Source organism: Hemitrygon akajei, chromosome 3 (assembly GCF_048418815.1).
Source record: "Hemitrygon akajei chromosome 3, sHemAka1.3, whole genome shotgun sequence".
NCBI classification, from domain to species: Eukaryota; Metazoa; Chordata; class Chondrichthyes; order Myliobatiformes; family Dasyatidae; genus Hemitrygon; species Hemitrygon akajei.
The window spans coordinates 45,737,725-46,026,082 of NC_133126.1; the positions used below are offsets into that span (position 1 = coordinate 45,737,725).

Here is a 288,358-nt window from a genome sequence, read left to right on the forward strand (position 1 = left end):
ATCCATTGTAGAATCTGCACAATTTTTATTACATTCATTTCAATAGAATGAGAATTGGATGGGTTCCACAGAGAATAGGTGGAGCACTAAGCCAGAACACTAGTCATGTTGGAGCGAAAAAGTTACCACCTTTACGTTATATACAAATTGTATTTACTAAGAAATAGAATTAAATGAAATCCTACAGGTTATGATTAGTTTATAACAATTCACTTCACTCACAAAACCTAAAGAGCAGTTACAAGACTAAAAGCACTGATGGTTAATACTGGTCAACCCTTCATAACCCACAGAATTCTTAAGTATCCTCTAGCCAATCTGTAGTACACCGAGAGGAAAAACATACGAGTGGTAAATTTCTATCTTCTTTTAAAAATATGAACTGTGAGAAAGAACATTTAAAATCCGTATCTTTAAAATAGTCAAAAGTGCAATGATTAAAGTATTAAAAGAGTCAAGCAGATCCTAGATTCTAAGCACCTGCAGTTTTGTTGCTTTTCATTCAGAAACTCTAAACTAGAATTGACCACAGCGTATCTAAATTCCTTACAATTCAAGGAATTGTAAGTTAGATATGGCCCTTGTGGCTAAAGGGATCGGGGGTATGGAGAGAAAGCAGGTACAGGGTTCTGAGTTGGATGATCAGCCATGATCATACTGAATGGTGGTGCAGGCTCGAAGGGCCGAATGGCCTACTCCTGCACCTATTTTCTATGTTTCTATATGCCAACAAGTCACACGTTTACATTGAGTTTACTTCCTTCTCCAAGGATTGGCACCTTGGCGTGGTGGAGAGGCTTGCGAGTTCCTGATAACCCTGAGGAATATGCTGCCTGGAGTTCAGCAATCTGGTGCTTAGCTTCTGCTAGGGTCACCCATGGTGGTAAGGTCAAGGGGGAGGTTTCAGACAAACAGCAACCAAACCGAGACCTCAGTAGTGGAGCTGGCAGAAGACGATGACACATCACAATGGCAGTGAAGGCGGAGGAAGGCTGCAGCAATGGAAGGTCCCCAATCATCCTGCATTCCATGCCACTGGACCCCGACTCCAATCTGTCAAGGACTGTGTGGTGGCTGCCCGTGCATCAGCCTCCCCCACATTAAGTAAAGTTACGCACAGGCATTCTCCATTAAGTGAATCCACCAAAAACCCCTCGACTCAAGCGACTGCACTACATTAAGTTTGCGCAAATCTTAATCAAATATGATTGCAAGGAAACATTTGTGTAATTTTTGCTTTATTTTAAATAAATAGGGTACAAAATCTGATTTACAAAGGCATGTTTAGTCTTGTTTTCACACAGTACACAGAGTCATAGGAGTCCTTAAAAGGGAACAATAATAGATCATTGAATTGTCAGAGAGAGATTGACATTAGGTTTGCTCTGTCCCATTAGTTTCGTTGATACCCATCCCAGTATATCAGGTTTTTCCACATACTTCATGTTGGTAGCTGTTGTATTATTGTAAATGTTATACCATTGTATGGTTGCGATGGAACTATGCTGTTAGACGGAAGTATACGTTTCAGACAAAATTGAATCACGTCACTTTAATAAAGTGCACATAAGAGATTCTGCAGATGCTGAAAATCAAGAGCGACACACACATACACACAAAATTCCTGAGGAATTCAGCAAATCAGTGAGCATTTATGGAGAGGAATAAACAGTTTGGGGCTGACAACCTCCATCAGGAGTTGCTCGTGCATTTTGTGTGTGTGTGTTACTCACTGGTCTGCTATGGCCTATATATTGAATATACATGGCACCATTCAGTCAGCAGATGTGGTGAAGCTGGATGGGTAAGCAGACTGTTGAGCTGTAGATCAGAGTCTGGATATGTAATCACCAACCGCTAGCCTGGAAAACAAGTCGTAACCTGTTGGCACTAGATAAGTGAAGTGAAAGAAATAAAAATCCAGAGCTTGAGAGACACAAATGCTGATTTTGAAATAAAAGAACTAGCAATGGTGATCGTATTGTAAAATCAGCAACAATACTCGTACAGTTTCAGGGAACAAGTATCGTCACTGTAACAAAGGTCGTTGCCAGGCTGGGTTAAGCCAGGGCTGTTAAGGCCAAGTTCTGTATTTTTAACCCATGGACTACAAAGAGACCCATAAACTGGGCGGACCCAAGTGCAGAGGAAACCAGAGACGAGGATGGAGTTGAACAAAGAATCTTTCCTTGTGGATTGGTTTGTAGTGAACACAGGCTAGGCCTAAAAAACCATTACACACAACATATGTAAATTCAATCTGAGCAAAGGCAAACAAAACAGAGGGAATTCAACAGAGAAACAAAATAAGGCACAGGTGAAAACTGAAACAAACAGGTGAAAATAATCATCTAATAATCAGGGCTGGAGGATGCTGGCACCCCCTGGTGATCAGAATGAAGCATGACAGGACCCCACCACAACATACAGCCAGTACCTGACGTTCCAGGGTGATTCAGATGGTGACAGTGGAAGTCCCTGATCAGGGCCGGATTCGGAATGTCGTGGGAGGGAACCCACAATCTTTTCTCTGGGCCATAACCCTCCAAATCCAAGTACTTGAGCCAACTATGAACCAGACAGGAGTCTAGAAGCTGATGGACAGTGCACGCTGGATGACCGTCGATGATGCACGAGGCTAGGCGTAGTCTGAGGACTGCACAGAAGGGCTTTTAGATGGCAGGCATAGAAAGTGGGGAGTGGCATCTGGAGGCAGAAAGTGATTGGGTTGAATTTTGGATAAGGTAGCGTGGCGCCAGTTTCTGACACTGAACATACAGAGGAAGGTGAAGAGCCAGACCCTTTAATCAGGACAGAATGAAGGCCCCAGCCACCTTCAATGGTTGTCGAGCCACTGTTGCTGCCAAGAGGCCTTCAGCAGGGCTGCATGAACTTTCTTCCACTTTCGCCGGCAACAACAGACCAGCTGTTCAGCAGATGGGAGTCCCACTTCAGACTCGTGCTCAGGAAACAGAAGGAGCGGATAACAAGCTGACACTCAAAAGGAGTCATATTTACCTGTAGAAGTGTGGTGCAGAGGGTACGTTCAAACTCTGGCCAGAGCAGATGATCACTCCAAGTGGATGGGTTATCTGACACAAGACAACTCAGGGTCTTGTCCAGGTGCTGGTTGGTCCTCTCCATCTGTCTATTGGACTGGGGGTGAAATCCCAATGAAAGGCTGACTATAGCTCCAATGAGCTGACAAAAAGGCCTTCCAGAACTGGGAGGTAAACAGAGACCAGTAAACTGAGGGCCTCAGTCAGAAACAACGTCCTGGGGAAAGCCGTGCACTCCAAACACATTATAGCACAAGTTTGGCTGCCTCTTGAGCTGAAGCAAGCTTGGATAGGGGCTCATACTTGGAGAACGAGTCCACCACCACTAATATCATGGTGTTAACTTGTAATGTTGACAGACCAGTACTGAAGTCTGTGGAGATATGGGATCAAAGACGGGAAGTAATGGGCAGGGGGTGTAGCAGCCCCTGTGGACATTATCTGAGTTTCTTGTTCTAGGTGCAGCTGTGACAGGCTGCCACGTATGATTTAACATTCCCATCTATACCCGGCCACCAAAACCTCCTCTTGATGAACTCTGCCCCTGGATGTTCTGCAATAAGTGATGTGAGCCCTCACTGTAACACATCTGAACAGACAGAGCCTGAGGTAAAACGGTGACCCTAAGAGCTGTTCCAGACTCTGCCTCCTGCTATTGTACTCTCCTGACGATGCTCTCAACCTGCCATCAGACCAGTGCCACCAGCCTGGACCTTGGGAGGATGGGTTCTGGGACAGCAACCAGCTCTGGTTGTTCAGATTGCCTGCAGACGGAGTCCAGCTTCGGATTCTTCAAACCTGGATAGTAGCTGATGATAAAATCAAAAAATTTAAAAAAAGAGAGAGACTACCGAGCCTGGCATGAATTTAACCACTTTGCCTCTTGAATGTAAGCCAGGTTCTTGTGGTCGGGCTAGACTGCAAATGGATGTTCGGCCCCCTCCAGCCAATACCTCCATTCCTCTGGGGTTAATTTGGCCGCCAACAACTCTCTATTTCCTATGTAATAATTCCTTGCCACAAGACAGGGTCATTGGGAGAAGAAAGCAAAGGGATGGAGTTCCTGGTCAGACAGTAGTCATTTCATCCACTTCAATACTGAATGGTATCTCTAGGTCAGGGTGAACAAGGATGGGAACCGTTGTGAAGTGATGTTTCACTTTTGGAAAGCTACCTTGGCTTCTGAAGCATAGTGGAATGGGCTGGAGGTTCCCTTAGTCAGAGCAGTAAAGGGTTGCTGCAAAGGAGCTGAAGACGCAGATGAACCTCTGGTAAAAATGAGCAAACCCTAGAAACCACTGGAGCTGCTTGATCATTGCTGGTTGCGGAAAATCCCTGATAGCCTGGGGTCTTGCTAGGGTCCGTCTGTAGATTCCCCTCAGAGACAGTAAACTAGAGGAAGGAGACTCTGGAGACGTTCTCCAGTTTAATGAATAGATCAGCAGTAAACATTGAAGGACCCGTCAAAGAAGTTGCACATGTTCGTGGTGGGTCTTGGAGAAGATGAGTATGTCATCCAGGTACACAAAGACTAAATGATTTATCATCTTTGATAAGGACCTGGAAGCCTGCTGGGGCACTGACTAAACCAAATGGCATCATGGTGAGTGGGGGTTTTAAAAGCGATCTTCCATTCATTACCCTCCTGAAAGTGGGTGAGGTTGTATGTGTTTAGTAAAGATGGTTGACCCTTGCAGCAACCCGAACGTCATGGTCATTAGTGGCAAGAGATATCGGTTCTTAACCGTGATCTTATTGGGGGCTCAATAATCTTCACATGGTTGAAGTCCGCCATCCCCTTTGTGCTGTGAAGAAGCCTGCTGCAGCAGGGGCTGGGGAAGGGCAGATGAAACCAGTTGGAAGAGCATCACAGATGTACTCCTTCATGGCCACTGTCGCAGGAAAAACAGGGAGTAGAGCCTTCCTCGTTCTGGACAGATTTCAGGCAGCAACTCAATTGCTCGATGAGGTGGGAGGGCTGTGGTCCTTTCCTTTCTGCAAACCTCTAGCATATTGCATACTAAGGAGGAATTGAAGATAACTCAGGAGCAGTGGGTAGGCAGACAGCCCGCAGTGAAAAGACCATCTGTGGAGTATACTGGTGGACCAGTCAATTTGTGGGTTTTGGAGGCTGTGATAACAAGGTGTGTCCCAAGATCACCGGGAACTGTGGAGAATGAACTAGGTGAAACTGGATGGACTTGGTATGCTGTTCTATATGTAGACAGATACTTCTGGGGCCCAAAGATCTTCCGTCCAGAGGTATGAACATGACTGATTGTTTGAGACGGGCTGGGGGGAGCTCAGATGTCTTATTAGCCTGAACGTTATGAAATTGCCTGCTGCGCCAGAATCCACAAAGGTTCCGAGAGCACATTGGTGTTTGTTCCAGGAGATGCAGGTGGACTGCATGACTCCAGATGCAGCAGACCTGGGAGCCATCACAGACCTCCCTTCCCCGGACAGGTCAGGACAGGCAGAACAGAAATGGCCCAGCTCACCACGGTAGAGGCAGCACGTTCCCTTCATTTGCCAGTCCCGCCCAGCTGGAGAGAGTTGGGTTCTGCCCAGCAGCATCAACTCTGCTGGGGGAAGTTGAGGGGAGTTACGGGCTGTGCGAGGCCATGATGAGTTTGGAGGTGCTCGATGACTGGCAGCCCTGGAGGACTCACTGCAGCGCTCTCTTCTCCTGTCCTGGAGATGATCAGCAACCTGGATGGAGGGTATGATGAGGGTCTTAAGATGCTCAACTGTATTTCTGGCTGTCAATGCATCTTGAATTTCACCTGATAACCCACAGTGGAACATTGCTTTTGGGGCTTCAGTATTCCAACCTCTCTCTACCACCAGAGCACGGAACTCAATTGCTTAGTCAGCTATGCTATGGGTATCCTGATGAAATTTGGAGTAGTTGGTTGGCTGCCTCTGGGTGGTCAAGCACCCTCTTCATCTCCCTGGTGAAGAGGTACAAGTCTGCACAGCTTAGAGGGCTCTTCTCCCAGGGTGCCATATCACAGAGGAGAGCTTTTCCAGAGTGGAGGACGATGATATAGGCTACTGTGCAGAGGTGAGATGGAAACTTGGTGAGTTGCAGCTCAAAATCCAGAGAGGAGAACTGAGTTAGAAATTCTCTCCATGTCGCTTGGTTGCCATCAGATTGTTTAGGTGCCAACAGGTTGGGAGACTTGGGAGCAGGGATGGCAGCAAGAACTTGCTGGCTCAGCTGGATAATTTCAGTGAGCATCTGCAGGGAGTTCAAAACCATGATTTCCTGGCTGGCCAGCACAGACCAGACGGAGATGCTCGTACTCTGCTGGGTACACGTGTTGGCTCAGTCTTGCTGGAACGAAGGTGGTTGCCAGGCTGGGCTGAAACTGGGCAGCTAAGGCAAAGTGCCCGATCTTCAACCTGTGGACTACCAGGACAGATGTAGACCAGGTAGATTCAATCGCAGAGGAGATCAGAGACAAGGATGGAGTTGACAAAGAATCTTTACTTGAGGATTAGTTCATAGTGAACACAGGCTAGGCCTCAAGAACCACTTCACACAGTGTAGGTAAACTCGAGACTGAGCAAAGGCAGACAAAGCAGAGGGATTTAAATAGAGAAACTAAACAAGGCACAGGTTCACTGATAACCAACACAAGACAAGTGAAAATAATCAGCTAATAATCAGGGAGGAGCATTGGAGACTGGATGTCTCCGGCACCCCCTACTGATTAGACCAAAGGATGACTGTCACCTTGTTGGGGTGGAGAGGCTCGTGAGTTCCTGGCATCCCGAGATCGGTGCCTTCTTGAATTTAGCCATTTGGAGCTTGGTAGGGTCACTCAAGTGGGAGGTTCCAGGCAGATAACAATCCAACCAAGATCTCAAAAGTGGAGCCGGTGGAAGATGATGACACATCACAGCAGCAGTGAAGGTGGAAGAAGGTTGCAGCAGTAAAGGGTCCACATTTGTCTCACATGCCATGCCATTGGACCCTGACCTTGATCTGTGAAGGACTGTGTGGTGGCTGCTGTGTATCAGCATGCCCACGTGAAACAAAGCCATGCACAGATGTTCTCCATTAAGGGATTCCACGCTAACATTGCGGGAATCCCTTAGGGGAATATCACATGTGATTTGAGCGACCACAATACAACTATTACTGTTTCAGTCCACAACGGACAGGGAGGCTGATGATATTTCTGTGTTAGTCAAAAAAATTAACATTTAATTTGTCACAACACACATAAAACGCTGGTGGAACACAGCAGGCCAGGCAGCATCTATAAGGAGAAGCACTGTCGACGTTTTGGGCCGAGACCCTTTGTCAGGACTGAAACTGGGCAATTAAATTGACAATTTAAATTGTCAATAGGCTTCAGAAAAACATGATTGATAAAAGGAAAATCTGAATGATGGTTTCACTCTGCAATACAAATCAGGATAAGGAAGTGGGAGATCTTGGTGTGAACACACTGTACCTAGCAAAAGCGACATTGGAAAACCTGACTAAAAGTCGGAGAGAGAGAGAGAGGGAGGCTTAGAGTTACAAATGAATTGTCAATAAATGATTCAGGGTAGATGGCTTGAAAGGATAAAACAAACATACAGAAAGAAGACACCTTTAGTCAAACAACAGAGCGATCTCATATGAAGACTATGTTCTGCTGGCTGGATCCAGAATCATCCTACCAAATGTCAATCATTATTAACTATAATAATGTCTTATAATCTTTTCTATGGCTCTTGATCAAAGGCCTTCTGAAAGTCCAGACAAACCACAAGAGCTGCTTCACCCTGATCTATTTTCTAGTCACCACCACAAAAATGTCTGACAGGTTGTCAAGCATTTCATTTATTCATGCTGTCCCTGCTCAATCCTAGTATTATTTTCCAATTGCTCACCACTTAATAACAGTTACCAACATTTTCCTGATGATTAGTGTTGGGTAAACTCATCTATAATTCCTTTTATACCCTTTCCCACGTTCCAACCAGTGGGAACTGATCTAGATTCTATGGAATTTTAGAAGATGACAATCAGTGTATTCACTGTCTGGTGTCACATTCTTCAAAGTTCTGGGATGCAGGTGATTAAACCCTAGGACTTCATTGATCTACATTCCCATTAATTTCAGCAATTGCTGGGTTATGGAGAGAACAAGGAGTAAATCTGTAAGTCTGAACTAGGAAAACCCGGTAAAGCTATTGATAAGCTAGTACCCAAAGGTAGTTCATCATTGAGATCAAGATATTTCAACAAGTGGGAGGAAACCAAATCCACTCCAGCCTCTGTGAGGACTAATGGAGCAGGATACATTAACAGCAACACCACCAGCAATAGACAACACCTCATTGAAGCAATGCCCCAATTCATTGCAGGAAGGAATGTCTACAGTCAAGTCAACACAACTGAGAGGTAATATTATCCCACCTAAGCAATATTAAAATAAAGATAAAGATAAAGATGAGCCCTATTTGTATCATGTACAGTGAGATACATCATTAATGTCAACAACCAACACAGTCCGAGGATGTGCTGGTGCTGGGCACAGTCCACAAATGCCACCCATGCTTCCAGCACTAACATAGCATGCCCACAATTTACTAACCATAATCCGTACATCTTTTTGGAATGTGGGATGAAACTGGAGCACCAAGAAGTGTTAGGAGAAGAATATAACTTAAGATAACTTTAAGCAGATCACCAAGCCAAGATATAAATATACATTTTTATAAAAGAATCGATGTTACATTATTTTATTTGTAATATTATTGGAAGATTGTTTGAGGAACTAAATTGTCAAGTGTAAATATATCATTTCACAAGCATTGCATCACATCAGTCACTAGTATTCCGTGTACTGAATACGTATTTTATCACTCAGCAAACACATACTCCGTTTTGTATTTAATATTCCAATAGTGTTTGAGTAATCTTGCAGATATTGTTTGATTAAGTATTCTTGTTTGTTTAAATAGTTCATTATGGGTTATATGTAAAAATAAGTGAATTGCATACGTTATCATACTACCACGTGATATGTGGCGCCTCACTTAAAGTAAAGACAAACTTACACCCACACTTTCGGTCTCCTGTGTTTTCCTTGAATTCGTTTAATATTTTGAAGTTACAAAACATAATATGCTCCAGATCAGGCTGGGTGAATAAACGCATCACCAAGCCTGGAAAACTAATTAACAAGCAGTGATCTGGAAGACAAGAAGGCATAACTATGACTTTGAAATAGAACATAAACATGGGATTTGAGAACTCTCATGGCTACCTCTTTCAGTTCATCAACATTTTGTTGGCCCTTTAGGGCCTACTTTCCTGGTCTTATTCGTAGTGGCATATTCATGGTTCAACATTGTGGCATCAACTTCAATACTGCATTGCATTCCAATACCAATTCTACATGTCTTGTGTACTTTGTGTGGGCACAAGCACATCATTCAAATTCTCATTATACTCTATGTGCGCCACAGTGTTCAAACTACAAGAAACAACACAATTCAAAATGAATTTCAGTCTCTCAGGACATTAAAGCCCTGTGCTATGTAAATAATCTTTTTTGCCTGATAATTATTGCTAACTGATCCATTCTCTTGCAGAACAAAAAACTCAATTATTTATTGGATTTGAGTCATTTATAAGACAGTAAATGTTGGCAGAGGTGTCAATTGTTAAGGTAACAAAGACCTTTTCATTTCTTATTCAATTAAATAATCTCAAAGTGAATGTCCAAATTTAATTAAAGAAATAGAAAGATATCTGTTGCAGAAACTGAAATTATTCATTGTCCCTAATTTCTTGATAATTGTCAAATAGGCATATTCTGTATGTAAAGAATGTTTTGCAGAAGGTATCACAAATGTTATCTTTTGAAAATTCATTTGCCAAGCTTTTGCAGTGTCTTAGCCATCTGGGGACAAGCTCCAGAATTCTCTCACTAATCTGCGTCTGTTTCTTCCTTAAAGAAATTCCCCCAAATTTACCTCATTGATTAAGCTATTGGTCAATTGTATTTATTGGAGATGATCAGATTATCCTGGCCTGTGATTTGAGGCCTCTTCCTGGACTAGGCCTATGGCAGAATTATTTCTGTTGTGTTTGAACCCTCGTCCCAATATACTGCTGGCATCACTGCTACAGTCTGAACCCCTACTGTTAGTAATCTCAGAGAATCTCTCACCATTTCATTTTGAAACAGCTGGAAACACTTAAAAAATTAAAATTATTTCTATTTATTTAAAAAAGCATTAAATTGATGTTAATTAATCAAAACATAAATATACATTAAAAGAATGTAATATTAAAAAATAGTTAATCATCCTTTAAGTTTAGATCCTTCAACTCATTCAAATCAATGGAGCTTTTCCAGATTCACCAGGCTTGCTGCTGAGGGGCCAGATGTGAATTGTATCCAGTTCCTTGTCTAAGTAGCATTCAGCATGTGGCAGCCTCAATTGTGAGCCTAGGTGGTCAGCATGAGGTCTGATGCATCTGCATCTGATCTTCAGTGTGCTCCAGTCTCTGCACTCTTGTGCGTGGATGGGAAAGCTTTAATAATGTCCCATCCAAATGCAGGTTGCTTGCCAATGGGTCTGCTGGCAATGCAACTGTTTCATACTTCACATAACTTGGTAAAAATGCTCATGTGATATCTTGGGTGACTTCTCAGTTGTTACTTAATTGCGAATTGCTTTTCTAGGACTGGGTATGCTGAAAAATCATGAACGTGGACTACAGACAAATAGTCCCTATTGTTACTTCTATGCCTAATGCATTAAATTTTGCCTCACAGCACTAAGGCTCTATATGGAAGAAGAGACAATCCATCCACACCCTTATCCATTTTCAGCCTCAGTGATTTTACCAAACATTCTGGGCAATTTCTTAGAAATTAACAAAGGTTGAACATTTATAAAAGTCTTGTTGTAGGAACCTGTGAAAACTAGCTCTATGGGTTTTGTTTTAGATATACCCACTGTCCTTTCATTCTTATTGGTGAAATTTCAGGACCATAAAACTATGAAGGAGAAAATCCAGAAGAATTATTTCTACAGCAATCTAGAGCTTGTAAAGAGAGACCATTTTAAATTAGAATTTGGTGCATATGATCCAATTTATAAAAGTCTTACTTCAGATTTGGCATATTTTCTATTCACTAAATTAAGAGGTAACAGGTAGATTTTTAACAGGCTAAATAATTCCACTCAAATGCTTGCAACACCTGTATTCAGCTTGTGGATTCTATCCAATGCCCAATCTGTTCATAAGGCATTTTGCTCTTCCAATGCACACAGGGATACTTATTTCTCCAAAGTTCAACCTGACAACACTTTGCCTCTAAGACCTAAATTGTTAATCAGTGGTGCTGACACTATCTCTGCCCACTATTAATTATGGCACCCTCTTCCTTTTCAAAAGCATCTCTTCACCTTTTCCTCTTTCCCACTGTTTCTTCTGTCCATCTCCTTCACCTTCCCGTCCAACCTCGCTGCCTTCTATTTTCTCCCTCAATTTTCACTGAGGGAGCTGAAACAGTTTTCAAAAGTAGTAACATTTTTAAATTCTGTAGACCAACAGTTGTAGTTAATGTCAGCATTGTCAGCAGAAAGAATATTGGTTCATATGTGCAGAACAAATATGTTTTACTAACGAGTGCATTGTGAGATGATCATCTTTACTTTAGGGAACCACTGATTCAAACATTGTCTTCATCCCCATGTAATGAAATGAGTTCTCACTGTTGTTATGTCGCCATCTGGTGCCTAGATTAGTTTCTACAAATGGTTACATGGAAGTCTAGTAAGCTGTATTCTAGTTTGAGAGTTTTAGATAATGCCATAAAGTTCAAAAACAAAGCTTGAAGCAAGCTCGTAAATAATATCTGAAGTCTTAAGATTGTTTTATAATCATAAAGTCTCTGACTGGTATCGTCCATTTTGAATCAGAAGCCTATTTACTTCTACTGTCTGGAAAATGTCAGAGCCTCAGGGCCATTAAATCTGGGATGATTAGAAAAGGCACTCACTGTAGTCTCCCTCCTTTACAATACTTCAATAACTTTATCATTTTAAAATCACATTATGTCCATAAAAGTCTATTTTGAAATAATTGTTTCACTTTATAAACATTAATCTTACTGACTGCATAAACACATCACTCAATGTGAACTTTTCCAAAAGAAAAAAAAAATGCTTCTCATGGAGACAGTGTTCCATGACAATGCAGAGCATCTGTTTGGTAGATCACATTCATATGTTGAAAAATTAATTACATGCCTCTGATTCAACTCTTCAATTGGTGCTCTCAATTCTGAATATAAAAATGTTTGTTTAAAAAATGTCTCTGATCCTTTAATTATAATTCTTCAATGAATATTGAGAGAGGTATATTTTCATCAATTTCCTTTCATGCCATCAGATTTCATTTTGTTAATGGTGTTACCATACTGATTGTTCCTGAACAGCAAATAATAGATTTATATACCATAGTTTTTATCATCACTGATGATATTTCCCAAAATTTTAAAAGGATTACATTTTTGCCTGTATATGAGATAAGGTAATAGTGGAATAAATGCAGATTTCTAATACATTAGAAAAATCATTTTCTGCCTGATATGCTATGTATGCTAAACTGCATATACTGAACGGCTGCTTTGCCTGAATGAGCAAATACTTTAAAATGAAGTCACTTCTACATCTTTGAGACCTGTCCTGGAGCAACCAATCTGATAAACTTGCTGACTAGGCAAGTGCACTTCCACGACTTTGTGAGCCGAGAACCTGCCAGTGATATGACAGTAATAAAAAACAGAAGATGCAAAAAATGCTCAGCAGTCAGATGGCATGCACTGGGCGATAAACAGACGAGGTCAGTCAATGACCTCTCATTGGCAAGCTGACAGTACAACTAAACCTTCCTCAGAGAAAAGGCTGACTAAATTTCCTATGCTATCAGCGTTGCTGTTGGGCAACACAACCATTGTACCACTGTCTGTCCTCAAGCCTCTGGCCATGACTGAACGTCTTAAACTTCTACATAGAAATACAGAACAGTGCAGCATGGGAATAGTCACTTCATCTCACCATGTCCGTGCCGATCATGTTACCAGATTAAACTAATTCCATCTGCCTGCACGTGGACTGAATCCCTCCATTCCGTGCCTCCTCATTGCCTCTCTAAATGTCTTTCCAATATTGCTACAGCATCTACTTCTACCGTCTCCTCTGGCAGTGTGTTCTAGATACCTGTTAATTCCATGTAAAAAAACTCTCCCCTGAAGCCTATGAAAGTGGAGGAGGGTGACGGGAGAAACAAGGGGAATTTCTCCTTTAGGGAGAAGGAATGAGGTGGCTAACATAAGGTGAAGCTACTTTGACTGAGAGGCTCCACTAAAATGAGAGATATACTGAGAAGTTTACCTTGATAGGAAAATCCCTTGATTTTCTGTTTATGTACCATTTGATTTTTCTTTATTACTCTCAAGAGACAACCAATGTTCATATGCATTCCCATTTAGCAGACGTAATATTCTTTAGCGTACAGAAATAATTCACTCTGGTGTGGCAGCTGCTGCATTGTAGCACACTGTGAATCCTGATAGGTCGCTAATGTCATCCATTTCATGTCATCGGGCTCACATAAAGCTCTGATTGTTGCTAGACAGTGAGGGATGACTTTCCGTGAAGAATTATTGCCACCCTGCAGTGGTGTACAGGATTGTGAAACGACTTGACTGATGCCGGTGTGACTGAGTATGACCGCCAACTCAAAGTTGGTTCCTAGCTTCTCCTCTACCTGGTCTGCTCTAGCAATACTCACAATGGCAGTTTCGGAGGGAGCAGCTGCAATGAGATGCTGACGATTATCAGGACGATGAAATTAAACAAATGCTCAATGTTACCCATTCCCATGGAGTCACCTTAATGCCTGTGTGATCGAAAGAGACGGGAATAGCTGTGAGACTGATTGTCAAAAGTTAGCAGCTGTACAGAAATGCATGACAGACACTACAGTCATCACATATCATTCTGAACAGAGGGGAAATGTACTTCATCTACTGCTGAGACTTCATCGGCTCTTTCCTATTGTTTACCTTGAAATGATCAATTGATGCAATGACTTTAAATGAAGTTCATTTCAAGTTTTGTGAGGGATTTCTCATCACTGAAAGACAGTGGTCCTCAGTGAATAGAAGTGTTAGTGTCTTGATATTTCAGTTACTGATCAGAGAATTGTGATGTGTATTACTCTCGGCTATGCTGGATGCAATTTTGAGTAGCCAGCTCAAATCATGCAACCTCTCGATCACTATGTACATCAGCAAGGTGAAGAAGTTTACATGAAATTATATTCTTCGTCGAGGTCAAATTTCTTTATGCGAGGTGCCATTCGGCAGAAAGTAGAGAGTGGCTGCAGCCAATTGTGCAGATAACAAATGAGGGACATTCATTTATTTGTTGTCAGGGTACCTGTGTTGACAAAGCAGACAGGCAGTACTTTGCTTCATCTGGACTTTGCCAATTGGTACTTTGGCTTTTGTAGGTTCCTTAGGGAGAAAAAATGAGGCAGTTAGGATAAGATGAAGCTCCTTTGATTGAGAGGCACTACTAAAATGGGAGAGGTGAGTATAGCACTGCTCCTGTTCCTGTTGCTGTTTAGGCTCTTTCTCGTGGTTTTCAAGTTCCAATTTTCTTTCCTGCTCTTCCTTCAGCACTTGCGCAACAGGAACAAATTCTGACTAAGTCTCTGCACTTTTATGATATGTTCTGCAGAGGAATCCAGACAAATGCCAACAATGCGAGTTCATCATAAAGAGCTCTGTGATATTTTCCTCTCCTTCCTTGGTATTTTGTTCAGAGTTCAAAGTAATTTAATATCAAAGTATACATATAATCAGTGGCTATTTCATTAGGTACCTCCTGTACCTAAAAAAAATGGCTACTGAATGTATGATCATGGTCTCCAGCTGCTGTGGCCCATCCATTTCAAGTTTCACCATATTTTGCATTCAGTGATGTTCTTTTGCACATCACTATTATAACATCTGGTTATTTGAGTCGCTGTCACCTTCCTGTTAGCCTAAACCAGACTCTCCCACTAACAAGGTGTTTTCCCCCACAGAACTGCCAAGAACATGAGTTGCAGAGTCTTTGAGTGTGAGTCCATAGCTTGTGGAATAACTTCAGAGTTGAGGAGAGTGCAGTTATTCATGCTAGTTCAGGAGCCTATTGGCAATAATTCAAATTTGAAATTTATTATCAAAGTACATAAACGTCACCATATGCATACCACTTTGAGATTCATTTTCTTGTGGGCATCCACAAAAACTACAAAGAAACACAATAGAGTCAATAAAAAATCAACACATAGCAAAGGCAGACAAGCAGTCAACGGAAGACAACAAACTGTGCAAATACAAAAATATAAATTAATAATAATAATGAAACTTCTAAGGATATACTTACATCAATGAAAACAGAATTCAGCACTCCATGCAAGCATATACAATTCTGATAAGAAGTACACACCACTAAACTTAAAAGAGAACTCAACTCAGAAAAATGAAGACATTATCACTATTGAAGAAAACATTAACCAGTGGAAGAGTATGACCCTCCTCGGAAGACATCCCTACGATCTGAGCAGACTCGATGTCAACAAGGAAGTGTTGAGTGCCTGGCTCAGAGCTGGGGATCTGTTCCCAGAAACAGAAGGTTTCTTGTAGCAATACAGGGTCAAGTGGCTAACGCAAAAAATGATCAAAACTACATAATAAAAGGTCAACAAATTCAAGATGATAAATATAGAAAATGCTGAGAAAACCCAGAAACAATCCAACACATTACAGATTCGGACACCTCCCTCCCCTTTCTCAATATCTAGAGACTGATATCTTTTACAAACCCACTGATCTCACAGCTACCTGGACAAACCTCTTCCCAGCCTGTCTCCTGTAAAAATGTCATCCCCTTCTCTCAGTTCCTCAGTCTTTGCCACATCTGCTCTCAGGATGAGGCTGTTCATTCTAGCATGAATGAGATGCACTCCTTCTTCAAAGAAAGGGACTTTCCTTCCTCCATCATCAACGCTGCCCTCACCCGCATCTCTTCCATTTCACACACGTCTGCCCTCACCCCATCCCCTCGCCACCCCACTAACCTTCGGGTCCAGCACCTAATTCTCCATAACTACTGCCATCTCCAAGGGGATCCCACTACCAAATCCCCCCATGCTCCATCCACCAGAAAAAGTGGGATCTCCCGGTGGCCACCCGCTTCAATTTCCAGCATATACAGATTTTCTCTTGTTTGTACAGGTTCCTGTAGCAGTTTAATGCAATCTGATTACAATCAAGTGGCAAACGTCATTCAGCAAAGTCTTGCTTTTAAATACAAACTCATAAAAGAAATCATATGATACTATAAATACAAGCTGGTGCAGTTTTAGAGTTAGAATATCACAAATTATATTATGACCGATCAGTTATTACAAGTAGGACAATCCATCATAATCATATGGATATAATACAGGATAAACGAAGAAGAAGAACTTATTTAATAGATATAGCCATTCCAAACACACACAACCTACAGAAATCAAAAAGTGAAAAACGCCAGAAATATGTTGAATTAAAAGAGGAATTTGAAAGCCTTTGGAACATGAACAGAGTATATATTGTCCTGATAGTAATATCTACAACTGATATCATTCCAGAGGCACTACACAAAAGCATTAAACAATTACAGCTACACAGCAATATCCATGTAAATCTTCAGGAAGCCACAATATTAGACATCACAAGAATAGTCAATTATTGTTATTATTATTATTGTTATTGTTATTATTGTCATTGTTGTTGTTATTATTATTATTATTATTATTATTATGAATTGTTAATACTCCCAACACTATTACATTACTACAATATTTAGGAAAACTTGAAATATTGGAAGAACTACACACAATAACATACTGTGCAGCATTACAGCAGTGCAGTGCAATGGCTCCAAAATGGAGGCATTCATTAATGGAAATCCAAAACTGAGTAATGAAATGAGAACACCAAAATGGCAGAAGAGATTAAGAATCACATATGAAACCTTAACAGCAGAAATAGCCCAACTAATGGAGTATAAAATCTATACAAGATACGATCAACCTAACAAAAAGACTGTCAAATTTATAGATACACTAAAACAAAAGCTTGGTGCATACAAAGCCAGACTGAATAGATATATACAATAGGCTAGACAAGCAAAAGATAATTATCAGCTGAAAAAAATTAAAAAGGTTTATATAGGACATTGAAACTAAATTTGACACATCAAAATGTCTCCAACCTTAGCAGAGAATTACCAACAAACACAGAGATAATGAATTTTGCTCTAATATGTGGTCAAACAGGGCAACACACAATTAAGAAGCAAGATGGATTAGGGAGAAGAAAGAATGCACTCACGAGATTGAAGAAGTGCAAGTACCTGAAGTTACAATGGATATGCTGAAAATAGTTATTAAAAAACCCCCACTGGAAAGTACTGGCAGTGATAATACTCATAAATATTGGTATAAAAATTACTTCCCATCATCCATACCTATTAATACATATCAACAATTTTCTTTAAAAGTCCTGAAAATGTGCCAAATTTTTGACAGAAGGTAACATATATCTTTTACTAAATGTGAAATCATAAATGACGCTTCAAAATATTGTTTTATTGCTTGCTTACAAACTATATATATAAAATTGTCACATCATGCATCTTGCAACTAGTCATCACTCAATTAGATAAGCACAATGTACTTATGGAAGAGTAGAAAGATGCTGTACGGGTATGAAAAGATGTAAAGTACAAATGTAATTCTAAATCAAGCCCAGTGGAACAGCAGAAATCGTTCATGCTACCAAATAATGTTTGATTCTATACCACACTCGTGGTTAATAGAAGCTCTTAATATATATAAACTAAACACAATAAGTGTGAAATTCCTTCAACATCTGATGAAGTACTGGTGTTCTATAGTCACCCTATCTATAAACAACCAAAAAGAACAACCACCGTTATCAAAATAAACCAAGGCATTTTCCAAGTCGATACTCTAAGCCTGCTATGGTTTTGCCTAGCTTTAAACCTGTTCTCTAATTTACAGCATGGGACAAATTTAGGATATTAAATCAGAAACAACTAAATGAACTATACCTTGACACACCTTTTATACATGGACAATTTGAAATTATACACTCCGTCATCAGTAAAGCTAAAGCAATTAATTCAAATACTAGAGCTATTTTCTAAAGATATAAACATGAACTGTGGACTTGGTAAGTGCAGAACATTAAACATAAGGAAAGGTGAAATGGAGCCTATAGAATTCAAAACAGAGCAGCAGAATGCAGTGCAACCAATGGATGAGATGAAATACATAACTATCTGAGATATCAACAAGCAAATAAAATAGATCATAGTGTGATAAAAGGAAAACTTCCAACATAATTTACTTCAAGGCTTAAGAAAATCTGCCAGGTAGAGCTTAATAGTAAAAATATAACAATAGGCAATAAATATTTTCACTATACTGTACACATATTAACATATTTTTTGGCATAATATCTTTGTAAGAAACTGATCTGGGAAATTTACAAAGGAAAATAAGAACTGAAATGATAAAGTTTACAAAACACTATGGACACTCGAACACACTTAGATTAGCACTACCTAGGACAGAAGGAGGAAGAGGAATAACAGACGTAAAAGAATTTGCACAACAGTCAGATAAAACTTCTGGGATATAATTTCAGCAATGAAAACTGGATTCAGCATTCGATGCAGGCATATGAAATTCTGATAAGAAGTACACACCACTAAACTGAAATGAAAGCCCAACCCAGAAAAATGAAGGAATTATCACCATGGAAAAAAGAAGTAACCAAAGTGACCCTACATGGAAGACATCCTCACGATCACAGCAGACTAGATGTCAACAAGAAAGTATTGACGCCTGGCTCAGAGTTAGAGATCTCTGTATACTTTGTCCCAATAATAATACTGCAATAATCCCAAAGTCACTAAACTGTAGCATTAAACTATTAGGCCTACCAGCAATATTTATGTAAGTCTCCAGAAAGCCACAATACTAAACACCACTAGAATAGTTCAAAACTTCCTAGCAATTGATAAATGAGTGTGCTTGGCCATGCCTGTACCTCAGGTTTTACCAGCTTGAGCTGAGAAAAAAATAGTAGTACTACTACTACTACTACTACTAATAATAATAATAATAATGATATATAAAAATGCAGTAAATATTGAGAAATGAGTTGTAGAGACCTTAAAAATGAGTTCATAGGCTATGGAATCAGTTCAGTATTGGGAACTGATGGTTCAGGGGCAATAACTGTTCATGAACCTGGTGGTATGGGACTTGAGGCTCCTGTACCTCCTTCTTGGTGGCAGCAGTGAGATGAGAACATGGCCTAGATGGTGGGGATCTTTGATAATGGATGCTGCTTTCCTGTAATAGCGCTCCTTGTGAATGTGCTCAATGGTGGGGTTGGTTTAACCTGTGATGGACTGGGCTATATCCACTATTTTTGTGGGCTTTTCTGTTCAAGGGATTTGGTGCTCCCATACTAGGCTGTGATAAGGCAGTGTCCATTATTAAGGACCCCGAACACCCAGGGCATGCCCTTTTCTCATTGTTACCATCAGGTAGGAGGTACAGAAGCCTGAAGGCACACACTCAGTGATTCAGGAACAGCTTCTTCCCCTCTGCCATTTAATTCCTAAATGGACATTGAACCCTTGGACACTACCTCACTTTTTTAATATATATTATTTGTTTTTGGACTATTTTAATCTATTACATATATTGTATAATTACATATATACAACAATATATATATATTGCAATTGATTTACTTATTTATTTATTTTTACCATTTTTCTTTTATATGATGAATTGCTGCTGCTAAGTTAACAAATTTCATGACTCATGCGGATGATAATAAACCTGATTCTGATTCTGACTCTGATACAACCAGCCAGGGTATTCTTCACAATGCATCTACAGATGTTTATCGAAATTTTTGATGGCATTTTGAATCTGTACAAATGCCTAAGAAATTAGAGGTGCTGCCATGCCTTCTTTGTGATGGCACTCATGAACTCTTCCTGAACCTGGTGGTTTGGGACCTACAGCTTCTGCATCTTCTCATTGGAAGCAATAAGAAAAGGGCCTGGGCTGGATAGTATGGGTCCTTGATGATGATGGATGCTCTGTGGCTCTTGTTGTATCTGTTCTCAGCTGATGTAGTTGGAGGCTGACCTTGTCAAGGAAGCAGAGTGTAGACTTTTGACTCTGTGATGCATCCAGCAGTCACTGAACTTCTCTAGCAGCACAGATCTCTTCAGAATATAGGAGGCATGTGTGCTGCCTCAAAACTTGTTGTTCACCAAGAATAATTTTTCTGATGATTCACAATCATCTGTGATTTGAGGCTGTTCATACAATGATCAAGGTTATTATGGTGAGCTCTGTGGGCACGCACGTGTAGTCAGCAGTTGCTGATACTCGCAGCAAGTCAATAATTCAGGCAAATTCCAGTGATTGAAAATTGCTTTCTTCTCATCATAACGATAATAGTTATTTATTCCATTGTCTTTGGCAGATATCTGTTGCAGTTACCTGGACTGATTGTAGGCAGTTCAGGAATGAGTGCAAGGCCAAATATCTTTCCACAAAGTATCACTGATCAATTTGTTAATGTATTTAGGAAAACGCCAGCTTATGAATACATTGTTTATTGGAGAGGTTCAGATATTATGTGGTGTTTCTGAACCCTGTGTGGAATAGGTCGATGGATATGTCATTGCCTTCTGCCTTGAGTCTTTGATTCATTTGAAGTGGTTAGCCACATCCATACCAGTAAGTCCCATAATGACCATCCATTGAATGAGTATCATAGCATCTAAACATTGGAGAAAACATCACTTAGTTTTAGCACCTCTCTGGACTTTAGGTAGTGTTTGAGCAGTATTTAAGTTCTAAGTAATCCTAAAAGTACCCCTAGTGTAGCAGAGTATATATTTAAACAACACAAAAGGGAACTTAGCATTGTATGTTGATAGTTGAAATAAAACTCTACAGCAGCACTTGAATGGAGCTGTGAACAGGCATTATACAAATTCTGATCTCATTACTTGCAAACCGAATGCTGGGAAAACATCAAGCACACTAATATAGATTGTTGTGGGAAGTGCCTTCAATGATTTTTCAAATGTCACAATTTAACACGGGAATGATTTCTAACTGAAATTACTTCAGGTAAAAAATTAAATTAGATTGGATAGAACTGTTTTTATTTACCTAAGTAGGTCACCAGATTTCTAGGGCTAGGCTTCTTTTCGTTGCCTTATCTACTCTTTGTTTCCATCTTTTAAAAAGCATATTATTCCAACAACAATTGAATACTCTGTTTGCTCACCTGATGCTCCAGACAATTTGTTAGTGGAGTAAAAATTACCCTAATGTTTATCATCACTAAAAAAACTAACATCCCTGAATATCTGAAACTAATTGACTGAATGAATAGAACAACTAAAGCACTACAATTCACATTTTTCTACTCCCTTTAACTTCAAAAGTACATTTTAGATGGTTTTAGAAAACACAAAGTCAATTTCTTATTTTTCTTCACTCTTAATACTATTTAACTTTTTAAATCGATTCTCTGTAATATATCTGCCTGCTTAATTGCTGCGTCATATATCCAGAGATTATATTTTGGTTTCCCTTTGATCTGTGTCACTAAAGCTCAAAGATTTATATGATTTCTGACTGACTGATTATTTCCCATTCCACGGATAGATTTAATGATAAACATGGCTGAACAATGTGAAGATCATGTCACTGAATGCAAAGAACTAGATTTTTAGTAATTTTAGGGAACATGAATTGAAATTCCACAATAGCAAATTAAGCTTTTCAATTCAGCTTTAAAGTGTGGAAACTGCTCTGGAGTAAGTAAAGATGTATGAAACTCTTAGATTCCATTGAAAAACTAAATGATTCTTTTTTAGGGAAATAAATTCATGTATATGGCACTGTATCACTATTTACTAACTTTAATGGGCATTATTCCAAAGAGCAGAACTCTTGTCACCTTCCCAGTGCACAGCCAGACCAGTGATGCCTGCATTCAGAAAATGAAAAATTGCAATGTGTAGTTTTATATGTATTTGGTTAGCTAGACACAGTTAAGCCAAGCAATGTACAAATGGTCTAGTGGCAGAGTACAGTTTACATTGCTGATCCCTATAAACACAAACCATGTGTTTCTATGGAAAAAATAAGTGACACTTTTCAATAAGTTTGGCTGAGTCTAACATGCTGAGTATTTCCATCATTTTCTATTTCTACCTTGGATTTCCAGTATCTGCAGATTTTTTATTTGCTTTTTAGCATTATATTTCTCCACAACTCGAAAGTGCAAATTCCCAATTGAAGAATCTTGTAAGATCACATGGTTCTTGAATCCAGCTCATCTGGTAGCATCCTGGCCTAAAGTGTAACACTTTCCTGCCATTTCCTTTCCTGACTGTAAATTACTTTGTTGCGTATTCTGGTCTGTCTCCTCAGCCAAGTAATTAGAATGGTAAGCACTCTTGCTAAAAGCCTCACAGATATCCTAAAACAGGTTAAAGATCAAACCTATTCTATCCAGACTGTGCTGCTTTTTCAATTATATATTGAGAGTAATTATCCTTCTTTGCAGTCCCTTCTTTCTGAATGTGTCCAGACATTGTGCCTAATCGCTTTACCTCAAAATGCTCCACAACTGCCTTTATATTTTGTGCTATTCACTAATGTCAGTTTGTAGTAGACACTTCTGTCTGGGTTATTTCAAAATTGAATCAAACTACATCATTGCTCTCGCAAACAAATAATCTACCTTATGGGTGACATGAATGCATTAGAATTACAAATGTTCACAATGCATGTTAATAATACAGAAATAATTAATGATCAATAGGCAAGTATAAGGATCCTCATGATGATTATTGGTTTGGTTCAGGTATTCATATCATTAACCTGATTTGCTTAGTTTTATGTGATCTGTTTTTATGGTCACATTTTCTTGGGCCGTTTTTGCTTTTTTTTTATGAGTTGTTCTACTTTTTCACCATCCTTCTGCCTTTTCTGGGGCTTTACTGTGCACTAATTTTAACGTCACATCTGCCAACTCATATCTTACCTTTTCATCTCTTAACTTGGACATTCTCTCTTTTCCCTTCCCAGTTCCTTGTTCTTTCTCCTATTTCACAATTCTGTACTGGCCTTCCTGTTATCTTACCACAGTACTTCAAGACCATTCTATTAACGGCCCTTCAGTATTCTTTTTTATTTTAATTTTATCCAGTCTATGACAATGTTCTAATGGAATCTGACAGTATGTCTGTAGACATGATAAGAATGAATTGGAATAACCTAAACTACAAGTTGAAGATATATCAAAATATAATAAGGAAAGATGTCTCTATAAAATGGTTTCAGCTCCTTATATAAGCAAACCACAAGTGGAATCAGCATTGAAGAAGTAGCGTGAAAGGTAATGCACATTTATCACAGAGATATCCCTTTATTGGAACAGCATTCATTTAAATGATCGTAAACGCAATATTTAAACGCTGTAATTGATTGTTTATAATCGCTTGGATACGGTCGAAGCATCCCAGGTTACGAAGGTCGTATAATTGCTTTAACATTTAATGCTTCAATACTCTATTGAGCACTGGGGGAGGGGATGAGGGAGGGAGTTCGGCGCTGGCCATGGTGCTGAATCCAACAGCGCCCAGCAGAGTCGTCAAGCTGTCGCCAGTCCATCTATATTAAGTATCCGCGTTCCAACAATAATATGGCTCAGTTTAATGAATACACATTTTGATTATTTTTCAAACTTTTTATTAGGCCTCGAAAGCTTTAGGGATATTCAAATACACAAAATATCTCTGAGCTCAAGGGACCTGCCAAGTAAACAGGGGCCTACCACATCAAAAGAGAGCGGAGCTAACAAAATACACTGTAATTTAGAAATGGTCTGGGCTCAGGCGGATAATGAGATTAGGAAAACAGTAACGTGCTTCATTCCTGTCATTCCAAAAGGAAAGACAGTTTCTACGTTTATCAAAAAGCACATGACAACGCCACCAGCAAATTTGATCTTTCATTGTGGCACCAGGTTCTTCCAATTTGCCATTTAAACCTCAAAATAATTTCTCTTTCCTTTTTTGCAGCCTCATAAACTCCAGTTATACTAGACATCTGGAACAGCAACATCTTTCAGATGGTTGAATTGCGACGAAATTAAAAGTGTTCCCTGTGTTACGGATAACAGCACAAAATCAATTTGGTCAGAGATCGTTTAACTTTTATCAAAGCTCAAGCTCACATGAGAGAAACAAAACAACGCGCGATGCCCTTCCCTTTTAAAACAAGTGATGAAAGTTAGGGTATATGCTTTAATGATTTATCAGCACTCCGCACAAATGAAGCATTGCAGTCAACCAAACTAGCACGTCAGCTGTGGATGGGAGGAACCCGATTAAGATGACAGGAAATTAAATGGAAGATCGCGGATTACAAACTGTTCCTCGTCGTTCCCTTTATGACTTGCGAACAGAAAATGGAAATTTAATACTCACTGCAAGTACTGACATACCAACTGGACGCAAACAACTGAAAGTACCGCGTGTAACTGTTGTTCATTGGAAAATGTCAGTTTTCGGAGTTGTGACCTCAGCCAATTGTGTACTTTATGTCTAATGAATTTTGGAAGTGAAATATTTGGGAATGCATGACCTGTGGCTACCTTATCCCGGTTCTGTGTGATCAAACTCAAGTACTTTATCCTGAAGAACTACATACAGCTAGACCAGATTTATTTTGAGGAACTTTCAGGCCTTCAGGGGTTCTGAATAGCTGATCAAACGCATTCAAATACGCTTTTAATATGTTCACATTTCCTGTTGCTAGGCCTACTTAAATACTGTAAATAATTCATCATATTAAACAATCCATTTTGATTGTACCAAACGCAGAGAGGTGTTCTTGTAACCCTGATGCGGTGTATGTACGTTTGGGCGGCATACTTTTGTTGCACAAAGAAATGTTTTGCTTGACAAAATGTCTACATTTTTATCTCGCTTTAATAAGATGCGTGCCCTGGGCTATTTCCTTCCAACCTAGAGGACAGCAGATGCGGAAAGTCTTTAGGGAGCAGATCTTTGGAATTTCATCAGCATTCATCGGTGACCTAGGCTTTTCAACCACGATGATAGACACGATAAATCATCTTTACAAAGAATTCTAATTATCGTTTATGTGGCCTGTGTGCTTCTTGAAAAGTGGATTTCTAACACGTCTCTCACACTTCTGTCTAGGAACGTTGGGAGCGATTTTCACACACGGATTGTTGCATATTCACCTGTCATTAAAGCCAAATGAATGTGTAGCCTAAATGTTGAATGTATACCATTAGGTTACTCAGTGACCAGCTAAATCTGATTCATCTTCACCGAAAGTGTGATAGGATTACAAACAAGCATTATAGCAATTAATACAATAATGCTTCCATGATTAGTGCATTACATTGAATTTCATGGATTCTTGGGCTCTGTCACATAGATTTCCCCAGAGTCCTCTAGACTGCAATCTATTATGGGTTTTTTTTAGCAAATTAAATGTAAAATTGCGCTGCAGCTAAGGAATACACTAACCTTCCAATGCACTGTACGATAATGGCGCTCGTTTAGAAGTGGGTTAACTTAGTGTACAGGAAGGTAGCGGTTTTCTTTAAATCTTTAAACCAATGCTACGACACCATTTATAAACTGCACAAACGTTTAATTAAATATTTAACGTATGTACCGTAAGTGCTTCACGCCTTATGCCAGAGTGTTTCCTGTTTTCATTGAGCGCCCCCTCTCCGCCCTCAAGAAACAGCAGTCAATTATTGCAAGATTTACACTGGCTATCATTATAATTTTTTTTGAACACTGAAAGCCGAGTGGACAGTAGAACAACTGAAAAGGGAGGGGGGGCAGGTTTTATTCAACCATTTCTGCTAAATTGGTACCATCTGCCGTGTTCGGACAGAACTGCTAAGTGAGCTCAAAGCTAGAAAGTTCTCTACCGAGTTGAAAGAGATTGCGTAAGTATTCTACCTTAATGGAGGTGACGTTTTGCAACCGTCCACTTAGAACCCTGTTCACCTCTGACCTAATGAAGATATTTCTCGTGTGAAGTGAAAGCAGTAGGAAGTAGCGGAACGAATGGGTGTGTTTTTACGTAAAATGCTTGATTTTACATTAAATCGATAGATAATTCAACTTAAAGGGAGCACTTCGTCCGTCTTGCTTCTCACAAGCGCTTTACCATGGTTCCAGTGTGAGACAAGACAAGGCTTACAATGCATAACATCAACTCACTTTATGAATTTTTTGTTCAATTTGAAACAAACGCTGTGAACTCCAATCCAATGATAAGTTACTTAAATGACTGCTATATAAACAACCAGCAAACTAAAATAACATATTTCACCGACAGCATGCAAATACACCCAGTGGCAAAAAAAGAGACATTCTTTAAACCACTGACACAAATTTCTTTATTATAAAGGTAATGACTGTCTGGTTATCTGTGGACTAGTGCTCTGTGTCCGGGTGATAAGATTTTTATTAACAGACTGATGTTAATGTCTGAGGATCGCTTTCAAAACATATAAATAATGGACTTTATCTACTCTAATAGGCTTTGTGCACAATCGATTCGTTGATGTTTTACTTTACTTGGAACAACAAACGCAGAGAGTGTTAATAACTTTGCGATTGCTCTCCTGTTATCATTTTGCCCAGCTTTCGCCGACAAGACGTGCAGCATTGCGCTATCCCCTATTATTTTTTTTCTCTAAAGAAAGTACGCTGCAGATATTCCGTAGTGATAAATAACTGACAGGCCATGGAGCTGCAACAGTGTTAGATTATTTTATAACTAAACTCCAACCTCACATTTATAAAAGAAGCGGTTCAGTAAATTACTGCAATTCAGTGCAATCAAATGGACTAGCCTCTTCCCCCTATCATTCCGATTGGAAATGTTAACCATTGATAGAATGCAAATTATGTTTACACTAGTCAGAACATTATTGATTCATCCAAAACCCCAAGAAACATATGCCTTTTTTCGCAGCATAGGGGGTCGAATCTTTAGGGGTTGGAATTGCAAGTGTCGATGTAAGCATCATAAGAATATGCCATATTCTTTCCCGAGATATAGAGCTAAATCGATTTCATTCTGTCAGTAGTCTATGTCACCTAGCTGCCCACAGTGGGATTGGCTTCTCTGGAGTCACCGGGAGTCCATCTCCAGCAGTACATTTCCAGGCTGTCAGCCAACAATTAGCACACTTTAAAGGGATGCGGCTTTTCCTCATTCACATCACTGAATGATGTGATGTGAGGAGAGCTTACCGCCGTCCACACACAAAAAAGAGATAACTTCACTGTGTTCATGCCCGACTTCTCTCCATCCACAGCGGAACCTTCAGTTCTGCACAGCGCACGGGCAGAGATCCAAGGAGTTGTTCCCCGCGTTTGGAACGCATCTTCTACCCGGCGGGAAGAAGAAACCGAGGGCATTCTGAAGATTTGCTAATGGATATTGATGATTTTGCACTCAGAGGGAAAAGTGGATGCAAGAAGATTCGCTTCTGGATTAGGCTGCCCTGGCGGGACATTAGTAAGGAGAGTGGTAGAGAGACCGGATTTTATCTGATTGAGGATTAGCGGGATTTTGTGCCGCATGCTCGGGTATGGAACAGGCTGTGGCAGCCAGCATGTCACGGCGGAGTGAATGAGGCTGTACCGGGGTGAGGCTCGGGGACCAAGCTCGAAGATCGCAGAACACCATGTCTTCCCAACCGACGCCAGGGTCCCCTCCCAGAAAAAGCACAAACTTACTGGAAATCGGCACCTTTTGCCTGGACTCTGACATTATTTTTGGATTCACCAGTCACCTTTTAAGGAGGAAACACAAGGTGAGTGTTCTCCAATGTTATGTTGAGACTATTTTTTTAAAAAAACGGCAGGCTTCGGTTATCTTCATTTAATAAAACTCCATCATTATTAAAATTGTTTAAGTGTGTGCTCTGAAATTATTTATGCCTCTCTGTGGGCTCGATGATGTTACAATATCGGAAATATTGATAATACGAACCCCTCATCTTTAACCGATGCCATCTGAACACCTCAGTTTCCAGATTACAATTCAGTCAGCTTTGCGCCAAAAGGAATGCCCCCAGGGACAGTTCATATTTGTTTGAAAATCTTTGCTCTGTTGCTTCACGGAGTTTGATTTGAACTTCTCGGCAATTAAGATGGCCCGAGTAGACGCGGCAGCGGAGGGTTGTGTTCGCTGTGTACATGTTCATCAGGTAAGTAGCCGCGACTTCAGGTTGCATAGAAACCGGGCTGGGGCTTTGGGAATAAAACAATTGAAATTCCAGATCTGTATTAATTTCATAATGGTCCATTGTTTTCGCCATAACAGTATCACAAGGAACCATGTGAAGAAAACAGACACTGTGTGGGAACATCAGGCTTATGGATTTTAACAGTATAACAACCAAAAAGTAGCGTGTAATGTAGAGGGGGTGTGCGCGGGGACGCGCCCGGAGCGGGGCCGAGATCACTGGGTGGAGCGATTTTGTGCACGCGCAGCTCCATCACTAAGGCGCGTAACAAGCCGGTGTGCTGTCGCACGGGGTACAGATGGGTGCGCGCAGAGATTAGCGGCGTCGATTGAAAGCGCGTTCACATAGTGCTGTAAGGGTTGATGCACGTGTACTGCCGGTGCCGGCGGCGCGCAGGGAGAGGAAAGGAGGCGGGAGAGAGGGAGGGTAGGCGGCAGGTTTGACCCGGGCACGGACATCAGTGGACATTTAATGGGGGAACCCGGGCACTCAAAGTATTTCTCCCTCGTCCCATCTCACACCCCAGGGCCACTATCTGAGAGTCTGGCAATGCGGGGGCGCGCTCATTGGCAGTGAACAGTACTAACCTGGAGCTGAGCACGCATCCGCTAATGAGCGCGTTTTCCATGGCATTCAGGACCGGAGCAGCCCCGGGGAGGCGTACAGCCCGGAGATCGCCGGCAGCGGCAGCCCGGGGCAGCAAGGGAGCGCCTGTATGGTCACTTACTGCGCACGGCGGTGTGGTGCTTCAGCCTTATACCGTTTTGGTTTAACATTGTAAGACCAACTCTGCAGTGTTAATTCGCTACTGTGAGCGCAGAAGCAATCCCAGAGAGGGAACGAATGTGGATTTGCACTGACATGTGAAATCTGGATTTGTGACCGAGTCAGAAGTATATTTATAAATCTGTTGGGTGTTTTGTTACCCTTACGCTTTAAGCCAAAGTTTCCCATTAAAGTTAAGATTACGAGAAAAGTTTTTGTATTGTCTGCTTGCATGGGAATATTCTCTTGTAGCTTTAGCCCAAGCACAGAGCTACGTTTGTTTTTCTACTCGCCGGTCTGTGAATTCATTGTAATTTAACAGACGGTCAATGGGGGAATGGTTTCCGTTACACACACAATAATGCTGCGAGACACACGATGCGGCTAAAATGGTACGTTTTAGAAAGACGTGCAACTTGAAATGAATTCTGCACCTATTTTAAGCAGGCGTCTCATAGTTATACCATTTTCGTACTGGACACCTGTCCATTCTTTGTCGCTGAGTCCAGTCCCGATGTTAGACTCAACCGTACACACAAGGCATTCTCATACACATATCGCTATACATTGACAATTTCCAATCTTCCAATCTGTTCATTGCAGTCCTTTAAGTGAGACGTAGAAATTCCACAACTTTTATGTCCCATCAGCGTGTTAAGTCACAATTTAGATACAGCAAAGTATGGCCCATTTCGGCCGGGTGTTGGAGTAGACAGAAAGGGTAGGTTTTTACACTGACATTGAAATATTTAATGGTATCTGGCATTTGCACGTGTTCATTGGGAATCATCTTTATGGTCTTATACTTTACATCGTTTAGTGAAAGATTCTAGATAAACGTTTCATAACCAAAATTCTGATGTTGAAGACGGTCCTTTGCGTTTCTGTCTGGTTTTAAATGAATACTTTCCCCAAATGTTGTAAAATGCTCATGGGCATGTAACCTCAAACAAGTGCAGTACAATTTTGTCAAATCACTCTGTCCTGTAAAACGTTTTCTTAAATTCCAGTTATAGTGTACTGAGTGCCCAATCGTTTCATGCCGACCAAATTCTGACCCAGTTTTTTCCTTCTCTCTCTACGAATACCATGCCCATTTCCCACAAAACACGTTGGATCTCTGAGAATTGCCCTGTGCGGATCAGAACTACGGCCAACAGGTGGCGCTGTAACTACAGGAACGACCCCTCTCAGCGCCGCTCGTTCCAGGGACAAATAATGAACAATTCTCCAGCCCAGATTAACACAAAAAAAATACAAAATGACAGGTCGAGCCTCAGAAGTTTAAATTGGCTTTCAGTTTAAAATATATTTTAATTGTGGACAATTTAATATTGTTTTGCATTCTGAAAGACTCTTGATTGAGTGGATGAGATCCCATAACACATACAACAAGCATCACTTAGTGAAAAAGTGTTGGGTTACCACAAAAAGAATCACACGCACGCACTCACAGGCATACAACTCGGTGCTATCAAGGTCAAAATGAAGTAAAGCGGCAAATCGAACCCAGGTAGAATTTAATTCTAAAGTCATTCACAGCTCTGTAGATTGTTCATGTGTATAGTTAAATTCACCAAAGAGCCACCGCGGGCACTCTCAGAGTATGCCTGTCTTATTGTGGAAGGTCCCGCTTTGAATAGCAATTTCAGCAGTAAGTGTCAGAGTGGAACAAAACCAGGGTTTGTTGACGCCTTCGCAGGTTCTGAAATGACTTTCTCCAGTGATGTTCGCACTTTGTTCGAGGACTTGGGACGTACGGGCAATTCACGGCTGTTTTATCACTGGAAACAACTACGTGTGAATTCGCCAAGCTTGTCCGTTTGAAAGTTAATACTGTCAGTTGAAAGTTATTGCGGGTTTGAGCTATTTGTCGGTCACGGGAACTCCTTAGCCGATCAGTGGTTTCCATCTGCGTGTGCTCCACCCACTCCGAGGCACGCTGTCGCTTCCCCGGACCCACACAAACTTGAAACTCAAACTTACTCTTGTCCCCTTTAGGATATGGATGATGGACGGACAGGGAGGCCCAGAATGATCAAATGCCGGGTTAAGCTTTTCAGGGGCAATTGAAAAGTCAGGGTAGTTTAGAAACAATTACCCTCCTGATAATGAGAAACTGACTGCATTCAGTGGCAATTGTGCTGTTGATATGAATTCACACTTTCCAGTGGAGAGACGGGACCTGTCACCGTTGTAGTTTCTATCTCTCTGGCCGCTGAACTAAACGAAAGTGACTTGATTCAGAATGCCAGGGAGCAAATCTCACTCACTGGAGCCGGAGTTTCGCAGACTGCCAGTAAGTATTTAAGACTGTGGCCGAGAGTTCCTATACTTGGTTGTGTAAGGTTGCGAAAACGTTTCAGGTAGGTCTGACTTGCATCGGGTCTAAATTTGTTGTGTTGCAAGCGACACAATGGAAGGAGGACATTTAAGTCGCGAGACACAGAATAAGAAAACACGATGTGCTTTCCGATGCCCCCTAACCTGCAAGACCCCTTACTTTGATGGCCAACCATTAGAAACACTTTTGTCAGAGTGTATTTAAACTCAGCAATAGGGTCGTTGTTATGAACCAAACTTAACTTACAGACATAGGCTGCCAATGTTGAATGAATGGCTCCGGTCTATTGGCGAAACTCTGAGAGCGGAGGTTAACATGTCAAACTGTTAGCCCATTCGGTCGATCTTCAGTTTGTCGTGCACTCCATTGCACAGGTTAAATGGGGTCCAGCGCATCTTACAATGCTTTTCCCTCTGTCCTCTCTGCCCGGTTCATAGGTGCTCGATGGAAGCCCAAGCAAGGGGACGGCGGTGCCCCCGGAGTCCGGCCTCAAGAAGAGGTTGCAGGCGGTGGAGGAGGATCACTGTGGCAGCCGACCCGCTCCGGAGGGAGCAGGGGCCGTCTCCGGGACAGAGTCATGTCCCTTCGAGAAGGAGGAAAAGGGAGCGTGGTGTAAGAACTGCCAAGCCAAGCTGGCAGAGCTCAGAAGACAAGCAATGAAGCTCGTCATCCCCGGGTCCACCAAGGTATGAGTTAATAACTACGTAAATAAAAGCAGCCCGCTGGCACTGCTGCCAACCTGCCCAGAACCCCTATCCTTGGCTGTCTCCAACTCTTGGCACCTGGCTGTAGCTACAGGATTTGATTTGTTTTACACTGAGATCTCTAGGCGTGCCTCGCCACGCTCATATTTCTTCTCTGCTCTGATCGGGAGTTGACGCGTCAGTAGTCGCTCAGTATGTGAATCTGACGAGCGGACAGAGCCAGAGAGCGGTCGCTGTGTGGGCGGTGGGACCGAGCCACCGACTGACGTGAGCTGCACTCCCAGTCCCCTACCAGAGGCCACGGAACTGTCTGACAGCCTCCCCTCGGGGTGAGAAGCAGATATGCATCCCTCAGCAAACAAAAACAAAACGGCCTCTTACTGTAGGGTCTCATCTAAGCATCACGAACTCCCCAGGGGGAGAGTCGGGTGACCGTGGCTCGTTAGATACACGTTAGTGGTGTGGACGGGGTGTGGGGATTTTACCCTGACAGGACTCCGCCGCGGCGGCACACTGTGAGAGGCAGTCAGGCAATTGCATACTCTTTTGGATTGAAAAGAGGACAATTTCCTGCAATCGATTTTCACTAATTGCGTTGATCTTTCAGTTGGTTGGCGCATGTGACTGAAAATCCGAGGATTTAAGACAGGGCGAAAAATGTTTCATTTAGTAGCACAAGCTCATTTTTCCAGCAATTTCAAACATGTGTTCAAACATTTCTTACGTTGAGGAATGAAAGAACCCTCACCGTACACTCCCACCCACATACACCATGTGTATTCTCTAATAGGAAACGAAGTTTCACCCAAGGTTACCCACACAAAAACGACCTTTATTAGAGGTTCAAACTATTAAAATGCCATATTTCAAGGTTTTGATCTGATCTACCCTGAAGGTCTGGTACCAATCTTAAATTTCATTTGTTTTGGCTAAATGTTCTGTCTACACTTCTGCCATCAACTGTCACAGCAAGTTACTTTATTCCATTGTGCAGAATTAGACACCGCTGACTCCTCTACCTGTGCACAATGAGCAAATTCTTCTGAATTATAATCGGGGCATTATCTGTTCATGTCACTGAAGGACGACATTAGTCATGGGAAAGAGTTTATTCTGGGAGGCAGGTGTTCAGATGAGGAGACCCTTCTCTCAAGACCACCTTGTGTGGTCCTTCTTGTTTGGTGGTGGAGTGAAGCAGGGTTGAATGATGCATTTGACCTTTTATTTCCAAGAAAAAAAAAGATCACAGCACTGTTTTCATCTTCATATTGATATTGAGTCTGAAGTAAAGTCTACTGTGGTTGGATATTTTAACCAAACTATTTATAAAGGCAAACAGATGTCCTGTGTTGTTTTATGTCTTCAAAATGTGATTGGTTTCTGAAATAAATGGGTAAAATATATTTTTGTTGACTCCTCAGCAATATTGTGTTTTGAAAGTTAAAGAGAAACTCAGCCTAGTTAGACGTATGCTCCTTTGAACCAACTGGCTCATTTTCTGAAGTCATACATCTGATTCTGCCCTTTTCTTCAGTTTAGTAACCCACAAATGAACTCTTTATTGTTAAAGTTCAAACCTATACAGGCAAATTCAACCTCTCCTTCAAGCCCAGTACCCCTAATATCATAAACTTCAATAATGTAGCTACTCCCCTCCCCCAACAAATTAAAAGTTGAATGAATACACTTTGTTTGCCTAAATAATCATAGGATCTTTCAACAATGGCTTTGAAATCATCTTATACTTGGATTGGAGAATTCTCTTGTTTTGTTGGGCGGGTATGTGTTTTGAAGAAATTGTGCATTGGGCTGTATGACAAGTATGAAAAGGCACTATTATCCATTTTTATTTACTATGACAAGGTTTTCCATTCATTTTCCATCATAAAACAGAATATGACAAGACATATTGCAGTAGGCAACAAAATATAGTCATTCATTTAAGGATATAAGCATGAAGTATTTTTGAAATTAGACCTGTCTATAAATATTAAGTGGGTAATGCTTACATCATCCAGTGAAAAATAAGGATTTTTCATTTTCTTACTTTTTGATATTGTAAAATAGCACAATTTTCACTTGTCCTTTTTCAGTAGACTACTTATAAAATAGTGATTAGATACAAAGGTTTGTTCCATGTAGTAGTTGATGACAAAAACAGATAGGATGCTGGATTATTAGGATGATTACGCAAGGAAACAGTTTACACCCAAAAGTTCAACTTCCAGATCTCCATAGAACAGGAAGTTGGTAGTATTTTTCCTGTGTATTACATATTTTTATCCACTGATTTATTGCCTTGCACAGAGAGCTCTAGTAAAATCAGCACATGGCAACATCTGTAATGATTTATTGACATTGTCCTTTCAATAAACAAGTTGTTTTCTATTGAACTGATGCAGTTGGTATGATTTTGAAGGGTTGTAATTGAGATGCAAAGGCTTGCATTGGTCTGATAAATCTCTGGCAATGATAGTGAAAATCATTTTCATACATTATAACTGCAAGGAGTTCTGATATTTTTGACTCTAGAAAGTGTTACCTGATGAAAAGAAGTCAAGGATTTGAATGTGAATTAGTGGCTGGTCAAAACTGCTTGAAAATAGTAAAAACTATTATTATGTGCAATACAGAACTTAAACATAGCTGTGATTATAGATCATTTATTATACTTTTAGGTTTCATTAAAATAATTAAAACAATAATTTATTTATTCTCTATTTTATAGGCTATATTGGCTCTGCCATGACTTAGAAATTGATAAGTGATAAATTGATACAGCAAACATCTTACAACACCACAAACCAAGTTATATAATTAAAGTGCATAAATTCAAAATCAGTTACTCACAGCAATGTGGACACCAAATTTGACGAACAGGAAGATTAGCTAATGGCCTCCACTCTGACTGGCTATAAAACTTAGACCATCTGCATCTTTGAACTTCTTGTTGTTTCTATCAGATAGGTGGGATGACTAGGTCATAGGTTTGTTTTTAATCACTCTCAGTATTTCTCTTCAGTCTACAAAGATCAGCTCTAATTTGGGATCATACGTAATTTGCATGGATTTTCTCCTTTCCTGAGTTGGAACAATTATGGAGACCTGGAGTATAGAAAGATGCCCTTTGGCCCATTTCATTTATGCTGATTGTAAGGTGCCATTTGGAGTGAGGCCTGTTTGCCTGCCTTTGTCCCATGTATTTCTAAATGTTTCCTTTCCGGGAACCTGTCCATTGTTTTTAAACATTATAAATATACCTCCCTCTGCCAGCTCCTCTGGCAGCTTATTTTATATATCCATCACTCACTTCTTTCCCCTCTCATCAAAAACTTGTGCTCTCTAGTTCTAGACTTCCTTACTGTGGGAAAAAGATTGTGACTACCTAACTTATCTAAGCTCATCATAATTTTATAGACCACAATAAGTTCACCCTTCAACCTTCTTTGCTCCAGAGAAAGCAGTTCCCGGACTATCCAGTGTCTCCTTATGACTCAAGTCCTCCAGTCCTGGCAACATTATTGTGAATCTTTTTTGTATCCTTTTTTGTGACCAGAAATGCACTGAATATTCCAGGTGTGGTCTCATTAACTCTCTGAGTAGATGTAACAAGATGTCCGAACTCTGACACTCAATGCTGTGATTGAGGAATGCAAAACATCTTCACCGCTTTATCTACCCAATTTGCCACTTTCAGAGGTTTTGTAATCATACCCTCGGGTCTTTCTTTTCTACTTCAGTTAGAAGGGGCATGTTGGACTGTATGGCTTCAATATATAAATATATATGCTTCTGGAATTCTGTAACTTATGCCATTCATAAAATGTGGAAATGTCACTGGTATCACTGAATGAAGAGCATGGATCCTCATTGCTGGGCAAGCAACAAGGTTTAGGGAGAGAATGGAAGAAATTCTTAGCAAAAAATATAAAGCTTTTTAAAATAGAGGAATTTTCCTGTTGACTGTCCTTGGCACATTTTTGCCATCCTATCCTTCCTAATGTAAGAGAGCTACCAGCAAAACTATCACGAGGGAAATGAGGAGAGTTTAATGGCACTGTTTGGGAAATCCGTTCAGCCAACAGCTACTCTGAGCAGAGTGATAAAACAAAGAGCCGTGCCATGCCCAGTGGAATGGAGGCCTACGTCACTCTGCTTCGATGTTGACTCCGTGCTGCACATTCACATTGGACTTCTGGGTTACTTTAAGTAATCTTAGACGTACAGACATTTATGGAGCTAAAGGAGACTATTTGTGATTTTGATGAAAATGATGTCAATTGTAATCCTCTCCTTGGTTCATGGATATAGCTGCATTGAACATGCTGATGGGAAAGATGTAATTGCAGATATGTCACTGAATACTGGGCTAGCTCACGTTCAATCTGGTCTGTTCCTCGTGTTCATCACACACCCTAGTCCCACAACCACTCTTTTGACAACCATGGTGCTCTCTGTGGCTGATCCTGAAGTTTTACCTCAGGCCAACATGATGCTCTTTTAAAAGATTACTGTCACCAAAGACGGCAATAGTAGGCAGTCGATCACAGAGGATTATGGGTTTGCACTCTGGTGGACTGTGCCCTCTCCAGGGTGCAAGCCTGGGTGGGAAGATTTGAAGAACCTGGTGTTGGCCGTGCAGCGGGTTCCCCCTCTCCACATCACTGATGTAGTCCAAGGGAAGGGCAAACGCCCATACAGCTTGGCACCAGTGTCTTCAGTGGTGGAGGCAGATACACTAGTGAAATTTAAGAGACTACTAGACAGATATATGGAGGAATTTAAGGTGGGGGGGGGGTTATATGGGAGGCAGGGTTTAAGGGTTGGCATGACATTGTGGGCTAAAGGGCCTGTACTGTGCTGTATTGTTCTATGTTCCATGTCTTCGCAGAGGTTTGCCAGAGTGAAGTTGTAAATAGCATCAAACTGCCTTAGTGACTCCAGCTCCGGATTTCTTCCTCGGGGTTTACTCCCGAAGCCTATCCCATGGGTGGGTATGGCCACAAATCAGCAGAGGTTTAAATTCAGAGTTTTCCTTCTCCAAGGTGGGTTGCTGTCCAAGGCTGATGAGTCCCACCTGCCCAAACATCAAAGAATGTTGTAGCTATAGTTAAAGATTTATCATATTTCAAATGCATCTAAATAATAAAAAAGTGAAAAAACCCTACTTGAGAACACACTTTAAATGACAGAAATTACTTGAAACATTCAGTAACGCAAAGAGAAGAAAACAAACTAGTTATGTAAATACATTACATTTGGCATCAGTAGCTGGCATATCATTGAGGAGCTAAATGCAAAATGTCCTTTGACCTGCACCACAGTGCTTAAGCCCTGGTTCCTGGGTGGAGCTGGTCAGATGCACTGGTATCAAGTGCAGGGGTCAGGAGCAAGCTGGCCTGGTGCAGCCCAATGGTTGTCCACTCTGGATGAGGGAATAACAGTGAAGGAGCTATTTTTTTTCTGGGAAATGGCATCCTCCATTTCCTTTTGATTTAATAATATTTACTTCAGTTGCTGCTTGTGGGGTGGGTAAAGCCTGAAAGGTTCAGCCCCTTTGTTGGCGACGATGCTGGAGAGGATGGGTGGGGATTGGATTCTAAAGAGGCATCAATCCTGAGAGGAGCAGAAGGACTGATGTGTTTCCCCGCTGGAATTGTCTGGCTGTACAGCTCCTGCCTGCTGACTATCAGCTTCACTTAGTTTCTAATTGCAAATAGTAAAAATATGACCAAATCTACACCCTTCTTGCTCTTCAGTATTAAGCACAAAGAGTTACATTTGAGGTCATCTCTGGGAGATTTGTGTGTATTATGCCCTTGTTATGGAGCATTTTGTTGTACCTCATATTTGTAGAACACTTCAACCAACAGGTAAATAATGGCAAAAATTAACAATCTATTTAACAGCACTCATAGACATGGTTTACAATAATTTCCTAATTCCTTTACAACAGTTTAGGGAATGCTTGAGGCCTTTTACTTCAAATTTCATGCTGGTGTTCTGCATTTATAAGCTCCAGCAACCTACAACCTTTTGTCTTGTTCTTGGAACCCTGGTGACCTTTCCTAAAGTTGTTTTTGAATTCAAGTATAAGGTTTCGAAACCCTGACCTGAAGCTAAACAGGTGGAAGGGAATTTTTCTGGGTGAAGATGGCCACATGAGAGTGAACTAACTAAGCCATTGCAACTAACACAGTTGAAACAATGAAATGTGAGCTCAAACAGTGAAGCAGAAGCAAGCCAAAATTGTACCTTTTCCTAATATTATTTACCCAACAAACATGGTTACACAAAGAAGTATGCATCTGAGGCTTAAGCATATTTGCTCATCTGTGCCGATTATAACCATGTAAAGTGATTGTGCGGATTTGTACACTGTTCAAAACATTGTTGAAAATAATGCTTCTTTTATGAGCGAGAACCTTATTTAGGATTCTTTCAAAAAGGGGGATCTTTAAATAAGTCGAATTAACAGTTGTAGTTAAAATTACTGAAGCATCTTCTGTTGATAGCAATCTTTTCTATTGTTAATTGATTTCTTCACTCTATTAGACTTAGGAAGTCCTCCAGCAGTTTCTCAATGAAGCAATCCACAATCAGTGTTCAAATTAAAGTATTTTTCAGCAAAATTAGTGGAAACCTTTTTTAAGATTATGTTATGATTAAAAAATTGCACGGAGTCACTAAACAGCATTAACAGTAAAAGGCTCTGTTTACCAGACAGATTTATGCAAGTCTTGTTTACAGTTTTATTTTCACCCTTCACTTTTAATAGTAGTTTTCATTTCAACATGCTCTAGTCTTCTCCAGTGTTAATACTTGTTCTACCACATGGCCTGCGGAAAAGAGGTGTGCTTTGGCAAGGAATAATTGGTCCCCCTTATCTTATGGTGACTTTTGTTTTACTGCCGTGTTACCACAATTGATATGGTAACCAGGGCACCAGCCAGGACGGCTGAAGTGTTAGTTTCTTATCTGCGTTCAGTTAGGTAACCACATCTGGAGCTAGCCATTGTTCCAGATGTAAGGTGGGGGGAGAAAAAGAAAAGCAATTCACCAAGGATTATTACGTAACCCATGGGTACATTGGCGGTGGTAAATAAGACTAGAGCAGTCCATATGTGGCAGAAATGGAGCCCCGTTCCCTTTACGTTGCTGATCATCTGAACTCAATAGTCTCTGTCCCTGCTTTCTCCCCATATCTCACCCTCTTTAGCCTTTAGAACTATAGTGACTTAAATATTTCCTCAATATGTATAGATTTGTCGTAACTATTTTCAGTGGTAAAGAATTTCACAGGTTCAATACTCCATAGGTGGAGAAATTATTCCTTTTCTCAATCCTAAATGGCTCCTCCATACCCTTATATCCTAATTCTGGACTTCCCTATTATTCAAAACATCCTTCCTGCATCTAATCTCCTGCTTTTTGCAGGCAAGACATCCCCTAGGCAATTTTCCACATCCTCGGGGAGTTATTTTTTGTGTTGTCTCTGTACTGGAACACTTGGCTTCAGGCATGACAGGGTCTACAGCACATCTTCGAGCCTGTACTGTAGCCTGGATATCATCACGTCTCATTGCCTTTGCTGTGTGCAGTGCTCTTAGCCGTTGTTTTAATATCACATGGTGTGAATCAAATTGGTCAAAGATTGCCTTTAGAATCACAGTCAGAAGCAGGTTTATTATCACTGGCATATGTTGTGAAACCTGTTGCATTGTGGCAGCAGGGCAGTGCAAAACATAAAATTTAATATAAGTTACGAAAAATAAATAAATACCATAGTTTAAAAAGTGAATAATGGGCAGTGTTTATGGATTCAGAGAGCATTCATAAATCTGATGGCAGAAGGGAAGAAACTTCTCCTGACTTGTTGAGTATTGATCTTCAGGCTCTGAAGCTCCTCCCTAACAATAGCTGTGCAAAGAGCCCATGTCCCAGATAGTGGGGCCTTTAAAGGTGGATGCTGCCTTCTTGAGGCAGCACCCGTTGAAGATGTCTTCAGTAGCTCGGAGAGATGTGTTCATGTTGGAACTGGATGAGTACACAGCTCCCTGCAGCTTCTCCAGATGAGGCTGTGTGTGATGCAACCATGAGACACATTTGCCATTCTACATCCGAAGAAATGTGCAAGGCTGTTTGGTGATGTACCAACCCCTCCTCAAACTGCTAATGAAGTATGGCCGGAGGCGTGCTTTCTTCATGATCTCATCAATGCTTAAGGCCCAGGACAGATCCTCTGAGATGTTGATGCCCAGAAACTTGAAGCTGCTCACACTTTACACCATTGACCCCTCCACCCCCCCCCCCCCCCCCACTCACTGAGGACTGGTGCATATTCCCTCGATGTCCCCTTCCAGAAGTCACAATCTATCTTGTGACTTACTGACGTTGAGTGCAAAGCCACGGTAGTGTAGTGGTTAGCATGACGTTGTTAAAGCTTGTGGTGCCAGAGTTCAGAGTTCATTTCTGGCATCCTCTGTAAGGAGTTTATACAGCCACCCATGAACAAGTGGGCCTCCTCCAGGTGCTCCGCTTTCCTTCCGCATTCTAAGGGCGTACCGCTTAGTTGGTTATTTGGTCATTGTAAATTGTCCTGTGTTTAGGCAAGGGTTAAATAGGTGGGCTGCTGGGTGATGTGGCTCACTGAGCCAGAAGGGCCTGTTCTGTGACGTATTTCTAAATGAGATAAAGTTGTTGTGACACCACTCAACTAGACTATCTGTCTGACTCCTGTATGCCTCCTTGTCACCATCTTTGATTCTGCCAACAATGGTGGTGCCATCGGCGAATTTATAGATGACTTTTGAGCTGTGCCCAGCCACACAATCGTGTGCACACAGTGAATAGAGTATTGTCACCAAGAAGGAGATACTATTACCAATCTGCATTGACTGTGGTCTGAGGATCCAGTTGAACTTTGAAGCTCGTTGTTTAGTACTGAGGAGATAATGGTGTTGAACACTGAGCTCTAATTGATAACCAGCAGTCTGACAAATGTTTTGCTGTTGCCAGGTGCTCCAAAGCCTTGTTGAGAACCAGTGAGACTACGCCTGCTGTGGAGCTGTTGTGGCATAGGAAAATAGCAGTGTCCGCAGTTCCTTGTTCAGGCAGGAGTTAATTCTAGCCATGGTTAGATGTTTCTGGAATTAATTCCAGTAGATAGAGCTTCTGCAATCATCAGGATCTTGGGAGGAAGACTTAGCCATCCACTTGACACTTCTGGCTGAATAGTGACAAATGGGCTCAGTGGAAAATGTAATATTTCTCACTACATTAAAGGAAGCTGCTTGTTTTTGCCAGTTCTCAGGGTGAATACCATCACACTGCGTGTGCATTTCCCAGCAAACTATTCACTCTCACATCTCCACCTTTGGTCTTTGGGATGTGGGAGGTAATTAATGGCAGCACCCATAAGAAACTCACAGTCATAAGGAGAATATGCACGTTCCAGACAGACAGTTGGAAGGAATTATGATTACTCAGACTCAAGTATGTGGTTCATGTTCAATCAGCAGTAGAATTCTGCTGCCACTGACCTTTAGTTTCTAGGTGTTTGTAAAGTGCTTCCTAATGACAAAACCAGCTAATTGGTCACTGCCCAAATTCTACAAAGAAAAATATCAACGTGGGAAGTGAGACAGACATTTGACCCTACACATGGTGATCTTTGCAAACTGCGCAAGGAAATTATTCCTTAGTCTGGAATGCATCACAGGAACTAAACTGACTTATGCATTTTGAGTGATAGTTGGTTCAGGAAATGAGCTTTTGCCAAAAGAGAAGGGTTATATGGTTTCTTATTATCTAGTGACATGGATTAATTCTTGTGGCTGCCTGCTTGTGAAGCAGTGATCCAAAGTTATGCTGAAGTTTAATGCCCTTAATAGTGGTTGAGTTATCAGTCACAATATAATGCATCTGCCAATTATCTCCAAAACCAATGCCAACTGACAACCTTCCTTTTGTAAAATACTGGCTGATATTACGTAATACCCGCTGACTATCCAGAGGAAAGCATTCATTGTATGTGAGGAAGGCCGTTATACAAAATTAAAATGCTGTTGGACAGAATTTAGAGAAAGATGTGCAAAAATTTTAAATAACAAAACTGCATTGTTGCATCAGTGGAGAGGAGTGTAAGTGGAGAAAACAGGAGCAAAATTGGAGGAGGGAAAGTTTCTTCAGTGTGGTTGGGATCAGGAGTCCTCACTAACTGCATGAATAATGGACTTCTGAGACTGCAATGAGTCACATATGTAGGGGCAAAAACAAGACTCTGAAATTTTCCACCACTTCCAAGGATAGTAATAATTTTTAAAAGCTTTGTGTAATTTAAAATAACCACAGATTAAAAAGTCAGAACATTGGGAAGGATAACTTAGCAGAAATATTAGATGGACATCTTATAAAATCTCTCACATGTAATCTTATGGTTTCTAAATGTAATCCAAGCTGTTTCATTCTTTTACTGTCTTGAATTTATGTCCTACCTAGAGAGAATATGACAATCAAGTCAAGTCACTTTTTATTGTAATTTCGACCACAACTGTTAGTACAGTACACAGTAAAAACGAGACGTTTTTCAGGACCATGGTGCTACATGAAACAGTACAAAAACTATACTGGACTACATGAAAAACAACATAGAAAAAAACACTACACTAGACTACAGACCTACCCAGGACTGCATAAAGTGCACAAAACAGTGCAGGCATTACAGTAAATAATAAACAAGACAATAGGCACAGTAGAGGGCAGTAAGTTGGTGTCAGTCCAGGCTCTGGGTATTGAGGAGTCTGCTGGCTTGGGGGAAGAAACTGTTACATAGTCTGGTCGTCCCCCCTTTTCCCAGATGGCAGGGGGAAGAAGAGTTTGTATGAGGGGTGCATGGGGTCCTTCATAATGCTGTTGCCTTGCGGATGCAGCGTGTAGTGTAAATGTCTGTAATGGCGGGAAGAGAGAACCCGATGATCTTCTCAGCTGATCTCACTATCCGCTGCAGGGTCTTGCGATCCGAGATGGTGCAATTTCCGAACCAGGCAGTGATGCAGCTGCTCAGGATGCTCTCAATACAGCCCCTGTAGAATGTGATGAGGTTGGGGGGGGGGGGGGGTGGGAGATGGATTTTCCTCAACCTTTGCAGAAAGGGCTTTCTTTGCAATGGAGCTGGTGTTGAGGGACCAGGCGAGATTCTCCGCCAGGTGAACGCCAAGAAATTTGGTGCTCTTAACGATCTCTACCGAGGAGCCATCGATGTTCAGCGGGGAGTGGTTGCTCTGTGCCCTCCTGAAGTCAACAACCATCTCTTTTGTTTTGTTCACATTAAGAGACAGGTTGTTGGCTCTGCACCAGTCCGTTAGCCGCTGCATCTCCTCTCTGTAAGCTGACTCATCATTCTTGCTGATGAGACCCACCACGGTCGTGTCATTGGCGAACTTGATGATATGGTTCGAGCTGTGTGTTGCAGCACAGTCGTGGGTCAGCAGAGTGAACAGCAGTGGACTGAGCACACAGCCCTGGGGGGCCCCCGTGCTCAGTGTGATGGTGTTGGAGATGCTGTCTCCAATCCGGACTGACTGAGGTCTCCCAGTCTGGAAGTCTAGTATCCAGTTGCAGAGGGAGGCGTTCAGGCCCAGTAGGCTCAGCTTACTTAATATGTGATGATGCCTTTCACTGGTAATGCACTGAATAGTTCATACTGCTGTCTAATTCATGAGGCTTGATGGTTAAGAACAGACTTGTATGCGAAAAATGGGAAATACGGTTCATCAGAAGGATCTTTCAGTTGCAATTAAGATGATAATAAATTGAATGTCTCCAATGACTCCTTGACAATAAGACTTAAACTAAGATAACTACATTTCAAGAGCAAGGGCAAATTAATTGTAATTGATGTTGTTGAATTGTTTCCAGCTAATTTCTCTTACTGGACATCACTGGAACTGCAATAGAATTTATATTTTATTATTAAGTAGATTGAAGTATGGACATTATGGATGATATTTGGCTTTTAGTGTTAAATTATACACCAGACATTAAGATGAGTGAACAGAAACTCAAGAGCTCAGAATAAATAAGAAACTTCATTATATACAGTGCATAACCACCTGGTAATAGGTTGCCTTAAATTGTAAAGGTGCCTTTTTGCAGGTAGTTCCTAAAACTATAATTTTATTATTGTGATCTACAGTCTCATAAGAGCCCACAAATTAATTGAAAAATCTTTCTGAATACTTAATTGGATATATGACTATATGGAAATGTATCTGATTAGCTTTAATACTCATGTAGTGTAACGTGATTGAGAGAAATGTACATAATTCACAACGACCGACATTGAGTAGAGGTTTCACTGTAAGCGGCTGGTCTGATGTGATGACGTTATTACACGAAGGTTTTTAGCACGCTTTTGTATTTCTGTTTTGCAGATCAACAAAATGTGTTATGGGTTTCATTAAACATGAAATGCCTGACATAATTTTATTTGCAAAACGTACATTGATGACCCTTTTTGGCCCTTTTGAGTTTCTGCGCATGCTGCTTGGGCTGAAAAATGCAGCTCAGACTTTCTAATGGCTGATGGACTCTATATTAATAGTCTTAGATTTTCTTTTTGTTTACCTGAATGACATACTTCTCACCAGTGTGTCCAAATCTGAACACGTATCTCATCTCTGTACACTTTTCGAGCATTTAAGCCAACATGGGTTGATTATTAACCCTGCTAAATGCCAGTTTGGGTTGTCAACCACTGACTTTCTGGGCCATCACATCTTCGCAGAAGAGTTTTTAGATATGGTAAATTTCTATCACTGTTGTATTCCGTGAGCTGCTGAACTAGTACTCCCCCTGTGTCGTATGCTTAAAGACAATACCCCTCATCAAGTGCTTGACTGATCAGCGGACATGACCAGGGCATTAGATACCAAACAAGCTCTTTCTAATGCAACACCAGTGGCGCACCCACTCCCAACACACCCATAGCCATTTTTACTGACATCTCATACTATGCTGTGGGTGGTGTGCACAAATGGTTGGGGGGGGGGGGTGTGGCAGCCGCTTACCTTCTTCAGCCAGCAGCTCTGTCACCCCGAAAGGAAGTACAGCACGTTTTACAGAGAGCTTCTCGGTCTCTATCTGGCTGTACGCCATTTTTGTTTTCTACTAGAAGGTTGCCATTTCAATGTCATTAACATCTCCTTAGGCCCCATACGATGGCTCATTTAGTGTTTTGGAATGGGGAGAAAAGACTTTTATCATAGATAAGAGGGGGAAGCCTGAACAGATTTTGGTAGATCACCTTAAACCAATATTTGGAGTATTCTGCTTCCATGTCCCTACTGTCATGACGTGACCATGAGAGTGTCAAATCACCCCTGGATGAGCCACCTGCAGAGGCACCTGCTGTTCCTCCACCCATGGAACACAGGACCCAAGCTGGGTGGGTCATCCAAGTTCCAGACTGGTAGCAAACATTGCCACTTTTAATGAATTCTGGGGAGGGGGCTGTGTAGGGTAACATAATTGGGGAAAATGTACATAATTCACAACCATTGACATTGAGTTTCACTTTAAGAGGCTGGTCTGACTTGATGACGTTATTACATAAAGATTTTTAGCATGCTTTTGTGTTTTGGTTTTGGAGTTCAATAAAATATGTTTCATTAAACATAAAATGCCTTATGTCATTTTATTTGTGAAAACCTACACTCACACTAAATCTTCTTATACTTATTAATTACTTTTCTCAAACATATGTGAGTCAGAAATTGATATTTTTTGTAGTTTGCTATGATCCTATTTGGGAAGGTACTTACTAAGAAATTCAACCCTGTTCAATGGTTCGAAACATCATATGTATTGGTGTTAGCACATTGCACTCTTCTTTAGAAATTCATTGTATTGATGTTCTTGCCAGGGTTGGAGAGTCTGATTACATTGAATAAGAAACATATTAGTTTTTTAGGCCTGAGTATTTAGGCAGAGCTCTTTAGATACTTATCTCTTCAAGGCAAGAGTTTTTGCCTCCCTGAGTTTCCCCTCATGTGGAAAATGAGGCTGTCCATTGTTAAAGCCGGAAGTATAATAAAAGGCATGTAGGGCTCAGTCAAATAATTATTCATTCTGTTTTAAAGTTTGCAAATTTGACTAGGAAGTTAAATGTTCAATTACCAGGTGAGAGCAAAGCTCTGGGCTGTCATTCCATTGGAGTGCTGCATTGGCTGCTTTTATGTCAAACCACGTACCCAACTTCCTCAGATGGACGTAAAAGAGGAGAAGAAGGCTGATCTCCTATACTGCGCCCAAAATTTATTCCTTCAATGCATTTCACTAAAATACATTTTTCTCGTGATTTTCATATTGCTACTTGTGGAATCTTGCTGTGTAAAAAATTACTGAAGTCTTGTCCATTTTACAATGATTCATAAACCAATAAGTAGTTCAATTGAGAGATATGAATTATGAAAACTATGATATTATGCCAGTCTTCTTCTTTATTACAATTAATTGAACATTTTACCTCTTGTGAATGAGTAGTTACTTGTGCTTGCCCCTTTGTTTGCCTCCATGAACACAAACCATGGACATGGTTTGGCTTAGGTTGTGCTTAGTTTGGAGAGTTTTGTGTTATCCTACTCAGTCAAACTTATATCTTTGATCTTATATATCTAAAGTGCCTTTCCTGTTTCTTTTAATACTAAAGAACTTTGTTCCTCTTGAAAAATAAATTAATCTGAGATTGCAAGGAAGGAAGGAAGGAGTCAGAGATCAGAGGCTGAAGTGAACAGGGAATGCTGGATGGGCCTTGAGGGTCAAGGACACTATGTAGGCAGGAAAATTCAACTGGGAGCTTGGGTGTGACTTGATCTGCATCGTAATGTCTTGGTATCTGGAGTTCTGCTTGTTCTAAACCAGGGCTGCAAGTAGTTCTGTACTCGGTAGATGAGTGGGAGATTAATTGAAAGTGCTTGCAGGGTCCATCAGTTTGCCAACTGGCAAGTTTCTGTTGCTCCTGTCCTTTAAACTGGCATTTATACACATTTTATTCCCTACCTTTACTTTAACTTTATTTCCATATAATTCTTTATGTTTTATAATTGCTGAATGTTGTTTTTTTCTTCGAGTCCTGCCAACAGACCACAGCAGATGGAATAAGAAACACATTAGCTTATTGGGCCTGAGTATTGGCGAATAAAGTTCCTGATAAAGCAGCAGGTTCTGTGCTCAGCCAAAACATTTGAAACAAAGTCAAAAGAAATCAGTTAGCTTGATTTGCATTCTGCAGTGTCTGGAACCTGCAAAACAGGCGATGCAGGAATGGTCGTTCCTCTCTTCTCATTCATACGATATCAGTGCTTTTGTTAGGCCTCTGTTTAATCTCTATCTCTTAACACCCCTTTGAGCAGGTGGTTTTGAGTTACATACAGACCAGACCAGGGAAGTGCACGCAGCAGGTTTTCTTTACGAAAGGACAATGGTGAACCAGATGACATTTTACATCGCAAACTACATGATACTCACTTTTTAGTTCCAAATTGTATTTAGTTTTGCACAAGTGGAGTGAAACTCTGACAAGGAAGAAGGAAGGAAAGGAGAAATGACACATTTATGAGGAGAGCAGTAAAGACTAGAATAGAGACAGAATGGGCAAAATACTCTAGTTAAAGGCTTAACAGAGGAAGAGTAGAGATAATTTTTAATTAATGTATTCTTTCATGATCCTACATGATTAGTTTGTTGTACTAAGTGATTGGCATAAACAAATATTAGGATCTGGTTGATATCCATTTAAGTGACCTAACAGCAAATTCACATAGTTTAATGTCATACTGTCATTAGAGATAGCTACTCCTGCTTCCAGAGAGAGGTTTGCACATGTTGTTACAATAGGGACAGACAAAATGTAAGGGAATCATGCAGCATCAGGAAACAAATGCAGAACAATCCCGTGGGATCTCTGCATTTGCTTTGAACACGCAAAACCATACATGCTACTCATTATAATTACCATTTTGGCTTAGTGGTAGCACTTTCAGCTCTGTATGAGAAGAAGTTAATTCTACATAATTTATCCTAATATTGAGGGAGTGTGCCATTGTCAGAGGTTCAGAATGTTGAAAAGCTGAAATCTCTGCTACATTTTCAAATGAATGGGATAGACAACAGAGCACACAGCCCTCAGCTGACATGGACAGCAACACATTTGTGCCCCAGTAATAGACTGGCAAGGCAATTGGCTGGGGCTAGAGAATAGATGCTGACCTTACCTGTGACTCCTGTGTCCCGATAATGAATATAGAGGAAGCGCCAATCCTCGATTCCCCATTCTACAGTCCGCCAGCACATGAGATCAATGCATTTCTTTTATATAAGAGTTCAAGTCACATGGGGTTAGTGCAGCAAAGTGGTGCTGAGGTTAAAAAAAATCTGCCAAGCTCTGAGAGAACGATGGAGTAGACTTTAGGGGTCAAACTACCTATTCTTACTTCTATTTTTTGTGATTTGATCTTGTGCTTGTTGTAGCCTTTGCTTGTGAAATCATGTTGTGCATCAAGGTAGCTGGTGTGTTTGTTCCTCTGACTCCTAGGGCTGGGGCACAAAAATGGATTTGGAATGTTCCGAGCACAAGTGTAAACAGAACTCTTTCTTTTGTTTCAGTCCACTGTCCCCCCTCCTCTCTTAAAGTTCTGTATTTCTTCTTCTCTTGAAGTAATTGTTCAAATTCCTTTTGGATGTTTTTATTGAATTTGCTTTTGCCAGTCTTCAATGCATTTCATCAATGACGGACAGACATATTGAGATCTGTGGGCAGAGTTAACTATCCTTTAAATCACTGATTTTCTCCATTGCTGGTTAAAATATCCATTAATGATCTGATTGTGAATGCAGGCAGCATGATTGTGATGGTTTGGAAGGCAGTCTTAGGCTATTGGTAAAATGGGCCGAACAATGTCAGACTTTAATCCTTGTACAGTATGTGTGATGTGGGTGCATTTCTGGAGGGGTACTAAGAGAATGACACATACAATGAATGGTAGGGACCTCAGGAGTACTGAGAAACAGGGATCTTGATGTTGAAGTCCAACATCCCTGAAACTAGCAAAATAGGTGGATAAAATAGTTAGAAAATCATACATTTCATTACCCAGCATGGAACATACAAGCAGGGAAATTCATGGTATAGTTTCATCAAACATTGGCTAGGTAACAGCTTGGTTATTGTGGGCCTTTATTACGCAGGAGAGCATGCACAAAGCAATCACCAGAGTGTTGCCTGGGATGGAGCGTTTCAATTATGAGCAGAGATTGGAAAGCAGGGGTTGTTCACTTGGTGTGGGGAAGGTTGAGGAGAATGAGATGAGATTAGCTTTATTTGTCACGCGTACATTGAGGCATGCAGTGAAATGTATCCAGGTACAGGTGGTTATCCACTGTGTCCGATGATGACAGGAAACCTGTGTGGGAGGGCTTTTAAAGCGGAAAAGCCATTGCACTGGGGCAGTTCCACTCTCGCGACTTCAGAAGTCCTGGTCCAGTGGTGGAACAAGTGTCACAAACTGGGGTTTTGCTTGGTTGCAGTGGTTGACCATGGTGTCTTCTGTGCCTTGTCATGCCCTTCGCTCTCCACGGCTTTGCAGTACCTCCTTCCTAGCCATTGGGTCTCACTGTAGATCTCATCCGCCCAGTCTGCCGGAGCTGACTTCACATGCTTGGACAGGCGTGTCCCCAACTCACTGGGGTATGAGGCCACTGGCTACCTTCACTGGTTTAGCTCGCCTGCCGAAATGGTGTACTGGGGTGTGGCCACCGTCATTTGCAAACAGCTACCTGGAGCCAGAAGTGAGAGCTGAGTGTCCAGTAGGGACCAAAGGTGAGTGGCTATGACAAGCTGTTTCACCAGAGGTGCTATCCCTCTCTGGACCCCCCATATACCCTACAGGTATGTAGAGGTATACTAAATTGGGAGCGTCTTGGGTAATGTAAATAATGTGAACTGTCTTCTACCTCCCCCCTCCCCAAACAGAGGTGTATAAAACCGAAAAGCATATGTTAAAGATAAAGAGTAAGAAGGTTTGAAGGAATCTGAGGAAGAATTTCTCCCTCAGAATGTGGATGAATTTTGGAATACATGTCTTTGGAGGTGGTAGCGACCAGAAACTCTCATTTAAAAAAAAAATATAGGTTTATACTTGATTGGTTGAGGCATGGAATGCTAGGGCTCAAGTTCTTTCAAATGGGATTAATATGGATGGTTATTTAGTGGTCAGTATAGATACATTGGCCCAAAGAGTCCATATCTGTGCGGTCTCAATGACTTCACCCCTCTCTATCCTGGTATTTTCAATTCCTGCATCTTTTCTGGACTGCCTTTGTCATGATATTCACGAGGCTCCACTTGCTCATATCTACAGTGGATATCTTATTTAGAATATTCTTTTCATAATTGCTCTATTTTTGTTGGTATAAACTGACCTAAGGTCAACTTGGCATAAAGTGGAATGTACTGATTCTACGCAGGGGCGCATGGTGGGAGGAGAGAATGGTGGTGGTGCTTGGAGAATCTTCAGCATTCACCTAACCTGTGGGTGGATGCCAAGATCTGAAAATCAGAGGCAAACAGATAAATGTTCAGCGGAGAGAAGCTGTCACAAAGCCCAAAGCAAGATATTATAAGTACTTTACTAAAAGCATCGAAAAAATAGAAAACAGAATTGTCGCTTAAAAATGATGGTAAACTGGAATTGGTGGCATTGTTAAATTTGTAAGGAGATGCTACCTCCGGCTAATTATCTTTGCTTCTTGCACTACTTAGCACATCAAGTCCAACTGTCACCTCTCCATTGCCAAAATTCCAGCTGAGCAACTAACAAAATACTGACAACTGATCGTCTTTCTCGTCTGTATGTTCAGTGCACAGCATTTGGTGTTCTTGTGCACAAAATCGTTTGGGAGGCTGAAATTTTATAAAGATTTACAATCACTGTAAGGTATAATGTGGCGTTAATGGAAGATGAGGATGAAAGTTCAGTAGGTTCCCTCATTTCATTGTGCTTAAAACATCTTCCTTTCACATAATTAATTCAGATTGTATATGTACAGGTAAATACATAACATTAAATGCTTCAGTGGTAATAATTATACAAATGGGCATGCAAGCTTTTGTTTTAAATGTTACAAAGGCACTTGTGGGGATTGACAAAGCTTTCCTTTGGATATGTTAGAGGAAATGGAAGCTGCATTGATAATGAGTGATATTTCTGCACACTGCTGCATAAATGTAATACTTTGCATAACTAAGTTCTGAAAAAATGATTGTTGGGTGATTCACCAGTTCAGCACAATTCTGACCACAAGATTTATTTGTAACCTCAGAGAACATAGAACACAGAGCATTACAGCAAAATACAGGTCCTTCGGCCCACAATGTTGTGCTGACATTTTAACCTAGTCAAGATCAATCTAACTGTTTCCTCCTACATAGGCCTTCATTTAAGTTAACAAATTTCACATCGACACATGCCAGTAAACCTGATTCAGATTCTAAAATTTCTGTCATCTGTGAGCCTATCTTACATGCCACTAATGTGTCAGCCTCTACCACCATCTCTGGCAACGTGTTCAACCACCCACTACTCTCTGTGTGAAGAACATAACCCCCCAATCACCATAAAAGTGTGTCTCCCTTGTATCAGCCATTTAAGCTCTGGATCTCCACTCGATCTATGTCTCTTAATTATCCTGTACTTGTCTATCATGTCACCTGTTATCCTCCTTTGTTGCAAAGAGAAAAGCTCTAGTTCACTCAGCCTATCCTCATAAGATATGCCCTCTAATCCAGGCAGTGTCCTGGTAAATCTCCTCCGCAACCTCTTTGAAACCTTCACATCCCTCCCATAATGAGGCAACATGAACGGAACACAATATTCCCAGACAACACACAGAAAATGCTGGAGGAACTCTGCAGGTCAGGCGGCATCCATGGACATGAGTATACGGTTGATCTTTTGGGCCAAGGCCCTTCTTCAGGACTGGAAAGGAAGGGGGAGGGGGAAAGATGCCAGAATAAAAAAGAAGGGGGACGAGGAAGGAGAATGGCTGGAAGGTGACAGGCAAAGCCAGGTGGGTGGGAAAGGTAATGGGCTGGAGAGGAAGGAATCTGATAGAAGAGGAGAGCGGACCATAGGAGAAAGGGAAGGAGGAGGGACTCAAGGGGAGGTGATATTCAGGTGAGAAAAGGTAAGAGGGCAGGGGGAGGGAATTTTCTTTTACTGGTTGGAGGCTATGCAGACAGAATATATATGGTTCTTCTCCTCCACCCTGAGGGTGGCCTCACCATGGCACAAGAGGAGCCCACGGACCCACATGTTGGAATGGGAATGAAAATGAAAATGTCTGATCACGCAGGAATAATTTTACACACTTTGGAGGATCGGGTGACTTTGAACCTATGCTTCCCATATTCCTCACACCTTGTCTGTGGATGTTACAGTCTAATTGATAAACACTGGTTGCCATGACTAAACCATCAACTGTATCCACAGAGGAGCAGAATGGTAAAAGGCAAACTGATGGACCTTGTTTTTGTTTATTTAGCAATTCTAGATATAATAATAGCTTTGTATATTATTGTTTGGTGGTATACTGCAGCACTGACCACATGCGTGCAGCAAGTTAGGACCCGTACAGGGTTTTAAATCATGTAAATAATATTGGAATGAAGACTTGCCATTATGCCCACTGGCCTTTTCAGATTCAGGTTCATACCTTAGACTAACAGTAAAAAAAGAGGCAGCAATTATGTGTAAAGAGCCAACTTAATACAAACAGATTGCGCAGAGATTGTCAGATTATAAATGGTTGTTAAATTGTTGTGTCAGTCTGCAGATAAATTTGTATTTACAGTAAATATCTACATTAGATCATGTTACTACTTTGAAAGGTAATCTTTGAAAGTTCAAAGAACAAAATAATATCATGGAAATTGTAAGCAAGAATTTTGAACAATGTTTTCCCTTGAGAAGATTATAAAGTCTTTGAAACAAAAAAGCTGAAGATGCGGTCCTCTAGAGCAAAAACCAAACTACTGGAGGAACTCAGTGGGTTGAGTAGCATCTGTGGAGGGAAAGGAATTGCTGTTTTGGGTTGAGAATGGGGAAGGAAGGTAGTCACTATAAATAGGAGAGGGGGATGGTAGAGCCAGAAGCTGGTAGGCGATAGATGGACTGAGGAAGGGTGAGGAATGAGGATGGAGTTGTGGGGGAGGAGAGGGTGAAGGTGGAGACACACACTGGAGTGTGATGAGTGGGGACACAAAGGATACAGGTGCTGAAATCTGATGTAGGAAGGTGATAATGGGAACCTTTCAATAGAGGTTAGTTCTGGGGGGGGGGGTGGTTCTGTCCTGTTTTCCAATGCTTGCCATGTCCTGCAGAAGATGGATGGATGTTTCCTGTACGTACAGTAATTCCATCGCAGTTGGACACTGTTGCAAGAGGTGCAGCTGACAGCATGGTCCCAGAAATGTCACCAGTACCACTACCTGCAATTTCCCTTTAATTTTAATATCAATTGCAATGACAAGCCTTTATCTTCCCAAACATCGCGCTCCCTGCAAACATTGAATGGCCTTCCAATGCACTGCAAGCTCCTGCGGTTCCAACAAGTTTTTTTTGAATGGGTTTGGTAAGCAGGACGAGTAGTCAAAAGACAGAAAGCAGGTCTCCTGGCTAATATATTATTTATAAATATATCAAAATCATGTAATGTTTTTTTAAATTTCCAACTTTACATGGTAGTTCAGATGAAGGGTCACCATCCTGAAATGTCAGCGCTCTCTCTGTACACGTTGCCTGATCTGCTGAGCGACGCTGTAGCATCTTATGTTTTCGTTTCAGATTTGCAGCACCTACAGTATTTTATTTTTGAGCATTCGATTGTTTCCTGCAGAATTGATACTGTTTGAATCTGCCCCTCTTTCACATTGCCAGCTGAGTTCAGCAGAGCCACTGAGCCTGACTAATGCTGGTGTGAAATCCTGGCCCTCCTCAGAAGTGTCTCAGATTGCAGTCCACTGTACCTTGTCAACAGCATGTAAGCCACAGCAAGAAGCAGCCAAGGAGTCTGACCAGGGCAGAGTAAGGGTTGGGTGTCTAATGTCTAGGCATTGGGTAATATTTGTCGATGTAAAATACTGTCAGGTAGAATAGTTGTATTAGTTTGTTTTATTAGAGTACAGGTTTCCCCCGCTATTTGAAGGTAGAGCGTTCCTATGAAATGGTTCGTAAGCTGGAATGTTGTAAAGTGAAGAAGCAATTACCATTTATTTATATGGGAAAAATCTGTGAGCATTCACAGACCCCAAAAAATAACCTACCAAATCATGCCAAATAACACACAAAACCTAAAATAATAGTAACATATAGTAAAATCAGGAATGATATGGTAAATACGCAGCCTATATAAAGTAGGAATACTTTTCTGCAATCGTCGCAGCACTGTCCACCGTAGCGAAAATCTCACGCAAGCGCTCCCGGCAGAAACACTCTCTCCGCTAACCTTTAAGCTATGAAGCTGCAAAATCATACCAAATAACACATAAAAATACACAGCCTATTTAAAGTAGAAATAACGTATGTCCAGTGTAGTATCACTTACTGGAATTGGGAGGACAGTGAGCACACTGATGATGGTGTGATAGGCTGAGTCGGAGGTTGGGGTGGTGGGACACTGGGGTGTCATCTCATCGTCGTCTGTTTCCATCAGGGCAGGCAGGTCATCTACATCTGCCTGCCTCGATGTTGAAGGTTCATCATCTGCTGTGGCTGATGTGGAAGGCTAGAAAAACGACAGTATGCTTGACTGCTTAGCCTCGTGCATTTTTCTATCATACAGTTATTTGTAAGCACTCAAACCATCCTGCAAGTATGCCCGAAACCTACGTACCCTTTCAAAATTAAAGTCGTACTTTTCTGCAATCATTGCAGCATTGTCAATTGCAGCAAAGATCTCATGCAGTTGCTTCCCGTTCAGTTCCTGGACGACTTCACTTTCGGTCCATTTGCTACTGCGTTCGGTTTCGATTGTTATCCTTTCATCAGCTCTTCACCTGTCAGTTCTTGGTCATGGGATGCCAAAACCTCTTCAACATCATCTTCGTCAACTTCCACAAGCCAAATGCATTTTGTCCTTACTTCGTTCACCACGATCAAAACGCTTAATTATGTCTAGTTTTACACTAAGTATAACACCCTTACGAGCTCTTTTAGGCTTTTCCGATACCTTAGAACTTATCTTGCTAACGGATGCCCAAAATAAATCGACGTAAAGCACAGATGCTCACAGGCACGTGTTTAAGCAATGGCGGCTAGAATGCAGTTCCGGGGGAGGAGCTTGGCTGCTCGGTGTGCGCTGCCTTTTGTCACTTTCATAACAGTGAAAAGACCTGTTAGCAAAAACAGGTAACTAATGTAGGTCTTTTGTAACAGCGAGGTGTCGTAAAACGAACATTCGACAAACGGGGGACACCTGCATATTCAAACATGCACTTTAGGTGCCACATACCGTGCCTATGAAATGTCTTCGTCCTGCTTCCCCCCCCCCCCACCCAGAAGTTTTCATGTTTTATTGTTTTACAACAATGATTCACAGTGGAATTAATTTGGCTTTTTGACACTGATGAACAGAAAAAGACTCTTTTGTGTCAAAGTGAAAACAGGTCTCTACAAAAATTAATTACAAATATAAAACACAAAATAATTGATTGCATAAGTATTCCCCCCTTTAATATTACACACCAAATCATCATTGGTGCAGCCAATTGGTTTTAGAAATCACATAATTAGTTAAATGGAGATCACCTGTGTGCAGTCAAGGTTTTTCAATTGATTGTAGTAAATCAATTGAATCACCTGTATCTGGAAGGTCCAACTGCTGGTGAGACTAGAACTACACCATGAAGACAACAGAATACTCCAAGCAACTTCGTGCAAAGGTTTTTGAAAAGCACAAGCCAGGAAATGGATGGAAGAAAAACTCCAAGTCACTGACTATCCATTGGAGTACAGTTAAGTCAATCTTTAAGAAATGGAAAGAATGTGGTACAGCTGTAAATCTGCCTAGAGCAGAGTGTCCTCAAAAACTGAGTGAACGTGCAAGAAAAGGACTAGGAAGGGAGGCCACCTAGAGACCTATGACAGCTCTGGAGGAGTTACAGGTTTCAGTGGCTGAGATGGGAGAGACTGCACATACAACAACTGTTGTCCGGGTGCTTCACCAGTCGCAGCTTTATGGGAGAGTGACAAAGAGAAAGCCACTGTTGAAAAAAACTCATAAAACCTTGGCTAGAGTTTGTCAGAAGCCTCTGAAGTCAGCTGGAAGAAGGTTTATGGTCTGATGAAACCAAAATAGAGTTTTCTGGCCATCAGACCAAGCACTATGTTTGGCATAAGCCAAGCACCACACATCACCAAAAACACACCATCCCTACCGTGAAGCCCGGTAGTGGTGGCTGCGTCATGGTTTTGGGATGTTTCACTGCAGCAGGCTCTGGAAGGCTTGTGAATGTAGAGGGTAAAATACAGGGAAGTCCAGGAGGAAAACCGGATGCAGTCTGCATGAGAACTGCAACTTGGGAGAAGATTTGTTTTCCAGCAAGACAATGACCCCAAGCATAAAGGCAAAACTACACAGGTCCAGCTTAAAAACAACAGTAAATGTCCTGGAGTGGCCAAGTCAAGAGTCCAGATTCCAATCCAACTGAAAATTTGTGGCTGGGCTTGAAAAGGGCTGTTCACTCATGATCCCCATGCAATCTGACAGAGCTTGAGCAGTTTTGTGAAGAAGGATGGGGGAAGAACTGCAGTGTCCAGATTTTGCACTATGTGGTCTAACAGGCTTTGAAGTCTTTTCAGAGTAGAGGAACCAAAGATGGAGTACAGCACTTCAACTGTGGTCTATACAATATTTGTTTCAATTGTTCCTCAGGCAGCAATTTCCACTGAATCCATTGTATCTCTTCCCCTTCTAGCCAGCACTGCCATTCACTGTGATCATGGCTGATCATACACAATCAGTATCCCGTTTCTGCCCTCTCCCCATATCCCTTGACCCCGCTATCTATAAGAGCTCTATCTAACTCTCTCTTGAATGCATCCAGAGACTTGGCCTCCACTGCCTTCTGGGGCAGAGCATTCCACAAATTCACACAGACTTTGGACTGTGCAAGGAAACTGGAAGACCCAGGGAAAAGTCATGGGGTGGCCGTACAGTGACTCATTACAAAACGGTGCTGGAATTTAGCTATTAAACGCCCTGAGCTGTAATAGTGTCGTGCTAACTTCTATTGTATTGATTTTTTCCCCATAAATGCCTGCAAGAAAATGAATCTGGAGATGGTATATGGTAACATATACGTACATTTTTAATAAATTTACTTTGAGCTTTGAAACGAAAAGAAGGATATCCTGCTCCCCATGACCTTCTGTCAGACTGGTGGAAAATGCTGGAATACTGTGGTTTAGATCAGTGAATAAGTCTCTGGCAGCAGAGATTACTCATATTGTGTTCTGGACATCATCAAAGTGAAGTAATCTGAAACAGATTTATACACTGTCTGACAGGAAGTAAAGAAGCATAAAGAGAAAACACTGCAGCATGTGTTAATCACAGCAGGCCTTTTTATAAATCTGAAGCTTGAATCCAGTTCAGCTTAGTCCAATGCCAGTTTTCATCTACGTGATTCATTTGGAATTGTAGCATGAAGGCAAAATGCTGCTGCATCTGATATGTAATCAAATAATACATTTAATCATCTTCTTTGTGTTGTGGTTATGTCGCCAGTGACAATGACAATCATCACATGTGATAAGACGATCTTCCTATCACACCACCACCTGCGTTACAGGAAGATCTCAGTACTTGAAGACGGTTATTAGAAAGACAGAGATCAACAATAAATATAACAATACAATCATCTTTTGACAAATTGGAGTAAATTAGCAACCTGTTGCCCTTGACAGAAATCCAGAATTTCTGTTGTTTTCAGTGGAATTTAAAATCTGCTGCTCTGTAGTGGGTGGATAAGGTCTCTTGAAGAAGTGTGTAACTTTACATTCTGTACCGAAGCAGCCCAGTTACTGGCTAGACATAATGAACATAATTAAGACAGTCGGCAAGAAATGAAAACTTCACCGGTTGTGAGTACATTCTCTTTTAAACAAGATGTTATCATTACTATGGATCAAGCTCAATTTAAACACTCCGCCATAATCTTTGGTTGAAATGATCCTGAAATTGCCTGGATATGAGAGGAAAAGAGGCTATGATGTTTATTGTTCTGAACGAGCACATTTAGGAAGCTTTTCTTTTGAAATAGGCTGGCTGATTTGATTTGAAGGATTTCTGATTATAAAATCTAGTGGGTGTTTGTACTGTGCCAGAATTCGTTAAAAATGCTGCTGCCCATCAGCTACGGTACATTTCAGGCCAGAAGGAAATGTCAGAAAATGATATGTGAACAAATGTAAGGTGCAAAATTAGAAATTGATTTTATTATAGATTTAATAATTGGGTATCACTTCACTTACTAGCAGGTTTGACTCCGCACATTGTAAAGTACTGTAGTTGTGATCCTTTTTGAGAACATTTCCTTCATCACTTTCTCATTAAATAAACACCTCAGAGTTTGTGATGGCTGGTAGATTCAAGTATATGCCCCATAACAATCACACATGGAGGCTAAAAATATACTGTCCCGTCTCTCAGAGGAAACATACAGGAAAGGCTAGGTTTTAATTCAGAATCCAGATGCTATTGATCCCAAAATTGTGCTGGCAGTTCATTGACTGCTGCTGATTATATGTTAATGGCTGAAGAATCAAAAAGGAGATGTTGTGCATGTGAGAGAGAATAAATGCAAGGACATGAAGAAATAAGAAGTCAGGAATGGGACTGATGTTCAATCACAAACAAGAGAAAATTTGCAGATACTAGAAATCCAAAGCAACACACACAAAATGCTGGAGGAACTCAGCAGGCCAGGTAGGATCTATGGAAAAGAGTGCAGTTGAAGTTTCGGGCCGAGGCCCTTCAGCAAGACCTTCGTGGGACTAATGTCACTGCTCTGCTGCCAGCCAGTATAAACCAGGTGGGCCAAATGGCCCCCTTCTGTGTTATAATTAGTTAGTAAGTTCTTTCCAGCACAGATTTTGGAATAAAAGTAAGTTGGTTTCAGAGCCTCTGCTTGCCTGGTTTCATAGGAAGGGCAGGATCTGGATGGGTGTCCATAGATTTGGACTTTCTAAGACCTGGAGCCTCTGGCATGCCCATTGATCCAGTAGGATTTCTGTTTGTCATACGGTTAGGACTGGGATGGAGTGTGGTTCTGGTTTTGGAAAGATAAAAAACCAAAAGAGCAGCAGGAGGGCAACGGTGGAAAATTCACTTTCTGTTGGGGAGAGATTGGAGAGGATTCCCCAGATACCCCCTGACCTGACCTGACCTGACCATCCAAGTGCGGGCTTCCTCCGTGCGCACCAGTTTCCTCCTGTATTCCGAAGAGGCACGGTTAAGGTCAGAGAGTTGTGGGCATGTGATGTTGGCGATACTTAAGGGCTGCCTCAAACACAATCCTTAGACCGTGTTGGTCGTTGACACGAAGCGCTGTATTTCACTGTATGTTTCAGTCTTTTGATGATTGATAGATCTCATAATCTTATAAGTAGTCTTCAGTAGGAGGCTCCGTAGTCACACAAGTACCTGCTGGGAGGAAACAAATGTGGTGAATTCTTTTTGATCCTGTATTAACTGTAAAGGCTATCGGGCGCATAATGCCAGCAGAAGTAGCAAGGTACTTCACAAACACTAGAAAATCTGCAGATGCTGGAAATCCAAAGCAGCACACGCAGAATGCTGGAGCAACTCAGCAGGTCAGGCAGCATCTATGGAAAAGAGTAAACAGTCAACGTTTCAGGCCGAGACCCTTCTTCATGCTCTTCTATAGATGCTGCCTGACCTGCTGAGTTCCTCCAGCGTCTTGTGTGTGTTACCAAGGTAAGCAGCTAAAATTATACAGTGTTATTTTCAGTCAGACTCAGTCTTTTCAAAATAAATATACAAGGACAGGAAATCAACTGAGAAAAAAAATAGCCTTGTATTTGCATTGTGACATTTGTAAGCTCAGGATGTCCCAGTAGAGCTAAGGAAGCAACTTTGGAGTGTGGTCACTGTAGAAAGTGGAAAGGGGGCTAATGTAACTGTGCCGTGTTTTTGCTGAATGTAGCGATCTTCAGTGTCCTCTTTAAGAGGTTGTTAAGAGGTTGCTTCATTACAGGAACAGATGGTGCTGGGTACATTAGGCTGTGCCTCCGCTACCTTTCTACAGGTGTGGGTCGCCTCCACCCATGGCTCGTGTGACCCTGCCAATGAGGATTCAGTCTTGGGCCACCTGTCCTTTCACTTTAAAATGCCACCTGCTCTGCGGCATCCAAAGCTATCTGACTTTCACTAAAAAAATAATTTTCATCTCCCTCAGATCCACGTTCTAGTGATAAGCATGATAAAAACAGGGTGAGTGCTTCTTTGCTGTAGCAGTTGAGCACTCTGTGCATGTATTCAGAATACCTCATGAATTTTGGGAAGAAAAGAGTTGACAGAGAGATAAATTATAAAGATTGAACAGCTGAATGAGCTGTTTTACACAACTTGGGAACAGAGCTCACAATTTATTCTATTGCATGACAGGCCTCATACCACAGTCCAGTTCTAACCATCAATTCTTTGTACTGTTGCATAAAGCAGTCTAGCCTGACACTTTATCAGTATATTAGCTTTGGTTTCCTATATCCTGGAAGAGAGAATACAGAGATAAGCTAGATAGTATAGTATATTAGACATGTGCCTTTGCTGTAATGTAAGCTGACAATGCTCCATGGTCACATACTTCTTATGACTGATAAGCTGAGGTTTATTTCATTTTTCAAGCTGTAACCACAATAGAGAACAGAAATATGGTCTGTTTTTTAGCTATACAAACCTTAGATATTGTTACTTAACCTTCCAATAGTTTTGCAACTGCCAGCCAGTCGTTCAGTTAAAGCAGCTTGTAAGTGAGCTTGCAGAGTTGAAAAATGCATGATGTGATTGCTAATCTATGTAGAGTTTGTGATAGCTCGAATGGCAATAAGAAGCCTGTAATGGCTGCCTTTGCTCCTGGGCAGGAATTCACAAATTCACCAGGTTTCCTGACCCCGGCTCCTATCTACTGATTCTGCTGGATAGTGAGAATTGAGCTAGTGGTGTGCACCTGCCAGCCGTTGTTTCCAACACTTGTGACCTCGGCTTTCATAAAAATAATGCCAACTTGGCTACCAAGTACAGCCTGATATTCTCCCAGTTAAAAATCAACGCATTTTCAAAGAGAGACTGAGAAAGCCAATAATGCCAAGGTTTTCTTACAAAACGTGAAAATTTCATACAAAGTGCAGTATTATTTGGGGGGGGGGGGAGTTCTACTGCTTATACCATAGCTTCAAGTTGATGAACTAATACTTCTTAACATGACTGAGCAATAATTACAATGGTGATCTTTTGGTGAGCTGGATTGTTTTGAAGACAATGTTAATGATCAATGATTAACCTTTGAATGTTTAGAACATGGGACACTACAGCACAGTAAAGGCCCCTCGGCCCATATTTTGATTAAATTAATTTGATATTGTGTTGCGTTTTAACTGTTAACATCATGAAAGTGCATCATAAAGGCATTTGAAGTAAAATTTAAAGCTTCAGTTTCATATTACTATCATATTTGGAGCTGCTATATTTTTTCCTATTATGAGTGCATTGAAATACAATTAACAGCAGTATTTTTCAATATGGTTTCTTTCAACACTTCACAATATCATGCCATCTGTTTATCCAGATGTAAAAATATCAATGCATTATGAGTAAGGAGTCAAATATATTGAAATCAATCACGTTTATTCACAACTGATACTTAGGAAGGACATCAAAAAGAAAATGATCAGCCAAACAGTGTGGATTGTCTGTGTGCCAAAATATTTGCTCTCTTTCAAAAGCCTGGCAGATAGAATTTAGCTTCTCTTTTCTCCTGTATTCTGGAAACTGTCATCTTTTTGTGTTGCAGTGCAGGTCTATGAGAAGCAGCCCACCTCGAAACACGAATCTCGTCAAAATCACCACTCGATAAAAATAAATGGCATCTCATCCTGACATTAACCACAAGAATGGGGGGTCTGATGTGCTTATCAGACTGAAGTAGGAGGTCTGGTCATTACCAGTGTAAAGGCAATATTATCTGCTCGCAGGATTAGATAACCAGGAACGAGGGAGGTATGTGTGAGTGATGAACCACACAAAGGAACTGTCTGATCAGCTGTCAAATTCATCTGCATTTGTAACTGGAGCTTTCTATAATGAATTGTTGCAATGTATTGATTAGAGCTTGTCACTGAGAAGGGCTTACAGTACTTTGTAGTAAAGTCTTGCATGTGTCTAAGTAAACGGTTCAGCTGTAACTAAGATTATTTGAAACAAATATTGGATGTGGAAAATCAATAGAAGATTTGATGCTCTACTGTAGCTTTGCTTATCTTCAGAATTTTGTACTCGTGTAGAGGGAGAGCTGTATCTTTTCTTTGGGGGGGGAGGAAATGGGAAATCTGAAAACAGGCAGAATTACTTAAGGTTTGTTTCTGGAAAAAGAATTGGCATTTTGTCGAAAGAGGGAATCTGTCCATTCAAAAATGATAAGCTTGTGGAATTTGTAACATTTGGCCAAAAGAAGACGCTAAAACAATAATGGATTTCACATTGTCCCAGATGTAATAGCTGAATCAATGCAGCAGTAGATCATAGGTTCATGACAGACAGTCCCACACATGCTCACTTATGTACATTCATATGCATACCACATACACACAAAATGTGTATATGTTATATATGAACATAAATTGGCTCATGTACTTCCTGATGCATGGGTCCCCACTTCATTATGGAGCTGGGCACATGTCAGTGAGCTGATAGGGGGCTTGGAACCAGGCTAATTATGCCAGGTTGAAATTCCCAGAAAACGTATTGGACCTCGATACAGATAAAGACACCATTAGTACCACTAAGAATGAAGCTCGGTGGTTTTAATTTCATTTTGATTTTGCTGCCTTCCACAGCTACAATGTAACACAAAATTGTGTTCTTTGCAGAATATTAAGTACATACTTTAATGCCGCCTTTATTTCTGAAGAGCCTTCGTGTAGCCAGGATTTTGTAGTGGAGTTACACAGCTCCAGAAGGTGTGGGTGATAATTTGGTGAGGGGCAAATTCACCAACTCTCCAAGCTCCAACCCTCTCACCTCTACCTTATTCCTGAGATGGGAAAAACCAATTAAATATGTAATTTCCTGCCTTTTGGTGTTACCCCTGCAGATATTTGGTGTTAAAATTCAAAGGACTATTTTACCTACATAATTGACTATGGGTTATGCTGACAGGCTGGGAAATATTAAAACCATCTTCAATATGCTGGTGTTAGTGCAGACGAAGAGACAGATTAGCTATGGAAATGATGGCCACTTTATACTGATCTGTTCCAGCATTAAACATACCACAAAATTTATTTTACCAAAACTGTATTTTTGTATGCTAGATATTAGGTTGAAGTGAAGAGTGATGTGTATCCAGTTCCAAGCTCTTCCTATTTGACCTCCTTATCCATTATGCTTATTTAATACTGATAGTAGCTTCTGAAGCATTTTTCTACTTTTCAATGCTGTTATTGCACATATTTTAAAACATGAAAAAAATTGCAGATACTGGAAATCTGAAACAACATTTTCTGTTTTCATTACATATTCTAAATACATGAACTAAGGACAGAAAATGCTGGAAACTGAATAGTTCAAGCAGTTTCTATGGGAAGAGAAACAGTTTTAATGTTTCCACCTGAAGATTCTTTTTCCACAGTTGCTGCCCGTCCTGCTGTGCATTTCCAGCATTTTTAGTTTAATTTTCAGATTTTTAACATCTGCATTTTAAAAAAATAGTTGAATTGACTTTATTTCTTACATCCTTCACATACATGAGGAGTAAAAATCTTTACATTACATCTCTGACTAAATGTGCAATCATAGCAATTTATAATAAAAATAGAACAGTCAATGCAACAGAAATACTCAAATCAGCATGAGTTAATCAGTCTGGTGGCCTGGTGGAAGAAGCTGTCCCGGATCCTGTTGGTCCTGGCTTTTATGCTGTGGTACCGTTTCCCAGATGGTAGCAGCTGGAATAGATTGTGGTTGGGGTGACTTGGGTCCCCTATAATCCTTTGGGCCCTTTTTTCACACCTGTCTTTGTAAATGTCCTAAATCATGGGAAGTTCACATCTACAAATGTGCTGGGCTGTCTGCATCACTCTCTGCAGAATATTGTGATTAAGGGAAGTACAGTTCCCATACCATACCATAATATTCTACATGTAAGAGCTGTTGTATTTTTGGGTTTTCACTCTGAAAGATATATTTCTGAGTTTCAGCATATCTGACTAATCCTATTACTGAGCCTATATTCCCTTCATATGCCCAGTACAGATAATTTTCAGCTGGCTTTGAGATCATATGCCTTCATGTGACTATCCATGGAAAGAACAAGCAGCCCAAGAAGCTATAGTTCAAGGGGTTGGGACAGTAACTTCTCCATGTTTGTGGTTAACCTTGACCTTCATTTGATCCTAGGGTGGTTTTAATCTTCCAAGTTGGGTTTTCACTGCTGTGGAACTATCATGGGACTATCACCACTTGATATTCCTCTTTTAGGAAAAGAACATTGGTTGAGTGTAAACTGGCCCTGTCAAATATACAATTCTATTCTTTATACCTCAAACTTTGTATTGAAGTGCTAAATCTCATTTTAAGACTAAAATAGTAAAATTAATGCTAATGGGGGAGGTGAAAGCTGAATTTCAATGTCATAAACCTGATCACAATATTGAACTTTTCAATTACAAGGATGAGAACGATGATTTCTTCACCATGAACTCAAGAACTCTGTCACTATTCCTTGTTTGCACTATTTATTTCTTTTTATTGTAACTTATGTTGATTTTTTAAATATTTTGAATTGCACTGCTTCCACAAAACAACAACTTTCTCTACATGTGTCACTGATAATAAACCTGATTCTGATTAAGAACATGTAGAATGTTTGGAACTTTAGATGTCCAGATTTAGGTCCACCTCTCATCTCATTGTTTAGAATTGCTATTGTACTGAAAATCACACAGCTGCTTCAGTCAGGGTCAACACTTGCATTGAAAATAAACTGTATAGTTTAAAAGAATTCTGCTGCTCACTGAAGTTCTAGATCACCACAGAGTATCAGCTTGTCCATATTTGGCAGTTTCCTGAAAACTACAACACATCTGGTGTCAGGATGAGGATTTTCATTCAAGAATGAAGGAGATGTCCTCCAAACAAAGAGGCTTCCCTTCCTCCACCATCAACACTGCCCTCAACCTCCATCTCTTCCATTTAGCGCATGTCTGCCCTCACCCCATCCTCCTGCCACCCCACTAGCTTCTGCGTCCAGCACATAATTCTTCATAACTTCCACCATCTTCAATGGGATCCCACCACCAAACTCATCTTTCCCTCCCCCACCCCCAACTTTCTGCTTTCCATAGGGATCGCTCCCCATGCGAATCCTTTGTCCATTCGTCCCTCCCCACTGATCTCCCTCCTGCTACTTATCCTTGCAAGCGGAACAAGTGCTACACTTGCCCCTACATCTCCTTCCTCACTAATATTCAGGGCCCCAAGCAGTCCTGCCACGTGAGGTGACACTTCACCTGTGAGTCTGTTGGGATCATCTACTGTATCCGGTGCTCCCAGTGTGGCCTCCTGTGAGATCCAACATAGATTGGGAGACCGCTTTGCCCAGCACCTACGCTCTGTCTGCCAGAAAAAGTGGGATCTGTCAGTGGCCACTGATTTTAGTACCAATTCCCATTCCCATTCCGGCACTCCGGTCCATGGCCTCCTCAACTGTCACAACGTGACCACACTCAGGTTGGAGGAACAACACCTTATATTCTGTCTGGGTATCCTCCAACCTGATGGCATGAGCATAGATTTCTTGAACTTCCTGTAATGCCCCCTCACCCCCTTTCACCATTCCCCATTCCCTTTTTTCTCCCTCACCTCATCTGCCCATCATCTCCTGCTGGCGTTCCTCTCCCTTTTCTTTCTTCCATGGCTTTCTCTCCTCTCCCAGCAGATTTTCCCTTCTCCAGCCCTGTATCTCTTTCACCAATCAACTTCCCAGCTCTTTACTTTACTCCTGCCCGCTCCTGCTTTCATCTATTGCCTTGTTTTTCTTCCTCCCCCTCCCCCTTCTAACTCTACTCCTCAGTGGTTTTTTTCTCCAGCCCTGATGAGCGGTTTCAGCCCGAAACATTGACTTTACTCTTTTCCATAGATGCTGCCTGGCCTACTGAGTTCCTTCAGCACTTTGTATGTGTTGTAAGGAATCTTATAGGTGTGGCTCTGGGAACACAAGGATAAAATGCAACTTAATTCTTAAACAGGAAGCGGCATTTAATGCAGACTGCACAATAACAAGTGGAGTACTGTCGGGAACAACCCTTGCTGAAGGCTATGATAAACAGTAAACTGCTCTCAAACAATTAAGGAGAACACTTATAAACTAATTGCTTGTTTTATGTATATTTTAATTAATATGCCATTTTTGTAAAGGATACAATTAAACTGCTCAATTTTGCTTTTTTAGAAAATGTATCACTGGACTCTTGAAGAGCTCTATAATTAAAAACTGGGTATATTTATGGCGGAGTGATGATAACCTAATGGGACATCTGTATTTCTTCAGGATGTGGTGTTGTAGTTCCCACTCAGTGCTATAAAATCATTGCTTATACTGTGGCTTGCTAATCACTGCAGTCAAAACAATGGGAAAATAAATTTGCACACATTACGTCTGAGTAGCTTTCCACATGCGGAGGTACGTTTTGAATTTTACTCTTGTGGGCAGTGTTAGGGTAAGTAATGACATTGTGGCTGTAATCTATTACTCAAGTGTCAGAAATGCTCATGTTTTATTATCTATCCATGAGCATAGTACCCCAGTAAAGACTGTTCCTTTAGTTTCAGTAAAGTAAATTCACATATACAGCCAATGAATGGGAAAGTGTTCTCACTGAAAAAAGCTGTTACAATATTTTTATTTTGACCTCAAACAATTTTTAATAAAAAACACTTCAATTGTAATATCATCTTTGATTCTCCCTTCGATGCTCTTGTCCCAAAATATGTTTAGTGTGATTGGATGGACACCACAGTAATTGTCAATAAATCGAGTCCAAGAGCTGTCAGGTTAATGCATCTTGTGCACAACCTGATGAGCCAAGTCATCAGATTTGGGTGCACATATTGAGCACCTATAGGATATTGTGCTACTTTGTCAGATTGTTCTTTGTCCCAGAATCTTCCTGGTTTCTGTTTTCACCCTATAATTTACTTCCTTTGTTTCCATTTTAGAACTCAAACTGTTTCACAAGTTTCTGTGATCATCCCCAGGCATATTTTACTGTGAAATGCCCTGGGACTTCAGTTAATGACAGTAGTAAAAGACTGAAGACATGAGTGAATAGTAGGAATAAATCAGGTGCACTTCTATGAGGACGTTGGGAGGGATTTCATGGAGGCCAGAAGCCCAAGAGTCATGGAATTGGAGAATCTACCACAAAGAATGGGAATAAATGGTTGATGGTGGACAGGGGTGCCCATTAGAATGAAGCAATTTGCAGAAACTGTGAATCAAAATGATTAAATCCAGAGATTTTGACAACAGCTTATGTTGCCATAAGATCAAAACTACAAGACATGGGAGCAGAATTAGGCCATTTAGCCCATCATTTGCTCTGCCATTCTATCATGCCTAATTCATTATCCCCTTCAACCTCATTCTCCTGCCTTTCCCCGTAACGTTTGATGCCCTGACTAATCAAAAACATACCAACCTCCACTTTAGATAAAGCCAATGACTTGGCCTCCATACCTGTCCGTGGCAATGAATTCCACAGTTCCAACACCCTCTGGCTAGAGAAATTCCTCCTCCTCTCTGAAAGAATGCCCTTCTATTCTGAGACTGTGCCCTCTGGTCCTAGACTCCCCCTACCTGCCTTCCACTATGCATCTCTGGTTTTATTGCACTGAAGTTCACATATCATTTGTTCTGTTGCCCAACCCATGTGATTGATCTCTGCGGTTGAAATACCAGTGATCCTGCTTCATTCTGTCTATACCCCCGTGGACAGGAATTTACATTTTATTGCCTCTTTGCTTTTTCTGCAGAGTTCTTCACCTAAAGCTTTGTGCACAGCAGGTTTTTTAACCATTTCACACTGTCAGTATTTGTCTAACTGAACAGGAATCCTTCTGCAAGAGGGTGTCTTTATTTCTATGTACTCGTATCACGACATTGCAAGATGTTAAAATTGCCAGAGGAAATACCGTTCATACAGATTTATATGAGTGACACAAAGTTTCGAGTACCAAAAAAATTTATTGTTGCAAGGTTTCATCTTTGGCTCTTCTGGTGGTGAAGAACAGGTTCTGATTCTGACCCACACTGCACTTACTAATTCTGGGTGAACTGTGATTGATGGCACTACTCCAGGCTTCAAATTTTCAAGTAAAATCATCCAGGGTTCTGCTTGCTTATCTCGAAGCACCTTCAAGAAACACTACTGCCAGAAAGTAGCGTCCATCATCAAAGGCCCCCACCATCCATCTTTGCCATTGGGAAGGAGGTAGAGGGGTCTTAAGTCCCATTCCACCTGGTTCACCTTCACTTTTCACCCATCGGGCTCCTGAACCAGTGTGTGGATAACTTTACTTACTTCAACTCGGAACCCTTCACTCAACCCTGGAACATCTGGATAGTAAAGGTGAATAAATCAGAATGCTCTTTATTGACTGCAGCTCACCATTCAATAAGATCATCCTCTCAGAACTAATCTATAAGCTCCAAGACCTTGGCCTCAATATATCCTTGAGATCTTTGATACCCTTACTTGTAGACCCATGTCAGTTTGGATAGCTAACATCATCTCCCCCGCGATCTCCATCAACACAGGTACACTACGTGTGGCGCATGGCCAAGTGGTTAAGGCCTTGGACTAGCGATCTGAAGGTCGTGAGTTCGAGCCCCAGCCCTGAGCAAGACACTTAACCACACGCTGCTCCAGTCCATCCAGCTGGTACCGGCAAAATGCTGGGGGTTAACCTCGCAATAAGCTAGTGTCCTATCCGGGGGGGTGGGGGGGGGGTTCGTATTTTCAGTCGCTTCATGCCACAGAAGCCGGCATAAGCACTGGCCTGATGTGCCTATAAGGCTTGGGACAGACTTTAACTTTAACAGGTACACTACAAGGCTGTGGGCTTGGTCCCCTGCTCTACTCGCTTTACACTGGCTAAGCACAGCACCAATGCTACATTCAAGTTTGCTGATGGAGCCACCATCACAGGCTGAATCAAAGGTGGAAACGAACCAGTATATAGGAAGGAGATTGAAAATCTGTCTGAGTGGTGTCATAAAATCAACCTCTCACTCAGTGTCAAGAAGACCAAGGAGGTGATTATTGACCAGGAGAAGGAAACCAGAGGGTCAAGAGCCAGTCCTCGTCGGAGGATCAGAGGTGGAGAGGGTCAGCAACTTTAAGTTGCTCAGGGTTGTTATTTCAGAGTACCTGTCCAGGATCCAGTAAGTATGTGCAATTATGAAGAAAACCTGGTAACACCTCTACTTCCTTTAGGAGTTTGTAAAAATTCAGCGTGACATCTAAACCCAGACAAATTTCTATAGGTACGCATTGGAGAGTAGATTGACTGGTTGCATTTCGTCCTGGTATGGGAACATCAATGCCTTTTAATGAAAAATCCTACAAAAAGCTGTGTATATGGCCAAGTTCATCACAGGTAAAACCCTCCCTACCACCGAATACCAATTCAGTCTTCCATTGATTCTGTTGTGGTTAATATTCAATGGATTTATTGAGTCTGCACAAAAAATGAATCTCATGGTTGTATATGATGACATATGCACTTTGATAATAAATTTACTTAAAACGTTGGGAAGTATGGGTGTACATACTGTATATATAGCGAAGGCACCCAAGACTTTTGCACAGTAATATATATGTCAATGTGGAGTGGGGAGCGAGTTTGTAAATCTGGAGGGAGCAAAGGATGTTGGAAGTGGCAAGTGTGGAGCTCGGCAGGAGGGGTGTGGGACAGGTGGCAGAGAAGGAGTGACATGGGTGGGGGATGGTGGGGTGGAGCAGGTAGAGACACCCAGCTCTGAGACACCTGGCAAGGTCACTTGATTCCAAGCAACTGGTTTTGTTGATCATTCCAGAATATCTCCCTAATGCTTTCTGCTCCCTTCCACTTTACTTAACCTTCATTCCCCTCTTCCTGCCCCCTTCCTGCTCTCAGTCCGTGATAGAGGCCCATATCAGAATCAGGTTTATCATCACTCACATGTCATGTAAGTTGTTTTATCTTGCAGTAGTACAGTGCAATACATAAAATTACTAAGCTTACTACAGTAATCTTGGGCACCCTAGCTATGTATATATGTGCCCAAGACTTTTGCACAGTACAGTATATGGACATCAAATGAGCACCTGATCAGCAGTGACAACAGGTAGTCTGGTAGCTTTCACAATCGAGCTTCCCATGTCTGGAACTCCCCCCTAGCTGAGATGCTAGTTAGCTGCTGGCAAATGAAAATGAATTATGAGTAGAAATAGACCACATGGCCCCTCAATCTTGTTCCATAATTTATTAAGTCTCCCTTCAACTCCCAGTAACCTTTCATCCCTTTCCTTACCAACTATTTATCTACCACTGTCTTATATTTATACTGTTTTCACCAGCCTTTGTGAAAAAGATTTTCAAAAGCTCATTACCCTGAGGGAGAATAAAAAAACCTAATTTTGTCCTCAAATGTGTGACCCCTTATTTTTAGCTATGGCCCACTGGTTCTAGGCTCTCAGACAGAATGAATCATCCTTTCTGCATCCATCCTGTTAAGACCCATCAGGATCTTATGGATTCCAGGATCAAGTCCCCTTTCACTCTTTCCAGATAAGAAATGGCTCGGGACTTGTAAGAGAAGAGGTGGGGTGGTACATTTTGAGTGAAATAAACAGTTTAATTCTTTAAGAAATCAACTTTCTCACAGCATTTCATGCAAAATTGTGGGTCACATTGAAGTCTTCTAAGCCTCTGGGTATAAATCTGTGTTAATGTTGAGCATCAATAAATTAGCATGAGGGTTTAAAATTTACACTGTTGGTTCTTTGTTCTCACTGAACAGGAATCATTTTGCAAGAGAGTGTCTTTATTTCAGTGACACATGATGGTTAGTGGACTGTCAGCCCATTGTACACTTCAGCTGATACCCGTGTCTATCGCATTCAACCTTTGCTCTCCTCGCTCATTCCCGGACACCAGTGATTACTGGTATTACAACTTTCAGACAAATCTTCTTCTTAAATAACCCACAAATTTGTCAATATTAAACTTCTTTATTTTGTCCTTACAAATTCAATACTATGGTGTGCGTGAGTAATTTGAGATAACGCACCACAGATCTCTGCTGATATTTACCAAGATTACTAAAATTAACTTAAGTACTATGAGTTGCTGAAGTGCTTAGTAATATTAACTTTGGTGCCATACTTCCCTTCCATGTTAGAAAACACAAGAAAGGAACATACATCAAAGAACTGTTTTAGAAAGTATCCTCATACTATTCTTGTATATTTTGTACAAAGTATTTACATTTGTGGTGTCCTATGCATTTATGAATGCGATGCTAACTGTGGCCTTGGGAATGCCTCCAGCTTCACCAAACTCTCTTCTTATGATACAGTCTCATGCAAAATCACAAAATTGAGAATTCCTGGGACTCTTTCCAAATTGTGTGGTAATGCTACCGTCCTCCATATTTGCAATGGAAGTAGCACATAATGAACTCCATGCTCAAAGAACTCGCGTCATTTGTGTGTTCAGCATCTTTGCAGCTTAATATGTTTAGGCATTCTCTCCTGCCATAGGACAATAAACATTTTGCATTCCTTTGTTATTTTTGCCATGTTACTGTGAACTACACAGAAAACGTTGTGATTTGACCACGTTACTAGAAATGGAGATTGTTGGTATGAATTGTACAAATAAGCTTTATTAACTTATGATTGATTGCTGAATACTGCAATATCAGAAAATGGTTGTATGGTGCATTACTGCTATTGAAGTGCAACACAATTTAATAATGTCTTAGGGAGCATAGTCATAACTGTTATAACACTATAAACATCGTTGCTGGACTTGAAGGCAGTTATAGCTTCCAGACTACTGATAATGTGAATCCCTCCCTTCAGTCTTTTCCACTGAATGTTTAATGTCCATCACTATTTTGGCAGCAAGATTCATCAAATCAATCCAGCCTTTCTGTACTCCTTCCAAATTGGCTAAAATTAGCCCTTATGTTTTGGCCATATGTTTTCTGTATGTCTGTTCCTGAGATGCGGAATTAGTCTTTAGGCATTTTTTCATAGTGGGTCTTAAATCAAGCTTTGTGTTCTGGTTGTGGGGTGATAAGATCTAATCATCCCAGAATTTCCCCTCCCACCCTCCTCTCCTGCTGCATAGGTGGCTTTCATTTCCTGAGTGTGATTTGTTTTTTTAGAGTTTTCATTTTAGACTTTGCATCAGTAACAGGAAATGAGCATGGAGCCTTTGAAAGGCAGGATGAAAAAGTGCCTTTCCAAAATTGGTTTACAAGTGCAGTGCATGTGCGCTGTCATTATCAGTTCAAGGGAAAATCACCTCACCATTATGTTCCTCCAAACAGTTGCATAACTTTTTTTTCCTGTAATGTTCAATAAACATAGGGAACACCTCAATAATAAATTTCAGATTTATCTTTGCCTTTCAAGAAACATTATTTTTACTAAAGACCAAATAAACTTCTGTTCCCTTGACCCCATCTTCCCAAGGTAGAAATTTTGCCCAGCTTTGTACAACTTAAATACTGTACCAAGAAACTGTAAACCATTTGTATAACATTTATTGTGGCTAAAGCAAAAAAAAAAGTAACTTGACATTTGTTGTCAAGTTTTGAGAGCCTTTCTTGTTACCAGGGTTGACTGTTTCCTTCCAGTAACAAATGAGATTTAATCCAAGATCCTCTAACTACTTCACAGCAAACCTAATCATTTTGTGCAAAATGGTGTAGAGAGGAGGTCAGACTGCCAAGTTTGTCTAAGAATCTACCCCCATGATATCATTTCCTATTTGATATTCAAGGGTGTGGAGTAGACATTTTATTGACTCGGACTTAAAGATATTGCACTATTGTTATGAGCTACAATGTACTCCCCCCCCCCCCCCCCCAATTAAAACCTTTTTTTTTGAAAAAACAGAGGTGTCAGATTCCTTACGCAGCTTAAATTCACCGTCTGAATTTTGACTATTCCCATTTAAGAACACTGTCCTGGGAAACTAAGTGTTAGAGGAAATTCTGTTTCCACTGAGGTCTGGAATTGCAGGGTGCAATTGTTTCAAGTTAGTAGTTTGTTTGAAAAGGAAAGAACTTCCTATGGCTCATGATAGGTTTTCCTAAGTTTGGCAGAGTTCACTGTGAACTATGCAGCAGACAATTTTCTTTCCTGATCCTATTTTGCAAATCAGGAAAACTGCGAGGTCATAACTGAACCCACCCAGACTTGTTTCTGAGAAGGACGTAACGCCCTTTGGTAAAAACACTGATGGACACTAAGCAAGAGCAAAGTAAACTGTGATACACACAGTTATATAAATAGGGAGACTTCTGAAAAAGGAGAGGGAGAACAAGGTGGGAAGAAAATGTTAAGGTGGAGAAGATAGTAGCAAAAGACAGAAGGCCAGTATTGATTGTAGGTTAATGTGAAGTATAACATAGGAAGAGATGCAATGGTAGATGAAACAATGTCGCAGAGGGAACAGATGAAGATGAGGTTTTTAAAAGTTAATGAATTACTGAGGACATGATTGATTGTTGTGTAGGATGGGAATGGTCTTTAACTTTCTGGATAACTTGGAGCTAGGTAGACCAGAAGGTGTTTGTTGAGGAAAATATTGGAGAAATCAAGCCTACAGATGCTTTTGGTGTGGATAAAACTTTATAATGGAGAGTTTGAGAGGATTGATGAGAAGAGTTCTGAAGATGAAGATAGAATCTCAAGGATAGGTTGAGTCTTTTGGGTAGCGCTCTGTTTCTTTCAGGATAATGCCTCTGGGCCTGAGGAGTGGCAGCACATTTGGTAGGCATCTTGTCTAAGATAATGTTCTTGGTTTCCAGTGTCACATTGCTGTCAGTGACATTATCACTGAGAGGTAAGTCTGGTGACTGTAATGTGTCTGTCTTGTTCGATGCAGTTGACTCAGGTGTGTTCTTTGGTTGAGCATCCGGTAATCTGGTCCATGTGACGGCTCCATGTCTGATTTCCAACATCCACTATGTACATCAATGGCCCAGTTCTTGTAGCCATCCTACTGGCTGTCCTCTTGTCCTCTCAGTAATCATGTGCTAGGACTTCTTGTCCAATCTCAAAGCTCCTTGCTGCTTCACTTGGCAACTGGCAGAGCTGTTTATTCCGCACTTCCCTCCGGAGGTCTGGTCTCAGGAGGTCTATGCGAGATCTCAGATTCCTGCTCATGAACAGCATTGCAGGAGTTTGATTTGGCATCACATGGGCAGAGTTCTGGTACACAAAAAGGAAGTTGTCCACCTTGTGCTGTCGAGAAATGTCCTTCTTGTCCATAGTCTTAATGGACTTCTTGAATATTTGGATCAACCTTTCAGTTAACCCATTCATTGCTGGATGGTGAGGAGTTGTCTCAAAATGTCTGATGCCATTTTTCTTCATGAGCTGTCGGATTTCTTCCGACGTGTATTGTGGCCCGTTGTCACACACAATTTGTTCTGGTAAGCTGTTTCTGGTGAAGATAGTCCTCAGAGTGGAGACAGTCTTTGCTGAGGTGGTTGATTTCATTTGTATAACCTGTGGCTATTTCAAATGAGCAATCACAGCAATCAGAAACATAGAGTCCATGAATGGCCCAGCGAAGTCAATATGTACTCTTTGCCTTGGTGATGACAGCAACTTCCATGGGTGTAACGGTGCCTCTGGGGGTGCATTTTGAACTTTTTAGCATTTCAAACAGCTTTTGGCCAAGCCTTCAATCTGTTTATCGATTCCCAACCACCACACGTAGCTCTGGGTGAAACTCTTCATCTTGACTGTATCCGGGTGTCCTTCGTACAGATTTTCTAACACACTGGTGCACAGTTTAGAGGGAACCACAACACAAGCAGTTAAGGTGTTGGACTCATGATCTGAAGGTCGTGAGTTCGAGCCCCAGCCGAGGCAGCATGTTGCGTCCTTGAGCAAGGCACTTAACCACACATTGCTCCAGTCCACCCAGCTGAAAATGCTGGGGGTTAACCTTGTGATAGACTGGTGTCCTACCTGGGGGGGAGGGGGAAGTCTCATACTCTCATTGAAACCAGCCTGATGAGCTTATAAGGCTCAGGACAGACTTTAACTTACAGTTTTTCTGACATACAGTTGATCTTGTTTCGCTGAGAACTTTGGGAACATAGGATTACTGTGAGCTTACTATCTTTGCATGGTGATTTCATAGACTTTTGACATCTTTGGGTCATTCCTTGTTTCCCTTTGTATTTTGAAGTTTGTTACCAGCAACTGGTCAACCAATATGGTGTGCAACATTTCTGCTGGGTCACAGTATGAAGACTTTTCTTCATTTGCCAATGTTGGAAGATGTGACAAACCATCAGCATTACTGTGTTGTTTGGTACCCTTGAACTCTATATCATAAGAGTGGGTTCCCAGGAGTAGTGCCAATGTAGTAACTGGGTAGCAGTCATCACTGGAATACTCTTCCTGGGATTTAAAATGGACTCAAGGGACTGGTGATCTGTCATTAGTGTAAACTTTTGTCTGTAGAGATAGTGGAACTTTTTTATTCCCCATACTAGACTAAGGGTTTCTCAGTCGATCTGTGCGTAGTTGTGTTCTGCACTCGTCAGGGATCTTGAAGAAAACGCAATTGGGCATTCACATCCATCTTTCATAATATGTGACAAAACTTCTCGAATGCCATAAGAGGATGTATCGCACATCAGTCTGATGGGCAGAAATGGGTGAGCAGTTCATCTGATGTTATTAGTCTCTGTTTCCTTGAATGCTTTTTCACATCTTTCTGACCATTCCCACTTTGCTTGTGTCTGTATCAGTGCATCCAATGGATGCAGCATTGTAGCAATGTTTGGGAGAAACCGGTGGTAGTAGTTTACAAGGCCCAAGTGTGACCTGAGTTGTGACACATTTTCTGGTTTGGATGCCTGTAGCACTGCTTCAGTCTTCTCTTGTGATTTATGTAAGCCATACTTGTCAATGACATGTCCACAATGAGATTTCATTCTTGAAAAGCTCACATTTCTCTCTCTGCGCACAGACCATACTCCCTCAGCCTGGTAAGCACTTCACCAAGGTTCTGGAGGTGCTCTTCATCATTTTTGCCAGTCACAATGATGGCATCAAGGTAAGTTGTGTTCCTGGGATATCTTGGATGTGACGCCAAAGATGAGACAATAATACTGGAACAGTCCCTCTGAGTATTGATTGTGAGGAACTTTCTGCTTGACTCCTTAATCTCTATTTGCAGATAAGCTTGAGACAATCTCTGAAAGCCACTCCCTGCCTACCAAAGATGCAAAAATGTCTTCTATTCACGGCAGGGGATACTGCACAGTACGTAGCATCGGCTGATGCTCACCTTGTAATCACCACATATGCAAACGGCTCTGGCCTTCCCTTTCTTGATCACCAGGACAATGGGCATGGCCCAATCACTCCACTCAACCTTGGAGAGAATTCCAGATGCCTCCAAGCTCTGCAGTTCAGCGTCCACTTTAGGGTGTCGTGTGTAGGAAACTGGACGTGCTTTATGGCATCTTGGTGTTTCATCCAGTTCAATTCTGGCCCTCATGCCTTTGAGTTTACCAATCCCCTTCTCAAACACCTTCTCATTAGCATTAAGCAGCTGTGCCAGGATCTGGTTAGTGCTACCATTTGACTGTTGATGTCATACTGAGAGCTTTGACTATGCATGCCACGTTCAAGCTTGTCCCTTAATGTATCAGAAAGTCCATCTCTGAAGTCACAGTACTGGGAAAGTTTGGCAGTTCTGCAATGTATTCAGAAAGGCTTCCATCTTTTGACTGGTTCCTTTTGTAAAATCTAAATCTGTCAGCTATTATCAGCGGTTTAGGGCTCAAGTGATTTTGTAAAATTGTAACAATTTCATCTAATGTCTTGCCTGCTGGCTTTTCAGGGGTTACTAAATTGTGTAAGGGACTATGTTCTTGAGCCTATTAAGCTAAGAAGTGCAGGGGCTTCTCCGCGTTGTTCGCATTACAATACAGTTCAACAAATTTCACGTCACATGCCAGTGACAATAAACCTGATTCTGATTCTTGATCTACAACTCCCAACCTTCATTAGCATGATCAAATTTGTCAACTTTCCCGACTGAAGCCATCGCTGCGTTATTTTCTTTTTTAATTCAGTGCGACTTTCACTGTTACTATGCACTATACTCACATATTTGTTAGCGTCCCCAATGGCGTGCGTTCTCATGCTGTTTTGTCCTGTAACTGATGATGCAGTTTGAGATATTCTCTGACGTTCAGATTCGTACTCATTGCCAAGTTGTTGTGTCTGTGCACAACTGCATATTGATCAACACGTAGATGGAGATGGCTTTAACTGGTATATTCACATTGCAGCAAGAGAGAGAACAATGTGCATGTGCAGACAACAAATCAATACATAGTGCTAAGGGAAGGGGTCATTGCTCTAAAGAAATAGATCCACATATCACAAGGAGCTTGGAAAGTTCCTAAGTTAAAGCATTAGGGGATGGAGTCAGGTGGTATTTAGGGTAAAGAAGAATCTGAAAGATAACAAGTACTTAATCTGGGCTGCACTGAGAGGCGAAATATATCCCAGGGTACCCAAAGATGGTCACTTCTGGGTCAACAGTCCAATTTCCTCAAAAAGTAAGTTGGTGCAGAGCAGGTTGATTCTGGGCACTTTCCCAGCCCTGAGATGGTGGAATGCTTGTCACTCTGGACTTCCATAAGGAGAATGAGAACAAAGGGATTTTCTTCTGATCCTGGGTACTCAGTACAGTCAACCTTGGTTATGTTTGATCTCACCCAGCACATTTTCTGGCTTGGTTTAGTTACATGGAGATTGCTTATCCTGTTCACTTGAAATTTTAAAGGATTAAAGGAACTAAAGTATTGTATCTAGGTTTTTTTTAAAACAAATCTAGCTCCTTGGTTTTGTGCAGACACTACAAAAATGCTGCATTTAGTTTGTTAGTTCAACAGCATTTTGGACAGATTTGGTTTAAGGAGCAGACTGAGTCTGGCTTTGTTCTGAGGGACTTTGATGAGTAAACAGCATCATGTTTTCGTATAGCTCTGATCTCTGAGTTTCCTAAGGCTTAGGAAACTGGGCATGCTGATAAGAGAAATTGCACTCTGGGGTTACATAGTCTTAGCGAACAATTTATTGGTGCCTGAAAGGCTTGATGAGAGTCATGGTGAAAATTAGCAATGGTTAATCTTACTTAATTGCAATTTTATCCATTGTTGGAATGAATTTCTGTTCCTCAAAAGAAAAATGAAATTTTAAGTGAACATCTGGTTTAGATTACTCAAAGTTGATATTTTTGAAAAAAATAAGGAATTGGTGTCTGTACAGATTCAGATTAATTTTTGAGCTTTTATCCTGAAACAAAACATGTATAGAATTGACATTGAAAGTTGTCTGCAAGGGAAAATTTAAAAATAACAATGCCAACAATAGCCTGGAAATAATTATTGTTGAAAACAGCACACAGATGCATGAAGTATGCATGTGTGACTTTCCTCTGTGGCCATTAGATTGCTGACAATATTTATTCATTGTTATCTGTAGCTTTAAAATTTATATTGAAAGACATTCTATTTCTGCTCTGGGAGAGAATGATTAACAAGTATAACAGGTTCATTTTCATACCCTAACGGTAGGAGATAGTTGTGCTTTTGTGTCAGAGTGTATTTGTTAAGGTGTGACTCGAGTGGATTGGATGTTGGCTGCTGGATTTTCTGGTCTCAGTGGGCATAGGTTCTACTACAATAATTAGATCTATGTCATGCTTCACAAACACTCGGCTGAGCTAAGAACCTGATGCTTTTTTTTATTATTTTCAGTAATTTTGCACCTGGTTGTGGGAACTGGCAGCTTTTAGGCATTATCTATCCTCCAGGCATCTTGTGTAGAAAACAAAAAGTGTTTCCTTGTTATTGCATAGAAAGAAGTGTTAGTGGAAGTGTTGATAGCAAGAAAGGTGGTGAGGGACTTTTAGCAACTTACTGCAGTAACACTTCAATTCTAAATTGCAAAGAGGTGGACCTTTTCTTCAGCATGTGACTTCTTCTCCTGCCTTTAACAAATTTTAGCAGATCACCTGACATTTTTTTTTAGTTCAGATTCAAAATCTGGTTTAATATCACTGACATATATCGTGAAATTGAATAAGGAGTGCAAAAATGGGTTGGTTCATTGTCCATTCAGAAATCTAATAGCAGAGGGGAAGAAGCTGTTCCTAAATTATTGAGTGTGTGTCTTTAGGCTCCTGTACCACCTCCCTGATGGTAATATATGAAGAAAGCATGTCCTGGGTGACACGGATGCCATCTTTTTGATGCATCTGCTTTTGAAGATGTTCTCAATGTTGGAGAGGCCAGTGCCTATGATGGAGCTGGCCAAACTTGAGTTAAAATGGAATGCTATTTGAATTGTGGAATGTCTTTGAACCTGTGCCACATTTCAGTGACTGACTGCTGCAAATTCTTTAAAATAATTTTGTAGGTCTTCCCCTTTCTTTAATTTTCTATTACTTTCTCTTGTTGGAAAAATGGTAACTCTTGGAGCATTGGAAATGATTTGTTGGTCTTACTATTTGCTACCTCATGTACCTGGTAATTTATAACATGTGATGCCAGGTTATGCAGTTGACCATAATGTCATTGTGCTTATAGAGAAATTTATCTAGCCCTCCTCTTATTCACATCACTTTAAATCTGACTCCCTTAATTCATGAACCATTGTTAATGAGTGCATTACTATCTAACCTAATATGATTTTTATTATTTCACAATAACCCCTATCAAATGTCTTCTGGAAGTCTAAATATTGCACATTCTCCTAGTCCCTCTTATTCACACCAGAAATTCATATTCAAAGAACTTCAATAAATCAATCAAACATAATTTTACTTTAAAGAAGACTATGACTTTACTTGATTATCATATTTTTTTCAAATTGCCCTTCTATAACTATTAATAAGAGCTTCCAACATTTTCCCAGTGATACACAGGTATGTTATGCTAATTGGACTAACGCAAAAAATGCTGGAGGAACTCAGCAGGCCAGGCAGCATCTATGGAAAAAAGCACGGTCAACGTTTCAGGCTGAAATCCTTTGGCAGGACTGGAGAGAAATAAAGCTGAGTAGATTGAAAAGGTGGAGGGGAGAGAGAAACATCAGGTGATAGGTGAAACCTGGAGGGAGAGGATGAAGTAAAGAGTTGTGAGGTTGATTGGTGAAAGAAACAGAAGACCATGGAGGAGAGAAAAGGAGAGGGAGGAACACCAGATGGGCAGGAAAGCTTATAAGGTGAGAGAGGGTAAAGGAGATGGGAAATGGGGAAATGGTGGGAGCATTACCGGAAGCTGGAGAAATTGATGCTCATGACATTAGATTGGAGTCTACCCAAACAAAATATAAGCTGTTGTTCCTCCAACCCAAGTGTGGTCTCATCACAACAGTGGAGGAGGCCATGGATGAATATATCAGAATGGGAATGGGAAATGGAATTAAAATGGGCAGCCACTGGGAGATCCTGCTTGTTCTGGCGGATGGAGCGTAGATGCTCGGCGAAGTGGTCTCTGAATCTACATCAGGTCTCACCGATATACAGGAGGTCACATCGGAAACACCAAACACAGTATATCACCCCAACAGACTCCCAGGTGAAGTGTCGCCTCACCTGGAAGGACTGTTTAGGGCCCTAAATGGTAGTGAGGGAGAAGGTGTAGGGGCAGATGTAGCACTTGTTCCGCTTGCAAGGAGAAGTTCCAGGAGGGAGATCAGTGGGGAGGGATGAATGGACAAGGGAGTTGTGGAGGGATTTTCTGGTGGACGGAGTGTAGATGCTCGGCGAAGTAGTCTCCAAACTACGTCAGGTCTCACTGATATACATTTCTGGCATTCCCAGTAGCCACCCATTTTAATTACACTTCCCATTCCCATTCCAATATGTCCACCCATGGCCTCCTCCCCTATCGTGATGAGGCTACACTCAGGTTGGAGAACAATACCTTGTATTCTGTTTGGGTAGCCTCCAACCTAATGGCATGAACATCGATTTCTCAAGCTTTGGGTAATGCCCCCCAACCCTCCATTTCCCCTTTTCCCATCCCTTTTACCCTCTCTCACCTTATTTCCTTGCCCACCCACTGCCCACCTCTGGTGCTCCTTTGCCTATTTCTCTCTTCCATATCCTCTGTCTCTTTCACTAATCAACTTCCGAGGTTTTTACTTGATCCCTCCCCCTCCAGGTTTTACCTACCACCTGGTGTTTCTCTCCCCTCCCCCCACCTTTTAAATCTACTCCTCAGCTTTTTTTCTCCAGTCCTGCCAGAGGGTTTCACCCCGAAACATCATCTGTGCTTTTTTTCCATAGATGCTGCCTGGCCTGCGGAGTTCCTCCAGCATTTTGTGTGTGTTGCTCAGATTTCCAGCATCTGCAGATTTTCTCCTGTTTGTGATGCTAATTAGACTGTTGCTTTATGCTTTTTGTCTCTCTTTTTTGGATCAGGGAGTTGCTTTGGCTATTTCACATTCAAATGCAATACTCCAAATCTGAGAAATTTTGGACAATTATGATCAATGCGCCAACTATCTCACTAGCACCTGCACCTGGGACCTTATCAGTTGCCAGTATGGTATCAGTCCTGTTACACGGATGTTTGTAATTACCCTGTTCCTCCTCCATCCCGATTCCCAATCTGCCGCTTTACCTGGGAAATTGTTTGTGCTCGTAATGGTAAACATTTTCCATTTCATGGATTCCATTCCCAATTTCACAAATTCGCTTTGTACAGACCATAATTCACTGTTAACCCATTCCTTTTTAAAATAACAAAAAAGTCTGAGTTTCCTTTTCTGACCAGTCTCTTCACATACTGTTTTTCCTTCCTTCCTTATCTTTCAAGTCTTCTCTTGCTTTGTTTTAAATCTGTCCACTCATCTTCTCTCCCACCTACATTGTGCAATTGCATACATTTTCATTGGGCTCAATACAGCCATTAACCATAGATAGTAGATTCAACCTTTAAGGTTTTTTGATTCCCATTATATTCTGTACATCTAAAAGATTCCCTTAATGTCTGCTGCTGTATCTTGACTGAGCCCTTAATCTAATTTTCTTTCCATTTAAGCAGCCAAGTCCAATCTTAGGGCAATTATTTGCCTTGAACAAATGCCTGCTGGCGCTTCTTTATTTATGTACTTTTCAAGTGCTGGTTAATTGTTTCCCTGGAGAGGTTTCCGATATCCAGTATAGTAGATCAGGCATTCATCATATAAAGAAACATAACTACAGACTTATACACTACCACTCTGGCAGATTATTACTTCTCCAGAAGCTTTGTGACTGGCTATCAAAGCTAGCCATACTATCTTTTGTCCTTGACAGCCAGATACTTAGAAATAGTGATTGTAACATTTCAACAGTAAACCCAACTACCTTCCTCAGGCAGAAGTTAGTCAAATGACAAGTCCCACTAGAGCCACCTCCTTATATATCCTCTCAAGTGAGCAGGACACGGGCAGGGCTTAATTTGGGAATAGGATCCCAGCCACCCACACCCTGCTCACTCAAGAGGATGTAGAAACATAGAAAGCCTACAGCACAATACAGGCCCTTCGGTCCACAATGCTGTGCCGAACATGTCCTTACTTTAGAAATTACCTCGGGTTACCTATGGCCCTCTATTTTTCTGAGCTCCATGTACCTGTCCAGGCGTCTCTTAAAAGACGCTATCGTATCCGCCTCCATATATAAAGATATATCTGGAGGTGTTGGATATATAAGGAGGTGTCTCTAGGTGGGTGGGTTTACCATTGAAACATTGCAATCAGTATCTATAAGTATTTGACTATTAAGGATAATATAGATAGATATCATTACTTCACTAATCCATTACATTACTTCTTAAAAGAGCATTCTAGAGGTTTATTGCTATGTTGTTTGCTGTTTATGTATCAGCAACTGGCTCTTTCTTAGTGGTAAAATCACAAGATGCTGAAAATACTGAGAATGTGAGGCAGCATTTGAATTAGGAGGAATAGTAACCTCAGACCTGATATGTTACCCAGTTGACATCTTTCCACAGATGTTTGTTTATTTAGATTCCAAGATTCAAGATTTAAAGTATATTTATTATCAATGTATTCAGTAACCCAATGTATGACTAACTCACAAAAGTCATTAGAAGAGTCCAGGCATATTTGTTTCAGCTCAGTTCAGTTTAATCTAGCGCTGCATTGTTCGTTATTTGCAGGCCATCACAATCAAAATCACAGAAAATAATAACAAAAAAAACGAGTGACTAGAAACCAGAAACAAATCATAACGTGAACTACATAGTCCAATCCACAAACCGCAATGATTAAATCTTGTCCAAGTCCCAGGACGTCGGCACCATCCTCTGACAACATCAAGGTAGGGAGAGAGACTTTTCGAATGCAGGGATCTTCCTCTTGGAGCAGCGAGCGAGAGCGAGACTGTCACATGCAGACAGCTTCCTCCGGCAGCAGCGGGCGAGAGGCTGGTAGATCGCGTTGAACACCTGCTCACCTTCCGCTCTCGTCGCGATGATTTCAATCTTCCTCGATGCTTTAATTGGCAAGATTGGCAAGGAATGGAGTCAATCATGGGCTCAGGCCCCGTCTCCAGGCTTCTTGGCCTCGAGACCGCACACTTCGCTCAAAACCCTCACTGAACACGCTCGGAGACAGCAGAGCACCAGATCGCTCAGTCAGCCTAAAGGCACACCATCAAAATGTGGATCACAGGATTCAACAGTAGCAAAAGTATACTTGAAAGAAAAAGAAGAATAAAAGCGGTGTTTTCATGAACTGTCTGAAGGGTGTTGCCTTTGGCTGCATTGTTCACTGGCGCCATCTTCACTGCTCCTAAATAAATAAATAAACAAACAAATAAATATTTGTTTATTGAGATCCAGCGCAGAATAGGCCCTTCCGGCCCTTTGAGCCACTCCTCCCAGCAAACCCCGATTTAATCCTAGCCTAATCACAGGACAATTTAAATGACCAATTACCCTACTAGCCGTTACACCTTTAGACTGTGGGAGGAAACCCACATGATCACGGGGAGAATGTACAGACTCTTTATGGACAGCGGTGGGAGCTGAACCTGGGTCTCCGGTACTGTTAAGTGGTGTGCTAACCATTATGCTACAGTGCAGAACCTACCGGGTGTCATTTGCATTTTCTGTTCTGTTTTGCAGATTTACAGCATCTGCAGCTTTTGGTTTTCATTTGCCATTCGTTGTCAACAGATGACCTTGGACTAACAGTGAGGTTGTGTAAAGGAGGTCCATTCAATGCAATGTTTTGCTACAAAAGTTACGTTTAAGGTTTTCAGAATCAGAACCAGTTTTATTATATCTGACTTACATTGCACGAAATTTGGTGTCTTGTGGCAGCAGTATAGTGCCAAGACGCAAAACTTACTTTAAATTATAAAATAAATAAATACTGCAAAAAGAGGCATCGTTTATGAGTTCATAGAACACTCAGAAATCTGATAGCAGAGCAGAAAAAGCCATTCCTTAATTGTTGAGTGTGGATGTTCAAGCTCCTGTCCCTCCTCTTTGATGGTAGTAACATGAAGAGGGCATGTCCTGGATGATGAAGATCTTTAATGATGGATGTTACCTTCTGTGGATGTCCTCCATGGCAGACAGGGCTGTCCCTATGATGGAACTGGCTGAGTCAACAATATTTTTGCAGCTTCTTGTGACATCTCCATTGGAGGCTTGATACCAGACAGTGATGAAACCGGTCAGAAGCTCTTCACCGGACATCTGTAGAAGTTTGCGAGATTAACCGAATCTCATCAATTTCCTGATAAAGCGGCACTACTGTCACGCCTTCATCACAATTGCATAAACGTGTTGGGTCCAGGGTAGGTCTATTAAATAATTAAAATAATTTTGTTGTACAATAGTGAAGTTGACTTAAAATGGTTCTCTTTCCTCAAATAATCCTTGTCTTTTTTAAAAAAAAGTATTAAATAGATCTGGAAATTGAAGTTCAGGACCATAAACCAGCTCTGCCTACAGGGTACGAATTCTGAAATGCAAATGATGTATTTGTTCTCTTTATGGCAACTGTTGTTATTTAAATGTATTTGTTTTAATCAAAATCATGTGCAACATTACATCTTGTAAACTGCACTATCACGGGACTAGAGGAAGAAATAAAAGCAGTCCATAAATTTTCTGGAATATGCAATTAAAGATAGCCATGAAATGGTTGGAGAAGCTGTTACAAATCTCCATAAATTAGATTTTAAGCTGCACTCATAAAACAGAAAGTCGTAGAAATATTCAGCAGATCCAACAACTTTCAGGGAGAACATTTCAGGTCCATAAACTTTCATCAGAATTGCTTGCTGTGAAAAATCTAATGAAGATACCAAACACTAACTGTGGTCTGAAGCTGTTTTGCCTGTTGTTATCATCTTCCATTTTTATTTCCAACATCTGTAGGATTTTGTTTTTGCTTCACGTTTCTAAAAGAGGACAAGAAACAAACACAAGAAGAAAGGATTGAGATGATACCTCATACTGAGTCCTAACGATCTCCAATTACAACTGGGAGTGAGAAGTGTGCTGACCTTTTTATCAGCACATTGCTTCAGTCTGTTTTGTCAATTGTAATATTTTAACTGACATTTTTGGCTGAACCTGAATGCGATGTTATATCAGCCTATGCCTTAACCCAAGATGTATAAAAAATGAGTCCTATCAATTCTGAATTTGAATAAACCCTCCAGTTATCTCCTGCTTGTTATCGTGCAGATAGTCTACTTCCGGTCAACATGGTGCCTACATGCAATGCTTCTTAAGACGACATCTTCTGGATAGATCATGAAACCATGTATTTCACTTCTTTTATATCTTTTACATTTGTTTTTCATCTTGAATGTGACTCTGGAACTTTTGGAGCCTGCAATCTGCAGTTTGGAGATCATATGGGTGTTTTGGTGCTCTGCAGTCTCCGAGAGGATTCTGGGAGGCAGATGCAAAGTGGGCGAACCTTGTGGCGAGGAGGCTGCAAGCCGATATTCGACTCCATTTCACCGATTAAAGCTTCTATTGTTAGCTGATTAAAGTGTCAAGAGAGATTGAAACATCAAGGTGGACATGGAAGGTGAGCACTGGCTAGCTGCCTGTTGATCACTGGTGAGATCACTATGTTGCTGGAGAGGGGGGACTGACTTCTGGTCACTGGTGGGATCACTCTGCTGCTGGAGAGGGGAGACTGCCTTTTGATCGCTGGTGGGATCGCTCTGGTACTGGAGAGGGGAGACTGCCTTTTGATCGCTGGTGGGATCGCTCTGGTACTGGAGAAGTAAAGGCTCGCTGCCATGCCCGTAGAATGTTACCCAGGTTTTCTGCGTTTTGGATATGGACTTGGACTATAGACTTTTTTCAGTCTTATAGTTTTGTATATTCTGTGTTTTTCGCCCAATCTCTCATTTTTTTGTATGTGCGGGGGAAAGGGATTTGGGGGTCAATGTGCGTGGTCTATTTTTGATCGTTACTTGTGGGGGGAGGAGGATTTGGGGTTGATGATCATGTTGCCATTCTTTGCTTTCTTGGTTTGTGTCTATCTGAAGAAGAATTTCAGAGTTGTATACTTTGATAATAAATGACTTTTTGATGAACTCATTGGAAACTTGTGTAGTGCCCAATGGAGTACAATGTAGCTGTGCTTTTTTCTGATTGTCCAATTAGAACTTCACAACTTCTGTTTGATTGGTGCCACTTAGAAAGTGTCCTATTAATTGTAACTAACCAAATTTAAATGTAAATTTAATCTGAGTTTGGCTTTTCTACTTTTTGGCTGTAACTTAGCGGACCTCCACTTGCTTTTAGCCTAGAAGTTTTTGAGTGCAAGTCCCAATCCTTGGAAAAATGGCTGGGAGGAGTTTCTGGTATGTACATTATTGTGATAGAGTGCTGCTCTCTTGGAAGTGCTGCTGACATATGGTGTTTTAAATTGATACAGCAAAATGTCGTCTCAGATAGATATAAAAGTCATGATATTAGCGATTGGATGGACAAATTCCCTTAGAGTCTTGGCTAGTGATTGCCTGTGGTCAGGATAGCCCTTTCAGAACTACAGCATGTTGAATCCTGTCTGTAAATTCTGGTGCTTAAATCCATAACCTTTAACTGATTGGGCAAGAGTGAGCCATTAAAGCACATTCTTGCTGAATAAAGTAAATCACTTAAAAATCTCTATGAATTGTTTTAAAAGTGGGAAAGCTTGACCACTCTTATAAAGCACATTTTTTTGGCTTGGAAAAGTGTATAGTCCCTTACAAGAAGGTGGTTAGGTCCATTCTTCAAGGCTAATAACTGCTTTGATGTAGACTTAATGGTTGTTTAATTACAACCAAACTTCGATGCCATTTGGAGCTTTCATTGAAGTGCAGCACTTATTTGATCAATCTACAGCTTCAAAGGAAGAGGAAGGAAGATAACACTGCATCAGAACTCATGCAAAGTGCTGGATACAGTCTGGAACGGTGGCCAGCTTTTATAGAGAAAACATAACTTTTCTCATAACTGTAAATATAAAGTACATAGATAATGTACTGCTACTTTCTGGTTCAATCAGTGAATAATTTCCATAAAACAGACTTTATTCAGAGAGTATACGTAGCAATTGTATTGAATATAATATAATTTTAAATTAACCCTCATAAGAACCTTCAGAACAATTCATTAGAAAGCTGATAATCCTTCAATGCAGTTATATTTGGTAACTTTATAACTGTAGGTAGTGTAACTTTCCAAATTTAATATAATTTCAAAGTTTTGGGTTACTATGCCTATGCTAAGTTCTAACATTTTTGTTATTGCATACCGTGTGTCACCTTTCATCCAAGAGGTGGAGCTTCCCATGTGCTAGGAAGTATTTTCGCAGACCCAAGCACAATCTGTAGTGTGATCCTGCAAAATGTGTTGCCATGCTGATCATCTCAGCTGCTGCTTCTTTCTCGTGACTTCATATTGACTTTGACAGCAGTGGTATAGCTTGACCACTGTGGCCAGCAGGCAGCTGGTCCTGTTACAGGAGGCTGCCTGAATATACAACAGGTGACTTATTCTATCAGACCTGGGATTTGAGTGCGACTTTCTACAAGCATCCTGTTCTGCATCTGGTGTCTTCAAAAAGACCTGTCTGCTGCTTGACATAATTGTTGAGGTTCCTTACTGTTAATCATTTTCCACGTGTTTCTTCGTTCAAAGCACAGCACTATCAGTAGACCACTTAATCAGGTTGGTTATGGGCAAAAAATAAACAGGCAACCTAGGAGTGTAATAGAAATATACCAAACACAGCTTAACACACATCTCTATGGTCTGAATGCTCATTAAATTGGTTACCAGTTAGTTGATGCCCAGAGCACAGTTTTACTCCGCGGGACATCTGTTTCCGATCCAGAGATTACATAGAACCTCGATTGGCATGTCTTCAGTCTCCTAAATCAAGGAAGCAGTTAAAATGCCAGCCAGAAGGAATGAAGTAGTAAGTTAAAAAGATAGATTTTGTCAGTCTCTCTTCTTCCTGGCAAGTGGAACAGAAGGGAATCCTGTTGTCTAAAGATCATTTCAGCCTATAGGATTGAACCCTACATCTTGCACCCGGTGAGGAATTGCAGTGCAGACAGTTTCACCTGAAACCTGTAGCAGACCAGATCTGTCGAGATGAGATGCAAGTACCAGTTAGTTTGAACATTAGGCTATTGATGTAAGTGGTTAAATGTTACTTCAAGAAGCTACCTCATGACAAACATAGGTTTCAAATGACTATATAATAAAATAATGCACTTTGTTGGCAGTGCTGATGTTTGACAGCTGCTCACAATGGAGAGTAATTTGAAGCAATGTTTGCCTTTTTGAAGATTTGTCTTTAGGACTGTGAGTGATGATTTATGATGCCCTTTTGCTGATAATAACCTCTTGGTACATAGAAATTACCATGTCAACTTTGAACCACTGAGAGGTGTAACAGTAACCTATTGGTACATAGAAATTACCATGTCAACTTTGAACTATGCAGAGAAGTAACAGTAGCTTCAGAATAGGTATCAAAGACCCATATGGTTGACAAGTCACAGCTGCTCCTGACTAAAGCCTATAATCTGTAAACAATATTTTTACAACGGCTTTTAACTTGTGTATAATTAACATTTGTGTAGGGAATGGGAGTGACTTACATGGAGGTAAATATGAACAGGAGAAACAAATGTTTAATGACCAAGGTTTGTTTTAAGAGGGTCTGACATGTAGGCTTTAGGAAAATTTGACCTTCCATATGACAGTAGCAAACTCAAGTAAGATAGGAAGTGGAGAAGATTAAGATCATGTGTTCCTTCAGAAAATTAAAGTACTGATTCCCATAGCATTCCATTATTACAGACTGGTGATCTTCAGTGCATTCTATATAATCAACTGAGTTTAGGTAGTGGGAGCCAGCTTTGTACTACAACCCTCGGGAGAGGCTTAAATCAGTTCAAGCCCTAATGTTGATACACGTGCATTTTGCAGCAGGAATCACTGAATCAGATGGCATGGGTGACACAAATGGGACAAGGACACTGTGATCAAATGAAAATCCTCAACTGTTCCTGGCAAGAGGATGGTGCCAATGCCTATATCATATACTGGGCCTGTAATTATGGTGGATGCAAAGTTATTGGCAATCACAAAAATCCACAGCAAAACAATATATAAAGAATCAAGCTTCCTGGAAAACATGATTCCTGGCAGCTTTAGATTCAGATTGTGTGATATATATATAGTTGGAATCTTGGTAGTATTTTAGTAGGAAATACATGATGTGCAAATCATACTGTACTCATTATTCAGAGCAAATTGAGCTTAAGATTTTTACATACAGTACTGTGCAAAAATTAATTTTAGGCACATGTAAAACAAATTCTTTAAAGTGAAGCTGCTTTAAAAAATAATGATATGAAAAGTTTCTAAGTATTGATTAAAAAAAACTATAAAGAACAGTAAACAGTAAAAAAGCTAAATCAAGTCAACATTTGGCATGACTACCCTTTGACTTTAAAACTTTCTCAATTCTCTTAGGTTCATAGAACATAGAATAGTACAACACATTACAGGCCCTTCGGCCCACAATGTTGTGCCAACCCTCAAACCCTGCCTCCCATATAACCCCCCACCTTAAATTCCTCCATATACCTGTCTATAGAACACAGAATACTGTCGTGTGCTCTTATAAGAAAATCATTTGATAGGTTGTTCCAAGCATCTTGGAAAACTTGCTACAGTTCTTCTGGAGATGCTGGCTGTCTTGCTTGGTTCTGTGTCTCCGGGTTATCCCGTACAGTCTCGACGATGTTGATCAGGGCTCTGTTGAGGCCATACCATTTGAAACCGTAGAAAAAATCTGGGGTGCTTAAGTACTGTACTGTACTTTCACAGTACTGTACATTGTTCTAAAATATAGCAATCAGAATAGGAAAGGAGTCTTAATTTCAAGACATTTTGAACTGAGGTAAAATTTCATTGACAGCTTCAATTTTCAGGTCTTTGTATCATTTAATTGCCTTCATCGTCAGTTTTACAGTTTGTTGATAGTGCAACTATAAAATACTTTAAACATCTTTTGAGATGACAGTATGCCTGACTGAGTTATTGATCAACTTTCAGTGCACAGATTACTAGTCTGAGATGCATACAATACATTAGTTTTCTTATTTAATTCACCAACATAATAAATACTTGTACTTACTGTAAGTTTGTGCACTATGTTAGTCTGACAATGATAATTGTGCTGAAGAAGGAATTACCTGTATGTCCCTGATCTTGTACTAACCAATTAATAAATTTTATGTTTGTATATTACAATCACTGAAGAGCCACAGTGAGTTGTGTTCAGAGCTGCCAAGATCAACAGTGTGCAGATAGAAGTGATAACAGAATGATTGATTGGTGATGAATAGGTGCTTTTAGCAATTCAGTTAATGGAATATAACCCAATAACATTAAAACCTTTCCAGAAAAACCTGTGTACACAGGTGTTATTTGTCTCATGTTAAACTGAGTTTTATTCAGACACTTTTAGAAGTAGTTTACCAGTGAAAGTACCTCAGATATTCCTTTACAGTGATTAATACAAGCCAGTGATCTATTGTCCAATTATTGAGCTATACCAATTGTTAAAGGTTGACACGTGTTCAGGTTTCTGGACTGTTAAACAAGCTCATTACTGGTTTCTGTTGCAAGAGCTTATTGCTTGTTGTTAGTTTTTTTTTAAAATTAAGTATTTGCCAAAGTATGGCTCCTAACAATTTCAGTGTCTGAAGCTTCATAACTTGACTCCTATCTGAAAACAAAATAACAACTTGTGGAGGATCTTTAACATAATGGAAACATCCGCAACCTGCCTTACACTTCAGAATAATGTGTTCAGACCTGGGACAGAATAGGAAGAAGTGAAGAGGAGGTGTCTAAACTGTTGACCAAAGAGCTTTGATCTTGAATCACAAGTATATCTGACAGGGTAGAGAAGCAGTTTTCTTTTCCTGAAAGATAGGAGTGAACCAATAAGGTATTTTAAATGGTCTTTTTATGTAGCATTAATTTATTATGTCATATATTCTTTTATAAATTGCATTAAAATTCATAGGCTGGATTTGAAGTAACTTTCTCTTGAATTTTAGACTGGGCCATTATGCCATCAGACAAGCATCTCGGCCACTTCACAGCCATGATACAATGCATTTTTACAGACAATTCCAGCTGTGGCTAACATCATTCATTAACAAACCAAAGATAATGTTTCCTTCCGGTTTAATGACTCTCCAGTCAGGTGGCACTCGTGACCTTAACATTTACCTTCACGGTTTCTCTGTCTTGTTCATCATTGCTTTCAAATCTTGTTCATGTCCTTTGCTACTTGTTTTTAGCAACTCCTTCTTTAAAAGGCATGTTAGAAATGTTCTGGCTCAGGTCTGTCAGGAAATCTCATCCCACTGTCTACGAGGGGTTTGGTCACCCCTGAAGGTTAGTTCTGTCACATCATTAAATCTGGACTGGAGTTAGATTTGAGTTTGGGACATTTTAGCATCTCACCTAAACAACCTAATTGTTGTGTATTTAATATTTGAGTTATATTGTAAATATATTGTTTGATTAAACATTCTTTGTTTAAATAATTCCTTGTGGGGTTCTATGTAATAGTATGTGAATGAACAACGCATGTGCTGTGATGTAGAAACAAAACTAAGACGCATTCTCCTGGGCTCCCGTCTTTTTCTTTTAATTAGTTTTATGTTATGGAGTTACAAACCATAACAGTGGCGATGAGCAAGTTTTTAAGGTGAAACTTACAGAAAGTGCAACAAAGTAGGTCACACACAAAGAGCCTGTCAGGCAGACAAAAATAAATGGACCACAAAGGGAAGAGAAAAAGATAAAATGTCAAGTTACAGTTTCAAAAAGTGCACTAATCTGCAAGCTGTTGATGAAAAATCTGATAATGGTGAGAGTGACACAGGACTAGCTAGCCTTGAGATTTACATTGTGAAAACTAACAGCAGACGAGCAATATGGCTTACACCAGAAGTGAATGGCAAATTAATTAAAATGGAATTGGACACTGGCTTGGTTGTTTCAGTCACTACACAAAATGAGTTTGAATGGCATTTCAAAGATACTAAATTGAAGCCTGTGGATATCCAACTAAGAACGTACTGTAGGAATGACATTCACAGTGAAATACAACAAGCCACACTGAGCTTGTTTGTGGTAAAGGCAGATGGGCCAGCAAGGTGGGGCTGAGACTGGCTGAGACAACTACAACTTTTTTGGAGATCCATCCACTATTTGCATCTCACATCCCCTGCAACAGAGTCAACTATTAAGACCGTAAGACAAAGGAGCAGAAGTTGGCCATTTGGCCCATTGAGTCTGTTCCGCCATTTCATCATGAGCTGATCCAATCTCCCCTTTAGTCCCATTCCCCCACCTTCTCACCATAACTACTCAGATACCTATCAATCTCTGCCTTAAATACACCCAATGACCCGGCCTCCACTGCCGCCCGTGGCAACAAATTCCATAGATTCACCACCCTCTGGCTAAAAAAATCCTCTTCACATCTCTGTTCTGAATGGGCGCCCTGCAATCCTCAAATCATGTCCTCTCGTAGTAGACTCCCCCACCATGGGAAACAACTTTGCCACATCCACTCTGTCCATGCCTTTCAACATTCGAAATGTTTCTATGAGGTCCCCCATTCTTCTAAACTCCAAGGAGTACAGTCCAAGAGGGGTCAAATGTTCCTCATATATTAACCCTCTCATTCCTGGAATCATTCCAGTGAATCTTCTCTGAACCCTCTCCAGGAAGGTACTGGATGATGCCTCAGCAGTATTCAAAGATGACACTGGAAAACTCAAACATATCAAGGGTAAATTATTTACTAAATAAAAATGCCACACCTAAGTTTTACGAAGCACTTCCGGTTCCTTATACAAACTGTAATAAAGAAGCCAGTGAGCTAAATCACTTGGAGGTTGAAGGAATTCTTTCCGAGGGTGAGTTGAGCCCATGGACAATGCAAGTGGTCCCAGTAGCCAAGAGGAAAGGGTCTGTCAGGATTTGTGGTGATTTTAAGGTCACCATCACCCAGTAATGAAAGTAAATCAGTAACCTGTGCCCAGGATAGAAGATAACTTTGCAAACCTTTCTGGAGGGTAACACTTCAGCAAAGTGGACTTAGCTGAGGCCTACCTACAGATGGAGATGGAAGAAACGTTGAGTGTTTCTCACTATGAACACTCACAAAGGGCTTTATTCTATAGGAAGCTTATTTTTGAGTAGCATCTGCACCTGCACTCTGGCAGAAAGCTCTGGGCCAGGTAGTACAGGCTGCCCGGGCACTCAGTGTTACCTGGATGACATCATTGTTACCAGGGAGGATGACAGGGAACATCCCCAAAGTCTCAAGACAACGTTAAAAAGATTAGAAAATTATGGGCTCAGAGTACAACCAGACTTGAGTCTGGTTTGGGGTGTAAAATGTTTCAAGCAGTACTTGTATGGGAGAGAGTTTACCCTCATTACTGATCATCAACCACTGGTGTGCATTTTCAGTCCACAGAAGGGTGTTCCACTAACAGCAGCAGTATGAATGCAGAGATGAGTTCTGTTTCTTGGAGGACACAATTACAAGATTGAATTCAAGAGGACAACTAATCATGGGAATGGTGAAGGATTGTCCTGTCTACTTTTGGAAAAGCAAACACATGAAAATACTTACAAATGTGGACACTCCTCATGATGCATTTTCCCTAATGCAAATTCAACGTCTCCCTATTATGGAACAGATCATGCAAAGGGAAACCAGAAAAAAGCCCACACTATTTTAGGTCAACATGGCAACTCAAAATGGCTGCAATATGCAGCAGAAGTTTCAATTCCCCCATTTGCACCAAGGCTAGGATGAACTTGCCCTTGATGGGGTTTTCCTTATGTGGGCACGCAGAGTTGTTATACTATCCAAGCTGAGAGCTTAAGTGTTGGAGGAGCTACAAGCCAGTCATCTTGGTGTGGTCAAAATGAAAGTGTTGGTTTGAAGCTTTGTCTGGCGGTCTGGGATAGATCAGCGATCGAGCAGCTTGCCATGCACTGTTCAGGATGGCAACACATCCAGAAGATGCCAAGAGCATCTTGGAGAAAGGAGAAGAAAGGTATCCAGAGCTCTTAGAACCACTTCCTGCAGTCCGAGAGTCAACTCCTACAACCGCACATGGAGGAGGCCCCAGAAGATGAGATTGTTTCTTAGCCACAAGTCTCACCTGCCCAGCAGAGTGACCACTGCCCCCACTTTGTCAGGAAAGACATTGTCCCACAAGAGTAAGAAATGTTCTACAGCGATTAAATCTTTAGGTTTGAATATGACAATTTAAAATGTATTACGCTGTGGATGTCTATATAGTAGTTGTATTATATACTTTGTATATAGTTGAAATGCATTCTATATTGAGTTGGATTTTATAGCTAAGCAGGGAGTGGTGTTGTGTATTTAATGTTTTGGTAATGGTACGTGAATGACATACTTCACCACACTTCGGTGTCATGTGTGCGCCTCGCTTGAAGTAAAAATGAAGACATTCTCCTGGGCTCCTCTCTTTTTCTTTCTATTAGTCTTATGTTTTGGAGTTTCTAACCACTTTTTGATTGATAAATGAAGTCAGCATCCCTGTTGGGATAAGGACTATTGATATTACTGAATGTAAAGAGATGTAGATATTAATTATATAATTTAATGAAGTAGTTTTAATTTTAACTGTGGCACTAGTAATGCCAGTGACTCTAAAACGTACTTTACACGTCTTAGCCTGTAATGCTACCTTAAAATCAGCACTTCCCATTTTGAGATAAGTTGTAATTAAGAGTCAGCGTAGTTAACCAACCTTGTACTGATAACATTCATGGCGAGAAGAATGTGCTCATAATTACTGTATATACCTTAAGAAGCCCCTGTATTATCTTTATTGCTTTCAGTGAGTTCAGTGAGTGAGAAGTTAATGTGGGTAGGCAGGATTCTCATGCCTTCAGCTCAGTGAAAATGGAGCCCAATGAACAATTCTCCTGTTCTGCCTGTGGCAAATTTCCTGGCACCCAAGAACTGGCCTGTCAAAACTAGCTCCGGGCAAGGTGTTAAGCCTTCTGAATGTGTGAAGCAGCTGTGATGAGATCTGTAGTTGGACTGAGTAAGGAGGATGTGAACTGGGTAAAAGCCAAATCTCTTTTGTTTTGATGAGGCCTGCTAGGAAAAACGGTGATCCTCCAGCTACTGAAGCTCCCCCTTTGTCAATGTCCAATCCTTCTACACGTCGTGCTCATGCTTTCCCCATCTGTCATCTGAAAGCTCAGACGTTAATGGGATGCCTAATACCACGACGACCTTGCATTCATCTTCACCAGGGAACTTCACAGCATAAACTGTGTAGAGTGCAGTGGTTAAGTGGCCATTCCACTTGGGCAGAAAATGTTGGGAATATTTAATTGGTTAGCTTGCATCTATAAGAAGGGAAACAGTTTTAAAGTTTATGATGAAAGAACCAGAATTCAGGGCTGGAAAGGACAGAAAAGAAGCATGATAGGCTGAAGAGGATGTCTCTGTAAAGCCAGGTGACTATAGGATTGAGATTTAATAATTTTAGTTAAAAATAAACTATAAACAAACAAAAAGCAATTTACCAGATTTTATGAAAAAACATTTGTTTAAATCTTTTTCCGAAGAAGAAATTTACATTCATGGACTATGTGTGCTCCTAAATTTGTAGAAACTCCTAAATGGCTATTGTCACATCATTAAAATATTCTGGAAATCAGCACTCCACTGGTTCTGAAAGAACTGTCCATTTCACCCCAGTTTCCTGTTCTTTCACTCTAACCTTTTGGGCACTTTCTTTTTATTAATGTTTCCAGTTCAAGGAGTGTGGATTTTGGCTGACTGTGGAAGAACATAGGTATCTGAACAAAGATGAATAAAATCTAATCTCTCCCTTTTAATCTCTGAACCTCCGCAGAAGAGTTGTGATACAACTGCATAAAGCAGAGTACCGGTGCGGCTGAGATGATGTGAAGATGACACTCTTGATGAATGACATTGAAGTTTTGATCCTAATATGGAACAGCTCAATTTTAATATGTAAAATATTAAAAATATGTCAGCTGAATCTGGTCAGTGATTTATACTTATTAAATTGGAATGCACAAAGTCACTTTCTCATTGATTCAACCATCAGGTTTCATGTGGGAATAAATCACTGCTGTCCAAATGTTTACTGTGTAACTGCATCGATTATTATATCTTTCATTCTGGACATCGCTCGAAGGAAAAATAATCTGAGGAGGATACCACCCTTTGACAGCAGAACCATGATTTATAAGGCAGCAGGCTGCAATGCATTTATTTGTTTCAAAACCCAGATACTGTGACTACATACTTTTCTTTATTTCCATGTAAACGTAAAAGCTATTTATTCATCAGAGCATCCAAAGGACATTTAAGACTACATTTTATTGGATTTCTATCAGACAATTTGATTTGTCTTAAGAAAAATCAATTGCATTTTTGATTAATCTCCAAAATTCACAACACTAGCACAAAAGGGCCATCTCAATAGTTGTTATTTTCCCGAGAGAATTTAGAATGGGAAAGGATGCCTTCTCTGCTTTTTCTTGACCTTTGTCTCTAGTGTTCCAGTGCTTTAAAGCTGGGTTTCATTGGCACCAGCTGCTGTCCAGTGCCCCACACAATGTCCATTCCTTGGGTGATGGTTGACAATATCTGTGGGCTGTTTGACAGTGTGGATCATTACCACTAAACTCAACCCTTCCTTAATTTAAATTTACGCTTACATTTGAAGACACTGAGCTGTGGAGAGATGTGTTAGATGTTTGCTCTGGTCCAGATGTTCCTAAGCACTGGTAACTGCATGCCAGGGCATCTCAACACATTGCTGGGTCACTTACATCAGAAGCTGTATCTAGTACCAGGCCCTGAGACTTGGCTACATCATAGGTGACCCATTGCTGGTCTCTGGGTTGGACAGGAGTGCTGACTAATTTGATGTAGGAAGTTTCTGTTGTACTAATGCCAGCAGAAAAAATGGTGAAGGAGAGTCATTTGATGGCCAAGGTATACACTGATGTAGTTTCTCCTGCTGTGACCCTCTCAGGATAAGACAGATGTACAATCTGTACAGATACTTCGCCCTGGGACCATCCCGCTGCCTGCTAACTCAGAGCACTCACCTTATCTGGGCACAGTGCTGGTTTTAGCCTGTCCGTGTTATAGTCGCTGCTGATCTCCTCAACAACATGCGCTAGTGAGGATACTTGCGCAGCTGGCAGATCTCAAAAGTTGGGTGCCTTAGAAAAGATCAGAAATGTCTCGACTGGACCAAAGGCAGTTCCAATGTCTTTCAACAGGCTGGGATGTACAAATGGTGTTGAGGTAGAAGATTAGTTAGTGGGTGCAAGTATTGATCCATTTTACTGCTTGGGGAAATTAACTCTTTTTGAATCTGGCGGTTCTGGTGTGGGTGCCACATAGCCTCTTCCCTGATAGGAGTGCGGCAACCAGTCCATGAGCAGGGTGTGTGGGATCCTTCATGATGTTACTGACCCCTTTCTCTGACATCTCTCTGTATATATGGTGGGTAGGCTGGCGCCAGTGATGCACTGGGCAGTTTTGACTACCTAGTGTAAAGCCTTCCTGCCTGCCACAGTGCATTTTCCGTACCAAGCAGTGAGGCAGCTTGTCAGGATGCTCTCTACTTGAGTATCAGTAGATTGACGTGAGTATGGATGTGCAAAGCCCAGCTCACTTCAGCTTCCTCAGGAAGTAGAGGTATTGGTGAGCTTGCTTGATTTGTGCAGGATGTGTTCTGGAGCCATGAGAGGTTGTGTGCGATGTGCACTCCCAGGAGTTAGAAACTGCCTGTGGCCTGCTGAGTTCCTCCAGCATCTCGTGTGTGTTTCAGCTGATGTAAAGGGGAGTGTGGGTGGTGCGAGTTCTCCTGACGTTGATAACAATCTCCTTGTCTTGTTGACATTAAGGAAATGGCTATTTGCCTGGCACCAGGTCTCAAGCTCTTCCACCTCCTCTCTGTTCGTCGTCTCATGGCTGTTGGTGATGAGCACCACCACCGTTGTGCCTTTAGCGAACTTGATGTGTTTGGCCATGCAGTCATATACGAGCAATGGGCTCAGCACACTGCCCTGGGGGCCGGGCACCAATGTTGAGGATTGTAGGGAGGGAGGAGCGATTGTGTACCCCGTCCGTCTGAGGTCAGTTTGTTCATCAAGACCTGTGGGACGGTAGTGTTGAATGCCAAACTGGAGCGGTTGTGCATGCTGACAATCTGAGGTCTGTTCATTAGCAAGTGCAACACCCAGTTTCACAGTAGTGTGTTTAGACCGAGGAGTAGGAGTTTGTTCACCCGGGTCTGTGGGACAATGGTGTTGAATGCCGAACTGAAATCCAGACACAGCAATCTGACATAAGTGTCCTTGTTTCCATATGTGTCAGGGCCAGATGCATGACAGATGCTATTTTGTAGAACAATTTTGTTGGCAAGCATGTTAGTGAGTGAATGTGGTAGGAATAGAGTTTTTGATATGTGCCATTATCAAAGCACTTCATGATGATTGGTGCCAATGCCACTGGGCTGTAGTCTTTTAACACTGGAGTTCTTTAGTACAGGGATGACGGAGGCTGATTTGAAGTGTGTGGGGACTGCAGTCTAGATGAGTGAAGATGTCTGTGAGGACATCAGTGAGCTGGTGTGCACGTTCCCTGGGTGCTCAGCTTGTGATGTTGTCTTTGCCCTGGTGCCTTATGGGGGTTGACTCTCTGCAGAGTGAAAACCTAGTTTCCATCCATTCCCAGTGGCTTTGATCTTTCCAGCATTGTAGCTGCTGGTCCATGTTGCCTTCTGCATTAAAACAATGTTGCAAAAGTGCAATTTATCCTCACACCAGACTAAATCCTCCCTGGTGTGCCTAAAGTAACAAGGCAAAAGTCAGGCTTGTATTCTTTCCTGTAGTTGGGCATTGTAGTTGTGTTAATTTTGCATCCATTCCATTTTGAAAGGGGAACTTTTGCTAAATATACACACACAAAATGCTGGAGGAACTTAGCAGGCCAGGCAACATCTATGGAAAAGAGTAAACAGGACTGATGAGTCATGAGTTCTGATGAAGGGTCTCGGCCTGAAATGTCAACTGTACTCTTTTCCATAGATGCTGACTGACCTGCTGAGCTCCTTCAGCATTTTGTGTGTGTTGCTTCAGATGTCCAGCAGCTGCAGATTTTCTTGCATTTGCTAAATTACAGCCTTTTTCTTACCCATTTCAAATGGGAAAAGACACAGATTTTTAAAACTGTGCTCCATGTATTGACCCATGTAGCAAATCTTCCTTTCTGTCTCTTGACTCATGAAATACAACTTCATGTTGTCCTAGCAGGATCGGGTACCTCTGTGCGTAGAAACTGAACGATTACGTAGTTTTCAGTGCTGCATTGTGGATGAGACTTATCCCCTATCAACTGTACACATTTTACAGAAGGCGGTTTTGAAAACCAATCAAGGCACAAAATGCTGGCATATACTGTATATTGTCTTTCTCAAACTCAGACTGAATTCCAGTCACCTTTGTCAGTTCAACTGATTTCAGCTGAGGCTGTGAGTATCTGGTATGCATGGCAACGCTGCAGCAAGCAGTCTCTTTCGTCACCCACCAACACTAGAAAACAAATAATTGCTTCTCTTTTTTTAGCACCAAATAATAATAATAACTTTCAATTATATAGTCCCCTTAGAGTTGTGAAGTATCGCTGGATTGCCTATAGGAGTGTTGTCTAAAAATCTCCTTCTGCTGTCCCTCAGTATCGAGTTATTTGGCATGAGTGCTTTTAAGATCGATCAATAAAAATAATGGTTAATATTATAAAACATCCTGTGTGCAATTTAAAATTTTAGTTTGAAAATCTCATATCGGTTTCAAACTGTTGGTGTGATTCTGGTTTCATGTGTTTGGTGGTATTGTGTCATGGAAACCCCTTCACAGACAGAAAATGTACAATGCATTCTATGAACTTTCAAGTCCTCTGATCTTATAAATAGCTAATGTGATTGTGCAGAAGTGAACAATTTTGTTGTGTATCTCTTTATAATAGGCATATTGATCATTTTGAATTGAGACAGCCTCCTGGTATAATGGACTAAACAAAATAAAGGGTCAGATGCATTTCTTGTGATGTGGTTTTTCACATTTGATGTGAGCAAGAGGGAAATTCATGCAACAGCGGAAAGGCTGAATCAGATAAGGACATGGATTTTAAATGACAAAGAAATTAGTTTCCTGGGTCCTTTGAGCGATTTTCTTTTGAACCCTGTGGAGCCACACTGAAAGTTTCAGTTAATGTGAAGCTGTTATCAACTAAAGTAATCAAATACCAGGATGTATCTCAAAGATTTTTTTCTCTAAAATCAAAACAACTTTTCTAACCTCATATAGGTCAGTAATGGTTTGAAAAATTTCACCTCTATACATTGGCTGGCTTTTCTCTACCTTGTTCATTTGCTGCTGAAACCCCCATCCAGGCCTTTGTTAGTGCTAGACCTAATTATAGTCCTCAGCCTCTATCTTTTGCAAATGTTTATATCTTAACTCATAGCAAGTCAAGTGCACCCATCCTGTGTTTGCTGACTTAAATTGGCTCACAGTTAAGCAATGCTTTGAGTTTAAAACTCTTATCCTTTTTTCAAATATTTTTCCCTGCACTATCTCTGTAACCTGCTCCAAGCCTCCAATGGTATGAGTTAACAGTGTTCTTCTACTTCTGAGCTCTTGTTTATCCCCGAGTGAGTTACTCATTGTTGGTGGCTGTGCCTTTGGCTGTCAAGATTCAGTGCTACCAGATAATGAATTCCTGGGTTTGGACCCAACATCACGTAAGGTTATAATTTTCCAAGTCAGATGCTGTGTCTTGGAAGGGAGCTTGCAGGGACTGGTGTTCTCAGGAACCGTGACCTTCTCCTTCTAGGTGGTTAAGATCATATGTTTGGGCAATGATACTAGAGTAGCTTCATGGCCTCCTCTTTTGCCATGATGTGGCCACTCTCAGAGTGGAGGAGAAATACCTCATATTCTGTTTAGGTAGCCTCCAACCTGATGGTATGAGCATTACTTGATCCAAGGTGGCGGCGCAACGCAGCTTGCAGCGGCCACTCCGGAATTGACTATCTGTTATTTGTGAAGTGGGGTGCCGTGCGCAATCATAATCGATTGAACATGGACGTGGAAGCACGGAGAAACATTGGGAAATTCCAGGAAGACCTTCTTCGTTGCTGTTGCTGCTGTGAGGTCCGGGACTCTGCTGGGAAGAACAGGCCCCCAGTCCTCGGGGTCGCTTTGCCGATGGCCATCGGCGGGGCTGTCTTAGTACACTCGGCAGAGGATGGAGCTCGCAGAAGCTGTGCCGGAGGGGATGGTCGTCGGCTCGGAGGTTCGACGGACTCAGGTAGCTTTCGGTGTGTGCTGCGTCTGTGAGGCTGGTTTCTTCGGAGCTTCCATTGTGTGCTGCGTCTGTGAGGCTGAGTCAGGGGGCACCTTGAAATCCATAGCGGGGGTATTCCCTTCTGCTGCCGGTGTGGGATGGCGAGTCTGTCGGGACCCTGGGGACTTGTGGAAACTGTGGTGACTTCTTTTGAACTTACAGTCCTTTAACATCTTGGACTATTTTTACTGTGCCCATAGTCTTTTTTTTTATCAATTATGCTATTGTTTGCACTGTTGTAACTATATGTTGTAACTATGTGGTTTTGTGCTGGTCTTGTAGCTTTAGTTTTTGGTCTTGTTTTGTCTGCTGGATTTGGAGCTCCTTTCTGGGGAATGCGCTAGACGGTAGTGCAATATTAATACGCAGCAGCCTCTCCGGACTCTGGATTGGGGATTGCCAAACATTACGTGGATTTTCTGGTGTAGTCTGTTTTGTCATATGCTTTTGTGATATCATTCTGGGGGAACGTTGTCTCATTTTTTAACTGCATTGCATTTGTGGTTTCTAAATGACAATAAACTGAATCTGAATCTGAATCTGAATTTATTTCTCCTTCCAGAAAAAGAAAAAAATCCCTCCACTTTCTCTCTTCTATTCCAAACTCTGGCCTCTTTCTTCTTCTCTTCACCTGCCTATCACCTTCCCCTGGTGTCCCTCCTCTCCTATCAAATACTTTCTTCTCCAGTCCTTTACTTTTCCCACCCACTTGGCTCCACCTACCACCCTCTAGCTGGTCCTCCTTCAACTCCTCCCACCTTTTAATTCTGGCATCTTCCCCCTACTTTTCCAGTCCTGAAGAAGGGTCTTGGCCTGAAACAGCAACAGATTTTTTTTCATTTCCATCAGTGTTGTCTCACCTGCTGAGTTTCTCCAGAAAGTGTGTACTGCTCTGGGTGAGTAACTACCTTGCATTGTGCGATAGTTACATTGCAGCAACAGTGTTTTGATGGTGAAGGGAGTGAATAATCAATAGTCAAGTAAGCTGCTTAAAAAAAGGAAAGATATTTAATGATGAGAGAAAGTTGAGGGACATTTATTCTAGTTCAAATTTATTGTTATCTGACTGCACATACAACCAAATGAAACAAACGTGCCTCCGGACCAAGGTGCAACCTCAAAACATAAACCACACACAGCAAGTAAAACAAGATATTGCCACAAATAAGTTAATACAATATACTTTAAAGTGCATGTAGTGTGCAGCACAGGTAAACAGTAAACAGCTCACTGTCCTAGTGATGAAACCTCGGTGGTGGCAGGGTATTCATTAGTCTCACAGCCTGAGGGAAGAGGCTGTTATCCAATCTGGCAGTCCTGGTCCTGATGCCCCAGTACCTCCTTCCTGTTGGTAGAGGGTTAAAGAGATAGTTGAATGGGTGGTTGGGATCCTCAACATTGCTTCAGGCCCTTGGTACTCGATGCGGCCACTGATGAGGAGGTGTTGTGGGTACAGGTTAGATCGTCCATTATGTGCACACAGAGAAACTTTCTGCTCTTCACTTTGATGTGCAACGGACAATGATTGATCTGTGCCTTCCTGAAATCCACAATCATCTCTTTTGTCTTGTCCATGCTGAGACTCAGGTTGTACTCACACCATTTCGCAAGCCTCCCTACCTCCTCTCTGCATACCAACACGTTTTTGCTGATGAGGCCAACCACTGTTGTATCATTAGCAAACTTAATGATGTAGTTTGATCGGGATCTGGCAGTGTGAACGGCCCTGGTGGGTACCAGCGCTCAGCATGATGAAGCTTGAGATGTTGCTGCTGACTCAGACTGACTGGGGTCTTTCTGTCAAGAAGTCCAAGATCAGATATAGAGAGGGATATTGAATCTCAGTGAGGACAGTCTACCCACCAGCCTCTGAGGGATGATCACGTAAAAGGCGAGCTGAAGTGGCGTATAAGGCATCATTTCTATGTGCGACGAGACAGAGTGGAGGGCAGAGGCTATGGCATCATCAGTGCACCAACGTAAGCAGTAGGTAAACTGAAAAGGGTCCAATGTAGCTAGAAAGTGGGAATTTATATGATCCATTACAACCTGCTTAAAGCATTTCATGATTGTTAAGGTTTGTGCCACTGGGCAGTAATTGTTTAGCCCAGTCACTCTCTTGGGCACTGGAATGATGTTGGTTTCTTTGGAGCTTGCAGAGACTCTAGCCTGTCGCAAAGAGATATTAAAGGTGTCTGCTTTGACCTCTGTCAGCTGGGCTGTACAATTCTTCAGCATCTGACCAGGTGTGGGTTTACCCTGGCTACAATCTTCCTCACCTTGACTGCAGTCGGACAGGGCGTCTGTTCCTGAGGGGGGAAGGGGGCTTTTCTCGATGTCACATCATTCATTGCATCAAATTGTGCATAGAAGGCATTCAGCTTATCAGGAAGAGAGGTGTTACCATTGTGGGAGCAAATATGGAATCTCTGTGAGTCTCAGAATTATTCTCTGTGTAGGAAATGTTACGACTAAGTTTGAGAAAAGTGGTAGTGGATGGATATTCAGTGTTTTTGTAAGAACTATTTGGATCATCTCTTCCTCACATCTTAATCTCCTGTCTAGCTTTACATCATCTACAAACTCAGATTCATTATGCTCAGTCTTGCAATACTAAGTCACTTTTATGATGAGTAAATAACCAAAGTTCACGTCCTAATTTTGTGCGGTTGGCACATTACTGAAGGCTTTTTGCATGTTCACTGGTTCCCCAGCATTTGAGTTCAGACAACTGACCTAGGGGAAACATTATCTCTGGATTGACCATGTCGAGCTCTGTAGGAATTTTGTATATTTCAGTGAGATCATCTCTCATTCTTCTGAACTACAGAAAGCTTAGGTCCAGGCTGCTTGATTCCTTTTTATAGTTCAATACCCCTCATTCCAGCAATCAAACTGGTGAACTACATTGCATTCCCTCTATCAGAAGTATACCCTTCCTTAGATAAGGAGACTAGACCTACACACATCATTCCGGATACAGGCTCATCAGGGTCCATACTATCACAGTAAGTTCTTTGTACCTCATTTCTTACTGTAACTATATTCTAATGTTTATTGTTATTCAGGCTTGTGTACGATTTCCAAACACTTACAGGACGCCTCTATTTGCATTCCATCTGGCTTGTCCTTGCCTATTCACTTAGCCTTTCTATGTCTCCTTGAAGCTTCTCTTCAATATCCTTACAATTCAGACTGTCACCTAGCTTTGCATCATCACTCAATTTGGATGCTCATAACTCAGCCTCTTCATTCAAACTTCTCTTTGGCTCTGTGGCAAATTTTATTGAAGGCTTTTTGGTGCTCTGGTTTCCCCCAATTTAGCATACAATGTGTTAGACACCTGACCCAGGGAAAGCTCAGTGTCCTCATCAAAATTAATTTTATACATAGTCAATGTTGATTTTTTTAAATATGTTCTTTTATGGGGTCTCTAATTGATTCCAACATTTTCTCTTCCACCAATGTCGGAACAATTTTCCCCTACCTCTATATCCATTCTCCATACCTTATTCAGTTGTGTGTGTAAACTTGCCACACGAATTTCTGTAGTTAAACTGAACTGGTCTAGCCTTATAAACACCATGGCTACCAGAGCAGGTCAAAGGCTAGGAATTCTGTGGCGGGTTACTCACCTCCTGACTCCCCAAAGCCTGTCCACCATCTGCAAGGCTCAGGTCAGGAGTGCAATGAATACTCGCCAATCGCCTGGATGAGTGCAACTCCATCAACACTCAAGAAGCTAGACAGCATCCAGAACAAGGCAGCCCACTTGATTGGTACCCCTTCCACAAGCATCCAATCCCTCCACCATCGATGAAAAGTGGCAGCAGTGTGTACTATCTATAAGATGCACTGAAACAACACACCAAAGTTCCTAAGGCAGCACTTTCCAGACCAAAACCATTACCATCTAGAAGGATGAGAACAGCAGATACCTGGGAACACCACCACGTGGAAATCCCCCTCCAGGTCACTCATCATCCTGATTTGGAAACATATCACTGTCGCTGGGTGAAAATCCTCCCTAACAGCACTGTGGGTGTACCTACACCTCACGGACTGCAGCGGTTCAAGAAGGCAGCTCATCACCACCTTCTCAAGGCCAACTAGGGTTGGCCAATAAATGCTGGCTTAGCTGACGATGCCCTCATCCTGTAAATGAATAAATAAAATAAATCCAGTGAGGCTCTCCAGAATGTAGGAAACTCCAGAGGACAATCACTATACCAACACTATATCCTGTTTTCTCAAAACCTTCGACTTCAGCCTATCAGGAGATTTATCGGCACTTAATCTCATTGATTTCTTCACTGCCACTTCCCTACTAATCCTAATTTCTTAAATTCATTTCTCAGGAAGAATTTAAATGGAACTTCCATTTGTGTTGTCAAGTAAGTGGAATAAGTTCCAGAATAGAATAGGTTTTATATGTCAATTGTGTTGTGTTTTTTTCCATCTTTGCCTTTTTTCATTTTACAGAAAAGTTATCTGAAGTTTCTTCAGTTCCACCATTTATGAATTAACAATTACCTTCTGCATTTTCTGTTAATGTTGGAGGGCATCAATTTCCTAATTATAAACTAATATTTTTGTTAGCAGAATGCATTATCGGGCAAATTTCCTGCTTATTGACGATGATGATAATTTTCAAAAATTAAATTTGATAAAATAATGTTTTATTGGTTGATGGATGAATGTCATTACAATAATCTCTTGCTTTGTGGTGCTCCACATGAGTCTGACTTTTCCACATTTCTTGTCTCTCCTGTCACACTACATTTTTGTTGTTTCTTTAAAAGCTTTCAGTCAAGGAGTGACATGTTCTCACCTTCACAAATGTACAGGGGAGATGACACCCTGCAGTTAATATTTTAAAGTTCTTATCCTTTCTGGATCTCCAGCTGTAACTTTTTATGGAAGGGCGCATATTTTTACGGATTAAATTAATGCATTTTCACAGGCTTGTTAAGATTAAGTAGGTACCCCTGCAATATTTCAATTGTGAATTTAGTTAGCGGAAATTGCCTAACTGTCGTGCATGTTTCTGTTATTTCACACCTATTCTTTAAGCCAGTTGCTAATGTCCGTGGAAGTGGGAGAAACATTAAGTGAGTTTCCTTCACAGCGGGGAGGGGGTGGGCACAGGGGAAAAGGTCTGTGAAATGCAGCATGGAAAAGGGCAAAAAGCTTCACAACTTCTTGTCACAATGTACCAGACTGCGGTCTGAATGGAGCTGTTACTTTTCACATCAATTCTTAGTACAGAGGCAAAACATTAGGTACAGTGCCTTGAAAATGTATACAGCCCCCGAACATTTGTTCACATAATTGAGTATTACAACCAAGGATTTTGATCAATTCAACTGGGAAATTTTATTTGTGAATCACATGCTCCCTTTTTCATAGTAGAGTCCAAAAAAAAAACAGGGAAATTTCTGAAGCATGTAAACAGTGACAGCAACAGCTAACAGTATTGTGAAGTACCCTACGCACCCTTCACACAAACTCTTCTCCCTCCTGCCATCTGGCAAAAGGTACCGCTCTCATGACCAGACTGTGCAACAGTTTCTTCCCCCAAGCCATCAGACTCCTCAATACCCAGAGTCCAGACTGACATCGGCATCATTTATTATTATATTGTAATCTGTCCTCTACTGTGACTTGTTTATTAATTATTGTATTGCCCTGCACTGTTTTGTGCACTTTATGTAGTCCTGTGCAGGTCTGTAGTCTAGTGCAGTTTTTATGTTGTTTTACGTAGTCTAGTGTAGCCTTGTGCTGTCTCACATAGTCTAGTGTAGATTTGTGTTGTTTCATGTAGCACCAGAGTCCTGGAGGAACGTTGTTTTGTTTTTACTGTGTACTGTACCAGCAGCTTATGGTCGAAATGACAATAAACTTGACTTGACGACTAAAAATTGAAATGTCAGCAGTTTAAAAGTATTCATCCTCCTTTGCTGAGTTGAACCACCTCTCGCAGCTATTACAGCCAGTAGTCTTTTTGGATAAGTCTCTACTAGCTTTGCACAATCTGATGGAGCAAGATGTGCCCATTCCCTCTTGCAAAATTGCCCAAGCTGTGCCAGGTTGCAGTATCTTCTGAGTGACACTATGCAAAGTCTTTACAGGTAAAGATATGCTTGTTTTTAGTAGCATGTATGGCATAAATAAGATATTACACATCTCATATTGTACATCAGCCAGGTAACAGCCTTCTTATTGGAGGTATGGAGGAGGAGGATCATGCTATGGTGTTGCTTTTCAGCAACAGAGTCTGGAAATCTAGCCAGGGTTGATAGGAAGATGAATGCTGCTAAATACAGAGAGATCCTGGATAAAACCCTGCTAGCCTCTGCTAGAAAGCTTAAACTGGAGATAAATACTTTTGAATTGCTGACATTTCAGTTGTGTTAGTTTTTCATGCTTTACAATTTCCCTTGCTTTGGGGCTGTACTGTGGGAAAAAAGGAGCACGTGATTCAGAAATAAAAACTCTCAGTTAAAATTATCAAAATCCCTGGTTGTAATACTCATTTATGTGAACAAAGGGTTGGGGGCTAAATACTTTTTCAAGGCACTGTAAAAATTACAGGTTGGCTCAGCCATAATACTGAAACCTGACCCGACCATGGCTAGTTAGAACCCCTCCCCAAGTACTTAGATTTTCCCATACCCGACCCAAGCTAGAGGCATTTCCAGAAAGAAATGACGCGCTGACTTGGATTAAGGAACAGTAAAAGTAAGCAAACTCTGCTGACCTGGATCAAGTATTAAACTGACCTGATCCAACCTAAATATTTCAGCGTATTATATCATGCATAGCTGTGTCCCCTTGGGCCCAGATTGGGTAGCTAAGCTGCACTAGCAACATCCTACGCAAGCGCTGTGCTAGAATGTAGACAAGTGTCACAATGTGTTCAAAGCTTAATCAGGAACATAGAATTTAAACTAAAGAAGATTTTAGGAGGAGGAAGGTTCAAAAACATAAAAGCAATTTGAGATAACCTAATGGTTGGTATCTACTCTAATGTCAAAGAGGTCCGTGAGCTTTTCACAGATGTAACAGTAGAAGAATTTAAGGATATGTTTGTTGGGTGGCAAGCTGGGAGGTTATCTTTGCTTTAATTAGGTGCAGTGAGCAACTCAAGGAGTGCAATCTAGATAGAGCCAAAAATTTTATGGATGGGTCAGGGTGAACCGCCTGAATGGGAGGAAGTACTTATTTATCCTGGGACTGCAATATAAAGTTGAAGTTAGGGAGTGAGTTAAGATCTGGATACAGAAGTATTGTGGTGACTGAAGGGCCTCTTGTAACTTGGAAACTGGAATTTACATGTGGCACAAGCGGAACTTTTCCAGGCATAGGAAAATGATCGGTGCATTTTGGTAGTGAGGGATGCAAGGAATTGGTTAGAGATGGGAAATGAAAGCACTGATTGCAAAAGGCAAAATGGCTTTATACATAATTTGCTCTAAGTGCCATTTAAAATGAAAAAGCCCAGAGTGCAAATGTCGACAAGGTGTAATATAAGAAATGTTGTTAGCAGCATTAATAGCTTTCAGTTTGAGGTTTGACCTGAGTAACTATGATGGATATTCATTTAGTTTAACAAAGCACCAGCTAAAAGTTGATTCCAAATTAATGTTCACAATGGAATATCTTCAATAAGCAACCTAATTAAATGGATTGCTGGATATCACTGGAAATAAAGATTTACCAAAATATTTTTAAAATATGAAGTCGTTGACTTGGTGTTTCCGATGGATTGCAGAGTTAATGCTGTATTCCACCCTGATTTAGAATGGGGACTTTTACACTATGATTACTTTATTGATTGTAAAATTAAACTTCGTGTTGCTCATGTCCTTCTGTTTTCTCTTCCGGTATTGCTGACTCATGATGGGCATGTTTTCTTCAGAAACCAAATACCCAAGTGGCCATACCTCATGCAATAGTGTGAGAAGTCTATTGATTACAAAGGTAACGTTGAGCTTTCCAGCAGATGTCACTGGCCACTGATCAAGAAGAAGAATCTTGCCTGTTTTTCTCTCCCTAGCTTTGGGCCATGGAGGCTCACTGTAAAGCCTCAGTAGTTTCTGTGGCTTAGATCAACAGATTTTCTCCACACCAAGAATTGAAACACGGCCTACTTTGTGTGCTCATCTACAACATATGAGGAGCTTCTAATATAATTTTGATGGAATATAAGGTTACTGAGCATGATACTTCAACTATTTGTACAGTATTATTAATTTTAAAAAGGAATTTTTTTGAATGCACTTGTAACTTAAATGAGAATCCTGCAGTCACTATGACCTTTGCTGAGGGAAGATTTGGTCAAGGGTATGCCGCTCAGAAATCTTCTGTTGAGGATTATTTTTGTTTATTGTTGCCTCTGACACCCTGTGCTTGGTGAAAAAGTATCCCCAGTTGTACTAGCTATCCCCTTTGTAACCTATAATTGTCATGGGGCATGATATAAGAGCTTTTAGTTGGTCAGCTTCCATGTGTGGCATTAGTTTCGGTAGCAGCTTTATATTGTGCAGGATTTAATCTCTTTCTAAAGCTTTCACCACTGTACACAGGGGGCTGACTCTTGAGTGTTTTTGCACTGATAGCTGAAATATCTTGCCGCTGTGGAGAAATAATGACAGCACAGGGCTTTGGGACCCTGAAAACTGAATAACCATGAAACAAGTTTAAGGGGATTGCTTGCAAAAGGAACAAAATAAATTAACCAGCAGCAAAGAAGTGGCATTTGCCTTTGAATCATCTCCTTAGTGGAAGCATTTTCACACTTCAGAGGGTGGCTGTGAACTACAGAACTGTGACTGATAGCTTGCAGGTTCACAGGCAATGCCACAACTGTCTAGGTCAGAGCTGTTTAAAATTTGGTCACTCTGCCCTGGCACACTAGGAAGCCCAAACGTATTCTCAAAACAAGGTCTTCGTTAATGTACCTGGTGGGTTATTCATTGCTAAGGGCAAGGGTTATACTACAGCAATTTATCAGTAGACATTAAGTTGTTCAGAATGCTATGAGGCTTATTTTCCCTCTGATGAGATTTTACACAAAAGAGCTCCTTTGTGACATATTAATGTTTTCATTAATAAGGCTCACTAACCAAATTCTCTCCTGAGTGTTAAAGACACAGTTACTTTCAACTCTTTGATGCAGAGCTAATTATTAGTGTAAATAGATGGGTAGTTATCAGGTATGCAAGCAGCATCAGTTTGTTTTTGATAATTATTTTTATTTTTTGCATATGGATATGATTCAGGAATCAATTATGTCTGTGAGTCAAAGCGACATGTAGATTTGTGGAAATTTAATGTCATCAGGAATGTGACTGTGGAGCTAATAAGGATAATTTGCAATTAGTCCAAGTTAGTTAATGTTTGTTTCCTGTTTACAGGACCCGGGATTTTCTGCATTTATTTTTGACAAGCTTCAAGTGCCTGACTCTTCAAAACGAAGTCGAAATGAAAGTGAGAGCAGATGTGAGATTTGTGCAACCCACCTAAATCAGCTGCGAAAGGAAGCCATTCAGATGGTCCATAATCTCGACCAGGAATCCAGCCAGGATATACCTGAGTTGCCACACTGTTCCAACGCAGTTTCTTCGAGCAATGCTTCCCAAAATGTGCTCACGCTTTCCTCACAAAGAGATTGGCCCTTTGTCAAAGGACAAATGAGCAGACAGCCTGTAAAGTCAGGAAATGTAATAAATGGCATGGAGAGACGGAAAGGTTCTGGCTGGTCTCAGGGTACGAGCAGCCTTTCAAACTCCAGTGTTCAAGTAACTGTTGGTTCCAGTGGTCTTAGCAGTGCTTTGAACTCGGTCACCATTCAGGCACAGCAGTACCTTGAGGGTATGTGGAGTATCTCCAGAGTTAACAACTTCCTTCCTCATGCCTATCTGGTAAGTAATTTGTTGTTTAATTCTGAAGAAAACAGTATCTGTAGATTTAAAACTTGTTAGTTCAAGGATCTAACATTTCCAAAAAGTAATCGGAAACAAATGAATACTTGCTTGATACTTTTCAATTTATTAAACTAAAACATATTCTGTATACCTCTCAACAGCCAGAGTTTGAGTTAGGGCAGGTGTGGAGAATGGAATAGGTATAGTGATGTCGAAGCGGATGTTATTTGTGCTAGAAAGATAAAGGGAGTAGAAACAGGCGCAGAATGGCCTAATTCTGTTCCTATGTTGTATGGTCTTATAGATTGGACTAGTTTAACAGAAGACAGTGGCTAGAGAGGGGTAGAACATAGAACATAGGACATAGAAGTCTACAGCATGTTACAGGCCCTTCGGCCCACAATGTCGTGCCAACCATGTAACCTACTCTAGGAACTGCTTAGAATTACCCTTCTGCATAGCCCTCTATTTTTCTAAGCTCCATGTACCTATCTGAGAGTCTCTTAAAAAGACCCTATTGTATCCACTTGCACCACCGTTGCCAGCAGTGCATTCCATGCACCCACCATTCTGTGTGAAAAACTTATCTCTGACATCCTCTCTGTACCTACTTCCAAGTACCTTAACACTATGCCCCCCTCCAAGTGTTCCACCCTAGGAAAAAGCCCTCTGGCCATCCACACGATCAATGCCTCTCATCATCTTAGATGTAGAATCTATGCTAAGAAGGCAATTGAGGAACCAAGGATGGTGGCTTTGGTCATGTTAATATTTAATCAGAGAAACCTGATTTCAGGTAAACAGATTGACTCAGTGTAGGAATCAGCAGTCATCCTAATCTCTGGTCATATCCAACCATATATAGTGCCTCTAATTGAGTAAAATATCTGAAGACACTTCACGCTATCATTATCATCAATCAGATTCAGATACTGAACCACAGAGAAAAAATGAACAAAGAAGATAGACTTTATGGAACATTGTGAAGCACTGAGTGATCTCCAGAGTTTATGTCTCTGAAGGATGGATGAATAACACAAGCACAATTAAGGTCAAGAAGGATTAAATAACCAGAACTAGACACACATACAAGTTGTACAGGGGTCTGAAGTTAGAAAAGATAACAGGGATAAGGAGCAGGGTGAATAGGATTCCATGGTTGCTCAGATATGGCCAGAGGAGATTAGGATGACTCCTGACCCACTCACCCAGGGCATTCCCTCTTCTTCCCCCCACTCCCACTGGGCAGAAGCCTGAAAACATGTACCAACAGGCTCAATGACAGCTTCTGTCCCAGTTATAAGACTATGAATAGTTCCCTTGTATGATATGATGGATGCTTAATCTACCTCATTATGATCCTGTGCCTTATTGTTAACCTGCAATGCACTTTCTCTGTAACTGTAGCACTCCATTTTGCATTCTGTTCTTGTTATACTCTGTATTGCCTCAGTATATTGTTCTAATGAATTGATCTGAATTAACAAGGTATGTGAGATGGGTTCTTCACTGTACTTCAGTGCATGAGACAATGGTAAACCAATTTACCAATTAGGTTCTACCTGAGCATCACAATACCAATTCCAGAGTCTGTGCCTGTCCTACTCATCTTCCACTAGAACTCTCAGCATGTTTTTGTCAATTTCAGACCTGCACATCCCTGTGTTTTTGTGGTTATTTCTCATATTCAACTCTTCACTAATTTGGCATCATGAAATATCTCTAATGCTCAGATCTAAACCTGTTCAGCTATCAGCTTAATTTTGCCTAGTCTTCAGAGACTCCTATCTATCAACATCTAACTTTATAATTCTCACTCTCACATTCAAATCCCTCTGTGGTCTTACTCCTCCTGGCCTATAATCTTCTCCGAACTTCAGCAAGTAGTTCTGGCCTCATGCGCATTCACCTAAGCCACCTAGTGGCCCTACTGCCAGTCATTTCACGCCCTTAAATTCATTCACTAAATGTTTCATGAAATTTTAAGACACTTGTCCTATTGGCCAGAGTCAATTTTTATCTGATCACCCAACCGATTATGCCTTGGATCATTTTGCTATGTTAATGGTGTCACTGAAGAGTTTGGACATATAAGCGATAATGTATTACTTGTGCAGTGGTTGAAAACAGTCAACTGTAGCACCAGCATTTGATTTTTTACTCAACTAGAGGCAGTTGAAGACTTTTCTCCTTTCATTTGCCTGCCATTGATACTCCTGCCCTGGAGCTGATCCTGCGATAAGATGGCCTAGCCTTTTTCATATCTCTTTTGGACAACCCAGTGGTGCAGGTAGTAGAGGTGTTGCTTCAAACCCCAGCACTCCAGGTTTAATCCTCACCTCCAGTGTGAAGTTTGCAGGCTCTCCCCGTGGCTGTGTGGTCTGATTTCCTCCCATTTCCCAAAGATCTGTAGGTTAGAAGATAAAATATGTCTGAGCAGTGGAATCTAGGGGATCTCAGGGAGAATAAAATGGATTAGAGTAAATGGGTGCTAGTTGTTTGGTGTGGAGTCGATGGGCTGAAGGGCCAGTTTCCACATTGGATGACTCTATATATAACTCATCTAAGTAGATACTGATGTGGGAACATGAGCATCCTCATTGAGCCTTACATTCACTTGCATGGAGGTAAGAGTAGGATATTTTAACTAATTTGTGGATATGTGTGTCACTGGATATTCCTAATTGTCATGTCCTGAACCAAATGGTGACGGTACTAGGGGCTGATGATGGAGCAGGGATATATTTCCAAGTCGAGTTGATGGATGATGTACAGTGAAACCCAGGGATTGTGGGTTTGGAAGATGAGCCCTTTAGGTAATTGCAGTGAATTTTGTATATAATATATACTGCAGTGACTGTATGCTGATCGTGGAGGATATTCAGAGTGATGTATGGGTTATCATTTAAGCAGGCTCTTGCTACAAATGAACATTTATGGTTTTGGTTGTACTTTGTACTTCACTTCTGAAGCAACATCTGTTGAAGTGGAAACCCACCAACATCTGGAGCTGATATGGAAGCTGAGCATAATATACAACCACCATATTGTTCATTTAGCACGAGTAACTGAGAATGGTTTTCTAGGTCCTCTTCCTGTTGCCCTCACCACCTCTGGTCCACGAGCCCTCTCTTATCTACCATCCAATTGGATCCTTGTGTAAGAATCATTGCTGTCTTGGGGCCTTGCACATCACCTGTATGCCCACCCCCCCAGGCTTTAAAGTATCATACCTGGGTGATTTATAAGTTCCAGCTGAGAATTTTGGACACTGGTGTTTGTCTCATCTAGAGCATACCTTTCTGAAATGCAGTACCAACTGTGGCATGAATCCACTGTGGAAAACATCCACAAGTGATGATAGAATTTATTAATCTGTGAGCAACAGGAGCTTATGTGATAACCAGATGATGATGGCAAATGGGTTAGCCAGATAGCATATGCAGAGTTCTTCTGCAATTGTAGTGTCATTAGTAGACTGTGTTATATCATTAATGCAATAAAGATATTTTGGATTCCCACAGCTTCCACCATCTGTTATCATAAGGGAAACTGCATGTACTATTTTTCAAACCCTCATTTTTTTTCATGTGTAATTTTTGATTGGAGTCTTTTTGAATATTTTAGAGCTATTCATTCTGTAAACTAACCAGCCCAGTTTTAAAGTTCTCTCCCTCGATTCAGCTCCCTCATGGCCTCGCTCCTTACAATCTGCCAGCTGTACAACTCTCTGTTCCTGCAATCTGTATTGGAGATCTGACCGGAGTACAGCATGAATACTGTTTACCCTCAGCCCAAGCCCGAACATAAACTAAACTTAGGAAAAGGCCGGCAGGAATATGGGAATATTGCCTTCAGCTGTTTCCCTTCCACTCACACACCTTCCCGGCTTGCAAAAGTATTGCTGCTCCTTAGTTGTTGCCTGATCTGAATTATGAAACCCCTCCCTCGCAGTACGCAGTGATTCATGCATGGTCATCCCACTGCCACTGGAGGATAGATTCTGCACTCATCTGTGCTGTCAGTGACCTAAAATAGTCTCCACAATCAAATGCCTTGTATGTCTCAAGGTAGAGTTACACTTCCATTGCTGAGCTTTGGGCAGAGGTGGGAACATGTTCTTCTGATGAAAGGTATGAGTGATAACTGTTTTTATTCTACGGATGCTGCCTGACCTACTGAGTATCGCAGCATTTTCTGTTTTTATCTGTATTGTACGTGTTCTTCTTGGAGGAAATTTTGAATGTAGTGTGCAGTAACAGTAAATAGCACATCATGTTCCCTTGCGTGAAGGCTGGGTTTAACCTGTGTCACGCCACAGGTATTTGTGAGTTGTTTAACAATGACACTGCACTGTCTCCCATCATATTTCAGTTTTACAATGGTTAACTGCTTATAATCTAATTATTTTTTTGGGCCTCTTACTTTTTTAATGAGATACAAAGTCAACTGACTTCTTAAATACAGAAAATATGGAGAATTTAAAGTCTTGTGTTCTGTGAGATGGAATATCATGGCCACATATAATTTGCTCTTCCCATGTTTGTGGCAGTGAGCGTTTTTGGTAATTAATTTGTCCGGTGAAGACTAGTGATTTATAATTGATGGACTTGGCAAGGTTTTTATGATGTTGTCAGAAGTTATTTCTGCCTTTGTTTATTGGTGTCCTTGTTTAAATTGGATAGTTGTTAGCTTGGATATGGCAACAGCAATAATAAATGCAGTCAAGAGGATACCTATCATGTTATTGCCATAAAGAGACTCAGGAGGGAGTAGTAACTTGTAGAAGAGTCCCCGCCCAAGTTTGGTGAACAGCTTTAAAAACCCAGTCTCCATAAAAGAGGGGTGCCACGTAGCAGAGCGGTCATCGAGGGAGTGGTCTGAGTCAGAGTGGTAAGGCTTTAGCTCAACAGGGCATCAGTGAAAACCGGCGGAGGCAAGGTAAGTAGGTAAGTTTGTTCCTTATTTCTTACTTAACTCTTGAGAGAACAGGGGGTATGTCTGTGAGGCCAGTGTTCTGTTCTAGGTGTCAGATGTGGGATTTCCTGGAGATTACCAGCCTCCCCGATAGCTACATTGGCACCAGGTGCATCAAGATGACCTTCGGATTGTTAGGGAAAATGAGGTGATAGGCAGGAGCTACAAGGGAGGTGGTCACCCCCGGGGCTACAGGTGACAGATAAATGAGTGAATGTCAGGAGAGGGAAGAGAGAATGTCAGGTAGTGTAGAGCAGCCCTGTGGCCAACCCCCTCAACAATAAGTACTTCATTTTGAGTACTGTTGGGCGGTGGCGGGGGTGGGGGGGGGGGTGACCTACTTGGCGGAGGACACAGCGGTCGTGCCTCTGGCACTGAGTCTGGCCCTGTGGCTCAGAAGGGTAGGGAACTGAAGAGGATGATGACAACAGTAATAGGGGACTCTATATTTAGAGGGATGGATAGGTGAATCTGTGGACACACAAATAGCAGTTTACCTCAAAGATGACAAGGTCCACACTGTTTCTGAACGTATCTACCATACCCTAAAAAGGGAGGGTGAGCAGCCAGGAGTCTTGGTACATATTGGTCTCAATGACATAGGTAAAAAAAAGGGAGGAGGTCCTGAAAGCAGAATACAGAGAGTTAGGAAGGAAGCTGAGGAGCAGGGCCTCAAGGGCAGTAATCTTGGGATTGCTGTCTATGCCACGCAACAACGAGGATAGGAATAGAATGAGGTGGCAGATAAGTGTGTGGCTGAAGAATTGGAGCAGGGGGCAAGAATTCAGATTTCTGTATAATTGGGACCTCATCTGGGGCGGGTGTGACCTGTACAAAAGGGATGGGTTGAACCTGAATCTGAAGGGGACTAATATTCCTGTGAGCAGCTGTTGGGAGTGGCTTAAAATAATATGGAAGGGGTGGGAACCAGTATGATAGAGCTGAGGATGAGCCAGCAGGTTTACAAGTAGGTGATGGGTGTAACATGAATGTAAGGAAGTACAAGCCAATGAATGGGTACGAATGCACACAGAGCAAAGAGTTAAATTATACCACAGAAGCAACATTCAAAAGGGCGAAGGATGCAGGACTGAAGGTGCTGTATTTAAATGTGCATAGCATTCGGAATAAGGTGGACAAACTAGTGACGCAATTAGAAATTGGTCAGTATGATGTTGTGGGCATCACTGAGTCGTGGCTGAAAGAAGGCCATAGATGGGAGCTTAATATCAAAGGATATACTTTATATCGAAAGGACAGGCAGGAAGGCAGAGGTGGTGGTGTGGCTCTGTTGGTAAGATATGGAATTACAGTCGGAGAATGTTGTATCTTTGTGGGTGGAGTTAAGAAACTGCAAGGGTAAAAAAACACATTATGGGAATCATATATAGGCCTCCAAATAGTAGCCAAGGAGTGGGGTTGAGATTGAAAGGGAGATGGAAAGGGCATGGAATAAGGGCAATATCACAATTGTAATGGAGGACTTCAATATGCAAGGGGTTTGGGAAAATCGGGTTGGTGTCGGATCGCAAGAGAGGGAATTAGTTGAATGCCTATGAGATGGCTTTTTAGAGCAGCTTGTGCTTGAGCCTACTGGGGGAAAAGCCTATCTTAGATTGGGCATTGTTTAATAAACCAGATCTTATTAGAGAGCTTAATATAAAGGAACCTTTAGGAGGCAGTGATCATGATATGATTGGATTCATACTGCAATTTGAGAGGGAGAAGAATAAGTCACATGTATCAGTATCATTATGGAATAAAGAAAATTACAGAGGCATGAGAGAAGAGCTTGCTCAGGTGGATTGGAGGAGATACTGGTGGGAATGATGGCAGAGCCGAGGCGGCTGAAGTTTCTTGGACTAGTTCACAAGGCGCAGGATAGGTATGTCCCACAGAAGAAGTTCTCATGGTAGTGGTAGGCAGCTGCGGCTGACAAGGGAAGTTAAGGACTGCATAAAAGCCAAGGAAAGGGCATATAAGGTAGCAAAAGTACGTGGGGATTGGGAAGCTTTTAAAATTCAACAAAAGGCAGCTAAAAGAGCTATAAGAAGGGAAAAGATAAAATATGAGGGCAAACTAGCCAATAATATAAAGAAGGATACTAAAAGGTTTTTCAGTTATATAAAGGGTAAAAGGGAAGTGAGAGTTGATATTGGACCACTGGACTTAGGAGTCCTTGTGCAAGACTCACAGAAGGTTAACTTACAAGTTGAGTCTGTGGTAAAGAAGGCAAATGGCAATGTTGGCATTTATTTCAAGGGAAATAGAATAGAAAAACAAGGAGATAATGCTGAGGTTTTATAAGACACTAGTCAGGTTGCACTTGGAATATTGCTAACAGTTCTGGGCCCCATATCACAGAAAGGATGTGTTTTCATTGGAGAGAGTCCAGAGGAGGTTCATGAGGATGATACCAGGAATGAAGGGGTTAACATATGAGGAGTGTTTGGCAGCTTTGGGCCTGTACTCACTGGCATTTAGAAGAATGTGTGGGGATCTCATTGAAACCTACCAAATGTTGAAAGAACTAGATAAGGTGGATGTGGAGAGGATGTTTCCTCTGGTGGGGGCATCCAGAACTAGATGGTGCAGCCTCAAAATTGATAGGCAATCTTTTAGAAAAGAAGTAAGGAGGAATTTCTTTAGCTAGAGAATAGTGAATCTGTGGAATGCTCTGCCACAGACTGTAGCGGAGGCCAAGTCTGTGGATTTATTTAAAGTGGAAGTTGATAGTTTCCTGATTGGTCAGGACATCAAAGGGTGTGGCAGGGAGGCAGATGAATGGGGTTGAGTGGGATCTGGAATGAGCCATGATGCAATGGTGGTAAAAGCTCAATGGGCTGAATGGCACTGTTCTCAAGACCAGGCCTATTATTTTTGATTTTAAACACACAGAAGAATGACTCTCAGCATCAAGAAATCAAATAAAGTATATCATTCAAATATTTTGTGTTACAAATGTAGCTCAGTTCGGAGTCAGCTTGGAGAGCAATATCTTTCAAGAGGGTGAACCCTTGCAAGGAGCGAGGCCCAGATCCCAGATGTTGTACTGGGTAGGGCACTGAAAGCTTATGCCAGCCGACTGGCTGGAGTATGCAAGGACACCTTCAATCTCTCACTACATGGTTTCCCATGTGCTTCAAAAGGGCATTGACCACACAGGTACTCAGGAAGAGCAGGCTGAGCTGCCTAACTGACTTTCTCCCATTAGCTCTCACATCTGCTGTGATGAAATGCTTTGAGAGCTTGGCCATGCCTAGAATTAACTGCTGCTTGAACTAGGGTCTGAACCCATTGCTACAGTAGGTCTACAGTGGATGCAATCTCAGTGCTTTCCACTTGGCCTTGGACCATCTGGACAACAGCAATATCAAAGTACTGCTGCTCTTTATCAATTACAGCTCAGTGTTCAATACTCTGACCACCCATCCCTCAGTACAACAAGTTTCTAAAACTAGGCATCTGTATCTCTTTCTGTAACTGGATCCTTGACTTCCTCATCGGGAGATCACAGCCAGTGCGGATCGGTAATAACGTCTTCTCATTGACAACCAACACAGGTGGACTTCAAGGCACTGCTCTACTCTCTCTAGAATCATGACTGTGTGGCTAAGCGCAGCTCAACCACCATCTATAAATTCACTCATGACATCACTGTGGTTGGCAGAATCTTGGATAATAAGGTGGAGCATACAGGAGTGAGGTAGATCAGCAGGTTGAGCGGTGTTGCAACAATAAACTTGAATTCAATGTCAGTAAAACCAAGGAATTGATTGTGGACTTCAGGATGTGGAAGGTGGGAGAACACACACCAGTCCTCACTGAGGGGTCAAAAGTGGAAAAGATGAGCAGCTTCACATTCATGGGTGTCAATATCTTAGATCCTGAGCCCAACATATTGATGCAATCATACAGAAGGTACACTCGTGCCTATACTTCATTAGAAGTTTGAGGAGATTTGATCAGTCACCAAAGACTCTAGCTAATATCTACAGATGTACCCTGGAGAGTATTTTGACTGGTTGCATCACTACCTGGTATAGAGGATCCAAAACACAGGACTGGGAAATAGCTGTACAAGGTTGTAGATACAGACAGCTCCATCATCATTGTAGACGTCCACCATCGAAGACATCTTCAAGAGGTGGTGCCTCAAGAAGGTGATGACCGTCATTAAGGTCTAGGACATGCTTTCTTCTCATTGCTACTGTGAGTGAGTAGATATAGGAGCCCAAAGGCACACACTCAGTGTTTTAGGAACAGCTTCTTCCCTTCTGCCATCATATTCATGGACGGTCTATGAACACTACCTCATTGTTTTGCTCTCCTTTTGCACTGATTATCTTATGTTTCTTAGCATAACCTATAGTAATTTATTGATGTGTTGCACTGTGCTGCTGTTGCAAAACAGCAAATTTCACAACATTATGTCAGTGATAATGATTCTGATTCTTTCTGTTCAAATGCAATAGAGCAGGCAGTCATCAACAGAAAATTAGAGAGACAGTTTGGCTTCTTCACTCTGAATTTTTCATAGATTCAATTTAATGTAAATTAAACCTGCATTTGTCTAATGAGGTTTGTGTTTTAAAGTATTTACCAGTTGAAGGAATCATTACTTAAAATTATTTTGGGGATTTTAAAGTCATTTGGGTTGCTTCAATATTGCATTTATCAAATATAATTTTTTAAAATTTGCCTTGTTGCATCGACTTGAACCTGCTGTTCTGCCAGTAATTGGTATTTAATTCCCATTTGATTCTATGACTCAATGTGAGACCATTGGTTATATAAAATGAATTTAATTCAGGGCTGAGGTAATATAAAATGAGCAGATATTACTACATGACGTAAGAATCAGCCAATGAGAACTTGTGAAAATAGTCAGCAACAACGTGTGTAGAGTCTAACAAAGCTACTGGTTCTGTGGCAGATTTTTAACCTTTTGTCTAACGGTATATTTACTATAGCACATCAACAATTTGCTTCACGTATGCCTGTACCTGATACAGAAGTATGCTGTATGCCTGTAGCATAGAGCAGACTGTAACAAAAACTCTGTAGCCACTTTATTAGGTAGCTCCTGTATATAAATGAAGTGGCCACTGAGTGTATGCTCATGGTCTTCTTCTGCTGTAGCCCATCCACTTCAAGATTCAATGTGTTTTGCATTCAGAGATGCTCTTCTGCACACTGGTGTTGTAATGCGTGGCTATTTGAGTTACTGCCACCTGCCCGTCTGCTTGAATCAGTCTGGCCATAATCCTCTGACCGCTCTCAATTAACAAGGCCCAGGGAACTGCTGCTCACTGAATGTTTTTCCCCCCCAGTTTTTCGCACAATTCTCTATAAACCTCAGAGACTGTTCCGTGTGAAAATCCCGAGAGATCAGCAGTTTCTGAATTACTCAAACTGCCCCGCCAAGCACTAACAATCTTTCCACAGTCGAAGTCACTTAGATCGATCACACTTCTTCCCCATTCTGATGTCTGGTGACGCATTTCGTTTACCAGCAGGTGTGTAGGTGTACCAAACACAAAGTGTCTGTGTCTATATATAATAGCTCAGAACCTCTGAACATTTTCAACATATCGTACGTGTGATAGGGATATTGAAACAATTTTTTATCTAGGGAAATTTTTAAAAATTCGATTCCAGTTTTATGTGCAAACTTCTTGATTGTTAGAGTCCTATTCTAGAAATAAGCATCAAAACATGATGTTTACTTTGACTTACCACCGTCCCTTGGTAAAGTACAACACATGTATTATGGCTGGTGTACCTCTCTGCCCAAGAGTGTCAGCATGCTATGACATTAAGTGTCCTGATATGGCAGTTCTGAGATCTTGAAGATATGGTAACACTTTTCTTTTCCACTTCTGCACTTAACCAACATACAGTCCCAGTAGACTGAATGCACGATGGCGACCAATGCTCAGATACTGAGAATGCTGGCACAGCAACGCGGTGTGCATTGTGGAAATGCCAGGATCTATCTTCCAAACAGTTGGTAGATGCTGGGACAATTGAGACTTCCAGAATTTGACTGTACAAGGTTAGGGCATTGAGGAACACAGACCAGTAATGCAGAAATGGGGATTTTTAATTGGTCACAGTTACTGCCAACACTGCCTAATTGATCCTGAACAGGAAAGCCATTAAAAGTCAATCACAGTGATTCTGGAGCAAGGATTGTGACAAAGTTCCTGATGCCAGTTTGGCCAAAAATGCCAAACACATGATCTACAGAGAGTGTAAATTGGATCTCAAGTTAGTTCTGTAAGAGGTAAATTGTTGAAGGACATTTTAATGACTTAAACTCTTTTACCAGTGGGGTTTTAATAGTCTCAGTACTTGATCCTTTGCATTTTGAAATGTACATTAATAATTAAGGTTTAATTGTGAGCGACAATAAAAGACTTTTCAGATTATACAGAAATTGGCAGTGTGTTTGACGGTAAGGAGGAAAGGTTTAGAGTACACAAAGTTATAGGGGGTTTTGTAAGAAAGTGGAAAGAAAATATAATCTGAAGCAGCATAAGTAGTGTATCTGGGGAGATAAAACAAGGCCAGGAAATACACAAAAAGTGGGATGATATTGAGAATGAAAAAATCTTCAGATGCTGGATATCTGAAATAAAGCAGAAACTACTGGAGACACTCAGATGGTCAGGTAGAATCTGTAGAAAGAGAAACTGTTAATATTTAGGCCTACGACCTAGCATCAGAATAGAAGGATATTGAGTGTTGGGGAAGATTAAGGGAATCCTGGAATGTATGTCTATGTATCCTTGCCGACAGTAGAAGAGGCCAAAAAGGTGAATAAGGAAACACAGAATGCAGTGAGCTATGTTAGAACATGTAAATTGCTACTGAAACTACAATTTGAATTTTACAGTTGTAGTTCACCACATTATAGGAAAGATGTGATTGCACTTGAGATTGTACTGAGGAGATTTATAAGGATGTTAGAAATGTTGAAAACATTTAGCTCAAGGCAAGATTGAATTAGCCAGATTAGTTTTCTATGGAGTCTGATTTAAATGGCAGGTATAAAATTATGAGGGGTCTGGACAGAGTCAATAGGAAAGATTTGTTTTCTTTAGCTGAGGGTTAAAAACCCAGGACATAGATTTAAAGTAATTAGTAGAGATGTTAGAGAGGAGATGCAAAGGATCCTTTCTTTCACCCACAGTGTGGTAAAGGTTTTGAAATTGTGTACTTGAAGAGATGTGACCTACTGAACTCTGTAACTAGTGTCAGGAAGTGGGATTAGTGTACAAATTTCACAACACATGCCAGTGATAATAAAACTGATTCTGATTCTGATTAGATCTACGTAGCACTTTCTGGACCAGGATAAACAAGATGAACTATGCTCAGTGGCGACTTTATTAGGTACCCTCCGTACCTAACACAGTGGCCACTAAGTGTATGTTCGTGGTCTTCTGCTGCTGTAGCCCATCCACTTCAAGGTTTAACATGTTGTGTGTTCAGAGATGCTCTTCTGCACACCACTGATGTAACATTATCCGAGTTTCTGTTGCCTTTTTGTCTGCTTGAACCAATCAGGACATTCTCTCCTCTGATCTCACTAACAAAGCTGTTTAACCCATAGAACTGCCACTCACTGAATGTTTTTATTGTTTTTCATACCATTCTCTGTAAACCCTAGAGACTGTTGTGCATGAAAATCCCAGGAAGTTCAGCCGTTTCTGGGATACTCAAACCACCCCATCTGGCACCAATAAACATTCCATGGTCATAGTCACTTAGATCTCAGCAACTGAACCTCTTGACCATGTCTACATGTTTTTGTGCATTGAGTTACTGCCACATGATTGACTGATTAAATATTTGCATTAACAAGCAGGTGTACAGTTGTACCTAATAAAGTGACTGCTAAGTGTACATAACCTTCCTCAGTAATAGAAATATCTTCTGATTCTCTACCGGGCCTGACCTGGTAAAGGTGGTGTTTCCACTCATGATGATTTGATTTGCCATGATCAGATTTGATGGCAAAACGGGCTTCAAGGCTATGTCGTCTTTCTATTCCCATGTAACTATGTAGTTATACTGAGTTTTTGCTAATCAAAAGATTTAAAACTTGTCATTCAATCTGACTGTCAAACAATATTGTAGCAATTATATCCCATCCTCCACTTTTGAAATTTAGTGCTTTTGATGTCAATGGAGCTGAATTTTAGTAGCAAGAAGTTCAGTTGTGACTGTACAGTGCCACAAACAAGAATGACTTGAAAACAGTTGTCTACTTTTCCTCAGTCTGTAATGGGTTATTTGGAAAACATTCACTTTATTTAAGCAAAACTGATTCAATTTGTACAATGGTGGTTGAGCAACAAAGCAAGCAGATCTTTTGTTCTTGGTTTATGGCTGAGGAGAAGCTGTAAAATGCAGGACCAATCACAATCAGGACTTTAAAGTTATGTACCTATTCTGAATAAACATCTGAACAAATCCTAAAGAGGATTGTCATAGGCTTGCCAAATTCCTCACCTCTCAATTGTGTACCTTCTGTTAACGCATTCAGATGAGTAAAAATTACGACATAGCAAGTATGTGTCACATAGTGAACAGTGAAAGACTTCCCTTGGTCTTTTTGTCCTTTGGTTAAATGTGACAATATAAAAATCACATTCTGAGCAAACAGCATTCAGAGCTTTAATTCTTGTGGCAATACAGTTTATAGTTTGTTTGAAATCTTCCGTTTAGTAGGTGGGGGGGGGGTTAATATAGCAACTTACATCTTCAATGAAAATTATAAGCAAATTAAAAATCTCTTCATACAACTTATTATTTAAATTAAGGATCAAGAGGTGATCAATCTCCCACTAATATTATTATAACTACGAGCAATTTCTGTGCACGTCTTCTCTTCAAGTTCCCGCTGACTATTTGGGGTGGGGATCTATAATGCAAGCCCAAGAGAGCGTTCCTCCTCCTCTTGTTTCTACCCATGTAGCCTCACTGCAATATCCTCCAAGAATGTCATCTTGAATTACTGCTGTTATGTTTTCCTTTATCTAAAAGGCTACACCCCTTCTATCACACCTGCTGAATACTGAGCTGCCGGTCCTTTCCTTTTCTCAGCCACGTTTCTGTAATGACAAAGCTCAATGTAGGATTTTGCTTTACAAATTATTGCCTTTTCATATATGTAGAAATACATTTACATCATTGACATGGTACATGGAGCTTAAAAAAGTAGAGGGCTATGGGCAACCCTAGGTAACTTCTAAAGTAAGGACATCTTCGGTCACAGCATTGTGGGCCGAAGGGCCTGTATTGTGCAGTAGGTTTTCTATGCTTCAACCTTATTGGAAGAGACATAGAAACAGTGATTAGTAAAACCAAAATGGGTCAGAGAAACATGATCTATAAGAGACCAAGCAAAATATACTGAATAGTCATAAATGGTCCAATTAAGATGCTGGTCTGGCCTTAATAGTTAGATTGGTAAGCACTTAACGGATGGATGGGGAAGCATTGTTCATAGGGGCTAAAACAAAGCTTGTTTATCGTATTATCCTTACGATAATACGGTCAGCTGATCTCCTTCATTTATTTTCCATGTTCTCCTTGTTTAATTTCTCTGACCAAATCATCTAAAACCCAGAGGTTACATTTATTGATTCAGCAAATTAAACAAAAGATTAAATTAGTATGAAGAAGACTGATGTATCTGAATCTGTTATTTTCAAAGTTACACGCTGACAGTTTGGAATTAACCATACGCACCAGGTGTTTCAGTCCAGCTTGGACCAATGGGAATAGGTGTACTTTTCTTGTTAGGCCAAATTTCCTCTTTTAACAATGACACTATTCATGCTTCCGTCATCTTTATTGCAAAATATTTCTTATTTGATGATTAGACACGTGTGTTTTGGATGCGATGCTAGTTGACTAATAAAGTCACTTTCAAGAAGAGTCTGTAATGAACACGCTTCTTTTTTAATTGGAGAGCTATTAAAATGCCCATCATTGTGTTTTAGTGTGAGTGATTTTAGCTAGGATTTGGAAAGTACAATATTTCACCTTACTATACTTCAGCAATTATAGCAGATAGTTGTTTTAAATTAATCTAGTTTGTGTGTATATACAAGTTTGTATGTCGTAATTATATGCTTGGACAGTTCTGTTCAGGAAGCTTAAAATACTATCTGTTTATTGAAGGTATGCTGGTTTGCTATTTTTAAAATATAATTTAAAAATTCTGAGTTCAAAGAAGTGGTAGTTTTAAAGAGGGAAGGTGAAAGACCTTGCAAAGAGTTTGATTCATTACATTTGTATGAGCTGCCACTTAAGCAGGTAGTAACCCTAAGTGATAGACTACTGAGAAACCATGTATGGCAGATATTCATTACAAAAGGCAAGCGACTCTGCAATTGAATGATAAAATGTGTGACAATAATGGAAATCGGTTTATATTTCTCCATTACTTCATGGTTGTCAGGCTGTTTAACTGTGCATTACTCCGACCAAAGCCTCTTAGTTGTATGCTCCTTGTCTAGTGAATCCCTGGTTGTAACCTTCTAATGCTGGACATTGTAAGACATGCTTGTCCACATTAATTAATTTTAGTTGTCACCATTGTAATTGGCGCAATGAATGAGGGAGCTAGGCAGCAGTGATATAAAGCAAGATGCTTCACAAGTCAGTTCACCATCCATCCTTTACTGTTTACTTTTTGCTTTTAGACACAAACAACAATGACAGAGAGTGGAAAAGAAGGTTTATCTCAAGAAGCCATCATCCAGCAGAACAGCAGCAGTCAGCCCTGGGTAGCACCGGCCTCCCAGAATTCATTATTGCCTGGAAGGGTTTCTTCTGGCACTTCCGCTGCAGCTTCTTTCTTCATCAGGTATTAGATCATTTCATTTGTCAATGGGAAGCTTTAAATTGCATTAAACATTTTCAGTCAAGCTTGATTGGTTGATGTGAATTTCACTTAAAAGCTTAAAAATGGCTGAGCTTTAGAAACTGATTTTTAAAGTAAATTATTGCATTATTAGGTAATTTGATACAAGTGATTTCTCTCCCTGTCGTTTTGTAAGTTGATTTTCTCTTATCTTTTTGGGGTAGATCTTTATTTATAGATACAGTATGGAACAATGAGCCACTCTGCCCATCATCCCCAGCCTAGTCACAGGACAATTTACAGTGATCAGTTAAACTACTACCTGGTACGTCTTTGGATTGTGGGAGGGAAGTGGAGCACCCGGAGGAAACCCGTACACGCACAGGAAGAACGTACAAACTTTCTCAGAGATGATGCAGGAGCTGAACTCCTTAACTCCGACGCCCTGTGCTGTAATAGCGTGCACTAGCCACTGCGCTGCCGTGGCACCCTTGGCATTGAAGTCAATGACATCAGATATTGGAAGAGAGCTAAAGCAGACACTCTTCTTGTTATTATCCAGCCAAGTAGAATCTCGCCTTTTATATCTACTTTCTCTCCTATTATGCTTTGTATGTCCAAAGCACACATCACCAGTCCTCTGTCCAAACTTCGTCTGTGTGTGTAACTGCATTTTGAAATCTCTGATTTTCCTTTCTCTCTTCTGAATGGTTTTTCAGACAGGGTGGAGGAAATCCGCCTTTGAAGGATGGAATTTGAGAATTTTTATTGCATTAAAGACCCTAACCTTCTACCATTCTTCTTGTCATATTATACAATGTAAATACTGAAGGGAAAAGAATAATAAGGTTTTGGGTTAAGGGCAAGAAGGTTAGATTAATTAGACAGCTCCACTGTGTGTTAATAGGGCAAATGGCTCCCTGCTGTGCTTATATAATTTTATAATTCCATGAATAATAATAGAGTTCCTGACATATCATGGCAATTAACCTTTGTCAGTTTGTCCACAAAAGACAAGAATATGAATCCAGGAAGCCCAACAACAGGAGAGAATTGGGGATCTGTAGATTAAAAGAGTTCCTTTGTTTCCAAAAATGTTGCAAACCAGATGTTTTCTTCCTGAAATTGATATATTTCTGAAAAATATTATTATTGGAAGAACTCTATGTATTTTTTTCAATAATGCAACACCGCTTACAGAATTTCTCTAGTCAGTCTATTCCGTGGATTGAGCACAGTGGAAGTGAAATCTCTGGGAGAATTAAAATACTTTTATGGTGTGATAAAGCTTTGATCTGTGAAAACATCCAAACCAGCTAACTCTATAGAGGTATGAGAGCTACTACTATTTTTGATTTGCCATAACCTTCCAGTTTATTTATTCTCTGTTTCCAATATAAATCTTGCAGGGCAGATGGTAGGTAGGATAACGTTGATCTGATCAAAGTGATGTCCATCTGCAGAAGCTGAACCCTGCTGATCTTTTCTCCCCTGCTCTACAACAAAATTGAAACCTCTTTCAGTGTAGATCCCTGAACAAGCGTGTGTAAGTAAAGCTGCTACACCAGCCACCCTTAATATTATGAACGGAAATAAAAAGAAGTGATACATAGACTCCTGGCACTTATTATATTATGATACAAATTGCCATTGCCATGTGGGTCAGTCAGTGAAAACAATTTAGATATCTCAGTTGATGTCAGAGATAATAGATTCAAACCTGCTTTTTTTTTGTAAAAAGCTTTTGCTGCAGTATCTAAGCAACCCAATTTGTTTACTTTTGAGTTTACGAAAGATTTTATCCTGGGTATCTCGTGTACTATAGCAGAAGTGCACTGTGATCTCTTGTATTCTTTTGGCAATCCTCTATTTCAGGGTTCCCAAATTGGGGTCGCCTCGGTTGGTGGTAGTTCCATGATATAAAAAACGCTTGGGATCCCCTGCTCTATTAAAAAGAAGAGTTATGCCTCTGCTTAGTGCAGGAATACAGCCCCACACCAGCTTTGGCCTCTGATCCTACTATGGTGTGTTTCTCTGCATCAGATTTTCTGGCAGGCTGTGTTAGTTTTGAGGGCTGGCACCATGATTCTGCTCCTTTGAGACCACTGCCACAATAAAACGTCCGTGTTCCATGCACTAGAATGTCAGTAAATATCAATAATCACTATGCAGCTCCTGTATTGACAACTTCCTGCATTAACTCTATGGTGATTGAATAAGTCTTTCTCAGTGCTTTTACGGAGTAACTGCTTTTGGAAGTTGAATATTCAATATAGAAGAGATTCAGTTAATGTTAAAACAGTTTTTTATTTGTATTGATGAAATGTGAACATAAATTTTGGAACAAGAGAACTGCAGGGCGATTATAAGAAAAAGAAAATACTAGATGAGTTTAGCCAATTGGATTTACATCTGTAGTAAAAGGTTGCTGACTGATGTCTTGAGCACCTCCAGCATTTCCTGCCGAAGGGTTTTGGCCTGACACGTCAACTGTACTTTTTTTCCATAGATGCTGCCTGGCCTGCTGAGTTCCTCCAGCATTTTGTGTATTACTTGGATTTCCAGCATCTGCAGATTTTCTCTTGTCTGTGTCCAGCATTTTCTGTTTAGGTTGCAGATTTCCTTTGTATCCACGAGACCTGGCTGGAAATGCAATCATGAGATCTCCATGTGGTATGTTAGGATTCTGGTTGGGAGGAACCATGATTTGATGTGCAACACTGAATCGCTTTACTGTTGCACAGCAAGAACTGCGCATTTATTTTGTAAATTGTACTGCATGAACAGTGTCTAAAGGTACGGGAGGTAGGGTCATTGTGGACACAATCCAGAAAAACAATGCAAGGCCTCTTCACAGGGAAACAGAGAGTAACTTTTGCTGGCAGCGGCATCAGTGTCTTCAAAATTTGTTTTGTGACTCAGTAGCTGAAGATTTTGTGTTAGCCTTCGAAAATCAAAGGTGTTTGGAGTAACAGATGATAGAAATGATAGCACAAAATGATAGAAACATTCAGGATGTCAGGATGGATCTGTGGAAAGGAAAATATTTCAGGGCAAAGACCATTTGTCAGACTGCTAGTCAGATTTGGTACTCCTATGCTGAGTTAGTTCCCTGACAACTCCATTCTCCAACAACTATCTGCATCTTCCTACCTGCCCCCTTCTCTCCCTCAGATTCCCTCACACCCCCTCGCCTACTCAATGAAGCTTTGCAGCTGGATTCTTGAGAGAATATGCTAACTATTCTTTCTTCTTTATGGAGGACTCTCGTCGGGGCAGCAGGCCAAGTAGTTTGCGGATTGTCCTTCATCCACAACACGTAGGGTACAGACAACTCCTCTGTGCGGCTAGTATCACAGGTGGAAGCTGGGTGTTTTACAGCGCCAGTTGTAGGATCAGAGTTCTATCCCTGCCACTATCTGCAAGGAGCTTGTACGCTCTTCCCCGTGACCACGTGGGTTTCCTCTGAGTGCTCTGGCTTCCTCCCGAGATGTGTTGCTCAGGTTAGTAAGTATATTTACGCCAGAAGCATGGTGACACTTGCAGAATGCTCAGCACAATGCTCGCTGATTAGATGAGTCAAGCATATTTAACTCACACAACTTTTTCATATCACAAGGTTTGTCATTTTTAACTGACTTTTGAACTCATCAGTTTATTGAGGTCTAGTAGACCACAGGTTCAGCATTTACGTGCACCAGACAATTACCGTTCTCAGTGATGTCCTTCACTTGTAACATATGAAGGAAAAAGATGAAATCTGACACTGGTGGATCAGACAAGCAATGAGTCACAGTGTTCAACACATTAAAGAGTGTTATGATATCCTAAGCAACACACACAAAATGTTGGAGGGACTCAACAGGTCAGACAGCATCCATGGAAATGAATAAACAGTTGACATTTTGGGCTGAGACCCTTCTTCTGGACTGAAAAGGAAGGGGGAAGACTCCAGAATAAAAAAGAGGGTGGTGGGGAAGGAGGCTAGCTAGAAGGTGCTGAGATAGTGGGTCTGGGTGAACTTTCCCACTCTTCAGCCATGTACTCACCCAGACCTGCTACCACAGCACCTTCTAGCTAACCCCCTTCCTCTCTCTGCAGCTTTTTATTCTGGAGTCTTCCCCCTTCTGTTTCATCCTGAAGAAAGGTCTCAGCCCGAAACGTCGACTGTTTATTCATTTCCAGAGATGCTACCTGGCCTGCTGAGTCCCTCCAGCATTTTGTGTGTGTTTCTTTGGATTTCCAGCATCTGCAGAGACTTTCTTGTGTTGATGATATCCTGCTGCTTGTGATGTCACCTAGTCTAGTTGGTGGATTAAAAGGCATTTTGTGTGAGATTTCTCTAACTAAAAACTGCACCTGTGTAAGACTCATCATTATTAATGTGCAAACTGATTGGCCATGTAACCCATCATTACTGGATCACACATGTCACTGCTCATTCAATCCTTTTCCTCAGAAAACTAGGTCTAACTCTCAGTGACCTGATTGTCAGTTATTGTCAGTTAACCTGTTTTGCCCAGTGTGATATACACAGGAGAAGTTCCTAGTTAATTTCTAAAAAGAGTGGCTACATTTCTTTTTTCCTCTTTCATATCTTTCTTTTAATCTAATATTCTTTCTCCTTCTTCCTTTCTTATCCCATACCTGCCTGGATATTTATTTGCCCATCCACATTCACCCTCTTTCCTATATTTTCTACTGTTTTGTTTTAATCTGTCCCTTTAATCTTGTTGGATCTGCTGCTGGCCTTGTTCTTCATCAAGATGCTCCACTGTCCTCATCACACTGTTATTAGCTAACACTTCCAGTATTACCATAGCTCCTAGTCTAATTAACACTGCAAGAGGCCCCACCTCAGCAATATTTGTGCCTGTACCTGGCAGACACACCAAATGATTTCCTGCTGAACCCTCTTTCAGACACTGATTTCTTCTTGTCATTTCACTGTCTTCCAAAATACACACACGTGCAATACTTCTAACTTTCGAAGTGTGGCTTTTTAGTCGATTCTAAAGTGGGATAACTAAAAACAGAAGAGCCAAGGAATGCTCTTCCTCTGTAATCAAATTTTAGTTCCTCACAGAAATGGAAATTTTGAAAGTCTCTGATGAAAGTAAAAGCACAGACTAGTGTTATTTTAATGAGTGTGGTGTTGCAATGCGCAATTTGTAAGTTTGGTAGCAGGAAGTTAAAAAGATCAAAGTCAGTATATCAAAGGTTTCAGAGACTGATTCTGAAAGAATCTTCTAAATCTTACATTGTAGTTGCAATTTTCATTGAAGATGCAACAAAAATTAGAGGTATGCAAATTTCAATACCATTGTGACATGTAGCCAGTTGTTGGGTGACCTGCAGCATATTAATAGCAATTCAGTTACGAGGAAATGTTGTGAACTAAGCATGGTGCTTTCATGTCAGTTCACTTCTAGTTTTAACACAGAAAAATATTGGGAAATATTTTAAAAAGGGAATGTATAGATTATTTTAATAATCAAAGTATTAATTAGCCTGACTTGATACCAAGTGAAAAATGGAACTGCATTAGATCTCAGTATCAACCTGAAATGTTTCTTTCTCTTTCTACAGATTCTGTTTGATCTCCTGACTATTTGCAGATCTTCCTGTTTCTATTTCAGGCTTCAATATCCATTGTATTTTCTTTTCTACCATGTTCACTCAACTTTGTTAAACCCCAGTTAGGATGCTGAGCTGCACTAATTCTTGCTATGAGAATAAGGGAAATTCCCAGGACAACAACACTAGTCAAGTAATGTCATGTGCAAACAATTGTAAATATTTGCAATTACAAAGAACACTTAACAACCTGGTGGATTTTGTTAGCCTGACACAGTTGTGGCTTATGATTATTAACCTGAAAGGCTGTGCAAATTATTATTTTAAAGGATGCAGACAAAATGTAATTTTCCTTGTGTAGTTTGTGTTTAGAAATGAATGGTTGCTAAGTATGTTCCTTCTTGAGCCAACAGCAGTGATAAGAATGTTGCCTCCATATAATGTTAAACCATGTGGCAGCCTCTGACACTTGATGGGTCAGTGATAAGCATTTGGTTATTAGAATCGGCCATGAAATGCCTTCTACATAATTGAGGTTACTCAAAAGAACAGGTACCTTATCAGCTTTTAGCTGTGGGGGCACAGCTTGCTGATGCTCAGTGTACTGATTGTTCTGTGACTGAGCATATGATTAGTGTATTGAGGCAGTTTGTTCTTAATGAAATGGCAGCAAAATGCATATCAGTAACACCAGTGCTGAAAAATGACTAATTTGATGTTCTTCAGTGCATTTCACTGTTTAATTAGTAACTATAAACTCTGAGGCATCAATTTGCTTTAACTGTAATGATCAGATGGGTTCCTGCTAAACATTACAGGGAAGGTAATCTTACTGCTTCACTCATTAATTTTTCTCATGTCTCCGTTTTATGCGGAGACTGAAATTCAGTGATTGGGCCTCTTGGTGTGCCTTGAATCTGCCTTAATTAGTTTGTTGCTGCAGCCAATGCATGCTATCGGTTCATGGACAGTGACCTCGAACGTCTATTGTGCAGCCACTTTCTGTACACTTCCCGATTTTTCAAGCAAACTCCTTGCGCTTATGAATGGTGCTCACTGAGCATGTGCAGAACATTGTGAAGCACTTATTCTTAAGGTCACATGGACTCAACAAAGGTGTACAGACTTGGTTTATGAATTCCAGGGGCCCCATGTACTGAACCCACACCTAACTGGAAAGTTAATGTCTGTATCGCTATCATGTAAGAGGATCTATCTTATCTGGACAAATGACAGGGAGGTAGATGGATTTATCCTTTTAGATGATGTCTTTAAGTTTCTTTGCTCCTCCAACTTTATATTCACACCTTCTTGATTGTTTTTCTAAACACTTCCCTCCCCTTCTATGCAATCCACCTGCTTTCTCTCTTCCAGATCTTTCCACTCTTAATCTGCTGCCTAAATCACTCTGTGATCTCTGCTCTCTGTGTTGGAGAAAATGCAATAAAGGCTGGTGTGTGACTTTCTTCATGTGTGCTTGATTCTACTGCTCACAAGGTCTTGGTCTTCACACACAATAGAAAATCTCCCGAGAGACCTTGCCCTAAACAGACTTATGTTGCAGCTTTAACACACATTTCTGGCACATTATAATTTCTAGATCAGGACATCAGTTGTGTTAACTGTGCCAATGAATGGAAGCTCCAAAATTCAGATGCGATATGTAGGAAGTGGACTTGTCAGATTCTGGATCATTTCATTGCTTATGGTTTGTGAATTTTAGCTAATTTTGGGGCTGGGTGGTGTCATACACTTGTCAGTATAACAGGGAATAATTGCTGCTAACAATTTAATGGCATTGAGTAAACCAGTTTTCTTTTAGATGCTAGAGTTAAATTTTGTGACTGTTTTGCCAACTCGATAAAAAGGTTAATAGTATATTAACAAATGAATAGACCATGCATTTATCCTGAGTTCCATTTCTAAAAATATGCTGTTTACTCTGTATGTATAGTTCATAAAATCTGGAGCACCTATAATTTGGCTCAAAGCTGTCTATGATCAGCACTGTTGAAATTTTTAGGAGAAAAATTGTCTCTGTCTGTGTTAGGATTCAGACTTCTGGCATTTGACCTTGAAAGTAACCATAGCAACATATGCATCATAAAAAAACGATTATCCATTTCCATCTATTGCAACTGTGTTGTATAGGCCTTAAACTTTGCCCTTGACAATAAATTGTATGAAGAATTGCTGTGGTCAGTTTGCAAATAAAATGCTTGTTTAGCTACAGCTGTTAAATGTACAGGACATAAGACGTGGGTTACATAGATTCTGAAGAACTTCAGCGATAAATATTTGTTTATTTTCCACCCCAGGTTTGCATTATATACATGAGAAAAAAGTGACAGCAGTAAAATATGTCAAACATGTTGTTATGTACACGGTGGTTGACTTTGAAAGTTAAAGGTCACTGATTTGTATTTAAATAAGACAAATGTGAAGTGATAATAGTCTAGCTGATCATAATGAATTCAAACTAACGGGAGTGTCAGTGGGTTGCAGGATCAGAAAGGGTCAGGAACTAATAGCTCAATTCTTCATGGCCAGAATGTTTTCCAAAGGACATAAAAGGAAGGAAGTTTATTCATCTTATGAATGCATTAAAAAACAAAAAGCCTCTTCTATATCTCCCACTCTAAGTAGCTGTGATGGATTGTGCTAAAGTAAGGAAATAAGTCAGAAATAGAACTATTCAGTAAATTATTGTGATCCTCAATTAAGCACAATGAAGCTGATAGTACAAAGGGAAAATATATCTTGGAATCTGATATAAAAACAGAATTTGCTGCAAATGCTCAGCAAATTCATTTGGTATTTGTTGGAAGAGAATTAGGGTTAATTTTATAGGTCAAATAGTGATCATGAAATCCATTTAGTGAATTTTGTCCCAAGCTTCTAAGTGTCACACATGCCTGACTGAGGACATAACACACAAAAGTCTTTCAGCAGTTTTTAGTGGCAAATCACTAATGTTGAAATATTTACTTCATGATGTTAAGATTTAGCAGTTTTATTTCCGTTAGTTCATGGCATCACTGTGAATCTTTAAAGTTCCTACTTCTATCAATGTATTCTCCCAAGCTACGTTCTGAACATCCTTTGACTTACATAAAAGGACAGTATGGGAAATTATGAGGTCAGGTCACTTACTGCTCCATTCGTGTTAATGCCTTGTCCACTGTGAAGAGCCTCCACTTCACCAATTCATTTGCACTGCCTTGCTGCTCCATAGTTGTGCTCGCTTGTTGATGCCTGCGGTTGGAGGTTGCCAGCGACCTGCCCTCTGTCATGGTTTTGTGTGAACACTGGAGAGCACCAAAGCTGATGGAGTTCAGCTGCCTCTCTGATGGCAGAACCACTCCATTCAATGTCAATGCCAGAGTGACTTACTGTCAAGAGCAAAGGAAAGCAGATGCAAGGCTGGCAGTGTATCAATCTTCACTGAATACTGGCTGGTCAAATGATAGCTCAGACTCCTCTTCGCACAGCATCCAAACACAAGCAGCTCCTAAAGAAGACTATTTTGGGAGAAGATAGCAGTTGGGAGGTTCCTGCTGCCCATCACACAGGAGAGGGATCAGTGGATGACTTTCCTTTTGTTTACCTAAAGGTATTTTGGTTGTTTTTTTTGGAACTGTTGCCCAGTTGAGCTCAGCAAATCTGAGTGCCCGTGCATTAACATTTTTGATAAATCTTGCTGTGTGTCTCTCCTGCTGTCATTAGAGTGATTTCCCCACATCCAGGTAATCCCTCTTAATATTGTATACAGTGGTTTGTATTAAATTCATTGATAGCTTTTTTCCTTTTAATCAATTTTTCATCTGTGTTCACTCAATTTGAAAGTAGAATGGCTGCGTCTTTAGAACAATTAGCCCTAATCCAAATGGGGTTTAAATCCTGTTCTCACTCATGCAGGCATATTGTGTAGTAATAGATGTGTTAAAATGAGAAACCAGCAAAGGACAGATGTCAGATTAATTCTGTTCTGGTTGGTTTAGTATGTTCTCTGATCCATTGAAAGTTGCATCACATCACTGTTTGCAAGAATATTATTGACAATTAGAAAATTACGCTGGAGAGACAAAAATGTAAGAAAGGTTAGTCTAACAGTTTCCAAGGTAAGTGAAGCATTTGTTTGAGAGAAAGAAAAGTAGTAACAATGAGAGAGCTATAGATGTTCTGCTTTAAAAGTATGCAACACTTTGGAATTTGTTCGGTTCCTTTTGCACAGAAATATTTGTTGTTTTATTCATTACTTTTATAACTTAACCAGTCTTGCACAAATGGGTGCATTTGTTGCACAAGGATATTAGCGACACCATTCTCTTTTAAAAATATATATTACCCAGGGGAGAGAGCCTGAACCTTATTAGCAGTTCACTAAATGTAGTCAGGAGGTCTGCTCTGAGCTGTTGAAAAAGTAAGTGACATTAACTCTTCATTGCAAGCATGTAGGACAAAGCTTTCCAAAATATTTTTAAAAAATCTATCAGTTGGCAAGTTTAGTGGGTAAATACATCAATGGTAGTATGTCGGACAACACGAGCATGTCCTGAGTTGAAGACCTTTGCTGGTGAGTTGGGTGAGCAGAGCTTTCTGTTGCTCGGGTCACCATGATTGGTCTCAGTGACTCAGGGTTAAGATCAAAGTTGCCAGCCAGGGCTTCTGCTCCTAATAGTTACTTGTTGATTGATGTTGAAGTGAAGGCGCGAGAGTTGAAGGGGTTAGAACTTGACAGAGTCCAATGATTCCAAGAACCAGTGGCTGAAGAAGTTAATTACTAACACAGAAAGCAGAGTTGGTTGGATCTGGAACACACACCAAGTTGTTTTTTGTGGTATTGAATTGTTGCCTGTAAAGGTTAACAGCCGCATCTACGCAGCATGGGTCCCGATAGAGAAGGAAATCGGTGCTTATGATTTGAAACCTTTACTAATAAATAGATTTTGATTTTTGTAATAAAAACATCATTAAGCTAATTCACAAGCTTGATGGAAAATATGGCACAGGTAAAGAAGGGCCATTCTGAATGGTATTGAGAACCTCGGGTCCCTGCAACAAAAGCAACAAAAAGTATGGTGTCACTCTCCAAGCAACTAGTGCCTGGCCCATCAATGACCTCCTACCTCAAATGTGGAAGAGGCTGCTGTCCCACATTGGCCTCTGCCATCACCTCACAACCCACATAACTAGAGCACAGGAAACTCATTCAAATCCAAGATACCTCAGAAAAAGGGAAAACAATATATTTTGTTGTATTCTGCCACTAATGACTTAGCTTGGGAAGGATCTGAAGCTTATAGGGAAGTGCAGAAAAGATTGATCAGAATGGCCTGTAGAATGAGGGATCTTATTTAAAAGTTACTGGGGTTGCGAGGCTATTTGAGAGAAGTGTACAAGCTCATGATGAATATGGAGAGTGAACATTGAAGTTCACAGTTTTTGAACAAGGAGCAGAGACAGTTTCAAACTGATGGTTAATGATACAGCGGTGCATGAGAATAATGTTTGGTGCTTTTGATCCGGAATTCACTTTCTCAAGGTAGAGACAGGTAATTAGGGCTTTGAAAATAGATTAGGAAAGTCACTTGAGGGGAAAATAATTTGCAGAGTTATGGTGAAAGAGCTGGGCTGACTGGATTGCTCTGCAAAAAGTTGCCATTGACAGTGGACCAAATTACTGCCTCCTGTGCCATAAAAAATTAATGGCTCTGTATGAGTAGTTTTTGGCAATGTTTAAATTGTGTAGAAGATAATTACATTGCAATGAAGGGGCTATTAAGATTGGATCAGCCATGATCTTGTTGAATGGCGGAGCAGGCTTGAGGGGCCGATTGGCCTACTCCTGCTCCTATCTCTTATGTTCTTATGTATTAAAGATAATAATAGATTGCTGGTCGAATGTTTTATGGTTTGCATTTTTGGGATTAATTCTCTGTTCTGCTTTGCAATTTCCACTGTGCATTGCTGTCCAGATATTGGAGTTAAGTACCTTGTTTTTTTGAGAAACTGCAGGTACAGGAATCTGGAGCAACATGCAAGATGCTGGAAGAACTTCCCTCCACTTCTTTATATTTGCCACCTCCTGTCTATCTTTCAGTCCAGATGAAGGGTCTCAACTTGAAATGCCGACTGTCTGTTTCCTTCCACGGCTGTTGCCTGAGCCTCTGATTTCTGTTTTCCCTACTGACCAGTTAGCAGTTTGTACAATTGTGCAGTTCCTACAATTGTAACTGTGGCACCTTTGGGTCATTCTCAAAAATTCTGCTCTGAGTTTTGAGTTTTGTCTGCCATTCAGTTATTTCAATGGACAGAAATTTACTCTGTTTTCTTTAGATATGTGTGGGTGAGAGCTCATGCCAAATTTGTAAAGTGGCTGGTTTTATCTTCTCAACTCCTTTGTGTCATTATCAATATTATTGTCTAATCCTTTGTTTTGTCATCAGAACTTCACCAGAACAAATCTGGCAATTTAATACGCTCCCACATAACAAATCCACAATACAGAGTGTAAAATTGAGCTCTGATGTACTGTATCTATTTACGTTTCATGAACTTCAGCTTGAAATTCCACGTGAATTGTATTTCACGTTCCGTTAGTTACATTAGACAGAAACTGATCGGACAGCCAGAACAAACTACTTCAGTTTTGTTTTGGAACTGTAGTGAATTTCACTGATGTGTTTTATTATGGTCTTTATCAATATCTCAATCCATATATCTTTGACCATATAGCCAAAAATCTAACAATTCCCTGTCTCATAAATATTATGGGAAATGAACTGAGTGGAAGCCTGGGCAGTTCGTATCATTCACAGGCTTCATATGAAGGGATTTAATGGCTGAGTATGTGGTGTTATTCAAGATGTGGATTGGAACACACTAAACAACAGCCTAAAGCTTCCATTAGACCCCACCTTTAAACAGGTGCACTTCCTCTGTAGCTAGTGTTGGATGTTAAATAAATAAGGTAGATATTTTTAAACATCAAATAGAACTGGGACTAGTCTTTCCAGTCAGTAGCATTCTGACAATTATTGTACTGCCTGTTGTTCTCCTCCTCCATTAGTGCTAGCCCTCCCCCAACCATCCTTGTTCACCCTTGGTACCTACCTGACGACTGTTGCCATCTGGAAATGACAGGATAATTGGAGGCCTGAAATGGTAAAATGAGCACAAGATTGGAGATGAGTACAGGGGAAATAACAGAAAGGGGACCAGAGAACATGAGGGAAAACAAGAATAAGTGAATGGGGATTCAGGCAAATGAAAAGTTTGAGGAAAATCTTCAGCCTGGTCATATGTATTGGTCAAATGGATTAATTTAAGGATACAAGAATGAAATTAATTCACCATATACATTTATATGTACAGTGGATTCCAGTTAATTAGGACACATTGGGACCAGTACATTTTTGCCAAATTAAGTGGCTGTCCCAATTAGCTAAGGTTTTTTGGAAATAAGTTAAAGGTATAAAAATATAAACTAAGTTTAATTGAGTATCAAATTATATGTTTAAATGAAATACAGAACAAATTAGAACACTACCAGTACTGTAAAACTGTATATTAGAGTTTGATTGTTCTTGATGGAGGAATTGTGTGCTGTCGTGTTCTTTTGAACAAAATCAGTGCAGATAATGGACTTCCTGTATAAAATGCTTTCGATGCTTGCATTTTCCAAATATTAATTTTGATTGTAACATTTAAAATGATTGTTGATATCTTCAAATCTTTATTGTTCTAACTTGTTGAAGTAGTAAAATCTTTTCAATTTCATTACTGGCCATTTCTTACATCTCCAAGTCTGAATGATTGAAAGCACGGTGAGCAAAACAGTTTGGAGTTGTTTCCTGCTTATCTCTCACCAACTATCAGTGACAAAATTAATTACTTTTTGAACACAAACACACATAACTGAAACTATTTAAAAACTGTTCACTCTAAGCAGTGTTGTAACGACCACAGAAGTGTAGGCGACTGACGCTAGTTAGAAACTTCAGACGTACAAAAGCTGGATGAACTCAGCAGGTTGGGCAGCATCCGTTGAAAGGAGCAGTCAACATTTCGGGTTGAGACCTTTCTTCAGGACTAAAGAAGGAGGCGGCAGGGGCCCTATAAAGAAGGTGGGGGGAGGGTGGAAAACCAATCAGAGGAAAGATCAAGGGGTGGGGGAGGGGAAGCAGGGAGGGGATAGGCAGGAGAGGTGAAGAAGGAATCTAAAGGGAAAGCGCTATGGGTAGTAGAAGAAGGCAGAGTCATGAGAGAGGTGATAGGCACCTAGAAGAGGAGACAGACTGAAGGGCCCACAATCGAAGGGTCTCGGCCCGAAACGTTGACCGCTCCTTTCAACGGATGCTGCCTGACCTGCTGAGTTCATCTAGCTTTTGTACATCTTGATTTGACCACAGCATCTGCAGTGTACTTTGTTTTTGCTAATTAGAAACTGTCTGGCAACAGTCTTCTGTCTCAATTAAGCGGCACCGTGTCCCAATCAACAAAAGGAAACCTGGCTATTTTCACAATTAGTTTTTATTCTTTAAAAGTTGTCCCAAATAAGCGGCTACCCTGAATAACCAATGGCCCAATTAACTGGAATCTACTGTATAGGGAATTTGCTGTCGTGTTTTGGCACAACATGCAACAAAAAAGAATCAACAACTATAAGAACAAATAATTATACAAAATTGAGTTAGAAGTTAAAGTAAACAGTGGAATGCAGTGAATGAAGTAATAGTTAGAAATAAATAACACTGTTTGCAGGGTTGTGCAGTGAGTGAGGTAACAGACAGAGGGGGTGGGACGGCTTACAAGAATGGTTGATCAGTTGAATTGCCTGGGCGAGGAAACTTTTAAGATGGCATGAAGTTTTTGATTTACTAAGCTGAGAGCACTTTCCAGAAGGAAACTTTTGGAAAAGGGATTAATTTTTCCCTGCTTGCTTCTCTCTCCTGGACTGATACAGGTCCTGTAGTGATGGTAACTGCAGCCAATGAGCTTTTCAGCTGCTCTGACAGTTCACTGTACTTTTCATCTATTGGAAGAGGATGCTGCACCAAATCACATGGTAACATCTTATGTGAAAATCCTCTCTGCAATGGCAGTGTACAATTGCACCAGTAATTTTTGAGGAAGATGGCATTTTACCAACTGCCGCAAGAAGTACATTACATCCTCTGCCAAGCTGTTTGGTTAATTAAGGAGCTATACAGTGCCTATAAAAAGTATTCATCTACCCCCCCCCCCCCCCCTTGGAAGTTTTCATGTTTTATTGTTTTCCAACATTGAATCACAATTTAATTTGGGTTTTTTTTACACTGATCAACAGAAAAGGACTTTTTCATGTCAAAGTGAGAACAGATCTCTACAAAGTGATCTAAATTAATTACAAATATAAAACACAAAATAATTGATTTCATAAGTATTCACCCCCCCTTTAATCTGACACACCAAATCATCACTGGTGCAGCCAATTGGTTTTAGAAGTCACATAATTAGTTAAATGGAGATCACCTGTGTGCAGTCAAGGTGTAAAAATGCACCTGTATCTGGAAGGTCTATCTACTGGTGAGTCAGTATCCTGGCAAAAACTACACCACAAAGACAAAAGAACAACTAGCCCAAGCAACTCTGCAAAAAGTTTATTGAAAAGCAAAAGTCAGGAGATGGATACAAGAAAATTTCCAGGTCACTGAATATCCCTTGGAGTACAGTTAAGTCAATCATCAAGAAATGGAAAAAATATGGCACAGCTGTAAATCTGCCTAGAGCAGGCCGTCCTCAAAAACTGAGTGACCGTGCAAGAAGGGGACTAGTGAGGGGGGCCACCAGCAGACCTATGACAACTCTGGAAACTTCAGATTCTGAGATGGGAGCGACTGCACATACAACAACTGTTGCCCGGGTGCTTCACCAGTCTCAGCTTTATGGGAGAGTGGCAAGGAGAAAGCCACTGTTGAAAAAAACTCACGTGAAATCTTGGCTAGAGTTTGTCAGAAGGCATATGGGAGACTCTGAAGTCAGCTGGAAGAATGCTCTATGGTCTGATGAAACCAAGATTGAGCATTTTGGCCATCAGACTAAATGCTGTTTAGCATAAGCCAAACACTGCACATCATCAAAAACACACCATCCCTACCGTGAAGAATAGTGATGGCTGCATCATGCTGCAGGGATGCTTCACTGCGGCAGGCTTGTGAAGGTAAAGGGTAAAATGAATGCTGTAAAATACAGGGAAAACCTGATGCAGTTTGCAAGAGAATGGAGACTTGGGAGATGACTTGTTTTCCAGCAAGACAATGACCCTGAGCATAAAGCCAAAACTACACGGGAATGGCTTAAAACAACAAAGTTAATGTCCTGGAGTGGCCAAATCAGAGTCTAGACTTTAATCCAATTGACAATTTGTGACTGGCCTTGAAAAAGGCTGTTTCCTCACAATCCCCTTGCAATCTGACAGAGCTTGAGCAGTTTGTAAAAAAAGAATGGGGGAAAATTGCCATATCCAGGTGTGCAAAGTTGATAGAGACCTATCCACATAGACTCAAGGCTGTAATTGCTGCCAAAGGTGCATCTACTAAATTATGACTTAAAGGGGGTGAATACTTAAGCAATCAATCATTTTGTGTTTTATATTTGTAATTAATTTAGATCACTTTGTTGAGATCTGTTTTCACTTTGACACAAAAGAGTTTTTTTCCATTGATCAAAAAAGCCAAATTATATCCACTCTGAATCAATGTTGTAAAACAATAAAACATGAAAACTTTCAAGGGGGGGGGGGGTGAATACTTTTTATAGGCACTGTAGTTGATATGATGCCCAGGATCTTGAATGTTGAAACTATGCTAACTGTAGAGTTGTTGATGATGAGTGAGTGGAGATGAGACGGATTTCTTCAGAGGCTGAAATTAATTTCCACGGTTTTGAAGTTGTTGTGATGGTACCAGGCCACTAGCTTGTTTACTTCCTGATGATCTGTCACCTCTGGTGAACAGTCATTGGTCAAAGCTTCAACTTGTGAGACAATCTTGTAACAATGCCAAATAGTGGCAACTTCGGTATCAACTTTGTATGGTTTTAAAATAAAACAGTCTTGTAATAAGTTTTATAGAACTATGCATTTACATGATCTGGGATTTACTGTCTTTGACCAGACAGTAGGAGGTCCAGAGTGGATCTCTGAGTGGTTCTGGCTTCATTCCATTTAATGGCACAGACTGATGAGTTATACATACAAAACCTGAAATTTACTGGGTGGGTTTGCACACCTTACTCATGCTTTAAAGTTACATGTGTGTCTTCATGTTTCTACCTCCCAATGTCTTTCTATAGCAAGACTACAAATTCTGCAGATGCTGGAAATTTTGAGCAACACACACATTTTGGAGGAACTCAGCAGGTCAGGTAGCATCTATAGAGGGGAATAAACAGTCAATATTTTGGGTAGAGACCCTTTAGCACCATACCTGCTGGGGACAACATAATGGATGTGCTTTGAAAGAAATTTATTTCTGAAAATGTTGTGGGAAACCAGTTCTTTACAATGGAAATGTAAGAGGACCATTTTTGTTCAAGGAAATGTAGATATAACCCCATTTTAGGACTCAGTTACATTGATAAGATCACCATTGGCTGCAGAGCGGAGTAACATCCTGAATATCCTGAATGTCTTTTAACATCTTTGGATTATTTTTACTGTGCCCATGGTCTGTTTTTTTAAAATCATTTATGGTATTGTCTGCACTGTTGTAACTATATGTTGATTATAACTACCGTATATGTAACTATGTGGTTTTGTGTAGGTCTTGTGGCTTTAGTTTTTGGTTTGTTGGGTGGTAGAGTTGGGCTCCTGACTTGGTGTGCCTGGGTAGTCTTGTTTTGCCTGGTGGATTTGGAGCTCCTTTCTGGGAAATGCGCTAAGATGGTAGTGCGATATTAATATGCAGCGGCCTCTCCGGACTCTGGATTGGGGATTACCAAACGTTATGTGGATTTTCTGGTGTAGTCTGTTTTGTCATGTGCTTTTGTGATATCATTCTGGAGGAACGTTGTCTCATTTTTTAACTGCATTGCATTTGTGGTTTCTAAATGACAATAAACTGAAATTCAATTTAATATGTGCCACTTGGTTAGTTGGCCTCTGTAAATAATCCCTACTGTAGTTAAGCAGGGAAGAAACAATGAGGAGCCAGTAGGTAAAAGTGCATGGCTATAGCACGATAAGTTGAGAGGGAATTGGGTTGTTGTCTCAGTCGTTTCGGGCCGAAACCCTTCATCAGGAGTTGGGAGGAGGTAGTGACAACGTTTCAGGCTGAAACGTCGTCACTACCTCCTCCCATAGATGCTGTCTGGCCTGCTGAGTTCTGCCAGCATTTTGTGTTTTTACTTTAAAGTCTTCTGACTTCACCACATTGCCAGATGTTTTGAAATCCTCTTCTTTTGACAGGTATGCTGCTAATGGGAAAATAGCAATCAATACATTATAGTACCCTGGTGCTCCATTCTTCCTTCAGAAGTAGAAGTCACTAAAAATCATCTCATCCATCTCATTTCCTTTATTCCTATGATCTCAATGTACGTTAGGCAGTAGTGCTAAATTGTGAAGTTGTTCACTGCCTGGGGGAGCAGGTTAGGGACCCTCCCTTGACACTTGATCTTTGAGTGTTTCTGGATGTGCTGTATATTACTATCCTCTGCCATGTGGCTTGCTGTGAAAAAAGAACTCTCCAGAGCATCTTAAAAGACAGCTTCTATTAACCATAAAAACAGGTTAAGTGAAATCCAACTGCATATTGAAATCAGAAAAACAGAGCAAAGTTGTACAGTGCAAATGTAATTATCAGAAGAGAAAATGTATATGAAGCATAAGCCTTAAAATAATGTAGAAAGCTTAGAGCAAGTGCTAGGTTCCTTGTTTGTGTACTTAAAAAGCTAACACTTATCCTTTGGGGATTGCTATTCAATCTGCCCCTTAGCCATATCCTGCAGTTTGACAGGATTTTTGCTGAAAGCAAGACAATAAAAAAAACAATAAAAAGCATTGCAAATCTCAGTGTTTGATCAAGCTTTTGATAACTGTTTCATTTAAAGAATTATAGAAAGTATACTATTCAGAATTTAAACCATTAAGTTTAGCTATTTTATATTTTCAATGCCTTAAATCCATGAAAGAGCATTAGTTGTTTGAAAAGAACAGTGGGGATTAATGATGTCTGTTCTTCTATTTTCAAAATGCTATTCAATCATAAATTGAAATTCATACTTCTGAACATTTTTATAATTTGTGCTAATCAAGTTAATAGTTTGAATGAGTGAACATTGGACAGCTGAAATCATTTTCCAATTAACTGAAGAAGATTGCCTTCAATTGTCCTCCACAGAATAAAATAATTTATATAAACAAAGAGATTATAAGTAAAAATTTCTTTTAACACATTTTTAATCAATGGCTTCAAAATACTCCAATTATCTTTTGTTAACTGAACAATTGACCACTGTGATAAATACTGATACACAGTATTAACAATTGGTCAAATAGTGTTTAAAATGTGTTTCTAAACACCCACCTCCCCAATCAAAATACAAGTAAATGTTGCGATAGATTGTGTTCTGGATAATTAACAAGAGGCAATTGTCTGTTGTGTTGATATGGGTCTCTTTTGATTCGCAAAAGTAATGTCTTCCTGAGAAAAAAATCTGTTAAATGAAGTTTTATAAATAAAACCAGGTTGAGTGAAATGATTAGTAAACACAAAGTACACTGCAGATTCTGTGGTTAAAGCAACCTGTACAAATAAGCTGGATGAACTCAGCAGGTCGGGCAGCATCCGTGGAAATGAGCAGTCAACGTTTCGGGCCGAGACCCTTCGTCAGGACTGAAGAAGGAGGGGACAGGGGCCCTATAAAGAAGGTGGGGGAAGGTGGGAAGGAGAAGGCTGGTAGGTGCCAGGTGAAAAACCAGTCGGAGGAAAGATCAAGGGGTGGGGGAGGGGAAGCAAGGAGGGGGTAGGCAGGAAAGGTGAAGAAGGAATGTAAGGGGAAAGCACTATGTAGTAGAAGAAGCCAGAACCATGAGAGAGGTGATAGGCAGCCGGTAGAGGAGGCAGAGTGGGATGGGGGAAGGGAGAGCCTTCTCCTTCCCACCCTCCCCCCACCTTCTTTATAGGGCCCCTGCCCCCTCCCTCTTCAGTCCTGGCAAAGGGTCTCGGCCCGAAACGTTGACTGCTCGTTTCCATGGATGCTGTCCGACCTGCTGAGTTCCTCCAGCATGATGTACGTGTTGAGCGAAATGAATCACTGGTGCTTTGTATTCCTACAAGCAAAAGTCTATTTATTCTTGTGGTGGCGTGTAGCTTCATAAATCGAATATGCATACCCCAAAGAAAATAATGTTAAAGTGAATATTTGTAAATCTAACATTCATAATCATGGCAACAAAATCTTCAAAGTAATTTTCTAAAATACAGTAAATTGCTATACTTGAGTCAAAAGGTTTAAATTAGTTGAGCTTAATTAATGCTATAACAATGTAGCTGATAAGTAAAACCTTGTTGATAAACACCCAACAATTCTACTACTTCACTTTGATTTAATATATAGTAATTGCCAGTTTATCATTGTTGCATTTTGAGATTAATGTAGAGACATCACACAATTAATGTTAACAGGCTTGGAACATTATCTGTTGTTTGTATATATTCTCGATATAAAATTAAGCATGGGTCATAAAGTAATGGAAGTATAAACAGAATGATTCCTTTAAATTCAAGGATAGTTGCACATCTGGAAAGTAAAGGGCACAGTTTACACAAAAGGTATTCTTCCCCACTTGCAAGGCAGATTAGCTGTCCTGCAGAAAGTTTGCACAGTACCAGATTGGTCAGATAAGATGATTACAAGCTTGAGGCATTGTATGCATTGAGCCAATGGCAGGAACAGCCAGGATGCAATGCCAAAAAAAAATCTGTGAAGGTTTAAATTCAAGATCCGCAAACATAGAACTCAGAACATTGAAGTTTTCACACATAGAATACAGGATCTGCCTTTTGATGGCTACTTATTGAAATTTGTAATGGGAACCAATTAATAGAAATTGATGAAGAATTTCTGCACCCAAGTACCAAGTGCTGGAATGCTGCCCCGCTTTGATCTCATCCTTTGCTCTTATGGAAGTACTGTCAGTCTTGAAGCAAGAAATATTGTGAGCATTGATTTCATTTTGTAATGATTCAGAATCAGGTTTAATATCACTGGCATGTGTCATGAAAATGACATCCTTTATTGATTTCTAGTGTTTAAAAAGAATCCTAATTCCATGAAAATTTGGGCTTCCAACTGGGCTCAACAAGTAAGTATTTCAGAGGGCCAGCACCAACTTATTTGACTGAATGGTCATTCTCTGTGTTCTATAGTTCAAATTAAGTGTAATATCTTCAGCTGACGTGCAATAGCGTTAAGATATGGTGCATTCATGTCCTGTATAGAAATATTTTAAATTTTTGTGAGAGCATATAGATGAAATTCAGTTTAATATTTTAGAGAAAGACTTTGAGATCTATTATGATCCTCAGAATTTGAGCAAATTGTTCAGAAATTAGGACAATTTTGTATTGTAATGAAGGAGGTGGGGGTGGGGGTGGCATGGTGAAGAAGGTTGTGGTGGTAATCCTGACCTCTTCCTCCTCTTCTTCGCGTACTATTGAACGCCCATGTTGGCACTCTGCTCGTTAGGTCACTAAAGTGTCATTGCGTTTCCATGAACGGTACATTCAATCAGTTGTCTTTAGAAGAAATTGGTTCCTGAAGAAGTGCAGCAAGTGGCAATTGAGGTAAATTGTTACGTGATTGTTTTCAATATGTATCTGCCCAAGCTGCAAACTGGCTAGCTGGGTTAAAATTCATCCCAATTACATTGCTGCATTTTTATCATCCTGGACCTCTACCAGGAGAAGATTCAGAATTACAAGGCACTGAATCAAATGGAGCTGTTATATTGGTACTACCGTACTGGTACAACACCTCTTGATTGGCCATTTACGAATCAACTTCAGTATATGTTTGGAAATTTGAAGGGTCTTGGCCCGAAATGTTGACTGTACTTTTTTCCCATAGATGCTGCCTGACCTGCTGAGTTCCTCCAGCATTGTGTGTGAGTTGCTCAGATTTCCAGCATCTGCAGATTTTCTCTTGTTTGTGCTTATTTATGGTACTTCTGACGCATCTGTGTCAGGAAGAGCCGGTTATTACTGGACCATTCAATGTTCAATGGGTGATAGAATATCTGTGGCCTGATTAGTGTCTGTGGTGTCTTTGTAAGCTATAAATTATCCAACATACTGGCGTGAAAAATTTTGTTCTAAGTGCTACAAATCAGCTGGGTCGTTAACTGAACTTCACGCCTTAGTTCTTAAAATTGCCCTTATTGAGAGAAAATGCAGAGACAAACGCACATTTAAAATTCCTCCCTGCAGTGAAATCTAACTTACTCTTGCTCATGAAATAGTAATAAAGGTTTTCTTTCTTCTCACATAAACGTAAATTGGAACCTCCAATTATCCCATGTGGATCTGACGAGAGTTTGCTACATATTAAGTAATCTGAGAAACCCCTCAAAGTGTGATGAAGGCAACCTACTGTTGGGAGGTTGATAGTTTATTATTTCAAGTCTTGCACTGCTGCTCGACTATAGGCTGGAACCTCACTGAAGGAATGGTAAGAGCATGAAGTAACACCATAAATATCTGTACTGGAAGATACTCGATTCACTTAAAGAACTTGTAATTGGTGACTTAGAAACATAGAAAACCTACAGCACAATACAGGTCCTTCGGCCCACAATGCTGTGCCGAACATGTACTTACTTAGAAATTACCTAAGGTTAACCATAGCCGTCTATTTTTCTAAGCTCCATGTACCTGTCCAGGAGGCTCTTAAAAGACCCTATCCTATCCGCCTCCACCACCGTCGCCGGCAGCCCATTTCACGCACCCACCACTTTCTACACAAAAAAAAACTTACCCCTGACATCTCCTCTGTACCTACTTCCAAGCACCTTAAAACTGCCCTCTCGTGTTGGCCATTACAGCCCTGAGAAAGAGCCTCTGACGATCCACACGATCAATGCCTCTCATCATCTTATACATCTCTTTCAGGTCACCTCTCATCCTCCGTCGCTCCAAGGAGAAAAGGCCGAGTTCACTCGACCTATTCTCATAAGGCATGCTCCCCAATCCAGGCAACATCCTTGTAAATCTCCTCTGCACCCTTTCAATGGCTTCCACATTCTTCCTGCACTGAGGTGACCAGAACTGAGCACAGTACTCCAAGTGGGTATGACCAGGGTCCTATATAGCTGCAATGTTACCTCTCGGCTATTAAACTCAATCTCATGGTTGATGAAGGCCAATGCACCATAAGCCTTCTTAACCACAGAGTCAACCTGCACAGCAACTTATAGTGCCCTATGGATTCAGACCCCAAGATCCCTATGATTCTCCACACTTGCCAAGAGTCTTAACATTAATACTATATTCTGCCATCATATTAGACCTATCAAAATGAACCACCTCACACTTATCTGAGTTGAACTCCAACTGCCACTTCTCAGCCCAGTTTTGCATCCTATTGATGTCCCACTATAACCTCTGACAGCCCTCCACACTATCCACAACACCCCCAACCTTTATGTCATCAGCAAGTTTACTAACCCATCCCTCCACTTACTCATAAAAATTACGAAGAGTAGGGGGTCCCAGAACAGATTCCTGAAGCACACCACTGGTTCAGACCCCATGCAGAATATGACCCACCTACAATCACTCTGCCTTCTGTAGGCAAGCCAGTCTGGATTCACAAAGCAATGTCCCCATGCCTCCTTACTTTCTCAATAAGCCTTGCATGGGGTACCTTATCAAATGCCTTGCTGAAATCCATATACACTACATCTACTGTTCTACCTTCATCAACGTGTTTAGTCACATCCTCAAAAAATTCAATCAGGCGCGTAAGGCATGACCTGCCTTTGACAAAGCCATACTGACTATTCTTAATCATATTATACCTCTCCAAATGTTCATAAATCCAGCCTCTCAGGATCTTTTCCATTAACTTACTAACCACTGAAGTAAGACCTACTGGTCTATAATTTCCTGGGCTATATCTACTTCCTTTCTTGAATAAGGAAACAATATCTGCAACCCTCCAATCCTCTAGAACCTCTCCTGTCCGCATTGATGATGCAAAGATCATCGCCAGAGGCTCAGCAATCTCCTTCCTCACCTCCCACAGTAGCCTGGGATTCATCTCGCCCAGTCCTGGAGACTTATCCAACTTGATGGTTTCCAAAATCTCCAGCACATCCTCTTTCTTTATGTCTATATGCTCAAGCTTTTCAACCCGCTGTAAGTCACCCCTACAAATCACCAAGATCCTTTTCCACAGTGAATACTGAAACAAAGTATTCATTAAGTATCTCTGCTATCTCCTCTGATTCCATACACACTTTTCCACTGTCACACTTGATTGGTCCTAGTCTCTCATGTCTTATCCTCTTGCTCTTCACATACTTGTAGAATCCCTTGGGATTTTCCTTAATCCTGTTTGTCAAGGCTTTCTCATGACCCCTTCGGGCTCTCCTAATTTCATTGTTAAGCTCCTTTCTGCTAGCCTTATAATCTTGTAGATCTGTTTCATTAGCACACAAGTGAATCTGCAGATGCTGGAAATAAATAAAAACACAAAATGCTGGCAGAACTCAGCAGGCCAGACAGCATCTATGGGAGGAGGTAGTGACGACGTTTTGGGCTGAAACCCTTCATCAGGAGTGAAGTAACATGGGATGGTCGAGGGGGGATAAGAAGTGGGGGGAGGGATGAAGTAGAGAGCTGGGAAGTGATAGGCTGGAGGGAAATGGGCTGGGGAAGGTGGAGAATTATGGGAAAGAAAGGTAGGGCTGGGGGGAGATTATAGTGAGGGGGGAAAAAGAGAGAGGAAGAGAACCAGACTAAAATAGTAGATAGGGATGGGGGTAAAGGGGGGGCAGGGGTATCAACGGAGGTCTGTGAGTTGGATGTTCATGCTGGCAGGCAGGAGGCTACCTAGGCGGGAGATAAGGTATCAGATCACTGCCTCCCATTCCAGACTAATGAGTCAGCGAGCTGCCAAACAATCAGGATTTCTGAACAATTGGATGCTGTATCTCCAGAGTTATACTGTAACTTCGGTCCATCTGATTGGTCTCACCATGGGAACTGCAAAATAAATTTCTGGGCAGACATTTCACCTTTCAGTTTACTCATATGGCTCTCCTTTGTTAGCTTTATTGTTTATGAAATAACAGCTTAGAGCCTAAGTAGACATTGTAAGGGGAAACAAGTAATGGTTAAAAATCACACACACAAAATGCTGGAGGCCAGGCAGCATCTATAAGGAGAAGCATTGTTGACATTTCGGGCCGAGACCCTTCGTCAGTCCTTCTCCTTATAGATGCTGCCTGCCCTGCTGTGTTCCACCAGCATTTTGTGTGTGTTGTTCGAATTTCCAGCATCTGCAGATTTCCTCGTGAATGGTTAAAAATACTAGGTGGGTCACGGTTAGTGTACTGTGCATCGTTTCAAGTACAATGTTACAGAAAGAACAATGGAATAACAGGAAACATGGAAGCTAGACATAGCGTAATATCAAATAACTGTTATTATAAACAGAAACATGAATTACTCTTCTGCTGGAGCAGAGAAATTGAATGCAGCAATTTAATACTGTGGGGAATACTTTTTAAGTCAAGAATTTGAAGAAGACGGGATGGGTGCCTGTTCTAAATTGATCAAGAAGGTCACTTCTAAGGACTCTTTATAACTCTTTCACAGTGGTTGCTTCTTAATTGCACAGTTTGTCTTTTTTTTGCACATTGGTTGTTTGTTCATGTATAATTTTTTTTGTAAAATTTCATTGATTTTTTTCCCATGTAAATGCCAGCAAGAAAATTAATCTCAAGGTAGTATATAATGTTACATAATAATTTGCACTTTGAACTTTTCTTCCACGTATAATTTAAGATCGCAGTCAATCAAATTGGAGAAGAATAAGGTGTAAGTTTTTGCTCCACTTTAACTGCTTCCCTGCCAGGTCTCTGCTTGGTGGGGAGTGAGTTAAAATAGACCATTTGAAAATGAATAATTAATCAGCACTTCCTTTTCATGTTTGAACTTGAACATCTGCTTGCCACTGGAGCCACATGAATCTCAGGCTATTAACTTAGGGAGAGAAGAGGAAAGGGAAAACTAACAAAGATTAAGAGTTAGAGAAATTTCTGAATCTAGAACCCTTTTCTCATTGTATTTAACTGTAAAGAAGAGAGTGCAATAAGAACATTCAATCGGGGAGGATAACATAACTATAATAGAAGCTGCCAGATCATTTTTATCCATTAATTTAAATGAACTATAATTGAGAAAGGCCCCAATACAGTTGTGCAATTCTCCTGGCCCCGATCAGCCTGTAAGCATGAATTGTGTCAGGGGATATTTTATTTTCAATTGCAAGAGGAAAGAAATCATTCCAGTAAAGTCTGTGAAATGGATGTTAGGGAATTATGATCTTTGATTTTCAGAGAGCAGGGAGTAAATACTCCTTTGATCATTAAAGTGCGTAGCTTTTATGCCTAGTAAAGTGGCACTTTCTTGTTTTCTTCTTGGGATGAAAGATGTGGAAAGTCAACTACCCCAGTCACAGAAATATAGGCTCCAAAAACACAACAGGAAGGTCAAAGCCTTTGTGTATGGCTTCTGACATAAAGTCCGTTCCTTACTGTGACGGTCTTCCCCTCCCCTAGCATGAAATTATATGCAATTGTTGTTTAATCAAAAGCTGGTTTTCCAACCCTCTCTATCGCAAAGGCTTTCACCTCTATATAATAATGTTTGTCTTTGCAACTCCATCAGCTCATCTACTATTAAAACCTGATTCGGGTGTCAGTAAATTACAAACTTGACTCATCCCATGTTTTGTCAGCCAGCGTCACATCCCCCATACTTCATTACTGGAAGCTGATCCGAGGGTTTGGCAAACACTGGCTCCTTTCTTTGGTGGCTGTTCCGGAACGTCTCTGAGCTCTTAAGCATCGGAACTCTCTTCTAAAACTTACCATCTCTCCATATTTCTGAAAGCCTACCCCTTTAATTAAGCTTGATTATCTATCCTCCTATTTACAAGTTTGGTGCACTAGCTAAATTTGTCTGATACGAAGCATGCTATGGTATTTTCCTGCCATGAGCAGCTCACAAACACACATTATTGTTAGTCATGCAATTTTATTTCCTTTACTACTCACAGTTCACAGTTTAAGATTTTGACACTTTCCCAGAGGAAGATTCCACGGGCTCCATTAGGTCTCCAAATGCCCGTTCTTGATCCACAGGGCTCCATGGCAAACAATGCAGGTCCCTCGACTAGGAGGGTGAAGTGTGGGGTTGCTGGTGGTGGTGGCTCTTGCAGTACAGGCTGATACGGTCCTTATTTAGCAGTCACTGGGTGTTGATTTGAAATGGGAGACCTGACTGACTTGTAGAGTGAGGAAAAGTGGTGCGGAGACTGTGAATTGTACATTAAAAGCAATTGTATTCGCAGGTAGTCTAAGGCAAATCACTTCCCTGACCCAGGTGATGTCTTTGCTCTACAGTCAAATTTTAAAGAATCAGTTATCATTGGTAATAACATTAGGACAAATCTTGTTATTAAGAAAATTTACAACAATAATCATTATGCATTTTATTTTACTTTAATTATTATATGACTTGATTTTCTGACCTGCTGTGCCCAGACAGTAATTGGATCTAATATGTGAAAATGAGATACTGTAATTAAATGGTGAAGCTGGCTTATTACTATCTGCGATTGTATATTGCATCCCATATTAATCCAAATTCCCATCTAACCTTCTAATAATAAGCAACATACACTCACTAAAACATTAAACATAATAGCAGTGCTAAATTGGAGAAAAGCGACCAAGATTAGAATGCACTTTTCTCACAGACTATTTCAGTGTGTCTGACAATGCAATGAATGCTACAAGTATATTTCTATGTCTATATTTCTGCTTTTCTGTTGATTTTTAAAGTCAGATTTCTGAGCAGTCAGGAACCCGTGGACCCTACGTCACTAGTTCGCTCTCTTTTTGAACTACTTATTTATTTTTTATTGTAATTCATTTTTTTAATGTATCGCACTGTACTGTGGACGCCAAGCAACACGTTTCAGGAGATACGGGGGTGATGATAAACCCGATTCTAATTCAGGTTTTCCCTATTGATCACCTTTGTTAGGGTTCAGATGGTTGATGTATTGAGGAGTCTTTTTCTTTTAATCCCGAGAGAAATGTTAAAATGGATATTTTTAGACAGAATTACATAAGACCATAAGACATAGGAGCAGAATTAGGCCACTCAGACAATTAAGTCTGCTCCACCATTCCATCATGGCTGATTAATTATACTCCTCAACCCCATTCTCCTGCCATCTCCCCGTAACTTTTGATGCCCTTACTAATCAAGAACCTATCAACCTCCGCTTTAAATATACCCAGTGACTTGGCCTCCACAGCTGTCTGTGGCAATGAATTCCACAAATGCACCACTCTCTGGCTAAAGAAATTCCTCCTCATCTCTGTTATAGAGAGGCGTCCTTTTATTCTGAGTTTGTGTCCTCTGGTCCTAGACTCCACCACTATAGGAAACAAACCTGCTACATCCACTCTGTCTAGGCCTTTCAGTATTCAATCGGTTTCAAATGAGAGGCCCGCCCCCCCCAATCTTCTCAAGTCCGGCAAGTACAGGCCCAGAGCCATGAACTCATAACTAATGAAAACTATTGGCTTGAAACACTGACTCTGAAACAATCTACAAACTACTGCCTGTGTTGCTGGGGATTTCTGGCATTTTCTGTTTTCATTTGAGCTTTTCTGCATCTGTGATATTTTGTATTCAGCTCAGAATAAATTAGAGCACTGAATATGGAAATCAACTGTGTAATGGCAAGGAAGATGGATGCAATTAGTGGTGGTGGAATGGAATTTGGGGCAGGGCCCATCAGAGATGGCTCCAGTCCCATTGCTAATCTGGAGCTTTTATAACTGTGTGAACAATGTAGTTATTATTAATGATCAATTATTAATTACAATATATGTGACATTTTAGTCTTTGAACTGACTGATCACCTCAATCAAATAAAAGGCATTTGGAATGCTGGACTGTTCTAACCTGGTGTACTAGAAATTAGCTTTGGGATAATTTTATGTCACTGCAGCAAATTTGATAGCATATCATCTCGATTAATTCTGACATATCTCGCCATCGTGGCACAAACATTGCTTATCCCACCATAAGGTGCTGTCCTGGCTGTTTAAAAGCCTATCAAAGAAAACGGCATAAAGCTGCTTTTCTGAGAACATTTACTGTAATCAAGACAGATCTGGCAATATGAATTCAATCTTCTCTGCTACTATACCCTCTGCACAATGCTTGAGGCAGTAGAGTTGCAGTTAAACTGAATAAAATAAAGTAACTAAGTCTACATTTATCAGTCCATGAATAAATGTAACTTTAGTGAAAAAACAAAAGAAAATTACATTGGTAAAAACACAAAATGCTGGCAGAACTCAGCAGGCCAGACAGCATCTATGGGAGGAGGTAGTGACGACGTTTTGGGCCGAAACCCTTCATCAGGAGTGAAAAAATTACATTGGTGCTGGCTTAGAAATGAATACATCTTGGTCAATGTACAATCACCATTTCCTTAGCACGTGTTGCTAAGTAGCAGTTTTGTTTAGTCGATGATACACCGCTTTAGCTCTCAAAGCAGCTCACTTGAAAACCGGAAATAAATGTGTGCTTCTCCCAAATGCAGCATTTCTCTGTTGAAATGCTTGTTATCCAGAACATTTTCAACTTTGCATTAAAATTGGGAATAGCATTGTACTACTTAGTAATGTTTATTTAACATGATGGACAAATAATGAATGCTTTTAGAATAGTTGACAAGCCAAGTCAAATAATTTTTATAATGCAGAGGCAGAATCATGTCCCAGCAGTCCGAGGGCAGAAGGAGGTAGAATCTTTTTCTTCTGGCTAATGAAGAATTCATGATAATCTGTGTGACGTGAGTGAAAGGTGGAAGGAATCAGAAGCGGTAATCATGTAATGTGAATGTGTTGCTTCCTCGGTGACACTGGAAAATGGGAGGGGAGGAAGAGAGACCAAGGACAGCTGCCAGCTCACTACCAAAGTAATGGAGAAATTTTAATTTGCATCACGATTAACCGAAAGCTGCTCATTGAAGATATTGACAAGGAGGAGCCTTGGACAAGAGAGGCACGGGACAAATCACGCCTGGGCTTTTGTTTCTTGAGTAAGCACGGATTAGGTTGGATTAGTGTTTAGCTCTCTAGTGAGAATTATAAAGGTGCCAGAGAGAGGCTGAATTGCTCATCCTCTATGAGTTAATGCAACTTTTGGATACATGGGGGATCAGATGGAGAGGGAAATTTGAAGCTGAGTAGAAAATTAGCAACTAATAATAAACTTAAGCAGGAAGAAAAGCCTGAACATGTTTTAAAAAAAAATCCTACCAAGAAGAAGAGAATGTACAATATGATATTCAAGCTTCTCCTGATGAGCTATCTGATGAGGTATTTATGTATCTTGATGACTTGTGCTCGGCATCACTGCAGTGTCTTTGTTGCGCTCAGCGGTTTATCAGAAGTCACCGTGTAATCATGTGGAAACCTCAATGATTGCTGCTGGACCTAACTGTCCCTACGCATCCCAGATAATGGAATGTCAAAGCAAAATGGATGGGAAAGTTGCTATTTATTGGCTTCATGTGCTGGTTATAAACCCTAACTAGATGATGGATTGGAGGGAACTGTAAGTAAATTTAAGCATCTTTTCCTGTATTGATTTACAACAGTTGACTTTGGACACCTTCATTATACTGCTTATCAATCATATTTTGTAGATGTTTCATTAAGAAGTTTTAAAAGAATAAATGAATTTCAGGATTATTTGAGTGTGTATAAGATATGACTTTTACTAGCTCCCTAATGCTTGTGGAAAATTCCATGTTTTAAAAATGTTATTTAAAGCCTTTCACTAAGTAGCTATTGTAATTTTGATTTTTTTTCTACAATGCTCCGATTTTGAATTGTTGCCATTTTTTGGTGTTAGAAGTGGATTTTGTTCAAATGCAGACAAACTAAACAGAAAATCCAGTGTGGATTTAGCCTGGGTCTAAGCAACATTTAAGCAATGGATTTGACTGTCCAATTGACTAAAATATGTTTACACCAAAAACCTGCTACCAATGCTAATTGAGAAAAGAAATATGTTCTTCATTAAATACAAAGAAGCTGAGCTACGTTAAAAATATTTCTTTAGAAAAGGCTGAGGTGAACAGGCATGTGTCTTTTTTAAAATTGGATTTCCGTGTCATTTGTGCTTTCTGCTGTAAGTGTGTTTCATGGAAACTTGCCGTAGTAGCAGGTTAAAGCTTTGTCTGCCCAGATGAATAGTAGATGTGCATATGTAGCTTTTACATCCTGCTTCCTTTCACAGTCTTTCCCAAGGGAAATGCTATACTAGACTTTATTGAAGTAATAATTATTTCATCAGGTCTTGTGCATCTCTTGTCTGTATTTGGAGTGGAACCTCCAGAGGCCACAGTTGTCATTTCTTTCCAGGAATGTATAATTTGCACAATTTGAAGGAGAGACATCAGCAACTTACCTCATTCTTTTTGAAAGTTGAAATAAATTGTGGTCATAACAACCCGCTGTTACTCCAATAAATGCTGTGTAGGGAGAGTGAGCTTTTAAATCCACTTTACTGTCAGTGCTGAAAAAGAATTGAATGTATGATTAGTGATGACTTGACAAAATTAATTTTTCATCTGAGATCTGAAAGTGCATTAGTGCTTTCATGTTTTGTTTCGCTGAACTATGCTGCTTTAACGAGCCACAATGGTTCCAAATTATTTATGGACTGCTGTGTTTGCCTGCTGTTTACACCTCTTGAGTAAACCAGAATTATGCCTGAAAGTGTAATTAATGGGATGCTGTAAAAGTGACCATTACTATACATTTTCCAATGTACTATAGGAATGTGAATCCTCTGAAATGCTAATAATTTGTTAGATCACCATGAACTGTATGTAGCCGGGAAGCCCATCTGGCCTTGTAGTGACAGGAGGCTGATTTCAACTTTTATAGTGTTGCTGAGATTTCAGCTGCTTTGGACTCAGCTGTTGAACCCATTCACCAAGTTATAGTTTAATTGAAACTATGCGAGAGAGAAATTAACCGAATATTACCTTGGCTGTATTTCTGCTGGAGTCTGCCTATATTAGTCTCTTGATAGAACATTCCTATGGAACTTGATTAGAATTAAGTGCGTTGATTTGGGAAACAGCAAATGATGACATTGAACATCTGTTTTGTGGAACCAGACTGCATTTGGCTAAAAGTAACCCCTGCTGTTTTTTCTCTACCCCCTCCCTACATTTCACAGAGCAGCACAGAAGCTGAATCTCTCTTCAAAGCAAAAGAAAAACCATCCACCCATCCAGCACTCACGTGAGCTTTCAAACTGCAGAACAAATTTCAGTGGTATTTTGCAAGTGTCCCCTCCCCCAGCACCGCCATGCCTTTTGAGGGCTGTGTGTAAAGTCAAGGACAACCCAGGCATCGGAAAGGTATGAATAAACTATTCTCAGTGCCTTTGATCTCTTTCACTGCTGAAATCTGTGTGAATGATAAATACATGAAATGAAATGAATTGACATCAAGGTGATTTTTTTAAAATGTTGTTTTTCTCCTAAATGTAACATTCAGTAGCTATAGTCTAGATGAAATGATGCTACTTACCTCACTTACTCTAATTTCTAAATACAATTAAATATTCAAAGATCTTCTGGCTCTAAGCTGACTTTAGCAGAAGTTATAATCCTTCCATGGTAAAGTTACTGGACGTGAAATGATAAGTAAATTGTCACATGTACTGAGGTACAGGTACTTGTAATTCATTGTAACAGTTCATTGCAGAAGGGTAAGATAGAACAATAACAGAATGTGGAATAAAATATTGCAGTGACATTTAAAGTGCAGTGCAGCTAGACAATATGGTACACTATCATATCATGATAGATTGTGAGGTCGAGTCCTCCTTATAATTGTGGGATCGAAGCTGCCCTTCAGCCTTCTGGTACATGCTTTCAGGCTTTTGTAGCTTTGGTCCAGCAGGAGGTGGGGTAGAAAGAGTATCTAGGGTGGGATCTTCGATAATGTTGACTGCTTTATTGAGGCAGTGAGAAGTATAAATCGAGCCCATGAAGGGGAGGTTGCAGGGTCCAAAGCTTTTTACAGTTTCTTTTTGTCACGGGCAGAGTAGCTCACATAAAAAGCTGTAATACATCTAAATAGGATGCTTTCCACGATGCAGCATTAAACATTGGTGAGGGTGAAAGGGGACATGCCAAATTTCTTTACCATCTTTAGCGAGCAGAGGCACTGTAGGGCGTTCTTAGGCCATGGCATCTGAATGGTCGGACCAGGACAGGCTACTGGTGACGTTCACTCCGAAAGTCAAAGTAAATTTATTATCAAAGTACCTATATGTCACCATATATAACCCGAGTTTTGTTTTCTTGTGGGTATAGATAGTAAGTCCAAGATACACAACAGAATTAATTAAAGACTTCACCCAACAGGACGGACAGACAATCAATACAAATACCAATGAGAAATAATAATAATAATAATACTAAAAATAAATAAAAGAAGCAAGAAATATCAAGAACAAGAGATGAAGAATCCTTGAAAGTGAGTCCCTAGGCTATGGGAGCAGTTCAGTGATGGGATGAGTGAAGTTCAAGAGCCTGATGGTTGAGGGGTAATAACTGTTTCTGAACATGGTGCTGTAGGTCTTAAGGCTCCTGTGCCTTCTTCCTGATGGCAGCAGAGGGAAGGAAGCATGACTTGGGTGGTGAGGGTCTTTGATGATGGATGCTGCTTTCCTGCATCAGTGTTCCATGTAGATGTGCTCAGTAGTGGGCAGGGCTTTAGCCATGATTGACTGGGCCATATCCACCAGTTTTTGCAGAATTTTCCATTTAAGGACATCGGTGTTTCCATAGCAGGCCGATTTGCAACCAGCCAATATATTCTCCACCACATATCTATAAAAGTTTGTCAAAGTTTTAGATGTGATGCCAAATCTTCACAAGCTCCTAGGGACGTAAAGTGCTGCCATGCTTTCTTTGTAATTTCACTTACATGCTAGACTCGGGACAGATCCTGTGAAATAATGACACCGAGGAATTTAAAGTTGGAACCCTCTCACCTCTGATCCTTCGATGAGGACTGGCTCACGGACCTCCAGTTTCCTCCTCTTGAGGTCAACAACCAGAGCCTTTGTCTTGCTGACATTCAGTGAGAGGTTAGGGCAACTCACACAAAATGCTGAAGGAACTCAGCAGGCCGGGAGCATCTATGGGGAAAAAAGTACAGTTGGCATCTCAGCCTGAATCATCAACTGTATTTTTTTCTATAGATGCTGCCTGGCCTGCTGAGTTTTACCAGCATTTTGTGTGTGTTGCTTGTATTTGCAGCATCTGCAGGTTTTCTCTTGTTTGTGTTGAGCAAGAGTGGCAGCACTCAGCCAGATTTTCACTCTCCCTCCTATATGCTGATTCATCACCACCCTTTGACCTACAGCAATGGCGTTGTCAGCAAACTTGAATATTGCATTGGTGCTGTGCTTAGCATTGCGGTCATGTGTATAGCAAGTAGAGCAGGGGCTATGCACACAGCCTTGTGCGTCTGTGCTGACGGAGATGTTACCAATCTGAACTGACTGGTGTCTACATGTGAGGAAATTAAGGATCCAATTGCACTAGGAAGTATTGAAGCCAAGATCTTGAAGCTTATTGATTAGTTTTCAGAGGATGATAGTGTTAAATGCTGAGCAGTAGTCAATTAGGAGCATCTTGTTGTATGCATCTTTGCTGTCTAGATGTTCTAGGTTGAGTGACGAGCCATTGAAATGTCATCTGCTGGACACACTGGTTGAATGGTTATTATGCTATTATGGATTTATTGAGAATGCCTGCAAGAAAATTAATCTCAGGGTTGTATATGGTGACATATGTTCTTTGATAATAAATTTGCTTTGAACTTTGAACCTATTGTGCCAGTAGGCAAATTGGAGTGGATTCAAGTTGCTTCCCAGGGAGGAGATGATATGTTTCATTACCAACCTTTCAAAGCACTTCATCACAGGGGATGTAAGTACAACAGGATGATGGCCATTGAGGCAGGTTACCACATTCTTCTTAGGCACCAGTAGAATTGAAGCCTGCTTGAAGCAGGTGGTACCTTAAACTGCTAAAGCGAGAGGTTAAAGATGTCAGTGAACACTCCAACCAGATGATCAGCACAGGTCTTTAATAGTCAGCCTGGTACCTCATCTGGGCCGAATGCTTTCTGTGAGCATTTGCAAGGATTCTCTTACGTTGGTCTCAAAGACTGAAATCACAGCGTTATTGGGGGCTGTGGGAGTTCATGAAGGTTCCTCCATGTTTTGACAGTCAAAATGAGCTGAGAAGACATTGAGCTCATCTGGGAGCGAAGCCTTGTCTCTTGGTTTCACTGTGTATGAGGTAATAGCATTCAAACCCTGCCACAGCTGTTGAGCAGTGACTCAAGTCTGATCCGCAATTGCCACTTTGACTGTGAGATGGCTTTACAGAGATCGTACCTGGGCCTCCAGTATCTTACTGGATTACCAGTCCTGAATGGCCCTACGCAGATCTCATGGTTCTTCCAGGGCTTCTGGTTGGGGAAGACTTTGAATGATTTTGTGGGGACACACTCGCCCATGACTCTTTTAATAACATCCGTGACAACCATGGGGTATTTATTCAGACCCTCTGATGAGTCCTTGTGTGTGGCTTAATCCACCGACTTGAAGAAATCCTGCAGCCTCTCCTCTGCCTGTCATGGCCACTTCTATGTTATCACTCAGCCTGTATCCAAGTAGGAGAAGGTCAGCCAAGTGATCAGATTTCCTGAAATGCAGTCTGGGCATGGAACGGTAGCCATTCCTAATTGTAGTAGATTAGTGGTTGAGTGTATTGTGACCCCTGACACTGCAGGTTATATGCCGATGATAATTGGGCAGAGATTTCTTCAAAGAAGCCTAATTGAAGGCCCCGACAATGATTTGAAATGCACTGGGATGGCAGCGTTCAATATCTCAGGTGCCTGGTAGTATGTAAACTAGAAACTTAAAGCTCTCAATACTCTTGATCTGAGCATCATTGTTGTAAACTGCAGTGTGTGCCGCCCCCTTTTCCTGAAGTCAACGACCAGCCTTTTTGTTTTGCTGACATTGAGGGTTCTGTGTCTCTAGGCCCTCAAACTCCTTTCTGTACTCTGAGCCAGCGTTATTTGAGATATGGTCCACTGTGGTGGTATCATCTGCAAACCTGAAGATGGGGTTGGAACAGAATGTTAGAACAGGAAAAGAGTCGGGGTCTGAGGATGCAGCCTTGTGGGGCACCATCGTGGCAGAGATGTTGTTTCCTATCCCTACTGTTTGTGGTCTGGTGGTCAGTAAGTGATGGATTCACTTGGAAAGGAAGGTATTGCGGTCTCAAGTCTTGGAATTTGAAGATTCTTTGCTTGGAATTATGGTATTGAAGGCGAATAAATAATAGTCTAAATGATGGAGTCACTCTTGTTTATTTCATTCTAGTCCTCAAGTTTCTATGTCTTCATTTCAGACGTTGTAGATGTTGCAAGACCAGTGTTTATTGCACCTCTCTAACTACCCTTGAGTTGGTGATGGTAAGCTGTCTTATGAATCACCGCAGTCTTACTAATCAAGGTACTCCTACTGTTGGGAAGGAACAACGGAGGGAGAAATGTATTTCTAAGTCGAGTGTTGTGTGTATAATGTAAGAATGCAGTTGATAGCGTTCCTTCAAATTTAACTGATACTTGAAAATTAGAAAGGTGCAGATGCTGGAAATTTGAAAAGAAAACAAAAAAAAAATGCTGGAAACACCGGGATAGAGTGCAGCCATGGAAAGAGAAATAGCTTTAACCTTTCAGATCAGACACCATCAGAATTGGGACTGAGAGAAAACAAGGTTGTTTAGAGTTGGAAGGAAGGTGTGGTGGGGATGGATAGGAGCAATGGAATATCTCTGGCAGAATGTGTCCTGGGTTCCTGTGGGACAGCCGTTGATGAAGTTATGAAGTTGTTAGGTTAATGGGGAAATTTAGAGAACACAAAGTAGCATTAAAACGAGCTGCAGGAAATACCTTAATGTGTCAGGCTATGGTAGTGGAGAGGGAAGAACAGCGTGTTACTGGATGACCTGGTGCAGAACTCTTCAGTTCTGTTACAGACAGAGAGAGCGAATTACTTGAGCAACACACAAGATGCCGGAGGTTTTTCCAGAAGTGGTTGAATTTGATAAAGGAATCTGGAAAACTGTAACATGCCTGGATGGAAGATGAGGTCATGCTGAGTCTCATTATAGCAGTTGCTACTAGGGCCATGGACAAATTACATAGATGAAATTTAATGCAAAGGAAGTGACAGAAATACATGAAGAAATGTATATGAACATGGAGGTGCTCAAATGATTCAAGATGAACCAGAAAGTCTCCAAAGGCTCTTTCAGGACTTATTGCTAAACATGGTAAACTAAATCTGCAGGTCAACAAAGCCTATGGCATGCTTAACTGTACAATGTATGCATTTGAAATAAATCAGAAGAAATTGTTACCTAATTGTATGGCCACACATTGAATATTTAATCCAGCTCTGATACCCGGGAGTAAAGAGATACATTTAAATTCAGAAGGCAGTGTGGAGCTAAAGGTTTGCGTATTATTTTCGAAGTTCCTGAATGAGGATGGGCAGGAGAAAGATTTTCATTCTAGAAACTGAGTTATGATACGATGGTATAATGATTAAATTTCTGGAGGACCATCAAAGGCCTGAACTTTGGTCCAGAGTTATGAGTTTTAATTCTACCACAGCAGCTGAGTAATTAAGAAGCTAATTCAATCTTGGAATAAAGCTAGTATTTATAATGGTGTCCATGAAACTGTTGGATTGCTGAAAACCCCCCCAACTAATGCACTAATGTCCCTTAGGGAAGGAAATCTGCCGTTCTTACCTTGAATGAGCAAGATGAAATTCCTGACGAACAAAGCAAAGCTCTTGTCTTCCATCTCTGCTCAAGACAATTGGAGTTGGACATAAATGCTGGCACTGCATGTACAAATTACACAAAATCTATATTAAAGCTTTTTTTTCAGGGAGACTGTACCTCTAGGATTGATAAAATGAAGATGCGGAAAGGACAAATCCAGAATATTATATGTAAATAAATTGTTGGGGTTGTACAGACCCACATATATTCAGGCTAGAAAGTAAATCTCAACAGGTAGCTGTAATTTGTTTCCTTGAGTCATTAGTGTTTTAGGCATGGAATGGGCGCTAGCGATACTGTGTGGAGCAATGACTCTGGAATTAGTTATGGAGCAGAGTGGCGGCTTTTTTCCGAATGGTTAAGGTCAGTAGCATTTCTCATTCTAAGCCATATAATGATTCTGTGAACCCCAGCTAGTACAGAGGGCTAATTGTATTTACTTTAAAAAATAATTTAGTTTTCTTTTCAGTTATGCGACTTGTGGATTATGTTTTTAATCGGAATATAGTCCCCTGGCAATTGGGAAATGCATGAATGACTGTGTTATCAAGTACTATCGCCCCCTCTCCATATACTGGTGAGACAATTGTTGCAGATGGTTTCCTGTGTGCATTACTACATGGATAGTACCTGTATTGTACAGCATTTATATGCACAGCTGTGTGATAGATTTAAGATCAAATGCACTGATTCTACAACAGTCTTGTAATCAAATAACTTCAAACTACTGCATGAAGTATCCATGGTTCCCTGTTCGTGACTTTTGAGTTGGTTTAATGGTGCTCTTTGCAGTGAATGCTGAAAGTCAATTTTCACCTTAACTCTAATAGTGCCATCTTGAAATTCATACCGAGAGTGTAAGATTTTGCATAAGGTGTTTGCTTTATAGGCTTTCTGCAAAAGTTGCCCTTTTTAGAACTTCTTGGAACTACTAATTGAATACAAAAGAAAATATTCATTTTAAAATGGCCATAATATTATCAGAATGATCCGTAGTTTTTATAGGAGCGTTACACTATACTGCGCCAGCAACTTGAGTTAAATTCTACTGCTGTCTGTAAGGAGTTTGTATGTTCTCCCTGTGACCCCGTGGGTTTCCTCCCTCCTTCCAAAAATGCATGGGTTAATAGATTAGTTGGTCACACAGATGTAATTGGGGTGGGTATGTGATTACTGGGCCAGAAGGGCCTGCTACCATCTCTAAATAATATAAATAAATATATTTTGGGTAAGGTTTATACAGAAAAATACTTACAGTGAAACCTCAATTATCAGTGCAATGCATTCCCAAATAAGAGGAGATGCTTGTGATTCAAGTCTGCTAAGTATTTCCACACTAATCAGTTTTTCACAGCAAGACTTCCCAGTGTAGGAGCAGTTGATATCAGCTGATCTACAGGCTCATGTCCTCTATGTTGTCACCCCACAAATATATGTCTGTGAAAGTTGCTTAACCATCCACTCCTATTTATTGATTTTCAGCATTAGGAAAGTGTGAACAGCAGATTGCGCATTTGCTTGCACTCCTGCCTCAAAGGTAAAAGATACTTAAACTCTAAAATATGGACACATAAATTATGCATTTGATGAGATCCTGAAATTATCTATATCCCTTTCTGTAGTTAATGAAGCAAATGATTGTAGCACTAATTTAAAAAGAAAAGCTAGTTTTCCTGATGTCCTGACATTATGCCTTTAATTAAAATAAAATGTAATTTGTTTCTTTTTGTGTAATTTTTTTCTGTGCTCAAAATACTTCAAATTTATAAATGGGATTATAGTTTTACAAAAAGGCAAATCTCTATTATTTCTAGGGCAAGCTTCCAATTTGATGATCATTGTAGAGGTTAACAACTGTTACAGAATCTGACCACCTGCAATCCAAGGCCAGTTTTGTATTTTAATCAAACACTATGGTGATATTTAAATCAAATAATCTTTCATTAGTTGTCCAACTGATGGAATTTTTGGAGGAAGAGGGTATTTTTGACAGGCAGCTGAATTCATGCCTAACAAGTAACCAGTTTAGTCTTTGTTCCTGGGCAAAGTAGAAGAATATCTATTTTCTTACTATTTGTTTTGTGTGGAAGCCTGTCCATTCTTTTTTAGCAGATCAAGTGAACCCATGTTGACTGATTGCTCTCCTTGTATGTAATCGATATTTTCAGGTTAGAAATTGCATCTGAATGAGTGTCATACGCAAATCTTGTGACTGTATTTTGGAGTATTCAAAGAATAAAATCAGATTGGTAAATAATTGATATTCAAAATTGTCATCCAAAATATTAAGCAGGCTTGCTTTTCACTTGGGAATTCTGCTCACAAAGAAAGACTAGTACTCTCTGAGTTTCTCTGTGAAATATTCCATATTTTGCTTGATGAATAACTTAGTCCTGTGTCTCATGTTTACTTTCACTCTCATTTATTATTATCTCGCTTTCCTTAAACTGTTTACTCTCGCCCAGTACAAAGTGAAAGCATGGACTGGGCTCTGCACAGGCTCATTGCATACACACAGCCTGAGGTAGATATGAAAGCAACCGTTTAAGATGCAACAATTGAAGATGTCACTTTTTCTCCCTGGTTTCCTATTAATAGAGCTCTTGGAGGCTTATAAAGAAAGTACAGGCTGCTTCAGAAATACTGATCATCCTTCTCTCCCCCTTCCAATTCAGACTACATCAAGGAAAACACAAACACCAGAAATTCTGCAGATGCTGGAAATCCAAAGCAGCACACACAAAATGCTGGAGGAAATCAGCAGGCCAGGCAGCATCTATGGAAATGACTGAACAGTCAATGTTTTGGCTTGAAATGTCGACCGTTTACTCTTTTTCATAGATGTTGCCTGGCCTGCTGAGTTCCTTCAGCAGTTTGTGTGTGTTACATCAATGAAATCTTGACTGGCATTGATTCGTTCTTTGGGTTTTGTTTCCTTGTTATTGGATGGAGAAGGCACTTTGTAAGAGCTCTATATCCTCTTGAAAAATCTTGTCACAAGAATTTGAGAGTCAAGGAAACCCTGATCTCAGTGGAGAGAGGTATATAAAATTATGAAGGGTATAGATAGGATAAATACAAGAAGTCTTTTTTCTGCAGGTTGGGTGGGACTGTAACTGGAGGTCATGAGCTAAAGGTGAAAAGCGAATAGTTTAAGGGGCACACACAAAATGCTGGTGGAACACAGCAGGCCAGGCAGCACCTATAGGGAGAAGCGCTGTCGATGTTTTGGGCCGAGACCCTTTGTCAGAACTAACTGAAAGGAAAGATAGTAAGAGATTTGAAAGTAGGAGGGGGAGGGGAAAATGCGAAATGATAGGAGAAGACTGGAGGGGGTGGGGTGAAGCTGAGAGCCAGACAGGTGATTGGCAAAAGGGATACAGAGCTAGAGAAGGGAATGGATCATGGGATGGGAGGCCTACGGAGAAAGAAAGGGGGACTGCCTATATACTGATATCTACTATAAGCCTACAGACTCTCACAGCTACCTGGACTGTGGGAAGGGTCTCTTCCCACCCTGTCTCTTGCAAAAATGCTATCCCCTTCTCACAATTCCTCCGTCTCCGCCGCATCTGCTCTCAGGATGAGGCTTTTCATTCCAGGACGAAGGAGATGTCTTCCTTTTTTAAACAAAGGGGCTTCCCTTCTTCCACCATCAACTCTACTCTCAAACGCATCTCTCCCATTTCCCGCACATCTGCCCTCACCCCATCCGTCCACCACCCCACTCGGGATAGGGTTCCCCTTGTCCTCACCTACCACCCCATCAGCCTCCGGATCCAACGTATAATTCTCCGTAACTTCTGCCACCTCCAACGGGATCCCACTACCAAGCACATCTTTCCTTCCACCCCCCCCCCCCTTTCTGCTTTCCTCAGGGATCGCTCCCTACGCGACTCCCTTGTCCACTCATCCCCCCCATCCCTTCCTACCGATCTCCCTCCTGGCACTTATCCTTGTAAGCGGAACAAGTGCTACACCTGCCCTTACACTTCCTCACTCACCACCATTCAGGGCCCCAGACAGTCCTTCCAGGTGAGGCGACACTTCACCTGTGAGTCAGCTGGTGTGGTATACTGTGTCCAGTGCTCCCGATGTGGCCTTTTATATATTGGTGAGACCTGACGCAGACTGGGAGACGGTTTCGCTGAACACCTACGCTCTGTCTGCCAGAGAAAGCAGGATCTCCCAGTGGCCACACATTTTAATTCCACGTCCCATTCCCATTCTGATATGTCGATCCATGGCCTCCTCTACCGTCAAGATGAAGCCACGTTCAGGTTGGAGGAACAACACCTTATATACCGGCTGGGTAGCCTCCAACCTGATGACATGAACATTGACTTCTCTAACTTCCGTTAATGCCCCTTCTCCCCTTCTTACCCCATCCCTGATATATTTAGGTTTTTTTTGTTTTTTCCCCCCTCCCTTTTTTTCTTTCTCTCTCTGCCCATCACTCTGCCTGTTCTCCATCTCCCTCTGGTGCTCCTCTCCCCCTTTCTTTCTCCCTAGGCCTCCTGTCCCATGATCCTTTCCCTTCTCCAGCTCTGTATCCTTTTTGCCAATCACCTGTTTGGCTCTCAGCTTCACCCCACCCCCTCCAGTCTTGTCCTATCATTTTGCATTTCCCCCTCCCCCTCCTATTTTCAAATCTCTTACTATCTTTCCTTTCAGTTAGTTCTGACGAAGGGTCTCGGCCCGAAACGTCGACAGCGCTTCTCCCTATCGATGCTGCCTGGCCTGCTGCGTTCTACCAGCATTTTGTGTAGTTGCTTGAATTTCCAGCATCTGCAGATTTCCTCGTGTTTGTAGTTTAGGGGGAACATGAGGGGAAACTTCTTCATACATAGGGCCGTGAGAGTGTGGAATGAGCTGCCAGTGCAAGTAGTGCATGCAAGCTCAATTTCAATGTTTAAGAGGAACTCGGATAGGTATGGTACATGGAAGGTAAGGGTATGGGGGGGCTATTGTTTCGCTGCATGTTGTTTAGAGTAGGCAGATTGGCACAGACTAGATGGTCCAAAGGCCATCTATGACTCTGTGACTCCCAGGCTTATCACAGAGACAACATCACACACTTTACTGATGAAATGCATTTGTAGGCTTGGGTTTTCCAAGACTGTTATGAAAGAACTATGTGGAATGCTGAGGGAAGATCTTTGGCCACGTTCCCAAACTTGGACTGCTCTCTCCTCTGAGGTCAAGGGTGCTTTGACTCTCAAATTCTTGTAACAAGATTTTTCAAGAGGAAGTACAATATTTATTGCCCCTCCCTAACAGTTCATGAACTGATGGTGGCCAGCCATATTTTTGAACCAGTCCAGTCTTTCAGATGTAGGTACTCCCATGATGCTGTTGTGCAGGGAGATCGAGGATTTAGACCCAGTGATAGTGAAGGGAGTGCAGATCAAGATGGTGAGGGGAGACTTCACTGAGGAGCATAACATCATGTGAGGACTAGGTAAGGCAAATGGGGGCCTATTATTCTTATCTGTCAGAGAAGACAACAGCTAGAGAGCATTTTTGATATGTGGGTGCCGATGGTAAGTTTGAAATTCATTATGCATCTCCATTTGCCCTGGAGAAGATGGTGGTTATCTGCTTTCTTGAACCACTGTAGTGTTTTTGGTGAAGATATCATTGTTAGGGGGTATTCTGGAGTTATGTCAATATAGCAGATATTAGTTCAAACAAGAACAAGGCTTCAGTTCTCAGGAAGCTTGCAATTAGCCTTTTTTTTGTAAATTGTAAGCAGTAAACTGGAGTTAAAAGCAGAAGCTGCTCCACAGACTAAGCAAGAACCAAATGTTAAGACAATGGGTTTGTGTTAATTGGCTTGCATCAAACCAGGCAAAATGGGCTAAGTTATTTGCACCATTGTGACTTGTGTTCAAACTGACAGACCAGTTGGGTGTTGTCACGTAATCAAAATCAGAACCAGATCAGGTTTAATATCACCGGCATATGTTGTTAATTTTGTTGCTTTATATATAGTTAAATAAGTAATACCAAAAAAAAGTAGTGAGGCAATGTCCATTCAGAAATCTGATGGCAGAGGGGAAGAAGCTGTTCCTGAATTGTTGAGTGTGCGCCTTCAGGCTCCTGTACCTCCTCCCTGATGATTGCCAACTTTTTGAGGCATCCCTCCTTCAAGACATCCTGGATGCTAAAGGAGACTAGTACCCATGATGGAGCTGACTGAGTTCACAAATTTCTGCAGCTTCTTTCCATCCTGTGCAGTAGCCCCTCACCCCCACACCAGAGAGTGATGTAGCCAGTTAGAATGCTCTCCACAATACACCTATAGAAGTTTGTAAGTGTCTTTGGAGACATTCCAAACCTCCTCAAACTCCTAATGAAACACAGACCCTGTTGTGCTCCGTTTGTAACTATATCTTAATGTTGGGCCCAGGACAAATACTCAGAGCTGTTGACTCCCAGATTCTTGAAATTGCTCATTCTTTCCATGTCTGACCCCTCTATTAGGACTGGTGTGTGCTCCCTTGTCTTGCCGTTTCTGAAGTCCACAATCAGTTCTTCAGTCTTACTGATCAAACATGGTCACAGGTAGAGGCAACCATTAGTTTTTGTGAACTCAGCCCTGATAATTTTGGGTGTCTGGCTCTCTGTCATCAGAAGGTTTTAGAATATTAGTTTCTCCTAAAGGTGCTTGGACTTTCAGAGGTGTCCCACCAATTACAATGTGATTCCATTATGTATCCCAAAGGAACCATTTGTTAACCCAAAATATTGAAGTACACAACGTCGTTCTGAATATTGAAACTGTATAGAATCACCTTCTGTAACCTTGATCTTAAGGGTTTAAAAATATGATGTACCTTTGGGTTTATGAGCCTTCACTGAGAATGCCTGCAGAATGGTGTCTGCTTGTTGTGCACAATAAAGACTGCCGTATCATCAGCATGAGTGTTTGTCCAGTGACTTCAATCACAGTCACAACACCATAGACAAAATGACAAGGCAGGAATATGATGGAATAATCTCCACCTGCTTGCCGTTCCAGTAACAGTCAACAAGTTGAACTCAAAACTCAATTGCATCTATCACCCTAAACATTCACTCCCTTAAACCACAGGGTGTACCTTTTACAACATGTACGCAGTTCCATGTTGGATATTTTGACAACATCTTACATGCTGCCAATCTCAAGCACTGAGAAGGACAAAATCAGTAAGTTCCGATGATTTAATGTATTTATTAAATACAAAGGCTCTGAAAAAATTCTACTCAAGTACTTTTTTGCCCTATGGTAGAATGTTCAGAGTAACCACAAGTGCTATATCTAAAATCTAGATGTTCCTAATTTGTCATGATGTATTTACCCCATCAAAAGATAGACTTCTGTCCAAAGCTTTACAAACAGATCAGTATTAGAACTAGTTTATGATGGAAAAAGTAGAACACCTGCAACTAAATGTCAGTAAATCACAGTCCTGACATAACCGCACATGTTTATTCTGACACCCTAATGACCTTCAGAGAAGAGACCAGCCTGCAGGTTTGTAGCATCAAATTTGTGGTAGTGTCAATTTTTCCCAGATTCACGATGAGGTAAATTGAGATGATCTTCTATGCATAATTTTTGAAATGTAAGATGTCTTAAATGATTGACTGAGCAATTATCCTTGCATGTAATGCAAGGGATCAATAAACCTCAGTAATATAGGTGAACTGTCATCATCTGAAACAAATCTAGTTCTACCTTTCTTTTTGCATTTTTTTCTTTATTTACATTTATTAATATGTTAATGAATTCAGGAAAGATTATTGAAGGATATGTGAGAAGAATCCTAATTCATCATTTGCTAGAGCTATCTTATTTGTCTCTAAGCTGTATGTGCATATTTTCATCTGAGGTATTTATGAAATTGTAGCATTTCTGAGGTGCATCTCATTATGCCTCTCCTGAACGACTTTAATGTGGTAGATGGTACCTTTATTTCAAAACACTTTTCTGAATTCCTTTTTCAACAAATGTCTTGAAGTGGTGTTCCACTTTTGTGATCAGTGAGTAAGTGTTTTACAATCACAAAGCTTCTGTCAGTTTTTCTGACAAAGACCTCTTACGTGAGACACGTGGCAAAAAGAGAGGCAATTAAACTCTCCAGTCTGACACAAAATGCGCTTAAAAGGGTCGATGCCAGTAAGATTTGATGCCTTTTCTTTTTTTTGAGTGCAGTGGGAAGCCTTGCACTGCCTCTTTACATGGGAAGTACAAAGGGACAAGGATCTTGCAGCTATTAAACTTGCAAATGTGACATATATAAACTCTCTCAATAGAACACTGGCTATTGAACAGCATTTTTATAACCTAGTTGGTGTTATAAATAGTGCACCTGAGATCAGTAAAGAAGTTTGTGCAATTTGACGACTTAAACTCAAATGGAAGAAATTACTACTTGGTTAAATCGTGAAATTTGACCAATAACCTGCTTCCACAGAGAAATAGTGTAAATGAAGAATGGGACTTTCTAATTAGCTCACAATTACACAAGATTTTGATTATAACTTAATCACATCTATACATACTATGTTACAACTTGATTAGGGAATGGAGGTATCTCGTTTTCTTAAGACAGTTACCTTGGTGGGTTGGGGAGTGTGGGTGGGGCGGTGGGAAGGAGAATCATAGATTGTTGATAAAAAAAAATCATAGATCGCTCACAGCCATCTTTTTAGCCTGTAATTTTGTAATAAGATAAATGACAGGGGTCTGAAATTGGAAGTGGTTGCTTTCATACTTTTGATAGGTTGCCAGTCAATTGTGGTCATTCTTTGTGTGGCATTTTAGTTGAATAGTTTTTTGGAATAAAAATTGCCACTGTGGCCTTTGTGAATCAACTCATGATTGGTTCATTTTACAACAGAATAATTACAGCATCAGAGCTCACATTACAAACATTTTTGATATTCCTGCAGATGATGAATGGTATTGAATTTATTTCGGATAATCCAAGCAATCAATCAAGGTAAATTAGGTAAAGGCATTCATCCTGTAGTCAGATTGATAGAATGTTTTTTATAATTTTTGTAGATTATTAAAAATTTTTTTTGATGAGTCAAGAATCGATCGTTTTAGGTCAAGTAAAATGCTGGTAAGGTTGTCTATGCAAAATGCTGATGGTGCTTAGCATGCTTTTACAATATAAAAAATAACAACATAAATGGCCTGAAAATGTATACATAGAAGGATGTGTCAGGATGGATCTTTTGAAAGGATAGTTTATTTACAAATCATAGCAGATAAGTGTAGATGTTAGAGCTTTGTTTAATTAATGCTTAATTTAGTTATAGTTTTAGGATAACTTCACAACATATTATAGTGTTCAAATGAATAACTTAAATGTATTCATCAATGTATTATGAGGGGGAAGCTGCACTGATGACACCTCAGTTTATTTAATAACGTGGTAACTCTTTTGAGGTGCCTCACAGGAATGTCATTAACAAAGACTGATGTTGAACCATATTCAGACAACAAACCAAATGCTTGATCAAAGACATAGATCTATATGGCATTCTAATGGTGGTAGAGAGGCAGGGAGGGGTGTGAAATTCAGGAGTTTTGGGCTTGAGTAGCTAAGATTATTGGTGCAGATGGTGGATTGTTATGGAAGACTGGTAAAGGAAGTAAAATTGTAGCTGATATTCCCGAAAATCATAGGACTGGAGTAGGTAGTGAGGTGACAGACAATGAATTGATATGAAACCTAGGGTTTAGCTCAACTGAGTCATTGTTTTCAGCAAGTTAACATCTTCAAAGTGTGTTGCATTGTTTTTGATTTTTTTTCCCTTGCAATGCTGTTGCAGTTTTAATTATTTGTATTATCTGAAGTGATTTTCATTCAGTTGCCTTAAACTCTTGTATTTCCTTATAGTTCAACTCTCATTTTTAGCTAAGAAGAGAGTGAGGGGCCTTTATTTATTTATCTTACTCTTTGAGTTTCCCTTCTTTTCAGTCCCGATTTCACCTAAATTGAAAGACCAAAGGGGAGATAGCCTTTTGATTTGATTTCTCCCCCTCTGCTGCATATGAGCCAGATAGTTTGGGGAGTGATTTCAGTGCTTTACAAATCAGCAGACTAGAAAACAATTTAATACCTCTGCTTCAAGTTAAATCAGAAGCAAAAATGTTTTGAGTAGTTGGAAGCATAGTCTCAGCTGAATATAATGCACAGCAGAGCTCGGGCAGGGGGATTTACTTTGTACAGAATGTTAAGAGGTATTTGATAGACTTGCAACATTAAGACAAAGGGATGATTTATTTCCATTAGTTGCCCAGAAATAATAATTAAGTGAAGTGGAACGGAGAGATCGATATACATAGAGAAGCTGAAAAATGTCAATAATTGAACAATGATAAAATGGAGAAGCTCCCTGGGTGTCAAAGGGAGAGATTGAGAAAGTGACAGTTAAATTTATTATGTTCCTCTGTACCCTTTTTCCCTGTTGAATCCAACATTAAACCTATGTTAAGGAAGGCCATTAACCAAACCTCATCTAATCAATTCGTTTTGTGTGAATTTGGTTAATAAAGAACAAAACATACTTTTATGTGCTATAGTGTTCATATAAATTTTGTTGTAACTTCTAAATTGAATATTATATCGTGATTAAGAACAAGACAGTTTCCTTCCATCCATAGTCCGAAGTGGCATATCTTCTGTTTATTCACCATTATCTCTCGGATAATCAGGATAATCTTGAGTGAATGGTAAATGAATATGCCATAAAGTTGTTGGATTGTTCAGTGCACTAACAGGCTTAACTAGTGTTCCTTTGTGGGACCATAAGAGGACTTACAGGAAAAGGTCCATAAGCCTTTTATCTCTGTCTAGTTAGAAAAACTATCCTGGGTTTCCCAAAATAATTCTGGTAATGGTACACACTTACTCCCCCCACCACCACAACCCCCTGCCCCCCGCTACTCATAGGGATAGTGAAATCCTTAACATATATTTCTCATTGTATGAATGAATATTTCTCATCTGTCTTATATTGTTTTTACCTGTGATCTTAAATCTGCTTAGCTTATTTATACATCTGCCTGAAATGGGAAATAAGCTCTTACAAAATCATTTCTATCTAGCCCTCCCATAATTATATGGAATTTGATGAAATCTCCCCCTGAAGTCTTCTGTTATAAAGCAGAGTCAATCTTTCCTCTTGTAGTTTTCTCCAACCCTGGTAACATCCTTGTAAATACTCTGCCATTGACATCACATGCTTCCTTTAGTGTGGTTAGGGGAACTGCATGAAGTATTCCAACTGTTGTAAAACTAGTTTTTTGTACACTGTAGGTGTATTAAAAATTTGTTCCATTAAATCTGCTTTCTGACTCCTGCTTTATGCATTTGCATGTTTAACGGAGTTCTTTGGAGAGTAATTGGGTTTTGCGTTGGTCATTTGCTTTCTCCTGTAGGATACTGAGCTTGCTGTTGTCAGCAGGGTTCCAAGCTCACAAGTGGGACTTGTCTGCTGGGTTTAATATTCAACCCCTATACTATTGGAGAAGGAGCAAATTCTTTCCATAAAAAATATGTGCATTTTAATTGATATGATAGTTAAATTCTGGAAATTAAAGATGCACATATTGTTACCTAAAAGCAACAGAACGATAGGATCATAAAGATGTATAGCATAGAAACAGTTCCTTCAGCTCAACTTATCCATGCCAAGCTGTTTTATGCTCATTTGCCCATCCTTTTTTTCCTAAAACCTGTCCAAATGCTGTAATTATATCTGCCTCTACCACTTCTTCTAGCTACTCATTCTATCACATTCACCTTAAACCCATGACCCTACTTTTAGACACATCCATCATAGGAAAAAGACTCTTGACTTTATCTATACCCCCATTATTTTATAAACCTCAAGTGTCACCCTCTTTTCCTTTATGTTCCACTGAGAATAAACCCAGCCTATCCACTGTATCCTTATAGTTAAAACCGTCTTTTCCAGGCAACATCCCGGTGTATCACTTCTGCTCTCTCTCCACTGCTACCATCTCTGTTGGTCTGTGGCAAACAGAACTGTAAAAATTGTTTTCTATTTGCTAACATATGGTGATTTTATTTAGCAAGTGTTTTTTCCTCCTCTTTTTCTACTGCTTTTTCTCTTGACTGGCATAACGTTATTAATAAAACTTCCTTGACTGTGGCAGTGATGACTTCAGAAGTAGGATTAGGTGAGAGAGCCGAATCTAACCTCCTCGGTTGGAATCTAAGATCTGTTCTTTTCTCTGTTACATTCCTACTGAGAATGTTTATATCGGTATGCAAAAAAAATAGAACATAACAGTGGTATCATGGCTCCACTGACCTGGTTTCAATGCTGACCTCCAGTGCTCTCTGTGTGGAATTTATACCTTCTTTCTGTGGCCAAATGGGGGCTCCCAAATGCTCCAGCTGTTCCTTCATCCCAGAAGCATACAGATTGGTAGGGTACTTGACCACTTCTGCTATCCTTAAGCATAGGTGAGACGTGGGCGTATCACAGGTTCTTAATCTGCATGCGTGAAAAAATGGGTTTTGAGGAAAGAGTACGGAATGATTACTCTGAGAATTAGCATCTACTCAGCAGGCTGAATATCCTCCTTCAATGATGTAATGAAAATGAGAGTCATTACCCCTGTCATTGTCTCCTTATTCAATCCTTTTACTTTGTCTCTCACCCCAGGAGCTCTTATTTGCACTTCAGACAAACTAGGTGGTTTCTGTAGAGAAGAAAATGGTGGGGCCCAATCCTGTCCTTGTCCTATGTCTACACATGTGGTCACTGTGGCAATGGCCAAGAGCTGAAGGCTTGGCTACTTTCTTCTACTCAGGGCAGAAGTTTACCTCTAATGTCTCCATCTGCCTTGAAATTACATGACTGAGTCCTTCATGATCTTGAGATTTATTTCTAAGATATTAAAGAAGGTCACTAACATACACAGAACCTAAGAAGTAGGTATGAATATTATAGAATCTGCAATTTAAAAAAATATATTGACAGAAGATAGGTACAATTTTATACCTAAAAGTTTCCTGTGAATATGTCCTCATATGCAGTTGAGAACTGTACTTGTAAAATTGTTGGGGCAGGAATTATCAATGTGTAAATTAATAACCTATATCCACCACAAAAGCCAATCTGTAAACCCAATATTTCTGCAAATTAAATAGAGCTAAATTTTCCATGCCATCACTAAACTCTCAGTGTTATGTATCATTTCATAATTATTTATCAGCTTTGCAAAAATTAAACAGTAGCTTGCCCTGTAAGTTGCACAATGTATGTGCTAATGAATGAGCTAGAAGACCAATCTAATTTGTGGAAGTCATCCGCATCTATCAGTTCCAATTAAATCCACAGTAAAATTGTCTCTGAACTGAGACCTATATAATGTGATTTACAGTGGAGTGCAATAATGTTGGATTTCATCAGTGGGATTCACAGCAGTATTAATTTAAGGTTAATTAAATCTGGTACTTTTTATAAAAAGTCCCAGTTTGAATGTCTGAGAGTAACTATGTAACAAGTTAATTGTCTGATTGTATAATATACAATAATTTAATCTTTATGAGCACGTACTGGACAAAATGAGCGTGTTATCAGAATGGTCAGTAGTTGTTAGCAAGGTGCATGTGGGAGGCATTATAATTATGGTTTCAATATGTTGCTCTTTAGTATGCAAAATTGAATTTCTTATCACTTTCCAGCAGTCAATGTTGAGTTGTTTGTAGTGACTACATCAGAAATGCACGAGAATCTAGAGAAATGAGAAACATTAAGTGCTGGGAGACATAAGTTTGCTTTTTTGGTTAAGAATGTACTACAGTGCATAAAGATGCAGCTGCAAATAAAATGAAGTGTGGATATAAAATAGATTTAACTGGATAAATTAGAATGGCAAGGATGGATTTTATTTCTGTCTATTCAGCTTGAACAACTGTGGGCCTGTGTGAAACGCTGTGAAATACCACAGTGGCCCCATTCTGTTTTTATGAGTAGGGCTAGCCTTGAATCTGCCATTTCCAAGCCTTTTAGTGATTCACAACAGATGTTTCCTTTATTTTTAAGCTTTGCTTAGTTTCTAGTATGGGCTTTTACACTGGTTTCGAGCTTTCCATTCGATCAAACTCAGAAGCTAAGTGCAGGTAGTGTTGAAAGCATGGAATGCACTCTACACTCGGTGCTATTGATGCCCTTCATCTACTCTTTGTTTATGCAGCAAATGTAGCTTTTTAGTAATTTATTGCAGGTTTGTTTCCTGAATAGGAAGCAGGCAGTATATGGAGGAGATCATTTCCATTCCATGCAAAAATTGTGAAAACCACACATTGCCTCAGAATTTCCTTTCTTCATTAAATTATTGTCAATACTGAAGCTTTCTTAAAATATCACCAATGCTTGTTCTTACAGAAAAAGGTTATTTCAATCCAGACTGACTCCATTCATGTCTTTTCACTTTGGTTGTGAGTTCATAATTAGAGAGGCCCTCTGATGGTCAGTGTCGCCAATGGATGTTGTGTCCTAGCCGTCTACGTTATTGACACACAAACCAGTATGCAAACCAGCCCAGTTTATAATGAACTAAAAGGGTAAATTAAAGTATAGGAGTTGCTGGACTGAAGAGATCAATAGAGGCAAAGTTGGAAACAAGTTAATGATGAAAGAGACAGGTTGCTAGAGGCAGAGGTGGTTAGAATATCTATTGGGATTTATATTTTTATTTGGATTGGTTAAGAAACCCATTGAAATTATTTGCCTTACATTAACAGCCCAGAGTAAAGCAAATCCTGGTGAGTTTTCATAATAAAAATGGGCAAGACTTCTTAGGTTTATTTATTTTGTCCATTTTTCTGACTGTTGCTAACTGCCAGGTCAGGCACATTGCCCTATCAGCTCTGCATCATTTCTGAGAGGTTTTACATCCAACACTGCTAAATACCCCATGCACCCTGTTGTTTAGTACTCCCTGGGCCAGCATTAGTTGTACTGGGTGAGTTGCTGATAGTAACATAGAAAACCTCTGACATCCCTCCACATTATCCACAACACCTCCAACCTTTGTGTAATCAGCAAACTTACTAACCCATTCCACCACTTCCTCATCCAGGTCATTCATAAAAATCATGAAGAGTAGGGGGTCCCAGAACAAATCCCTGAGGCACACCCCTGGTCACCGACCTCCATGCAGCGTATGACCCATCTACAACCACTCTTTGCCTTCTGTGGGCAAGCCAGTTCTGGATCCACAAAGCAATGTCCCCTTGGATCCCATGCCTCCTTACTTTCTCAATGAGTCTTGCATGGGGTACCTTATCAAATACCTTGCTGAAATCCATATACACTACATCTACTGCTCTTCCTTCATCAATATGTTTAGTCGCATCTTCAAAAAATTCAATCAGGCTCGTAAGGCACGACCTGCCCTTGACAACACCATGCTGAATATTCCTAATCATATTATACCCCTCCAAATGTTCATAAATCCTGCCTCTCAGGATCTTCTCCATCAACATACCAACCAATGAGTTAAGACTCACTGATCTATAATTTCCTGGGCTATCTCTACTCCCTTTCTTGAATAAGGGAACAACATCTGTAACCCTCCAGTCCTCCAGAACCTCTCCTGTCCCCATTGATGATGCAAAGATCATCACCAGAGGCTCAGCAATCTCCTCCCTCGCCTCCCACAGTAGCCTGCGGTACATCTCATCCGGTCCCAGCAACTTATCCAACTTGATGCTTTCCAAAGGCTCCAGCACAACCTCTTTCTTAATATCTACATGCTCAAGCTTTTCAGTCTGCTGCAAGTCATCACAACAATCACCAAGATCCTTTCCCATAGTGAATACTGAAGTATTCATTAAGTACCTCTGCTATTTCCTCCGGTTCTGTACCCACTTTCCCACTGTCACACTTGATAGGTCCTATTCTTTCATGTCTTATCCTCTTGCTCTTCACATACGTACTTGTAGAATGCCTTGGGGTTTTCCTTAATCTTTCCTGCCAAGGCCTTCTCATGGCCCCTTCTGGCTCTCCTAATTTCATTCTTAAGCTCCTTCCTGCTAGCCTTATAACTTTCTAGATCTCTATCATTACCTAGTTTTTTGAACCTTTCGTAAGCTTTTCTTCTTGACTAGATTTATTACAACCTTTGTACACCATGGTTCCTGTACCCTACCATAACTTCCCTGTCTCTTTGGAACGTACCTATGCACTCCACACATATATCCCCTGAACACTTGCCACATTTCTTCTGTACTTTTCCCTGAGAACATCTGTTCCCAATTTAAGCTTCCAATTTCCTGCCTGATAGCCTCATAAATCCCCTTACTCCAATTAAACATTTTTCTAACTTGTCTGTCCCTATCTCTCTCCAATACTATTGTAAAGGAGATAGAATTATGATCACTATCTCCAAAATGCTCTCCCACTGAGAGATCTGACACCTGACCAGGTTCATTTCCCAATACCAGATCAAATATAGTCTCTCTCCTATGATATGCATAGTCTGTTTTCTTTTTGTATCTGTGATGCCAGAATGGAAGAAATATCTTTTGTAATAGATGGAAAATGTTCACTGCACTGGAAAAAAGTTACATGATGGCTCAAGACCATGTCTATCATTGTGTCTTGGCCATTCCTCTGTTTCAGTGAACACAGTACTGACAGAGGCTATCTTCATATTAAGTTGACGACCCACTCAAGTATTTCCTGGTGCATGTGTATGCGGTTTTTCAATTACATGCTGTCAACTGCCTCTTCCGTTTAATTGAGTTAAAGTCAGCCTCAGTTGCTTCTTGGATCTTGTCTTTGAAACCTGAACAGCAGCAATAATAAGAATGAGCCTGATTTCTGTGTAGATGCTGTCTGTAATTGCTGTGGTGTTGGACTGAAGTACAGTGGATATGGATGGAAGTGTTTTTGTTTGAATAATTGCATCTCCTTCTCTGTTCTGCACTTGTCCTTAGGAACCACTTTCTTCCATGAGTGGTCACGTTGGGTTAGTTCATCTACCTCACTTGCATGGTAATTGTGAAGCGAGGCTGTGTAGCCTCTTGATTGAGTCGTATGAATGGTGAACTAGCGAAAGGTGTTTACCTCTGCAGGAATATTTCTGTAGTTTCTTTTCAAAGATCTGTGAAGGGAACAAATAAGGTACATTTACTAACTAAGCCCATTTATCCAACTACCTAACCTTTTTTTCTTTTGATATTAAGTGTAAAGCACATGTTGCGCATGAGGGAGTTTAAATTACCTCCCAATTTATTTGGCACTTAATCCCATTAACATGGGTCATACTTGACTAGTTAGCTGCATACTTGTACATTATCTGGATTTCAAATTCTCTAATTCTGATTTTACAGGGTAAAATTTGTTCAAATCATTGAAATACCTGCATTTCCTGGGTCATCTGCAAAAAATAAGCAAACCAAACTTATTGCTGAAAGGTGATATTGAAAACTGATTGTTTGTTGTTTCCTTTCAGGTGAAGGTGATGGTACGGATTTGTCCTTCCCAAGGGACAAACAATACATCAGAATCAATGTCCTTTCTGAAAGTAGACTCTCGCAAAAAACAAATAACCCTTTATGACCCCTCAGTGAGTGGGCATTTAAGTTCCACCCACAGGAGAACAGTGGTTGCTGCTCCAAAAATGTTTGCATTTGATGCAGTTTTCACCCAAGATGCCTCGCAGGTGAGCAGAAGGAAGATAAAGTAAATAGCTAAATTCATCCTTATTGATCAGCTTGAATTAGTCTTGTATTCATTCCAGTGTGACATAATTTATTCTTTTGCATTAATAATCCTAGGCTGAGGTCTGTTCAGGAACAGTGGCAGAAGTCATTCAGTCTGTTGTGAATGGTGCAGATGGCTGCATATTCTGTTTTGGTCATGTCAAGCTTGGTGAGCTTCCAATTTATTTTTGCTGTTAATTACAGTGTTGGACTAGTAATTACATGCTGTCAACCTCTGTAACAATAAACCTGATAGTATATGACTGAAGTAGAATTTTCTTTTCAATGGACTTTGCTGATTTACTAAAATCAGTTTCTAAATTATTTCTTGAAATGTCAGTAGGAGAAAAAGTAATAAGGTTTAAAGTAATAAGGTTTAAAGTATAACAGTTAATATTAGATCTTTGATTTTGGCCATGACTATTTTAATAAATATATTAATGAAGCTATTCTGAGTCATAAAAATGACTTCCCTGTATTGTTCATCATTCACATATCCCAGACCCTTCTATTGCTACTTCCTTTCTACCCACCCCGGGAATGCTTCTTGTACTTCCAAGGCACTTCCAGTACTCAACCTTTGAACCTTTAGTTTTCAGTGATTGATAATATTGTTGCAGCTGTCAATTTGTTCAGCCGCTCCATCACCTCTACATTTGGTGCTCACATCCACTGTAAAACCATTGTTCTCGTTCCCAGTTCAGGTATCTTTCAGTTCAGAGAAAATGTAACAGATTCACAGAAACATTAGACTTGGAAGGAGGCGTTTCAGCCTAGGGAGTCCATACTAGCTATCTGATTGAGTAATTTATCCATCTTCTCCTCACAGTCCTGCAAATTCTTTCACTTTGTACTTAGTCAGCCCTGCTTTTGAATGTTATAATTGAATTGCCTCCATTATCACACTAGTTGACTCCAGATGCTAATTCTTTGTGTTGTAAGTAGTATTTTCTTCGTGTATCTTTTGATTCTTTAACTAATCACCCTTATCCACATGTCCTCTGGTTTCTGATCCCTTGAATGACTGGTCTGTTGACATTATGTATTGCAATGTACCTAATATATATTTGTACACTGGCAAGAGGAGTGTGCACTCTGCACATCGAGGTTTCACCCTGAGGTATAATTTGCCAGTCTGGGTCTCTATTCCTGTGGGAGGCCTATGCATCTCCTGCTGCCTCCACAGTAACCTCAACCATAGCAGCTGGCTGCCGCATCTTCCAGTTAGAAGATGTTGGGGTCTATTGGTGCTCAGAGCACACCACTGAGATGTCAATGTGACATGATCCTCAAGAAAATGAGGCAAATTTATCATGTTTCTGTCCATCTAATTCACTAAAGAAATTAAACAATTGAACATTCTAATTTACTTTTCACTTCCAGGAAAGACATATACTATGATTGGAAAGGATAATTCAATGCAAAATCTTGGTGTTATTCCCTGTGCGATATCCTGGCTTTTTAAATTAATAAATGAACGCAAGGAGAAAACTGGAACTCGATTCTCGGTCAGGGTTTCTGCTGTGGAGATCTGGGGCAAGGATGAAAACCTTAGGGACTTGTTATCTGAAGTGGCCACCGGCAGCCTCCAGGATGGCCAGTCTCCTGGTGTCTACCTCCGAGAGGACCCAGTCTGTGGGACTCAGGTATTTTTATTATACTACATTAATTTTGCTGTTTTGAAGTATATTGGTATTGTGACATTTCTGTTGTGCATCAAAGAATATTTGAAATGTTCCAGCTATGTTTAAAATGTCACTGCCACAGTCTTGGCTTTACATTTTTTCATCTTTGCTCCCTTGGTATACATAATTTATTGCGAATTGCCCCAGAGACCTAATCTGTTGAGCAGAAATGCAACCCTCTTCCAATTAGTAGTATTTTTCTCTTCATATCCAGCTTCAGAATCAAAACGAGCTGAGAGCCCCCACGGCAGAGAAAGCTGCCTACTTCCTTGATGCTGCAATTGCCTCCAGAAGGACCAGTAGGCCAGACTGTGATGAGGAGGAGAGAAGGAACTCCCATATGCTCTTTACACTTCACATTTACCAATATCGAATGGATAAGAGTGGCAAAGGGGGAAGTATGTTCACTTTTAAGGTCAAAGCAGTATATTCTTATCATTAAAATAGTTTGCATTCATTACATCTGTTAGTAAATTCAGAGTGGCTAATTGGTTCTATGCACCTTGCTCCTCCCTTTAGTGTCTGGAGGGCGCAGTCGTTTGCACCTGGTAGATTTGGGAAGCTGTGAAAAGGTTCTCAGCAAGAGTCGAGATGGTGGCGGTGGTCTTTGTCTGTCACTTTCAGCTCTGGGCAATGTCATTTTGGCATTGGTAAATGGGGCTAAACATGTTCCATACAAGTAAGTAAAATTAATGAGTAATTAAGAATTAACTCTGGGTAAATAATTTTGCTGCAGAGATAAAAGCATTTTGCCGAGAAATTCATTGAGTGTGTTTATTTGAAACTTTTGAATGTTCCTTTCTGTCTTAAATCCAGTTCCATTGCAGATAAACTGAAATTGGATTCATGGTTGCTATTACACAGCCATTCCTCAATTTATGATAGGCATGACTTCCTGGAAATTGGTTCATGAAATCAGGAGTAGTTTGGCAAAGCACACTCTCTGTATGTTCCCATGGGCAGAGAATGGTCCACTATTCTTTATAATAAAAAATACCTTTTGTAACTTGAAGGCATATATACTGTATTTAAAAGAGTCAGTGTTATTACAGCATAGAGTTGTATGAGTATTTGCCAGTCAAGAAGTATTTGTATTTAATAATAATCTAACTGAATCTGTGTCTAATGATATTGTCCAATCTAAGTTTTTAGATATTTTGGAAAAAGAACAGGCTCCTAAAGCCAAAAAATCATGCTACATTTTTAGATAAGATAGCTATTTCTTATTTTTAAATGAGGTTTATAAACTGCAATTCTCTCTTTTACAACTTAATCAGTTTTCTGCATGAATAGTTAGAAAGTACTGATCATGGTTGTTTCAGGCTTACAGCCATGTTTCTGGGTGGTCTGCTGGAGTAAACCGTCTGCCCTCTTCACGTGGTTAGGTGGGTTGGTCTAGGGACTTCAGGTGGAAGAGATCCTGTGCTTTGTCCTACTTTGATATTCCTTGGAATTGCTGTGGCTGGCCAGGTGTGATTTAAAGGTGATTTGCTATAATCTGGAGTGAGATAAGTGGCCCCACAGTCTGGGGTTAGGAGCCCCGCTCTAAAAACACAGCCTCTCATTGAGTATTCCAAACATGACGAGGCCAGAGGGAGTGATCAGGGTCTGGCACAACTCCGCTCTTAATTTCCGTTTGGCATGGCAGCCAGATTAAACTATCCAGAATTTACTAACAAACTGTAAGATGGCATGAATTTAAACTTTTAATTTGAACAAAGGACCACAGGAATAAAGGACCACATGGGCTCAATTGTTGGCTCTCAGAAGGGGACACATTGCACTGGATCTTATTGGAAAAATAACAGCACTTTAATAACACATGCTATTATTAATGCAGAGATCAAGCAGCATATTGAGGGGATTAAGAAATCCAACATGAATTATGAATCAACAGATCAACTTACTTTGATGAATTTACACCTTTTCACTGCTTGCTTCCCAGATATATCCTTGGTTTTCCTGTTATTTTTAATAACTGCTGAATCTGCACATTAATTGATCATTAAACCCACTGCATAAAGTTAAAACTTGTGATTTTAAGGCTCCTTTAAATGTGATAATTGCCAATTGCTGTGCCAGTCAAACTGTCTAGCCCAGAAAGAACAATTTAAACTGTTCAGTTTCATCCTACCTGGAACTATATTCTTCTTAGAAAATCAAAATATTTCTAATTTTAGCCTATTGCTTTGATTTTCCTTTTCCTTCCCCTTAGTGCAATTTCCCTCTTTTTATTTTTCTTTCAGTACCTGATCTGATTCTAATTCACCCTTCTCTTCCATTATCTTCTATCATATAATCATTAAATTTCATTGGTTTAAAAGATATTCTGTTAGTCAAGCTATCCCCTGAAATTGCTGATAATCCATCGCCCTGATCAAGCTGTGGTCAGCTGACATTTCCAGCAAGTTTTCCTATTGATAATTTGATCAAATTTGGTGCTTGCTTATGAATGAAAACTGCATCTCTGTCATTTTAATTTAATGTAAGCATTATTGAAGAGTTGTGAAGGAAAGATAGTTTTTCAAATTTGGATGCAAATTATTTGACACATAACCCAATTGTTCTAAGTTATTGCCACTGGCCACAAATATAGAAGCAAAGCCAATGAGTGGACAGTTTCTTTACATTTGTGCCAATAATAAAAATCACTGTGGAAAAGGCTTTCTAGTTATGCTAAACATGTGATTTTGTAATCATCTGCTGTAACATTTGCTGTATTTGTTTGAAATGACATAAAATGTTCCCCATGCACAGAGAATAAAAAGATTTAAGTTAATGGAGAGATTTTTTGACTGAAGGGCAGAATTATTCTGTTTTTCTTTACCTGAAATGAAATTCCAAATTAAGACCTTTTTAATCCCCATTACATGTGGAATATGAAGAATGAACTAATATTGAAAATGCTTAATCAAACACTTTCCTTGTACCTAAATGTATTTGTTCTGTTGCACAATAGAGATAGCAAGCTTACTATGCTGTTGAGAGAATCGCTGGGGAATATAAACTGTAGAACAACTATGATCACCCATATTTCTGACTCTCCTGTCAACTATGCAGAAACCCTAACAAGCATTCAGCTTGCAGCACGAATTCATCGAATGAGAAAGAAAAAGTCCAAGGTCAGTCCTTATTAAGTTTTAAATGATACTAATTTCTAATATGGACTCGCAAAGTATTTTTGATTGTTTTATTGTGAATAACATTAAATCTTAATACAGTAAGTATTTATCTCAATTTCTTTTCTGTTAAGTTTGTGGTTCTATTTCCACTCTAAAAGTAAACTCTTTTGTTTTTGAACCAGTATGCCTCAAGTTCTTCTGGTGGGGAGAGTTCTTGTGAAGAAGGTCGGATTCGAAGACCACCTCACTTAAGGCCCTTTCATGCAAGAACCACAGCTCTTGATCCTGATCTTCCAGCATTAGGAATATCTAGTGAACCCGACTACTCTTCGAGCAGTGAACAATCCTGTGATACAGTTATTTACGTTGGTCCCAACGGTGCTGCACTGTCTGATCGCGAACTGACAGATAACGAAGGTCCGCCAGAGTTTGTACCCATAATCCCTTCCCTCAGCAAGAAGTGTGAGCCGAAGAAGGGTAAGGAAGCTGCCGTTGTTGGTAAAAGGAGTGAAAGGGATTATTTCAAATGCAACACCTTTGCAGAATTGCAAGAGAGGTTAGAGTGCATTGATGGAAGCGAGGAGCCCATCAAATTTTCTTGTGAGCAAGGACTTTTCATTTGCAGTAGTAGTGTAGGCCCCTCAAGGGTAGAGAATGCGCAATGTATCTCAGTACAGGAAGTGACACAATCTGTCGTGGTATCAGAAAAGGGACCTTCTTCACAAATGTATGGGAAACATTCTTCGGTCGAAGCAGGGTCTTGTAAAAAAGGGCAGAATTTGGAGCCCCCCATTGCTGCAAAGCAGCAAAATGGATCACCTATGCGGAGCCCATCTCACTTGCCTCACTCCATAACAACTGAACATTTAAAACTGCAGACTCAAGGTGAAGGAAGCAAACTGGAAGCAAGTGGTGATAATGAGGCAGAAGGAATCAAGGAGACAATCACGGCTTCCACCAATATGCACAGACCCAACTGCCCTGCGACGCAAGAGCAGCCGCAGGCTACACCTGGACCTGTCGTGAGGGAGAAATCGTTTTTCAACAGGAGACCTTTGCCAAGCCCTGCACCACCACCTCCACAACTGAAAGACAGGCAAAGCGTTAGTTCGGAATTCAGCAGCAGTGGTGGAATTAGAACTCCTCCAGTAGGAATGAGCCATCAGGGCACAAGTAAACCTGAATCAGCCATAATTAGAAGGGAAGTGGGCAACTACAGAAGTGGATATAAGCAGTCTGGTGCCTCAGATGCAACCAGCGTACGATCAGCATTGCGGAGTGGGTGCATTGACCGAGATATGTTGACCACCACCGTGACATTGCAGCAGCCAGTGGAACTGAACGGAGAAGATGAGCTGGTATTTACTGTTGTAGAGGAGCTGTCATTTGAAGGTATTTTGGAAAGTGGTCGGCCGGCTAGCATTATTAGCTTTAATAGTGATTGTTCACTTCAGGCACTGGCTTCGGGCTCACGGCCTGTCAGTATTATTAGTAGCATTAATGATGATTTTGAAGCTTATACCTCACCAGCAGCCAATGCTGGATCAAATATAGACACTGCCGGGCTACTTACAGATGATTCTTTTTGCAACAGCAGCAGACGCTCATCGATTAGCTCCTGGCTCAGTGAAGTCAGTATCTGTGCTATAGAAAGTGACGGAGCACAGCCATCCGATACTTTTGTTGTGCAGTCTTGCTACAGTTACGGTGAGAAGTTTAACTTGGATTCACCTGACGTGCTGCAAGACATGACTACTCCACTGACACTGGCTCAACAAAGCATCTTGAGTGACGTTGCATTCCGTCCTTCTGAACTGGCTAGCGAAATTACGAGCTCAGGCAGACTTCTTTCACACCCCAGCCAAGGTTCTAATGCCTTAAGTTTATCCAAAGTGATGACTGGTACTAATAATTCATCGGTAACTAGGGCAAGCACCCCAGTCCACCATACTGACCCAGCGATTTCTGAAGATAATCCTGTTTGCTCCTCTAGTCTTCCCAGGAAAATAAAGTCTACCTCAGCTGTGAGCCAGAGCAGTAGCACGGTGCATTGTGGAGAAAGGCAATGGCAAGAAAGTGAGCTCGAGGATCCCTGGTTGCTTCGCACCAACAGCCAATCAGCACCAAAAGCTGAGGATCACGCGCTCTCCGCGAAGTCCCCCCCCAAACCCGGTACTAACAGCCAAATTAAACAGCAAACGAAAATGGCCCAGAATACCGGGACCATTCCTCGGCTGAGCAAATTTCACACAACAGTTTCCTGTACACAACGAGTTGTGTACGGGTGTGAAATGGCAAGTAAATCGACCGTGGTTAATGGTGCCGCGGGTGTGAGTGGCAGAAAAAACGAAGTGCCAGCAAAAGTGGTGCAGGTTAAAAAAGGAAGTGCGATGGTTGCAACAATGCCAATAATGCACACCAGTGCCAGTGCTGGAGCTGTACCCAAAGACCAGCGAGACACAAGCAGCTTAAAATCAACGGCTAGTAGGAAAACATCAGCAGCCAAGACGAGCATGCTGCCAAGGCTCAATGGGACTCCGCCAGCACCCCCTGTCCGTAAGTCTAGTCTTGAGCAAAAAAACAGAGTGGTGCCACAAACTAGTGCCCAAAAATGCACCAGTCCAGAGGCAGTCATGGTATCACCTCCCAGATCAGAAGATGAAATAGATCGAGCACTAAATGTGGCTCCTTGTGCTGTTGAGGGTAACTGCAACAAAGCAGCAAACGTAAAATCTGATCAGTTCTCCATTAAAAGTATCTCAGCTTCAAAATCCAGAATGCCTAAACTTGAGGCAGTGCATCGCTACGGAAGTCAGATGTCACTCGAGAGGTGTGATAGTCTGTCGTCAGTGGGATCCAAGAACGGTGTGACCAAAGAAAATGGTCACCCTGCCAACAGCAACAACAGCAGAACAGGACGCTCGGTACCCAGGCTTGGCGTGTCACCCTCAGCTCCAGTAATGTCTACCCCATCTATTCCGGCGGTCCCAGTACCAGTTAAGTCCAATCAAACCAAATGTCCTTCCAATAACAAGGCACTGGTGGCAGGAAATAAGTGTCGAAGCCTCTCTTCGAGCGGTGCCAAGGGGTTAAGCACATCTGTTAAGTCGTTAACGCAGTCAGTGGGCCGTAGTTCCAGTGTCCCATCGAATGGAAAAACAGTACCTCGATCAGCACAGGTAGCCAGTTGCAAACCTGGCAAAGGGACGATTATGGGCACAAAGCAAGCAGTCAGGGCAGCCAACAGCCGCGTGTCTGAATTAGCTTGTGCAGCCTCATCCAGTAAAGTGGGCCATTTGAGAGGATCTGCTGATTCTGACAGTGGGAATGACAGTGGAGTCAACTTGAGTGATGAAATAATGCAGATGCCAGTCTTGCCTTCTCCGTACAGTAAAATAACTGCACCAAGACGGCCTCAGCGTTACAGCAGCGGGCACGGTAGTGACAACAGCAGCGTCCTTAGCGGAGAGCTGCCTCCGGCCATGGGAAGGACGGCCCTCTTTTATCACAGCGGTGGCAGCAGTGGCTATGAGAGCATGATCCGTGACAGTGAGGCGACAGGGAGCGCATCATCCGCGCACGATTCCATGAGTGAAAGTGGGATGTCCACAGCTGGTCGCAACCGAAGTTGCAAGTCCCCCAAGAAGCGGACAGCAGGTAAACGTTACGCATGACATTATTGTACTGTTTGACTCGCGTTTCTAAGAATGGGAAGTTTTAATGAACAACTGGGCAAATAATGATTTTTATGTAGATAATAATGAAAGTTGAAGTTGTATTGTGCAAATGTGTTTTCGGTTCAAGTATTTTTTATGTTTTAAGTGCTCTATCTAGGGGTTTGTAGTCGTGGTTCACTTCATTAATTATTGTGCCACAGAGTTGTGGAGCTACCCTCCAAGAGAGACGATTGTATGATGGCAGTATTACCATTCTCTAGAAACTGGGCTGTCTGAGAACTTTTTGCCTGTTATTTCCTAAATTGTCTCCACCAATCCCTTCACTTTTTTTTCCTTGAAAGACAGCAATTTTTTTCTGGGTTCCAATATTCAGTTCGCCAGTGCCTCTTGTTCGTTGTTTGTACCCAAGTCAGCTGGTTGTTGAATGGAAACACAGTTCCCATTTAAATCTATGATTTTCAAGATAATTAAATTTTCAGGTTCTAAAGCTGTGGTCTGTAAAATGAAAGGACCTGAACGTGATACGTCATGCAGCCGGATTAGAAAATGATATGTGTTTGTTGCTGGGTAACACTGTGTTTCAGTTATGTCCTCTTGAAACTGAGGTGGCATTGAACTTGGGTATACAGTATGAATGCATGTGGACAGAACTTATAAAATGAGAAATCTATATCGTGTGATGGATTACCTGTTACTTGCGAAAGATGTCTTTGCACTTTCACCATTTAAATGTTATTAAGAGCCTCAGGGCAGATTTAAAAATTAAAAGGTCAATTTTGCAGAAAGAATTGGTTGCAGAAGAAATGACGTTTAGTTGGCAGCAGTGGGACTCCCTTTAGTTTATTTGGGTCAGGAGGGTAGATATTACTGAAGGTGGTCTGAGATATGGCCTACAACGTGTAAATTGTCCAATCCTAGAGGTCATCTCCATGGGAAAAGATGGAAGTATCATATTACCCTAATTTCGTCAATGAAAGGGCTTCCCGCTGTTTAGATATGTAGTATTTCTCTTCATAATACACAAACAATGCTCATTCTTGCCTATCAGTCTCTTACTTGTGGTAGATTAAGGCAATCAATTAGAACCCAGTTGGCATTGTTTAAATCTACACACTGACTATGTTATCAATATGTTGAATGCAACCTAAACTGCTAATGATAATTATGCAAAGTGGACTTGAGCAGGAGCAAAGAGCACTGGTTATGTTTCACCAAGAGAGTTATTATTCTCATCAATAGTTGTCAAATACCAAGATGCTTTCTTTGGAACAGTCACCTCAGTATCAACATCCATTGAAAAGCTGGCTGCACCACAACCTTGTCAGAGAAGAATCTGTGACCTGAAAAGACTTGTGAAAAAAAATTGTTCAAAGGTTGAAAGAACATTGCTAAGGTGCTATGCCACTGAAGAAATGGAAGAGTCACAAAGTTCTTTCTAGCAGGCAAACCGTCTACTTTGGAGTTACAGATAACCTGGTGAGTTTTAAATTTGTTTTGTGTGCAAAATATCATTGTCTGAACTAAGCTGTGGCAGAACCTAAAAAAAATAATCTGGACCTTTAAAAAAAAATTTCACCAAAAGTTTTCCAACTCTGCCTGAATTTGAATTGTCTGCTTTCCATCCTGTAGGTGATTAACAATTTGTCTTTTGTTCCTTTTGTCTCCTTAGGTGCATTTTTTCAGCTGTACACAACTCAGTGCAAAAGGATTTGATTCTTTCTGACAGCCTGGAGAAGAACCAGAGAGCAAGGAGTCCACTGCTGGGGAGAAGTCATTGGGACTCAATGACAGCATGCCATTCAAATGTTTCTCAATGAAAATGAACTTCAGGCGAGGCTAGCGGGAGCTGATTGATTTTCCTGTGCCAAGCTTTAAATCTATGCTATTATCTGCTGGCAAGCTTTGATGGAATAATTCACTAGATTTATATTACAACTGTGATTACATTTCAAAAGTCCTTCATTGACTACACAGTGTTTCAAAAAGTTCTGAAAGGAAGACGAAAGTCGCAATATAAGTGCAAGTCTTCTCTTTAATTTAACTTGGACAGTCTGTCATTTGCCTTAACGACAAGGATGGTTATTAGATATTTGTGCATTACTGGCATGATTTCCCTGTCACTTAATTGAATAATAGAGGGTCAAATTACAGTTTGCAATTTGCAGCTTTTGCTAATGGAGTCCAGAGCTGAGGCCACCAGAATGTAGACCGAATCTCCACTCTATTTGCAAACGATAGCTATAGGAAATGGCAGTAGCCAATCCCTAGATTATTGCATTGGATCTGATAACCTCTGGCTCCATGTAGCTATAGCCTGACTCTCAGTGGTGCGAAGGGACCTTCCTCCTATCTGATCACATGCAGAGATTCTCTGGAGTCACCTCAAGCATTTAGAAGTCCCACGTTCAAAAGCTAAGGGAGAAATATGAATAAGAAGCAATTCATTGCCCAACCCTTCAGGACAGTGCAGAGGTGGAATGTTTTTGCTTATAATAGACATATTGATATTGGGACAATTTGATTCCTGTATGTGCTAGATAGGTTAAAGCAACGGTGATATTATCGAACAAATGTTGTTGCAAAACACTATTGAAACAGTATTGGTCCACACCATTTAGAGGGGATTAAGTACATCAAATAATTCTTCATTGAACGTGTTAGTGATTGCAATCAGTCTTGAGCAATAACCCCAGTTGGAGGTGATTTATCATACAGGGAATTACAGACTAATGAGGCGTGACTATTTGAGTAAGTACGTGTAACTGCCCATGCTACATGAATGTTGGCAGCAGTAATTTTGGAAAATTAACTTCGTGGAAATGGTAAATTGGTTAGTAATGTTTGGTTAATTTAAATGATTACCTGCTTAACACAGGATTGTACCAGATGAATTTGAGGGAAAGTAGGTTGTTTTCACACCTGTATTGTTGGGTGTTATCTGATAATCACTGGTCTACATAGCTATAGTTTATCTGGAAAATATTGCATTGTTTGGTGAAATAGAGATAATAAAATAGTTGAATTCCCACAATGATGCTGTAAGACCAGCAGCACTCCTCCATGTTGCTCTGAGGAGTAACCACTCGCTAGTTGAAAAAACCTGAAAACCTTGCCAAGGGACAACGACTCATTGAGTAGTAGCACATTTGCAATGAACCAATCATCCAAAAAATTTGCTGGCAGACTTTACTTGTAAAATACAAAAAAAAAGCCAGTTACGTGCTAGTTATTTCAGATAATATGTAATTGTCAACATTGTTTAGTTGTTGAAATATTTCTGCACAAAACTGCGAAATACTGGTAGAAATTGCACTTACAATATACATATTTGCAATGTATCCATATCATCTGTTAGCTGTACAATCTATGTGGGGCTGAGGAGGGGGATAAAAAGTATCAGCCATGACTGAATGGCAGAGCAGACTCGATGGGCTAAATGGCCTTATTCTGCTCCTATGTCTTATGGTCTTATCTGAAGACAGCAATGTAGATAACTACAATTAAATGTATTCTACTTTTGTACTAAGTAATAACTTATTCATTTGTACTATTTTTCTAATTATCCAGTAAAGTAGTTCTATTCTCATTTATGGCTCTATTGTGTTTTTTTTAATATCTCTATTCTCTTCATGATCTTTCACCTAGTGCTTGTTAACAGCACTTGAGCCAATGTGGAATTATACCAGTTTCTCGATCGTTTCATTCATTTTGGCATCATGTCCATGAGAGTGCCGATAAAATCATGATTATCAAATACAAGGTATCCTCTCTGGTACCGGTAGCAGGAAGATAGCAATCTACATGTATGATGTACAGTTATGTGTGCTTTCTGAATAATACACTGTTGTATTATTTGCAATGAATTTGTATAACACAGAGCATGATTCAAAAGATGACGGTCAATCATTTATATGAATGTTATCTGCTCATTCTTCATCGTGTCTGAGCTGCTTCCTTTCAATATTTTACACAACTAGAAATACATTTCATTCAGTGACTGGTGCTGAGGTTTAGATTAAATTAAGGCTTAATTTAAGGCTTAGTTGAGTGTGACTAAAACATTCAGGTAAAATATAATGATTGCCTCACTGAAGGTAATTGATTCTATTCCCCAATAATTAGGTTAATTACTGCCTTTCCTCCACCATCCCTAAAATTCCAATTCTCTGGTTATAATTATGAATTTGCTTTGCATCTGCTAAACAAAGCTAGTATGCTTTCTTAAACATTAGGTAGGTGTTACAATTATATCTGAGCATATTGCCTTTTACCCCTGTCCAAGCAAAATGATGCCACTATCTAATCTTCCACTGAATGTAATCTTGGGCCGTTTCTGAAAATGAACAGGAAATGGATGGGAAATGATTTCTTCTTTAACCTTTGCAAAAATTCTCACACCCATCTTCACCATTTCCAAGCCAGACCAATACAAACGTAAAAGTTGAAGTACAATAAATACTGCATCTTTTACATTTGGATTGGTCTGGCTAGGTCTAGTTATTTGCTTCCTTCCTCTTAATATCAGTGACAACTCTGTCACTTCATCTTATCATTATCAACAGAACCTTTGCTTCCAGATTTATTTATTTCCGATTCTCTCTGTTACATGCTCTGCTTCCACACTCCTCCCCCACCCTTCCTTTATAAATCTTCTTAAAATTCAGATTTAGTAAGCCTTTATTTCATCTAAATTCTGCCTTTGGCTCTGTTTATCTTAAGCCTGTATTTAAAGTCCTCTGCATTGTTTTTTCTCTATGTAGTGAAACTGTAATTTGTCCTTTGACTTTTTCTCTTTCCCTTATGTCTCTAGTCTTTCTTTCTCTTGGAAAAACTTTAGCTCAAAGCAGCTCCAGACAATCCTTTTTCACAGAGATAAGACCCATCTGTATATCCTGTGCTCTCTTTGTGGGGAATTGGCTCATTAAGCTACCAGTCTAAGTTATCATCTCCCCTACTTGCTGTATAAGCTATTGTAACCACATTCCCATTTTGCTCGGACTCTTGCTGTGCTCAGTGAATTAAATGTTATAGGTACAAGTGCCACCAGCAGATAGTTCTCATTATTTGAAAATAATTTGATTTCTGAGAATTCCTGGAAATTGAAACATTGTAAATTGAAGTGCGTGCCAGATGTCCATCCAAATATAAATGAATGCTAAAATAAAAGACAAAATATTCAAAAACATGCACACTGTTATTTATGGGAGATAAATTTGAAAACAAAAATGACAAAAGGGAATGAGAATTTTGAGGCATCATTCTTATTTATCAAGATAATTGACAGGGTTGTTAAAGGTTAAATTGTACAGGAGAATTGTACACAATTAAAAGGAGAATTCCAGAAATTTGGACAAAAGGAATTTGTCCATTGTTGCTACGGAAGAGGAGAGGAAGTACAACATGGATAGGTTTCAGGCAGTGTCACCGGGCAAGAGAAGGCCTCAGAGCTAAAATGGACTGAGACGACATTGAATTGAATGTGTTGGGAGAGAGTGAAGCAGTGCATCCGATGTGAATGGAAATAATGGGGAATTTGGGCTGAGCGTTGACCAGGGTCTGGAACAAATCGTTTGTACTGAGGTAACACGAGGAAAGCAGCAGAAGGAAGATGGAAGAAGTTGAGGTAGAAAGTTTTGTGAGAAATAACATAGAACTGGATGATGATGGCATATGTGGGGAGCTAAGAGAAGTTTGGGGGTGTGGTGGGGGGGGTTAATATTTAAATATTATTTAATAGTGTGAGGTAAAATCAAAAATGCTGTTGATGCTGGAAATCTGAAATCTATACAGAGAAAGCTGGAAACACTCAGCCGGTTAGGCAGCATCTGTGGCAAGAAAAACAGTTCATTTTTCAGGGTGAAGACTCTTCTTTAAAACTGGGGGGAGAGAGAAAATAAGTTAGTTTTAAATTGCAGAAAGAGTAGAGAAAGAAGGAATATGATAAAGAGGATATCTGAACAGGTGAGGCCAATTTGCCATGGGGATAAGCTGTAGATGAAGTAATTTGGTTGATCTGTTAATGAGGGCAGTTGCAGAGAAAGAAAGAAATATTACAACAGGAAAATTAACAAAAGAATGCAAAATCTGCAATTACAGATTGATAGGAAAAACTTCATAAGATCATAACTTATAGGAGCCGAATTTGGCCACTGATCTGCTCTGCTATATCATGGCTGATCCATTTTTCTCTCAACCCCAATCTCCTACCTTCTCCCTGTGTCCCTTCACGTCCTGACTAATCAAGAATCTACCAATCTCTGCCTGAAATATATCCAAAGATTTGGCCTCCACAGTTGGCCTCTAGGCTTCCTCATCTTTGTTCTAAAAGGATGCCGCTCTATTCAGTAAGACAAGGGAGATGATGATGGATTTTAGGAAGACCAAACCTACATTGCTTCCTGATACTATTGATGGTGAAGACGTGGATATGGTGAGGGCCTCAAGAACCTGGGGTTGCTCCTGGATGACTGCCTTTAGTGGAGCACCAACACAGGGGCTGTGTACTGGAAAGGCCAGAATCGCTTCTACTTCCTGAGGAGACTGAGGTCCTTTGGAGTATGCAGGCCTCTCCTTCACACGTTCTACCAGTCTGTTGTCACCAGTACAATTTTCTATGCGGTAGTGTGCTGGGGCAAAAACATCAACAGGGGTGATGCCAACAGGCTCAATAAGCTGATTAGAAGGTCTGGCTCTGTTACAGGAGTCAAACTGGACACACTGGAGGCTGTGGTAGAACAAAAGACCCTATGGAAAATCCTGGCAATTCTGGACAATGTTTCTCACCTTCTGCATGCCAAGTTGGCTGAACAGAGAAGCACTTTAGTAATAGACTGAGACAACTGCGCTGCTCCAAAGAGCGCCATATGAGGCCATTCTTACCCTTGGCTTTTCGGCTCTATCATGAGTCAACCTATAGCTGGGGAAGTGATGACCACCTCTTGTTAGACTGTTTGAGGTAACTTATTTTTTATTCTTTCTTACTTCTCTCCTAATATTTGTATATATGTCACTTGTAATTTTGTGACACTGCAATTTCCTTTGGGATCATCCATCCATCCCTCCCTTTCGTTCTATACTCCGTTCTCCATAGGAAACATCCTCTCCACATCCGCTCTATCAAGGCCTTTCAGCATTCAATAGGTTTCATTCCTCTGAATTTCAGTGAGTAGAGGTCCAGAGCCTTAAAACACTTCTCATATGACAAGCCTTTCAATACTGGAATCATTTCTGTGAACTTTCTTTGAACCCTCTCCCATGTCAGCGCATGCTTTCTTAGATAAGTGGACCAAAGCTGCTCACAATACTCCAGGTGAGGCCTCACCTGTGCCTCATAGGCCTCAACATTATCTCCTTGCTTTTATGTTCTAGTCCTCCCTAAATTAATGCTAACATCGCATTTTCCTTCCTCACCACCGACTCAACCTGCAAATTAACCTTTAGGGAATCCTGTACGAGGATTCCCAAGTCCCTTTGAACCTCTGATTAACTCAGCGGGTTAAATCATGCTAATATCAGACCATAAGACAAAGGAGTGGAATTATGCCATTCAGCCCATTAAATCTGCTCCACCTGAAGCTGGTTACTTGTTGCGCTAAAATCCATTTGTTACTTGTCAAATATTTTTTAAGTTGACTTGCCTAAAATATTGAGGTAACCTTTGAAATATCCTTTACTTCCAAAAGTCCAGATCCTGTGTATGGCTGGAGGTTTAGAGGGGTTTGGAAAGAAAGGAAAAGATCTGCCACAGTTCTTTAGTGATTTTATTAACCTTTGGAGTGCAGGCATTGCTATATGTGCCAATTTTAACATTGTAATATCCAACAGATGACAATGCGATAATGACAAGCTGATGGAAATGAGTAAACTGCAGAAGATTGGGTATCTGAAATAAAAACAGAAATCGGAGAAATGCTCTCCAGCTGTTGCCTGACTCACAAAGTCCTTCCAGCCTTTTGGGTTTCTATCTTAAATAACCAGATTATCTTTCCTTTTAGATATTCTGACTGAAAAATAGCTATTGGGTAGGGCACTGAAGAGAACTGCAAATTTCAAAAGAGTTCCATAGAATCTTTTACATCCACCGGTGAGAGCCCAGTTGAGGGATTTCATCTGAACACTGGCACTTGTGAAAATGTAGCATCCCTTAAGAACTACAAGAACCGGAAGCACTGGTTGCGGTCGATCCACTGAAATCACAGAACATGGAAATATAATCTTTAATTTAGAGATCAAAATCACCTTTATGATGTGATATTTCAGGAGAATACCGGTCCAAAATTTAGGCCATTGTGCTCTTTTGATATTTTAGATGGAAAGTAATCTAATTTATTTTCAATCATTGGGCTCTGTTAATATGTTTTGCCAGAACTTTTCTGCGGCTGGTCGTGAGAAAAGAGGATAGAACTGACAAATGGTGTTTCAGGGCTTGCTCTAAACTGGCATTCACTGCTGCTAATAAAACAACACTCAGTAATCAGAGCTGAATTCAGTTCAATAGTGACAGGGACATTGAGGAGCAGATAGGAAGACAGATTCTGGAACAGTGTAATAATAAGAGGGTTGTCGTGGTTGGAGATTTTAATTTCCCAAATATTGATTGGCATCTTCCTAGAGCAAGGGGTTTAGATGGTGTGGAGTTTGTTAGGTGTGTTCAGAAAGGTTTCCTGACACAATATGTAGATAAGCCTACAAGACGAGAGGCTGCACTTGATCTGGTATTGGGAAATGAACCTGGTCAGGTGTCAGGTCTCTCAGTGGGAGAGCATTTTGGAGATAGTAAGCGCAATTCTATCTCCTTTACTATAGCATTGGAGAGGGATAGGAACAGACCAGTTAGGAAAGCATTTAAAGAGCAAACACGAGGAAATCTGCAGATGCTGGAAATTCAAACAACACACACAAAATGCTGGTGGAACACAGCAGGCCAGGCAGCATCTATAGGGAGAAGCACTGTTGACGTTTCGGGCCAAGACCCTTTGTCAGGACTAACTGAAAGGATTGAAGGGTTGCAGATGATGTTCCCTTATTCAAGATAGGGAGTAGAGATAGCCCAAGAAATTATAGACCAGTGAGTCTTACTTCAGTGCTTAGTCAGCATGGCTTTGTCAAAGGCAAGTCATGCCTTATGAGTCTGATTGAATTTTCTGAGGAGGTGACTAAACACATTGATGAAGGAAGAGCAGTACACGTAGTGTATATGGATGTCAGCAAGGCATTTGATAAGGTACCCCATGCAAAGCTTATTGAGAAAGTAAGGAGGCATGGGATCCAAGGGGATCCTGCTTTGTGGATCCAGAACTGGCTTGCCTACAGATGGCAAAGAGTGATTGTAGATGGGTCATATTCTGCATGGAGGTCGGTGACCAGTGATGTACCTCAGGGATCTGTCCTGGGACCCCTTTTTGTGATTTTTATAAATGACCTGGATGTGGAAGTGGAGGGATGGGTTAATAAATTGGCTGATGACACAAAGGTTGGGGTTATGGTGGATAGTGTGGAGAGCTGTCAGAGGTTACAGCGGGACATTGATAGGATGCAAAACTGGGCTGAGAAGTGGCAGATGGAGTTCAACCCAGATAAGTGTGAAGTGGTTCATTTTGGTAGGTCAATTATTATGGCAGAATATAGTATTAATGGTAAGACTCTTGGCAGTGTGGAGGATCAGAGGGATCTTGGGGTCTGAGTCCATAGAGCACTCAAAGCTGCTGTGCAGGTTGACTCTGTGGTTAGGAAGGCATACGGTGTATTGGCCTTCATCAACCATGGGATTGAGTTTAAGAGTTGAGAGGTAATGTTGCAGCTATGTAGGACCCTGGTCAGACCCCATTTGGAGTACTGTGCTCATTTCTGGTCACCTCACTACAGGAAGGATGTGGAGACTATAGAAAGGGTACAGAGGATATTTACAAGGATGTTGCCTGATTGGGGAGCATGCCTTATGAGAATAGGTTGAGTGAACTTGTCCTTTTCTCCTTGGAGCGATGGAGGATGAGAGGTGACCTGATAGAGGTGTATAAGATGATGAAAATCACTGTGGATAGTCAGAGGCTTTTTCCCAGGGCTGTAATGGCTAAGATGAGAGGGCACAGTTTTAAGATGTTTGGAAATAGGTACAGAGGAGATGTTAGGGGTAAATTTTTTATGCAGAGAGTGGTGAGTGCGTGGAATGGGCTGGCGGTGACAGTAGTGGAGGAGGATATGGTAGGTCTTTTAAGAGACTCCTGGATAGGTACATGGAGCTTAGAAAAGTAGAGGGCTTTTGATATTCCTGGGTAATTTGTAAAGTAAGTACATGTTTGGCACAGCATTGTGGGCCGAAGGGCCTGTATTGTGTTGTAGGTTTTCTATGTTTCTATGTTTATCTTGTTCAGTTTGTTCATCTTGCCACAGGACTTCATGATCTTCAGTACCAGATTCTCATAGATGGATTTGTGACTAGTGAAAGAGAGATATGTTTAATAAGTTCACAGGTGACACAAAATTAATAGATAGATAGATAGATAGATAGATACTTTATTCATCCCCATGGGGAAATTCAACTTTTTTTCCAATGTCCCATACACTTGTTGTAGCAAAACTAATTACATACAATACTTAACTCAGTAAAAAAATATGATATGCATCTAAATCACTATCTCAAAAAGCATTAATAATAGCTTTTAAAAAGTTCTTAAGTCCTGGTGGTTGAATTGTAAAGCCTAATGGCATTGGGGAGTATTGACCTCTTCATCCTGTCTGAGGAGCATTGCATCGATAGTAACCTGTCGCTGAAACTGCTTCTCTGTCTCTGGATGGTGCTATTGATAGTATTGATAGTGGTATTGATAGTAAGGACGATAGTCTTGAACTATAGGAGGAACTAGATGAGTTGATAAGATGGGCAGAGAGATGGCAGATGGAAATGAATCCTGAGAAGTGACATTCTTTAGGAGGACTAACAAGGCTCTGGCATACCATGTCCTGTTAGTTCTTATATTCTATGCCCTGATGAATGAAGGCAAGCATTCCAATTGCCTTCCTAACTGATTTTTCTTCCTGTACCTTTGGGATCCTTGGAGTTGAATGCCGAGGTCCATTTATTGTCAATAGTCCTGTGGAGTCTACCACACATTGGGTACGTTATAGCCTTGTTAGTTCTCCCAAAATGCATTTGGAATTGAGCCCCAGCTGGGGTATTGAGTGCAGTCTGGTTTCACATGGAGAAGGTTCAATGGGGATTCTCGTTGCCTGGGATGGAATGTTTCAGTTATGTGGAGAGATGAAATAAGCTGGGCTTGTTTTCCTTGAGTGGAGGAAATGAAGGGAGGATTTGATAAAGGTGTACAGAATTAAGAGGGGCATAAATAGGCTAGATACTAAGAAAGTTTTCACCAAAGCAAAGATATATAAAAGCCAACTGCATAGGTTTAAGACTCAAAGTGGGTGGTTTAGAAACCACCTAAAGGATCCGAGAAGTAGTTTCTTTTCTACCTGCTGACTTGCTTGTAAATTCCAAACAGTTTAATGTGATGGTGGAAAATATTTTCACATGGGAAACATCTAATCAGATAATTGAATTTACTTTATTTGAATGCTTAAACTATAACATTTAATCAGATTTTCCACCTCCCCTGGTTGAGTAAATAAGTGCACAATCATGATATAGCTTTGAACATTTGTCATACCAACTCTTCTTGATTTAAATAGAAAAAATCTAGTTAGAAATATTATCTACCAGCATATTTTAAACTGATCCTCTAAATAGCCTGGAGAAGGCAGTGATGAACCACCCTCTTGAACTGTAGCCATAAGAATGACAAATGCACTTCCACTGTTCAGTTCTATAAGGAACTACAGCATAATAGCTTGGGTGCAATCAGTCAATAAGAGTCAGTGTGCATTGCATTGAGCTGATTGTTACATTGTTGGCTCATAATTGATTCTAATTTTATCCATACTATTCATATTGGAATGTGCAAATACACAACAAACATGGAAAATAGATGAAAGAAGGAATGTTGATCCTTTACATTGATTTCAGTGCAAGGCACTCCAGGAAGAATACCATGTGGTTGCACTGGAGAGAGTGCAGCAGAGACACACACCAATGTTGCCTGGATTGGGGAATATGAGTTATGGGATGAGATTGGATAGGCGGTACTTGTTGTTTATGGAACGAGGGAGACAGCGAGGTGATCTGAGTGACATACAGTATATAAGATTGAGAGGCATAAATCGGATACATAGTCAAAATCTTTTTCTGTGGTAGGAGTATCCTATGGTAGGGACATGGGTTTAAGCTGCAGAAAGGTGCAAACTCTGCCAACTCCATCATGAGTACTAGTAATGTGGTAGTATTAGTAACAATCGTTCCAGAATCAGTAGATTCTGTAATGTTTCCGGAGCACTGGAAAATCGCAAGTGCCATTCCACTCTTCAAGAAGGGAGGGAGGCAGGGAAAGGAATGAATAGGCCTGTTAGACTGACCTCAGTCGGTTGTGTAAGATGTTAGGGATGATCATTGAAGATGTGGTTTCGGGGTACTTGGAGGCACTTGATAAAATAGGCCAAAGTCAGCATGGTTCCTTAAGGGAAAGTCTTGCCTGACAAATCTGTTAGAATTCTTTGAGGAAATAACAGGTAGGATACTCAAAAGAGAATCGGTGAATGTTGTGTACTTGGATTTTCAGAAGGCCTTTGACAAGATGTCGCACAAGAGGCTGCCTAACAAGGTAAGAGCCCATGGTATTACAGGAAAGTAATTAGCATGGATAGAGCATTGCCAAATTAGCAGGAGGGAAAAAGTGTGAATAAAGGGAGCCTTTTCTGATTGGCTGCCCGTGACTAGTGGTGTTTCACATGGGTCATAGGAGTGCTTCTTTTTACGCTGTATGTCAATGATTTGACTAATGGAATTGGTGGCTTTGTAGCCAAATGTGCAGACGATACAAAGATAAATGGAGAGGCAGGTTGAGGAAGCAGGAAGACTGCTGAAGGGTCCTGGTCAGATTAAGGGAATGGCCAAAGAAGAGGCAAATGGAATGCAGTGTTGGGAAGAGTTTGGTCATGCACTTTGGAAGAAGGAGCAAAAGCATAGACTATTTTCTAAATGGGAAGAAAATTCAAAAATCCAAGGTGCAAGGGGACTTGAGGATACTCGTGCAGGATTCCTTGAAGGTTAATTTGCAGTTTGAGTTGGTGGAGAGGAAGGCAAATGCAATGCTAGCATTCATTCTGAGAGGACTAGAATATAAAAGCAAGGATATAATGCTGAGGGTTTACAAAGCACTGGTGGGGTCTCATGGAGTATTGTGAGCAGTTTTGGGCCCCTTATTTGAGAAAGAACATGCTGACATTCATGAGAACCTTTGGGCTTTTACTCCCTAGAATTTAAGAAGAATGAGGAGGGATCTCATTGAAACCTATCAAACATGGAAATGCCTAGACAGAGTGAATGTGGAGAGGATGCTTCCTATGATGAGGAAGTCTGGGACCAAAGGGCACAGCCTCTGAATAGAAAAATGCACATTTAGAATGGAGATGAGGAGGAATTTCTTTAGCCAGAGGGTGGTGAATCTGTGGAATTTGTTGCCACAGGTGACTGTGGAGGCCAGGTCATTGGGTGTATTTGAGGCAGAAGATGATGAGTTCTTGATTAGTCAGGGCGTGAAAGGTTACGGGGAGAAGGCAGTAGAATAAAGTTGAGAAGGAAGTGGATCGGTCGTGATGAAATGGTGGAGCAGATTCGATGGGCCGAATGGCCGAATTCTGCTGCTATGTCATCGTCTTATGGTTTCACTAGCCCTCCCAGCACTGAGGATGTCTTCAAAAGATGATGCCTCAAAAAGTCTGCATCAATCATTAAGGACCCCCATCACCCAGGTCATGCCCTCTTCTCATTGCTCATTGTGACAATGAGAAGGAAGTACGCAAGCCTGACGATACGCATCGAGCAGTTTGGGAGCAGCCTCTTCCCTTCTGCCATCCGATTTCTGAATGGATGATGGACCCATGTACACTACCTCACTATTTATAAAAAAAAACGCAAACATGAGGATATCTGCAGAGAATGGAAATTCAAGCAACACACAAGACCCAGCCCGAAACGTCGACTGCACTTCTCCCTATAGATGCTGCCTGGCCTGCTGCGTTCCACCACCATTTTGTGTATGTCACTATTTTTTTCTTTATAATGTCTCTTTTTGCACCTAGTTTAATTTATTTCTCATTGTAATTTGTAGTTTTTTTTATTATAATGTATTGCAAAGTACATTATAATTTTTATTATAATGTATTGCCACAGAACAACAAATTTCATTACATATGCCAGTGATATTAAATTTGATTCTGACTCTGAAGGTGAGGCAAAGAGTTTTAAAGGTGATCTGAGGAGTATGTTTCTCATGCAGTGAGTGGTTGATATCTGGAATTCATTGACAGAGGGAGAGGAGGAACTAGATACAATCACTAGGTTTACGAGTCATTTAGTCTGGCAATTGAATAGGCCAGGTGTAGAGAGATCAGTTGTAATGCAGGGAAGGCCAGCATGGATGTGAAAAACTGAAGGCCTGTTTCTATGCTATATGATTCCATATCCTACTGAAGATCTGCAGACTGCAAGTAACACCTATTTTGGAGAATAAAATAGCAAAAAGAAACAGATTTCAAAACAGATTCAAATTTGAATCGCAGTTGTAAAACAGTACAAATCTCCCATCTGGATGAAAGGAAGGAAGCATAATATTGAGATTTTTTTACCTTAAAAGAACTTGGACCAATAAGATTGTGAAATATTCTTCCAGTGACGGGTTGCATCCATAAACACAACAGGCAATATGATGTCCCGTGTTATAAAATTCCCGTGGCTCTAAGATTTCTATGATTTAAGAACTTTACGTGACTAGAATATTGATACAAGTTGCCTTCATACAAAAATTACATGATTCAGGACTGAGAGGGTTTCATTCATAACTCTCTAGAACATTCCACACTATGCTGTATAAGTGAAACTGAGGTGAAGGCAGATTAGGATATTTCTGGGGGTGGGAGCAGGGATGAGAAGCTGCAGATGACCTGTCAACTTGAGCCATTTGTCTGCTAGGAGGAATATTTCCTTGAAAGGACATGCAGAAACTTTAGGTAATACCTCACTTACATAGTTGTAAAGCAGCTGCATGATGTAATTGGAACTCCTCCAGCTGTACCTGAATATTTTATACTGAAGGACAGATTGTCAATTTTTGTTTAATTAAACGTGCTGTGTTTGCAGTGTTTAGCTGCTCTGAGGTTGAGAGTACAACATCAACATAGCAATGCATCTCACAGTTGACAAAGCTCCTGACTGTGAACCTATTCTCAGGTCAGGGGACGGATAATGTTGGCCAGAGAGGTGCAGAAATTCTGTAAAACTGTTATTTACAAGAAGGCTGAAGGAACACTGCCCTGGGCTAGATCCAGAAAGTGAAAAAATTGTAAATCCCATTGGTATGGGCTGTTTATATTTGTCACCAGTGAAACCACAGGAGGATTATGTTGCTTTACATGATGAGAAGGGCTGACAAAGTTGGCTCTATGCTATGTTTGAATTCATGTATAGTTTGTAAATGTAATATTTAGTCATGAAGTGAAAATGTGTGGGCAACCTTATGCCTTGGAGTAACTGTGGCCTTTGGAATAAATGATTAAAAGTAAGGTAATAGCACACAGAACCGGGAGCCTGAATCCATTTTTGATCGAATGGGATGTATTTTAGCAAGTCAGTGTCTTTCATTATATCTTTCATGGGATCCAGAGACATTGTTTTTACCCTCATCTTGAATTAGTCTCCTCTCTTATTACAGTATGGATGTTGGATATTGAGCTATGGTAGTTGAGAAGAGGCAGCTCATACAGGTTGGCAAAATGCATGCAAGCATTTGGTACAACTATGGGAACATACTTTCTGGGAAAATAATGTAGAACCGTGATCTATATACCATGAGGAAATTATTGCCCTTTCGTCAAGTGCACAAGTTGTGTTGGATTTGAAGAAGTATCCAAGGTGTGGATATCATGGCCTCCTACATTGCTAGCTGACAGGACTCAGTTTAGGATAATAAAAGAATTTGTGAGACAGTGTAGAAATTTTAAACACCATCTTGAAGACAGCATTATGTGAATTGTTAACCTAGTTCAGTCACCTTTTTCTCACAGATAATAACCTTGGTGAAAAACTGAATATATTACATGCACAGTGCCAAACCTTGCTGGTGTTTACAATACTTTATGACGTTGTACAACCAATTCATTGCACCTCTTTCCATTAACATTTGTATAGAATGCAATTATTTGAATTGTGTTAGTTGTAATTGATTGATTGATAATGGATATGAAAAGTAATTATAAAGCAGCAAGAGGAGGGAAGAGGAAATAAATCTCCTAAACCTTTATCTTCATGCTTGACATTGATATCCGAATTGTTCGATAATTCTAAAATTGCTCACACATCTCTCTGACATTTATTTTAATTTGAAATATACTTGTGTTGTGGAAGTGGCTGAACATACCTGTGTCTTGTGTGGTTATTTAAAGTGTGATATGAGTGGACTGATTGGAGATCCCTTTCCTAAGTCAGACACTGGTACGATGGTCCAAAATAACTCTATGCTGGAAAGCTCAATTAATCTATTGTAGGTTATCATTACTCAGAAAATATTGCAAAATGCTCCATTTATAAGACCATATGAAAATGCGATGGCTGTTGTCATGTACAATAATATGAGTGGAGGTGTAAATGCTACAAGAGCACTTCGTAATTTTTGAATGGAAGCTGTTCCAATAACAGAGGCTCTGTGGAAAGCCCAAATAGACTAAGGGATATTATCAAAGAGAGTAATCCACAGAATAATCTGTTGGAGGCTCTGACCTCAATGTCTCAAAGCAATTAGAAACTAATTTTGTTCATTTCACTGTAATGGATTTGACCTCCAGCACTTACCTCAGAAGAATCTTGCAGAGTTTGCGGGAGGGCAATAATAACTGATCAGCAGAAGCACCCAGCTTAGGCAGTTCTCTCTCTCTCTCTCTCTCCTCTCAGGTCTATCAATCATCACAAAACAGATAGAATTTTCTGGCAAATGGTGGAGTCTGGGAGGTAGAGCAAAAATTTGATGCAATATTTGGTAATGAAGTTGGTTAGTTTATAAGATGGACTACATGTTCTTCTCGTGATCTTTATAACTAAAGATAATTTCAAAATCTACTCCATATGAGGACTGAATACTTTTAGGCAAAACTTGGATCCTTCTATTTACTAATCATTCAATAATCATAATTAATATGCAGCATAACCACAGCAGATAAATCATGAATATGCAAAGAATATCCCTTAACATCCTGCTTGTAATTTCCTTTTTCATTTATGGCAGTGGTATGGGTATTGCTAGCAAAGCCATCCTTTAATTCCCAACTTTAATCATATGCTTTCTTTGAAGCGTGGATTGGCATTGCACATCTAATTCTTGGTCCTTGAATTGCAAATGCCCTTCAATTTCTGAAGTGAACTTGTATCTTAATATTTCTGAAGTTTTCACTAAACACTGCTCAGAGGGTTATGAACCCCTTAGCAATTTAACAGAAATTACCTATGATAGTAATTAAAGAAGAGCTGCAATGAATGGATTGAACTCACCACTCTCCATTCAAACTCTGGTGAAAGATTATTAAATATCCCAGAGAAGCAGAATTTTGGGGCTCTTCCACTGAAATTGTGGTGGGCAGGAGAAGAAAGCCTTAATTGCAGTTTACTCCCTGAAAACATTCATTATAAATCAATTTTGTATGTTCAAATTAATTTTCATGAATATTTGAAATATGGTGAAATATATTGAAGGAGAAAGCTACAAGAAATCATTCAACTGAACTCACAGCATGCTACTCTTCTGAACTTGAGGGTGATCAGAATAGCAAAGCAAGAAATAAAGGTTCTGAATGGATGTTTGATTTATTGTTGCAGGCAGGATCAAAATGATGTTAGCATGTGGGCTAATTTTAGTATGTAAAATGAATATATTTATGGGGTTTTGTATATATGAACTAATTGCATATCAAATACCTCAATATTTTAATGGTTTCTGTATTTGCATGTTTCCAATGTTCACTGAAATGGTAAATGTCATTATTGTTATGTAGTTTCCTAAATGTGCTGCCAGTCTTTCTAAACATGACAGTGTCCACACATCATCTCAAATGAATTTATCTCTTTTGTCTGCTGCTAATTTTTGTCAGCGATTATAAAGCTTGAAGTAATAGCTGGTTTTAGTCCCCAGATAAGGCTTTTGGAAAGCCTGTTTCATTGCACAGTGTTACTTGTGAATGAGTGAAACTGACAGACAGTTAAAGACCAGTTCATCCATTAAGACACCCTTCATGATGACTGGAGGTCGCTACAATGTGCATGATGGACAAAGTACCTGCTAAACATAGTAAACGTCTATGAATTTATGAGTGCCCCCACAGATGTCATTTCCTGAGAGGGGCAAAAAAAGTGTCCAAATCCAAGAGAGAAGAAGGGAGCAAGAAAATTCCTCTTCCAAGCCCTCAGGCAAACCTAACTGGTAGAGAAAATCACACAAACCATGCCTTATCGATTGAGTGTATTTGAAAGAGTTTCAATCAGGCATGCAATGACTGAAAGCTAATGCACCAGATAGTAATCCTGCATCAAAACACAAAAATACAACTGCAGATGCTGTGGATCAAAGAAAACGTACACAACACTGGAAGAACTCAGCAGGTCAGGCAGCATCCATGAGAAAAGAGTAGCCAACGTTTCGGGCCGAGACCCTTCATCAGGAATCCTGAAGGGATGAATGGTCTCGGCCCGAAATGTTGGCTACTCTTTTCTCATGGATGCTGCCTGACCTGCTGAGTTCTTCCAGCATTGTGTACGTATTCAGTAATCCTGCATCACTCCTTACCAAAACTTTGGCATCAAATGCCATTCTATTTATTATCTAGGAAGAAATTTGCACTTGAAGGCATATATTTTCTGTTGTCCCATGGAAAATTTGTTCTCAATCTTACCTATGTCATAGATATAGATATCTCTCATGTTTATCCTATATTCAATGATTTAGAGCCTATACCAGCTCTCAGAACAATCACATCAAATCCACTGTGTCCCTATTTGTCTCACATGCTTATCAACTCTGCCCTTTTGTTCCATCTTCTTAACTACTCTTTCTTCTTCACCACCCCTTTCTGACCTTCTACCCCATCTTGACATTTTCATTTCCAATTACTGATGCAACATCAGCCACGTTGAGTTCTCTACTCCCATCACCCATTCCAACCCTCAGAAGATTTTGAATGTTGCACCTTGACTCAAGGCTTCAACCATTCATTTGCCTTCACAGATGTTGCCCGACCAACTGAGTTCCTCCAAATGTTCCCAGTTCCACCCTTATTCTCCTGCCATCCAGCTACACTGGGCTATAAGCCTACAAATTTTGAAAGGAAACCTGAGTATTCAGGAAATTCACCTGGTCGTGCAAACTCTGTGCAGCTCTGGAGGTCAGGAGTGAACGGGAGCGATGGGCAGTAATTCTACCTCAAGACTTGCCGTGATATGTCATCTCACACATTGTCCCAAGTTGCTCTAGACCTAGCAATAACTTTTCAAGCATAGGCAATGTTATAATGTAGCCAATTTCAACAGCAAGATCCCATGATGAGTAGCGTGACTTTTTTGTTTATTTATTCATTTACGGGATGAGGGTGTAGTCAGCTAAATCAGCATTTATTACCCATCCCTAGTTGCCCTTGTGACCTTATAATCTCATTTTGGTGCTTGGTTGAGGGCTAGGTGCTAGCCATCTCTCCTTTACATAATGGTATGGGTCTTTTGCATACACCCCCACAGACAGGCGTATCCTTGGTTTAATGTCTCATTCAAAAAAAGGGACTCTGACTATGCAGCACTTTCTGCAAGCCCACTAACTCCAGACCCAGCAGAGAGAATGCTGTCGCTGAAAACAGGCTGATTCCTACTGGATTAGATTTCTAGTAATCCTGTCCAATATGTCAAGAGAGTTGAAGAAATTTCAGATTGCTGGTTATGGCTCAATAATAAGAAAAGCAATTGGTGTCAAGCTTTTTTATGTCAAGTTAAAATATTAGTTTTGTTTTCCAGAATACTGGTTGTATCACTTAAACAGAGTGTCACTATGCGCGTCAAATTCTGGAAAAACTATGTGTTTCGAATTGTACCTAAAAATAAGGATATTGTAACCTGTGGGAGATGAGCAAGACAGTGGATTTATTTGTGAAACCCTTTGAAAGAGCTGCTACAGTCACAATGGGCAGAATTAACTCTTTATGTGATAAAGTGCTTTGTGTATTAGAATTGTTGATGTAGTACATCAGATGGACTTTCAGATGTATTCAGATATTGGCAATATTGTATAAATTGTACAGTGGTAGATTTAAATCTGACTCGTAAAATTTGACTTTGGCTCAGAGTGAACACTGGTCAAGGTGAAGATACTGTTCCAATACAGTAGTGTGGATTGCAGCAAACTTTCCTGCAAATTTAGTTTGGAGATTGTTGCCACTGCGTAGTAGGTCGAGGGCTGATCTTGCAGCAGTCGATTCAGTAAACAGAGGGCTAATCTTTCTCTTATAGGTACCCAGCGGCGTCGGCTGATTCCAGCCCCTCTGCCCGATACCTCTTCTCTGGGACGGAAGCCAACTGGCACCACTGGGCAGTGGGTGGACCTGCCACCTCTGCCGGGCACCCTGAAGGAATCGTTTGAAATTAAGGTTTATGAAATCGATGATGTGGAGCTGTTACAGAGATGTAGGCAAGAAGAGACTGAGGTCAGTACATTTACTGCGAGTTGAGACAATCTAAATTTCGACAGCAGTGTAGAATGGCTGTTTAAATGGAGATGAAGTACAATTACATACAGGAGATTGACTGCAATTAAATTGCTATAATTATTAATTTTATTATGCATATGTTGGAGTGCCCTTACAAAGAGGAGATAAAAATCATTACTATTCCCTATTAATCATGCTTAGTCAGGAAAGATTGTATAAATGAAAGAAATCCATGAATATGTTATCAATGAGTCTTGGCAGCCTTTCCTGGTTTATCACACTTTATAGCCATTCAGATTCGGCATCATTAACTCCTTTACAGATGAGAATAGGTGTGCTATTTGAAGTTAAAATGCAGTAACAGTACGATAATTAGATTTGTTCCCAAATTGTTGTATTGTACACAAATGCCATATCCCTTCTGAAGTATATGTCAGGCTAACTTTATTCTCTCTTGCCTTTAACGTCACAGGAATCTTTTCAAGATGTCGATGAGGTGAGATCCTCAGATGATTTCCTTCTCCTGATACACTTTTATTTGTCTTCTGAGTTCTCAAAAATGCAGAGTGAAAATTTCAACTGATTTGCTCGTGCTCTACATGGGCTTTGACGTGAGGCATTTGTTTATATCCTCTCAGGGTCTGATGTACTTCAATTTGAAGCTGAAGGTGTTGGAGAAGCGGCAGCAACGGATTCGGGAGTTAAAGGCAAAGCATGAGTTGTTGACAAAGGAGCTGGAGCAAGCCAAGGACAGGCTGATGATGGATCCGAATAAATGGAATTCAGAGTGTAAGTGCACCACATGGCTTCCACTGTTCCATTAGAAAGCAGGATCAGGATGACAAAGATAGGCCTGTATCTTTATATAAATGCCAGTTTGATTTATTTTACATTCCAATCAAAATGCAAATACAGCAAGCAGCAAATATGCGATGTTACAGTGTGTGAAAATGCACACGTGTATCTAAGCCCAAGGGTAAAGCTAAAAAGATGCAAAGGATATGCCCAAGCAGTTTCTGAAAAAAAACCGTATCATCCATTGGTGAATCCAGGTGCAAATCTCTATAAAGTGAGTATTCACTTGTCAGAGCTTCAGGAGGGAACTGTGGACTGTATGTAAATGTGATCGGCGTGCTTTATTTGGAATTTTGAATAATAGTTTGTTTCACAAAGGAAGAGCCCAATCAGACCAAGGATGAGCAGCAAAAGAATTATTTAAGCGTTAATATTATGCATTTAGTGGACAGCGTGCAATGCTTATTCCGGGTTCATTGATAATTTTGATTTATCAGCAGAATCTTACATCTATGGAAAGGCATTGGTAACCTTTAATGATTGCAAAGAAGCAAATAAATAATTTCACAGAAAAGATCAAAATGTAAATTCTAATGGCCGATTCAAGAGTGACAGGTAGGCAACTGTTCAGGGCATCAGGAGTTGCCCTTGAGCTAACTGTAACAATAAGGCTAGTGGAGTTGATATTGCTGACCCCTGACCCTGACACTGCCAGAGTATCCAGCAGTAACTTGTTACACAATGCTGGTAGTAGTTCTTGTTAGAGTGCAAATTCATTCGAGATGTCCCTGGTGGGGAAGAGGTGTAGGTGAATGTGGTTGAGTTGTTCACGCAGCTTCAGATCATTAAGAACATTAACCCTAATGTCCTTGCCAATGGGATTAATTTATGTCCCTTATGTGACCTGGAGGCTAGATTCTTTCAGAGATCCAGTGCAGTGGTTGTGAGGATGAGTATTTGGGTTTGCAGTGAGGAAGCTGTGCTGCTACTTTACTGATGTTATCAGTTTTGTTTGTGGTGGAAATCATGATCACTCACCTCAGTCATCATTCCATATTTAGTTGTCAGAGACACCTCCTCTGGGTAAATGTGGCTTACTGAGTTGTCTGCCGTGCTGAGATATCAAAGAAATCAAGGACGGCGAATTCACATATTTTATACTTAACTTATGCTGTGGCTAGGATGCCATGGATTTTCTGGTTATTTGTCATGAATATATCACATGGCTAAAGAATAAAAATGAACAGAAAAAAGCTGCATTTTTGCAGAATATAGAAGTGATATATCTGCTGTTTCTGTGAGTAATTGCACAATGGATTCACTTGTCCAATATGTTGTTTCAAATACAAATCCTGTGACAAAGTAATGATTGCCTGCATTTTCTGTGGGGATTTTTGAAAGTAGCTGTAAGGATGCCAGAAGACTCAAAGAGGCAACTATAAACATTAAAATACTGGTTGAGGCCTCAGTGTCTGGGTTTATACTGATCTCTTGCCAATGTTACACTGGTGAATCATTACATCCCCTCTGGAACATCTCCCCAAACTAATCTGATTCATGCATTGTTCCTCTAGATTTACAGAGGCTGCTAAGCAGTGTTCTCAAACAGCTTAAAATGATAGATATCTGAAAATTGTACATCAACACAAGAATTGTAATGTTCAGTATCCTGGCTGCATTATGCATTGGACAAAGGAAAAGCTTCATCATTTCCTACATTACAGTGTGAGGGTGATGGCCCGTGGGTTTCCAAAGAATAAATTGCCAGTCTTAAGCTGTTGCGTTAGCATCGACTTCTAGCCTCAAGAGTCCAGAGTACAATCTTGTGACACTGAGATGGGAGAGCTATCGATGTTTCCCATGCTCCATCAGAATGCTAAAGACTTTTTATGTGCACTATTCTTCTGTTTGCTTGATTCACTTGTACTCTCTCTGTCAACAGTTGAAATTGATGTGGATCTGGATGAAGAGTCTCTGGAGTACCTGGAGGCACTGGAAGAGGTAACTGAGGAGCTAGAGCAGCGGGTCAACCTGTGCAAGGCAAGGATAATGATGGTGACTTGTTTTGATATTGGTGTGATCACTGATGTGAATGACGGTCCAAGGGAAGTGCAAGTGTAAAGAAGACAGCTAATGGGAGAACATGAGAAGGGTTATTCTACCATGAAAATAGGCAGCATGTGAAGGAAAAGTGCTTAAAGGAATTGTGTTTGAGCGAGGGTTGGTGATGCTGAGACAGAAGGAAGTGCAAGAGAACGTTGAGGGTGAGCTGATATGGTGGCAATGAATCTTGATGGTGAGCTGTGTAAATCAATACTGTGCCTCCGAGTTGAAAGAAAATGAAAGCTTAAACTGTTCATGCGGACAATTTCCTTTCCCCAAAGGAAGAAAGAAGGCAACATAAACCAAGAAGAACAAAGAACTGAAAAACCTTAAAGTGCCTTTTTGATTCACTTGACTTATCTGCATTGGTGCTAGTAAAGAAACCAGCATACCTAAATAAACATTGAAACAAATTGCTTATTTTATAATGTATATTGTATTTATACGATACATGTAAAAACTTTCGTTGTAGCAAAGCAATAAGTAAATTATGTTCACATCCTTGACTTTGCCTTCTCATTGAAAGGAGAGCCATCTTTACCTTTTCAATTTTACAATGTTCTTGTGTATAATAATACTTCATGGTATTCCGTTTTAATAGTGTTTAAAGTTTCATTCATCTAAGCATGTAATGAAATGTAATGATTTTTGAAGATGTTTTTATATGGAATCTTGTCTGTTTTTGGGTTATTTCTTTGTACACGTTGCTACTGGAACAGAAGTGCAGAATGAAATTCCTAGTTTTTTAAGCCAGTAATAAATATATCGGCAAAGAGCTCACTGTGCCAACTGATCTGAGGTGACCCTCACAGCCATGATTCACTGCGAATACAAAGTGACTGCACAATGATTACAATATTGTAAGTTATTAATGATCAAATTTATATACTCTTTTTTAAAACCAAAAACAGGTATACAAAATAATAACAGTATTGACTCTGTCATTGAAAGATACTGCATCTCAGGATTACTACCCAAAAAAGCAAATTTGATAGAAGATGTATTTACATGTGAACACACTGCATAGAAGTTTATGTACAGTTTCTTTTTCATTTTAATACTGGCCAAAAGCCATTATTGTTACAAATATTGCCAAACAACAACAATTTTACATAAAGAAATAATAAATACGGGATCACAGTTCATTGCGGATGATATTTTCTGACAATATTATTTGTACATTTTTTTCAGTATCTTTGTATAAATGTATATTATGGTAGTGACATTAGTTTTATCTGTGAATAAATGACATGTTGACTGGCAGTAATATTTCTGTTTCATAATTAAAATTTTGCATAAAGATCCAATATTTTACTATCAGGCAATAATGATAATCTTTATGAAACTTCTAGTTTGGCACATGTTTTTCTTAGATTGCACAACCGCAGAAAAGACAAAATTTCCAATGTTAGAAACAGAATACTGTGAATGCTGGACATCCAAAACAAGAGTAGAAAGTACATGAAGAATTCATTAGTTTGGGCAGGGTTGGATGGAGTCAATGTTTCAAGCTGTTGATTCTTAATCAGATTTGGGCATAGTTGGAGTCAGACAAAGCCTAAGATGTAGACAAAGAGGTGAAAATGAGAAAAACAGAAGGAAGATATAGGAATAAAGATGGGAGGATATCTTGGGGTTAGGTACTGGAGGTTAGGGAAGGTATTGGAGAAAAGGTTATCTGTGGAGGTGGGGGGGTCAAAGAGGGAACGGGGTTAGGATTAGAGAATATATTGCTGGGGGGAGTGATGTTGGAGACAGAATCATCCTGAGACTGAAGCATCAGAGAGAGGAGACCAACTTATGAGGTGGTGGGGAGTGGGGTAGGGGGCGGAGAGTCAAAGGGAGGGTAATGAAGGCAGGTCTGTGGTTAGAGAGAGGATTATTTCTCCAAGCACCTGCCTGTCCCACATAGAGTAGGGGATCAGAGAGAGGTTGACACTATGGGGAGTTGATTGCTCTAGAGTAGGAGTGGAAGGGAAGTCTGGAAAGGTATGTAACAGACAGACTTCCCAGGAAACCCTTGCATTTACCATAAGAAAGCCAAAAGCTATTGGAAGGAATCAGCAGGTCAATTATTACCTGTGGAGAGCGAGAGTTAAAGTTTAAAGTTAATCAGAGCCCTCATTTCTGTCCATTTCGCCAGACCTGTACAAGGATAACTTCCACAAAGGCTCAAAAGTTTAATGAGAAGAAACCATTAGAGATATTTGTTTTAACTCTTAGATTGAACAGTGGATTATTCTGGGCATGGATCTAAATTTTCAGTGCCTTTCTTTTATTTTATTTTCACAGAATCTAGTTTGGGTACAGAAAGGGCCAAATTTAACATCTTTTGCCTGATGACAATGTTCCAAGTAGGGAACTGAAAATGAGGCTGTGTCCACTCTGCTGAGATTGCAGTGGTTGTCTGTTTAACTGTAGCATCTCTGGCAATGCTTGACACCTTATTGCAGTCAGAGTGGCCATCGTATTGGGGGAGTAGTCCTCTGATATGAATGGGATGCCAAAGTAATTGTAACATGATGTCATGTGATCTGCCTCACCTTAGAAAACTGTCAGAAGGCAGGAGCAAATCCAGAACAGAGCCACCAGGTAAACCTACAAAATAGGTTTGCTATTTGCCTTTGGGATTGGGAAGAGCAAGTCTGGTCATCATAGTCATCATTTTAACCTGTTTCTGCCCTTATCACCACCTCCATCTCCAACTTATTAAAGTTTGGGTAACTCCTCTCATCAGTGCAGCACACAGGCATGGAGAAATGGAATTCATAGAGGACAAAAGATGTCCAGGCTGTTAGGGGTGGGTGAAGTGGGGAAAGGGAAGTTTATACTTTCAAAGGAGCACTTGAGCTTCTCCTGACCTATCACAGCCCAGCTGGAAAATTACATTTTAGTCTCAGTTGACATCCCAATCCTCTTACTGAGTGGCTTCAGGGCTCAGTTAAAATTGCATTTGGGTTTCCATATTACCATCATGTCTCAATCTACATATGTAAAGATGGACCCTGCTGACTTGTCTATACAATTTGCTCATAGCAGGAGGTTAAGATCCAAATTAGCATGGGGTATGCTGTAAATGGGTGGATAAAACACCTGGCTTCTGACTGGGTTAGCTTTGTATTTGGAAACCAGCAGGTGATTGTCTTGAGAAACTAATCTCCTAAGAGCAAGAGTTATGCTGAAATAAATTTTAAAGGAGCCTATTGATGAAAAAATGGACAAAAATGATGACATGTGAAAGACTGCACAATTTCTTCTTATTAACAATAGTAACTACATATTAACTTTTTTATCTAGGGCACACAAGACCGTCCACAAAACACATTTCATGAGAGCAGAAATTTCAATCACACTGATGTCTCAACATTTGTCACTTCCTTTGTCAAAAGTTATGATGTAGTAGCAGATTCAAGTCAATGGATGGCAGCATGGAGTGAATTCCTTAGGTAATTTCCAATTCTATCAGTCTGGTAATCCAGGAAACTTTCCTTATTCATTTGCTGATCCTGAAGACCATTTAACCTGTAAACTCAAACTAGCTGAATGAACACTTAGTTCTAATGAAACTCTTATGCTAAGTTACACTTCAAAATTCTGTTTGGATTCTTTAGATGAGCATTGGCAAAACTACCATCCAGTCCATGTCCTCTTCTTACTATTACCACCCAGGAGGAGGTACAGAAGCCTCAGGTCTCATGCCATTAAGTACAGGAACAGTTATCCTACAATCACCAGGCTTCTAAACCAATGTTGGCACTATTCACAACTGATTCAATGATGTACAGGCTCACTTTAAAGGACTCTTTACAACTCAAGTTCTCAGCATTATTTTTATTTATACAGTTTTCTTCTTTTGTACATTGGTTGTCTTCTTTTTCACATGTTAATTCCAGCGTCAGCATGTGTTACCCTATTCTTGACTTCTGCACCTCTGTGTTGCAAAGTGGAAAAATCCAAACCCTTGGATATCACATGCTGGGATATTTGACCTCTCAAACTTCATCTGGACTTCACCTGAGTCTGGGCTTGGAGCTCATTTGTGCTGAGCAGAATGCCTGGACACATCACATCTGATGTGATATGTCAGCCATATCCACTGTACATTATTAACTTGACCTCACTTATTTGATTGTTGCACTGGATGGGAAAGATTAGTGAAAAAATGTTTGTGTTTCTTCTTGATTTTTATTAATAATAATGTTTTAAGTAATGCTATATCAGTTAAATGCATTTTCAATTTTATTATTTTTCATTTTATTCAGTAACATATTTTTAATTACTATTTCAACCAATTTTAAATGTATCTGATTCTCTGAAACATTTAGAAAAAGGTGAAAAGAATTTTGACAGGATAAGCTGTGAGACTGCTACCAGGGCAGTCTGAGGATAATGCTTGGAATCTGTCATCTGAAGTTTAGACATAGGCCATTGTGCATCATGAGTTGACTTTGGCTGCAGTACAATTGGAACCACTGGTCTGAAATGATTAATGTGGCCACAGGATTATGTGCGAATCATGGGCTGCATCATCACAATATCCTTCTTTCCATTTTGACATTTTTTAGTGTATTAGCCTAACCATAAATAATGAGCACTGATTTTACCACACACTGGCATAATAAACAATTTTCAGCCAGTGAATGAAACAGCAACTATATGGGTAAAATATAGTCAATTCTAGTTGTAGATGTTCAATTGTTTGAATTGAATTTTGTTTTTCACTCTGTAAAAATTTGGCTTTTTGCAGTAGGTATAGTCCTATTGAAAGAGTTCTCACAAAATTTCTACAAATGATTATAATGTTCCTTGTGGTTAACTTTCATGCTTCTATCTAGACTGATCCAGAAATGAATTAATTATTATAGTTCCGTTTATTTTAAAAAACTAATGATATTTCTCCATTATGGTCATATTGTTATAGTTTATTAAGATTAAAACTATATATGTTAGGATAAAACCAAGTAAATAGCAGTCTGGACACACAGTAAAATTGCTTTCCTTAACTCTTTCTCCATAAGTCACCTAGGCCTGACTCTTTTGCCTGAACAACAATACTATTGCATTCACGTGGAATCAGTTGTTTAGGGTGGAAGTGGAGGGCATGGTAGGAGGCAAGTTAATATCTGTCAATAGCTGGAAGATGTCTTGGCCCCTCAGTTTTGAAATTTCACCTCCTGATGTCTTTACGTTCAGTTAGGGGCAGTTAGCATGGTGGAGAATCATCTGGGGCAAGCCCATGGGGGCATGGGCTGCGCTGTTAATTATGATCTGCAGAAGATAAACCTTCTGAGGTGATCTACTTCTTTCTCTACCAGTTATTTAGCATTCAGAGCTGTACAGTATGTTCCCAGCTACATTTTTCACAATGTGCCACTATCAAAAGAAGGAAGACTTTTTACCTCAAGACATCCCCAAATGCTTTATAGCTAATTAAGTACTTTCTGAAATCTAGTCACTGTGGCAGGTTGGAAATGGGGTGGGTAGGGAATGTGGCACCCAATTTGTGCACAGCACGATCCCACAAAAATGTGCCTAAGTCTGAAAGATTTATTTTCCATGATGTTGACTAAAGGTAATACTGGTCAGGACACATTATGCTACTACACCCTCAACACCAGTCAAATATTTAAAGCGCATGAAAATCAGCCCCATTAGATGTTTCCTTGGAGGCCATCCACATTTTGATTCCTCTAAGCAAGCTATTATTTACAGCACCCATTTCCACTCCAGTTTAGCTGCATTCATTAGCACTGCTTCCTCAGGGAGTGGCTATATCCATTGCCTGACTGATGGTCATATGACCCACAGTTTACAAAAAACAAATCTTTTTGTAAGTAAGTGTGACTTGGTCTGGGGGAAAAAAAATCCAAAAACAAGAACCAGAACATTGAAGGTGGCAGAATGAGCAAAACAGACGTGTAGAAGGCAAGAAGCAAATTAAACTTCAAAGGCTGAAATGAAGAAGATTTTATTGACTTAAGGAGAAGACAGGCAAGATAGAACTATGTTATTTATTCCATTTTGAAGTTTATTCTGTATATCTGCTTCATTTCTCGAAGTGATGACAACTACTTACAATCACATTTGTAATGGAGTTAAAATTTTCAGTGCTCCACTAGTCAACGCTAACTAAGCAGTTGCCTTCAAAACAGCAGACGCTTCACTCCAAAATAATCTGCTTTATGACATTCTGTAAGATTTTTCATTTAAGAGAATCAATGCTAGGATTCATTTTGAAATCAATTACAATGAATTATTTTTGTTTATAGGATGAGAGTGGTGTTAGCATTCACTGCTCAATTTGATTAATTTTAGTATCTTTTAATTTAATATAGCTACTTAATATATTGGAAATGCAATCATGAGTTCTGATATTATCAGCTTTGACTGTATACATTAATTCAACTCCTTCAAAGCTTCAGACTTAGTATAAGCTTCCTGTATAGATTTCTCCAATGATGGTATTTGATTCTCATTGTCATGTGTACCAGGACACATTGAAAAGCTTTTGTTTGAGTGCCAGCCAGACAAATCATGCCATAAGTAAGTACATCACAGTAGCTAAGGAAAATAGAATTCAGAATGTAGTATTGTGGTATAGGAAAGTGCAATACAGATAGACAGATAAACTTCAAGGACCCCAACACGGGCAGCTGGGAGATAATTTCATATATAGAATACAAATTTCATACATAGAATACAAGAGGTGGTTGCGAATGTTATTCCTTTGGGAATAACATTCTTTGTTGTTCAAAGAAAGGAAATGTGGAAATCCTGGGAATTATATACCAATGCAGTGGTGGGAAAGTTATTGGAGAAGATCCTTAGAGACAGGATTTATGAACATTTGGAGATGTCTGGGGTACACCACTAGTCACAGGCCTCCAGTGAGAAAATCGACCTTGAACTATCATCCTCTGCTTCCTACCCTTGAGCCAATTCTGGATCCACCTTATTAGTTCCCCCTGAACTCCATGTAACCTAAGCATTCAGATCAGCCTTCTATATAGGACCTTGCTGAAGTCCATATAGACAATATCCACTGCCCTACCTTCATCTATCTCCTCAGTTACCTCTTTGGAAAAACTCCGAAGGCTTTGTCAGGTATGACCTGCCATGCACAAAACAATGCTGACTATTCCTGATCACAAACACGAGGAAATCTGCAGAAGCTAGGAATCCAAGCAAAACACACAAAATGCTGGAGGAACTCAGCAGGCCAGGCAGCACCTGTGGAAAAGAGTACAGTTGACGTTTCAGGCCGAGACCCTTCATTAGGACTGCAGAAAAAAAGATGGAGGAGTCAGAGTTGGAAGGTGGGGGGAAGGGAGGAAGAAACACAAGGTGATAGGTGAAACCAGGAGGGGTGAAGTAAAGAGTTGGGAAGTTGATTGGTGAAAGAGATACAGGGCTGCAGAAGGGGGAACGTGATAGGAGAGGACAGAAGGCCATGGAAGAAAGAAAAGGGGGAGGAGCCCCAGAGGGAGGTGGTGGGCAGGTAAGGAGATATGGTGAGAGAGGGAAATGGGAATGGGGTTGGGGGGCATTACTGGAAGTTCAAGAAATCGATGTTCATGGCTATCCAGATGGAATATAGGGTCTTGCTCCTCCAACTTGAGTGTGGCCACATTGCAACAGTAGAGGAGGCTGTGACTAACATGTTGGAATAAGAATGGGAAGTGGAATTAAAATGGGTGGCCACAAGGAGATTGTGCTTTTTCTGGTGGATGGAGCGTAAGTCCTCGGCAACGCAGTCTCCCAATCTACGTCAGGTCTCACTGATATACAAGAAGCCAGACCGGGAGCACCAAACACAGTATATATTCTCAAAAGTCTCACAGGTGAAGTGTCACCTCACCTGGAATAACTGTTTAGGGCCCTGGATGGTAGTGAGGGAGGAGGTGTAGGGGCAGGTGTAGCACTTGTTCTGTTTGCAAGGATAAGTGTCAGGAGGGAGAACAGTGGGGAGGGATGAATAGACAAGTGAGTCATGTACGGAGTGATCCCTAGGGAAAGCAAAGAGTAAGGGGGAGGGGAAGATATGCTTAGTGGCGGGATCCCGTTGGAGATGGTGGAAGACATGGAGAATTATGTGCTGGATGCGGAGGGTGGTGGAGTGGTAGGTGAGGACAAGAGGAATCCTATCCCTGGCAGGGTGGTGGGAGGATGGGGTAAGGGCAGACGTGTGTGAAATGGAAGAGATGCGGTTGAGGGCAGCGTCGATGGTGGAGAAAGGGAAGCCCCTTTCTTTGAAGAAAGAGGACATCCCCTTTGTTCTGGAGTGAAAAGCCTCATCCTGAGAGCAGATGCAGCGGAGATGAAGGAATTAAGACAAAGGAATGGAATTATTTACACAACGAGTGGGAAGAGGTATAGTCCAGGTAGCTGTGAGAGTCAGTGGGTTTATAATGGACACCAGTAGATAAACTGGCTCCAGAAATAGAGACAGAGATATCGAGAAAGGGGAGGAAGGTGTCGGAAATTGATCATGTAAATTTGAGGTGGAAGTTGGAGGCAAAGTTGTTGAAGTCAAAGAACTCTGCATTGGATGCAGGAAGTAGCAACAATGTAGTCATCGGTGTAGCATAGAAAAAGTTGGGAAGTGACACCAGTGTAGGCTTTTCATCAATCAACTTCCCAGCAATTTACTTCATCCTCTTTCCCCCTTTACGGTTTCACCTATCACCTTATGTCATGCTTGTTGGGAACACAGACAGTATGGCAGGATATATTAAGGAACTCAGCACTGGGGATGGGGTTCTTGTTGATCAACTACACAGCTAATCAACTGAAAGATTTTACAGAGGTAGCATCGGAGTGTTGGAGAGAAGCCACATGGAAATGCCCTGCTTCCACCCATGCAAGGGAGACCTGCAGTTCAGCAAATCCATCCCACCTATCCTAATGGTCTCCCAAATGCTCATTCATGTGCATGATTTCCAAAAATTCAGAATCAGGATCAGGCCTATTGTCATTAACATATGTTGTGAAATTTGTCATTTTGTGGCAGCAGTACAGTGTAAGATATAAAAAATTATTATAAGTCACAACAAAAAATGCTAAATAAATAAATAAATAGCACAAAGGACAATAGCACGTTTATGTTCATGGATGATTAAGAAATCTGATGTCAGAGGTGAAGGAGCTATTCCTAAAATGTCAAGTGTGTGTCTTCAGACTCCTTCAGCTTCTGGTAGGAACAAGAAGTGGGCATGTCTTGGATGTAAGAGTCCCTAATGATAGAGGCCGCCTTTTTGAGGCACTGTTTTTGAAGATTTCCTCCATGGCAGGTAGATTTGTGCCCATGTTGGAGCTGGCTGAGTCTACAAACCTTCTTTTGAAGGCTCCATACTGGGTGGTGATGCAACCAGTCAAAATGCTCTCTGCTGTACCTTTGCTGGAGTCTTTGGTGACATACCAAATCTGCACAAAGTCTTAATGAAGTATAGTTGCTGGCATGCATTCTTCCTGAATGCATCAATGTGTTGCGCCCAGGATAAATCCTATTGGTTGGGTTTTGTAAGCTGGAAAGGCTCTGTAAGGGATCTGTGGAGTCCAGCAACTGTGCAGTTATTATCAGAATGAGCAGCTGTCAGATTGTTAAATCCTCATAAACACCAAACCAGGAAGGGGAAAAACAGAAATTCTACTTGTTTGCTTTTCTCATTTTACGTAGTTCATACTCTCGGGATCAAGGTAGAAACTGAAATCTTGTTTACAGATGTAAAAAAAACTTTCTAACCATAGGAATGAAGGTAATATGTATACAATGAAGACACAAGAGTGTGTGCAGATACTGGAGATTTGGAGAAACACACACAAATTGCTGGAGGAACTCAGCAGATTTGAAGGAAATGAACAGATGATGTTTTAGGCTGTGACCCTCTACCAGGGCTGGAAAGGAAGAGGGCAGAAGCCTCAATAAGAAGGGTTTGCAGGGAGGGTGAGACACATGAGCTGGTGGGTGATAGGTGAATCCAGGTGAAGGGAGGATGGCAAGAGGCTGGGGAGGGGGACAAATAAAATGATGTCAGAAGCTGGGAGGCAATTGGTGGAAGAGGTACAAGTCTGAACGCGATGAAAGTGATAGGAGAGGGCACTAGACCATGGAATAAAGGGAAGGAGGTGGGGAACAAGAGGAAGGAATGAGTGGGTGATGGGGAGGTTGTGAGGGTGTGGGGGTAGAAAGAGAAGAGGTAAAGAAGCCAGTGGTGTAAGGGAAAACAAAGGGTGGGGGGAGAGGTGAGGAACAGGGGGGAGTGGTTATCAACTGTTAGAGAAATCAATGTTGATGATGTCAGGTTGGAGACAATCGAGGCAGATATGAGGTAATTTGGTGTTTTCCCTCCATTGTGCATTGGGCCTCAATGTGGCAGCAGGGCCTATTGCGTGCTGTATCCCTAAATAAAATAAATAAACAATCATAAATCAATACCAAATACTAGTAAGTGTTAGCTTTAGTATGGTTTTATATAATACATTAATAAATATCTGAAAATTGCTTCATTAGAAAAATAACTTGCTTGTTGTTAAGGTGAATCGAGTTAAATCAAAAACCTTCCAGAACATCTCATTGAAGGATTGTTTAGGCTAGTGAGATTTATGATGAGAAAGATGTTACTGGTCATTATGTAAACAAGGTGTAAGATCAAAGAATACCAAAAGTAGGCTGGGCACTCATTAAGAGAGTTCTCGGTGAGTGGCTGTTCCTTACAGAAGCTGGAGGTCACAAAGGAAGGAGGCTGGGGGTAATATCTTTTCATCCTGCTGTATAATTGAGGTTAGGGGCAACTGAAAGTAACCAGTTCTCCCTGGCCTTCCAATAAACTTCTAGGATTGATTATAAAAGAGGAAATGTTGGCTGTCTGATAGTGATTAAAGTTAATTCTGAAAAAAAAAACAAGGGTAACATTATTTTCTTCCTTAATTTTGCACTAACAAAACTGGCAATGTGCTGAAAAGCTACCAGCTATTACTGTCACACTTCCAAATAGGATTTCTTTGTAAAAAAATAACCAGAGGCAAAACTGCTTCACTTGCAGCATTAACTTGAGGTTCATTGATGTACATCAGCCGAACTAAGAGAAGGCTAAGAACAGCTCAGCTATCCTTAATTCTGTAGAGTTAATAGAAAATTTAGGGAACCATAGAGGTGGCATTATAAAATGTGCTGGAGGCAGATTATGACTCTTATAAAAAGACAGGAAAATGTGCTGCTTTGTTTTCGGTTTGATTGCAAAGAGTGTGTTGTAGCTTTACATTTAACAACCTCCCCATAAAACGTCAACAGAACACCTCCACTAAATCCAGTAATTGAAACAAGCTGGGGTATAATGAAGCAAAATTCCAGGAAATAGATGGATCTTATACCCCTACATTCATGCTGAAGGCCATTGTATTATGCTGCCGCTGGGATGACTTTTAATGAACCAATAAAAGTGAGATTGGCTTGACTGAATGTCACCAACAAAATGAAAGCTCCACAAGTGGCCCCCTCATAAAGAGGCACCATTTAAATAATGTGGACAAAATCAGAAGGAAATCTCCGCTCTGTTGGAAACACATTATATAACACCACATAACATTCAGCAAAATTGAATTAGGAACCAGACAACAATGTAATTTCAATAATATAGTGTGCACAGACCAGAAACAAATTTCCCAGGAAATCTTAATTAACAAAGCTCTGTAATTCTAAATCATAACATTGTTCTGTGTCAGATGGACTCTCTGGGGACTAATGTTCCTGTTTAGTTGTGCCTTGGTTAAACTCTCTTGGGCCTGTTTTTCCTTGTTGCTGAGAGCTAGGTAACTAAAATTCCATGGGATGTGGGCAAAATGGAGCTTTAAGTTGCACAGGGTAGTATCAAGGTAAAGGAGTACACAAATGCACAAGAAATGAACACATCTACAGTGAATGATGAAGCAAGGGTGAGATCTGAAGACTCCTCTCAGGTAGAGAAGGGGTGTTTGGTGTGGCAGGTGGCTGAGCAGTTTTCAAGGTGACGTGCTTCTTCTGCCATTCATTGTAGAGAGTCCGTGTGCTCCTAATGCAGGGACTTGAGGTTGTCAATGCCATCCTTCTTCCGCTTGAGTGGTCTTAGAGCCAAGGAGCCGGTTGGATGCTGCACTTTTCTCAGGAGGATTTGAGAATATCCTTGAATCTGTTCCTCTGTCCTCCTGGAAATTCTTCCTCTGACGGAGCTTGGAGTAGAGAGTCTGTTTTGGGTGTCTGGCATCAGGCATGTGAAGGATGTGGCCCCCCTACTGTGGCCATAACTGGAGCATCAATATTGAGCATGTTGGCCTGGGGAAGATGCTGATTTTTGTCTACCTACCTTCTCAGTAGATTCAGAGGACTAGGAGCTTTTCTGGCATCTCTCCAATGCTTTGAGATGCCTGCTTTAAGAAACTCAAGCCTCAGAACCATATCAGAGAGCAATGATCACTGCTGCCTCGTAGACCTTGAGCTTGCTATTGGAGTTAAGGTCTTTATCTTCAAACACCCCTTCCCTCAGAAAGAAATATCTGGATCCCAAACTATGAGCAGTGGTCCATTTTCCCCAAGGTCTCACCAGGAACATCTATTATCAGAGAGTTGTTTTGTACAACAAGGGCATGTTGGTTGGATGATCCTTGCAAAGTTCAAAATTCAAAGTAAAATTTATTATCAGAGTCGTCCATGTCTCCACATACAATCCTGAGATTCTATTTCTGTGGCTGTACTTAGCAAATCTATAGAACAGTAACTGTAAATAATGGACAACAAACTGTGTAAATGCAGATATAAATAAATAGTAATAAACAATGAGCTTTGGGGCTGTTGAGAGTAGGATTCAATCTTTCATAAAGATTGAGTGTCTTGGTGAACACATGCATTATCTAAGCATTGCAGTTGAATTACTTCTTTCAAGCTCTGCATTAAACCATTGTCCATGGAGGAACTGCAGCCCTTCAGACCTCTTGCCGTAACATGTCTGCCCCTTGCATTATGAGAGGTAGGTTTGTTAAAGTCATCTACTGCCTTCTAGTTCCCAGCCTAGCCGTCAGGTTAATGAATAGTTCCGGTGACTGAGCTAGTGCCTTCCTCTATGGTGACAATTGACAAATGCATCCTTCCTCGCTCTCTTCTTCCTCTTGGGAGCTAGTTAGATGCTCCCATGGGAGATGAAGAGCTCCTGAAAGCCTGTAATGATATGATAGGAAGGGTAACAATTGCCATCTAAGAGATTGTGTGGGATGAGAACACTTGGAGCTTGAGAATGAGGATTAGTTTGAAGGAAGTAAAAATCAGGGGCTATTTGAGGTTTGTAAGAATCTCTTGGTTCTATCTCTCATGAAATCTGCCACATTCCATCCCAGTAATGGATGACATTCCCTCCTCAAAGGGTGTGATGATATAGAGCCAGTTGTTCAGATTTAACTGATGGCTATTCCATTAAATTAATTCATGGAATCTGTGCATCTATGGCCAAGGCAATAATTATTGGCCTAGTTGTCGATATTGTCTTTGAGAAGGTGGTGATGAGCCATCTCCTTCAACCACTGCAGGCCTTCTGTGTGGGTTCTATCACAGTACTCCTGGTTCAGACCCAGTGACAAAGATGTGATATGCTTCTAAATCATTTGGAGGGGAACCTATAGGTGTTGGTGTTCCCAAATTTCTGCTGGCCTTTGTCCTTCTTTGAAGCAGCATCACTGTCAGCAAAGTCTCGCTTATTAACTGCAGTGCATTTTTCGGATTATGCAGAGTGTCATTGATAGGGAGGGTTAACATTCAGGATGGTGATGTGAGTGAGTGTTTTGGCAGATATATGTTTTTATGTATGATTATATATGTGTGTGTGTGCATTATGCTTCACCTGTGAAAAGTAGCTGAAGAGCTTGGAAAACATAATAATCTGGAATATGTGAATGTCAAATATTTCATAGAATTGCTAATGTAGTTTTCTGTGGGATGGGATCTACCTTTACACTTGTATTACATCATTTCAATCTTTAACGGACTAGGCCCATGTCCTGCAGGCAGAAGTCCTATCAGCTTTGATGATATCCACCGCATCGGTTGCAGTTACAGAGCGTCCTTCCTGCATTACACCTCCTCCAGTAGGACTTCCACTTCTCCCTCTCTCAGAATTCTCCCTTAGGCCCAAAACCATCCTGAACAAACTCCTTTGGTTTCACTGCCAGCATGAAAATTGCAGCTCTCCGGAGGAAGTGCGTGCATTGAAGCTATAAATACTATTCCTGGTAAATTGCTACTAATCAGTGCTTCATTGCTAAACCTGCAGGATTCTGCTTAACCACCTCCAGGCACATTTAGCTCATGCTAATCAGCAATTATCCATAACATTGCTGGCTACATCCAGACCTTTAAACAGGGACTCTTTATTAGAACAGTGCCCGCAAAACGCTAGTTTAAATGCTTATCGCAAAATAAATTGCAGCATACATTGTGGTAACCGGCAGTCACAAGAGGCCTCATGTGCACTGGTGGGAAGTCAACGGAAAAGAGGAAGGGATTCTTTATGTTGTCTGAGTTCTGTGAATGCTTGCTGTGATTAGGGCTCCAACAAAACCTAATGCCATATAATCTTATTTTACAATAATTTGTTCATTTGGCTTGTTAAGAATAGGAAGTAACCTTCAGAAAGTAGATTTTTGTGTCATGTAATCTGACCATCATTTCTAACATTTTCCTAATCATTATTGATTCCCAGATTACACTGTGTCAGATAGGATCTGGAAGTGTAGCTCTAGAGACAGAAGCTCCTGTGACTGAACAGATTTGCTCCCATTTCCTTGCCCAGTCATCACCCCCCAACCCAGATGCTAGAAACACTAGCATTATTATTTATTTAATGACACAGTGTGGAAACATGAGCCACACCACTCAGTAATCCCCTGATTTAACCCCAGCCTAATCACGGGGCAATTTACAATGACCGATTAACCTATGTTTTTAGACTGTGGGAGGAAACTGGAGCACCTGGAGGAAACACACATTCATGGGGAGAACGTACAAACTCCATGCAGATGGCTCCAGAATTGAACTTAGACCTCTAGAACACCCCAAGCTGTAATAGCATCACACTAACCGTTATGCTCCTGAGGCACCATGATATAGTATAGCCCTTACTGTTTTCACGTGTTCCTTTCTACCGGCTTGCTAATTGCTCTGAAGTGAGCCTCTGTTCTCTTCCCAGTTCAATTTCAACATTTTAAAGATGGCTCGGCTTTTAAGTGAAGGAGATTACTGATTCATAATAAAAACAAATCCCAGGACATCCCCTCTTCACACTGTAACTGTCAGGAAGGAGGTACAGAAGCCTGAAGACACACACTCAGCATTTCAGGAACAGCTTCTTCCCCTCTGCCATCCGATTTCTAAATGGGACATTGTACCTATGAACACTACCTCACTACATTTTTATTTCTGTTTTTTGCACTACTTATTTTAACTTAACTATTTAATAAACATATATACTTAATGTAAGTCAGTTTTTTTTCTCCGTATTTATTTAACATGTATTTTGTTGTACTGCTGCCTTAAAGTTACCAAATTTCATGATAACCATATAACCATATAACAATTACAGCACAGACACAGGCCATCTCGGTCCTTCTAGTCCATGCCGATGCTTACACTCACCTAGTCCCACTGGCCTGCACTCAGCCCATAACCCTCCATTCCTTTCCTGCCCATATACCTATCCAATTTTAATGACAATACCGAACCTGCCTCTACGACTTCTACTGGAAGCTCATTCCACACAGCTACCACTCTCTGAGTAAAGAAATTCCCCCTCGTGTTACCCTTAAACCTTTGCCCCCTAACTCTCAAATCATGTCCTCTTGTTTGAATCTCCCCTACTCTCAATGGAAAAAGCCTATCCACGTCAATTCGATCTATCCCCCACATTATTTTAAATACCTCTATCAAGCCCCCTCTCAACCTTCTACGCTCCAAAGAATAAAGACCTAACTTGTTCAACCTTTCCCTGTAACTTAGGTGCTGAAACCCAGGTAACATTCTAGTAAATCTTCTCTGTACTCTCTCTATTTTGTTGATATCTTTTCTATAATTCGATGACCAGAACTGTATACAATACTCCAAATTTGGCCTTACCAATGCCTTGTATAATTTTAACATTACATCCCAACTCCTATACTCAATGCTCTGATTTATAAAGGCCAGCATACCAAAAGCTTTCTTCACCACCCTATCCACATGAGATTCCATCATCAGGGAACTATGCGTAATTTGAATTCCTAGATCACTCTGTTCTACTGCATTCCTCAATGCCCTACCATGTATGTCCTATTTGGATTATTCTGACCAAAATGTAGCACTTCACACTTATCAGCATTAAACTCCATCTGCCATCGTTCAGCCCACTCTTCTAACTGGCCTAAATCTCTCTGCAAGCTTTGAAAACATACTTCATTATCCACAACGCCTCCTACCTTAGTATCATCTGCATACTTACTAATCCAATTTACCACCCCATCATCCAGATCATTAATGTATATGACAAACAACATTGGACCCAGGTACAGATCCCTGAGGCACACCACTAGTCACCGGCCTCCAACCTGACAAACAGTTATCCACCACTACTCTCTGGCATCTCCCATCCAGCCACAGTTGAATCTATTTTACTACTTCAATATTAATACCTAACGATTGAACCTTCCTAACTAACCTTCTGTGCGGAACCTTGTCAGAGGCCTTACTGAAGTCCAAATAGACAACATCCCCTGCTTTACCCTCGTCAACTTTCCTCATAACCTCTTCAAAAAATTCAATAAAATTTGTCAAACATGACCTTCCACGCACAAATCCATGCTGACTATTCCTAATCAGACCCTGTCTATCCAGATAATTATATATACCATCTCTAAGTATAGGTGCCGGAGATTCTAAATCTGATTCTGATTCTGAAATAACTGGCATAGTTATCGTAATCAAATGCATCAAAATGCTGAGTAGAAATGCAAGAGACTGCAGGTGTTGCAATCTGGAACAACTAACAGTCCTCAGCAACACACACAAAATACTGGAGGAACTCAGCAGGTCAGGTAGAACCAATGGAAATGAATAAACATTTCGGGCCATGACCTTTCTTCAGGACAGAAAAGGAAGGAGGAAGACATCAGAATAAAATGGTGGGGGGGAGGAGAAGAAGGACTATTTAGAAGGTGATAGGTGAAGCCAGGTAGGTGGGAAAGGTAATGGAATGGAGAGTAAGGAATCTGATAGGAGAGGAGAGTGGACCATAGGAGAGAATGAAGAAGGAGGGGTGCCAGGGGAATGTGATAGGCAGGTGAGAAGAAGAGGTAAGAGGCCAGAATAGGGAATAGAAGACGAGAGAAGGGGGAGAGAGTTTTTTTTATCAGAAGGAGAAATTGAAGTTCATGGCATCAGGTTGGAGGTCACCTAGAATATGAGGTGTTACTCCTCCACCCGGAGAATGGCCTCATCATGGCAACAGAGGAGGCCATGAATGGACATGTTGAACAGGAATGGGGATAGGAATTAAAGTGGTTGGCCACCGGGAAATCCTGCTTTTCGTTGATGGAGTGGAGGTGCTCAATAAAGCGGTTCCCTGATTTACTCCGAGTCTCACCAGTGTTGAGGAGGCCACATTGAGAGCACTGGACACAACAGACAACCCCAATTGGTTCACAGGTGAAGTGTTGCCTCACTCGGAAGAACAGCTTGGGGCCCTGAATGGAGATAAGGAAGGAGATAAATGGGCAAGCGTAGCATATCTGTCGCTTGCTGAGATACGTGCCAAAAGGGAGATTAGTGAGGAGAAATTAATGGATAAGGGATTCATCGAGGGAGCATTACCTGAGGAAAACGGAGAGTGGGGAGTGGTAAAAATGTGTTTGGTAGTAGGATGGTAGAAGTTGCAGAGAATGATGTATTGGATGTGGTGGCTCATGGGATGGCAGGTGAGGGTAAGAGGTATTCTATGCTTGTTAAGGCATTGAGAAGATGGGATGAACTGATGTTTGGGAAACACAGGAGATGTGGGTGAGGGCAGCGTCAATGGTGAAGGAAAGGAAACACTTCATTGAAGAAGGATGAAATTTATGATGTTCTGGAAAGGAAAGCTTCATCCAGAGAACAGATGAGGTGGAGACGAAGGAACTGAGAAAAGGAAGTAGGATTTTAACAGGAAAGCGGAATAGGCAAGGAAACTGTGGGAATCAGTAGGTTTATCATAGATGTTGATAGATAGTACACCTCCAGAGATGGAGACAGAGAGATTGGGAAACGTGTAGGATGGAAGTTGGAGGTAAAGTTGACGAAATTGACGAGCTCAGCGTGGGTGCATGAGATACCAATGAAGTAGGAGTTGGGGACCATTACCAGTGAAGGCTTAGAACATGGACCGTTCTACATAACCAAAAAAAAGCAGGCGTAGCTGAGGTGTGTGTGTGTGTGTGTGTGTGTGTGTGTGTGTGTGTGTGTGTGTGTGTGTGTGTGTGTGTGTGTGTGTGTGTGTGTGTGTGTGTGTGTGTGTGTGTGTGTGTGTGTGTGTGTGTGTGTGTGTGTGTGTGTGTGTGGTTATCCCTTGAGTCTGGAAAAAGTTGGAGGAGAATCTTCAACGTCTATGGGTGGATGAATTTACCTGCATTTCAGGTTGAAACACATGTTTATTAGGACTGTTATCAAATTGATATTAAGAGGTATGTGTTAAGGAACATCTTAAAGGAGGGGAGTGAGGCAGGGAGGTACAGAAAGGGAGTGCCAGTGTTTAAACACTGAGGAGCTTAAGCCAGGGTTGTCGCTGATGGAGGCAATAAAAAATAAGATTATACAAGAGATCAGAATATAGCAGAGCTCCAGTGGAGGTCTAGTATGAAACCTGGAACAGTTCAGTGTTGATCACAAGTAATAAACGCGTGTGACAGCATCGGCTTCTGATTGCGCTCATCTCCCAGCATGTGGCTCAATGACGTCAGTCTAATTAAACAAGCAGAGCTGAGTGTAATGGGCAGCACATGTTCTGATATGCATTTGGTGCTGGTGAGCAAAGACAAACATCTCCCTCAGGAGGCCCCAGTTCACAGCAGTACAAATACTAACCAGTGTAACTGTATCTTGTCTGCCCAGCTCACATATCATCTTATTCTGGCACAAATCACCCTCTTTCCAGACTACTTCGATCTTTAATTAGCACCAGAATTTTGACCGTTGCAGACCTGAGAGAGCCAGAAAGGGACTGGGAAGCTGGGGTTGTATGGGGTGGATGGCAGGAAGAATACTTTGGAAATTGGGATGGCAGACATCATCATTAACAGTTTGGCGTGGGTTAATATGGTGAATTGTCGGCAATTGTTGAGGGATGCGGTTGGAAGATTTTATTATGGGGGAAGAATGTAGTATGAGTGATGCTAGAGTGTCTGGGTGAATTGCAGGAGAATGATATTCCAATATGAACCAGGAGTCTGCAGAAGTGAAAATATCAGGAAATAAATGGGGGCCAGTGCTTCTGTCACTGTACCCATCTGAAGAGGCCAGTGCAGCCTTGTTATCTAGAGTGGAAGTTAAAACATGATAATTTTTAGATGAGGTTTGTGAAATTTAGAATGACACCTTCTTTTCCCTTTTTCAAAATTCAAACACATATCAGCAACAAAGCTTAGAAACATAAAAACATAGAAAACCTACAGCACGATACAGGCCCTTCGGCCCACAATGCTGTGCCGAACATGTCCTTACCTTAGAAATTACCTAGAGTTACCCATAGCCCTTTATTTTCCTGAGCTCCATATACGTGTCCAGGAGTCTCTTAAAAGACCCTATCATATCCGCCTCCACCACCATCGCTGGCAGCCCATTCCACGCACTCACCACTCTCTGCATAAAAAAACTTACCCCTAAATCTCCTCTGTACCTACTTCCAAGCACCTGTGTCCTCTCATCCTCCATCACCCCAAGGTAAAAAGGCCGAGTTCACTCAACCTATTCTCATAAGGCATGCTCCCCAATCCAGGCAACATTCTTGTAAATCTCCTCTGCACCCTTGGTATGGTTTCCACATCTTTCTTATAGTGAGGCGACCAGAACTAAGCACAGTACTCCAAATGGAGTCTGACCAGGGTCCTATATAGCTGCAACATTACCTCTTGGCTCCTAAACTCAATCCCACGATTGATATGCCTTCTTAACTACAGAGTCAACCTGTGCAGAATCTTTGAGTGTCCTATGGACTCGGACCCCAAGATCCCTCTGATCCTCCATACTGCCAAGATTCTTACCATTAATACTATATTCTGCCATAATATTTGACCTACCAAAATGAACCACCTCACACTTATCTGGGTTGAACTCCATCTGCCACTTCTCAGCCCATTTTTACATCCTATCAATGTCCTGCTGTAACCTCTGACAGCTCTCCACACTATCCACAACACCCCCAACCTTTGTGTCATCAGCAGATTTACTAACCCATCCCTCCTCTTCTTCATCCAGGTCATTTATAAAAATCATGAAGAGTAGGGGTCCCAGAACAGATCCCTGAGGTACACCACTGGTGATCGACCTCCATGCAGAATATAACCCATCTAGAACCACTCTTTGCCTTCTGTGGACAAGCCAGTTCTGGATCCACAAAGCAATGTCCTGTTGGATCTCATGCACTTTAAAAAGTGCTTAAGATTAAACAAAAGGCACTGTTGTAGTTGTAAATACTTACACCAATGTCACAGATCCCAAACCTAGATCTGGCTAGAAATTCATCAATAATTTTATGCATGACCATGTTTTGAGTTACAAAGCCCTTGCTTGCGATACTAACATGATCAAGACCATTTCTGAGTTTCTGAGACTAGTGCCAGCTTATTGGGAGCTGTTTGCCTGTGTTTCTGCACAGTAGCTAATTTCATCTCTGTCTGTCACCTGCTGCATTTACAATCCAGTTTTGAGATAAGAAACGGACCTTTCAGTGCATTATCATTGCTCTATGGTGCTGAGAGAACTGTACCACAGCAAGAACTCACTCCTATTTTATAACAGTTTCAGCTCTACAGAAGAACTGTGTTGGATACCGAGCCCTTTGGGCTGCCTTGATATCATCAAAGAAATGTCAGTTCTTTTATTTATTCACAGGAGAAGAGGATAAATTAGTAAATAAAAGCAAACCAGAACAGAAGGTTTAGATTAATTTATTATCATAATCGTCATTACTGATGGGAGTTCTTTGTGTTTTCTCATCCTTCACATATTTCCTCCTGGGTTGTCTATTGGTCTTACTATGGTTACTGAGCCTGTATCCACTGGCATTATCCAGCTGTCAAGTGACAGCAAACAGCATCGGGGTAAGAAGCACAAAGTCTCTCCAGTTTTAGAATGTATCGAGTAACCATGAATTCCCCCAGAGGGTCAGCTAATAATGATATCATGAGTTATAATAAAAATGTAATAACTTGCACAGTTGTACAAGACATACTCATGTGTTACTGCTGTGGTCACAGTTTGTGTCTCAGTGGTGGTTGACATTGAGTTCTGCTGGCTCTGCACACGATTATCTCTGTCAGTTGTTAGCCAGGTGGTTAGAAAGCACAGTCGATGCAAGCTGAGAAAACAACCTAAAGCGAATATTGACACTTGACCCTCCCACTCTCATAACAAGTGAGCCTCCTGTTAACTTAAAATGCGTCTTTGATGAGAGACGATTGAGAAAAAGACCACATTTTAAAATGATGCTATGTTGTTAATTAAAAAAAAATATTTTGTAAGTTATGTGAAACTACTTGATTACTATTTGAAGGGAAAACAAAAGAGGAATTATTTCAAACTGAACAATTCATTTGACGTGAACACTCAATAAATTGTGGTTCTCTACAGAGAAAATCACTTCTAAAGTTAAAGGAAATCAGAACTATAAATATAACATACTTTTTATGTTCAGGCTGTGAAAGTCCTTTCTCATTTTTTCCCCAATGATGGAGGTTTTCAAAAATGGTATTCAATAGCATCTTAATCTAATATAATTCCATGGATTGTAAAGTATTGTCCTGCCACTTCATGTCTAAATCAGTTCTATTCAGAACAGAGCAAAACATGGCACATGATGGATGAAAACTCTAACCTATATTATATATAATGAAATGAAAAATAATAAGTAAAAACTCAAAGTGGATGTGCAGTAGATTTATTTGGTTCTGCAGCTCCCTTAACTTTGTATAATGATATTATTAATATTGAACATAGGTAATACTATATGATTAGGATGTTGTCAACATGATAATTTAAAATAAGAAAATAGCCTTATATACAGTATGTCAGAATTACAATAATTATAGTACTCCAAGAATAAAAGGATTTCTTTTGCTGAAGTTACTTATCCCATTTAATGTAATTACAAGGAGCTCATAGTTTATGCTAACACAGTTCATGAAAAATGAACTACTATATTTCCTATGGATTTCATACTGTATGCAGCAGGAAAGCTATGTAAAGCAAAACCTGACATATTGAAACATAAGCACAATAAATTACATGTACACATAGACAAGGGTTTTTCAGAGCAACCATAAAAGTACTTTTGTGCACATAGATCACAAAAACACTGAACTTACTGACAAGCAAACTGGAACTGAAAGATAATTTCTGTTGATTCAACTATATTTTCAAATAGTTGAAATAGGTACAAATCATATAGTCACACTTTATGGCAGAGTCAGGAACTGTGCTGCGTTCTGTATCCCAGAACAGATAATATTGATCTGCTCATCAGGAATTTGTAAAACATATAAAGTAACCATTACATTAGGAAGATAAATTATGATTTAGAGTTCATTGTAGGATGACAGCTGATTAGGAAATTCATCAGTCTTTGCTGAAATGCAATAGTCTTATCGGACGTGAGTTGCATTCTTTGTAAACCAGTCATGTTCACTCACTTTAACTAGTGCCCAATTCCACCATGCCTCTAGTTTAGCAGATGGCACAAACTAATGAAAAGACCTTTTTTAATTAGACCGTCTAAAGACATTTATTCACTTTGGAGGTCCTAATAAAGTTTCAATGACCAGGTTTGGGGCTGTCAGTTTCCAGCAGTCGCCATCTGCTTAGTGGCAGAAACTGGCTGTTGGAGCAGTCTTTGCATTTCCCACTTCAATGAGCTGGAAACCAGTCAGAAGTTGTACATTTCTCATCATCTTGGGAACTTGCTCAGGGCAATAATTTTACAAGTGGATATCTTTTATTGTTTACTTACACAGAAAATTGAGTGCAATGGTGACTCTTTTCCTTTGCTATAACTTTCTTTGGTGAAACACAGATCTTTCTTGTAGATAAGCAGTTAATTAAAGAAAATTCCTTAAATTTAACTTGGAAGTTAACTTCATTGTGCTTGTTGCATAACTTCCACTGTTTTAATAGATCAGTTCTAATATGCTTTTATTCTTCACCATTTTGCTCACTAACAAGGAATGATGATGTTTTACAAAACATTGTCAATATATAATTGGCCTGCTAAAGGCAATTTGGATTTATATGATGACTATATCATAGTAAAACTCCCCAGGCACTTCACAGGAACTGTATCAGCTTAAATCTGGCACTGAGCCATCAGTAGCAAACCATCACTGGCTAAAGATACAACATTCACAATAAGGCATGTGTGTTTTACTCCCCATAATGATCCATTTAAGCTTTATACTGCAAACTATGTTAAAGCAATCTTAAATAACTCATAATTCCGATGCTGATTTCTTCATTTTGGGAGGAGTATTTGCAAGGTGACATGCTGAAAACAACAAAAACATGTAGAAAAATCTCTCAAGTTCACTTATTACCAATAAGAAGTCTTATAATGTGGAAGGACACCCACAAAGAGTGACTGGTTGAAGTACACCTCAATAATTCAATCTTTTTCATTTGCCTACTGATTTTTGGATGTGGCTGATACGTGGTTAAGTATTTGAAAATAAACCTGTGAACTATTTGTCCACAGAACTTTATCTGGAGAAATACGAAACTGAATGTGGTATCCAGATGCTTTACACAAGTAAGATTTTTAATATTTTAAAAGTTTGCTTTGATTCTGTGGTTTTCTTTATCTCCTGCAGTTGCTGACACCTATCAACAGCATGGAGCCAACAAAAGAAGCAATGAATTGATGCCATGTTCTACTTTTTCACTGCTCAACAGCATTCAGCAAGAGTCTTACTTCTGTTTCTTATGCTGTTGTTAAACTGCCAACTGAATGCCAGATTTATTCCATATCAGCATGAATCCATCAGCACATTGGAAGTATGACAACAGGATAAGCTGATTCCCTCTGAATCAATGTTAACTATTGTGTCCTGTCTGTGTCAGGAAACAGTTTTGACATAGAGTTTTGTTACAGCAGCTGCTCTCTAGCAGACAAAATTACCTCTTATATTGAAGCACAGATCAACCTTTTCCAGCACTTGATGTTAGTTAGTCAGCTAAAGTAGCAGCTACATCAAGTATGTGGAGGGGATTTGTTCATGGTTTGGTAGCAGGCTCACTTACATCTGTTAGCAACCTTCAACCTGCTTGTTAACAAAGTGGAAACACCTTAATGTCTTTGAATTAAACACAATACAATATAGGAACTAAAATACAGAATAGCACACCTCAGATTTGTTGTAGTCCCTTAATTTGTGCCGGAATTTGTGGAGTCAGGCATTTGTGACATGAGCTGAAATTTTAATTTAAGGTCATTTTAGCCAGAGGGACTAGGTTTTGAAATTCAACCATGGGACTACCATGGAGATCAACGGCCATTTATCACTTAATCAGGTTCAAAATATATTTTTATGAATATGAAATATCATTTCCTATTGGTTCATTCCTGGTTGCTGGAACTGATGCCACTTATGATAATTGTGAGAGTTATAATCTGAAGTGCAGTTCAGTTTAATGTAATTACTCCCCTACTGCTACAGCTCATTTAGCAGCTGAAATACTTCTGTGAAACTGGTGCCAACATGATACATCCTCTGCATCCATACAACTATCAGAACTATCTTTAAGCAACTGGGATTAATTTTAAATCTATTAACTCATTTTATTGAGAACATGTAATTCCACCTCAAAAACACATGATGTAATTCTTATTTTGGACTATTGGGATGTAATGCGTTTTTAACTGTTTTCCAAGCTTAAGGTAATGGAACGTTTGCAGCATTCTTAATACTACTATAAAAAAAACATTAAAAATTTGCATGTAAATTAAACGATCTGATTGCCAATGTACAGTAATAATCATCCTTAAGTAACCAAATTAGTAGGAAATTAGACCTATTTGCTCACATTTTAGTTTTCAGTACTAATCTCAGGAAACAGTAACTTTTGCAAGAAAGCCATCTCAGTGAACAGAATTTCAACCTGTTTGGTTGTAAAGGTGCCTTCTGCCAAGTGGTGCAACTACCTACCAATATTTTCAGGCAGCCACATCCATTCAAGGGGAGGCAGAACTGCATTCTCTCACATAACCCCCAAGCTAAAGAAATCCTGAGCAGGGGCAAAAGATTATTACACATTATTAAAGTTAACTAGGGTATTCCTATGTATTTCTATATGGATTCATCATCTGTTGGAATTTACTAATGGAGAAGTAAAAATTGTATAAATGAATTAAATTATGCCATGATTCGTTAAATTAGTATATTCTTATTGCTGTCTCAGCAGTAATTGGGAAAACATGGATAATTATTAATAAACATCTTCCTTCTTGTCATAGAATATTTTATACTTGGATCACATTTCCTCACACTTTCCACATTCCACACCATTCGAAGTTTCACCTCTAGTGCAGAGACATGTTTGTTATTATTACACAGAACTTCTATTTTTACACCATTTTTTAACAAATAACTCAGTGGGTCAAGCTCTGGAGTACCTTGGCCATGGAGAGTCCAAATTTGTAGGGGCACTGACATCTTGGTGGACTACTGGAATGGAGAAAGTTACAGAGGTGGAGAATGTTACATACTGGATTATAAACACAACATTTATTCGCATGGTTATACACATTGGAAGCAGTGGATAAAAGTGACGGCTTTCACTTGTGAGGACGAATCAGGACAGGGATCAGTTAAAAATAAGGTTGTGGAAGGAGATGTGAGTTTGATCCATTACTGATGTTCGATTGCATAATCTCATGGAGTGAAAAGGCTAGCAAGTCTGGAAGTGTGAGTGAGGAAGTCTTGATCCTCAGAATAATCCAACATGCCCCCTATAACAGGCAGTCTTAGCACTAAATGGGTGGCTGCAAACTGGAAATGCAACCGTTATCTTAAGCAACTGTGTCAGTTCATTTATGCTCCAAGCTTGGAAATAAATTTGCATTTATGTATCAACTTTCACTTCCCTTTCAAATTACCCTAAAGCACTTTGCAGGCAATGAATTATTTTAGAACTAAAAGAGAAAATGATGGAAGCACAGGTCAGGCAGCTTCTGTGGAAGTTAACATTTCAGGTCAAAGATCCCCCCCCCCCCCAAATCAGGACACACAAAAAAAGGGCAAACAACTTAATTGATGAGAGGATAGAGAAGGGATGGATAGGATGAAGCAAGTATATTATACCACTAATAGGATGGGGATAGAATTCTTATAGAAACATAGAAAATAGGTGCAAGAGTAGACCATTCAGCCCTTTGAGCCTGCACCGCCATTCAGTATGATCATGGCTGATCATCCAACTCAGAACCCTGTACCTGCTTTCTCTCCATACCCCCTGATCCCTTTAGCCACAAGGGCCATATCTAACTCTCTCTTAAATATAGCCAATGAACTGGCCTCAACTGTTTCCTGTGGCAGAGAATTCCACAGATTCACCACTCTCTGTGTGAAGAAGTTTTTCCTCATCTCGGTCCTAACAGGCTTCCCCTTTATCCTTAAACTGTGACCCCTTGTTCTGGACTCCCCCAACATCAGAAACAATCTTGCTGCATCTAGCCTGTCCAATCCCTTTAGAATTTTATATGTTTCAATAAGATCCCCCCTCAATCTTCTAAATTCCAGCCAGTATAAGCCTAGTTGATCCAGTCTTTCTTCATATGAAAGTCCTGCCATCCCAAGAATCAATCTGGTGAACCTTCTTTGTACTCCCTCTATGGCAAGAATGTCTTTCCTCAGATTAGGGGACCAAAACTGCACACAATACTCCAGCTGTGGTCTCACCAAGGCCTTGTACAACTGCAGTAGAACCTCCCTGCTCCTGTACTCGAATCCTCTTGCTATGAATGCCAACATACCATTTGCCTTTTTCACCGCCTGCTGTACCTGCATGCCCAATTTCAATGACTGGTGTACAATGACACCCTGGTCTCGTTGCACCTCCCCTTTTTCTAATCGGCCACCATTCAGATAATAATCTGTTTTCCTGTTCTTGCAACCAAAGTGGATAACCTCACATTTATTCACATTAAATTGCATCTGCCATGAATTTGCCCACTCACCTAACCTGCTAAATTACTGCAGTAAAAGCTGCTGATGGTTAATAAGTTAATGAGGGAAATTAAAGGTGCTGCCAGTGCCTAGAAAAACCTGTACTGCATTCACACCAGGCTTGTGGTACCCAGTACCTGGTATGGCAATGCATTGGCTGAGCATTGCTTAGCAGGTACTAGTAAATCTCCTTAGATAGCAGCTTGGGGTGAAAGCTAATTGCTGCCATTTGAGTCCTCTGTATTTCAGGTGGCTGCTGAGGCCAATATTGAAGCTATGGACCCTACCATAGGAGGGACGATCATGCCTGGCTGGGTGTGTGGGTGGGTTGTTGGCGATGATGTGTGCTCCATCTACAGTTCACGTTTCAACTTCATGTGCTCCAGTTGTGGGGGTGTGAGGTTGTCATTTCCTGCCCAAGTGCCCCTCCTCCACTTGACCAATGAGGGCTGAAGGATTTCAAGGTACTAATGAAGGTGTGACATTTTTTCATGGACTCTTTGAGAAGGCTTTTGAATCATTTTTCTCCACTTTCCTGTAAATCTTTTTCTGTGAGACAGCTCAGAATAAAACACTTATTTTGAGTGTATGTGCTTATGAAAATGATGCACACTCCCAAATGAGCTGGCTGAGTATGATCAAAATCATGAAATATCCTTTATATCGCATTATTGCCACTGGTATGGTAACCTGCTTTCTTTTATGATTTTATAAATAAACTTGGTGGTCTTTGTAAAGAGCATAGCAGGAAGGGATTCTCTCACTTGGCAAGTGTTACCTGTGTAACAATGCAACATTTTTTAATTACTTTGGACGTTAGTGGGAAGGTGAGTAATTATCAGTGGGATTTAAAAAAGATGACATCTGTGAAGAACAGCTTTATTATTTGCATCCTAATTGTTGGCTCACTAGACGCCGTGAAGCTTCAATGTGAATCTCAGACTGATAAAAATTCTGATGCTGACAAAATATTCTGCCTTTGACAGAATCTGTGATGAATGACAGATTGCTCAGCATTTCTAAACTGGGAGAAGCATAATCACTGGCCAAGTATCGATAGAAGATTGCCCTTCAGATATACATTCCGTGGCTACTTTAATAGGGACCTCCTGTACTTAACAAAGAGTCCATTGAGTGTTTGTTCATCGTCTCTGCTTCTGTAGCCCATCCACTTTAAGCTTCGATGTGTTGTGCATTCTGAGGTGTGCTTCTGCACATCATTGTTGTAACATGTGGTTATTTGAGTTACTGCCACCTTCCTGTCAGCTTGAACCAATCTGGCCATAATCCTTTGACCTCTCTCATTAGCAAGGTGTTTTTGCCCACAGAGCTGCCGCTCACTGGATGTTTGTTGTTTTATGCACCATTGTCCGTAAACTCTAGAAGACTGTTGTGCACAAAAATCCCATGAGATCAGCAGTTTCTGTGAAACTCAAACCACCCCTCTGGCAATCAAAGTCGCTTAGAGCATGTTTCTCCCCCATTCTGATGTTCGTTCTGAACAGCAACTGAATCTCTTGACCATGTCTGCATGCTTTTATGCATTGAGTTGCTGCCAGATGATTGGCTGATTAGCTATTTGCAATAATGAACAGGTGTACAAGTGTACCTAATAAAATGGCCACTGAGTGTATGATTTCCACTTCCAGCAGAATCTAATTACAATTCGTTCACACTTAAAAATCAACCCAATCCCCTTCTAGGACTCAGTCATTGAATAACTTCCTGGTGGCCAAACATTTTAATTCTGATTCTCATCCCTGTTCTGACATGTCAATCCATAGCTTCCTCTTGTGTCAAAATGAAGCCACCCTCAGGGTGAAGGAGCAACACCTTATATTTTGTCTCGATACCCTCAAACCTAATGGCATGAATATTGATTTCTCTTTCCAGTGAATAAATTACCACCTTCCTTTCTCTATTTCCCACTTTGACATTTCACTTCTTCTCACCTGCCTATTACTTCCCCCTGTGTCCCTCCCTCCTTCTCTTTCTCCTATTGTCCACTTTCCTCTCCTACCAGATGCTTTCTTCCCTTGCCCTTGACCTTTCCCACCCACCAGGCTTCACCTATCACCTTCCAGCTAGTCTTTCTTCCTTCCCCCCCACCATTTTATTCTGGCATCTTCCACCTTCCTTTCCAGTCCTGAAGAAGGGTCTCAGACTGAAACATCGACTGTCTACATAGATGCTGCCTGACCTGCTGAGATCCTCTAGCATCTTGTGTGTGTTGCAATGAATAAATTACTAATTTTTGGTTGTAACCTGCAGCAACAAAGTTGTTTTAGGATATTGCAACATAATGTTCGTAATCAAATATGTTTGCTTTTGTTGGTTTCGAATCTACCAGAATGATTTCAATAGATCCAATTCCTTCAAACACGTAAAGCTGGGAGATGGTGGTTTAGCTCATTTTATTCTCAAAATATGATACTATATAATATGGCCAGATATTGTGATCCACCAAGTGACTTTGGCTGGATTTGGAAGAATTATATACTGTTTCTCATTTAGCACAGACAAAGGTTTTAACAGTTATTACAGATGAACGAAATCTATCTATTTTCACCAAGAATTATGGTCACTGTCAGAAAGGCTAACATGTTGCTGGTAATAAAGGGACAACGTTATGAACATGGGGACCCTTTTACAACATCAGGTTGTGTATAATACCCTGGAGAGCTGCAGGACCAACTCTTAACATAGTGACATTGTGCAATTTTTTTTATTACTGCAAAAATTCTACAACTGAATAAACATAAACTGTATCAATACTTTATACAGAAAATATTAAATGAATTGCAATTTTATTTCAATAATGTTCTGATCTCAGATTTAGGGTCTTTTTTTCAAGCTGCTGGTAAACCACTGGAAAATCTGAGGATACTTGCTATGGACAATTCAAACTGACCATATTATGAAAGGAACTGATTTTCAAGGTAACAATTCTACCCCCTACCATATCAGTCCCGATGAAAGGACTTAGCCTGAAGCAGAGTCAGAATCAGAATCTGGTTTATTATCACCGATATGTGACGTGAGATTTGTTAACTTAGTAGCAGCAATTCAATGCAAGATGGATCTGACTAAATTTACATCCCTCTGCAGCTTCTTTCGTTCCTGTGTAGTCACCCCCTCCATACCAGACAGTGATGCAGCCTGTCAGAATACTCTCCACGGTGCATCTATAGAAGTTTTTGGGTGTATTTGTTGACATACCAAATCTCTTCAAACTCCTAATAAAGTATAGCCACTGTCTTGCCTTCTTTATAACTGGCTCAGTATGTTGGGACCAGCTTGGATCCTCAGAGAGCTTGACAGCCAGTAACTTGAACTATAGCTCAGCATTTAATGCCATCATTCCCACAAACCTGATTGAGAAGTTGCAGAACCTGAGCCTCCACACCTCCCTCTGCAACTGGATCCTCAACTTCCTAACCGGAAGACCACAATCTGTGCAGATTGTTGATACCATTTCCTCCTCACTGACGATCAACACTGGTGCACCTCAGGGGTGTGTGCTCTTTATTCCTCTCCATCGGTGCTGCCTGACCGGCTGAGTTCCTCCATCATTTGTGTGTGTGTTGCTCTGTATTTCCAGCATTTGCAGAACCTCCTGTGTCTTTCAGATATCAGAAGGCTTTCTGGATTGTAGGTTGATCCAATGTGCTGGATTGCCAAGCCTGCTGATTATGAAAGCCCTGTGTGTATGTTGAGGTTGACATATCTAAAGTTCAGATGACAGAGCACAGTGGCAGGAGCACTTTAATTGTGAGTGACAGTCTCACGTTGTTTCAGTAACAATCAGTCGGTCTCTATCACCGTCAGCAATATAGTAGCACCGTGAGACTGCCAGTCCTACGAAAGTCACTGTTTAAATCACAGTCAATAAGACAAAAGATTTTTGGAAATATCCTTTAGTCTGTGGGTAGGACTCAATGGGAGTTAATGTCAGTGCCCTTATTTAGTATCAATGTTCTGACCAGCTCTGGAGGATGAACCATGTTATCTGTGTTCTGAAATCTCCCAAAATGGGCACTTCAAAGGTATTTCTTAAGATGCTTCAGAAATGCAACATATTGACAGATCCTAGGAATTCCTGGCCAGTAACTGGTCAAGATGCTGAAGGAGTATTTGGGATGACACCGAGCACCTTGCCAGCAGAAGCAAACACAAAGAGGTGAGAGTAAGCGTTCAGCACAGACTAGAAGGGCCGAGATGGCCTGTTTCCGTGCTGTAATTGTTATATGGTTATATGTTATATGGTTAAAGAGCAGGAGTGTTCAACATCCTTAAGAGACCAGAAGCATCAGTTGCCCCTCCTTTGGCAGATTCTGAGGTTCTCTACTGTCACTTCAGTACTTGTACAAGGCAGATGGGTTACATTTGAACTAGAGAGAGGCCAATATCTTAACCACAGCATTTTCTGCAGATGCTGGAAATCCAGAGTAACACAAAATGCTGGAGGAACTCAAAAGGTGATGCAACATCTATGGAAGGGAATAAACAGTCAATGTTTCAGGCTGAGACCCTTCAATAGAACTCAGCAAGTGTCTTTACAGGGAAATTTGCCAGTGCTGCCTGGGAGGATTTAAACTAGATTGGCAGGGGGTAGGACTCAGAGCAGGAGCAAGTCATGGGATAAAGTAGTAGCCAGCAAGATCAGGTTTAGAAATCATGATAGCCAGAGGCAAAGTAAAGAGGGGAAAGGAATACTCAGCTAAAAAACTGCATTTATATCAATGCACAAGGATTAACAGGTAAAGCCGATGAACTCAGAGCTGGGTAGTCTGGGTATAGGGATGTTATAACATGGCTATGAGATAGACTGATCTGGGAACTCAGTGTTCTAGGATACAGATGACAAAGGTGTGACTGAGGCACAGGTAAGTGAGGAGGTCGTGTTGCCTTTGTGATAAGGGAGGACGTACAGCAATGCTCAGAGACAACATTGTTGGAGGATCATCCAGTGAGGGCATATGGTAGAACTTTGGGCGAAGAATTGGAGATCATGCTAGTAGGGCTATATTATGTAGCCTGCTAATAGTGCAGGTTCAAAAAGTTCAAATTAAATTTATCATCAAAGAATATACTGTATAAGTCATCATGTACGATCCTGAGATTCATCTTCTTGTCGGCATACTTAATAAGTCCGATAACCATAATAGAATCCATGAAAGACCAAACCAACAGGGTGGATAAACAGTGAACAAAAGAAAAAAAACTGCGAAGGCAAAAAGAAAGAAAAAAAGAATAATAATAACTATGCCTTACTGTAAACCAAGCCGGATGCAGTTTTAGAGTACCACATATTATTTTATGACTGATCTGTTATTACAGAGAGTACAGTCCATTATTACTGTGAGGATATAATAATACAGGATAAACGAGCAAGAACAACTTACAAACACACATAACATGTAGAAATCAATAAATGAAAAACACCAGAAATGTGCTGAATTAGAAGAGGAAGTTGTAAGTCTATGGAACATGAATAGGGTATACATTGTCCTGATAGTAATATCTACAACTGATATCATCCCAAAGGCACTACACAATAGTGTTAAACAATTACAGCTACACAGTAATATCCATGTAAATCTTCAGAAAGACACAATACTAAACACCACTAGAATAGTCTGAGAGTTTTTAGCAATTGAGAAATGAATGCGCTTGGCTACGCTTGCACCTCAGGTTTTACCACCTTGAGCTGAAAAAATTTATAATAATAATTAATAATAATAATAATAAATAAGCAATAAATATTGAGAATATAAGATGAAGAGTCCTTGAAAGTAAGTCCATAGTTGTGGGACAGTTCAGTGATGAAGTTGAGTTAAGTTATCTCCTCTAGTTCAAGAGACTGATGGTTGAGGGCCAATAATTGTTCCTGAACTTAGTGGTGTTTAATCTTGAGGCTCCTGTACCTTCTTCCTGCTGGCAGCACTGAGAAGAGAGCATGACATGTGTGGTGGGGTCCTGATGATGGATGTGGCTTTCTTGTGGCAACGCTCCATGTAGGTATGTTCAATGGTGACAAGAGCTTTACCCATGATGGACTGGGTCGTATTTACTACTTTTTGTTGGATTTTCCATTCAAGGCATTGGTGTTTCTGTACCAGGCTGTGAGGAAGCCAGTCAATATACTCTTCACCACATATCATTAGAAGGTACATCTATAGAAGCGGGACCTTGAGTAGATGTACAGAAAAACTGCTCACAGTTATAAGAATAATAGGGTTGTATTGTGGGAGATTTTAATTTCTCCAGTATTGACTGGGCCATCCAGAGTGATATAGGCCTGAATGAGCTGGAATTAATTAAATGTGTCCAAGTATTTGGGGGGTGCAATACTGAAAATCCTCTTGGGGACTGAGGCAGTCAGGAAGCACTTTAGCTCTAGCAACCATGATCCTATTAGTTTTAAGATAATGCTGGAAAAGGATAGGTCCACAGGTTAGTATCCTAAACTGGAGCAGGGCAGGAGTTACCTGCAGACATACTGTGCATTAAGGTGCAAATATTTTCTACCAGTCTGTTGTCACTAGTACAATCTCCCATGCGGTGGTGTGCTGAGGCAATAACAGCAACAGGGGTGATGCCAACAGGCTCAATAAACTGGTTAGAAGGGCTGGCTCGGTTATAGGAGTCAAAATGGACACACTGGAGGCTGTGATAGAACAAAGGAGCCCATGGAAAATCCTGGCAATTCTGGACGATGTTTCTCACCCCCTGCATACCACCTTGGCTGAATAGAGGAGTACATAAGTAATAAACTGAGACAACTACGCTGTTTCAAAGAGCGCTATTTAATGTTATTTTTACCCTCAGCCATTAGGCTCTATTATGAGTCAACCTATAGCCGGGGAAATGATGACCACCTCCTGTTAGACTGTTTGAGGTAAATTGTTTTTTACTCTTTCTTACTTCTCTTCTAATATTTGTATATCTGGGCAATTGTAATGCCACTATAACATTGTAATTCCCTTTGGGATCAATAAAGTATCTATCTATCTACCTAAATCCTCAGGACCTGACTGACTATATTTGCAGGAAGATAGAGAAAAATTGTGGGGGCTCTTGCAGGAATATTTGTTTCATCATTAGCCTCAGTGAAATTTCCAAAGTCTGGAAGGTTGTTAAAATGCTTAAAAAGGCTGGAAGGTAATGCTTGATGAATCTTTTAAGAGTTTTTTTATGAAGCGTAACTGTAGAGCTAATTGAGGGTAGGGCAATGGATGTTGTCTATTTGGACTTTAGCAACATCTTTGACGAAGTCTTCCATTGCAGGCTGGTCTGGAGAGTTTTGTCCCATGGAATCGTGGGAGAGTTAGATAGGTGGATTCAGAATTGGCTCTGAGTTGGGAAGCAGAGAGTGGTGGTTGAAGGCTGTTTCTCAGACTGGAGGCTGGAAACTAGTTGTGTGTCAGGGTTTGGACTCTTGTTATTCATTATTTATATAAATGCTTTGGATATGAAAGCATAAGACTGCAAGCCTGCAGATGACACAGAATTGAAAGGTGTTGTTCATAGTAAAGACCGTTATTGTAGATTACTGTACATGAATCTTGATCATTTAGGGAAGTGAGCCAAAGACAGGCAAATGAATTTCAATATAGATAAGTGTGAAGTGATGCATTTTGGAAAGTCAAACCAGAGCAGGACTTCTAATATGAATGGTAGGCCACTAGGAGCTGTAATCAAACAGAGGAATCTTGGAGTGCATGTTCATAGTTCATTGAAAGTGATGTCACAGGTGGATAGAACAGTGATAAAGGTACTTAGCATACTGACTTTCATCATTGAATACAGGTGTTGGAACATTATGAGTTGTTGGTGAGGCTGCAATTGGAGTACTATGTACAATTTTAGTATTTTTTTGTCAATTTGGACTTTAGCAAGATCTTTGACAAGATCCTGCATGGCAGGTCCCATGGAATCAGATAGGTGGATTCAGAATTTGAAAGAGTGCAGAAAAGATTTACGAGGATGTTGGCAGGAATAGAATGCCTGGAAATAGGGAGAAGTTGGCTAGGCCAAGTCTTCTTTCCTTGGAACACAGGAACACTTATAAAAGTATTTAAAATGATAAAAAGCATAGATAAGATGAATCATAACAGGCTTTTCTCCAGGGTAGGGGAGTCCAAACCTAGGGTGTAAAGATTGAGGGTGAGAGGGGAAAAATTAAAGGACACCTTAGGGGGCAATTTTTCCTGGAGTGTGTGTTGATTATATGGAATAAACTGCCAGGGGGAGTGGTTGAGGCAGGTATGATAGTATCATTTGAGAAACACCTGGACCAGTACATGGAGGTACTGAGTTCCTGAATCAGGAACTGGAGGCAATCCTGCACTACTTTCACTCTTCCGACCCCACAACCCGGAGCTCCACTCTAGTTTGGGGAGAGATTGCCCACAGTAACTTCCATTTGCCCTCCATCGGCCTGTCCCCCTTTGAATGCCTAAAAGGATTCCAGCCCCCACTCTTCCCTGACCAAGAGATTGACATGGGAGTCCCTGCTTCTGAGCAGTTGGTCCAACGTTACAAGCACAGATGAAGACGGGCCCGAGCTTCCCTGCACTGTACCCAGAAACAATATACCCAGCAGGATGATTGTTTCTGGACCTACAGCAAAGTGCCTGTTGCTACAATAGGTCAACGGCAGACGCAATCTCAATGACTCTTCTCATAGCTTTAGACCACATGGACAATGCAAACACCTACGTCAGGATGCTGCTCATCAACTATAGCTCAGCATTTAACACCATCATTCCCACGATCCTGATTGAGAAGTTACAGAACCTGGGCCTCTGTACCTCCCGCTGCAATTGGATCCTTGACTTCCTAACTGGAAGACCACAATCTATGCGGATTGGTGATAATATCTCCTCCTTGCTGACGATCAACACTGACGTACCTCAGGGGTGTGTGCTTAGCCCACTGCTCTACTCCCTCTGTACCCATAGCTCAAATACCGTCTATTAATTTGCTGATGATACAACCATTATTGGTAGAATCTCTGGTGGTGACGACAGGGTGTACAGGAAAGAGATATGCCAGCTAGTGGAGTGGTGTCGCAGCAACAACCTGGCTCTCAACGTCAGTAAGATGAAAGAGCTGATTGTGGACTTCAGGAAAGGTAAAACAAAGGAACATATACCAATCCTTACAGATTTCCGAGGACTTAACCTAGTCCCAATGTATCGATGCAACTACAAAGAAGGCGAGACCATGACTATACTTCATTAGGAGTTTGAAGAGATTTGGTATGTCAACAAAAACACTTAAAAACTTCTATAGATGAGCATTCTGATAGGCTGCATCACTGTCTGGTATGAAGGTGGGGGCTACTGCACAGAAGCTGCCGAGGTTCATACATTTAGCCAGCTCCATCTTGGGTACTTGCCTACAAAGTACCCAGGACATCTTCAAGAAGTGGTGTCTCAGAAAGGCAGCGTCGATTATTAAAGACCTCCAGCACCCAGGGCATGCTGTTTTCTCACTGTTACCATCAGGTAGGAGGTACAGAAGCCTGAAGGCACACACTCAGTGCTTCAGGATCAGCTTCTTCCCCTCTGCCATCCAATTTCTTAAATGGACATTGAACCCATGGACGCTACCTCACTTTTTAATATATATTATTTCTGTTTATGCATGATTTTTAATGTATTCATTATACGTATACTGTAATTTATTCATTTATTATTTTTTTCTTCTTCTATATTATGTATTGCTTTGAACTGTTGCTGCTAATTTAACAAATTTCATGACACATGTCGGTGATAATAAACCTGATTCTGATTCTGCTGACAGGCGAGGCCCCTAAAGCTGGGGAAAAAGACTGGCTGGTGTCTAGAGTTCTTCCACTGAGAACAGAGAGCTGCAAGTTGGCCCCATGCTCCGTGGGATCATTTGTAGTGGAGATGGTTATCAATAGACCCACCTATAGGCTGTGCCTACCATCACCCATGAAGATTCACCCAGTGCTCCGTGTTTCCCAGTTCAACTCGGTGACTTTCTCCCCTCCACCTTGCCTGGTGGATGGTTCGTTGGTCTATTCTGTGCAGCACATCCTGGCACCTCGCTGGGTGCAGGGCAGTGTCCAGTACCTCGCTCATTGGGAAGAGCATGGTCCAGAGGAAAGTTTGTGTGTTTGGACTTGGCACATCTTGGACAATTCTCTCATCCAGGACTTCCAGCGGTCACAGACAGCTGACTCTTTAGGAACTGTGCCTCGGGAGGGGGCCCCTGTCACAAACATGGACTCTGCCACAGCACCTGGGTGCTCTCGCAGGCCAGCAACTGAAAGAAGGCAGCAATCACGCACATGAGAATGCACGCATTTTAGCGAAGTAGGGTTTCTTCATAATTTTATTCAATTTCTTCCTTTTGTTTCAGTCTTGTTAAGTTTTGATCAAAGCACAGTGACAACAATGCTCCCTGCTTACCTTAGTCTATGTTCCGGGAAAGAAGATTAGTGACTTAGATAGATGCTGTTAAAGGGACGGTATTAATTTAGTTCTTGGTTACGGCTTTTAAGCCATAGTGATGGTGTTAGGTTTTTAGTTAGTCTAAGAGATTTTAGTTGGTGGCCTTGCTTGCCCAGTGTTTATTATTCTCCATTGTTCTGTACAGTGCATATTACCGTTCATTCCATGTCTGCACCTCTCCTCCTGCACTTGGGCCATCACTGAATTCTTATCAGAATGCTACAATGGTGTCACGCTGACAATGTCCTGCTGAAGGGTCTCAGCCTGAAACATCAACTGTACACATTTCCATAGGTGCTACCTGACCTGCTAAGTTCCTCCAGCATTTTGTGTGTGTTGCTTGGATTTCCAGCATCTGCAGATTATCTCCTGTTTGAGGCTGACAAAGGAGCTATTTCATTCTATTATTGCCAAATTATTTCTGAGCTTGTAAACATTGATCTTGCTGCAATTTAGAACATTTACCTCTTTTTATCTCTATAGTGAAGCTAACTGAAATACAAACACTTATGTAATAATGGTTTCCTACCAACTCTTCCTATGATTGTCCATCCTTTATCTTTAAATGTAAATCCAGAATTTCCTTTCTTCCTATTGGTTTTAATACGTAATGCTTAAAAATGGTTTTCTTGAATGAAATTTAGTTATCTAATAGCCTTCATGCCAGTGACACTCTCTGTGCTCCACTTCATATTAGAATAATTGAAATCCCCCATTATCATTGCCATATTGCCTTAAACTGTTTATCAATTTGCACTTCTCTCTCCTTCAGACTGTTTGGAAATGTCTAGTGCACTTCCAACAGCATGACTGGCATTTGTTCAACCCATACAGCCTCATTTGATGATTCTTGTAGCATATCATCTCTTGCAGTAAGTGTTACTGAAATTCAAAATTTGCCACCCCTCCTTTTTTAAATGCCTATTTTCAGATCATATGAAAACATGTGACAAGGACAGTTAAGCTGTTATTTTGGTTTGTTTTTAAGTCATGCTTCAACAATGGCTGTACTAAATTTCCCTTTTGTTCTGGCATCTCCCCCCTTCCTTTTCAGTTCTCTTGAAGGGTCTCGGCCCAAGACATCGACCGTGTATTTATTTCCACAGATGTTGTCTGAGCTGCTGAGTTCCTCTACCATTTTGTGTGTGTTGGTTTGGATTTCCAGCATCTGCAGACCATTTTGTGTTTATATTTCCATGGCTCGCTCAGTGTCTCTGCTCATTAGCCTTGAAGGCCACATTTCCAGGAAAATACAGTCGATGTTCCTCTATCCTCTTAATTCTATACTCACTATAAGGTTAGCCGAAGAGGAATCGAGAAAAAGTTAGAGAACCTTTGAAGTTTTTGTTTGCTCAATCTCTTTCCTAATTTCTTAAACTGTGCTGTTGGACCTTTCATTCGTTGTTGGACTGTGACCTCTGGCAGTTCACCCTTTCCCTCCACCGTGGCAGCAGCTGCTCAGTGATTCGTGATGCGGGCAGCAAGGCCTCTAATTAAAGTAATACCTGCAACTGGGTAACCCATAAATCCAATTCCGGAATCCTTCTATAGCACAATGTCACCTGAATTTTCTCTTACATTTTCTGATTTTGTCTCCTTCTCAAAGCCTCTCCTCTCCAGGACATCAAATACGATTCTGAAATTACATTTGCATTCATTGAAGCATTTGTCTGCTTGTTTACCTATAAAATTCCCTGTACTATTTGACCTTTTTCATCCTTCCCTTTAGATCTAAACCCTCAAGAGCACGATGGCCTTGGCTCTGGTTGCATTCCCCAGGGGTAACCTCTCCCCTGACTATACTCAGAACAGAGTGCTGCTTGGAGAGGTGGATGCCCACAGGGCAAGTCATGAAGTACCTGTCCATTCCATTCCCTCAATCCTTTGTATTTGTGCTATCAATTAAACACTAAAGGTGTCCAGATGGAGGTCAATGATGTCAGCTATTACTCAACTCCAAAATCCAGAGTTTAAACTCCTCCAGCTGACAGCACATCCTTCACTGGAACATGGAAAACATCCTCGAGTCCTCATATGGTGCAGGACATGCATTTCATGGGTCAAGGTGCCTTACCATGCCTCTATTTATTATGTTGACTGATGAAACAGATGTAAGGTACCAGGAAATCACCTCTCCCCTCACCCCCATTAAAGCTCTGAGTTTCAGACACCATGGAAGCTGTACTGTATGGGACTATACCCCATCATTATTATTTATTGGGAAGACTGATGAGAAATTCATTAAAAAAATTTATGGGAAGCTCTTGATCCAAACAGCTCGGACAAATAATGAAGAAGATGATGTGCTTCTGAAGTAAATCCCACGACTGTTCAAGAACAAGTAATACGTAATTCAATGGATTTCTGTTAATTGGGACACATTGGGACCAGCACTCTTTGGCCCATTTGAACAGCTGACTCAATGAACCAAAGTTTCATGCAAATAGTTAAAAAGGTATAAAAAAGTTGAACTACTGTCTAATTGTAAAAAGTTATGTATTTAATTGAAATACAGAACAAACTGGAACACTACTGATACTACTACTATACTATAAAGTTGTGGGTTAATTCCTAATAGTTATTGACAGAATTCATCCACTGTATGCTGCTGTCTTCTTTAGATTGACAGTGAACACAGACAACCAGTGCAGATAATGGGCTGTCTTCATACAATGCTTTTGACGATTGCATCTCCAAATCTTCATTTTTATTGTAACATTCAAGACGATTGTTGATACCTTCAAATTTTTTGCAATTCCTAACTTGTTGTAGAGAAATTATTTTATTTTAATTCCCTGCTGTTTCTAGCATCAGCAAATCTCAATGCTTAAAACTACAGTAAGAAAAAAAGCTCTGAATTGTCTTACTGTTTATTTCTTGTCAAATATCAGTGACAAAAATCATTGCTTTTTGAAGAGATACTATTTAAAAACTTCACTCTAAGCACGGTGTAGTACCTAACAGCCACACAAGTGCACGGGACTGACGCTAGTTGGAAACTGTTCGGCAATAGTCTGTTGTCCCAGTTCAGTGGCATAGTGTCCCAAATAAGTGTAGGGAATCCTGGAATTCATTTTTGACCTTTAAGAGTTGTCCCAAATAAGCAGGCTGCCCCAATTAAACAATGTCCCAATCAACTGGAATCCACTGCATTTCTAACAATGGTCAAGATGAAGCACCATCAACATCTGCCAAGGTCAAAGAAGTGGCAAAGTACTACTGCCTAGATCCCAGGGAGTTCGGGTATGTCAATCAGAATAGGGGAAACTATTAATGTATGCAATATTGGTTGTGAAGAATGATTGTTGCTTTAAAACTGTTACATTATAAGGACTGTGCCATGTGACCAAGTACTGTCTCAGGTCCAGCATAATATATATTAAATACCAGAGACAGTCTGTGAGAGTGCCTGAATAAACTTCACATACTTTGTATGAGCTGCTTTCACACATCAGCCGGTGAACTCTGCAATGAACTTTGCTGGAAATTGATGTACTGAACACACACATTTACACTCAGACAAAACGGCTCGATCATGGTCTAACATTCACCCATCTGCTCTCATTGACTTACCCCTATGGTCTAGAAAGGCCCCTATTTTACAATCTTCACCTTTGTTTTCAAAGCCCTTAAAAAGATCATTCTTCCTTTTTTCCATTCCCTCCAGGAACAGAGGCTCTACAGGCCTTGAAATCCACCAGGTCTCCCTTTTATTAAGATATGGCATGGAAATGTTAAAAACATTATATTTAGATTTTGAATTGCATTTATTTTACACCTTCTTGCATGTACTAACTAATACTGTGCACAATTTTAAAACTCCACCTGATCAGCTCTTGGTTTTTCTGCTTTCTTGTAGAACTAAATTTGGAATTCCTTGGTATTCTAAAATTGTTATTCCCCCCCTGCAAAGTATCAGTGGAGGTTATTTGATTACGCATTTCTTTATAGGTAGGAATCATTAGCAAAATGCAGAAAAGCAGTAGAGAAAATCATTGCAATGGCCTGACGAGGAGAGGCTTTGATAGGGGAGAAAAACAGAAAATGCCGGAACCATACGGCAGGTGACATTGTGCCATGGAAATGGATCTGCTGGTAACATAGTTGCAAATATTACTTTAATTAGATACACAGTCCATCACATGATCTATGGCCTCTGACAAGGTCCTCCAACTAAACAAATACTGTAAGGTGACTCATTGTCCTTCTAGATAAAATATGAATACTCCTGATGTTGGGTAACTAGGCTCCTGCATGATGCAGATGTTTGATCTATCTCAATTTAATATGGATCTTCATCTGAAATCATGAACATAACTCAGAAATATCATCAATGTGGAAAATGATTGCTCTTTATTTGCAGGGGTAAGCTATTAAGTTTTTGATCACTGCTAGGCTCCTATATGGTAATCAGCTAGGATAAGATTGTTTAGCATCCTTGATTTAATTAAATGCCTGATGGTTTACTTTTCTGAAAAGGTTGAGTTTTAAATATTTAACAATTCTTATTGGCCGTTTTGGTGTTTCAGTAATTGTAGGCTTTACTCTATGACACAAGGTCATCTAGCAACACACTTAGCACGTTTTGTTTCCTCTGACTGCTTAATGCCTATTGTAACTGCCGCAACCTCTCATTGTCATCTCTTTCATCCCTTAAATATCTCATTAAACATTCCAATTCAGACATTGTTTCGTCTGTGTTGGCCGCCATGCTTACTTCTCTACCAGCCCGCTTCTCACGTCCCTCCTTCCTCACCCCACCTTGAAGAAACTGTAATGGACAAGGTTAGCTTGTAATTTTCTTTTCTTTCCATTAGGAGTCCTTGGATTTCCTCTACAAATTGAAATTGGAGATTGCACCCTGTCAAAACAATTCCTGTCACATTCCCTTCACATTTTTCTGTTAAGTCATGGGCTTAGTTTTAACGAACATAGTCTTTGAGTTTGATGGTGTTTAAATTTAAAAATCCAAATTGCATGGCAGGGTGTCACATTGACAGTTGAGACATCTTGTCATGGTGTTGATGTGAGTGAGTGCAATGCTACCCTTTTTCTTGTTCTTTTTCTGTTGATTTCTCAAAACATATGAAACTAGATTTTTAGCTAAGTGGATTATCTGACCTGAATATGATCAGGTTAATCCTTGCTTTTTACTTGCAGCAATATAAACAAACATGCATGCAGCAATATAAACAAACATTTCTGAAGTGTCTGTCAATCTTCCAAGAAAGATAGCTTTCAGAAGAGTGGAGGCAACGATCTATCATGATTGTTATAATTCCGTCCATTTATCAACCTTCTCACATTTTCGGCATGCATCATACAGGGTATAGATTTGGGAACATGATAAGGGGAATAAAAGCCAGGAATAAAATTTCTAGTCCCAGTCACGATGTTGTAGGTGAAGATGTAAAAGAGTAAGGGGGGGGGGGGTGAAATTCACCCTGAATGGCACTCACTAAATACTGTTCATTGGATTCTACTTTAGAAATGTAGTTTAATTACACAGTGCACTGATCACATGCAACACAGGATGAATTTCTATGATTTAGAAATGTCAATTGCTTGTTTAGAGAAAAGCTCTTAGTTAAATAACACAGGTCTATTCAATTATTTCACATGTTTAATGCTCCGTTTAACTTCTGGATAGAATTTTATACAGCTGTTACTATTCTCCAGTGTTATTTGTCCTCTTTTTCACTTTCACAAGGTAGTTTACTTACTGAAGTGAAATCCCAGAGACCTGGCCATTGATCGAACCATTGATGCGGAAGCATGAGTTGAATCCCATCATGGCAAAGAGGAGAAGCTAGTTCACTAACGTCCTCCGGAAAAGAAAATCTGCTGTTGTGCCAGTTTTGTTGATACATGATTCTAGACCCATTAATGTGGTTTGGCCTTACCCAATTGGGATTAGAGGAAACTTTCAATTTAGAGGAAATTAAGAAGAATCAGAATCAGAATCAGGTTTATTATCACCGGCATGTGACAGTTCAATGCAATACATAATATAGAAGAAGAAAAAATATAATAAATGAATAAATTACCGTATACATATAATAAATACATTAAAAATCATGCATAAACAGAAATAGTAAATATAAAAAAGTGAGGTAGTGCTCACAGGATCAATGTCCATTTAGGAATTGGATGGCAGAGGGGAAGAAGCTGTTCCTGAATTGCTGAGTGTGTGCCTTCAGGCTTCTGTACCTCCTACCTGATGGTAACAGTGAGAAAAGGACATGCCCTGGGTGCTGGAAGTCCTTAATAATCGACGCTGCCTGTCTGAGACACCACTCCTTGAAGATGTCCTGGGTACTTTGTAGCCTAGTGCCCAAGATGGAGCTGACTAGACTTAAGACACTTTGCAGCTTCTTTCGGTCCTGTGCATTAACCCCTCCATACCAGACAGTGATGTAGCCTGTCAGCATGCTCTCCACGGTACACCTACAGAAGTTTTTGAGTGGACAATTTTTGGGGACAGACAATTAATGCCAGCTTTCCCAGTAATGCTTGAATAAGTAAATCGAAACAGAAGGAAGTACTTTAAATTATACATTTGGTTTGCTTTAAGTTAAATAACATTTATTCTTTGCGTGTGATTTTGAAGGTTAATCAGAGACTCTGTGTGCTTTCATTCCAATTTTGGCTGAGCAAGTGGTATAGTTAAAACCTGAGGTGTCTACCTTGAGTGCTGGGTGACCTTTGTTGTGTATGTTCGCTTACACAGGGCATCGTTGTGCCTTTGGTTAATCAATGTTGCTTAGAGCTGAGGAATTTCTTTGAAACTGTTTTAAGGTAATAAAGACAAATAGCAGCTGAGAACCAGTCATGAGGAAAGTGCTCTGGGCTACTATTAAACTATTGCTTGCTGTCTGTCAGATTAGTGGCCAAAAACTTTTAATGAGAAAACTCTCAAGGGAATCTTACAAATCAGTTAGGCTGGTGTCATGCGTTTTACATAAATCATAACAAAATATTATAAAATGCTTTGTTTTGGTAATTGATATATAAAGGAAAGACAGTATCTCATATATTTAAATGTAGGCAGATAAAATCAAGAGCTCCCTTTTAAGCCTTTCAAGATAATCTGTTTATAAAAAAGCTTTCAGAAGCTCAATGCATTATTAGTTATACCAGAAGCATTGTAAGTGAAATATGATGCTGTTTGTAGGAATAAGTGAACCATATAGTGAACTGAACCTGGCTAATGTGATGTAGAACTTTTCAGGAGTACTGATTGCTTTGTTTTTCAAATACTAACAGTTTCAAGGAACAAGATAATGGCCTATTCCTCCATTTGCGCTTGGATCAGGTTTTATACAGATTCGCGGTTTACCTATTTGTAATAACTGACCCTTTTCACAAAATCGGAGTCACTGTCAAGTAGGAATATGTTGGCGTCCATCATCTGCCGTAATAAATGACAATAATCCCTGATGTCAACTCACGTTGCAAATGGAATTCTGAGTTATATCATTGTCATTACATTATTCCTACAGATAGTACAAGGTCTTTACAATTCATTACTGCTGCAGACCTGCATCAAATAATGGGTCATGCAGACCAAACATCCAGTTACAAAATTTAGTTTTCCCAAACGGTTCCGACTGCCGCTTTACAAAAGGAAATATTTGCCCCTTCTCCTATTTCTTATGTCATGGATTTTTTTTCTTTATATTAACGTTTTATAGAGAAAAAGAAACCCTTTAATGCAGACTAGATAGTGGAGAAATAGAAACTATTATGAAAATCCCACTTGAAAATGCTCAATCTTCCTTGTGCTCTGTATTCTATCAGAAATGGACAGTGCTAAGTACTCCGAATACCAATCAAATCAGAACATTTAAGGTTATTTAGCATGCAGGTGCCAGGGACAGTCCAATCAAGCTGCTACAAAAGATCAAATTGCTGGGACTCTGAAACCCTTGTGCTCCAATATAAAGACCTGCAATCAAAAGAGAAATTGGAATTATTGCATCTTATAAGCTCTGACTCACTGATAGTTAGGCGTAAGATATTATTATACTAATTAACATACACTTTTTTTAAAATGCCTGATTCTTATTACATTGTATCCACCATTTGAGCAAAAAATATATACAAAGGCTTCGGAATTAGTAATTCACATGCTTATTATCAAATTGGTCTATTTGCATGCATTAATTGTTACTTCACAATACCATCGTTGCAATTCAGTCTGACATTGTAAGAGTATAATCGATTCTCCGTTAAATGTGGTTCCTATTTTATCAAATCAGAAGGGAATTTTTATAAACTCGGTGTTGGACTTCGAAATTGAAATCCAATATTCAATTTCTTAATTTTATTCTGCTCAGTTTACTCTTGGATTTTCATTGCATTGACATTTCTTGTGATTTTACCCATATAACTAAGAAACAGACTTTTAAAAATATGATCGAAAGGAATAGCTTCATCAATAGTTCAGTGGGTAAATAGACAACAGGGAGTGTGTCATGCAAATGAAGGTAGTCTTCTACGAACTTGCCCTAAATTGTGCTGGGTCCCTCCTGTCTCTCATTCATCTGATGTCCTTGGCGATGACTTCCAAAAATACATTGCCAAGTGCAGCATCTACGCTAACTGCATGCTTGATCTCACTTCCATTTCTCTTAACCTCTTCGTCATTCTCACTGTTTATGTGGTTTCAATCAGAGCAGTAGCAAGAGCATCATAGTTGGATACAATGCCCCTAATCTAGGTAGAAAATAGAAATCAGCTTTACTTCATTCCTGATTGTTACTGGTGACATGCCAGGAAACACATGCAAATGGACATTGGGGGCTGAACAAGTCTGGGCTCAGTGTGATGTAGCTTCAGTGATTGACTTGCCACGATCTGAACGGTTACCAGAGTGAAAAAAAATTGATAGGTTGCTGTGTATTCAGGAATCTGCATCTAATTCCCAGCCAAAGCCTTCAGCAGAGGAAGGCAGATATCAATCAATTGCAGCTAAAGGTATAAATCTTAACAAATAATGTAGTACAGCTGCCTTGTTATTTCTGGGTAAGAATGAAATCAACCATTACATTCTTCTTTAGAAATGAAGCAGATCAATCTTTATTTAGGGCTGCAATAATTTTTATCATTGATTTTTATTTTACAGAACTTCAGCTGCAATTCACCTTTGAACTTCTCTCTCAGTACATCCTGGAAATGTCTTCCTCATTTTCCTAGTTCTATATGAGAAAGAACATCTTTATTTATGTGGCACCTTTCTCGTTGAATGCTATCCCAAAGAAGATTATGGACAACTAAAGCAATTTGGAAATTTAGTTGCTGCTGTAATGTAGGGAGTCAAAGTCAAGTTCATTGTCATCTGCAAAAGTACCTGTGTGTACAAGAGCAATGAAAAACTTGCTCGTAGCAATATCGCTGCTACATACCTTCATATAAGCAGCATTCCCAAGAAAAAGATGTTAGACATAGATGATATAATTTTTTATAAGAAATAACACAATTAGGACTAAAACTGACAAGTCCATTTTAGTGCAAAGTTTTCAAAGTGGTCATACTGCTGCTAAATTATAGTGATTAAGGTTCTGCCCATTGGTTCAAGAATCAAATGATTGAAGTTAGTAGCTGTTCTTGAACCTGGTGGTGTTGGACTTCAGGCTTCTATACCTCCTGCCTGACTGTAGTTGACTCTAACGCACGAGCCTGCCCTGGCTGATACACCAGACAATCACTTGTATGTGCCGGAAGCCATGTGCTGTGACTCATTCCAGTGGGCCCACTCCTCATTCCTCTCCAGCCATTCAGGAGCACGATGAACTCTAGATTATCTGCGATGCTGGTTCTGGTGGCCCGCCATGATTGCAGATGTACATCAGTTTGTCTGCCTGCTCTCAGTGAGCCTGGTCCACTTCCTCTAAACAGTGGCCCTCTTGTCCCCTGCAGCCCCTACCGGTCCCTTGATGCCAGTGGTCCCACATCACTATGGATTTCATCATGGGTTTACCATGGTGATTATGATGGTGGTGGACCGGTCTTCCAAGATGGCCCACTTCATTGCCTTCCTCAAGTGAGCCAGTGAGATAGTGGACCTGATTCTCCCTCATGAAGTTTGCCTCCAAGGCTTCCCTCGAGGCCCACAATTCAGCTCCCACTTCTGGGATGCCTTCTGCTCCCTCCGTTGCTTGGCAACAAGTTTGTCCTCTGGCTATCATCCACATACCAGTCAGAAAGAGCCAATCAGCAAGTGGAGAAGTTTCTGCGATGCTTCGCTGTCTCTGACCCTTCCACATAGAAAAAGTATCAACTTTGGGCAAGCTGTCCCACAATCTACACATCTCCTTTGTCATGGGTATGTCACCCTTTGAAGTGCTTCATGGCTACCAACCCCTGTTTTTCCCCACAGGGGAGCCATGGTGGAGGTCCCGTCCGCCTGGGCCCGGTTCGCTGCTGCTGAAAGCTTTCAGGAGGGCATGGAGGGCCATCCTCGCTACCAATTGTGTGTAATGGTGCCAGGCCAACCATTGTCGGCACCCAGCCAGACTACTCTAGCCTCGGAAAGGTGTCTGGCTGTCCACCTGAGATCTGCCCCTGTGCACCCCGCAGTCCTGTGAACTCTCGATTCCAGTTCATCGGTCCTTTCAAGATTACCCATCGCATCAATCCAGTCCCCTGCAGTCTGCAGTCTCTCAGGATCACACCTACCTTCCCCAGGTCCTGCCTCAAGCCTGTTGTCTATGGATCATCCAACTAGCCTGAGCCAGCACCTCTGAAACCAAGGATGGCGGAAGGTGGTCCCGTGTACATGGTTTCCTGGTTAATGGATTCATGTCGCTGTGGATGGGATGTGCTGTACTTGGTTGACTAGGAAGTTCATGGCCCGGAGAAGAGGCCCTGGATACCATCCAGTTCAATCTTGGATCCATTGCTCATTGCTGAGTTCCACCAGACCCATCCAGATGGTCCTGGGCCTCTGGGGGTCAGCGGTAGGGGAGGGACGTCCTATCAGGCCTGCTCCTGTTTCACCTCCCAGTCTCCACCCAGCTGGTAGGATTCACCTGCTGCTCATTCCAAGCTCATCACCCGCAGTCTATTCAACCCCAGTCCTTGATCACTCATCAGTGTATTCAGCCTCAACCAGTTGCTCTGAGGTTTCACTCTTCTCGCCTAAAATTTACCTTGTTGCCTGTTGTGTTTAGTTTCTGTTCTGTCTTGCTTTGTGGTCTGTTATTAAAGTTATTGAGAACTGCTGCATTGCCTCTGCTACTCTTCTTTTGGGTCCGGCCTGCTTTGCATTTCCTGACAGATCCCTCTGTCATTAATCACATTGGATTTTATTTTTATCTGAGCCTGTGATTGCTCTGGTTTGTTATAGAAGCTATAATGGTGGAGAAAGTGTGAGCAGTGAATTTTACCAGGGATTCTTCGGTTCATCTGATGTAATTTTAGTTGAAAAGTCACACTCCCCCAGAATATTGCTGTAGCGTTAAGCACCAGTTTCCCAACTTTCCCACAGCTCTTCTGCTAAAATTAGAGCAGATGAGCAGGAGTGCCTCTGAAGTGATTCAGCCTTCTTAGCATATATTTTCTATATCTCTACTGGATTTTTTAATCAAGTCATTGTTGAATGCTGTCATTCCCAGTTTATTACTCTTCATTTCTTAAATATACTTCATATAGAAATTAATCAATATGAGGTACAATAATTCAGGCAGGATATGCACTTCTTCAATAATTTGCAGCGCTTTATTCCTTCAGCATTACAACCAAAGATAGCAGTTGATGTCCAGCTACCACAGCAATCATCTATCATTGTCTCTGGGCTCCGATCTCTGAGCTTCATCTTTCAGAGGAATACCACAGATTTTATATTCCTACTCAAATTTACTTGGATTCATCTACTTTGACTCCAGCTTCCACTCTGCCCTCAAATTTGCTTTGTCCATTTTTGACACCTCCATCCCCTTTCTTTATCTCTCTGTTTCCAACTCTGGAGAGAGTCTATCTACTGATAGCTTTTATAAACACACTGATTCTCATAGATACCTGCCCTCACCCGCACCTCTTCCATTTCTCACACATTTGCCCTCACCCAAACTCCACCGGCCACACCAGGGACAGGGTTCCTCTTGTCCTCACCTACCACCCTACTAGTGTCTGCATTCAGCACATAATTCTCTGTAACGTTCATCATCTTCAACGGGATCCCACCACCAAGCACATCTTACCCACCCCCGCAGGATCACTCCCTATTCGACTCCCTTGTCCACTCGACCCTCCCCACTGATCACCCTTCTGCAAGGAGATAATTCTGAGGCTTTATCAGACACTAGTCAGGCTGCACTTGAAGTATTGTCAACAGTTTTGGGCCCCATATCTCAGAAAAGATGTGTTGTCATTGGAGAGAGTCTAGAGGAGGTTCATGAGGATGATTTTGGGAATGAAGGGGTTAACATATGAGGAGTGTTTGGCAGCATTTGGCCTATACTCACTGGTATTTAGAAGAATGCAGGGGTGGGGGGAATCTCATTGAAACCTACCGAACATTGAAAGGACTGGATAGGGTGGATGTGGAGAAAATGTTTCCTATTGTTGGGTATATTCAGAACTAAAGGGCACGGCCTCAAAATTGAAATGCAGTCTTTTAAAACAGAGGTAAAGGAGGAATTATTTTAGCCAGAGCGTAGCAAATCTGTGGAATGCTCTGACACAGACTGCGGTGGAGGTCAAGTCCGTGGGTATATTTAAAGCAGAAGTTGATACTTTCCTGATTGGTCAGGGCAAAAAAAGGATATGGTGAGAAGGAAGGTGTATGAGGTTGAGTTGGATACGGGATCAGCCATGATGGAATGGTGGAGCAGACTCGATGGGCTGAATGGCCTAATTCTGCTCCTATATCTTATGGTCTTATGGTTTTATATTGGTGAGACCCGTTGTAGATTGGGAGACTGTTTTGCCGAGCACCTATGCTCTGTCAACCAGAAAAAGTGGGATCTCCCTGTAGCCACCCATTTCAATTCCACTTCCCATTCCCATTTCGACATGTCTGTCCATGGCCTCCTCTACTGCTGTGATGAGGCTACACACTGTTTGGAGGAGCAACACCTTATATTCTGTCTGGAAAGCCTCCAACCTGATGGAGTGAACATTGATTTCTCGAGCTTCAGGTAATTTCCACCCCACCCCCCTTCTCCATTTCCCATTCTTGTTTCCCTCATTCATCTATCTCCTTATCTGCCCATCACCTCCCTCTGGTGCTCTTCCTCCTTCCCCTTCTTTGATGATCTTCTATCCTCTCCTAGCAGATTCCCATTCTCCGGCCCATTATCTTTCACAGATCAACTTCCCAGCTCTTTACTTCTCCCTCCTCACCTATCATCAACCATTTTGTTCTTCCTCCCCTTCCTCTACCTTCTTACGCAGACTTTTCAGTCCTTGGTGATAGGTCTTGGCCTGTAATGTCAACTTTTTATTCTTTTCCATAGATGCGGCCTGGCATGCTGAGTTCCTTCACCAGTTTGTGTGTGTTGCTTAATGTTCCCACTGTTTATCATTCCTTCCTAATCTCACTGTTTTACAATCACATCTGTTAAATGACATCTCCCATTTTTGTCGCAACTTCCCAATATGCCCAGGTTCTTTTTGTGTTCAATCAGGTGATTGCATCCTAGTTGGGAATCATTTGTAAATTTTAAGATCTTGTTTCTGTTCCTGCTTTCACATAAATTGCACTGTTCCAAAACTACTTCCTGTGGCATCCAACTAGTTACCACATTCAATGGCAAATAAGTTCTATTTTTAAGATTGATTTAATTCTTCTACCACTATTATTTTTCTATTTATTTCAGAAGCAACACAGACTTGTGTTGTGATCAATTTTCTCTTTTGAGTATTTCTGAATATCAAGTGTTATCACTAAAATGTTTTTGCCATGAAATTCACCCCCCCAGTTAGTATGACTAAATATTACTTTATTGTGTCAGTGCATTGTAATAATTGTCTGTGTTCCGTAATTAGAAAAATTCTGGAGCTAGGGTGTATTTTGACCAGATTTGATGGTGTGATTCAGAATTTCTGGGCCATTGTTTTCATTGGCCTTTAAGTCTCAGTACTTGAATGTCCCATTCATCGCACAAATCTGCAAAACTATAGTAGCATATGTTTTTTTTAACCAGGATCTCAGAGAATATACATTTAATTACACCTATTAAAGAAAACACTCTGTATGAAGCAAAGAGATAGGCAATATATAGGGACAGCAAACAAAATAGGATTCCTACTATCAATATTTAGCTCACTAATACATTCCTGAAGCAGCCACATTCAATTGGAACAACCATTGGTCATAAAAATCCAATTAAAGCTCAAGGTCAGAAATACTCTCCACCTAAAGGTTCTTCTGGGAAGCTATTTGCATTTGTAATGAAGAAGCCTATAGGTGAAATGAAATTATAACATGGAAAATCTGATTCCATTTGCATTAGAGAGAAGCAGTATCATGCAATTGAACATCCCAATATGCAAGGGCTGCCATATGCTGTTGAGTAAGAGAGCTTTTCAATAAGGGAGAGAATAGCCAGGGGCAATTGACATGACATCAAATAAGCAAATAATGAATATCTTTTGATGGGCTGCACAGGAATTCATTAAAATAGAAATATAAAACAATGTGTCTGAAACTATTTCTTACAACAAACCTCAGATATGAATTTGTATTTTCTCTTGTCATTTGTCATGTTATTAAATTCTAAAAGTCATGCTCATCTGTTTTCATTGGACCATGTTTTTAATAATGGTGAATGAAGAAATATTACATGACATGTCCATACACTGTAGGCAATCAAGCAACTAAGGATAATAAAAATAATAAAACTAATAACACAAAAGCAATTAAAGTGATCTTTAAACAAAAAATATTAGTGCATTTGGGTAGGACGAATCATGGGAATCATTAGAATTTACATCATTTCACCACTGATTTTCTCTTCTCCTCTAAGATGTGGTTTAAGACATGCTTCTATGAGTATTTGCTTGCCTAACATAGACAATTTTTATAAATTTCAAGTCAATTTTCATTTGTTAATATTCATCTGAATCACTTTGACACATTTTACAACATTACTAGGATTAGATTACACAATTTATTACTATCCTGATTTATTACTGAAACATTGACAGCTTTTAATACTTCAGGTGTGTGAAAGTAAGGGACATAAACTCTTAGTTTGCCCGGGTTGCTTGTTATTTGTAGCTAATGGGAAATAGGTGGATTGGAGCACTTACATGCACTGTGATGAAGTGCTTCAGGAGGTCGGTGATGAAACATTTCCATTCCTGTCTGAGGAGCACCTTGGATGTGCTCCAATTTGCCTATTGTCACAGCAGGTCAACAGTAGATGCTATTTCATTGGCTCTTCACTCAACCCCGCAACATCTGGACAGTGAAGAAAAGTACACCAGGATGCTCTTTATTGACTACAGCTCTGTATTCAACACTATTGTCCCCTCAAAACTGATCAATAAGTTGAAAAACCTATGCCCCATTACCTCCTTGTGCAACTAGATCCTCCATTTCCTCACTTGCAGACCCCAATCAGTTTGGATTGGTAACAACATCTCCTTCACAATCTCAACCAGCACAGGTGCACTACAAGGCTGAGTGCTTAGCTCCCTGTTCTACTCACTTTAACTTATGATGTGAGGCTAAGCACAGCTGTAATGCTGTATTTAGAATTTCTGTTGTTGGCTGAATCAATGGTGACAAATCAGGACACGTGAGGGAGTTGAAAATCTGGCAGAATGGTGCCACAACAACCTGTCACTCAATGTCAACAAAACTGAAGAGCTGATTATTGTCTACAGGGGTAGGAAACTGGAGGTCCATGAACCAGTCCTCATCGAGGGATCTTCAGCATTATCATTTGAGAGGATCTGTCCTGGGTGCCAGTACAAAGAAGGCATGGCACAACGCCTGTACTTTCAGAATCAGAATCAGGTTTATTATCACCAGCATGTGACGTGAAATTTGTTAAACTCTTACAAGTTTGTGAAGACTTGACATGTCATCTAAAACTTTGACAAACTTCTATAGTTACATAGCTGAGAGTATACTGACTGGTTGCATCACAGCCTGGTATGAAAACAGTAATGCCTTTGAACAGAAAAGCCTACAAAAGTAATGGCTACAGACTGGTCTATCACGGGTAAAGTCCACCCCATCATTGAGTACATTTTATAAGGAGTGCAATCGCAGTAAAGCATCAAGGACCCCCACTATCCAGTCCATGCTCTCTTTACACTGTTGCCATCAGGAAGGATACACAGGAGCCTCAGATCCTGCACCACCAGATTCAGTACAGTTACTACCCCTGAACCACCAGGCTCTTGAACCAGAGGGGATAACTTCACTCATCTTCACTCACCCAACACTGAACTCATTTCACAACCCATATTCTCACTTTCAAGGACTCAAGAAACACAATCTCATGTTCTCAATATTTATTGCTTTTTTTGTTTTTATTTTCTCTTTTTTTGTATTTGCAGTTTGTTGCCTTTTGCAAATTGGTTGTTTTTGTTGTGCACCATTTTGAATTGATACTACTGTGTTTCCTTGTATTTATGGCAAATCACTGTAAAAAAAAAGTTAATCTCAGGGTTGTACATGGAGACATATATGTACTTTGATAATAAAATTACTTTGAACTTTGGAGCACACAAATGTGAAGGAACTATCCTGATTTTCTCCCATTCAGATTATCAAGGGAGAGACTGAGACTTGATTGCCGGTGTGGACTCTTATCTGTCCGTTGTTCTAACATTAAGGGCATCTAGGTAATCCCTGCAGCAGGATACAAACCCACTGAAATCTCCCAGTTGTAGAGAGATGTATTAAATACTGGGCCAGCTGGGAATGCCAGAATTAGCAATGCAGATGCCTCTTACAACCTCTTAAGTATTTGAATTTTAATCAAATACAGGCTGCTCATTAAGATCCTAAACAGGAACATGTCAAGCCATGAATGGGTATTTTTCATAATTAAAAAAAAAACTGGATGTGTTGGATTATTGATTGATTAGTTCAATACTAAAGTGCTAAAATGTAGCAAATAAAATAATATATACAAATTAATAACCTAACTTTGGATGCAAACCTAATTGCAGAATAAAATTCCCTTGATTTATTCTAATCTCAGTGCTGAAATACCTTTATATTTTGCTACTAATACACCAGTAACTATTCCCTGGATATTTTCTACAAAATACTAATATCACAAATGGACCTTAATAAATAAAATAAATTTGAACAAAATAAAGCAGAAAAATAGCAAGTACTGGAAACTATTAAACAGAAATAGAAAATGGTGGAAATTTACATCAGCTTGCCACTGTAAGAAGAAAAGTTAACCCTATGATTTGTCAGAACTTAAAGAAAATGTAAATATTGCAGTGGTGTTGAAGGAAAACAAAGATGGAAAGAAACAGAAAATATCATTGCCTTAAGGAATGACACATTTTTAAGAGGAAGAGGGGAGTTCTCCCTGGTGGCTTGGCCAATATTTTTCCTTGCCCAAGATCACTGATAACCTGGTCAATATCACACAGATTATTGTTTTCTTCTGAAGTGGCACCTTGTGAATGAGAATGAGTTGCTTCCAAAATGGTTTAGTTGGTTTTGAACTGACTAATGAGGCAACCGTGGACTCCTCTACACTTGGGGTAGAATATGTTGATGAAATGGTGAATACCTTCTCCCACATATAAAGGGCTTCTGTATGTTCCTTAGTCATGACCTCATGCTTCTCAGTACCATCCCAAGTGCTCCTTCTCCACTGCCATGGACCAGATATTCCCAGGAGTAGGGTGGGTGGGGGCGGTGTGGATATATGTGTGGATGTTGTATTTTTCAGGGGATCTTTGAACACATTCTTGAACCTTTTCCTCTATCTGCCTACTAATCCTTTTGGTAATAAAGGTAATCTGCTTTGGGAGTTTGATGTTGAGTATGCCCAACATAATTGACTGAATGTGATTTGGATCTCAGTGTTGGAGATATTGCCCTGGAAAAGCATAATGAGATGGATTTAACACACACAAAATGCTGGTGGAACACAGCAGGCCAGGCAGCATCTATAGGGAGAAGCACTGTCGATGTTTCGTGCCAAGACCCTTCGTCAGGACTAACTGAAAGGAAAGATAGTTAGTATCTTTCCTGCTGTCTGGCCTGCTGTATTCCACCAACATTTTGTGTGTGTTGTTTGAATTTCCAGTATCTGCAGATTTCCTTGTTTGCTCATGAGATTGATTTACTTACTCTTCCACTTAATTTGGGGGATTTTGTGGAGACAGCAATTTTCCAGTGCCTTGAGATGCTCACTAAAGACTGTTCAAGGTTCAGAAGAATATCGAAGTGCAGAAAACCATGTGTTTTGTGGATGTCTGAAGTCTTGATCTTTAAATGTCCTTTTCCTTAATTGACCAAAAGCTAAGTTGACACATTGAATGTGAATTTTATCACTGATGACAGCCTTTGTTGTTACATGACTCCTGAAATATAGGAAGGGGTTTACATTTCCCAAGGTCTTGCCTTGAGCCTTTACTGTCAGGGGCAGTAAGTTATTCCACAGGCAAGTTGATAGAATACTTTTATCTTGTACATGTTCAGAGTAAGGCCCTTCCTCTAACAACAACGCACACAAAATGCTGGTGGAACACAGCAGGCCAGGCAGTATCTATAGGGAGAAGCGCTGTCGACGTCTCGGCCCGAAATGTCGACAGCGCTTCTCCCTATAGATGTTGCCTGGCCTGCTGTGTTCCACCAGCATTTTGTGTGTGTTGTTGTTTGAATTTCCAGCATCTGTAGATTTCCTCATGTAGGCCCTTCCTCTAGCATGTTTTCTGAAAGAAGTGATGATACCTAGGAGCTAGGCCTGAGCAAATACAGATATAGGCATCATCTGTATCCTACAGTTTGACCACTGAACTTTAGGTGTCCTTGTTTTTAAAGGATAGTTGCCATAGTCATCATTACACCACTGATGACTCAGTAACCTGGGAGATGGGCAGCAGCCCTTATTCTCAGTTGTCTGCCGGCCTAACATCCTATCACTGATGATCTTCGTCACAAGTCCTTGCCATTTGCCTTCAAACAGAGAGCATGGAGTAGAGGCCTAGATTCCTGCCTGAGCTCTAGCTCCCCCACATCCCTGACTCTAAACACTAACCTGACCTCTAACTCCTTCCTTGCCTCCAGAACCATCCCTACAAACCTAAAACATGACAAAGTATGAGCCACGACCTTGACAGAGATTGTAGCTCGGTTCTTTCTTGATATCTCTGTCCCATTATTTCTTGATTCCCATTAGTTCACGTCTTAATGTGGATTTACTTGACAATGTGCCGTGCAGTCAGTATTTCACCCTGGTTTCTACGTTGCAGCAGGCCAGACACTATGCTCTAAAAATATTCCAGCAATGCTGAGGTATTTTGGAAATGGGCAGTGTACTGTGGAAATCCTTTTCTAAATACCGTAGCCAAGGTGCTTGGGCGTAAATTATTTTGATGATTGTAATTTCCTTTTTTTTCCTTCCATTTCCTCGACGGATTTTTTTTTTACAGATGGCAATTTATACTGGACACTGATCCTGACACATTATTCCAAATACGTTGCATTAGCTCGGGAGGATCAGCAGATGATTTGGCAATGGTGGTGTGGAGGTTTCACAGCAGAGCCTGATATTTACATTCTGGCACCGCACTGGAGCGGGGGGAGGTGTGAGGGTCACTAGACTGTGATTGACAATTAGATCAAACTACGGCTGCTCTTCAGATTGAAACAAAAAGCTCTTCTATATATATCCTCAATCATGAGACTTATGAATGTAGGATTTTAAGTTATCAGCTGATTACCTCATTCATGCCATGAATTTACTGTGTAAATTTATGATATCCCTGGACTGAAAAATCCACCTCATACACATATTCAGCGCTGTATCTGATATTAATAGCTATCATTTTACTTCTGCCTATAATTTTAATAATAATTGGAAAAATTTCCATCCTTAGCTATGTTCTTAACAAATTTATTAATGTACAGCATTCTTATTTCTGATCATAGTCGTCCACAATAATGACCCTCAAACTTACCGAAGGAATCTATGCAGCCAGGGCAAAGGATCGTTCATAGTTGCAAATATTTTTCAGTTTAAAGAAAAGACTTTTAATACTATACCATGTAAATCTTTGTTTTAAAATTGATAGATATGATCGTTCTCATTTTTTGTTCTAAATGATGTACTACATGAACGTAACTCTCATCCAGGCAGCACCGATAGGAAAAAGCACATTTGATGTTTTGGACCAGAAAACTTTGGCAGGACTGGAGATAAAAAAGCTGAGGAGTAGATTTGAAAGGTGGAGGGAGAGGAGAGAGAAACAACAGGCGTTGGGTGGAACCTGGAGGGGGAGGGATGAAGCAAAGAGCCAGGAAGTCGATTGGTGAAAAAGACAGAAGGCCATGGAAGAAAGGGCAGCATGAGCACCAGTGGGGGGCGATGGGTGGGCAAGGAGATAATGTGAGAGAGGGTCAAGAGGTTGGGAAATGCTGAAGGGGGGGAGGATGAAGGCATTGCAGGAAGTTTGAAAAATTGATGTTCATGCCATCAGATTGGAGACTACCCAAACAGAATATAAGGTGTTGTTTCTCCAACCTAAGTGTGGCCTTATCCTGACGGTGGAGGAGGCCATGGATGGACAGATCGGAATGCGAACGGGAAGAGGCATTGAAATTTGTGGCCACTGGGAGATCTCGTTAGTTCTGGCGGACGGAGTGTAGATGCTCGGCGAAGCGGTTTCCCTATCTACATCAGGTCTCACCGATATACAGGAGGTCACATCGGAAACACCAAACACAGTATATCACCCCAACAGACTCACAGGTGAAGTGTCACCTCACCTGGAAGGACTGTTTGGGGCCTTGAATGGTAGTGAGGGAGGAGGTGTAGGGGCAGGTGAAGCACTTGTTCCGCTTGCAAGGATAAATGCCAGGAGGGAGATCAGTGGGGAGGGACGAATGGACAAGGGAGTCGTGAAGGGAGCGATTCCTGTGGAAAGCAGTAAGTGGGGGGGGAGTAATGCACCCCCACCCTCCTTCACCATTTCCCATCCCCTTGTCCCTCTCTCATGTTGCCTCCTTGCCCACCCATCACTTCCCTCTGGTGCTCCTTGCCCCCCCCTTTCTTCTTTCTTCCATGGCCTTCTGTCTCTTTCACCAATCAACTTCCTAGCTCTTTGATTCATCCCTCCAAGTTGCACCTATTGCCCGGTGTTTCTCTCTCCCCTTCCCCCATCTTTCATATCAAGCTTTTTTTCTCCAGTCCTGCCGAAGAGTTTGACCCGAAACGTTGACTGTACTTTTCTCCATAGATGCTGCCTGGCCTGCTGAGTTCCTCCAGCATTTTGTGTGTGTTGCTCGGATTTCCAGTGACTGCAGAATGTTTTGTGTTTGTGACTCTCATCCATGTGTTTCCAGTGCATGTCACAACCTTTTGCTTTGCCAACATTTAACTTGTATTTTAACCTAGTGATGGTGAAATTGCTCGAGTTACTCCTTGTAGTGTATCTCCATGTGTACAAAGCATATTTGGAGACTTACCATTTTCCTTAGAGAGGAGTGTCATGTGGTGTAGCTATTTTGTGGCAATGTATTACTAACTCATTCTACAGCAGGGGTTTAAGTCTCATTGGTTAAATATCTGCCTTACAAATTAACCATTTCTTCTTTTGTCATGTGAATGATTTGTCCCTTGGTGTAGTTGTGTAACTAATGACAAGAATGGAATCTTAAGAAGATTTTCTTTTGGATTGTTGAGGAGATTTATGATTGGCACTTGGAAACTTTTAGATGAATTTGTAGTGCTAAAGCTGATTTCAGTCAGAGTCTACTGACCTCAAACCAGTCAATCTCCTAGTCTGCAGGTATCCAGGGCGTGTTATATCTGTCCAAGACCTCTGTACGCACTGATAAGAGTGCAAAGCGCAGCAAGCTAGGGTCGCAAGGGCCAGTGGTGATGATTCATCACTCGACAAGTCCTCTCACTAAGTCTAGCCATGTCACTGTCAAATGAGACAACATCTCTGCCCTGACTGGCAACATTGGGAGCCTTGGCATGTATGACCTGGTTTGGGAATATTGAGGTCATATATTGAACAAATAGACATGTACTTCAACTCTATGGAATTGAGGGGAAGATGATAACAATAGGGCCCTAAAACAAGTGCAAGTAGTAAAAAGCAAAACACCAAATGAGTATTGCATCAGAAGTACTGTGTACAGAACACTGATTCATCTTCTCCATGAAAAATATGCTGGTGAGGTACAAAAACTGGAAGATTACTTTAATTTAAAGCTCCATAAATACCTGAGATTAGTAATTTAGAGACAAGAGCTTGAAGTAGGCTGTGACAGTGAGTACATTGTTTCATTAAATAAGCTATCCTTCCATTGCTATTCCAGTACCTTTTTAGATCATACCTTATGCAATGGGCTTGTGTATGCAGTTATGGACCAACAAATTCAGTCAGACCTACTGACCAAGATCTTGTATGTAAAATTCTTGCGTTGATGGACATTGCTTCCAACAGCGGTAGAGAATTGCGTCAGAGACAAGTGACTGGTACGACTATGGTCCTCAGTCAGAAAACATTACCTTTTGTCGAAGGCTGTGAAAACAAATCTGAAGTACACTTGTGAGACTAGTTCAGTCAGTTATTAACACTGCAATGGCTACTCATTCTGAAAGGACATACTGGAAGGTTCATCCACCATTTGGTGGAGCTCAGAAGTCAGAAGGTGTAATTATGCTGGTGGGTTTATACTTTAGGCCTTCAAATAGCCATCAGGAGGCGGAAGAACTGATATGTAGATAGAGTATGGAAAGGTGTGGAAACAACAGAGGCTTTTCGATAGGAACTTGAATATGAAGGGAATGGAGAGATATGGATGATACACAGGAAGAGGACATTTACTCTAAACTGGCATCAGGATCAGTACACATGATGGGTCTAATGAACTGTCCAGCTGTACTGTTCCATGCTCTATATTCTATCTCAGTCTCGTCAGTTTAGAGCAGCCAGGAGTCTCAGTTGTCAAAACCGTGGTTGTATTTTGCCAGTCTGCAGATCCCAAGGTTAATACAGGAAACCAAAGTAATTTCAGTGATCAGTCAAAACTACAAAAGTAAAAAGCATTTCATAATTTGGAACTTCATTTGGATAATGGTGAAATTGATATTGTACAGTATCTATTTTAAAATCAGACAGACAGACTTTCAATTAAAGATGCTGGTTAATAGCCAGTAGATTTAAAAGTGAGTTGATACTGGCATAGACTGTTCATTTATCAGCTTTCACACTTATTCTAGCAAGTTCAGCTGATAATGCTGATAGCAAATAACATCAGACATCGCACCCTGCAAAAGGAAGGTAGTGCCACCATTTCAGGGAGGGAGCACCCCACCCCCCACAACCCCATATTCCCCCCCCCCACTCCCGGTCGACCTCCAGGGGTGTATGTAATACTTCGTTTAGTGATTTTGTCTAATCTGTAAACCAAGTTGGGTATATGCAGAAAATGTGACATTAAAATGTGTACTCATATTATATTATATTATAGCGGACCGCACAACCCCATCTACATCAGTGGTCTGCATGTGGAACAGGTTATGAGCTTTAAGTTCCTTGGAGTCAATATCACAAATAACCTGACTTGGTCTAACCAAGCAGAGTCCACTGCCAAGAAGGCCCATCAGCACCTTTACTTCCTGAGAAAGCTGAAGAAATTTGGCCTGTCCCCTAAAACCCACACTAATTTTTATAGATGCACCATAGAAAGCATTCTTCTAGGGTGCATTACAACCTGGTATGGAAGTTGTCCTGTCCAAGACTGGAAGAAGCTGCAGAAGATCGTGAACATAGCCCAGCACATCACACAAAACAATCTTCCGTCCTTGGACCCACTTTACACCACACGCTGTCGGAGCAGTGCTGCAGGGATAATCAAGGACACAACCCACCCAGCCAACACACTTTTTGTCCCTCTTCTCTCTGAGAGAAGTTTCAGGAGCTTGAAGACTGTAAGGCCAGATTTGGAAACAGCTTCTTTCCAACTGTGATAAGACTGCTGTATGGATCCTGACCTGGATCTGGGCCGTACCTTCCAAATATCTGGACATGTCTCTCGGTTTTTTTTGCATTACCTTACTCTTCATTTTCTATTTTCTTTTTGTAATTTTTTTTATTGAAGTTCATCAAACAAACATTTCCATAAGATGTATTTCAGACATTGTACATATATAGGGTATACGCTTATAGAAAAGAGTGGAAAGAAAAAACAAGCAAAAGGAAAAAACTATGTACAAGTAGGGAGTGATCTTTTTTTTTACAACAGATTCATTGATTTGTGAGAATAAAATCAGGCCTATGAGGCATTATGTAGTTAAACCATTTTTCCCAGTATGAATCAAATTGTTCCAGCTTATGATTAACAGATGCTGTTATCTTCTCCATTTTGTAAATGTCCATTGTAATTTCCATCCATGTATTTAAAGTTGGGCTCTCCTGTGATAACCATTTCCTAGTAAGAGTCTTTTTACCAGCCACCAACAGTATATTCATTAAATATTTATCTCTTTTCAACCATTCTTGAGGTATATATCCAAAATATATGGTCTTACTCTCCAAGGGTATTTCACATTTAAAGATGTCTTGTAGGGCATTGTGTATCCCCCTCCAATAGTTTTTGATAACAGGGCAGTCCCAAAAAATATGATAATGATTTGCATTTTGATTTCCACAATTTCTCCAGCAAACAGGGAGGTTACTATCATAATGGGATTTCTGAGAGGGTGTAATAAAATATCTTATCAAGTTTTTCCATCCAAACTCCCTCCATTTCTGTGAATCAGTACACTTCCATTGATATCTCCATATTGTTGTCCATTCTTCCTCAGATATAATTATCCCTCCTTCCTTCTCCCATTTTGTTTTAATGTATGAAGTCGAATGTGTTTTAAGATTTGACAACACCTTATACATGCTTGAAATGATTCTACTACCATTATCTGAATTATATGCTTTTCTAAATAGCTCTATCAAGCATGTACTTGCCTTGGTTACATTTTTAAGCGTCTTATTAACATATTGTTGCATCTGTAAATACCGATAAAAATCTTGTTTTTCTAATAAGTGTTTCTCTTTAAGCATTTCAAAACTGAACAGTGTTCCTTCTTTCATTATGTTGCAAAGAACTGTTATTCCTTTAGCTGTCCAGTCCTTAAATCTAGCATCCAATTTCTAATCATGATTTTAATTTAAATTTTTATTATATTTACTATCGATTTGTACTTCAGGGAGCACGAAGCGCAGAATCAAATATCACTGTGATGATTGTATGATCTGGTATCTATTGTTTGGCAACAATAAAATAATAAAGTAAAGTAAATAAAATATTATTATGGTGTCATTTTTTTATATTCTATTATAACTTTAAGCAAGTCTACAGGGAGTTTGGCCTCATCACGTAGGACATCAATAGAGTAGCTCCTTAGCAGCTAGCCAGCTAGTTTAAATAACGTTAGCTATGCTAATGAACGAATGACACCTGTTAAACTCACCTCAACATATCTTTTACATTTTAACCCACCATGGGCAATAGAAAAGTCTGTTGCTAACAGTGCAGCGAGCAGCACTGTCATTATTTTTGACCCCTATTAGGCAGGGGTACACTTTAGTGTAGTCTGGGGTGAAGTATGTTTTATATTTTCTTTCTTTGGAACACTCTGCCACGGCACTGCAGGACACTAAACTGAACTGATGGACAATGAAAGAGAGAGAGAGGTCGACTGTAAAGCCCGCCCACAGAGAAAACGGATAGGTCTACTTAGCACGAAGAGAGACAAATCAGGATGTTCCCTCTGGCTCTCACTCTTGCTCTCGCTTTTTCTCTTCCACTCCCTCTCAAAAAATCGATCTCCGGTATATTGTATATAATTTGCGGGCGTCAGGGAGCCGCTATCAATAGGCGGGAGACTCCCGGAACTTCCGGGAGAGGTGGGATGTCTGTAACATTCAACTGAACACTACTCTGGCAAGGGTTTTACAATTCTAAAAGTAAACAGAGCCCACAGTATAACTCAACATACAGAGAGTAGGGCTGCTCATCATTGTAACAAAACACTGAAAACAGGCCAATGTTAAACCGGCTGAGACAACTTTGGCTGCATTGAAAGAATGTATTTGGTGCCAATGCTTTATATTTGTACCCTGGTACATTGTTGAGATGTCTGAAAATAGCTTCAGCTACTTATCATGTTACTGCATGCACGTTCGCATCAGACACAATGCAAAACTGGGTGACTGCGAACCCAGGCCGGTGTCACATTGGAAAGGAACTGGATTCGCTAGAACAAAAAGAAACCTGAGGAGAGTAAGTGGTCTACACTAGTAATGGTTGTGTTTAAAACTATGCAGGGTCTACAACATCCCCACATAGGATCAGGTGAATATTGTATGCTACCTACTTTGCAAGACTTATACACAGAATTCAAAAACTAAAACTTCTAATCTGACAATTTCATGTCCACCGATACAGTGAGTAATACCTATTAATAATGTTTCAATTATCTTATGAAATCATATCGCTGCCTGAGATTTTCCAGGCTGTAATGGATGAGATCTCACAAGAAGTGAATCATATTTTCTGTAACCAAGATGATCTATTGCTTACTATAGGAACAGAGAAAAAGTCTTCCTGATTTTAGGGGAAGAGTTCAGATTAAATGAGCACAATGTGAAGTCAAAAACATCCCTGAGGCACTAAACTGAAGCAGTGGCTCAGCAGGTGAATTCACTACTTGATGCAGACCTGACCCAAGAAGGCCCTAGGTTTGATCATCAGCCTTTACTGTAATAGTTCAACTCAGCTGGAGCAAAGATTTACTTGAAACAAGTGGCTTTGGTATTCCTGGATTAGGGCACTCAATTACTTGAGTTGCCTCTTCAGAAATCCATCCTGAAATCACTGACTTGCTGTCCAAAAGTAATTCATCATATTTTTACATGAAAAGCTGAGGGATTTTGAAACACTGAAGGAAAGAAAAGGGTAATTTTATTTATTTTGCATCAGTGATTTCCATTGGAAGCACACGTAGCTGAACAGTAAATGAGCAACTGGTGAATAATCTACCCACACTCGGATGATGAATGCTAGTACCCATGAAATTGGTGCTCAGCAAGCGTCCAGGGCTTTGGTTGAGGAGAGAGAAAAAATATAAAAGCTCTTCATAGTGCAAGGCATCCTTCACATGCTTATCAGGTCTACCCATAAAGAATTGTTCTCCTTGGATTTAACCATATCTCATAATTATATGCAGAAAGGATTAATTAAAGAGTCAATTTCAGGATGATTTATAATTCTTTCTGTTAAGTTTGAAATCAGTGTTGCAAGGAAAATATTGAGCATGTTCTTTAAACTTAAGCTTTAGAATTACCCTTTCAAATTAACCCCAATCAGAGCGTATCAGGGTATTGACTTATTTCATGGAACAACATAAAATACAATTTGCTGTTTTCAACATTACATCAAATTGCTGGTCAACAACTTTTCATTAACTAGCTTAGGAGTAAGCAGATATGAATTTGTTTGAAACATGTTTTTTCTCTCTATATATAATCACCTTAGAAATGCTTCAGAAATAAAGGTTTTATAATGATGGTTATGCTATGCTTTAAGTGATCTCTCAGTATCTCCAATGCTGGCAGTGGGTTGAGTGGATTTCATCAGTTTATCTGTGGCTTTTCTTTCTCAGAAAACTGCAGCAAAGCTTTCAACTTGTTTCATTAGTGTAGGTGTCCCAAATTTTTCTGCTTTTCAGATGGCCTCCAGTGTAGGCAGGTAGAGGTCCTGCCCAATATAAACTGAAATCCCTTGACTATATTCCATTTATGGCCGAATAACTTGTGACTCCGATCAGATTTTGCTGACTGTCGGTTCATACTCCCACCTATCAATACGAGTGAGTAGAAATTGAGAGTAAGCCTCTCTGAGAGCCCACCAAGGGGCTGCTCAGTTGCAACAGCTGTTAGGAAACTAATTTGCATGAATTAATCTCCCAATAACTGGCCAAAGTCATTGGCTTCAGATATTGAATCTTGCCTGTCTTTAATATGGTAAAAATTGTTACTTTCATCTATAAATAATTGCAAACTAAAAATTGGTGTCCCATCATTTATGCTGTTCAATATTTATTCATTAAAGTAATAATGGATGAGGCTGTAGAAACCCTACACTAATGAATCTGTGGAGAAGGATTATGTATAAATCATATCCCGGGAATCTTTTTCCCAAGTGTCACAATTGTTAAGTAAGTTAACTAATGCACAGATATCATCAACAAAACTTTTATTTGTCTCTGAAAGATGAGACTAATTCATTTCTCAATCCACCAGCAAAAATTAAAAGTGTTTCATCAGCATCCTGGATAAGTGCCATGGAAAGAGAAGTAGCTGGAACTAATCTTCTGTTCATCACATTAAAAGATCTTTAATTGTGTGGATGGAACGCGATCTATAAAAGACAGCAGCAGAATGAAAGGGTGACACAGTAGTGTAGTATAATGGGTAGCACAATGCTTTACAGTTCAGGTGACCCGGGTTCAATTCCAGCTGCTGCCTGTATGGAATTTGTACATTCTCCACTGGACCAAGTGGGTTTCCTCTGGCTACTCTGGTTTCCTCCCACAGTCCAAAGATGTACCAGTTGGTAGATTCATTGCTAATTGTAAATAGTTCTGTGATTAGACCAGACTTAAATCTTGGGGTTTGCTGTATGGTGTGACTCGAAGGGTTGTAAAGGCCTACTTCAAGCTCAATAAATAAATAAAAACTTTTGGATGCCAAAAATAACAAAGAAAGTTTTGTTTTAATTTTTATTTGTTACCATTTGATGAGTAAGTATTATTGAGACATTCTTAATTAACTAGAGAACTAAATATTTGACTAATAAACTCCAGACAACAGTGGCCTAGCTGGCAGAGAGGCTGCCTCACTGTTCTAGTGACCCACATTCGATCTTGCCCTTATGTTGTAGAGTTTGCACCTTCTCTCTGTGACCATGTGGGTTTCTCAAGAATATAAAAGGTGACCAGTTATACATTTCAATACTTGTGGATCCATTCACCCACTTACCATTCAAGATCTGCAGCGGAAGCTCAGATGTTTGCCATGCAATATTATTTTATGTTAGTCTTGGCTCTGATTATCTGTGCACCCTTGCGAGGGCAGGGAGCACTCAAGCAACCCATCCTCCAGAACGTTACTGCACTACCTTGGGCGTGTGAGGCAGCTTTATGCAGAGTGAACCTACTAGCTGCTTTCAGAATATCATCCTACCCATTCCACTGCTGCTGTTTGCCAGCCCTAATTGTCACTGTTTACACAGGGATGGTATACTTCTTTGGCTTGTCATGCAGAAGCTGGCCAGAAGATGAGTTGGCAAAGGGATGTGCAGTCTCTGAGACTGTAGGTGTGAGCATGCAACTTCCTTCCGAAAGTGCAAAGGCTAAATATACCTTTGATCTCCACTGATCTGGTGAAACAAGTTGGAAGTGTCAGGGGGCAGAAGTGAGTATGGTTGCTGTCATTAGGATGTGGTTTCAGAGTACTTGGAGGCACAAGATAGGTCAATGTCAGCATGGTTTTTTAAGGAGAAATCTTGCCTGACACATTACTGCTGTGCCACAGTGCCACCAACTCTTCTGCAGGATTTGTATTGCATTCTTCCAAGATATATGATCATCAACAACACAGCAAAAGCTCTTAATCACAAGTGAAACCATTATATTTTGAAATGTGCATTTTCTGATTGAATTTTAGCTGTCCACAACAGCGCTGGGCAGTAAAAAGTGCTAAGAAATCCATTGACTTTCTTATATTTTGATAACCAACTGATTAAAACAAAATTGTTGCTGTAACAAAAGGGTTAATGAAATCTGCTTACTTTGTAGTTTTCCTTGGGATAATTTGAATGGGTACAATCTGCATTTATTCTGAAACTGCCCTGATCTGACAATACTTAGAATTTGTTTATGAAGGCAAAGCATTTAAAATTTGATGGCTATTAGAAACAACCAAAGCGATGGCAGCTAAAAATAAAAATGTACAGTAATGTTATAAAATCTCAAGGTCAGTCTAGCAATAAACACATCTTTCAAAAATTTCCACTCTTATTTAATCAGACTACCCACCTCTTGTTTCTTCCCTTCGTATTCCAGAGCAATGCTGCTCATTTAGTTGCTAAGCTTGACTTGACAACATGCCTGGCATATCTGAGTTGGACAAACAGAAGGTATCTGGACTCCACTCAAGTGGCTTAAGAGAAAAACAAATCTGGGAGGCACCATTGATTGATTGCTCAGTGGCAATGATCCAGAGGAAGATCAGTATTCGCAGAAAACTGACAGGGTTCACGTTCACAAAAGCGAGAGGTTATGAAACCGGAGCCAGTGAGCACACTGTGTTACGGACACAGCCAATAATGTTGCTTGCATATGGTCAAGGTCAGTAAGTGCTATGTCATCGTCAAGAATTTGAGGTTCAAGGAACTGAAAGATAAAATAAATAGAAACAACAAACTAAGTGGAAACAGCAAGAAGAATAAAACTGATATTTGAAAAAAAGATGTTATTTGAAGTTGTCACATGTTTTGAAGTAGGTTTCAACTAAATCAAATATGATGGCTTGCTTTAATTTGTATAGTTTGGCATTAAACGTTTTTAATATCTGCGGAAGATGATCAACTGGAAACATTGGTTCTGTGCCTTCATTGAGCAACTGGAAATAATACATGCATTAGATCAAAGGGAACACTTGGTGCACGAGATACACTAATGCTTAGTTGAGTAATGAATGCTGTTTGGGACCCAGATATAAAGTTGGGTATAATTCTACTTTCCTGTAATTTACAAGGTCCAGGAAGCCATTTGGATTTTTTTTTTGGTCGTGATATTAAACTTTGTTAAATGAGTTTCTGCTTCCACTAACATAGTGGAGGGAGTATTTTCAAAAGATATCATTTAAGTGTACATATCCCAGTGACCTATTGCATAATTCCAGCCAGGGATATAATGAAATCCAGGCTAGGCTTTACCTTCGATTTTGTTCTGACAGTGTTCTTCGTGAGCCAGTAAAAGTAATAGGCAATTTCTGCACCAGAATCATCTGCGGTTATATTTATTTAAATTAACTTTGTGAAAGAGCTGAGATAAGCGAACAGGATGACAATCCATTTACATTTAAAACCATCCAAAGAAATAGCAAAATATCATGTCTTATGTTAATAAAGCAATTGAAATGAATGTTGAAAAAAATAAGAAAATTGACCACTTTTAGAGGAAAGCTTCTCAGAAAACAGGAGACCTGTAATCACACTGATCTGTTTCCAGGTTAAGGTGGCTATGTATCTTTAGGCAAAGTGTCTTTGTTCTTGATACACATTACTGATGAGGAACCTGACAGTATAATTTGCTGGAAACGGACATAGCTCCCAAAGGACCCAATCCAATTATTTCTACAATTAGTGAAAGTAGGATATTTAGCTTTGTGTCCACAAAATAAGCAGGCATCTTTCAGCTGAACAATAATACATAAAGATGGGATTTGTGGAATTGAAAATTTTATGAGGTAAGCTATCCTGTGAAATTGCCATCCTACATTGTTAAAGTATTTCATTAAGCTTTGAAACATTGAAAGCTGGAAGAAATTCCCTTCTAACAAACTGGGAAAAAATTAGCCTGCAGGGACTCTCATAGATTTATAGCAATGAATTTAGTTGCAAATAATCATAACAATTTGGAAAATAACATGTTATCCATACTGAGATTTGAACGCATCACTTCTTTGTTTGAAAATGAGGTGCTTAAAATTGTTACAATTTCATTGTATTCTGGGTTTCTCTTCAAGCTAAATGATTATGTTAACAAATTGAAATTCTACACTCAGAACATATTTATTAACGTTAAGATTTTAAGTGTATAATTGCAAATCAATACTGGTCAGGAATAAGAAAGAATGAAATAGAGTTTTGCAGCAACTCTCTCAGCTTGTTTGCAGGCCAGTTCCTTGTGTCTCCTGTTTGTCTGTCTGCTTCTGCATGGGGTTTTGACAGACATGCACCTATTGTTGCCCCAGTACCTGACTCCTTGCTCCTCTCTGTTTGTCTGCCATTGCTGTAACAAAGCCTGAGCCCACTTGAGACCCTTGTTTCATCTACATGCAGCTGTCAAGCTGTGGGCATCGTACCAGCATTCCGAGGCAGCCCGCCTGTTGGTGCGAACAAGCGGCTGGAGCAGACGGAAGGTAGTCTCCATGCTGAATCACGGGAATGGGCAGTACAGCTTCTAGTGTGGGCTTGACAGACCCTTTACCACCCAAAAGAATTAAACAGAAATCACCTGCTTAATTTTATAAAGCATCATGTTGACTCTTTGAAGACCTCTGGTTAGATTGCACCATACACTACCAAAGAGTGGAATATACTCGATCAACCGTTCTCCAAACTGTGGCTCATCCTAACAATCTGGGTCTGGGCCGTCTGCATTCACGGGGCTCTAATTTGTTTCTGTGTAGGCTGCTGTTAGGGTGCTCTGACCATCCATTTCAGGAATCCAGCTGATGTCAGCAGTATAGATGCAAACCGATGATAAATGGCTCCTGCCATTTGTTGGTTGTGATGGTGGTGGGCACGTTAAACCCGTACAAATGTGCAATGCCTTTATTTGATTATTTGGGTGATGCACCATCAATAACTCACTCTGAGACGTAAGAAGTGAGATATCGGCTTTTATTGACTGGAAGAATGAACAACACAACATCCTGGAGAATGAGGGCCGGCCTCAGGCCTCAATCGCCTTTATACAGGGGTTTGTGGGAGGGGCCACAGGAGCAGTCAGCAGGGGTCTGTTGGGAGCAAACCACTCTGGTATATGTAGTTCACCACATTGGGATAACACACACAGAGTCTTGGCCTGAGATATTGACTCCTTATTCCTCTCCACAGATGCTGCCTGGTTGCTGAGTTCGTCCAGCATTATGTGTGTGTTACACTGGATTTCCAGCATCTGCAGAATCTCTTGTATTTCTGATTAATTTTTTACTAGATTGCTTTACTTTTCTTAACATAAATGGCTATCATTCAAGTTCAAGTTTATTGTCATCTGACTATACATATATATATATATATACATATATACAGCCAAACAAAACAACTTTCCTCTGGACTTGGATGCATCCACAAAACATATATTGAGCACAACACATAAACCAAGATAATACTGTAAATTAGTTAATAAAATATAATTCAAAATGCATGTAGTGCTCAGCACAGGTAAACAGTAAACAGTAAACAACATGCCATCCTAGTGCTGAGACCTCGGTGGTGACAGGGTATTCATTAGTCTCATGGCCTGGGGTGAAGATGCTGCTCCTCTACTTCCTTCCTGATGGTAGTGGAATGAGCGACGGGAATCCTCAATAATGCTTCGAGCTCTTAGCATACAACGCTCCCTGTAAATATCACAAATAGGAGGCAGGCAGACCCAGGTGGTCATGTGCTGTATATACTGTACC

At 40.5% G+C, this 288,358-nt stretch overlaps 1 protein-coding gene across 1 annotated transcript; it reads left to right on the forward strand.

Moving 5' to 3' along the window:
- The first annotated feature begins 27,579 nt into the window (after positions 1-27,579).
- Positions 27,580-218,033, forward strand: kif26ab (kinesin family member 26Ab). Its single transcript, XM_073039773.1, has 16 exons — positions 27,580-28,159; positions 32,141-32,389; positions 112,569-113,075; positions 128,780-128,943; positions 161,079-161,262; positions 184,301-184,510; positions 184,626-184,719; positions 185,934-186,196; positions 186,450-186,633; positions 186,755-186,914; positions 189,195-189,357; positions 189,540-193,014; positions 213,676-213,869; positions 214,345-214,368; positions 214,511-214,661; positions 216,610-218,033. Exons 1-16 carry the CDS (start codon positions 28,031-28,033, stop codon positions 216,786-216,788), a joined length of 6,330 nt encoding a protein of 2,109 aa, XP_072895874.1. The 5' UTR covers positions 27,580-28,030; the 3' UTR covers positions 216,789-218,033.
- The last annotated feature ends 70,325 nt before the right edge of the window (positions 218,034-288,358 follow it).

Bases quoted from the DNA above. Each gene is read 5' to 3' on its own strand.
- kif26ab (XM_073039773.1), top strand. From the start codon at position 28,031: ATGTCTTCCCAACCGACGCCAGGGTCCCCTCCCAGAAAAAGCACAAAC. The intron at 128,944-161,078 runs GTATTAGATCAT...TACATTTCACAG, and splicing joins GCAGCTTCTTTCTTCATCAG to AGCAGCACAGAAGCTGAATC. The intron at 161,263-184,300 runs GTATGAATAAAC...GTTTCCTTTCAG, and splicing joins ACAACCCAGGCATCGGAAAG to GTGAAGGTGATGGTACGGAT.